The sequence below is a fragment of the Myxocyprinus asiaticus genome, chromosome 30 (genome assembly GCF_019703515.2).
Source record: "Myxocyprinus asiaticus isolate MX2 ecotype Aquarium Trade chromosome 30, UBuf_Myxa_2, whole genome shotgun sequence".
Classification (NCBI taxonomy): domain Eukaryota; kingdom Metazoa; phylum Chordata; class Actinopteri; order Cypriniformes; family Catostomidae; genus Myxocyprinus; species Myxocyprinus asiaticus.
In genome coordinates, this window is record NC_059373.1 from 17,927,461 (window position 1) to 18,185,280 (window position 257,820).

The window sequence follows — 257,820 nt, forward strand, 5'->3', positions numbered from 1 at the left end:
AGGGGGTGGAGGTGGGCCTGGGGGAGGTGGGGCTGGTGCTCCTCCACTGGGGGCAGCTCCAGAGGCTGAAGCAACCGGACCCTGTGAAACCGACACAATCACATTTTTAGAATCCAACCTCTGAAGTTTCTGTCTTCAGAAAACTTACAGTCTGAATCATAAGGGACAAATTGAAACACACAAGAATGTGACTTACAGTCTTGCTCCAGCTCAGTCCAGTGGTGTGGTGCAGCTTGATGTAAGCCTGCAGCTCGGTCCAAATGGACACATAGGCATGGACCCAGTCCACATGGGTTTTGTCTCTGCAAAATAACCACAACACAGATGAAATTACCAATTTGCAAATGTTTCTAGTGCAGGGTTTGGCAAACCTCTAGTGGGTCATGATGGAACTGCAGAAGATTGTAACAAATGTCAAGCTGAATTAAACTGCATCAGAGTGTGTGTGTGTGTTTGTAACAACTGAAAATGCTATAATTTATGAAAAACTTTTTAAAAACCTCATTAACTGTGATTACATGTGAAGATGTGAAATTATAGCCATTTATTAAAGACCACTTGAAATCAAAATGAAAGTTTTGCAGCTTTTTTTGGGGGGGGGGGGGCTTTTGGCTTTAAGGTCCTTTATATGCTAGTGTACTTCTTAACGTAAAAAAACTATAATAATTTTCAGTGTATAACAACTTACTGCATTCATTTTGTCCAATCAAATACTTTTTAGAACAAGAAAGCAGCCTCTCCTTACATCTGATTACTGCAAATGGCTGTGTTCTAATTGGCGCTGATCATGACTTTGGAGGGCACTTTAATGGAAGCACAATCCATGCTGTAGGACTGTTCCAAACAGATTTTCCAATAAGAATCACTTAACAACGGAGTTGTGAATAACCATTATCACCTTTCATCCCTCTGAAGCTCTCACACTGGAGGGAAACTCTTTTTTTTTTTTTTTTTTTCCTTTTCTCCCCAATTTGGAATTGCCCAATTCCCAATGTGCACCAAGTCCTCGTGGTGGCGTAGTGACTCTCAGTTGCAAAGATACACCGCGTCTGAGACCATCAACCCGTGCATCTTATCATGTGTCTTGTTGAGCGCATTACCGCGGAGACATAGCGCGTGGAGGCTTCACCCTATTCCCCGTGGCATCAACGCACAACTCACCACGTGCACCACCAAGTGCGAGAACCACATTATGGTGACCACGAGGAGGTTACCCCATGTGACTCTACCCACCCTAGCAACCGGGCCAATTTGGTTGCTTGGGAGACGTGGCTAGAGTTACTCAGCACGCCCTGGATTCGAACTCCACGACTCCAGGGGTGGTAGTAAGCGTCTTTACTTGCTGAGCTACCCAGGCCCAGTGAGGGAAACGGTCTTTGAAGGGAATAGGCATAGGAAAGATCACTGCTGAATGGGACATGGGAGTTGGATGCGAGGAAACTGGCTGGAGTTTATTCATATGTTTAATGAAGCAGTTTTCTGAGCAAGGCTACATCCAAAAATTTGCTCATCCACACTAAAACATTTGAAAATGCTTCAGTTCCCTTACTGCGCATGCGGAAAATCGTAGTTCCATGTACAGGCTAAAATGCAATTATCCTGGTGTTCCGTCATCGGACACCAATTTCGAATAAACTTCCTGTTGCCTTTGAAGGAATGTTAAGGTTGTACAAAGTAGCAATTATATTCAACTATCAAAGTGAATATCAGGCAAAACAACGCAGTTACAACATGGGCCGCCATCTTCATTATTTATGGTTGAATGGATCAAACGACTGCATCACATGACAACAATTACATCATCGTTTTCCGATGTCTAATTTTTCCCAGTCCACACTAAATCACGAAGATGGCTTTTCAAATTTATCTACTTGGGAATGTTTTTTCGAAAAGCACCATTTTCGCTGTCAAAAACGCTGTCTCAGTGTGGATGGAAGGTCAAAACAGAGAAGATGCATTTTCAAACGAAAACGTATTAGCGTGGACGTAGTCCAAGTGTTGTTTGTTCTTTGTTTAGTGTATCGTGATTCAAAACATGGATATATTGTGATGTTTTACTAGCTTGTTCCCACGATGCGCTGTTTGTTTGGGGGCTGGTTTTGAAGAAACAGATCAGTCAGACCACCTTTCGGTCCTCGAGTCAGTGGAAAAGCAGGCAGACTTCGGTAGATTGTTTCTGGCTGAACACCAGCTCTCCCTGGCATAAGAAATATCAGGTGTGTGTGTGTTGCTTTGCTGTGCACTGCGATGTAAACTAAAGCCAACTGGCTGTTTTTAAAAAAGGAACCACCCCAACTTCATGTTTCAGTAGGAAATACGTCAACAGGCTAAAGAAAACTGCATCTTTCAACACACTTCAAGGAGGCTTTAAAAGTAATTTGACTACTTAAATTATCAGGTGGTATTTTTTTTTACAAAGTAAATACTTTTTGTATGCTGAACCCTTGTGATTCAAGGTTGCCAACCTATGTGCTAGTGTATAGGCAAGTTGCTTTACACCATTGTAACATACTTTTCCTTGTAATCCTTGAGCACACGGTTTGTGTAGAACATGGCAGCATCCTGCATCTCCTTCACATAAGGGCCTGGCTTTGGGGCCTAACACATTTAAAAAGAAATATTATATTACTTTTCTTCTAAAAAATTAGGTAGCCAGTGTAACAATAAACGCCTTCAAATATCCAGTATCAGTGGGGGTTTTTTTTTTGCTTGTGCTGTTAAAGTTTGACACATTATACACGCATCTTTGAATAAGCAAATTATGCAAGCTTAACCAAAACACTACAGAAAACCCAGAATTTTTTCAAAGCAGTGAAATGTGGTCACACTTTAGAATGAGAACTCTACATTTAATTGTAAAAGTCCCTGAATAGTTACTTTAACTCCACACAGAAATTGCATATCACATCATTTGGTTTGATGTTCTTGCAGTGCCTTGCACCTCCTTACCATGGCAACCCAGCCAAGGGCGGGAACGCTCTCACTGACAGCAGAGAGGTGGTTGAAAAAAGGTGAGGAGCGGTTCTTCTCTCGGAACGACTGCACATCCTGGATCGCTTTAGATACAGGGGCTAGCAGAGAGGTCAGGACAGACTAAATGCCAGAGGCAGAAAGATACATTGAGAAAAATAGGATGAGACAGAAAAGAGATATTGAGATGATGTTTAAAAATACCAACTGATGCTGGTGTCAAGTATATACATGTATAAAGTGACTAATATTAAATGCACAGCTCAATAAAAAAAAAAAAAAAAAAAAAAATGAACATTTTGTAATATTACTCATCCTCATATTGTTTCAAACTCGTATGACTTTCTTCCATGGAACACAAAATGTAAGGCAGAATGTTAGGAACTGACAGCCTCAGTCACCATTCACTTTCGTTGTATCTTTTTTTCCATACAATGAATGTGAATGGTGACTGAGGTTGCTTGGCCGAACATCTCACTTTGCATTCAACAAAAGAAAATAAGTCATGTGGGTTTGGAACAACATGAGTGTGTAAATTATGACAATTTTCATTCCTGGGTGAACCTTCCCTTAATTGAACATTTCTGAAAATGTTTACTATTACATTAATGACTACTATGGTGAAGGAACACTCACATCAGAAGGTTTCTGAGAGCAGGAAGCTTTGACCAGAAGCTGTCTTTGACTGGAGAATGCTTGCTTCATCATCTCAGCCTATAAAAACAGAACAAAGGATAAGGAACATGGAAAAGGCATCACAGTGGAGTGTTTATCCATGTGGGCCAGTGTTACATTACGTACGTGCTTTAGGACATCACCCCCTATCTTCTGACTGAGGGCAGCATACTGAGCAACGGGGCCAGAGATCAAGTTGTCATAGGCTTCAACATATACTGCCACCACTGAAGAGAAGAGCAGCATTAGAATCATGGCTTCATACCATGCACTATAAAAGAATCCTGCATGGTGCAACATTTTTACATTTTCTAAGAAAAATATGAGGGGTGCATGCTCGTGCAAAATTCAGCACCATAATGCTGGGGTGTTGCATTGTATTGACCAAGTCCAAAGAGCCCACCCCCAAGTCCTCCGGCCGTATTACAGAAACAAGGGGCCGTTCACAAGTGGGATGCACCGATATAAATTTTTTTTTGGCCGATACCAATTTTAACAAAAAACTATGTCAATACCAATATTTTGCCACTTACCTTATTTTGTCATCAGATAATTGTTTTGCTCAGGAATTATGCTTTAAAAGTGTACAAAAGCTTTCTATTGTTCTTTCAATAAATAATTCCCATTGAACATTGACTGGATCTGTTAAACACATGCCAGGCCGAAATTTCAAAAGAGAGCCGGCCACAATGAAAGAAAAAGATTTTAAATCTAAATATAGCATGATGACTGATGGTAAAATTGTACTTCTAAAACATTTTAGTACTTTTGTTTTTGCAGTTCGAAACAACAGAACTTCCATTTTACACGTTGGTACTGTATATGACAGAACTTACAAATTCAAATGGCAATTGCATGGAAATGTCAACCACGTCATGGAAAAAAAATTCAACCAAAGAAACAGACCCCCCTTTGAAATTCTGTATTATATTAGTATAATGGCTAATGCGGTCCATACCGGTAGAGGGCCCCGCTTGCTCACACAGCACTGACTGAAGCACTGAAATGCATACTATATTTTAAAACGCAGCCTTTTAAGGTTTAGTAATCGTGAAACTCAAATCAGTAGTGCAGCCTTAATGGATACCATACCAATGGTCTCAGAAGTCAAAGTGAGTCAAGGCATTTTGGATGGTTTCCCTAATCACATATAGGTACAGTTGAAGTCAGAAGTTTACATACATCTTAGCCAAATACATTTAAACTCAGTTTTTCACAATTCCTGACATTTAATCGTAGAAAACATTCCCTGTGGCTTTGTGATGGTCACTCCAATACATTGACTTTGTTGTCCTTAAGCCATTTTGCCACAACTTTGGAGGTATGCTTGGGGTCATTGTCCATTTGGAAGACCCATTTGTGACCTGGCTGATGTCTTGTGATTTTGCTTCAATATATCCACATAATTTTCCTTCCTCATGATGCCAGCTATTTTGTGAAGTGCACCATTCACTCCTGCAGCAAATCACCCCCACAACATGATGCTGCCACCCCCATGCTTCACGGATGGGATGGTGTTCTTCGGCTTGCAATCCTTACGCTTTTTCCTCCAAACATAACAATGGTCATTATGGCCAAACAGTTAAATTTTTGTTTCATCAGACCAGAGGACATTTCTCTTTGTCCCCATGTGCACTTACAAACTGTAGTCTGGCTTTTTTTTTTTTTATGGCGGTTTTGGAGCAGTGGCTTCTTCCTTGCTGAGCAGTCTTTCAGGTTATGTTGATATAGGTCTCGTTTTACTGTGGATATACAGTACTGTGCAAAAGTCTTACATAAGATGTTTTACAAAAACATGTCTTAATAAGGATATTTATATCTTCAACTTTCAGACTTCCAAACATTCCTTTTGCAAATCGAATAGACTTGAAGAACAGGGAGCCCTGCAACTTATGGCACTGCCATCTCCTTCCTAAACGGTATGATGGCTGCGTGGTCCCATGTTATGTCGGGCTTTAATGGTTGTTTAGATCAGTGTTACTATCAGAAATAATTAATTATTTCTGTAGTTATTAATCAATATTTAAATTAATTAATTGGATCTAACTCATTAAAACCTCATATGGGACTCCAGTAAATGTAGTGCGCTACGTTTAGGAGCAAGTTTGGTTATTAGCAATAATTAATAATTATCAAAGATAATTATTAATTATTAAAATCAATAGAACATTGATGAGAATCAATGTTAGCTTTTTAAAATCCTTTAAATCAACAATTATCAAAGATAATCGTTAATTGTTAACTTCGATGAAACATTAATTAAAATTAACACTAGCTTATTGATCATTCAAATTCAACAATAATCAAAGATAATTATCAATTATCAAATCAATAGAATATTAATAAGGATTATCATTGACGGGGCACCACCCTGAAATCAGGGACTAATAACCGAATATTAAAACAGTCTCAACATTAGATTGTTTTCTTAGGAAAATCGGCATCCAAAGAATATCGATTTTCGGGAAAAAAAAACAATGAATGAAGGTTTGAATCCGAGCACTGACATCCCGTCAGCATGACACAGGCGTATGCAAAACAAACCAAAACACTTCTCTTCGTAATATAAACAAAGTTTATTTATGCAGTAATATCAATTAATAATTAATACAATGCAGTCAATAAACTTCCGATTTACAACTACAAACTAAACAGTGATATGATTAGATATGGAAATAAAAATAATCCTATAACACATAATGTGTGTGTGTGTGTGTGTGTCAGTGTGGTTAGTGAGAGAGAGAGAGAGAGAGAGAGAGAGATGATTAAGTGACAGCCCTAAAGCTGATTTCGCGATAGCTGGAGAGAAAGCAGCTGTGTTCATCACTCAGAGACGCGGTTTTACGAGCGGGGCTCGTAAAAGTCCTGCGTTATTTGACTCTAATGGATGAACTCAGTTTCTGTCTCACCCGCGATGGCGAAATTGCACAATCCAATTTGGTTGGACCACAATACAGCAAAACAAATTCGTGATAATTAATACCATGAGTATTAATAATGAGCGGACATGGCAGTCCGTAAACTGTACAAGCAAAAACCTTGAAACACAAGAATAACACACTATAATATTCTATCTCTGCCCAGACGTAAACCTCTTACTTGAATCGCATGAGGACACAGGTAGAATGTGTTTTCCTCCGTCCTTTAACTTTGACCCGGTTCCTTGAGGCTCATGTGATGACGGGAGGCCGTTTCCTCGCACTGTCGGCGGGCGGTACGGCTGTTGATTGTCGGCGGGCTGGCGGAGAACTCAGAAATGTCGACTTGATTGAAGATGGAAGAGAAATCTTTAATCTCTTCACTTCTGTAGGCAAACGGATGAAGATGCGAATTGCTCAGCGGTCTCCTTCGGATCTGTTAGAGTGTTCGGTTGAACACAGAGTAATCTCAACTCGTCCAGCGAGATGGAGATTGTATGGCTACAGTTTCAAGTCGGACATTACTTCCTTGTGCCACGAGGTTGCACCGGAGAGAAGCAAAAGCTACGTCTTTATTCGGTGAACGAAGTCGCTGGAAGTGAATTCTGGAAGCATTTCAGAATTATTTGAACTCCTGATGATGTCATGTTTGAGGGACGTTCTGTTGTGTGCCTCATCCAATAGGAGTTGAGAATTTGATCCTTTAGTGAGCAAGGCTTCATGGATCTGTAGCCTGTTTTGGACTCCCTTTGTTTGATTTTGGCGCAATTTTTATCAGTAAAATTTGGTGGGGGCTTGAGTTATGTTTTTATGACTGTTAGGCCTGCCTTTGTCTTCTATCTGAATACATGAGGCCCAACAGTATTTATACTTGCATACTATTGATTGTACAGATGAACGTGGTATCTTCAGGCATTTGGAAATTGATCCCAAGGATGAACCAGACTTGTGGAGGTCCACAAATGTTTTTTCTGAGGTCTTGGCTGATTTCTTTTCATTTTCTCATGATGTCAAGCAAAGAGGCACTGAGTTTGAAGGTAGGTCTTAAAATACATCCACAGGTACACTTCCAATTCGGTTCACCTCCTATCAGAAGCTAACTGGCTAATTGCATAAAGGCTTGACATACAGGTGCATCTCAATAAATTAGAATGTCATGGAAAAGTTCATTTATTTCAGTAATTCAACTCAAATTGTGAAACTCGTGTATTAAATAAATTCAATGCACACAGACTGAAGTAGTTTAAGTCTCTGGTTCTTTTAATTGTGATGATTTTGGCTCACATTTAACAAAAACCCACCAATTCACTATCTCAAAAAATTAGAATACATCATAAGACCAATAAAAAAAACATTTTTAGTGAATTGTTGGCCTTCTGGAAAGTATGTTCATTTACTGTATATGTACTCAATACTTGGTAGGGGCTCCTTTTGCTTTAATTACTGCCTCAATTCGGCGTGGCATGGAGGTGATCAGTTTGTGGCACTGCTGAGGCGGTATGGAAGCCCAGGTTTCTTTGACAGTGACCTTCAGCTCATCTGCATTTTTTGGTCTCTTGTTTCTCATTTTCCTCGACAATATCCCATAGATTCTCTATGGGGTTCAGGTCTGGTGAGTTTGCTGGCCAGTCAAGCACACCAACACCATGGTCATTTAACCAACTTTTGGTGCTTTTGGCAGTGTGGGCAGGTGCCAAATCCTGCTGGAAAATGAAATCAGCATCTTTAAAAAGCTGGTCAGCAGAAGGAAGCATGAAGTGCTCCAAAATTTCTTGGTAAACGGGTGCAGTGACTTTGGTTTTCAAAAAACACAATGGACCAACACCAGCAGATGACACTGCACCCCAAATCATCACAGACTGTGGAAACTTAACACTGGACTTCAAGCAACTTGGGCTATGAGCTTCTCCACCCTTCCTCCAGACTCTAGGACCTTGGTTTCCAAATGAAATACAAAACTTGCTCTCATCTGAAAAGAGGACTTTGGACAACTGGGCAACAGTCCAGTTCTTCTTCTCCTTAGCCCAGGTAAGATGCCTCTGATGTTGTCTGGTTCAGGAGTGGCTTAACAAGAGGAATACGACAACTGTAGCCAAATTCCTTGACACGTCTGTGTGTGGTGGCTCTTGATGCCTTGACCCCAGCCACAGTCCATTCCTTGTGAAGTTCACCCTAATTCTTGAATCGATTTTGCTTGACAATCCTCATAAGGCTGCGGTTCTCTCGGTTTGTTGTGCATCTTTTTCTTCCACTCAACTTTCTGTTAACATGCTTGGATACAGCACTCTGTGAACAGCCAGCTTCTTTGGCAATGAATGTTTGTGGCTTACCCTCCTTGTGAAGGGTGTCAATGATTGTCTTCTGGACAACTGTCAGATCAGCAGTCTTCCCCATGATTGTGTAGCCTAGTGAACCAAACTGAGAGACCATTTTGAAGGCTCAGGAAACCTTTGCAGGTGTTTTGAGTTGATTAGCTGATTGGCATGTCACCATATTCTAATTTTTTGAGATAGTGAATTGGTGGGTTTTTGTTAAATGTGAGCCAAAATCATCACAATTAAAAGAACCAAAGACTTAAACTACTTCAGTCTGTGTGCACTGAATTTATTTAATACACGAGTTTCACAATTTGAGTTGAACTACTGAAATAAATGAACTTTTCCACGACATTCTAATTTATTGAGATGCACCTGTAGTGTTGCACAAGATGTTAAACCCCACTACGAAATTCATTAAGTGGGTTTTTTTCTTGCCATTTTCTACACATTGGTAATAGCTGCTGCTAAGACACTTGGAAAAAAGCAAGGACAGTGCTAGGAGAGTGCGCTCTGTGTCTGCACGAGACTGTGCCTCGGCGCATCCAGTATATTATGCATTTGCGCGTCTTTGCGAGATAAATATACCTGCACTTGCTCCTCGGTTAGAAGACTTCGTTCGCTCCGTGTAATTTTTGTGTTCTCTCGCTTGTTGTTTGCTTGCACTAATGTTATAAATACAGCACTGGCCCGATCGGGCAAGTGACAGTTCTAGCAACTGACCTGAATCTCTCACACTGGCCCCGGGCCATCGGGCAGTCCTTATTGTCGAGCCCTGAAGTTGCTAACTAGTTTGTGAAATACATAATGGAAAGTTAATAAACAATGACACCATCATTTTCCCTTTTCAATATAACTAACATAACGTTAACCCTGTCCCCGACAACCATGTCACTCATGTCTGTTTGCCAGCTATAGTTTGTCAGTGCAGTAAGTAATGTAGCAGACTGAAAGGTAAACATCAGAGCATCTTTTGCGGTGCGGTGGTGGATGGTGTCTGTTGAGTGTTGATTTCACGCTATGCTGTTACCTAGTTGGTGAGACGCAATGCTGGTCCATCTTTTACTCTCCGTGACAACGAGCTTATAGCTAACTAGCTAACCACATAGCTACTTTCATTGCTTGTCAGCTGAGTGGAAGCTAATGTGTAAACATGTATTCACCAAACTGTTTTGTTCAGGATTCACAGTTTGAAACACCCTTCAACCGAACAATTCCAGTCGTCACATTTATAAAATGTTATATTTAAATGTCTGGTTTTCCAATGTTGAAAGTTTCCCCTGAACTTGTATAGCAGAATACAGTTTAACACCACTGCCACTTCTTGTTTTACAACCTGCCAGTAATTGACTGGCAGTATTAAAATAGTCAACATTTGACTGATACTAAACAGTAATACTGATGATAATTTAGCTATTTATTTTTATTTATTCTTTAATTTAATGGTCAGCATTTGAATGATACTAAACAGTAATACTGATGTTAATTTAGCTATTTATTTTTATTTATTCTTTAATTAATGGTCAGCATTTGAATGATACTAAACAGTACTGATGTTTGTTTAGCTATTTATTTTATTTGAATTTATTCTTTATTTTAATGGTCAGCAACTGATTGATACTAAACATATGGTACTGATGTTTAAGCTATTTACTGTATTTTTATTTATTCTTTATTTTCTTAGTGTTCATTTCTAAAATTTGTTGACAATGTATAATAATAATGTCAAATATTCTTTGATAAGAATATTTAAGAAAGCAGCTTTCTGAGTACCTTTGCATAGTCATATCGGTGCAAAATCGGTGAACAATCCACATAGAAAAGGTCGGTTTTCATTCCAGCTCAAAAATTAACTATATCGGCCACCAAATCGGTAATCTGTGAATTTCCCCCCTCTAAAATCGGTATCGGTCTCAAAAATCCCATATCAGTCGGGGTCTACTTATAACCGACAGGCCAATGGTTTTAATTTGGTCAATAACTGGCTGATAAATATCGGCAACCAATACATCGTTGCATCCGTAGTTAACAAAAAATGCAAGCTAGACGCAGCACCCCAAATAGAGCAGAACTCAGGGGTCTCGTAGTGGGTCCTCTTTCAATGCAAGTTTATGGCATTATTTTAGCCTCTTATGTCTTGCAGACAAAAATCATAAGTCTGACTGATTAGAAAAGTAATAGCAACCTCTCTTCATCAAGTCCCACGATTTCAGGTTTCACTCGTGTAGCATAAAGGTGCACAGGATGATTTACATGCTAAAGCTTAATTAATGCTTGTTCATAAGTCTAACTGTAAGTATGAACAATAGTAGCAGTGATACCTGCCTTAGCAACCACCACTATTTTTTTATTTTTTTTCCATTAAGTCAGAGTGGGTTTACATTAGGATTTCATTACCTCCAGGAGCAGCAGGGCCTCCTCCACCCCCAGAACTAGACATGGCCTCCAGACGACCCACGGCCAACTCCAGACGCTGCACTAGACCCGCCAGCTCTGCCATGCCTGTACAGTGAGAGAGAGCCCGCTCAATGACGACATCCACTAGACAAAAACAATAAAAGTTTTGCAGCAGCAACCAAAGCATTACACTTTTTACTGGTGGGATCACAAAAAAGCAACAGCATAAAATGACGTACATAAACTGATAGATGGCAAATGTGATTGTGAGGTATATAAAAACATGTTAAGAATAAATAATCAGGACTAAAACAGTTTAAAATATCACCAAGAAGCATAAAGCAGAGTAAAGAGGATAGCGAGAATGCTAACTTGAATAGTTAAACAGCATAAACAGTGTCATAACATGTTGGAAAAGTGTGCCAATTGCCTACTACCACGAAGTCAGAGGACAAAAGTAGGAAGTAGGCCTTGTTTGCATTATCTGGGCAGCTTTCGAGGGGCAAGTTCATTATCTCTCTTTTTACAGCACGTATGTACACATGCACATAATGCAGGTAACATTACATATGAGAAACCTGATACATGAATCTGGTTGACTGGCTCATTCCCCCTTTTACACAAATGACTCTTCGGGGAAAAGCACAGGTATCCATATATGAGCTCACAGCAATTCCACATGGAAAATGCCACTTAATTGGAACTCCTTATGGCAATACAAATATCCCCAGACTGCATTGTAATTGCAGTCCTAAACAATAAAAAAAATTTAAAAAATGAATGCTCAGGCAACCAGATTGAACTAAACCATTTATCAGTTGTAGGCAAATGGAACTAATATCACAGAAGGTACTTCAGCTTTAGAGAATAAATAAAAATATTGAGTAAACAAAGTAGAAACCTTTTTGCCAAACAGATTGAAAGCCTCTTTACATTAGCAATAATGGCAAAAGTAAACAAGAAAACAATAGTCAAATGTCCCTCTCCTCTCTCTTCTTTCACAATGCCAGTACAACAGTCAAATAAGAGTAGTCAAATTGCCTGAAGGAAAAAATGTCAGACCAGCTTCTAAGTTTCCAAGGATCTAGATCCAGAACTTTTAACACAGTGTGACTTTTATTTTGGTTTTGCTTTATATATGATCTGTGCATGCTTTAGTTAGTATGTAAGAGCCTGTGTAAATGCGTAAATTCAACATTTGTAAAGCCCTAGAGAATTTAAAAGCAACTACACAAAATCTTGAAACAGTATTAATGGGAAATGCAATGCATTACACCGGCTCTAAATTATTGGCAAACCCCTAAAGATAAACAGCAAATCAAAACAAGATAAGAAAAGCTGTGTGCATTCATTAAAAGTCCTGGGTCAAACGAAATAAATACTGGCATATTGGGCGCTTGGACATAAAAACAGGCCATTTGTGCTTCAGGACTTGGAAAACTAGGCCATATCTCATCCATTCCTGGCTTTGCGTAGGGTGAGACGTGCCACACTCATTAAACATAGTGAAGACACACATAACCAACAGACCACTAGTTTTTCTGACATGCAATGCAAACCCCAGGCCACCGTTAATAAGATCGCAATAGGATACGATACAAGCCAACAGCTTTGACGTGATGTGATTTGACTGAATAATCAGGCCAGCCGGGTTGCACACGCTCGCGCACAGTCGGCCAGAAAATACAGATCGAATGCTTAAACAAAACAATTTGCAGATGGAAACAACATAACGAGTTGCGATGACCGTTTCAGTTGTCATGATTATGCAGGCTGACAGCAACACTGACACTCTGTCTTATGAAAAGATTTCCGCCGGCTAGTCACTCAACACAAACATTTGCTAATACAGGCAACGCGTTTGAGGGGTTTCTCCTTACCGTCACCGTGTGAGAATATTTAAGTGATCCTAGGTAGTCTTTGGATGTTAAATGGGTGTGTTACGAGCTCCCCGTCTGCCTGTATGAGTGTGCTGAAGTTCCCAGCTCTCACCGCGAGTGCCGTTTCCGCCCAAACTCCACCAACTGCTCCACTTCCTTATAAGGACAAGAGAGAGAGAGAGAGAGAGAGAGAGAGAGAGAGAGAGAGAGAGAGAGAGAGCGAGAGAGAGAGATGAAAAATGGTAAACTAGAACGCTGGGATGCAAAACGAATACTTGGGATGCAATACCCCAAACCGGAAGTTTACTCTTACCTAACAGTGTATACACTCATAAGTAACTGAATTTACTGACCAAAAATAAATGGACATGGTTTTCAAAGGATATCACAGTGGCTCAGTCCATTCACTGACAAATTTCCAAAGATATATCCCTCTCACTGGACATATGTATGGGTGGGTGTCACCACTGGATTTCTAGTAAACTGTTGTAGTACACTTTTTTTTTTTTTTTTTTTTTTTAGTATAGATGACAGAAATCATGTACTCAGCTATGTATAAACATAGCTGACCATAATTTAATTGTAACTTCTGCAACAAGTAAAATCAGTAAACTTGTGGTTCAGTAATCAGTTCTTGCATATTGCTATCCCAATCACTGCCCTATTTGGTAAGGTTTACATAATGGTGTACAGTCATAAGAGGTCTTGGTAGAATTCTTAAAAAAAAAAAAAAAAAGGTAAAGACAAAGTTGTAAATATATTTTCAATTTTATTAAATCCAGTTGTTTTAGAAGTCACATGAAATGGAATACTTCATTTTTGTTTTTAGTGGATAAAAAAAAAAAGAAAAAGGAATCCCTTCATTTTTTCCAGTCTCTGGCATAGGGGGTTCAAACACCCATGCATTCACAATGTACAAGACGTGGGGGATTGCACACACACATCATATAGTTAACATTCAGACCTTCATAACAAACCAATACAAGGAACATTAGAATTGGGAGTGCCTCATCTCAAAAGGATGAGCAGAAACTTATTTTAAAACAGACCGAGAATTTCTAATGAATAAGCAATATCAGAAAACCAAAAAGAGAAAAATTCAGTTCCAATGCAAGCCAGGAGAACAAAACCTGTTTAAAGTTTGCTGACTAAAATAAATTTAAAACTGACATGACTGTAAAAGGTCATCTGGGTTTGAGATGATGAGGTGAGGAGCAAGCCATACCCTTTTAGTCCCATCATATCCATTCTCAAGAACAGTGAAGAAAGGAGTGTGAATCAAATGATCGTTCCCAGTGTAACATCCAACATGTTACCCAGTGTAAGATATGCCTCTTCCTAACCTTGGCAATCATGGCTTTTATGCTGCAGACTTCCATATACTCCACTGGTGTTAAAAGTGGCAAAACCCACCTCAGACATACACATACAGCCAACAAGACCAAAGAGACACAAACTCAGCACACACATTCTCAATTGAATACATGCAAACCATAAAAAATAACCAATGAAAAAAACCCTTCTCATGCAGTCATACAACTTGGCATTGTAAGAACTCACTGTCTGCATTATTACCAAAGAAAACTCAACTGGCGTGCCGGGCAGCATTTGGAAGTGACAGGCTGCCGTATCAGGAAGCCTTGTAGGGAGAGGACAGTGAGGCAGGCTCAGTTGTTTCTGTGTAACATTCTGGTGGGAGGAAGTATTCCTAAGAGAGCTACTTTGATACGCAAAACCTTTTCCAGTTGCCATCTGTACAATAAGTCTCTCTCAGCAGTTAAGTAAATACATTCTCAATGTCTTTTGAGGTGTGTGGCTCTACAGATTTGGCAAGTTCTGTACAGACAGATGCCAAGGGATAAATTCCCTGTTATTAATGCAATGTTTCTGTCTCTTTCCACCATTAGGGTATGAATATATTTTCAGTTTGGCTCAGAATGGGCAGGGATTCAACCCTGGGAAGCAGTTGCAGGGGTCACCTTTAAGTCCTTCAGGTTCCTTTTAAAATAAAACTTGTCTTTAGAGACACCTTGATGAGGGGTGAACAGTGTGTTGGTGCAATAGTGAGGTTTGCTTTCGCTAAAGCAGCGCCTCCCTTTGTATTTTAGGTTTATGGGGGCCTTGGCCATTGCGAACAGATCCATTTTGAGGTGGCAGGAGTTTTCCACGCTCTCTGTCAGACCAAGGGATTCCTGCCTGGCCGTCCTCACTTTCCAGATCGGAATCTGAGAGCATGAGTGCAGAAGATGTGGGAGCAGGAACTGACTTCAAGCGACCTGCAGAGGAAAGAAAAGAATGAGCTGTTGTGTCCTCCTTATGGAGACATTATCATTCAATCTTACTTATTAGTTTCTATGGATAATTACATTTTATTTATTTTATTTTTTTCCTCCCAATTTGGAATGCCCAATTCCCAATGTGCTTTTAAGTCCTCGTGGTCACGTAGTGATTCGCCTCAGTCCGGGTGGCGGAGGACAAATCCCAGTTGCCTCCGCCTCTGAGACCGTCAACCCGCGCATCTTATCATATGGCTTGTTAAGCGCGTTGCCGCGGAGACAGCGCGTGTGGCGGCTTCACGCCATCCAAAGCGGAAACCACGCTCAACTCACCACGCGCCCTACCGAGAACGAACCACATTATAGCGACCATGAGGAATTTATCCCATGTAACTCTACCCTCCCTAGCAACCGGGCCAATTTGGTTGCTTAGGAGACCTGGCTGGAGTCATTCAGCACGCTCTGGGATTCGAACTACCGAGCTAGCGAACTCCAGGGGTGGTAGCCAGCATATTTTACCACTGAGCTACCTACTATAATTAATTTTATTACCTGCTCTTGGTATCTTTAATTCCAGAGTCTCTTGCTCATCTCTCTCCAGCATTTTATACCGACTCCTTCGTCTTGCTTTGTTTTTCCTTCTGCTCGAGACAGCATATACAATTTTAATAATCGCTAGCAACCATGCAACACATCAAACAAGCTCTAACATAAAAACTTAGCAACAGGAATACTTTGACTACATTTACATGAACGCCAGAAAGCGAGTTATTGCGAGAAAGTGGCGTTTCCGCGTACATGTACCGTATAAGTGGTACTCTTTACTTCTGTATACATGCTCAGTCAGTAAGCAGTTTCTCCACAGCAACATAATTTCCTAGCGACACTTGTGTTAATGACAAACATGGCATCCGAGGAACACTTCACTATTTTATTACCAGACATTCCTAAGTTGTTGCCATGTTTGTTTCCTTAACTTTCCATCGCAACATGCAGTGGATTTGTGCTGCAATATTGGGATTTCCCTCTATGTAAAACTCAATGTACGAGCGCATATACACGAACGTGAGGGACTGTCAATATTTTATATTGGTGTGTATAAATGGGTATAGTTTATAGTGTATGTGCTTTTCCCATTGTACTCCCAGAAATGTTGAATTCTTTTCACTGTGTCAAGTCTTGTTTTATTTGTATAGTGCTTTTCACAACAGATGTCGTTTCAAGGCATCTGTACAGGAAATTATGCTATAACATAAAATAAAGCTGTAATGTCTTATCATTGTGCTTTAATAAGTAAGTCATATTTTTTTTTTATACCCCCAAGTGAGCAAGCCAAAGGCGACCGCGGCAAGAAACAAAAAACTCCATAAGATGGTTAATGGAGAAAAACAACCCTGGGAGAATCGAGGCTCACTTTGGGGGGGCCAGTGCCCTTCTGGCTAAACAGCATGAATATTCTGCCAATATCAGTTATTTATGTGTAGAACAAGTCATGGTTTAAATTAGTAAACTAAGTAAATATTATGGGCCACTGTTTAAACAAAATGATATTGCATGAACTGTAAGATTAGTGACAAAGTCCATCCTGTATTAACTGTGGAAGTGCACGTAGATGCAGTATCCTTTGTTATTTAGCGGATGAAGGCTTTAGTTGGCAGCTATTTCATTGTCTATATATTCCATTTTAAAAGAGTGTAGTCCATCCGTTGACTAAGACAATACAGGGAACAGTCAATGAGGGGCATCGAAGTCCAGCTGGAAGCTTATGGCAGGTAATTTTGGCGAAGTCCATCCTGAGTCCCATGTCTTGGAGTTTGCATCAATTCATCCTCAGTGAGGTCCATCGTAGTAGACTAAAGTGAAGTCTGGCTGGCATAGGCTGCAGTTGGTCGTCATCACTCAGCAACACGTGGCAGTGGGAGTCGGACATAAGGCAGAACCAGAGCTGGATCCGGCAGGCTCTGGTAACCTCAGGATATGTATCTCGAGGTTGAGACAGGGGAACAAGAAACTTGTTCACTTGTTGTTGGGCTCCATCTTATGACGTTTTTATCCAGTCTGTTCATGCACACTCCAAACAAACCTGTAATGGCCACAATAAACCATGTTCTCTGGTAGAAACCAAGGCGTTAAACCGCTTTCTCTTAATCCCTCAAACGGCGTGCGTAAAAAGCCGTTCTTGTTTACATGACGGTTCAGAATGCCGCTTTCTGCAAAAACCCTGCAATAAACCGTTTCTGAAGTGCATGTAAACATGGTTAATAATTTCCTACGATAATTTTGGCAATTTCCAGCGACCGTTGGTGATGTGGACATGTCCAGTAACTTGACAAAAGTTTAGACATTTTAAACTTTATGCAAATGAGCAGCAACATGACGCAGCAACTGTATGATGTCTCTGCCCACATGCAGCGAAATAAAATATAAACAGCGAAATATTTTGTGTGTCAGAATTGTCAGCATTCTGAAATTGATGCATGCACTGGTGATTATTTATCTTATTAATGATATTATGCACTCTTGTAATTAATATACGAATGCATTCCCCTGCAGAATGTTATTTTTTAGCAAAAGCAAACTGACTCCTTGTCTAAAACGAATGATATATTTTATCCAGAAACAGATCTTATTTATAATCAGTTTTTTGAAAGCTATGGCGGGTGCGCAGCCCACCAATAACCAAACACCTATAAAAGCAGGGAAAACCTACTAGCGACCAACAGTACAGTGACCTAACAACATCCAGCAATACATTTGCTGTCAGTTTGAACAGGGCTTAACCCTTACCTTCTACAGCAGCACACCATACCCCAGATTACAGTTGCTATGGCAACCACGATCATGAATGATGCTATAGTCACATATAAAACACTCCATTCTGAAAGACAACATCCAGTCACAAACATCATACTGAATTTTTATCAAAAGAGTAGCTTAATTAAAACAGCTTATTTCCTATTTTTCAAGTTCCTTACCACAGTTGCTTTCGGCATCACCAAGATAAATTCTGAATAAATTCTCCATCCAGAATGGGTGGCAAACACAGCGTCTGGTGAAGGAATCGCAGTCCCCGTGACTGGAGCAGTTCAGCTGGCAGACTGGGGAAAGGTCAGACAGTCAATAACAGGCCAGAGCTGGATACTGCTGCAATATAAACAGTAATGGGGCATTTGATGAAGCCATATCAATACTTACTGACTGTGTCTACCCTTCGGGCCTTAAAGATAAGGAAGTCATTTTTTTGCTTGCGAAGTTTGTTGCGTAGTTCCATAGCAACACTATGGCCAGACAAGGGGGGTCGTCCAGGGCCTCCAGACACAAGAAATACCAGGCGGGTGCTGGAAAAAAGTATAATATTGTCATGTACAGAAAAGTTAAAGCAATAGTTTAGCCAAAAATGAAAATTCTGTCATCATTTACTCCATTTAACCTCTTTATTGGAACATAAGAGAAGTTTTAAAGAATTTTCACGCTGCTATTTGCTTTACAATGAAAGTGAATGGTGACTGAGGCAGTCAGTCCCTAAAATTCCTCCTAATATCTCTTTTTGTATTCTAAGAAAGAATGAAAGTCATACAGGTTTGGAACAACATGAGGGTGAGTACATGATGGCAGACTCTTTATTTTTGGTAAACTATCCCTAAACTATTAAGGTGCTAATCGTTGAGGTTCAATTAAGCATTATATCAATGAAGATTAAAAACATAACTGCAACATTTCCAGTAAAGGGTACTGAAGTTGCCTTTCAAAACAATGAGGCACTGTAATCAGATCAGTTAAGGGCAGTTAAGTTTAGCACTCCCTATTGTGGCATGGGGGGTGTGGTCATGTGTCGTTCTGCGGGAGAGGGAGAGTGGTAAGGCTCGTCACCTGGGTTGTGAGAACTCTAACACCTGTCTCTAATTATAGTGAAGGTGGCAGGAGACCTGAAGAGGCACACCAGACCGTCAGAGTGGGAGAGAGACCAGAGGCTGTTCCTGTGTAGCTATATGACAAACACTGTTGACCCGTTTGTGTGTTTTGGCCACCAAGAGCCCTTTTTGTTAAAGTTTTGTATGATGCTGAGAGAGTAATAAAATATTCACATTGACAGTTCGCTGTCTATTGACTCCTCCATTGCTCACAAACTTAGAAACGATCACACCTATAATAAAAGCCTGTTCCTAAACTAAGCTGGACAAACCTATGCTCATTGAAGGCGTTAATCTCTCGCACAGTGATGTCACTGTCCAGGACGCCCAGGAGGACCCCAACCTGTCGTATCAACATATCCTTCTGTCTTCGAGACACCTGGGTCACGGCAACTTCCAGGATCAGCTCCACCAAGTCTCGTTCATAGGCATCTGACAAACAGAAGATGCAGAAAGAAGGGCAAGAAAAAAACGATATATTTTTTTTTTTGTACACAGTATTTTGTGTTACGCAGTGAGAGTGTAAAAAACAGAGACCATTGTAAGCATACAAACATTGAAAAATAAATAATGCAATCAGCCGGCCATTATTGCAAAAAACAAAACAAACAAAAAACCAACATCTGACAGTGTGATCTGTACCCTGATGCCATGTGGACTTTAGCAGCATATGTGGAAAAGATGTAATGTAATTCAAATGTAATTTTTATTTTACAGTCATACTGACCTGCTCGAACCTCCACAGTGCCTCTATCAGTACTGGTCTTTCCTTTACTGTCTGTCACAGTCAGTGTGAAAGTGTATTTCCCTTCCACCAGATTACTAAGAAAAAGCATTGCCTGATGGTCAGAGTTATTCAGGATATCCTGCAAGAGAAAGACACAGGGCCTCATTCATGAAACTCATAAATATATCAGTAAATTCGGAGTAATTTCCACATTAAATGGTCCTTCACAAAAACTTTCCTCCGGATTCAAAAACGCTTCGTACACCACAGAGTTGTTAGTTAAATGTGTGTGTGTTAGTGAATTCCAAACATTCGTAAATGGGGCATGTGCATGTTCACTCACAATTATCATAATCCACGCCTATAAACACGCCCTTCAAGGAAGGCATCAGACGTGCTAGTAAATGAGAATATGTGGAAACAGTAATGAAAGCATTTTAAAATGAACTGCATTCAAATCACAACATTTTTAATTTAGCAAACACGCTGGTGAGTTCACAAAGAAAGTGAGGAACTTAATCTATCGCATGTTCTGGCATCAGAGGTTCTTTTGTGAATTGAACAGTCCAAGAGTTCAATAATAATGGTTTGACATAAGGCTTAAGTGTACAAAAAAAAGTTCAGTTCACACCAGCAGGAGAATGTCCACTACTATTAACCTTATCTGGTTCAGTTGAGCACATCACCAGCATCATTGAAAATAGGAAAAGTTTCATGAATTTGTAAATTTGCATCAGAACGGCTTCACAAACAATTTACACGAAAATTCTTTCCGCTCCTGTTGCATGAAAGATGTCCACGGAGTGGACATGAAGAGGCCACAATTCAATGAGAATCATAATGACTGTTGTTAATCAGTTTTTTTGTATGGTTCCTTGTTAAGTTTAAGTCACCAAACCATTGTGGAAGACACTATGATAATCTTATAAAAAATGGCACCAAATGAACCGGTCCCACTAGTTCTGTCACTATCACACAGTCTCTCAGATGTACAAACAGTATGACTGCTTGAATATTCAACAGTGCCATGAATGTAATTTGAATGTTTAGAGAAGTAGTCGACCGATATATCGGTTTTACCTATTAATCGGTGTCGATAGCTGCTTTTTGGAACTATTGGTTTTTGGCAATCTATGCCGATAGTTGCAGATAGTTATTTTTATTCCTCCGTGTTCCTCTGTGGCTGGCGCTAGAGGATTCTACAGTTGGAGCGGATTGGTTCAACATAATAGGGATTTGCTGTATATAAATCTTTCATCATTGATATTATTCATCCATATTTTTATTCTTACTTCAGAGCATATTTTGTTATTTTGATTAGATAATCAAGTGTTCTAAATTGAAGCGGGAGGATGCAAAGAAAAATGCAATTATACAGAAACGTGCTCCTTCAGCACATACTGTACATTGTGTCACCAACTTCATTCATATCTTGTGAACAATAATAAACTTTATTGCTCATTAAACCTAATCTGGTGAAATAAATAGAGGCAAAACGCTACATCTGGTGAATATATAGGTTATAAAAAGCTTAATTTGGTAAATACTTATACGTAGAGGATTGTAACAGGGTTTGTAAGAGTCCACGGTGTGTTTTGGGCTTGTTTATAGTTAAAGGTTCTGCATTATGCACCAAATCTTAATTTTTTCTGGTTATTGGATTTTAGTTGAACAATAGACTGCATCTGGGATTTGATTAATTTTGGACTCTTGTAGCGTCTACACCGATCAGCCACAACATTAAAATCATCTGCCTAATATTGTATAGGTCCCCCTCGTGTTGCCAAATCAGCGCCATCCCGCACCTAGAATAGCATTTACCGTAGACTTTGTCAGTTCGAACCAGTCTGGCCATTCTCTGTTGACCTCTCTCATCAACAAGGCGTTTCCATCCGCAGAACTGCCGCTCACTGGATATTTTTTGTTTTTGGCACCATTCGGAATAAATTCTAGAATTCTGGTGTGAGAAAATCTCAGGAGATCAGCAGTTACAGAAATACTCAAACCAGCCCGTCTGGCACCAACAATCATCCATGGGATTATCTAATCAGCCAATCATGTGGCAGCAGTGCAGTGCATAAAATCATGCAGATATGGGTCAGGAGCTTCAGTTAATGTTCACATCAACCATCAGAATGGGGAAAAATGTGATCTCAGTGATTTGGAGCGTGGCATGATTGTTGGTGCCAGATGGGCTGGTTTGAGTATTTCTGTAACTGCTGATCTCCTGGGATTTTCATACACAACAGGCTCTAGAATTTACTCAGAATGGTGCCAAAAACAAAAGACTGGTTCGAACTTACAAAGTCTACGGTAACTCAGATAACCGCTCTGTACAATTGTGGTGAGAAGAAAATCATCTCAGAATGCTATACTGAGATGCAGGTTGGCACTGTTTTGGCAGCACGAGGGCACAAAATATTAGGCAGGTGGTTTTAATGTTGTGGCTGATTGGTGTGTGTCTGTCCCAGTCATAGTAAGGAAAGGCTAAGAATATTTTTTTTCATATTCTATAAATTGATTTTAAAAACTATCTGCCAATTTTTAAAAACGTTTTCTTAGAAATCTTTCCTTAGACATCTGCAAAATCCACAATTGGTTCACCTCTATTTTGGAGCATTTTCAATGTGAATAAAACAGAACTAACCCCTGCTGCTGGGCTACTGTCTTCTCGGCTCCAGAGGAAGCTGATACCACCGTTATCATCTGATGATCGGGAACCATCCAGAACTGCAGTGCGGATGGGTAGAGTGATTGGAGGACTAGACAGAACCTTGGCGATGGGCGGCTGGTCATCCTCTGATTTGAAAAAGCAAGGAGGGAAATTATTTGTAGTATCACAGATTGATAGAAACAGAACAGGTTGATGGTTTTTTACAGTTACACATGAATTGCATAAGCAAGCCTTCTAACAAATAATTTGCATATCTGCAAATAGAAATGCACATGCAGGCATACACAAACTCATTTTAGCTTTTTAAATCAGGACATCCCATAGACTTCTATTGTTTTTTTTACAATCAAATAATACAATTTTGTCCCCCAAAACTTTCTTAGGGATTTAAAGTACACGTACCTTCCCTGACAATGACAGAGACTGCATCAGAATTCTCCAGTTTCCTTTCATCCGTCACAGTCAGCATGAAAGTGTACTCGCCCTCCTGCAGACCTGTCACCGTGGCAACAGCAGTGTCTGCATTTTCAATTTTCACCCCATCCGGGCCCCTGCGCCACCATCAAAAATATAAACTATGAGTCTACTGTTAAATGAATAAGATTACTAAGCCCCTGCGCTTTTGAAAAACACATGTGATATAAAAAATAGCTACTTCATTTTCAAAAAGTTCCAGAATTATGAATATAAATGAATATGAATAAGAAGGGAGAGTACGAGTGTTACTGACTTGGTCTTTGTCCAGTGATATGTGGCAATTTTTTGGTCATCGCTGCTCTTGCTGCCATCCAGCGTGGTCCGATCGACGGGAAGCGTGAGTTCTTTGTCTGGGCCTGCATCCGCTACAGGGGGCTTGTTATTCTCTGGTGTGATTTCACAAAAAGGGCACTCAGGAACAAACAGTAATTTAAACAGTAGATTCACAGTAAATGCTCTGTATTTACAAAATACCTGGCTGGACAATGACAGTGACCTGAGCCGTGTCTTGCTGCCCAGAGAGGTCAGTGACAGTCAACTTAAAGGTATAATCACCCTCCTGCATGGCAGAAAGCTGCAGAATGGGCGTCCTCACACCCTATAGAGAACAAACCAAAGGTATGTAGACTAATCCACTCACTGATTAACATAGATAACACTTCTAACAAAACTGAAACATAGAATTACAACTGTCCTGCCAGTAAACACCTAATTATAGATGTTTAAACCCTAATAATAGTGTATAATGCAATATAATGGTTTCTGTTTAATGTACCTGCATTTCCACCACCTTGCCCTTACTCTCAGGGCTGAGTGACCACTCATAGGACAGATTCTCATGGTCGTCAGTGCTTTGGTTGCCATACAGTGTGATATAGTTGCGTGGCAGTGTGATCACTTGGTTGGGACCAGCATTAGCTGTAGGCCTGTAGTCCGTGGCCTTGTTGACTAATAACATGGATTGGGCTGAATTCTGAGCTCCATCTGAGTCAGTCACTGTGAGACTGTAAAGATGAAAAAATTATAATAGTATAATCAAATTTTTTTAGCATCACCAAACAGAGCTGCTTTTCAGACAGGTTCCCTGAACAATACCCCTGACTACTAATGGTCAAACAAACAGATAATCCAGCCCCAAATGATCATAATTTGTTGAACTAATGTTGCTATGTAAGGCTACTTGGGATGCTCAAACAAAGAGAAATGTTTTAATAGTGCCACAGTGTTTTTACTTATTAGAGAAATCGTCCTATGAATGGTTTACTTGCAGCATAGTTGTCTCTGCAATTAAGCTGGGATTGGAGTACTTTAAAGTTATTGTAACATCAGAAACATGGTGTCAATTTGTCAAATGTTGTTTATTTTTTTAGGGTCTTTAAACAGTTCTGAGAAAATGTGTCATGTACAAACACAGTATGTCAGCCTGATATCTTCAGTTTAAAGTTTACAAAGACAAACTGGTTTGCCAAGTTTTGTAGTAGTTATCCAATGCTTGTTTAAAGCTTGGAGGCTTCAACAAAAGGTTGCAGTAAAAGTCTGAAGAGAAAAAATTATGAACTGACCAAAATGTGAGTGGGAAGATGGGAGTTAAAATTTACCTGAAGGTGTAGTTACCAGGAACCAGGTTGTTCAGGGTGAGAATGGCAGTATCACCGGAGGCTTTTTCTTCTCGAAGTGGCCCCTTCACCTCCTCCCAATGCCATGACATCACTTTATCATCATCAGTACTCTCTGTGAAACAGACAGGTCATTTATAACCCCAAATATTTAATTTAATATCCTTTGTCACAGTAGAGAACAGAAGGTAAATTTAGTTCTGGTTTACATTACTGCAGTGTCAGAAATGAACCGGGCTCAGGACAAAAATGTCACAGAAAGTTCCAAAATGCCCCAGATGTTTAAAATGAGGGGACAAATAAATGCCCACTGTAGTGAATTCCTGTTTTTTGTTTAACAATTGGAATATTTTATACATAATATTCTATTCTAGGCCTGTCTATGTATGGTTGTAGTGTCTCTGGAGACACTGTGGTGACCTTTAGGGCCAAAGTGTACTTCGGTTGTCTGTGTTGGTGATCGCGCCATGCACAGTATACGTGACTCAAACTTCGTCATCAGCACAGTCCGTGCAGACTGACCGCGCACAGCCCAGATTTTCTTGACACAAGGATAGTCCTTGTCTCTGCGCATCTCTTGCGGTCAACATAATATATTTTGAAAGGCAACCCTGGTCGACCGGGCGCGATCCGATCTGGAACATAAAAAAGCGAAGCATACCAGGGCCTTTAGCTGTAAGATATCTGTATTTGCTCTCTCAGAGGCAAGTGTTGTTGAATGCATAGCTAATATGAAGTTTTTTTAATTTTAGACATAATTGCTCACATTAAGAATCTATTTAAATGATGATTCAAATTAAGTTTAAAGCTTAAATAGATGAAATAAAAAAAATATATATAAAAAATAAAGAAAAAAAAATAATAATATACTGCATTATGTCACAATGTGATGCAATACCACGTAATATTGACTTCAACAGCAGTATTCCCTAACAAGCACTGTTTTGCTTCCGTCACTTTGATTTGTACTTAACATGTACAACATACAGCAAGCATGATTTTAAAACACTGATGTATAATGCAAGTGCATAAAACTGGTTTAGCGAAAGACAATCTGATACGCACGGCTGCCATCAATCACAGTGGAACTTGTTGGCAAGAAGATTTCCTGATACTTTGGAGAAACCACAGCAACAGGTGGCTTGTTCACTCTTGGCTCTATAGAAATCAGAAAAGTAGGTTTTTAACATATTTTACTGACATCTATATGCCTTCAACAACTCCATACGGGCTTACAAAACAGAGTGTGACTCGTACATTAGAATTTGCAGGCAAATCATCACTAAACTCAGTTACCTGGTTTGACAGTAACGTTGACGTATCCTTCCCCATGTGCCCCATCACCATCCACTACGACCTCAAACTCATATAGACCCACTGTCAGCTAATGGGAAAGATCGTTTGGAATATAAGGAACTTTTAGAAAACAAAGCGCCTCTCCAAAGGTGAATTTTATTTACCTTACTGAGCTTGAGCGTCTTGCTGCGTTTACCCTCCATCTCCCCACTATAGTCTTTTGGATGTGTCCTCAAACGCCAGTCAAAGGCATAGTTAGTCTCTAAAGATATTAACAGAGACAGCGAATTAGAGAACATATTTTAACCTCTAAAGTAATTTATTTCAGCGTCTTGCCATCACAAGCTGTTTCTAAATTGTCAGATACTATAACAAATACAATTCATAGAAATAAATCCCAAAATATGATATTTGTCATTAAAATAATGAGTTGCTGTTTCTGACGTAAACAATTCTTGATTTGCGAACAGCAAATTTTAGAGGCACTGGCTCTAGGACACTGACAGTTACAAAGGGGCATGAGCTAGCTTATTTAGAGCAGTACCTGAAGGGGGTGCTGGCACTACAAAAGCATTCAGCTCCACTTCATTGCGCGGTAAAGTTACCTCCACGCTGTTGCCAGCAGATACAACTAGTTGCCGCACTATTACTTGAAACAAATTAAACACATTAAACAAATGTTTCATTATATTGCACACACACCTGCTTTGTAAAATAGTGTGGTTAGTTGAAAGTAATAGTTGTATAACTGGATATTTGTTTACTTAGTTTGTAAAAGACAAACTCACAAGAAAGGTGGTGAATAGTACAAACACATAATTATTGAGTGTAGTATGTTGTACCAGCTGGTGTTGTTGGTGGAGCCACTGAATGGGTGTCAGATGTGGCTTGTGGTGACTGATTACTGTTGTTGGATGCTGAATGATCCGTAGTGTCTGCTGCCAATGTTGAACTATGCTCAGATGCTGAGAGATCCACCTGTTCTCCACTGCCACTGGTGGAATGGATCAGGGTTTCACCTGCTGTATGTGCAGGAGCCAGACCTTTGGTTGTAGTCAACGATGCTGTGGGATGTACAGACTGGACCTGTGAAATGTCCTGTTAGGATTCAAATCTCACGTTAGTTTACAAGAGTTAGGCCAGAAACATACTTCACGCAAGTATGCAAACACAGACGCGAGTGTTTGGAAAATGTTTTACCAAAACATGATGTGGTAGATCATGCTTAACGTAGGCTTTTGTGTTAGTTATACATTCACCGAGCACTTTATTAGGCACACCTGTACACCTACTTATTAATGTGATAATCTAATCAGCCAATCATGTGGCAGCAGTGCAATGCATAAAATCATGCAGATACAGGTCAGGAGCTTCAATCAACCATCAGAATGGGGAAAAATGTGATCTCAGTGATTTCGACCGTGGCATGATTGTTGGTGCCAGACGGCCTGGTTTAAATTTCTGTAACTGCTGATCTCCTGGGATTTTCACACACAACAGTCTCTAGAATTTACTCAGAATGGTGCCAAAAACAAAAAAAACTGAGTGAGCGGCTGTTCTGTGGGCAAAAACGACTTGTTATTGACAGAGGTCAGAGGAGAATGGCTAGAATGGGTCGAGCTAACAGAAAGGCTTCGGTAACTCAGATAACTGCTCTGTACAATAGTAGTGAGCAGAATAGCATCTCAGAATGCACATGTCGAACCTTGAGGTGGATAGGCTACAACAGCAGAAGAACATGTCGGGCACTTTATGAGGACCATAGTGTTCATAATAAAGTGAGTATATTTTAGTCTTTTCTCACCCAAAACTAATTGTATCACTTCAGAAGACAGTGATTAAACCACTGAAGTGTTATGGATTACTTTATGTTGCCTTTATGTGCTTTTGGAAGCATCAAATGTTTGGTCACCATTGCACAGACCATCAGAGGGGAGTTATTCTTCTAAAAACCTTCGTCTGTTCAGCAGAAGAAAGAAAGTCATACACATCTGGGATGGCATGAGGGTGAGTAAGTGATGAGAACATTTTCATTTTTGGGTGAACTATTCCTTTTTAAAAAAAAAAAAAAAAAAAAAAAAAAACTCAGTAGAAGCAGACAGTTCACACTTATGTCCTCTTGTGGCAATGCTGGGAATGCAATACATACTTTCGTTGTGCTATGAATTGCAATAGGACAAAATTTCGGAATGCAACAACCCACAAAATCAAGCTTGCGTAGCTAGAAGCGTCTGCGTTCACGTACGGGCCTTAAACTTGATTTTCAACACTAGAATCCTACCTTTCTACTCTCGCTATTGCTGAGGTATGTAGTATGTATACTGTGCACAGTACACAAATTTTCTGTATGCACAGAACACCTGCATGACCTACTCTATTTGCCGAGCTTTCTGCACAGAATAGTGTATGAGCTTGATCTTCCTTTTCCAGTGTGATGAAAGAACCAGAAGTAAAACCAGCTAAATTTTTTACTTCTCTATCTTGAATCATTATTTCATCTGACCACCAGATGTTAAGATATTTTTACATCTAGTTGCATTCACTTGCAAACTGGATGGCACTTGTTGAGTTTCAACATGCAACGTGATGTGACAAATACAGTGAGGAATGCAGCATTAAATTTGATCATGGAATAATATCTACAGTTTGTCGCATGCTTGCACAAGTTTCACTATTTTTTTAAAGTGGGAAGTATACAGTGTATACTGTGCAGTATACAGTAGTAGTAAGCTAGCATTCCATTCTGAACACAGCCAATGTCTTGCTCTACTGAAATCCTTTAAGATCATTAAATGCAGTTTTCTCTGAAGCTTACATGCTCAGTCTCCCTAATGACTCTGACATCCTGAACATGGCGTGCTTTCCTCCTCCTGCGCATTCTCTTGTTGAGCTGCTGCAAAAGCCCCAGAGATTCTATATGAGGCTGCGGGAGCGATGTGATGGAGCAGCCTTCCGATCGAGCACAGGCCAGTAACACACAGCGGCCACCAAGGCTCCACACAGCACCGCAGGAGGGCTTCAGGCAGCAGGATTCCCAGCACCGAGGCCCTCCCCGGTCCACCGCCAGCGGCTGCCACCCCAGACCAATAACGCTGCTCCAGTGGATGCCCAGCACGCCTCCTGTTACTGTGCAAATGCTTGATGAAACCCCTGAGAGAGGGACACACGAGTGTAAAAGAAAAGTCAAAAAGAGAAAAGAGGATATATTCTAACACAATATGGACAGTGAAGGCATACATTGCCAAACATCAAAAAGCCATGGCATTGTGGTATTGACACTTTTGGTCTCAACACCTATTAATCAGTGTTAGGATGCATGCTCAGTGATGCGGCTATGCATGTGAACATTCAAATGAACTTTTTGATCAAAATAACCATCTTGGCAAGGTATTCATGTAACACCCATTTAAGTGAATGAACAAAATTGGATATGTGGCAAAATACTGGATCTATGCATTTTTCTACTTGAAGTGTAAATGCAGCCTCATACACTTACAGCTCTCTACTCTGTTGTTAAAATTAATCAAACAACCCTATTGGCAAGACAAATAGAAAACCATTTATTTCCTTGTGACTGTTTACTTGAATAATTACTTGGAAAAACATGAAGCAATCATATTTTCTTGAGAAATATTTAAAAGCTATATTCTATTGTTTTAATTTAATTTGATTACATTTATATTAACACTTAAATTTTGAAATAACACAATGTGTTCAATAGCACATTAGTTTATCAAAATTTGGCATTGAGAATCAAGAAATTTCATTGGTATTGGTTTCGACTAATACAATTTTGGCATCATGACAGTCTTACAGCCTATGCATGCAGACTTGCATCTAGAATGACAGGATAGGAAATAATGCTTTTTCATACCACCACAAGACAAGGATATTTATCATGTTCTCAACACATTGACTTAACTGCACTGTGCCTACAGTTGCCCATTTGGAAAACAGGATGTAAGAGTCCAGTTAAAAATCCACCCCCTTCCCAATCCCTTCATTGACACTGTTTTGTCTCTACAGACTGTTTCCATAACAACAAGAGTAGCTTATTATGGGATAGCAGTGTAACTTGAACGGCAAGACACAGTTGGAGGCCCCACCCGTGCAGATTTTTTTGGGGGGTGGGGACACAATATACGTCTGTTTTGTGATTTTCCCCTTTTGTGAAAATGAACACAGAGCGCCCATTATGCTTCCCACATTGTAGTCCCCCAAACCAGTGCCATCACTCATAAGTCTAACAAATCTTCATTATACACTCACATGTACAAAATTCCCATACAAACCCTAAAGATTACTTGTGTAAAAAAGGTTACTGTTAAAACACAACTGACACAGGCTAACAAAAGTATACCATTCTCAACTATTGTATACTAGAACAAAAGTATGGAGATGCAATAATTATTATTTAATTCACATTCATATTTCTAATAGTATTGATGCAGATTTATTCCACATATAAAAAAAAGAGAATCAGGCCACTTTATGCCAAGTGCACACAACAAGACTGAAGCTTGTCGCCCTGCGCACATTTGAAGAATCATTTTCTTGCCTTCTGTCGAGTTGATGCATATTTTGCACAACTAATCACAGATTAGGTGTCAATTACAAGATAATTTTTCTCCTCAACTTCAGTGTCGAAACGGAAATTCAAATCTGAATGAACAACATGAAGGAAGGGCTTGAAGTTAATTTTGCTCTGATTTGCACAGAAAGTGAAAAAATAATAAAAGTTTCTGCTTCCCAATGCATTGCTCTCCTCTTGTGCTCTCTCATCCTCACTGGCTGATGCTTGTTGATGCTTGCTCATTTGTTGGGACACAGTGCATACCCCTGACAACTGGTCGGCTAGGTAGTTTGAGCTGTAAGATAACCACAATCTGGGGCGTTTTGTTGCAAACTGCTCGCAGACTTGAAACATCAAAGTGCGACAAGCGTCAACCTTGAAGTGCTCCCTTGGCTTTAGCTAGAGGAACAGCTTACCAGTAACAGGGCAGAGGAAATACAGACAGGCCAGGTACAGGGAGGGTCTGGACTGCATTAGCGGTTTCCAGGGGAAGGAGTTCCCCCTGTGCATCCTCAGCTCTGCATTGGGCATCTTTCAACTAAGAGCAAGGACCTTACAAACAGGATACCAAACTCATACAGTCAATTCATGTCACCAAGTAAAAAATAATAAACCTTGACTACAAACCATATACTTTTTTTTTTAATGTATATTACTATAACAATATATATGGTATATAGTTTTTTTTTTTTTCACCCAATTTGGAATGCCCAATTCCCAATGCGCTTTTAAGTCCTCATGGTCGCGTAGTGATTCACGTCAATCCGGGTGGCAGAGGATGAATCCCAGCTGCCTCTGCGTCTGAGACCGCCAACCCATGCATCTTATCACATAGTTTGTTGAGCACGTTGCCACGGAAACATAGCGCATGTGGAGGCTTCACGCCATCCACCGCGGCATCCACGCTCAACTCACCACACGCCCCACCGAGAACGAACCACATTACAGCGACCACGAGGAGGTTACCCCATGTGACTCTACCCTCCCTATCAACCGGGCCAATTTGGTTGCGTAGGAGACCTGGCTGGAGTCACTCAGCACGCCCTGGGATTGCAAACTCCAAGGGTGGTAGCCAGCGTCTTTTACCACTGAGCTAGCCAGGCTCCACAATCAACAATATATATATTAGAAATAATGTTACTTGTAATATCACAGAAAATTTGAAATGTACCTTTACAGAAAACACAGTGATTGTGGGAGGGAAATGAACTGAGATGTGAGTAGACAGATGAAGAGTCATCCACACAAACACCTCCTGAGCCCACAGCAGCATGGCACCACAATGAATACTGTGGGAGTCAGTGGGACTTCTGTTAAAAAATGAATCACAATTCTGATTTATGACAAAAACATGCAAAACTCATCTCAGTTATGTTAGTAAAATCAAATAAGTGTCCTGATCTAATCCTTGTATGTGAAAATTGACACACACTACCATTATTGATTTACTGATTTATCTTTCAATAAGCCATCTCAGACACACAATACTGAAACATTAAACAGAAGACATGTCACATTTTTTGAAAGAAACATAATCAAATTTATTACAGGAATAGTTCACCCAAAAATCAAAAAACAAAAAATGGATTTAACCACTTGAGTTGTATGGATAACTTTTATGCTGCCTTTATGTGAGTTTTGGAGCTTCAAACTTTAAGTCACCATTCAATTGCATTGTATGGGCCTATAGAGCAGAGATATTCTTCTAAAAATCTTCATTTGTGTTCTGCAGAGGAAAGAAAGTCATGCACATCTGGGATGGCATGAGGGAGAGTAAATGATGAGAGAATTGTCATTTTTGGGTGAACTACCCCTTTAAACAAAATGAGGTCAATTTAAAGTAAGGCTCAATCACAGACTGTATATAAAGTCTATGGGCTCAGTGCAAGCAAAACCAAAAGTCTAGTTCTCATCAGAGCACATGAACTGTAGTAGAAGTATGTAGTAGATGCATAGTGTCACTGTGAGCAATTCTGGGAACCTGTTATAATTATAATTTTCTTTATTTATCACACATTATACATTTGCACATATACAGTGAAATTCTTCTTTTTCACATATCCCAGCTAGGCTGGGGTCAGAGTGCAGGGTCAGCCATGATACGGCGCCCCTGGAGCAGATAGGTTCAAGGGCCTTGCTCAAGGGCCCAACAGTGGCATCTTGGCAGTGATGGGGCTTGAACCCCCGACCTTCTGATCAATAACCCAGAGCCTTAACCGCTGAGCTACCACTGCCCCCACACAGTGTTGGTCATTTTAAAAAGAACAGATTATGGCATTTTCTGAGAAAAAAATTGTCACGTGAATAAAAAGAAAACATTAAATGAGATCAAGTTAAAAAAAAAAACATTTGGGCACTGAAGAGGCAACATGAACAATTCTCCTACTGACTCCACCAACAACAATAAACAAATGGAAGCTATTGTCACGTTGTAAGAGAATGTCCATTTAACACAAAGCCTCACTTTGACGTTAAATGCTTAATCAGTTACTCCCTTTATTTTATTTTATTTTATTTTATTTTTGGGGGCGTTTCAAAATTAGGCCAACATAGCTGTTAGCAGCACACTGGTTTTGAAAAGCAGGACAGACAAATTATACGTGGGCATTACAGAGTCCAGTTTGACGTGAATGGTAAGGTTGCGCAGTTGATACAGAACAGATAGGGACGATTATATTCGGGCATGTGAATAAGACAAGGAATCACGCAGGTGTGAAGATCCGGGCTGACAAGCTGTCATTGCAGGCCTTCTTTCAGCCAGCTAAAACACAGTATAACGCACTGGTTAAATGGATTCATTAGGCAAATCCTGCATGGTAGGCATTCTGTGCAAGCATGCGACAAACTGACAAAAAACATTTTATATCGGAGACAGGCCATCTTTAAATGAACAAGCAGTTTGCAAATCGTTTAATTCATATGAATCATTAAACTGATGACATTAACATATTTCTCTGTTTAAATTATGCTTAAAATTGTTCATGGCCAAGCACATACAAATCAGAATTTAAAATACGAAAAATTTACTTTTAAATTCACTATTTAACCTGCAAATTGGGAGCGCTCACATCGCGCGCTGGTGGTGCACATTAGATTCGTAATCCCCCACAAAAAGAGAGAGATTAAAAACGTCACATTTCATCGACAGTGTTTTTTTTTTTTTTTTTAAGATCGCGTGATTAAGGCAGGTATTCGGCAAATACCGGAGGATAACCGAGAGGCATGCTGCTAACAGCTGTTCTGTGTTGGTTACTACTAAATATGAAATAACTTCAAAATGCGCGATTCGCTCTGTATTCATTAATAAATTATGCTTACTGACTACCAGAGTAAGACTGATGTCACTCACCTGCTCACTGTCAGTCAGATTGTTGTCGCACGAAAAGACATTAGACCCTTAAAGCAGAATCTGTTTTCATCTCGATCTGGGTCACTAATCTCTCGCAATTACACCTTCACACGGATACAGGCACACGCACACTACGAACTGCATGACATTTCCGCCCCGCACACCAGGTCGTCATGTTTAAAGTCTAGAGTTAGAGGACTGAACAGAACAGATAGCAACATGTACACACAGTTTAAGGAAAATTATGAAAATATTAGGGTATCGCGAGTGTTATAATAATATTATGAATTTTGCAAATGATAAAGCAATGAAGATGCCACTCACATTTAAAAAACATTTTTTTTTATTGAACTACAATAAAGAACAACAGACAAGACACAAAGTACATCCAGAACTACAGTAATACAGAAAAAAGAAAACACGTAGCCAGGAGGTAGGCTAACAATTATAGAAATAGATTTAAAGAACCACATATAGATACTGCAGCTTTCTTGTTATCTGAATGAAGAAAAGTCTTGATATATATTTGTTCAAGAATCAAAAACAAAGGATTGGTTTGACTATATTTACATTTATGTATATGATATTTAGCGAAAATTAAATATTATAAATATTATTTTGTTTTGCTTGAGGGGACATTATTAAAATGCCACTCACAAATATGGCTGCAACGTTCGCCTTAATAACGTCATTTCCGCTTTTAATTTCGAGGCCCTAAAACAGAGAAAAAATAAAATACAATTTAGATTAAAAAAATGTAGTTTTATATTTAAAATGTAGAGTTACATTGTAGATTTTAATTTAGAAATATATTTGAATTTAATTTCATTTAGGTTTATTTTAAACAGATATTTTTATATATGTATTAAACCATAAATATGCTAAATTAGACATTTAAAACTGTATATTTATTTTTACAGTTCCAATGTTTATGCATATTTATGCATAGTTTTTAAAAATCTACATTGTTATAACAACAATGTAGATTTACATTTAGAAATATATTTGAATGTAATTTCATTTAGGTTTATATTTAACAGGTATTTTTAAATATTATAATAGTACATTTTTTTTCAATATATAATTCTGATGTTTTTATTTATTTATTTTTGCATAGAATCAATGTGTGTTGGCACATCTTCTCAGCACCTGGTACCTATAATTTTGTCTAGTTATCTCATCTCAGGGTGAGAAATGAAGGCCTCATTTTGAGACTAATAGATATGAAGTAATGTTAAAGGAATGTTCCGGGTTCAATACAAGTTAAGCTCGATCAACAGCATTTGTGGCATAATGTTGATTACCACAAAAATGTATGTGTTAAGATGTTACAGAGAGGCACTTACAATGGAAGTGAATGGGGCCAATTTTTGTAGGGTTTAAAAACAGAAATGTGAAGCTTATAGTTTTACAAAAGGACTTACATTAATTCTTCTGTTAAAACTTGTGTATTATTTGAGCTGTAAAGTTGTTTAAATTGTAATTTTTACAGTCGTTTTAGGTTTGTTGACATAACATTGTTATGGCAACGAAGTTGAAAAATTGGCTACAACTTTGCCCAGAAAGGTTATTAAGTGTTTATCTGCATATTGTTTGTGTTGTGTTTTTTTTTATTATTTATTTATTTTTTATTTTTTGCATTCTATTAAGAGAAGAGAAAATTTTCACTTGCTATTTAAATAAAGGTGCTATATGTAATATTTTTACTGTGCTAAATCATAAAATGATCATAATAAGTCATTAGAGAATTAGGAAAAATGTGAAACTGAAATACTGGCTTCTCCGATAACAATCCTACAGCCAGTATATTCTACACTGAAGTTTCCATTCTGGGCCGGCATTTGTGTTTGTGTTTTGGCCTGTGTGATCCCGCCCACTGCCCACTCACCAATAGTATTTCGACACCGCCGGGTTGCCAGATTTGAACAAGTTTTCAGGCAAACAACACTGCGTGCTGCAGCCATGAAGCCAGCAAACAAACTGGATCAGAGATAACAGATTCCACCCGACCTAAAAACCGCCATGACCAGAGGCTTATTAAAAGAAGTACAAATACTGGAGATGCCTTTGGAAGATGGAGACAGCTTAAAGCCCAGAAATCCTTTAAAACATTCTAACAACCCGCATGAGCTTCGAGTCTGGGGCTGGGGAGACAACTCTCCAATATTTTGAATTTGGACTGCAGTACCCATTTCAAACGTTTGTTGTCAATCTTACATAAAGCACCTTTAAATAACATTGAACACCAGAGATCGCTGTCGCCTTTTTTACTTACATGGTTTTGGCTCAACAACTCTTTCTCCCTTTAACTAGTCTTGCATGGGAACACTACCCCACATGGAGGCAGTCACTTCGGCCTGTAGTACAGCAACTACATTTTCAAGTACAGATACAGAAATGTGGCATGTGCAGAACATTATTGCCGAGTTCTTTCTATGTCTGTATGTGTGTGCATGAAAGTGGGTAGGCAATAGGCATATACCATATTCATGAGTTTGTATGTTTGTTTGTTTGTTTTATCAGCATCAGTAATTTAGGTTACAATTTACATTTCCTTTTTAGTTTTTTAGACGTTTTATATTAACCTTTTTTTCTCCTAGTTCATTAATGAATGATCTGCTGTGCAACAGATTATTTTTTTCCTCTTAATATGAGGTCATAAAAAACTGCATGTATATTAAAATAGCAAAATGTTGTTAAAAATAGTTTGAATGAAGCACAGCATGTCACCAGTGATGGTAATAATGGATTACATTGAATCTGGATTACGTAATTAAATTACATTTTAAAATACTCATCAGATTAAAGTTATTTTTTATGGATTACATGGTTACATATTAATCAGGCAAAGTAAATTGTTCATAATTTCCCTCTAATTATTATTTTTTATATATTTTAAATTTTTCATTCTAAATTTAGTTTACAGCTGATATGTGCCTGGTAAGTGGAGTCTTTTAGAATAAAGGGGTGAAAACCAAAAGAAATCAGATTAGATTACCTGAAAAATGTAATCCAAGAGATTATGTCACTGACTACATTTTTAGTCATGTAATTTGAAATAAGTACCAGATTACAATTCAGAAGTAATCTACCCAGCACTACATTTCACATCGCAGACAACTGATATCAACTTTTCAAAAGTATTTAAAGTCAACTACCCATGTATGTATGTATGTATGTACAGCTCTGGAATTAAAAGACCACTGCAAAATGATCAGTTTCTCTGGATTTACTATTTATTCGTCCTTCACAAGACGAATCTGCCAGATTCCAGCCTTGCTGAAGCACCCCCAGATCATCACCGATCCTCCACCTGGTCTAATGGTTAGACGGAGACTTGGAGAGGCCTTCAAGCCACAGTGTCTCACACCCACTGTGAAATTTAGTGGAGGATCGGTGATGATCTGGGGGTGCGTCACCAAGGCTGGAATCGGGCAGATTTTTCTTTGTGAAGGACGCATGAATCAAGCCACGTACAAGGTTATCCTGGAAGAAAACTTCCTTCCTTATGCTCTGACAAAGTTCCCCAACTCTGAGAATTGTTTTTTCCAGCAGGACAATGCTCCATGCCAGGTCAATCAAGGTGTGGATGGAGGACCACCAGATCAAGACCCTGTCATGGCCAGCCCAATCTCCAGACCTGAATCCCACTGAAAACCTCTGGAATGTGATCAAGAGGAAGATGGATGGCCACAAGCCATCAAACAAAGCCGAGCTGCTTGAATTTTTGTGCCAGGAGTGGCATAAAGTCACCCAACAGCAATGTGAAAGCCTGGTAGAAAGCATGACAAGACACATAAAAGCTGTGATTGAAAATCAGGGTTATTCCACCAAATATTGATTTCTGAACTCTTCCTAAATTAAAACATTAGTATTGTGTTGTTTAAAAATGAATATGAACTTGTTTTCTTTGCATTATTCAAGGTCTGAAAACACGGCATCTTTTTTGTTATTTTGACCAGTTGTCATTTTCTGCAAATAAATGCTCTAAATAACAATGTTTTTATTTGGAATTTGGGAGAAATGTTGTCAGTACTTTATAGAATTAAAAAAAATTTCAATTTTACTCAAACACAAACATATGAATAGTAAATCCAGAGAAACTGATAATTTTGCAGTGGTCTCTTAATTTTTTCCAGAGCTTTATGTATGTAATTCTTTCAAACTCTGTAGCTAAAACACAGACATCTCCTGGAAACCTTGTCAGGAAGCTGACAAAGTGCTGCATGTCCTGGGGAAACATCTGGGGCCTCAGACATGAATGAGTTGGTGTGGGGGTGGGCGAGGGCTATCAATGATAACATATCTGTCCACAAGGACCAAAAGACTCTCACCCTTTGCTTGCTTAAGAGGATTTACAATGCTTTGGTATCTAGACGCTTTGAAGGAGCAATACCACAGCATCATCAAGGTCAGGGGTCAGAACAGGGCTATCTTCCAGACTGACCTACAGCAATCTATATCAGTGTATCTAATATAAAAATGGCCCTTAAGCCATCTGTGTATTCAGTTTTACAGGTTTCTCAGTGGAATTGATCTGTTTTACCACTAACTATCTAAACTCCCTCTGACACTTTGCAATACATGGACCAGATAAGCAAGCTGTAGGAGGGAGGAAATATACCTTGTGCTAATGTGTAATTATAATATGCATCCTTCACATTGGCCATATAGCTCAGTGCTGTGAGCACACCAGTGGTCAATTGATCAAAACAGGACTCAGTATGTTTGCATAGACTGTGAAAGGGACAAAGGAAGAGATTAAGAGCATGTCCCGTAGCAGGGCAGGGTACTGTATCTGAGCATTGAAACTGGTTCAAACACTGCACTAAAGCAGGTTTTTCTGACCACATTATATTATTATTAAAGGTGCTATATGCGATTTCAGCCATTTTGTTAACTTCCCCCATTCTTTCAACCAGTACACATTCACTCTCCAAAACCCCAGACCTCAAAAGATATGCCAGTAAACCTAAACAAGTTAAAAGGCAGAAAAAGTTCTCTGATTGGCCAAAAAAAAAAAAAAAAAAAAAAAAAAAAAAGAAAAAAGTGTGGGCAGCTCCCCTGACTCTTTTTAGCTGTTTACAGAGCCTAAGGCTGTCACAAAGACAAGCGTGATCTCTCGGGACAGCTATTTCAGTGGTATCACACAGTAGGGACATTTTATGTGTGGTATTCCAAAACAAATCTCTTATAGCACCAGTCAAACCTGCTTTACTCCACTGTTTTACTCCACAAAAATCTATTTTATTTTTACAAATATCATTGCTTCACTTACATCACACACCAATGAGTTCTCAAATCTGGCCACAAAATTGTTATATACAAGATGAAGAGATTATCTCAACATTCAGAGCAATTCAGTATCAGAGATAATTTAGCTTTACTAAGATATTGTCTAAGACATTGTGAAAAGTCAAACAAGTGAGAAGTAAAAATGGCCAGATACTATAGTGTGATGTTGATCTGATTCATGATGTTAGTTGATACAGGTGATGCTTTTGTCTTTTAACTTGTCTGTTGTGAAAATGTTTGAAGCTAGTCCTAACTATCCTTGTTTACCTAATAGTGGAAAATTGGAGTCCTCATGTCACCACTATGGCTTGTATGTCATCTAAATCTCACAGCCTCTCTTTGCATCGTGCTGAAGTGGCAAAAAAACAGACAGCACTCTAATCAGCTTCTCATAAAAACATGCAGGCAATATAGTAAACTGCAAAAATCATTAGGGTTAGCACAGGTGCGGAATATGACTAGCATTTGGTAATTTTTTGGGATATTCTGTTTGGAATGACCCTACAGCTTGGCTACCATTATTCTTCTTCTATTGAAAATGCCTGCTAAGGCTTCATTTAAGCTTTTTCACAGTGTCCAAAAATCCCCTAGATTACATTACATTGACAGAATATTTAAATGAGCTACAAGTCTGTTTTGGAATGTTTGTACTTTCAAACTTTAGTTGTCAAAACTTACACACAAGCCCTTTAATCTGCTTTAAGATGCTCTCTTCTTCTTTCTTTCTTTCTTTCTTTCTTTCTTTTTTACTGTTAAACCTATAAAAATGTCTAACTTCAAGCATTTAAAACTATTTTAAACTTTCAGACATGGATTTGTCAAACGAATATCATAGTTTGTCTCAACAAATTTGATGTATCTAGTTTCATCAGTACTTTTGAACCACACAAATTAAAATATCAATAAAATAACCAAGTTATTTTTTGTAATGTAGTGCAAACATGTAGTTAAAGCAATGAATAGTATAATAAACATTTTTGTTCAACAGCCCAGAAAATTAAATATTTGAAAGATGTTTAAACCTATTTATCTATAAAATAATGACATTTTCAGCACGTTGCTTAAATTCAATAAATACTAATTTTGAAATATCAGTAACAGGATAAATGTTATTGTTAATTTTACTTTATCAAAATCAGCAAAGATTTCACATAAAAAGATGAGTGCATCAAAATATGAAGGTAGCTATTTTGGAAATTATTTTACAAGGTCTTCTACTTCCAGAAGAGCATGGTAACTTTCACCAGGCAGCGTTATAAGATTAAAGAGTGACTCAAAAATTGTAATTAGAAATAGGAAGGCAAAAGGGTCTTATAAGAGGGCTGGGAGCCCTCATAGTCACAGGGCTCTATTGAGAGGGCCTTGTATAAGCTGTGGGGCCCACACATTTAAGCATATACAAACATTTGTTTTTAAAGTTGATGGGTCGTGAGACCTAGCAGTCCAGGGCCCCCCGGGCAACTGGTAGTCAAGGGCCTCTGGGCACTGGCCCCATTGGCCCAGTCGGTATTTCACCTAAGCATCTATACTATGAAATGAATAAAACGAGTGTCATTCTTGTGTCACTATATTGTCTGCATGCAACCTAGTCATATTGACAGCATTTGATTGTTATCAAATGCATAAACTTCATTTGATGGTACAATGTGGACCTGTCCAGTGAAGTCAGATCAAATGTACATGATTAACTCTGAGACTTATATAATTATCCACACATTTAATTTTCCTACACAGTGCAAAGTACCTGTTATACTTGCACTAATTAAACATTTACTCATCATTCATGCTCCTAAATGTTATGGCTAACTTCCATTTCTGAATCATTAATGGAATTTAGGCTCATGTAATAAGACGAGATTGCGAGATTTCAAGACTACAGACTGGTTTGTGTTTCTTTTCTTTTCTATGTGCTAAGGTTAGGTGGGTGTACATGGACAGGAGCTTGAACTAATAAAATATGATACAATGCAATGTAGTCTGAGATGTACATCACTACTGGAGGAGTTGAGGCATTAAACTGTTATTGGCTCCATAGCTTCAGGGAATTGACATTTAATGTAAAAAATATATGCTACTTTTTAGGTTTCAACAGCACCACAAACCTCACATCACACAACACCTGAGCTTATCAGGGGTGTAACAGAAATGTGTTATCATTACACACACACACACAATAAAATAAATACATTAAAAATTAATAAATCAAAACAAACAAACAACACATATGCATGACAGATGAATGGATACAAATAACATTTACTGAAATAATTGTCTGTAATATGACTGTTACAGATGCAGCTGTGTCGGCAAGACATAAAAATAAAATAATTACGTTTAAAATGCGACAAGCATATAACATCAGATTCACTCATCCTGGCATAAGCACACATGAGTAAAAGCCTAATGATAACCCAGGCAAAACATCAAGGTAGGCTGTGCACAACCACTTTACATTAAGAGAAAGCAAGTTGGTTTGTATGCATCTATGTGTGTTTAAATGCAGCAGAGAAGAGAGAGCAGCCTTGTGTCACATGATACACAGGTGTGATATTACAGCAGGAGAGGAGAATTGTGGGTGGGACTTCTCGGAGAAGTCTGCCAAACAGCGAAAGGAGGCCGTGTTATGAAGAACAGAGTGCTCTTTAAAGAAGCGGTCGGACATACAGATCACTTTGGCATGCTATAACTTGTTCAAGGTTGCAAAATAAAAGAGGCTTTGCAGAAAAGTGATCTCAAACATATTCTAAATAATTTCTAGCTCTTTCACTCACAATAAAACCGTTAGTTGGGAGCCAGAACTTTGTCTTATATAGAAAATGCTACTCAACTCTATACAGAATGCTTGAGAAATGTGTTCCAGAATGTTTTCAAAAAAGAAGGACACCATTTTTATTGCAAATATATCTCTAGCATGCAAAAAAACTGTTGGTCCTTTGTTCCCCTACTTGTTTATGGGCCTATGTGAACACTGCTGAGCAGGGACTAAAAACTAAATGTTTTTCATTTCGGTTCGTTCTGAGCAAAAACAGTATTTTTTCGTTCTGGTTCAGAAGTTCTACAGCCTCCTTTCCAAAAGGTTACCGGTTAGAACAAAATAAAAGAACGGTTAATAACGTTCTTTTTAAAATGACAGTACTCTGCGCTAAGGGGTGTGTGAAATACCAATTGCAGTGTTGCCAGATCTCGCAAGAGAAACAAGCATCAAGATCTGGAAAAACAAGCCCAAAATAAGCCACTTCCCTCACCAATATAAGCTTTTTTGTGTGTGTGTGTGTGTGTGTGTGGTGGATTTATCGGCATAGAAATCATAACAAGCAGTTAATTAATAGTTAATTATAATTTTGTTTACAGATCCGCCTCTTAGTCGAAACCAGGCAGCATAAAATCTGTATTAATGCATAATTTCTAACAATAATTCAGTGAAGACTTGAAAACAACTGAGAAATGTACTTTTACCTCTAATAATGTTTTCCTTGTTTCTGGATTAGCCATGCATGTATATGTAGTATTTATACATAGTTGTTAAAAGGTCTTCATTCGGGGCCTGGTAGCTCAGCGAGTATTGACGCTGATTACCACCCCTGGAGTTGCGAGTTCGAATCCAGGGCGTGCTTAGTGACTCCAGCCAGGTGTCCTAAGCAACCAAATTGGCCCAGTTGCTAGGGAGGGAAGAGTCACATGGGGTAACCTCCTTGTGATTGCTATAATGTGTGGTTCTCGCTCTCGGTGCGGCGCGTGGTGAGTTGTGCGTGGATAAAGCAGAGAATAGCGTGGGTCTCCACACGCACTACGTCTCCACGGTAACGCGGTCAACAAGCCACGTGATAAGATGCGCGGACTGACGGTCTCAGATGCAGAGGCAACTGAGATTCGTCCTCCGTCACCCGGATTGAGGCGAGTCACTACGCCACCATGAGGACTTAGAGCGCATTGGGAATTGGGCATTCCAGAAAAGGGAAGAAGAAAAAAAAATGGTCTTCATTCACAGAATGCGACATCCACAATGGGCAATTAGGCAAAGAAATGTGTGATGCAGAAGTTTCCTTCAGGATCATAGCAAAAGTTAAAAAAAATTTCGGGCAACATGAAGTGGTGTAGTTCCAAAAATATATCTGTGATAAACCCTTTGGCCTTTAGTTTCATGAAAAAATTATCGGAACAAAATTAACCGGTTATAACCGGTTACCAGCATTTAAAAATAACTTTTTACCCCGGAACAATTGAAAATCACTTTACTCCGGTTTTCGGTTACGTTCTGCTAAAAATTGTATTCGTTTTCGATTTTTGTTCCTTAAACCGTTTTTAGTCCCTGCTGCTGAGTCATAGGCATGTGAGTGAGTGAATGAGTAATGGATATATTGTGTATGCATATACAATGGCTATCTTGAATATTTGTAGATGCCATTTTTGTGGTTATTACAAATAATGATTTATTTTTTTTTGTAGTGGGATTTGAGTGACCTCATGTGAATGTGTACAAGGTGGTGAGCTTATGTACACAGCATAAAAGGTGAGTATGCTGGTGTGTATGTGCGTATGAGGAATGATTATGCCATAGGTGTGGTGAGTGTCTCTCAGTTGTGCTGGCACATTCTTCAGGGGGCCGCGCCCTTTCTCACACCCTCCCTTACCTGAGTGGTTGCTAAGTTAAATAACACATGTATATGCACGCATGCACACACACACACACACACACACGTTAGTGCGGCTATACTTATGAGGACTCTCCATAGACATAATGATTTTTATACTGTATGAACTATAGATTCTATCCCCTAAACCTAACCCCCACAAAACACTTTCTGCATTTTTAAATTTTCAATAAAACATCGTTTAGTATGTTTTTTAAGTGATTTTAATTATGGGGACACTAGAAATGTCCTCATAAATCACATTAATAGCATAATACCCTTGTAATTACCAGTTTGTAACCTAAAAAAAAGTCCTCGTAAACCACCCAAACTTGCCCCCCCACACACTAACACACACACACACACACACACACACATACTTACATTCATAATCAAACACACAAGCATAAACATGAAGAAGATTTAGCTGAAATGGGGGGAAGAAATCTTCAATTCAAAGAAAAGTTCCCCATGCTGGTAGGGGTGAAAGTCTGAGAGATTATGGATGTGTTTTAGCCTTTTTCTTTTAAGGGTGGGGCAAAATGTCCTCTGATTTACCCCACCCACATACATTTGTGCATCTAATTATCCAAACTGCAATAAAATGACCAATAATTGTTACAAACTCATAAAGTATGTAAGCTACTTGCTCTTGATACAAAAGAGCTTGCACAAAAAATGATACTTTGATCACTTCAAAAGAACATATATTAACCCTTTAATGCATAACTTGGGTCTTTAGTGACCCCCGACCTCATTCCACCCCCTGTACCTCATCCATTTTTTGTCTTTAGTATTCCTCAACCTTTCTCTTCTGAATAGTGTAACAAAACAATACAAAAAGATTGCAAAAAATTGCAAAAAACAAAATATATTTTTAATAACTGCTTAATTACCAAAAGTGTTGGATCATTAAAGACCCGAGATATGTAATAGTTTTTGCACTTCCATAAATCATAATTATATGATTATTTCATATCTAAATAAATGTACTATAACAGGATATACTGTATATTTATTTGTTTATCACAAGACAAATGAGTACTATATTCATATGAATAAATACTATATCACGTTGATTTTCTTTTGCAAAAATTGTGAATTATCTATATTCCATATGCGTGTACACCACATATATTATACATGCTATTTCTTACTCAAGGTGGCAGTGATGTTAAAGTGATATACTTGATTTACATTTAATATTGCTATTTTATGAAGAAGCAATGTGGAAGTAAACTATAGCAAGTGTAACACATGAACAGAATGAATTGGCTATTGTCATTTGGATGTACTACTGAAATTATGCAAGTTGTAAATCTATTTAGACTCAAAAGGAGAAAATGTATATGTGTAGCTCAATATGTGTTTGACACAGGGACTAAAAACTAAATGTTTTTCATTTCAGTTCATTCTGAGCACAAACCAGAATTTTTTTTTTGCTGTTTCCGGCATTCCGCTGCCTCCTTTCCAATTGGTTACTGGTTACAAAGAAATTTAAAAATGGTTCATAACATTCTTTTTTTAATGACAGTACTCTGTACTAAGACTGGGTGATATACTAGTTTCAGTGTTACCAGATATCTCGAGAAAAAAAAGGGACCTGGTCTGAAAAAACAAGCTCAGAATCAAGGACTTGCCTCAACCAAATGGAATGAAAATAAGCAATTCATTTTGGGGGAAATATCAGCATAGAAATCATAACAATAAAAGTATCCAGCAGCCGATATAAAATAGCGTTTTTTTAATGAATGTGTTCTTAATATTAAATATATCCCCGAAAATATTTCAAATATTTCAGAAATACATCTGGCCATCTATAATCAATTAATAACCACATTTTCTCTCTCCTGCATGCATGCATGCACACACTGCTTGGGCGTGTTTGGACTAAATGTCATCTTATGCGGGCTGAATAATTTTATTTTACACTTGTAATAATCATTTAACATTTATTTGTATTATTATATTTTAATTATTGTTTTAATTACATAGAGTCTCTGCTTCTCTGTCAGAACCCGGTAGCATCAACACTGTATTAATGCATCAGTGTCACGTCTAGATGTGTTTTTGTTCATGTTTTACGTTGTTTGGATGTCAAGTCAAGTCAAGTCTAGTTCATGTTTATGTTTTGTTTTATAGTCAAGTCAAGTTTAGAGTCAAGTCAAGTTTATAGTTAAGGTTCATGTTTCCTGTTCATGTTTATGTTTATGCTTTCATTAAACATCTTGGGTTTCCAGTTTATGGATTTACTGCACCATGTAAATAAACTGCACATGGGTTCTGCTTAATTACCATCTTCATCTGCCTGTCATTGCCAGCAACGTTACAGAATACCTGACCATCGCAAGATGAACTCAGCGGTTCAAATCCTGCGTCTTCACCAGGGGAATTGATCCCTGGAAAATTATGTGGAGAACTTCTGCGCTCTGGCCTGCCGGGTGGACTTTAATGAAGTCGCCCTCAAGGACATTTTCCGGGTGGGATTGAGTGAGCCGGTTTCCTCCTTGATGCCTGGCGGTCACAGTCCCCTCAGTCTGGCTCAGTATATTGACCTTGACCTGCAGATAAGTGGTTCTACGTTCACTGTGGGGGAGGCGGAAGCCGATCCGGAGTTCCACATCATGGCTGCCAAGCCCGAGTCCCACGTCATGGCCGCCGAGCCAGCGTCCCACGTCATGGCCACCGAGCCAGCGTCCACATCATGGCCGCCACTCGACCGTCCCTGTAACCATGCTAACAGCTGTCCTGAAAAGGAGGAGAAGGTAAAGAACACCTTTTCCCCAGTCTCAGCCTGTACTCACGATCACAGAGGTCGTTCCAGAGTCTCTGCCAGTTTTCACGACCACGGAGGTCATTGCCAAACGCCTCAGTCAGCTCCATGCCATGTCACAGCCACGCCAGAGTCTGCTCCATGCCATGTCACAGCCACGCCTCATGCCTGCTCCGTGCCATGTCACAGCCACGCCTCGGCCTGCTCCATGCCATGTCACAGCTACGCCTCGGCCTGCTCCATGCCATGTCACAGCCACGCCATGTCACAGCCACGCCTCGGCCTGCTCCATGCCATATCACAGCCACGCCACGGCCTGCTCCATGCCATGTCACAGCCACGCCTCGGCCTGCTCCATGCCATGTCACAGCCACGCCTCGGCCTGCTCCATGCCATGTCACAGCCACGCCTCGGCCTGCTCCATGCCATGTCACAGCCACGCCTCGGCCTGCTCCATGCCGTGTCACAGCCACGCCTCGGCCTGCTCCATGCCGTGTCACAGCCACGCCTCGGCCTGCCGGGTGGACTTTAATGAAGTCGCCCTCAAGGACATTTTCTGGGTGGAATTGAGTGAGCCGGTTTCCTCCTTGATGCCTGGCGGTCACAGTCCCCTCAGTCTGGCTCAGTATATTGACCTTGACCTGCAGATAAGTGGTTCTACGTTCACTTTGGGGGAGGCGGAAGCCGATCCGGAGTTCCACATCATGGCTGCCAAGCCCGAGTCCCACGTCATGGCCGCCGAGCCAGCGTCCCACGTCATGGCCACCGAGCCAGCGTCCACATCATGGCCGCCACTCGACCGTCCCTGTAACCATGCTCACAGCTGTCCTGAAAAGGAGGAGAAGGTAAAGAACACCTTTTCCCCAGTCTCAGCCTGTACTCACGATCACAGAGGTCGTTCCAGAGTCTCTGCCAGTTTTCACGACCACGGAGGTCGTTGCCAAACGCCTCAGTCAGCTCCATGCCATGTCACAGCCACGCCAGAGTCTGCTCCATGCCATGTCACAGCCACGCCTCATGCCTGCTCCATGCCATGTCACAGCCACGCCTCGGCCTGCTCCATGCCATGTCACAGCCACGCCATGTCACAGCCACGCCTCGGCCTGCTCCATGCCATATCACAGCCACGCCACGGCCTGCTCCATGCCATGTCACAGCCACGCCTCAGCCTGCTCCATGCTGTGTCACAGCCACGCCTCGGCCTGCTCCATGCCGTGTCACAGCCACGCCTCGGCCTGCTCCATGCCGTGTCACAGCCACGCCTCGGCCTGCTCCATGCCGTGTCACAGCCACGCCTCGGCCTGCTCCAGGCCGTGTCACAGCCACGCCTCGGCCTGCTCCAGGCCGTGTCACAGCCACGCCTCGGCCTGCTCCAGGCCGTGTCACAGCCACGCCTCGGCCTGCTCCATGCCGTGTCACAGCCACGCCACGGCCTGCTCCATGCCGAGTCACAGCCGCGCCACGGCCTGCTCCATGCCATGTCACAGCCACGCCTCGGCCTGCTCCATGCCATGTCACAGCCACGCCTCCGCCTGCTCCATGCCATTTCACAGCCACGCCTCCGCCTGCTCCATGCCATGTCACAGCCACGCCTCGGGCTGCTCCATGACATGTCACAGCCATGCCTTGGCCTGCCCCATGCCATGTCACAGCCACGCCTGAGTCTTCCCCATGCCATGTCACAGCCATGCCAGAGTCAGCTCCATGCCATGTCACAGCCACGCCAAAGTGAGCTCCATGCCATGTCACAGCCATGCCCCAGACTGCTCTATGCCATGTCACAAGCAAGCATTTGCTCCATGGTCTAGGCCCACTTCTGTTCCAAGGTCCAGGCACACCTCTGCACCATGGTCCAGGCCCGCCTCTGCTCCACGGTCCAGGCCCGCCTCTGCTCTATGAGCCAGTGCTCACGCCTGCCACGGCCAATGAGTCAGCATCCACGCCTACCATGGCCAAGTCAGTGATCCTGCCATACCATGTTACAACGTCATGCCATTTAGCCACGTCAAGTCGCCACCCCCCACCCAGCTCCCTCACAGTGAACTTTGTGTTTATGTTTTGGGGCGTCGGGAGCCGCCCCTAGTGGGGGGATATGTCATGTCTAGATGTGTTTTTGTTCATGTTTTGTGTTAATGTACATTGTTTGGGTGTCAAGTCAAGTCAAGTCTAGTTCATGTTTATGTTTGTTTTATTGTCAAGTGAAGTCAAGTCTAGAGTCAAGTCAAGTTTATAGTTAAGGTTCATGTTTCCTGTTCATGTTTATGTTTATGTTTTCATTTCACATCTTGGGTTTCCAGTTTATTGATTTACTGCACCATGTAAATAAACTGCACATGGGTTCTGCTTAATTACCGTCTTCCTCTGCGTGTCATTACCAGCAATGTTACAATCATATCTAGCAATAATTCAGTGAAGACTTGGAAACAATTGAGAAATGTATCTTTTTTTTACCTCAATATTTTTCCTTGGATCTGGAGTAACCGTGCTTGTATATGTAATAATTATACAGTGGTGTGAAAAAGTGTTTGCCCCCTTCCTGATTTCTTATTTTTTTGCATGTTTGTCACACTTAAATGTTTCAGATCATCAAACAAGTTTAAATATTAGTCAAAGATAACACAAGTAAACACGAAATGCAGTTTTTAAATGAAGGTTGTTATTATTAAGGGAAAACAAAATCCAAACCTACATGGCCCTGTGTGAAAAAGTGTTTGCCCCACCTGTTAAAACATAACTTAACTGTGGTTTATCACACCTGAGTTCAATTTCTCTAGCCACACCCAGGCCTGATTACTACCACACCTGTTCTCAATCAAGAAATCACTTAAATAGGACCTGCCTGACAAAGTGAAGTAGACCAAAAGATCTTCGAAAGCTAGACATCATGCCGAGATCCAAAGAAATTCAGGAACAAATGAGAAAGAAAGTAATTGAGATCTATCAGTCTGGAAAAGGTTATAAAGCCATTTCTAAAGCTTTGGGACTCCAGAGAACCACAGTGAGAGCCATTATCCACAAATGGCGAAAACATGGAACAGTGGTGAACCTTCCCAGGAGTGGCCGGCCGACCAAAATTACCCCAAGAGCGCAGCGACGACTCATCCAAGAGGTCACAAAAGACCCCACAACAACATCCAAAGAACTGCAGGCCTCACTTGCCTCAGTTAAGGTCAGTGTTCATGACTCCACCATAAGAAAGAGACTGGGCAAAAATGGCCAAGACGAGTTCCAAGACGAAAAACACTGCTGACCAAAAAGAACATTAAGGCTTGTCTCATTTTTGCCAGAAAACATCTTGATGATCCCCAAGACTTTTGGGAAAATACTCTGTGGAATGACGAGACAAAAGTTGAACTTTTTGGAAGGTGTGTGTCCCATTACATCTGGCGTAAAAGTAACACCGCATTTCAGAAAAAGAACATCATACCAACAGTAAAATATGGTGGTGGTAGTGTGATGGTCTGGGGCTGTTTTGCTGCTTCAGGACCTGGCAGATTTGCTGTGATAAGTGGAACCATGAATTCTGCTGTCTACCAAAAAATCCTGAAGGAGAATGTCCGGCCATCTGTTCGTGACCTCAAGCTGAAGCGAACTTGGGTTCTGCAGCAGGACAATGATCCAAAACACACCAGCAAGTCCACCTCTGAATGGCTGAAGAAAAACAAAATGAAGACTTTGGAGTGGCCTAGTCAAAGTCCTGACCTGAATCCTATTGAGATGCTGTGGCATGACCTTAAAAAGGCAGTTCATGCTCGAAAACCCTCCAATGTGGCTGAATTACAACAATTCTGCAAAGATGAGTGGGCCAAAATTCCTCCACAGCGCTGTAAAAGTCTCATTGCAAGTTATCGCAAATGCTTGATTGCAGTTGTTGCTGCTAAGGGTGGCCCAACCAGTTATTAGGTTTGGGGGTAATCACTTTTTCACACAGGGCCATGAAGGTTTGGATTTTGTTTTCCATTAATAATAACAACCTTCATTTAAAAACTGCATTTTGTGTTTACTTGTGTTATCTTTGACTAATATTTAAACTTGTTTGATGATCTGAAATATTTAAGTGTGACAAACATGCAAAAAAATAAAAAATCAGGAAGGGGGCAAACACTTTTTCACACCACTGTATATAGTTGTCTAAAAGGTTTTCAATATGTCAGAAAGCTTCATCCACAATATGCATTAAGGCAAAGAAATGTGTGATGCAGCAGTTTCTTTCAGTATCAAAGCACATACTTATCATGTTTAACTAAAAAGACAGAAGCCTAATTTTTTTGGGGGCAATGTTATAAACTATGCAGACTTTGGTTTCATGAAAAAAAAAAAATTATCTGAACAAAATTAACCGGTTTTTAACTCGTTACTAACATTTAAAAATAATGTTTTCAACAAATAAAAGGGACTTAGTTCCCGTTTTCAATTACGTTCTACAAAAAAATAAGTTTGTTTTAGTTTTCGTTTCCATTCCTTGGAACATTTTCAGTCCCTGGTTTAACAGCCAATTGTGTCTCATGAAATTTCATTGTGAAAGTAATAAATCCTGTCTATATTTGTTGCATCACCTTTTTGTATATTAAAAATAAAACTTCAAAGTATTTCAGAATATATTATATTTTATTATTTTCTAATTATCTTAAAAATGTGACACTATCTGGGCATTTGTGGATCCATTTGTGATTGATAGCCTATACGTATGTTATAATGTTTGGCGAAACACCCATGCATTTCAGGGTTAACTACATTAATAATCAGCCATTTAAATGTATAAAGTTTATGTATTTTGATCAGTGACCATTTCATTAGGAACACCTGTACACCTACTTATTCATGTGATTATCTAATCAGTCGTGTGGCAGCAGTGCAATGTGCATAAAATCATGTACGGGTCAGGAGCTTCAGTTAATGTTCACATCAACCATCAGAATGGGGTAAAAATTTGATCCCAGTGATTTCAACTGTGGCATGATTGTTGGTGCCAGATGGGCTGGTTTGAGTATTTCTGTAACTGCTGATCTCCTGGGATTTTTACACAAAACCATCTCTAGAATTTACTCAGAATGGTGCCAAAAACAAAAAACATGCAGTGAGAGGCAGTTCTGCAGACAGAAACGCCTTGTTGATGAGAGAGGTCAATGGAGAATGGCCGGACTGGTTCGAACTGACAAAGTCTACGGTAACTCAGATAACCCCTCTGTATAACTGTAGTGAGCAGAATATCATCTCAGAATGCACAACATATCGAACCTTGAGGCGGATGAACTACAACAGCAGAAGACCACGTCGGGTTCCACTTTTGTCCAAGAACAGAAAGCTGAGGCTGCAGTGGGCCTACCATCTGCATGTTGCAGCATAAATCGAGATTCATCAGACCAGGCTATGTTTTTCCAGTCTTTAACTGTCCAGTTTTGGTGAGCCTGTGCCCACTGCAGACTCAGCTTTCTGTTGTTGGCTGACAGAAGTGGAAACCAACGTGGTCTTCTGCTATTGTAGTTCATCCGCCTCAAGGTTCAACATGTTGTGCATTCTGAGATGCTGTTCTGCTCACTACAATTGTACAGAGAAGTTATCTGAATTACCGTAGCATTTCTATTAGCTCAAACCAGTCTGGTCATTCTGTCCATTGTCCTCTCTCATCAACAAGGTGTTTTCGTCTGCAGAACTGCCACTCACTGGATGTTTTTTGTTTTTGGCACCATTCTGAGTAAACTCTAGAGACTGTTGTGCGTGAAAATCCCAGGAGTTCAGCAGTTACAGAAATACTCAAACCAGCCCATCTGGCACCAACAATCATACCACGGTCAGAATCAATGAGATCAAATTTTTCCCCATTCTGATGGTTGATGTGAACATTAACTGAAGCTCCTGACCCTTATCTGCATGATTTTATGCACATTTCACTGCTGCCACATGATTGGCTGAATAGATTATCGTATGAATAAGTAGGTGTACAGGTATACCTAATAAAGTGTGTACACTGAGTGTACCTATATGTGATATATTTGATATGTGCACTGCAACATGTGTTATGGTGTGGACTCAAGAAACAAAATAGGGAAATCATGTAAACATGGAGTGTTAAAATATTAAATATGAATAAATAATTAATTTATCTTAAATACTGCTTAGCCATCAGCAGCAGATATATATATATATACACAAAAACTTAGCAGTGTGATCTGGGTGTGCCTTTGTCCTATAATGAGTAACAATCCACCATCTGTATGTTCGGTGAAAGAGGAAGAGAGGGGTAAACTGGGATATGGAGTGCTATCGGAAACTCCACAGACCACATTTGTAAATGTTTAGGCGGTTATGCAAATTGACTATAACTCTAACAAGAAAAGCTGCTGCAGAAATAGTTTCTTCCGTACATCTCAGGCGGTTCTATAACTTTGTAGTTTAAAGTTTGTTTGTCTTTTTTGTTGGAAAAGTTTTATTTAATAAGAATAGTCTAGTGAGCGGTGATGCCGGGGATGGTTGGGAGGAGTTATACAACTGAACTTCAAAGAGGTTGAGCCGTTCTTCACGAACCGAGCTGTGCATGTTATCTTAACGGCGTATAGACGTCCGGGCGGGCGGGCAGGACTCGGCCGAACGCGAACAAGTTTCGCCAGGGCTGGTTTTCGCCTTCAAGCTGAATAGCATTAGGGTGGGGTTTCCACCGACACCAGGAATGTACCGCGGATGTGTTCGCTGAAGAGGGGGTGAATACAGCCGACTTTTTAGGGACAAAAAGTTTCTTCACCGGCGTCTACAGCCTTTTTTCTAACTCTAAGGTAAGAACGAGCCTTTAAGACTCTAAACTCACAACAAACAGACGAGTTACTAAGAATGAAACTGAGCAGTTGATGGTTGACTGCAGAAACAACATGAGCCTGCTGTTCCTCTACGAGCTGGGCACATTTGGTGTTCTAAGGGGACGTTCACACCGAATGCATATTTGTCTCCGTCTGCGCAGTTTTCCAATAGTTTTGGATGTAAATAAGCGCTAGACGGACCTCTTTGAGCGTTGCGCCGCGTTTTTTAGACGCCGTTTCAAGTAAAAAACCCCCACTTGCGTTCTGCTCTGTTGTGCGGCGTCTACCTTTTCTGACTGAACAGCCCCTTAAACGTTTTTATTATTGTCAGACACTGTTTGCGCTTGAATTTAATACAACATCGAACTCGTATACTGACCAGCACCCATTTAAGAGTAAATTTGACTAACATTTGCAACAATTAAACAACCTGTTAATTGAAGTCATTTTGTAAAGGATGGAGCAGCTTTTGACAGCTGTGTGGCGAGGCTGGGGAAATAAAGGCACTGTGTAAACTCCACAGTGTCATCATGTTTTTTTGTTTAGTAAAGTACTAACGAAAAGTTCTAAAAACACAGTATATTTGATCAAAAGACTGAATGTTTTTATTAAAGTAAAGCTGCCATTGATCTTTGAAGTGTGAGTGATTGTTGGTGCACTGAAGTCTGTTATCAGGCTGGACTTTGGTAGGTTAGGGATTGGTTTGGGATGTCCACTCCTTGTAGTACCACCAGACTTCATTGGATGGCTAGTCAGTTGATCGTAAAGCATTGCATAACTCCAAATATGAAATTATCATTCAGTGTAAATCTTCTCTTCTCAAACTGATTATTGTTGGGTGAGGCCCAGTAACCACACCATGAACTGACAAACTACAGTTGAAGTCAGAAGTTTACATACACTTAGCTTGAAGTCATTAGACCTATTTTTTAAACCACTCCACAGATTTCTTAGGGTTGCCACCCGGCCCATAAAATACGTGATCGTCCCGTATTTAAAGATAAAATGATGCGTCTATTTGTCCCATATTTAAGATGGTCAGATGGTGTCACAGTGAAATCATTCCAGATCGCCAATTTAACATTGATAGAAATTGGAAAATTTGCCTAAGGTGGGTAAGGGATCGTCTGAAAAGTCCACACATTGTGCTAAAATGTGCTAATACTGTGGAGGGCGTGGTAAGGGACCGCCTGAAAAGTCCACAAATGGTGGTAAAACTGTGTAGTTTTTTCTATATAAATGTTCAGTAAGATCAAACAATGTATGAATACAATCATAAAGTACAGGTGAAGGAAAAAAAAATAAACAAATAAAATAAAAAAATACAAAAATATGCATAAACCATCCAAAATATATACATAAATAAGATAAAGAAGACAAATAATTGAAAAAATGTACATTTTAACATTAGAAAATTAAAACATTTATTGCTAAAACTGTGGAGGATGTGGTTAGGGGCCGTGATTCTGTCTCCTAGAGATGAACGTAGTTTGGTGCAAAAAGTGCCTTGTGAAGATGCTGGAAGAAACAGAAAGACAAGTATCTATATCCACAGTAAAACAAGTCCTATATCAACATAACCTGAAAGACTACTCAGCAAGGAGGAAACCAATGCTCCAAAACCGCCATAAAAAAGCCAGACTACAGTTTGCAAGTGCACATGGAGACAAAGATCTTACTTTTTGGAGAAATGTCCTCTGGACTGATGAAACAAAAATTGAACTGTTTGGCCATAATTACCATTATTATGTTTGGAGGAAAAAGGGTGAGGCTTGCAAGCCAAAGAACACCAGTCCAACCGTGAAGCATGAGGGTGGCAGCATCATGTTGTTGGGGTGCTTTGCTGCAGGAGGGACTGGTGCACTTCACAAAACAGATGGCATCATAAGGAAGGAAAATTATGTGGCTATATTGAAGCAACATCTCAAGACATCAGCCAGGAAGTTAAAGCTCGGTCGCAAATGGTTCTTCCAAATGGACAATGACCCCAAGCATTCCTCCAAAGTTGTGGCAAAATGGCTTAAGGACAACAAAGTCAAGGTATTGGAGTGGCCATCACAAAGCCCTGATCTCAGTCCGGTAGAAAATTTGTGGGCAGAACTAAAAAAGCGTGTGCGAGCAAGGAGGCCTACAAACCTGACTCAGTTATACCAGTTCTGTCTGGAGGAATGGGCTAAAATTTCAACAGCTTATTGTGAGAAGCTTGTGGAAGGCTACCCAAAACGTTTGACCCAAGTTAAGCAATTTAAAGGCAATGCTACCAAATACTAACAAAGTGAATGTGAACTTCTGACCCACTGGGAATGTGATGAAAGAAATAAGAGCTGAAATAAATCATTCTCTCTACAATTATTCTGACATTTCACATTCTTAAAATAAAGTAGTGATCCTAACTGACCTAAGACAGGGAATGTTTTCTATGATTAAATGTCAGGAATTGTGAAAAACTGAGTTTAAATGTATTTGGCTAAGGTGTATGTAAACTTCTGACTTCAACTGTAAATCTTAATGCTTAAGAATTGTACAAAATCATACAAATCATTTGAGATCAGTCATTTGATCAATTGTCAAGTTATTATTATTTTAGAGATAATAAAAAAAGATGATTGAGCAGTCTTAGTGCATTACAATTTTTAAGATGAACATGATGTAAATCAAAGAGTTAAAGCATATTACCCTTTGAGTCTGGAGAAACTGAAAAGAAATATGTAATTCTTGTACGTTTAATGAAAAAAAAATGTTCGGGAAGGATGTCTAAAATGTTCATGCAAGTGTGAAATGAAAAAATAAATAAATAAATCGAAATATTACCTTTAGATGGAAATCCAACTAATTAAAAAGTTAAAGGGGGATTATATGTAAAATGACTACACTGAGAAATAATAGTTAACTGTTGGTTGCTATTAAATTCAACATACACTTATGTATTTTACAATGAAAGTTGTATGTTAACATTATTTAATGCATTATTTACTAACATAAACCAACAATGAACAATTGTGTAGCCTATTCATAAATGAACATTTACCAAGATTAATAAATGCTGTAAAAATATTGTTTATTGTTAGTTCAAGACACAGTAATGAGAAATTGACAGCTACATGTGTACAACCCCAATTCCAAAAAAGTTGGGACAGTATGAAAAATGCTAATAAAACAAAAAGGAGTGATTTGTAAATTATATACAACCTTTGCTACATTGAAAGCACTACACATTATATGATGTTTTACCTTGTGAATTTCATAGTTTTCTTTTTTTGTTTTTTTTTTTTGAAAATGTATGGTAATTTCCAAAATAGTTGAGACGGGCAATTTAAGACTAAAACAATTCGACGAGTTAAAATAACAAGGCAATGTGAAACAGGAGATGTTAAACAGGTGAGGCAATCGTGTCATAGTATATAAGGAGCCTCCAAAAACAGCCTAGTCCTTCAAGAGCAAGGATCATTCAAGATTTGGCAATTTTCCAACAGATGCTTCAGCAAATAATCCAGCACTTTGAGAACAATATATTCCCCACAGGCAAATTGGAAGGATTTGGGGCATTTCACCCTCTACAGTGCACAATATTTAAAATATTCAAGGAATCTGGTCAAATCTTGGTGCGTATAGGGCAAGACGAAAACCACTTCTGAATGTGTGTGATCTCTAATCCCTCAGACATCAATGTGTTAAAAAACATAATCCATCTGTAATGGATATCATGAACATGGGCTTGGGATAACTTTAGTAAACCTTTGTTAGTCAACACCACTCGCCGCTGCATCCACAGATGCAAGTTAAGACTTTACTATGCAAAGCAGAAGCCCTACATCAACACTGTCCAGAAGCGCTGCCGACTTCTCTGGGCTCGGTCTCATCTTAGATGGAAAGTAGAACAGTGGAACCGTGTTTTTTCATCTGAAGAGTCCACATTTCAAAAAGTTTTTGAACACAGCCGTCGTGTTCTCCGGGCCAAAGAGGAAAAGGACCATCTAAGCTGTTATCAGTGTCAGGTCCAAAAGCCAGTGTCTGTATGGGCCAGGGGTGTGTCAGTGCCCATGGCATGGGTAACTCACACATCTGTGAGGGCACCATTAATGCGGACAGGTATGTACAAATTTTGGAGCAGCATATGCTGCCATCCAGCACCGTCTTTTCTAGGGACTTCCCGGCAGCAGCACAACTTCAAACCACATACTGGCCGAATAAGCAGAGAGTGTGGGTGCTAGATTGGCTTGCCTGCAGTCCTGACCATCTCCAGTTGAGAATATATGGCGCATTATGAAGTGCACAACACGACAACGAAGACCCCGTACAATTGTGCAGCTGGAAGGATGCAGCATAATGTTTGAATGGGGGAAAATTCCACTTTTTAAACTTAACAAACTTGTCTTCAGTGCCTAAATGCTTAATAGGTGTTATTAGAAGAAATTATGTTTCACAGTGGTAAACACTCGACAGTCCCAACTTTTTTGGAGCGTTTTGCAATCATCTGATTTGAAATTACTGTACATAAAAAATAAATAAATAAATAAAATTAAATTCACAAGGTAAAACATCAAATTATGTGTAGCTGTAGTGCTTTCAATATAGCAAAGGGTGAATATAATTTAAAAATCACTCATTTTAGTTTTTTATTAGCATTGTTCATTCTGTCCCAAAGTTTCGGAATTGGGGTTGTAATACAAAACCTCATAAACTACACTGGTCTCGTGTTTATTGGAGTCTTGCTCTTAACAATCTTTCTGAATAGTGAAGGAGTGTCAGGGTAAAGGTTTTAGTCATGTAAAAACTCATTCTTAGTTTACTGAAAATAATTATTAAGATCACTGCACATCTGTACATACAGAGTATGAATTAACATACTTATGCTAAACATTGAGTACTTCGTCTTGCTGGTAATTTTGTTCTAGACAAAAACTAGACCACTGAAAAATACCTGTTATATGTCAATCTTCACACCTATTGTTAATGATATCCCAGGAATTTGAAGCATCTTCAGCCTAGGTAATTTCTTGCTCTGTCTTGAGTGTAAGAATGTAATGCATGAGCGAATGCCTGTGCAGAATGTGTGTGAAAACACAACTTCTCAGAAAGTAAAACTGAATCACATTTAACGATTGGTATTGACAGTGCAGCATCAAACCCTTATAGAGTCTCCCAACCCTGGATCAATAGAACCGAATATTAATTTCATAATATTAATGATTAATTACCATATGGAAATGCCTCTGATTTATTCTCTTGGGTATTTGTTTCCCATTTTGCTAACCAAAAGCATGGTTGGATTTTTCAATTATTGATAAATCAGTCAATTGTTGTATAAACTTTGTATAACCCCTAAGATTTTAATAAGATTTTAATAAACAAGTTCAGTCTTAATAAACAGAGACATTTAAATTAAATCAATGCAGTGTCTGGTAAACTTGGTTGAATCTGCTCCAACATGATATACTGGTCTGGGTGTCACCCTTATAAGGAAACATGCTGACAGCATTGGCATCAGATTAGACTGAATTATGATAATAAACAATACTATACTGTACATAGGCAGAGCATAAAAATGTAAAATAGAAATTAGATAATGTCATTTTTGTCTAATGTTAGATGCAATCAGAAAATTCTAGTTGCCACTTTTTGAGAATTGTTTTGAGAATCTTAAAATAGACTACTGAACTTTTTGTACAAATGGTAAGTTTACTATCACAGTGTTATCAACATGCTATGAATCAGCCACGTGTCTTTGACAATTTTATGATCTACTCAAAGTCTAATTCTAACTTGCACAGTTAGAGCTCACTGAGTTTCTTTCACAAGAACATCAGCATAACACTCCCTTCTATGGTTCAGTCACATGTTTCTTCAATTTTCCCTTTCTGTTGATGTCTGTTCTCTTCCCCTTTCGGCCGCAATGAGTCACTCGCCAACTGGCTGCCACCGTTTCTATGGTGATGTCTAAAATACAAACAAATGTACTTAAGTGTCCATAAGCTTTATATGTCATACTGGATCCTAACCTTGCTGAGAGGTCATTGTCTGGGAGATCACAGAATGGATAGGAATTCCATACGTACACATTAAGTTAAACAGCTTCTAGAGTTTTTCAGCGAGTGAATCAAAACCATGTCAAAATGGAATACAAAAGTAGAGGTTTAGCAGTTGAATTTGGAAATTTTGAAAAATTTGCTGTTGATCAGCAAGGCAAACATTTGTTTGGTTTCATCAACATTTTATTATTAAACTTGGAAACATTTGACTGTTTCTTGATTTTACTTATTTGTTTGTGAAACATCTGATATGCAAATGTCAGACAGATTTTTGCCTTAGCATGCATATATTGTTTTCCTTCCTGGTTCCTTCAGTATCATAGTACGTATGATACACAATTTTGACACTGGTCCAAACACAGTGTTGTTTTTATTTCTGTTTAAATCTTAATTTCTTTCATTTAGGTATTTGCTTTGATGATCAAATACCACAGTGCTTACATCTATTGCATAGCTACTCTACAAACCTGTTTCTGCTAAAACTGTAAAACTTTTTGCAAGGATTATTTAATTGAAAATAGAGCACAACAGTATGGTTCTGGAAGTAAAATCCCATTTATTGTTTTCACAGGGGAATTGATTATTAACGATAATTTATTAACTTTAAAGGTAGACTTACAATCAGTGGTATGTGCTTCTACTGAAGCCACCAGTACACGTTATTCAACTTTTACTTATATTTAAAAAATCATATCAAATAACGGAATGCTTGGTGAAGAACTTCAATAACCATAATCCCCAAATATATCCCCAAAATCCCCGTATACAGTATCTAACTATTTTAATATACATTTCAAATTTTATCCTATACTTATATTCAATAAGTTTGACAGCTACAGAATGAAACAGAAATTGCAACCAACTTTACTTCTGTATTGTGACGTATTTCAGAATGAAACGGCTTATCAAACAAGAAAGGAAATGTAGGGCAGGGACTTTAGATTTTATCCAATGGTTGTTGATTGGATTTTGAAAAGTGGGCATTGCACATCGGAATGGAGGCAGACCTGAATGCGAGTTTGCAGTCAACAAACAGACACACACACCCTTTCCAATGTGCTGCTTGTGCCAGAGCCAGAGAAAACCGAGAAGCAATCTCAATACCGGCCCGCTTTTGAACTGACTTGAGAACCGAATGATGATCTAACTGACAACAATACATAACCATCCCACAAACGCACCCTGCACATTGTGATCTTTGCTTATGAAACTGGAGCCATTGTGCAAGTCCAGTGCAGATGAATGAGAAACAAGCAAGTAAAAGATCACAATATTTCAATGTTTTGAATCACAATACACTAAATATAAAGGGAAAAAAGAACACTTAGGCTGTGTCTACATTAATCCGCATACATTTGAAAAAGGCGTTTTCGTTTTCAAAATGCTCTCCATCCACACTGCTGTTTTTAAGCATTTTCCAAAAGTTGCTTATCCACACTGAAAAAGATGAAAACGCTTAAATCCTCTTAATGCGCATGCGGATTGCATCGCATGTGGTCTAAAACGCAATTGTATTTGTGTTACGCTGCCAAACACCAATTGCGAGTAAACTTCCTGTCACCTTTGAAGGAATGGAATGTGAAGGCTGTACATAGTAACATTTATTTTTAACAATGCTATCAAATTGAATATCAGATACAACAACACCGATATAACACAGGCTGCCATCTTGATTGTTTTGGTTGAATGGATCACATGACTGCGTCACATAACAACAAGTCACTGTTTTCAGATATACTCGTTTTTGCAGACCACACTACAACGCAAAGACGCCATTTTCAACTTTATCCACTTGGGAGAGCATTTTCAAAAAGCTGTTTTCGCTGACAAAAATGCCTAAAGGCCCAAACATACTCTGCGCAAGTATGTGAACGCAGACGCACCTTGCTACGCAAGCTCGATTTCACACATTGTTGCATTGTGAAATGTGTCAGCGCTCAATTCATAGTAAAAGTAAGTACACGCTGCTTTCCCGCAAAGGGGGCTAGAGTGGATTTTCTTCTTTCAATCAACAACTGTCATGGTGGACTCGGGCAGCAATTTCAGTTGAATCTTTTCAAAATAATATATACAACTTTTTGTCCCCAGTCCATTCAAACAAACTTGTTTTTTCTCCATGTCTCTCCCCACTCCTCAAATATCGACTCACCTACCACATCCGGGCTGCATCCGAAAACACTATTGACAGCTGTTTTGAATGAATGGAACTCTTAAGGAAACTGGTCTCTGAACAGTTTGAAAAGCACCTTATTTTCATCCTGCCTCCGTATACAGCCTCCAAAGGCAGCATTACCTGGTTTCGGATGCAGCACTGGTTTCGTGGTCATGCCTAAAAAATCTATTGCCCACTTGTGGTCTGAGGTTTGTAACCACCAGAGCAACGCAAGAGCTAACGTAATACATGTACAACGGGACCACGCGTTGGCCAAACGCTCACATCTGCGTTTGTGTACTTGCGTGAAGTATGTTTCGGCCTTAAGCATATTAGTGTGGATGTGGCCTTACTCCCAAGATAACATAAATAAACTCGTCACTTTTTCAGCATCCGACTCGCAGTCCACTCAGAAGTAATCACCTCTGGAAGCATTCATGCGTGAAATGTCTCGAACACAACCGCAAATCCGCTGTTATTCCTCCTTCATTCGGCCAAGGTAGTTTAGGTTAGGGAACGGGTTTTTAGGCAAAAATACACTTTAAAATACTTTATCTCTGCATTAGCTGCTTTGACGCAAGGTTTGTTTACATGACAGGCTCTTGAAGAGGCAGTGACTAAAAATTTAGCTTAACTGCAGCACAGCCTTGCGTACATAAGCAGAGTAGTCAGTTATATCACAGAAAGAGCAAGTTATGACATTTTGATAAAAGAAAAAAGAAAAACCCACCGACAAACGAAATATTATATATCATTCAAATTATTATTTCCAGATGCTCTGTTAGATTTTCATTAATTGAAAATTGTTTCTCAGGTTGTTTTCCCTGCTCCACCATGGCCCATCGCTCCCAGAGTTCTTCAGTGGGAGAAAACCCCCTGGATCCCAATTACTTGCGCCCCCATTACCGGGAAGAGTATCGTATGGCTATTGATGCACTGGTGGAGGAAGACCTTGAGGGCTATTACAGTTTCTTACAAAATGCTAATGTAGTTGAGTTCTTGTCAAGGCCAGAGATTGAGCATATTAAAAGCACTTTACGGTCACCTCAGAGCGCTGGAAATGTACCAGAACTGCCCTATCATGAAATGGATCAGGATGGGTCTTCTGACACCTACTGGCCACTGCACTCTGATTTGGATGCACCTGGACTTGACCTTGGCTGGCCTCTACAGCAGCACAGTTTTGTGGGGCCCACAGAAGTCACAATGTTGGTAAACCCCTCAGAACCTGACATGCCCAGCATTAAGGAACAGGCCCGACGACTCATCAAAAATGCTCATCAGGTTAGTACTGTATAAATGAAGTCAGGTTGGAATGAAGTACATAATGTAAAATGTACACACAGTGGATGTCTCAAAAACTAGATTTTTTTGTTTCTGATTCTTCATATGTTGTTAAATCATTACACCCGTTCATTTGGTTTGTCATGAAAAGGAAATTAATTGTAATTTGGTTAGTTTTAATTGGCTACTCTCCAAATAAACTGATGTACAGATGCTGTTTTACATGTTTATTTCCTTGTTTCACAAACAGGTCATTGCAGTGGTGATGGATATTTTCACAGATGTTGATATATTTTCTGATCTTTTGGATGCTGCAGCACGTCATGTACCTGTCTATATTCTGCTGGATGAACAAAATGCCCATCATTTTGTTTCAATGGTGACAAACTGCAAAGTTAACCTGGATATGATGCATGTAAGATTAACCAAAACATTTCACCAAATAGTTTTTTTTTTTTACATTTAATCTAAAACAACTTGGAGTACACTTATTGCACAACTGTCCCCCTGGGATTAATGGGTTAAGTGCCATGCACAATGGTACAATGACGTTCCTTTGGATTGTAGATTTAAATACATTATGAATATTAAGAAACCATTGGCTCAAAATACTGTGTATGATAACTTCAATGATTACAGATGATGCGAGTACGGACAGTGGCAGGTGTTACCTATTTCTGCCGCACAGGGAAGTCATTTAAAGGTCAAGTGATGGACCGTTTTCTTCTTTCAGACTGCAGAGCCGTGCTCAGTGGAAACTATAGGTGAGCTCAGCTATATTTGAATGCAGATAAGAACTAAACTTAGCCAAACCCAAGAGAATTTATTGTAAAAACATGCCCACTTCAGAGTGACACTGATGACATTGTAAACTCCCTCTTTCTTCAGCTTTATGTGGTCTTTTGAGAAGATCCACCGCTGCATTGCCCATTTGTTCCTTGGAGAACTAGTTGCCACTTTTGACGAGGAGTTTCGTATTTTGTTTGCTCAGTCTCAGCCACTTACTGTTGAAAATGCACTTGTACCCATGCCACAGAACAGCACAAATAGTTACCTTGGCAACCAGTTTGGCTTAAAAAGGACTCAGTCACAGAGGAATCCCAGAGGATTTCTTCGTCAGCCTGAACTTACTGCTTACCAATTTGGGGATCGTGTTGATTCTATACTGCCTTTTCGGAGGGATGACCCATTCCGCCATTCTCCTGAACCAGGTGCAGGTGCTATGCAGGTCACAAAATATGCATCACAGCAGTTCAGAATGCAACAGTCATTCTTGGATCAAGGCCGCTCAATGTTAGCTTCCAGGCAGATGGAAATGGATGCATTTAAGCGGCATAGTTATGCTGAGGGCACACGTGAGACCTACGCCTCCTCCCGGCAGTATATGAAGCATCGCGTAATGAACAACTTGGAGGAGATGGAATCACATTACCAGAGAGAACAACATTACTATCAGAGTGAGGGTGTTGGACCTGATCCTGGGCGCTATGACCCGCTCAACGTTGGGTTGCACCAGATAGACCAGTACTCTGATTCTGCATATCCCTCTGAACTTGAAGCACCAGGAAACCTTAATGTTTTATCGTCTGATGACCTCAGACATGGTTCAGAAAAACAGAATCATTCTGGAGGGGGGCGCTATGGCCCACACAGCCACAAGAGGCCATCTGTGGGCCATGCATATGCCTGTCAGAGTTCGCCAACTCAGCCACATCCTCCAGAGCACAAGCAGATGTTCCCCACTGGAGACCAGGCACGGCAATCCCAGGATGCCAATGTGAAGCAGGGATTACGGAGCTGGAGAATCAACTCTTACCTCAGCACCTATGAAGATGCAGGGGAGGAGGGCCTGCATCAGCCCATAGGTCCAGATGCCTTTGATGAGCCACAGCAACAACCTGACCATTTCAAAACAAGAGAACCTCCAGATTTCCAAACTAAGCCAAACCTTGATTTGCGGCCACGCTTCGGTAAACCCATTTTTCAAGAGAGGAAACAAGTAAAAGATATTAGCTCTGATCTGGGGCCCACAGGTACTGACACTTTGAAGCCAGCAATTTCAGCTTCATCACTAGCATCATCAACAGATAATGAAAAAGATGTAGAGATTAAAGAACAAAAGGAGATAAGCATCACCAAGCATGAGTCGTTCCGATCTCGAATTAATCCAATGCTGCAAAGGAGCTCAAGACTACGATCTTCATTAATCTTCAGCTCCTCTAAGCTGGAGCAACACAGCTCCTTACAGGCTAAATCTGGTGGGGAGCTGCAAGAGGAGAAAGAGGAGTCAGAGCCTATTCGTTACTCATCTGTTGTGGCAGAGATTCTGGAGAAGAGGAAATCACTTTCAAGAGAGCCATTTGATTGGAACAAGCATAAAATTACAGACGAAAAAGATGGTAATAACTCTTCAATGGGAGATCTGACGACAATACAAGATGCCACAAACATCAAAGAGGAACCTAATAAAGAAAAGGAGAAACCAGAAGAAACTGTACATGAAGACCAAAGCAAAGTTACACAGCCAAAGGAGCTGTCAACATCTCAGCAAATACCTTCTTTCCTAAACATGAATGATCCAGCAAGCCGACTTCAGTACTTCAAAGAACTGGCAGCAAAGAGAAAGTCTAAATTACAATTAGATTTAGTTCCTAATAGACAAGAACCATCCATGATAAAGCCAGACCTCTCTGATACACAACCAAGTGTAACAGCAATCAAAATTCCAAATGTGTCAGTTACTTCAGAGGAGTCCACTGTACAGATACAAAACCCACCAGCTGCGCAAACAGATCCCACTGCAAAGCACCCAGTGATTCCTACAAAACCAAAACCTTTAGAAGTGTGTGTTGACAGGCCATACACAAACAGCAAAACTCTGACTGAGAATACAGCTGATGCAGCAAAAATAGAGCCAGCTAAGGAACTAACTGTCACAAAGTCACCTAAGCTTTTCCCCTCACCCAAGTTCTTCAATAAAGACACATTAAAACCTTTCAAGAGCTCTCAAGCTCGACGTATCTCATGCGGTGATGAGATTCTCACAGATGCAACAGATGCTGAAAAGAGTGAGCTCAAGAAGTCTCGCAGCCTCAGCTCATCAGGCATGTCATGCACAGAGTCCAAAGAAAGTCTAAGCCTCACCCAGCAGGGCTCCAATACCTCCCTAAACCTTGTGGGCTCTGATAGCAAAGATACAAAAGCCCTTGACTTCCTCAAGAAACAAACACAAAGATTGAGGGGTTTCCTTGGGCCAAAGGGAGAAAAAAAGAATTCAGGAGTGTCAGGCTCTACAGAAGACAAGTCGATGAAAACCGTTCCTGAGGTACAAGAGAAGCCCTCAGACAAAGGGACACATTCAGAATCTATATCATCTTCAACAACATTAGAGAACAACAAACCCAATACTAAATCAACCCAATCACGCTATCAGTCCTCTACCTCGAATGTGCTGTTCAGCAGTAACCTCAGGGATGATACCAAAGTGATCCTTGAGCAAATATCTGCAAATAGCCAGAAGAATAGACAGGAACTGGCAAAGCAGGCTGAAGAGTCCGGGAAAGGTGAAGGGGACAAGGAAGATACCCTCCGGGATCAAAGCCGGAACCGGTTCAGCCGACCTCCGGTCAACCCACAGGAGAGGGACAATCTGCTGAAGAGAATAGAGAGCATGCGCAAGGAAAAGAAAGTCTACAGTCGATTCGAGGTACTCTTGTCGTAGCCAAGAAGAGTGTTGCTGGGAACAGGGAAGTGTAGAGAAGGCAGAGCAAAGTCCTATTAGATCAGTCACATAAGAGCCTTTTACAGTATTTTCAGTTAACTTTTAGTATGGGACTCGTGAAATATACAAATTCTAGGCAAAGAAGTTGATGATGTAGATGATGACGTCAAATTACATTTATTGTATATATTTTATATAATTACCCTTTACTTGTTTATTTACTATTTGCTTTAAATGTATTTTGTGGTTTGATGGGCAAATTATACCTAGAATTTTCACAGTTCTTTTGTTACATTTTAAGCATATTCTGTACCATTTAATTATCTGTTTGTCGCAACCTACTCTCCAGTCTATTTTATTTAAATTTAAGTTTTATTAAAATTAATATACAATAGAAATCATTGAAACAGCATATCATAGAATCTCCTTTACTATTTGTGGGGATGGGTTGGGTAGAAGGATGGGAGATTGGTAAGATCATGTTTCACTCACATATCTGTCACTCTACCTCTCAACAGATGGGGAATAACCTGGGATAACAAAACATGGAAGAGGTTGCCAATGTTCCTCACAAAGGACCTAAAAAATGTCCCCAGTACCAAACAAGGCCGATACTGCTGAAAAGACACAGAGAAGGAATTAAGTCGCCTCAGATAAAAGCATCTGCTAAATGACTAGTAACCTAAATGGTTCATGGATCTCATGTAACCAGACCATGAAAATAGCACAACCTCAAATATGAGGAGTCTTGCTGCAGCAAGAGGAATATGCCTCACTATGTGCCAATCTGAGCCCTCAGTGGATTCAATTTGCCCTTATAAGGCATCAGGGCATACCTCATAATAGTAATCGCACACCATCCCTACAGGATAGAGGAATACAAATGGGGCCAAAGAAGGCTTTAAACTTTGAGAAGCTTTTCTAAACTTTCCCTTCTTTTTAACTGGACCATTTCTTTCTTCATGATGTACTGTATATGTACATGTGAACAGTTGTTATGCGCCATTTCCAACTCTGGTAAAGGAAAGTAACAAGTCTGGGCAGATTATTATTATTATGCCATACTGAAGGCCCTAAAACACACCCTCATTAACATACACCGCATAAAACCCCCCAGGACACATCATGCTGAAATTATGCTTTGGTAAGACTCTTGTGCCAATGATCACAGACATAAAGGAAACAGACATTGCTGGAAGACTTCTATAATTTAAAGTAAAGAACACAGAAATTCTGCAATCTGAAACTGTCAGAATTCGGTAGCAAGTAAGTATGCAAGGAATGTATGGAAACTGTCTTTTACTTTCAAAAGTATGCTGTCAAGGAAGTGGATTGAATTGAAACCACATGGTCATAAAGTCATGTGGCAGGGTAGTTTTTGTTGTTTACTGTTAAGTCAACAAGAAATAAAAAAAACTCTAAGGAACACATGAAATTACAGTATAATGGTTTCTACACATGGTAAAATTATACATTTCTGCATTAGCTATGTATGTTGGCAGGAGAAACTGTAATATATATGTTTGATAAAGATGTTCTCAGGGCTGGGCTTTGCCCTGTATTTTGTCAATGCAAAATGTAATTGAATGGTAGAATGGTATTACTGAACACCAAAGAATTCCCAGAGTGCCCTAATGGATGTGTCATTGGACTGATGTATGCAAACTGGAAGCTGATCTAATACTGTATATCTGATCGAGGAGTGTGATGGAATTTAATAGTCTTTCTAGTCAGTTGTTAAGATGAGAAATGTATGTCATCGCTACAGTTCATAAATACACATTTTTGGGAAACTAGATACGTTAACAGTTTTTTTATTGTGTAATAAATTCAGAATAAATGGTCTAGAAATGTATATTGCATGTTCGGGGTATATTTGATTGTTGTTTATGCCAATATTCATTAATTTTTATATTGGCAACATCAAAACAATGTAATTGGTTACAAGTTAAACAGGAAACAACTGGAGAGAAAAGAATATCTAAGGTGCTCTTCTAATTCTGTAAAGTTGCATATAACTAAGAGGTGAAAACTGATAAGTGATGCTCACACAATTCAGGTATGCTAAATGTGAGATATTCATGATGCTGTGTCACAGGTATCTATTTGCATCTCTCCATTGTGGGTTTGGCTTAACCTGCCCAGCAGCTTGGTCAACTGTTCCAGTTTCTGTTGCTCTCTATGGGTATACACACAAACATACATCGTAAAAAGATTACTTAAGAGTATGATGTTGGGTTATTGTTTGACTGTCAGTCGAAATGTTTAGAATTCAAACGAACGAAACGAAAGTCACAAGGTTACATTCCTGTACAATCCAACAGTTGCAAGTCATCTAGTCCGACAGTGATGCAGAAAGCTGTCTGGATAACTGAACAAATGAGATTTGGAAAAATTACTAATTTGACCTGAATGTCTGAGTAAAGCCATGAGGTATGGAAAATATCACACTAAACATGCATTCGCACACTGAGCATGGGGAGGGCCATGGAACGTAAGAGATGGAACAAAATTAATAAAACAACGTACCAGCCTTTAGCAACTGCTCAGTGGTGTACTCTGCAGACTGTATCTCTGCTGGTAGTCTCTGTGGAGTCTGGAAAATAAAGAGTCAAAGGGGAGAAAGAAGGTATTCTCAAATGCATGCTTTAGAGCGTTCTGATCTATAATGAAAAAAGTGGTTTATTTTAAAGAATGCTCAGTGTTTTTTGTATTTATTTATTTTTTTATAACATCAATCCCTTCATTTGAAGGCCACTTACAAAGACAGTGGACACGTTTTTGTGCTGCTCCATCAACTGCAGTCTGGAACTTCATCCTAAAATGAGTTGTCTGGACTACCTCATGATATTACACACTTCTAAAGCAGTTATAATAGCAATAAAATGGACTCTGATGGTTTAAAATGTAAAATTGTTTAACAAGTAGATTTCATAATCTGGATGTATTACAAATGTTCTGTTGTTCTAATGACACCTGCACATGCTGATAATTGTAATATATATATATATATATATATATATATATATTCAGTTGAAGTCAGAAGTTTACATACACCTTAGCCAAATACATTTAAACTCAGTTTTTCACAATTCCTGACATTTAATCGTAGAAAACATTCCCTGTCTTATGTCAGTTAGGATCACTACTTTATTTTAAGAATGTGAAATGTCAGAATAATTGTAGAGAGAATGATTTATTTAAGCTTTTATTTCTTTCATCACATTCCCAGTGGGTCAGAAGTTTACATATACTTTGTTAGTATTTGGTAGCATTTCCTTTAAATTGTTTAACTTGGGTCAAATGTTTTGGGTAGCCTTCCACAAGCTTCTCACAATAAGTTGCTGGAATTTTGGCCCATTCCTCCAGACAGAACTGGTGTAACTGAGTCAGTTTTGTAGGCCTCCTTGCTCGCACACGCTTTTTCAGTTCTGCCCACAAATTTTCTATCAGACTGAGGTCAGGGCTTTGTGATGGCCACTCCAATACCTTGACTTTGTTGTCCTTAAGCCATTTTGCCACAACTTGAGGTATGCTTGGGGTCATTGTCCATTTGGAAGACCCATTTGTGACCGAGCTTTAACTTCATGGCTGATGTCTTGAGATGTTGCTTCAATATACCCACGTAATTTTCCTTCCTCAAGATGCCATCTATTTTGTGAAGTGCACCAGTCCCTCCTGCAGCAAAGCACCCCCACAACATGATGCTGCCACCCTCATGCTTCACGGTTGGGATGGTGTTCTTCGGCTTGCAAGTCTTTCCCTTTTTCCTCCAAACATAACGATGGTCATTATGGCCAAAAAGTTCAATTTTTGTTTCATCAGACCAGAGGAAATTTCTCCAAAAAGTAAGATCTTTGTCCCCATGTGCACTTGCAAACTGTTTGCTGTTGTTCTGGTATTGATTTGCACTTTTCGCACCAAATTATACTGAACAAAAATATAAACGCAACATGCAACAATTTCAAAGATTTTACTGAGTTACAGTTCATTTAAGGAAATAAGTCAATTGAAATAAATTTATTAGGCCCTAATCTAATCTAATCAATGCGTATGGAAAATTTCTGGGATCTTTTATTTCAGCTCATGAAACATGAGACCAACACTTTACATGCTGCGTTTATATTTTTGTTCAGTGTACATTCATCTCCAGGAGACAGAATGCATCTCCTTCCTGAGCGGTATGATGGCTGTGTGGTCCCATAGTGTTTATACTTGCGTACTAAAGTTTGTACAGATGAACGTGGTACCTTCAGGCGTTTGGAAATTGCTCCCAAGGATGAACCAGATTTGTGGAGGTCCACAATTTTTTTCTGAGGTCTTTCTATTGATTTTCCCAAGATGTCAAGCAAAGAGGCACTGAGTTTGAAGGTAGGCCTTAAAATACATCCACAGGTACACCTCCAATTCAGTACACCTCCTATCAGAAACTAATTGGCTAACTGCCTAAAGGCTTGACATAATTTTCTGGAATTTTCCAAGCTGCTTAAAGGCACAGTTAACTTAGGGTATGTAAACTTCTGACCCACTGGAATTGTGATATAGTCAATTAAAAGTGAAATAATCTGTCTGTTACCAATTGTTGGAAAAATTACTCGTGTCATGCACAAAGTAGATGTCCTAAACGACTTGGCAAAACTATAGTTTGCTAATATGAAATTTGTGGAATGGTTAAAAAAATTAGTTTTAATGACTTCAACCTAAGTGTATGTAAACTTCTGACTTATATATATACACTATATTGCCAAAAGTATTCGCTCACCTGCCTTTAGACGCATATGAACTTAAGTGACATCCCATTCTTAATCCATAGGGTTTAATATGACGTCGGCCCACCCTTTGCAGCTATAACAGCTTCAACTATTTTGGGAAGGCTTTCCACAAGGTTTAGGAGTGTGTTTATGGGAATTTTTGACCATTCTTCCAGAAGCGCATTTGTGAGGTCAGACACTGATGTTGGACGAGAAGGCCTGGCTCACAGTCTTCGCTCAAATTCATCCCAAAGGTGCTCTGTCGGGTTGAGGTCAGGACTCTGTGCAGGCCAGTCAAGTTCTTCCACACCAAACTCGCTCATCCATGTCTTTATGGACCTTGCTTTGTGCACTGGTGTGCAGTCATGTTGGAACAGGAAGAGGCCATCCCCAAACTGTTCCCACAAAGTTGGGAGCATGGAATTGCCCAAAATCTCTTGGTATGCTGAAGCATTCAGAGTTCCTTTCACTGGAACTAAGGGGCCAAGCCCAGCTCCTGAAAAACAACCCCACACCATAATCCCTCCTCCACCAAACTTCACAGTTGGCACAATGCAGTCAGACAAGTACCGTTCTCCTGGCAACCGCCAAACCCAGACTCGTCCATCAGATTGCCAGATGGAGAAGCGTGATTTGTCACTCCAGAGAACGCGTCTCCACTGCTCTAGAGTCCAGTGGCGGCGTGCTTTACACCACTGCATCCAACGCTTGCATTGCACTTGGTGATGTATGGCTTGGATGCAGCTGCTCGACCATGGAAACCCATTCCATGAAGCTCTCTACACACTGTTCTTGAGCTAATCTGAAGGCCACATGAACTTTGGAGGTCTGTAGCGATTGACTCTGCAGAAAGTTGGCGACCTCTGCGCGCTATGCGCCTCAGCATCCGCTGACCCCGCTCTGTCATTTTACGTGGCCTACCACTTCGTGGCTGAGTTACTGTCATTCCCAATCGCTTCCACTTTGTTATAATACCACTGACAGTTGACTGTGGAATATTTAGTAGCGAGGAAATTTCACGACTGGACTTGCTGCACAGGTGGCATCCTATCACAGTACCACGCTGGAATTCACTGAGCTCCTGAGAGCGGCCCATTCTTTCACAAATGTTTGTAGAAGCAGTCTGCATGCCTAGGTGCTTCATTTTATATACCTGTGGCCATGGAAGTGATTTGAACACCTGAATTAAATTATTTGGATGGGTGAGCGAATACTTTTGGCAATATAGTGTATGTATATATATATACAGGTGCATCTCAATAAATTAGAATGTCATGGAAAAGTTCATTTATTTCAGTAATTCAACTCAAATTGTGAAACTCGTGTATTAAATAAATTCAATGCACACAGACTGAAGTAGTTTAAGTCTTTAGTTCTTTTAATTGTGATGATTTTGGCTCACATTTAACAAAAACCCACCAATTCACTATCTCAAAAAATTAGAATACATCATAAGACCAATAAAAAAAAACATTTTTAGTGAATTGTTGGCCTTCTGGAAAGTATGTTCATTTACTGTATATGTACTCAATACTTGGTAAGGGCTCCTTTTGCTTTAATTACTGCCTCAATTCGGCGTGGCATGGAGGTGATCAGGTTGTGGCACTGCTGAGGTGTTATGGAAGCCCAGGTTCTTTGACAGTGGCCTGCAGCTCATCTGCATTTTTTGGTCTCTTGTTTCTCATTTTCCTCTTGACAATACCCCATAGATTCTCTATGGGGTTCAGGTCTGGTGAGTTTGCTGGCCATTCAAGCACACCAACACCATGGTCATTTAACCAACTTTTGGTTGGAAAATGAAATCAGCATCTTTAAAAAGCTGGTCAGCAGAAGGAAGCATGAAGTGCTCCAAAATTTCTTGGTAAACGGGTGCAGTGACTTTGGTTTTCAAAAAACACAATGGACCAACACCAGCAGATGACATTGCACCCCGAATCATCACAGACTGTGGAAACTTAACACTGGACTTCAAGCAACTTGGGCTATGAGCTTCTCCACCCTTCCTCCAGACTCTAGGACCTTGGTTTCCAAATGAAATACAAAACTTGCTCTCATCTGAAAAGAGGACTTTGGACCACTGGGCAACAGTCCAGTTCTCCTCCTTAGCCCAGGTAAGATGCCTCTGACGTTGTCTGTGGTTCAGGAGTGGCTTAACAAGAGGAATAAGACAACTGTAGCCAAATTCCTTGACACGTCTGTGTGTGTGGTGGCTCTTGATGCCTTGACCCCAGCCTCAGTCCATTCCTTGTGAAGTTCACCCAAATTCTTGAATCGATTTTGCTTGACAATCCTCATAAGGCTGTGGTTCTCTCGGTTGGTTGTGCATCTTTTTCTTCCACACTTTTTCCTTCCACTCAACTTTCTGTTAACATGCTTGGATACAGCACTCTGTGAACAGCCAGCTTCTTTGGCAATGAATGTTTGTGGCTTACCCTCCTTGTGAAGGGTGTCAATGATTGTCTTCTGGACAACTGTCAGATCAGCAGTCTTCCCCATGATTGTGTAGCCTAGTAAACCAAACTGAGAGGCCATTTTGAAGGCTCAGGAAACCTTTGCAGGTGTTTTGAGTTGATTAGCTGATTGGCATGTCACCATATTCTAATTTGTTGAGATAGTGAATTGGTGGGTTTTTGTTAAATGTGAGCCAAAATCATCACAATTAAAAGAACCAAAGACTTAAACTACTTCAGTCTGTGTGCATTGAATTTATTTAATACACGAGTTTCACAATTTGAGTTGAATTACTGAAATAAATGAACTTTTCCACGACATTCTAATTTATTGAGATGCACCTGTATATATATATATATATATATATATATATATATATATATATATATATATATATATATATATATAGTATCTATATATACTGTATCTATATCTATCTATCTATATAGTATATGTCTGATATTAGAAGAGACCATAACAACAAGATGCTAGGAGTTTCCTATTTCTCTTCTGTTATAAAAAACATAAATAATGAGTCATACCGAATCTTTCTGTTCTTTAGTTTGGTTTCCTCGATCTGACAGAACTACTGCTTCACCAGTTCCTCTTTCTGATGGTTCAGCTCAAGCTGCTTACCAAACATTGTTACAAGTTAGACTTTGAATCAAATAGTATTATGACACCCAGAATGTGACAATTAATTGAGATTTGATTATCATGCATCTTCAAAATTTTGGAAGTAGGATAGGCTAGCTCTAGTGTTAAATGTTCTCACAAACATTCACACATTGCTGTGTTAACATTATTAAGTCGTAAAAATGGCATGACAAAATGCTGGTCTATTGACTTTGTTCTATTTTTAACATGCTTTGTGTAAGTTATCAAGTGACAGAATACTCACCCTGTACTAGAATCTTTGACTAGGGACCAAAGCTCAATTATGTATAGGTGCCTCATGTTGTGATTTTCATTCTCGCCACATTCACAAGACATGCAGCGATTCAGAGCGTAAATAAACACAAGTGGCCAACATGTCTAATTGGATATCTACAGTACAAGTATGCTTAATAAGAATGGGCATTATCGAGTAATTTAGTAGTCGAGTACTCTTAACCCACAAAAATCAAGTCATTGCTTACTTGTAAATTAAAATGAAAGTTCAAAATGTCAAGTATGACATGTACAACCCCAATTCCAAAAAAGTTGGGACAGTAAGAAAAAAGCTAATAAAAACAAAAAGGAGTGATTTGTAAATTTTATTCACGCTTTGCTATATTGAACAACTAAACATTATATGATGTTTTACCTTGTGAATTTCATTTTTTTTTTTTTTTTTTTATGTACAGTAATTTCAAATCAGATGATTGCAACACACTCCAAAAAAGTTGGGACTGTCAAGTGTTTACCATTGTGAAACATCACCATTTCTTCTAATAACACTTATTAAGCATTTAGGAGCTGAAGACACAAGTCTGTTAAGTTTAAAAAGTGGAATTTTCCCCCATTCAACCATTATGCAGGTCTTCAGCTGCACAATTGTACAGGGTCTTCGTTGTCATGTTGTGCGCTTCATAATGCGCCACACATTCTCAATTGGAGATGGTCAGGACTGCAGGCAGGCCAATCTAGCACCCACACTCTCTGCTTATTCGGCCAGTATGTGGTTTGAAGTTGTGCTGCTGCCGGGAAGTCCCTAGAAAAGACGGTGCTGGATGGCAGCATATGCTGCTCCAAAATTTGTACATACCTGTCCGCATTAATGGTGCCCTCACAGATGTGTGAGTTACCCATGCCATGGGCACTGACACACCCCTGGCCCATACAGACACTGGCTTTTGGACCTGACGCTGATAACAGCTTGGATGGTTCTTTTCTTCTTTGGCCCGGAGAACACGACGGCTGTGTTCAAAAACTATTTGAAATGTGGACTCATCGGACCAAAAAACATGATTTCACTGCTCTTCTTTCCATCTAAGATGAGGCCGAGCCCAGAGAAGTCGGCAGCGCTTCTGGACAGTGTTGATGTAGGGCTTCTGCTTTGCATAGTAAAGTCTTAACTTGCATCTGTGGATGCAGCGGCGAGTGGTGTTGACTAACAAAGGTTTACTAAAGTTATCCCAAGCCCATGTTCATGATATCCATTACAGATGAATTATGTTTTTTAACACAGTGATGTCAGAGGGATTAGAGATCACACACATTCAGAAGTGGTTTTCGTCTTGCCCTATACGCACCAAGATTTGACCAGATTCCTTGAATATTTTAAATATTGTGCACTGTAGAGGGTGAAATGCCCCAAATCCTTCCAATTTGCCTGTGGGGAATATACTGTTCTCAAAGTGCTGGATTATTTGCTGAAGCATCTGTTGGAAAATTGCCAAATCTTGAATGATCCTTGCTCTTGAAGGACTAGGCTGATTTTGGAGGCTCCTTATATATACTATGACACGATTGCCTCAGCAGTTTAACATCTCCTGTTTCACATTGCCTTGTTATTTTAACTCATCAATTTATTAACAGTCTTATACTGCCCCTGTCTCAACTTTTTTGGAGTGTGTTGCAGTCATCTGATTTGAAATTACTGTACATAAAAAAAAAATAAATAAATAAAAAAAATTATTCACTAGGTAAAACATCATATAATGTTTATTTGTAGTGATTTCAATATAGCAAAGGGTGAATTTAATTTACAAATCACTCCTTTTGGGGACCTGGGTAGCTCAGTGAGTATTGACGCTGACTGCCACCCTGGAGTCGCGAGTTCGAATCCAGAGCGTGACTCCAGCCAGGTCTCCTAAGCAACAAAATTGGCCCGGTTGCTAGGGAGGGTAGAATCAAATGGGGTAACCTTCTCGTGGTCATGATTAGGGGTTCTCGCTCTCAATGGGGTGCGTGGTAAGTTGTGCGTGGATAACGGAGAGTAGCATGAGCCTCCCATGCTGTGATTCTCCGCAGTGTCACGCACAGCAAGCCACGTGATAAGATGTGCGGATTGACTGTCTCAGAAATGGAGGCAACTGAGACTTGTCCTCCGCCAGCTGGATTGAGGTGAGTAACCGTGCCACCACGAGGACCTACTAAGTAGTGGGAATTGGGCATTTCAAATTGGGAGAAAAAGGGGATAAAAAAAAAAATCACTCCTTTTTGTTTTTATTAGCATTTTTCATACTGTCCCAACTTTTTCAGAAATGGGGTTGTACGTGAAATGTATATCTTGTTTTGTTCACAAACATTACCAAGAGCTGTTTCAAAATAAGCTAATGTTTAACAAATTTTGTTTCTTTTGTAAAAACTGAAATAAACAATATGCATTAACTCAGTTAACATGTAATTTCCTTTTAATGCTCAATGCATTAATGACTCTATTGTAACTGCAAGATTTGTGCAATTCAGAGGGAAAGTACAATCTAACTCAGCGTGGCCTATGGGTAGGCAAATGTGCAAAGGAAAATCTTTTTGTGATATTTGAGTTGTATTTTTAATAGTCGATAAGTTTGCGCTGAACAAGTACTCGATTAGTCGATTACTTGTGCACAACTGCACATGCCTAATGCTTCCCTTTGTGCCTTTTGCTTGAGGTCCTCACATTTGAGCAGCAGAGATCTATTTAACTCTTTATAACAAAAGTAGATGTGTTAACACTAGATATCTGATGGAAAAACCTAGCCTTTTGTTTATACCTAAATAAGCAATTTATGGGTGATTTCAATCATTCAGTTGAAATCAGAAGTTTACGTACACCTTAGCTAAATACATTTAAACTCAGTTTTTCACAATTCCTGACATTTAATCTTAGAAAACATTCCCTGTCTTATGTCAGTTAGGATCACTATATTTTAAGAATGTGAAATGTTAGAATAATAATAGTAGAGAGAATGATTTATTTCAGCTTTTATTTATTTCATCACATTCCCAGTGGGTCAGAAGTTTACATACACTTTGTTAGTATTTGGTAGCACTGCCTTTAAATTGTTTAACTTGAGTCAAACTTTTGGGTAGCCTTCCACAAGCTTCTCACAATAAGTTGCTGGAATTTTAGCCCATTCCTCCAGACAGAATTGGTGTAACTGAGTCAGGTTTGTAGGCCTCCTTGCTCGCACACGCTTTTTCAGTTCTGCCCACAAATTTTCAATTGGATTGAGGTCAGGGCTTTGTGATGGCCACTCCAATACCTTGACTTTGTTGTTTTTAAGCCATTTTGCCACAACTTTGGAGAAATGCTTGGGGTCATTGTCCATTTGGAAGAACCATTTGCAACAGAGCTTTAACTTCCTGGCTGATGTCTTGAGATGTTGCTTCAATATATCAACATAATTTTCCTTCCTCATGATGCCATCTATTTTGTGAAGTGCACCATTCCCTCCTGCAGCAAATCACCCCCACAACATGATGCTGCCACCCCCATGCTTCACGGCTGGGATGGTGTTCTTCGGCTTGCAAGCTTCACCCTTTTTGCTCCAAACATAACGATGGTCATTATGGCCAAACAGTTCAAATTTTGTTTCATCAGACCAGAGGACAGATCTTTGTCCCTGTGGCAGCGGGGCCTTGGTCAAGCGTCTGTCCGGAGAGAGAGAAAGCGGTAAGGGCGCTTGTACCTGAGCTAGATTATGTGTAACACCTGTCTCTAATTCCAGTGAGCATGGGGAGAGCGGCATATAAGCAGCCACGCCACCAGCAGAGAGAGAGAGAGAGAGAGTCTGGCACAAGGAAGGCCACGGTGCTCCTGAAGCTGCTACGTTTAATCTGTTATGTTTGTGAAGCTGATGTGTTTAAGTTACTACGTGCCCGTGAAGCTAATGAATTTAAGTCTACGTGCCTGTGAAGCTGACGAGTTTGTGAAGTTGTAAAGCATTGAAGTGGCCGATTAAAAGTCCTACCTGAGCCTGGAAAAATATGCTTCCCTGTGTTCTCCTTCCCTTCTGTTTGTTAGCTGTTACAGTCCACATGTGCACTTGCAAACTGTAGTCTGGCTTTTTTATGGTGATTTTGGAGCATTGGCTTCTGTCTTGCTGAGCAGCCTTTCAGGTTATGTCGATATAGGACTCTTTTTACTGTAGATATAGATACATGTCTACCCGTTTCCTCCAGTATCTTCACTGGGTCCTTTGCTGTTGTTCTGGGATTGATTCACACTTTTCACTCCAAACTACGTTCATCTCTAGGAGACAGAATTCATCTACTTCCAGAGCGGTATGATGGCTGCATGGTCCCATGGTGTTTATACTTGCATACTATTGTTTTTACAGATGAACGTGGTATCTTCAGGCATTTGGAAATTGCTCCCAAGGATGAACCAGACATGTGGAGATCCACAATTTTTTTTTCTGAGGTCTTGGCTGATTTCTTTTGATTTTCCCCTGATGTCAAGCAAAGAGGTACTGAGTTTGAAGGTAGGCCTTAAAATACATCCACAGGTACACCTCCAATTCAGTACACCTCCTATCAGAGCTAATTGCTAAAGGCTTGACATCATTTTCTGGAATTTTCCAAGCTACTTAAAGGCACAGTTTACATAGTGTATGTAAACTTCTGACCCACTGGAATTGTGATATAGTCACTTAAAAGTGAAACAATCTGTCTGTAAACAATTGTTGGAAAAATTACTCATGTCTTGCACAAAGTAGATGTCCTAAACGACTTAACTATTCAAAAAACTATAGTTTGCTAATATAAAATCTGTGGAGTGGTTAAAAAATGAGTTTTAATGACTTCAACCTAAGTGTATGTAAACTTCTGACTTCAACTGTACATGGTGTTGAGCAGTCGTTTGGTATGTTGCCAAGTTAGGTAACTGTACAGTGTTATATGAATATAATAGTGCACCTTCCTTTTCATTCCATTTTCCCTCCAACTGTAAGGCTTCAGCAGTTACTGTAACAACAAGAGCACATCGGTCGTTAAGGTTTTACTCTCACTTGTAAACTCACGAATGCATGATGGCACAATTCATACTCATTCTGCAATTAAGGATAATGTAAGAATACATACAAGCATCCTCCTCCTCCTTTCTGGTACTTCTGAGGAGCACTGTGTCTGTCACCTCATCTTCAAGGTCTTTCTTGGCTGAAATCAATATATAGGTGTTTATTTCAGATTTATTGAAAGGACTGATTTACAAATTATAAAGCAGCAGCACACAGACTAAGACGTTTAGGTTGAGCAATCTGGAAAAAAGGGGCAAAATCACCTTGTTGCAACTTCCTGAGTTCGACGATCAACTCCTCTGGTTTTGGTTCAGTTCGCCTGCCTATAAAAGAGACACATTGTGAAGTAAGAAAGGATGTAGCTTGACTGGGCAGAGATTAAAGATATGGTTTGGTCCACTAAATGTATTGGGAATATAATGAAAGTTGAGAACGAACAGACGTAATTAAACTTGTTTGTTTAGGCTACTTTAATCTCTATAGTCAATAGCAAGACGTAATAGAAAATAAAGAATATAATAACTCATCAATTAATCACGTCTTACCTTGGCTTACCTTTAGTGCTCAATTATAAACTGCTATACACTTCTTTAGCTAACTAGGCAGGTGAACTAGAGGTCACTTGAGAATAAAAAAATATCAGGTAGAACTTTGTCACGCCACATGTTTGTAAATTGTATAAATCTGGTGCCTTCATCTGGTAAAATATGGCACTTCAAATCAAAGGAGGATTGTAAAACGAGAAGCAAATCCATAAAATCATGACTAATTTTCATTATTACGATGCCCAAGAAGTGAGGCTTTCTTGAATAGTCTACTTTTGATACGCCCTTTGAAATGTGGCTGTGATTGTCAAGATTTTAAATGCAAAGCAACCGTTCTATTAAAGTTTTGGATCAGACTTCTTATGGATCCGTTTACACAAATAGCTATACAATACTATCATAAACGTGTTAATAGCCATAAAGGGACAGTTCACCCAAATATTTAAAGTTCTACTCACCCCCTTGTCATCACAGATGTGTATGACTTTCTTTCATCTGCTGAACACTTTCTTCTTTTTGCAACAAAAAGCACACAAAGGCATCATAAAAGTAATCCATACGACTCCAGTGTTTTAATCCATATTTTCTGAAGTGATATGATAGGTGTGGGTGAGAAACAGATAAATATTTAAGTCTTTTGCTTGAAATTCTTCTCCCTGTCCAGTAGGGAGCGGTATGCATGAAGAATGTGAATCACCAAAAACACAAGAATGTGAAAGCTATTGGTTTCTTACCCACACTTATCATATCGCTTCTGAAGACATTGATTTAACCACTGGAGTCTTATGGATTACTTTTATGCTGATTTATGTAATTTTTAGAGATTCAAAATTTTGGCACCCATTCACTTGCATTGTATGGACCAAAAGAGCTGAGAAATTCTTCTAAAAATCTTCATTTGTGCTCAGAAGATGAAAGTAAGTCATACACATCTGGGATGGCATGAGGACGAGTAAATGATGAGAGAATTTTCATTTTTGGGTGAACTATTAATTTAAGACATACATCTGTACCAGTGCAGCCTTTAAAAGACTGGTGTAGCCAACATAATAAAATATCTGGCCATAATTAACCAAACATATAAAACAGTATCACATACTAAAATGACTGGTTTACAAGAACAAACATTTTATTTAAGTAATTATAACTTACTATCAAAACAATCAATTACAATGCAAAGAACTTGATATTAACACCTGAGATAACCTGGTCTTTAAATTCAATTCTGAAAGCCATGACAAAAATTGGGAAATACTGCCAAAATGTTCCTGGCTGATTCTCAAGACCCAAAGTTATTCAACTTGGAATTATAGAATAAAATTAATAATAATAAAAAATAAATAAAATCAACAATATTGTAAATGTGATTTTTTTTTTTGTTTTTTGGTGGGGACACGTGACCTGTGTTGGAAAGAAAACAAAACTGAACATTCAACACTACTGTTGTCTCCCCAAATATAGTACTACAACTGTCTACAAAAGAAGACAACTTATATTATAATGTAGGTGATGATTGTAATCCAAAACGGATTCCAAACCAAGATCCATGACATCTTTTGCTCATGGGTTCTAAAGCACACATTTGAACCAAAGATACTATGCTATGAAGTACATTTTTACATGTATAAGCAAGGTAATTACCATGTAACTTATCAATGACAAAAAAAAATATTGTTTATGCTTCAAATCTGAGAGAAATAGTTCTTGTTCGAGAAACAAAATGGTACATATCTTTCTGTTTGTATTAAGTATTCTTTTTCATCTAGAATTTCAGTTATGGCACAGGGAATAGTGCACCAGTAAAAAAGATAACTAATTCAAAGTCAGGGTTACTGATCAGAAGTTAACAGATATATATTCACTGGTTACACAACCTGTGTAACAGCAGAACAGCAATGCAGAACAGCAATGATGACTTTGAATATTATTGAAATAATTGATATAACACAATTTAGGCAGGTTTTCAGCTATTGTCAACCAAAAAATTATCTTTAAAATTTAAAAACTTTAAATGAATTTGTTAACAAATGAAACGGTGAATTGATAAAAAAAAAAATAAATAAATAAATAAATAAAATTTTTATATATATATATATATATATATATATATATATATATATATATATATATATACAGGTGCATCTCAATAAATTAGAATGTCATGGAAAAGTTCATTTATTTCAGTAATTCAACTCAAATTGTGAAACTCATGTATTAAATCAATTCAGTGCACACAGACTGAAGTAGTTTAAGTCTTTGGTTCTTTTAATTGTGATGATTTTGGCTCACATTTAACAAAAACCCACCAATTCACTATCTCAACAAATTAGAATATGGTGACATGCCAATCAGCTAATCAACTCAAAACACCTGCAAAGGTTTCCTGAGCCTTCAAAATGGTCTCTCAGTTTGGTTCACTAGGCTACACAATCATGGGGAAGACTGCTGATCTGACAGTTGTCCAGAAGACAATCATTGACACCCTTCACAAGGAGGGTAAGCCACAAACATTCATTGCCAAAGAAGCTGGCTGTTCACAGAGTGCTGTATCCAAGCATGTTAACAGAAAGTTGAGTGGAAGGAAAAAGTGTGGAAGAAAAAGATGCACAACCAACCGAGAGAACCACAGCCTTATGAGGATTGTCAAGCAAAATTGATTCAAGAATTTGGGTGAACTTCACAAGGAATGGACTGAGGCTGGGGTCAAGGCATCAAGAGCCACCACACACAGACGTGTCAAGGAATTTGGCTACAGTTGTTGTATTCCTCTTGTTAAGCCACTCCTGAACCACAGACAACGTCAGAGGCGTCTTACCTGGGCTAATGAGAAGAACTGGACTGTTGCCCAGTGGTCCAAAGTCTTCTTTTCAGATGAGAGCAAGTTTTGTATTTCATTTGGAAACCAAGGTCCTAGAGTCTGGAGGAAGGGTGGAGAAGCTCATAGCCCAAGTTGCTTGAAGTCCAGTGTTAAGTCTCCACAGTCTGAGATGATTTGGGGTGCAATGTCATCTGCTGGTGTTGGTCCATTGTGTTTTTTGAAAACCAAAGTCACTGCACCCGTTTACCAAGAAATTTTGGAGCACTTCATGCTTCCTTCTGCTGACCAGCTTTTTAAAGATGCTGATTTCATTTTCCAGCAGGATTTGGCACCTGCCCACACTGCCAAAAGCATCAAAAGTTGGTTAAATGACCATGGTGTTGGTGTGCTTGACTGGCCAGCAAACTCACCAGACCTGAACCCCATAGAGAATCTATGGGGAATTGTCAAGAGGAAAATGAGAAACAAGAGACCAAAAAATGCAGATGAGCTGAAGGCCACTGTCAAAGAAACCTGGGCTTCCATACCACCTCAGCAGTGCCACAAACTGATCACCTCCATGCCACACTGAATTGAGGCAGTAATTAAAGCAAAAGGAGCCCCTACCAAGTATTGAGTACATATACAGTAAATGAACATACTTTCCAGAAGGCCAACAATTCACTAAAAATGTTTTTTTTTTTTTTATTGGTCTTATAATGTATTCTAATTTGTTCAGATAGTGAATTGGTGGGTTTTTGTTAAATGTGAGCCAAAATCATCACAATTAAAAGAACCAAAGACTTAAACTACTTCAGTCTGTGTGCACTGAATTGATTTAATACACAAGTTTCATAATTTGAGTTGAATTACTGAAATAAATGAACTTTTCCACGACATTCTAATTTATTGAGATGCACCTTTATGTGTATATATATATATATATATATATATATACACACACACTGAACACAAAAATTTAAATAATAAACCATTTTTCCCCAACATTTCAAAAGATGCACAATTTCAATGGATGAGATTGCATTGCTTAATATAAATACCGAAGATTAGCTGTATGTGTACAAAACACAAGCTTTCAAAATTTGCACGGAAAAAGGTTGCCAACTAATTCAGTAATGGTTTAGTCTAATTTTTTATCAACTGTAGAAGTCTTGCTGGTTTGAAAGTCAATAATTCTGTTCAGTTCAAATTTTGCTCAGAAAGTTTTGCATCTTTTCTCTGCAAGCATCTTTTGAAAATCAAACTCTGAAAATATGTTGCTACAGCTTAAGCACTGGAATACACATTATCAACAGTACTATATGCAACTTGCAAACTCAGGATGATACATTGTATCATCTCCAGTGTTTTGCCTCTGCAGGACCCATTCATTGCTACTGAAGGACCAGTCTTGCACAGGCCAATCAGCATACAAGACACAGACCACCTCCTCCAGTGAATCATAGTCCTTATGTCTGCAAGAAGGTTGGACTACTGGAATGAGTTGAGCATGGTCAAATTGTCCAGTGTGTGCATACTGAGCTGGGCTCATGAACTGATTCTCATACATACGGCCCTGTATATGCAAGCTTACCTCTGTATGAGTATAGGTCAGTGTGGGAACGTTGGCCTGTGTGAGCATGTTTCCATCATGCTGTGTATTCCAGTACTCGGCAGGGTCACATACTGTCTGTGGGCATCCATGATTGCATGGCTGAACTTCAGTGTGTGTGTTATTCCCTAGAGCCAATTCTTCATTCTCTGTGTATGTGGACTTGAAGGTTTGATGATCAATCTCAGGTGCTACAGTGGCTGTGTTTCTTAGAGGTGTTCTCTCAATGACAACAGGCCCCTGCTGTAGTGACAGGCTTACTTTAAACACAGGCTCCTTTACTGTGTTAGCACACATTACTTGACTCTTAGCATAGCCTTCTTCTTTTTGGACCTTTGATGGGTTGGTAGTGGAACACCATCATTATCAACGGAGGACAGTATAGACTCTGCTGGGCGTTTAAAAGCTTGACTAGGACCTTTAGAAACAGGAGTATCTGTCAATATCTGTCCAAGACTCACAACATAAAGAGATTTAACATAAAGCGGACCCAAAAAGTATTTGGACACTAGAGCCACACTTAAAAAAGTATGAATGTCATTGCATTTGATAAAAAAAAATAAAAAAATCAAACCAAGTGCCATTTATTTTTAAGCAATATAGCTGGGAAAAAAACTCAGTGGAACATAGTTACTCTACTAGGACATCTGTATGTAATGACTTCATACATCATCTAGAAACCTATGGAGCAGTTGGTTAAAGGTGCACTCAGTAACTTCTGTATTTGTCATCTTGGACTTACAGTGACATCTAGCGGCTTAGATGCAACCTCATTTAAAATCAATAGTTTTCAGTTTCAGATACTATTGCAGAAATTTACTATTCACAATCAGCCATGATTAATTTAATACATGAATGAAAGTGTCAAATACAGGGCAGTTACTGAGATTTAGCAAGAAGTGTTCGGCTGATTATGTGATTCTAACACGGCAGCCCCCATGAGGGGACCCTCTCCATGTGAATAAAACAGCTTTTATAAGTTTACTGATATGACTGGAATCTTCATCTCATGTGTGTGGTCATGATTTCATATATATTTTGAAAAATTACAATTCATTTCTTTAGGAGTAAAACTTTTTTAATGGGAGGGGGAAAGAAAAATACTGAGTGCACCTTTAAAAACTAATTGCAAAAATAGCAAAAACGTGAAGTTAGTTCTAGGAGCATAATTTGTTTGCAGATACCATTTGGTTTGATATTTTGTTTCTAATGCAATGGAAATCATACTTTGTAAAGTGTGACTTATAACCCCAATTCTGAAAAAGTTGGGACAGTATGGAAAATGCTAATACAAAAAAAGTGATTTGTAAATTCGATTCACCCTGTTCTACATTGTAAGTACTACAACACCACATTATTTGATGTGTTACCTTGTGAATGGAATTGTTTTTGAAAATATACACTAATTTCAAATCAGATGATTGCAACACGCTCCAAAAAATTTGAGACATTTGAGTGTTTACCACTGTGTAACATCACTATTTCGTCAGATATAACTCGTCAGATTGTTATTAGTCCTAAATTACCCCCGTGTAAACTTTTTTGGAGCGTTACAATCATCTGATTTGAATAAGTGTATATGTAAAATAAATAAATAAATAAATAAATAAAGGTAAAACATCAAATAATGTGTTGTTGTAGTGCTTTTAATATAGCACAGGGTGAATCGAATTTACAAATCACTTCTTTTTGTTTTTATTAGCATTTTCCATACTGTCTCATCTGTTTCAGAATTGTGGTTGTAAGTGTCCAAATACTTTTTGTGACCACTACAAATAGGTAAGCTCACCAGTGGTTTGTTGGTCCACTGAAAGACCCCACACTGACTTCACAGTTCAAAACATTCATACCTTTGTCATAAAGACATGATTAATAAAATAAAGAGATGAAGAACATAATGAGAAATATTATAAGGCATGGGTTAAATCTAAGTACTGCCCTTTGGTGCTTTCATCTGCTGTACTTACACCAACGATAATCCCTCTGCAGTACCTCACTAATGAGACACGCAGACAACCTCATCACCTACAGATCAACATGAAGTTACCACACAGCACTGGATTAGCATGTTTCAGACACATTCACACAACTGCCAAATGACAGCAGCCCATGAAAATCACATTAGGTCATATTATGACACAGTGGAGTTTACTTGGGACAGCAAATGTTGTAGGTAGTACCTTTATTTGTCCTCTCCCATCCTTTTTCTCCATCTGCATGGCAATATCCTCAAGTATCTCATTTATGTTGCACCGTTTACGCTTCATGTCAGGCAAGAGTTGTGGATGGAGAACTTTCTGCCAACATGAAGATTGTTCACATTAGTAGCAAACTACATATATGGTGCTAGATTGAAGCATTCAGTGGTAATAATCAACTCTGAAAAGAATTAAAGCTGATAATTAAAGGTGTCGCAAGCAATTTAAGCAGTTTTTCTGATTTAAACAACAAAACGTTGCTCTCCAAAGACATGTCGGCAAACCCATATGTCAGCAAAACACGCAAAATGTTTCATAAACAGAGAATGTTTGTAATTTGGCTAGTTTTCTGATTGGTTAATTAAGTGTGGGCTGGCAGTCCAGGGCTGTCTAAGAGACATGTTTGATTGGTTTTGTTTCTCAGTATGTCTATTTTAGTGATATTTGTCAGGTAGATGGTACATTTTTTTGCACTGTAAAACATTTTATGCATGGTAAATCGCTTATTGCCCCTTTAAGTGACTGGAAATGTATATTTGTGCAAATCATGATACATGATTTGTAGCATACAACAAGTTAAAAAAGCTAAGGGAGGGATTATAATCACTCACTAGGTAGTTACGCTGGTGTAGACAGCCAGTCAGGTGACTGATGATTTTCTTTTTCTTCACCTTCACTGAACACAGCTGACACAGGTAACAGCATGGAGGAGGATTTCCATCCACATTTTGGCACTTAAAAACAGGCTCACACAAAGTTATGCACAGTGAATCTGAATAAGTGCATCATCTTTGAAATGTTCTATAACGTGATTATTGTGCCAAATCAAAATTGAAGTGTGACTAGCATCACCGAATGGAATTTCACAAATAAATTTTGCATTCAAATAGACTATAGAATACACCCTCCGTCTGCCATTGGTCAACCTAACAAATAGTCCTGCCCCAAACTCACATCATTGGTTTAGCCAATGTTGTTGTGACAGGCTTGACGGGTTGCTTAATCAGATCAATGTTAAAAGTGCCACAGAGGCACAGTGTTTAAACTTTTTGGGAAAATCAGCTTATGAATGGTTTACTTTTAGTTGTCTCTGCATATTAAACTGATATAGAAGGTATTTTAACATTGAAGGAATTACACACATCACCTTTAACCATGCTAATTCACACACAGTTAATTTCAACTGGACTGTATTGAGATCATATAGTACGTGGATAAACTCACCGATAAGTGGCTTTCTTCCATTGAAGCTTTCTGGAGAGTCTTTGGAGGACTGAATTAGAACAGGAGGGTTTTGAGTCTAAGTAGATGGGGACTGGGGAGGTGAGCTTTGAGAGGAGAGAGTGATGTTTTCTTCTGCAAGGGTCTGTGATTGAGCCTCCACTGCTACTGTAAATGAAAATGATACAAACACCAAGTATAATTATTTATGCAGTAAATTATTTGCTCATGAGGAACATGTCTCCATAATCTCTTCAGTATTCAACAAGAGAATTCTACATTTACACTGTCATGAAAAAAATGTACACTACCATGTGCTTCCCAGTCAGTGCTGATTGGTTCCTGAAAGTCTGGCTCAAGGAATCGATTTGATTCAAGTGTGAAAGCTGGTTTCAATGCTCCTGTTAACCTTTGCTTTATGATGGGTTTGCTGGTCAATTCAAAGGCACTGGTAGGCTCTGGACTGTCAGTCAAACTCTCATTTCTTAAAATGTCTTGCCTGCTGGTCAGACTTTGGGTTATCTCTGGCAGCACGTGGCTCACACGAAGAGGTGATGTTTGCAGCTGGGCTCTGTATGGATCATTGGTTGTGGCCGGGCGTAATGAATGTGATTCAACTCCAACTAAGTGGATGACTCCATTCCCATCTTCTTCACTAAAATGCACAGTATCATTCTGGCAAGGAATTCTGATGAGGGTCTTGTTTCTTAGTGGTCTATCAACAGAGAGTGAGATGTGTGGACTCCTAGTTTCAGATGGCATCATAAATCTTTGTGGACTCTGGTTTCTGTCTTGAATTACAGGCTGATTCTGATTTGAGTGTTGACTTAAGGCTGGAGCCAAGGACATTTCTAGATTAAGGATTCTATCCGAAAAATAAGAATTCACTATATTCCAGGAAGAAGATCCCTCCTGGGAAATGGATAATGGTGTGACAGGACTTGGGGTTCTTCTAGGGGGTGATGGGGCTGGTGTTGGATTCAAAGGTTTATACAGGGACTCTATTACACTTGAACACTTTGTAGATACACATTGTGTTGGGGTAAAACATTGTGAAGTTGGGAGTCGTACTGATACTGATATCTCATCTCTGTTTTCACACTCTTGCAGCTCTTGTACATTTGTTTTATTACCTTTCACAGAAAAACACAGATACATTAAAAAAACATGAAATACATTTTAAAATCATATTACCAAATTTTAATATATAAAAAAATAAAGAAATGGAATAAATAAAGTCATATTTAACACATGGGAGCGTGCATACCTTCAACTGAGTTGTTATAAATAAGTGACTGAAGCGCATTGGGGTTTTGTTGATTCTTTTTACTCTTCGGTTTAGCAAAAGCTAAGATATTGGAGGAAAAATATCATAATGAGGGTTAATGTAAGATATGTTAAAAGCCATTTTTCACAGTGTCATTAAACAGCCATATTTCCATACACTGCTTAATTTCATCTAGCCTTTTGCATAAAGTGACATCACAAACTTGTACATGTTAAAACACAGTTCAATTTAAAAATAACAAAACCAGAGATGTGAAATCCATTGCAATGCTCTAAATAGCCTCACTAAATAGCCCCAAACTGCTGTTTCAAAAGGCTTTAACAACATAAACCAAAATAGACATACTTCTGAGGTGACTTTGCCCCTATTTCAATTAACTTTATTTACAAAAGGTTAATATAACTTCAGTGCTTTATTTGGCGCTATTACCCACAAGTGTGGAATGAAGCAATGTTGAAGCTAAACGATTAGAAACATAAGACAGACCAACAGGGACAGGATATGATATCATTCCCTAGTAGATGACTTCATCCACACATTGAACCTTATAGAAAACACAAGATTAGGGGGGAGAATTATGAAACATTTATAGCAAATGAAGACATGTTGTTTCAAGAGGGCATCTAGATACTTTCCATTTTTGGGGGGGGGGGGGCATTTTGTCTTTATTGTTTTTTAGCTGTACATCACCTGTTCCCTCCTTCTTTTCTAAAATTTTTGCAATATCCATGAGAGGGCGAGCCTGAACAGTCAGATCGCTATAGGATCTCCACCCATGAGCATGATGAGATTTCCGTTATCGAAATGAATAAAGACAAGAAACAAAATAATATACTACATTCTTAGACGTTTAATGGATGCAACAACAGAGAGGTAAATAATCTCCTGCACAAGAAAAAAAGTCATACACATTTGGGATGGCATGAGTTTGAGTAAATGATGAGAGAATTTTCATTTTGGGGTGAACTATTTATTAAATTGAAGATCTTTAAAGCAATCTCAAAAACAATAACTTACAATGTAATTATATCTGTGAAGGCTGCCCATGATGTGGTTTCTGATGTCTGCCTTGCTTATTCTCAGAAAGCACACATCACAAATGTACACTGCAGACTGATTGTGAGTCCACATCTCAGTTATAGAATTAAGACCTGATATATATAATAATGATAGATGTCACAGTCTTACCAATGCTGGGCTGTGCTCTGCTTTGATTGTGCCGATATGAACATATGGCATTATAAAGCTGGCTCTTGCAATCAATATACTGACATTAAAAAATGCCAGTTCCCCTAACATACAGGTTTTCTCAAATGAGCAAGTAGGACACAATCATATAATTTTATTGCAGAGGTGAGTGTGCTATGAAGTTGCAAACCTAGTTGGTTGCTGGCAGAAAACATTACTTAGATGCTGAAAAGAGAATAAAAAATCTGAAGAAACAACTAGAGGGCGAGAGAGAGAAAGAAAAATTGCAGGCTAATAGCTGGTGTAAACTTCCATGCTGAGCTAAATTCATAACTGACTTGAGGTGAGTTAGGGAAATCTTAGTGTCCAAGGACAATAATTGTACAAACTGTTACACAGCTCAAAACTTTAACCAACTCACGCTAATCCCCGTAATATAGGCTATCAATACTTCCACATCGACAATCAAAATCACAGGTGAACTTACTAATAATTAAACCATTAAAATTTAGATGTAGGAGGGCCTGGGTAGATCAGTGGTAAAATACGCTGGCTACCACCCATGAAGTTTGCTAGTTCGAATCCCAGGGTGTGCCGAGTGACTCCAGCCAGGTCTACTAAGGAACCAAATTGGCCCGGTTGCTAGGGAGGGTAGAGTCACATGGGGTAACCTCCTTGTGGTCGCTATAATGTGGTTTGTTCTCGGTGGGGCGTGTGGCGAGTTGAGCATGGTTGCCGCGGTGGATGCCGTGAAGCCTCCACACGTGCTATGTCTCCATGGCAACGCGCTCAACATGCCACGTGATAAGATGCGCAGGTTGACAGTCTCAGACGCGGAGGCAACTGGGATTCATCCTCCGCCACCCAGACTGAGGCGAATCACTACGTGACCACGAGAACTCAAAAGCGCACTGGGAATTGGGGATTCCAAATTGGGAGAAAAACAGAAAAAAATCCCCCCCCAAAAAAAGTTTAGATCTAAAATTAAAGATTAAACATCAATCTACAGTTCTTGCATACTATTAATCATAACTTCAAAGTTTACTTGTCTGACGAGAATGAATCGAGTTTCTTTCACATACTTGACTGGCTAACATTGATAATACAAGCTATAAATCCAACTGCAGTAAAGTTAGTTTTACATTTGACATTTGTTGGCTATTCAGGTACATACACATTAAACTCAAAGACTGCTTGACCTAAAGATGTCAAACCAACTGAAGTTACTCAATATTATTCCCTCTATTGCACAAAGCTTATTTTGGAGAGTTTTCTTTGGTAGTTTTTACACACAGCACAAAGCTTTTTTTTTTTTTTGTAGTATACTTTGGTTTGGTTTGCTTATATACACACACACACCACACACACATAATCTCAGCAAAAAAAAAGAAACATCCTCTCACTTTCAACTGCTTTTATTTTCAGCAAACTTAACATGTGTAAATATTTGTATGAACATAAAAAGATTCAACAGCTGAGACAAACTGAACAAGTTTAGACATGTGACTAACAGAAATGGAATAATGCATCCCTGAACAAAGGGGGGGTTAAAATCAAAAGTAACAGTCAGTATCTGGTGTGACCACCAGCTACATTAAGTACTGCAGTGCATCTCCTCATGGACTGCACCAGATTTGCCAGTTCTTGCTGTGAGATGTTACCCCACTATTCCACCAAGGCACTTGCAAGTTCCCGGACATTTCTGGGGGGAATGGCCTTAGCACTCACCCTCCGATCCAACAGGTCCCAGACCTCCCAGACCAACATGTTGTTCACACAGATGAGCAGGGACCCTGTGCATCTTTCTTCTGGTGTTTTTCAGAGTCAGTAGAAAGGTCTCTTTAGTGTCCAAAGTTTTTATAACTGTGACCTTAATTGCCTACTGTTTGTAAACTGTTAGTGTCTTAACGACCGTTCCACAGGTGCATGTTCATTAATTGCTTATGGTTCATTGAACAAGCATGGAAAACTTTACACTAAAGATCTGTAAATTTATTTGGATTTTTACAAAATTATCTTTAAATACAGTGTCCTGAATAAGGGACATTGCTTTTTTTCTGAGTTTATATATATACATATTCCCCAAAAAAAAAAAAGCCTTGTGCAACAGAGGGAATAATATTCTGAGTAATTTGGAGTTGATTTAACATCTTTAAGTCAAACGGTCTTGGAGTTTAATGTTTATGAACCTGAATATCCAAACGAATGTCAAACGTAAAACTAAATTTACCGCAGTATAAATCCAGTATGACAACAAACTGCCGCCCAGCAATTTAAATACAAATACATTTTCATCATGAGAAGAAACAGTTAAACTTTTCAAATGTGACAGTGTCTGGTAGTTATAATCTGAAAACACTTCAAAAATCTGTCTAAAAGTCTGACAAGGATGTGATGTGATGGTACCGTCCAAACACATGGGATTAGCAAATCAATAGCATCTAATAAACACTCAAAACGAAGAACGCTCTAACACCAGAAACTCTGGAAACTATTTAAGAAGTGGTTTTTCAAAGGTTATACATGATAATCTGTTTGCCTACCTGTACTTTATTCTTTAGTGAGATGTGAGTACATGAGGGGCGGTCTGCTGAGGTTTTCTTGAGGTGTGTATGTTGTGAATATTTATAAAACGTCAGCACAGCGTCGGAAATATATTCAGAAAACGTCAGAACAGCGTCATGAATATTCATGACCTGGAGAAATGAAACGTAACGGAAAAGAAACGTACACCTCTGAGAGCTAAAAAAAAAAAAATAACCAAGGCGTTAAAATTAAATCTATTTAAATTAAGGCAATAAAGTTCAATTAACTTTAGAAACGTTGATGGACACACATTGTTTTTACACACACACACACACACACACTGTGCAAAAGTTTTAGGCACATTTTTTACAAAATTTAGTGAGGTTTAATTTTGCATAGTGAGGATGTCTTCAGAAATAATGACATAAATAGTTTTCATTTATCAATTAACATCATAAGTCCAGTAAACATAAAAAGCTAAATCAATATTTGGTGTGACAACCTTTGCCTACAAAACAGCACCAATTCCCCTAGGGTAGGACACATATATCTGTGCCAAAATGTTTGGCCAAAACTGTACACACACACACACACACACACACACACACACACACACACACACACAATATATATATATATATATATATATATATATATATATATATATATATATATATATATATATATATATATATATATATATATATATACACACAGTTGTGGCCAAAAATATTGGCACCCTTGGTAAATATGAGCAAAGAATGCTGTGAAAAAAAATCTGCATTGTTTATCCTTTTGATCTTTCATAAAAAATAAAAATAACAAATAAATCACAAAAATCTAACCTTTAATTGAAGTAAACCAATTGAAACAGGGTAAATATTTCATTATTAAATAAATATTTTTCTCCAAAACGCATTGGCCATAATTATTGGCACCCTTTTATTCAATACTTTTTGCAACCTCCCTTTGCCAAGATAACAGCTCTGAGTCTTCTCTTATAATGCCTAATGAAGTTGGAGAACACCTGTCAAGGGATCTGAGACCATTCCTCCAGACAGAATCTCTACAGATCCTTCAAATTCAGAGGTCCATGTTGGTGGACTCTCCTATTCAGTTCACCCCACACATTTTCTATGGGGTTCAGGTCAGGGGACTGGGATGGACATGGCAGAACCTTGATTTTGTGGTCAGTGAACCATTTTTGTGTTGATTTTTGTTATGGATCATTGTCCTGCTGGAAGATCCAACCAGGGCTCATTGTAAGCTTTCTGGCTGAGGCAGTGAGGTTCTGATTTTGTATCTGCTGGTATTTGATAGAGTCCATGATGCCATGTATCCGAACAATGCCCAGGACCTCTGGCAGAAAAACAGCCCCACAACATTATAGATCCACCACCACATTTAAACGTGGGCATTGGGTAATTCATCTCTGTGTGTGCCAAACCCATCTCTGGTGTTTGCTGCCAAAAAGCTCTTTTTTTGTTTTATCTGACCATAGAACCCGGTCACATTTAAAGTTCCAGTAGTGTCTGGCAAACTGAAGATGCTTGAGTTTGTTGTTGGATGAGAGCAGAGGCTTTTTTCTTGAAACCATCCCAAACAACTTGTGGTGATGTAGGTGATTTATTTTTTAGACTTTCTGACCCCAAGACCCAACTAATTTCTGCAATTCTCCAGCTGTGATTCTTGGAAATTCTTTGGCCACTTGAACCATCCTCCTCACTGTGCATGGAGACAATAGCCGATTCTTAAGATTTCCAGTTGATTGGAGCTTGTTAGTTATTGCCCTGATGGTGGAAATGGGCATTTTCATCTTCTTATTACCACTTCCCATTTTGTGAAGCTCAACAACCTTTTGCCACACATCATAACTATATTATTTAGTCTAACCCACTGTGATGGATAATTAAAGGAATTTGACATGTGTGTTAACCTCATATTTATACCCCTTTGAAATAGGAAGTCATGGCTGAACAATTTCGTGTTCCTAGTCACCCAGGTGCACTAAAAAAATGTCAAGTATGAATGGGAATATACTTCAGATATATTTTACTCATAAGAATAGGGGTGCCAATAATTGTGGCCAATGTGTTTTGGAGGAAAATATTAATTTAATAATGAGATATTTCCCCTCTTTCAATGTTTTTACTTCAATTAAAGGTTAGATATTTGTGACTTTTTTGAATGAATGATCAAAAGGATAAACAATGCAGATTTATTTTCACAGCATTCTTTGCTCATATTTATCAAGGGTGCCAATATTGTTGGCCACCACTGTATGTGTGTGTGTGTTGTGAATATAAATATGACTTCACATGCTATAGTATTTATATAGTATTTCATATTTTGTTTTTCATCATTTTAATCACATTTTAGCTTTTTTTTTCTTACAAATTTTTATATTCTATCAATTTACAGTATATGATGTCATGAAACTGAATTTATTATAATGATACAAGCTGTCAAAATGTCCTTCCTTTTCAAGAAAAGAGAGAGCATAGTGACTTGGACAGACTTTTTACATAAAACAAGAGGTAATGTATCTAAGAGGTAATGGTCTGGCCCATGTCAAGAATGTATTAACTGTTTCCAGATATGCATGGATTGAGTCATTTATTGATTAAAAAATCAAATGATCAAGCATTATATTTTGTAGAGAGAGAGATTTTTGTTTGAGTTGGTTCTTTTTTATTTTTATTGTACTGATACTTTTAGTCTCATGCTCGTAAAAGCAGCATAAGACGTGTGTGTGTTTGTCTCTGTCTCCTATGCCTAAAAGGTAAATATGCCCCAAAATGTATCCATTAACAAATATGCATTCTTAGCATTTGTTGCTTTTTTTATTTTTATTTCACAGCGCCATTAGTTGCTTCACATTATATGATGGCAATGAGTCATGCAAACAGTTAGCTCTGTTGTTTGTGAAAGTATTGTGCTGTCTCCATGTTTTGATTCTGTCCCTTGCAGCTGGTTAAGGCTTGCATTCCAGCAAGTTCTTGATGACATTCAACCTTGAAGCGAAAGATACATTGTGCTGTCCATACAGATTTTACTGGCTAATGTTGTGTTTGCAGGAATTGTTAGGGCTATGAGAGGCATGGCAGAGTCTCCAAGAGGATCTTCTGCCACCCAGAGTGTATTTCAGGGATGTATAGATGAGAGGAGACCTTACAACATATGACCAACCTATGAAACTTGCTTTCGGATTAAGTGCTATGTCGAACATGATCAGCGTTAAGTCTCTAAACACCTGCAAGAACATAGTCCAACAAAGCCCATGTTTGGACAGTTTCTAATATTGTATATGTTTGAAATCTGTCAGGAAGAATCTTGGAATCTGTCGCGATTCGTCAGGGTAACCTGTTTGCTGTATTGCTTAATCTTACATTTGGAAGTGTGGAGGGCACATTGTCTTCACTGGACACTAATAACAAATATTTTACCCCTTTCGCTATTGGAAGACATAAAATTTCCACAATTTGTTTCGAGGAATATAATACTTCCTTAAGATCTATCTTAAGAAACAGATGTCTCCTTTTGCTTACCCTAGCAAAATTTAAGGACAAGAGAATGTGTAGACTTCAACATAATTTTTATTCACAACACATCAAACTCCATGAGTTCTTTAGCTGCAGGCCAGTCAGTCTGAGCTTGACTTTTCTGGGGATTAAATAAGCAAAGTTCTAGTTACTACAACCCTTAACTTTTACTCGCATAGTTTTCACACCACCCCACATGTGCTATTAATCATGGATTTGATTGAAAACTTTTTTCTTTGGGTGGCAAATCTGTGTTGATTGGAGGAAATGGTGGCCTTTGCATTGCAATTCCAACAAACACAAGAAAAATGCTGGTTACTCTTACTTGGCATTCCACCATAGCCAGACTTGTTAAAAACAGACTTGCTGAATGTGAAATATTAAAATTGATAATCAAAGTCATATGCATCTCTGCCTTTAAAAGCAGTGATCTCACAGCCATACTGTGATCGCACACTTTTATGCATGTTTGTTTCAGAAGAAGCTATTAAAAGTTAAGCAGACGTTGAAGATCACACTTTAACCACATATCCTGTGTTTGCACCACTTTGCAGAGACACATATGCTGCTTTTCTGTCTGTCTAAATGTCTAGTTAAAGCATGACATGATGACATTATGCACTGACTGCATCCTGGCATGGGCTGTTTGTTCACAGTTTCTCAAGTTTTAATTACATGATATTCATTGTATCACATATCTTATACTATATAACCTCTTATGTTTCATATACTCTTTTACTCTTGACATATACAATATATTTATTTCTTTTAAACATTTATATATCTCATAATTTTTATTTATATATGATCCCAGCCCCTGCCTTTGTTCTTTGAAAGTTTTAGGGACCTAGCACTCATAATATATTTTTTTTATACACATCACTGTAAATCTAAATAGTGAATTAGGTTTATTTGTTCTAGTTCACACTTTTTTTTAGAACGTATTTGTACGAAGCACTTCTGTCTTAGAGCAGATGACATTTTAAATTGCATGTTTGATGAGGTCTTACTGTCAGGTGAGGTTCAGTTGAAGAATTTCAGACAGACAAAAACATCTTGTTATGTTGCAGACTAGCCTATTATATTGCAGAAAGAGCTTTATCACAGTATTTATTATCTATTCTATCTAGCCACTCTGTTTCTGTCTAGCTTTCAAGGTTAGGGAGTAAAATGATCACTGGGAGAACCATCTGCAGTTCACATGTTAATGCAGCAAAATGAATAGTCAGCTATATCCGGTGCAAGCAGTGGTGATGTGAAATCCAGGAATTTAGCCAGCAACCCTATCACCAATAAAGACACGGAAACAGTTAATTTTGTGCAGTGACAAAAAACACTCAACAATTTAGTTGGACACATCCAAGGTTCTTCCTTCCTAAGCCAAGCAAAAAAAAGCCCCGTGTGGACACTCAGATCTGCTTCAGGAATTTTTGCAAAATACAGTAGTGTGCAAAACTGGGTAGTAACGGATTACATGTATCCTGGATTATACAATCATATTACAAAAATTAAGTACTTGTATTTAGATTACATCACATTTTAAAATACTTGTAATCAGATAATTTACTTTTATAGATTACATGATTACATAATATTCAGGTAACACCTAAAACATGTAATCCAAGAGATTATGTTACAGATTACAATTTTAGTCATGTATTTGTAATTAGTACCAGATTATTTGTAATTAGTACCTGAATCTTGCAACAGCCATATCACCCTGCAGCTCTTGCCTGGTTGCCCACTAAAGCTAAGCAGGGTTGAGCCTGGCCAGTACCTGGATGAGAGACCTCCTGGGGAAAACTAAGGTTGCTGCTGGAAGTGGTATTAGAGAGGCCAGTGGTCTGTGTGGGTCATAATACCCCAGTATAATGATGGGGACACTATACTGTTAAAAAGCACCGTCTTTTGGATAAGATGTTAAACTGAGGTCCTAACTCTCTGTGGTCATTAAAAAATCCCAGGTCGCTTCTTGTAAAAAGAGTAGGGGTATAACCCTGGTGTCCTGGCCAAAATCCCCCACCCCCCCATTGGCCCTTATCTATAATGGCCTCCTAATAATCTCCATCCCTGAATTGGCTACATCACTCTACTCTCCACCAATAGCTGGTGGGTGTTCTGCCACACTATGGCTGCTGTCGCATCATCCAGGTGGATGCTGCACACTGGTGGTGGTATCTAAAGTGCTTTGAGTGCCTAAAAATGTGCTATGAAATGTAAGGAATTATTATTATTATTACAATTCAGAAGTAATTTACCCAGCACTGGTAGTGTGTAGGATGTCTTCTTTCTCTTTACAGAAATATCTCAAAACAAAAGATACGCAAAGCCATATCACCTCATCTTTGTCACATCTTTCATGTTTACACTGGAGAACAATTGCTGGATACTATTGCGGATAGATGCAAAAAAAATGCGTTCAGTGTAATAGACACCTGACTCTGTTCTCTTTCACTACCTGCTACAAATTGTCGCTAAACTTCGTCTTTTCTCAGTTAAAGAGAGAATGAAGTATGGTAGTAATGAAGTACAATTAATTAGCCTTTTTCACAAGAATCGGAAGCTACGTCACCGCAGGGTAAAGCTACTTCCGCTATGGGTTTGCGGCAATTGCTTTAGTTTACATTTGCCTCTAATTTTGCTTCTTACCTCTTCTGTATGGTCTGTTTTCCAACAAGTCACAATATAATATACACAGAAATTATTTTTCATCTCTTCCCAACTGATTCGCCTATTCAGGCTGCAGTCTCTTTTGAGTTTATGTGCTCAAATGCAGTGCTGCGATGGTTTCTTCGCCAGCTCCCATCTCAGCAGGAATATTCATTCAATCATTTCCCTCCTCTCATCACTGTATCACAGAAAATAAATAATAAAAAGCAATATATTCCCCAACAGAGAAGCAAAAATACAAATAAAATTCAATATGTTAACTGAACCTCGTATGAAACTCCCAAAAATATTAAATGCAGTTTTTAAAAGTCTAATTTCTTATTTCTCTACCCATCATATTAAATATTAGCCTTTAAAAAAAAAAAAATAAATAAATTAAAAATAATTTCTAAAAAACAAACAAATTAAGAACTGTCCACTAGGGCTTCACAGTTAGGAGGAAAAATATATGCGATATGTGATATGCAATAACTTGGATAACTTGCAGGGTATGCGATGCGATAAACCTAAGATTAATGGGACAAAATAAAATGTTATCTTTTTCAAGAAGATTTACCTTCAGAAAATTATATCTAAGGGACTTAAAGTGACTTTAAAATGTATTATAATGGAAATCTAAACAAAGGGTAAATTAAATATTTACATGTTTAAAATTACATTAAAAAATAAACAAACTGGAGAATGGAACACTGACATTTCCCCTCACTTTCTGCTTTCCAACTCCCCTCACTCCTACATAATCTTTTCTCATATTGATTATTTATATGTACTTACATTTTTATCTGAAAAAGTAGGCCTCCTGAACAAAGCAGACTTTAGGCTTTTGTCAATACAATGCCTTATTGTACTGACAAAACATTATTTTCTAATCCCGATGCTCTTCTCCAATGTGCAAAATTAAAGATTTATTGGGAGTTATACCAGCATCTTAAAATCCTGCACCTCTGACACAATCTTTCAAACTTCCTCAAGAGGGCGCTTAAACAGAATCCTCCATTGGCCCTTACATGCAAAACTCAGGACATTTTGAAAGGAAACATTTTGTACACGAAAAATATGCTTGTTTAAATTGACTAATTTCAAGGATTGGACGTAAAATACCAATGGAAATCCATACGCATAATCTCCAGAAAATGATTTTTATTTTTTATTTTTTTAATCTTTCAAACGACTGTGATTGGTGCATCCTCAACAGCGCTGAGAAAAGTAACAGGTGCCACGAGACAACACCATTTATGAGCCGCTTCAGAAGAGGTAGGGCAATAATTTACACATTAATAAATATATTAAGGACATATAATTGTTGTTAAAATGAAAATAAAAACATTGTATTTAGTTAAAGTATTTTCTGTGTGGGAAAATTGCCCAAATGTTGGTCTGAAAGTTGATTGGGACAGCGAGGTAAAGTTAGTTTTAAGTTCGACATTTCTTTCGACATGGTTTAAAGGGTGTGTATAACTATGCTATATGGGCATAAAAAATTGGACTCAGAGAAGTCAACGCTTGGCTGCAAAATTATGCCTGAAAATGCTCAGATGCGCTTTGACTGCCTATCGGACGTAAGGGATCGTCTGAAAACTCCACCCACTACGCTAAAACATAGGAGGTGTCCACTCAATCGTTCAGTTGACGTGCAAGTTATACATGAAGAAAAAAACAACAACAGAAAAATACATTTTCACATTCAGAATGTTGTGGTAACTTCCTAGAGGATAGACGAACTTACTACATGTGAGTTGTGTAAAGACTTTGATTTCAGCAGATCACGGTCATCTTTCAGTGGCCGTTGTTGATACCGGAAGTAAGTTTACCCTGCGAGGGGCACCCCCGGAAGCGAGAAACGCGGAGTGTGAAAAAGGCCTATTACAAATAAAAAAGTACATTGCACCCCTTAAATTGTCCTTGGAGTATGCTATGACATGACTAACATGAATTGGAAAATTTGGCATGAATTGGTAAATTTAGGCATGTATGAGAATGTAGAAGGAAAAACTCACATGAGTCTGAAACAAAATGAGGGTGAGTAAATGATGATATATTTCATTTTGGGGTGCAACTAACCCTTTAAAAATGTCATTCTACTGACACCTACAGAAGTAATGGTGCATTCGTCCCAGAAGGAAGTGTGTCACAGAGAGTCTTATCCCTTTATTGCTTCATAAACAAAAATAAATTACAAACTCAATGCTACATGAATGCAGGTAACTACCAAGAAAACATAACATAATGTTTAATAAAACTTAATTAAAAGGGCATGCACCTATTCAAAATATTAAAAAGAATATTTCAGCAGTTGGTCTTATTAAACTAATAAACAGAAGCTGAAACAAACCAAAAATTCAAAAACTGAGATAAATCACCTAAAAGAACACACAACGCAAAAGACAATCAGAAACGTACATTTAAATGTGAACATATGTCATATGATATGCCTATATTATTTTCTTGTCACATTTCTATCTCATGTACACACACACACACACACAAAATAGTGTTTGTCATTCAAGAACTGGAGGGAATGAATTTCAATGATGCTTTACCAACATTTAAAAGCTAATGCAATTTTAGGGCCAGCGAAAAAATAAAAAGTGTCTTTAACTCATCAATGCTGCATCCATTCCTCTGAAAATCCATTTCTCTTTCTTTTGTTCTGTGATTTTCTGTCTCATTCATGACCCTGTTTTCACTGAGGTTGGTCACTGAGAGAGAAAAGATAAAATAGTTCTTAGAACACAGCTGATCCCTCTGAATGTACAGGACTAGTTCCAGTGCACTGCATTAAATATTGAACAGTTTGAATCAGCTTGATAAATGCTTTCTTGAGTAATACTCACATAGTTTCATAAGAGCTGTCTTTGGTTTTGAGGAAGCGCATGGCAAAAAATCCCCCTGCTTGCAATACTAGCACTAAGATGATTCCCCCAATGAAGCTGGACAGGTCAAATGATGCTTGAGAGAACTCCGGGGTTGTGTTATCTGTGTGTGTGTAATGAAAGAGAATGAAAAAGAGACGTAAGGAAAAATAATAAGGTTCTGAGTTCCCACACATTTTGACCAATGAATTTGCATGGCTTTACCAACCTTTCCAGTTGTTCATTATTACTGGATAAAAGGGCTGCACAATTATTTGAATCGAGATTACAGTTACAGCTGTGACAATTAAATAATCATTAAAAGTGTTTGCGTTCTATTTCATTTTCAATTATGTTTGTTTTTGCAGTGGTTAAGCATTGTAACCAATCACAGATTTGTCCGTTGCTCACTTCTGTGTACAATTAATTTAAAACATCTTATTTATAACAGCTTTGTTTATGCTTTGTAGTCGCGAGTTCGAATCCAGGGTGTGCTGAGTGACTCTAGTCAGGTCTCCTAAGCAACGAAATTTGCCCGGTTGCTAGGGAGGGTAGTCACATGCGGTGACCTCCTCGTGGTTGTGATTAGTGGTTCTTGCTCTCAGTGGGGCGAGTGATAATTTGTGCGTGGATCGCAGAGTTCAGCATGAGCCTCCATGTGCTGTGAGTCTCCGCGGTGTCATGCACAGCGAGCCACGTGATAAGATGCACGGATTGACGGTCTCAGAAGCGGAGGCAACTGAGACTTGTCCTCCGCCACCCGGATTGAGGTGAGTAACTGTGCCACCACGAGGACCTACTAAGTAGTGGGAATTGGGCATTCCAACATTGGGAGAAAAGGGGATTAAAAAATAAATGCATAAATAAATAAATAAAAATGTATAAAATGTAGTTATTTTGTTCATTTCCATGACTTTTCCTGGCCTGGAAAAGACCATTTTAAAATGCACTAATATATTCAGTTTTAAATCTAAATCTGTATAGACGAACTGAAACTGTGAAAATAAAACCCTCACCTTTGCCACCATCATCAGAGCTGCCACTGTCTGCTACAATAAACAAACAAATTCCATATAAACGACCTCACTCTAAATATGGAAATACACATTTGCTAGAGAGATAGTGTTGTCTAATTATGTTTTTATCAGTATTTTGCTCACTTTGGCACATGCCAGTCTCATTGAAGACAGAACAGTCCCCAAAGTCTCCAGTGTCAGACATGCATCCTGTGTCATTCCCTGGAATTCAAACAGAGACTAAAATTCAGTGTCAGGCATGTGCACGTGTAATCCTGTGTGTGTGCATACAGTACATGCATGAATGTGTGAAAAACTGGGTGGGGGTACAGATTCTGTGCATACAAGCCTAGTTTTGTCTTAAATTCATGGGTTTTAAGAAAGAGAGAGCGAGAGAGAGAGAGAGAGAGAGAGACTGTTGCGGAGTTGGTTGCCTTGGCAACAGAGTATGAACAGACTAAAAGATGTAACTTCTTGCTGAACATCTCTCTCTCTCTCACTCTCTCTCTCTCTCTCTCTCTCTCTCTCTCTCTCTCTCTCTCTCCCACATATATTTCCAGGAGGGTAGATAATCATGTTGAATTATTTACTAAGACTGATGTCTGTGTAGACAGCAGCCGTAACTATGCGTGTGCCTATGTTTGAATAATTCACCAGGTTGTTCCTGAGATCGCTCTCCATGGTCAGGATCACATGTCCATCAGTGGGATCCTCTGTATGTGTGTGTGAAATACAACAGTGATATTGCACAGGAGAATAAATTTAAACTCATATGGTACATGTGTTCTTTTACCGTTATTACAACTTTGCCAGACACATCGTGTGAGATTGAGGGTTGGGTCTCCACTGATGCAGCTATCACATGAAGCAAACTGAGAACAGTCTCCACTGGGTGAATCGTCTGTCAATAGACCAAATAGATACAAGAAGTGAAGCCTATATTTTTAGCACCTCACATAACTCACAAAACAACACTTTTGAATCACACTGAAATAAAAAATGAGGAAACATTTGATCAGTTACACAATGAATTGCCATAGAAGCATCTGTTAATACATTTAAGTGTCAGTAAGCAGCACAAAGCATCAAAGACAATGGAATCAAACAGACTTTACAAATTGGACTTTGGATCTACCAAAGGACTTGGGCCTATAGCTTAAATGCCATTTTCTTTGGTTTCTTCAGTTTGGCAGTGACTCTAAAATTGTATTGCTATTTACTCCACAGATAAGATTTTATACAGAGATTAGGTTTAAATGGTTCAATTCTTGTTACTCAATATTTATTTTTAAAGAGCTAAAATTTTAAGCACAGAAAAGTTCATAACTGATATGGATAATCAGATGCCATGGTTGAAAGTCTTTTGCAGGGGTCGAAAGAAAGCTCAATGGAAATGAAGAGAAAAGAGCTCAATGTAAACCAAACATAATAGTTTTAGGGTTATGATCTTCAGCACACATACACAAACTCATTTTTGTATTGACACTTACCTGAGGCTTGTGAATTGGTTATCATAACATGCATTAGCAGCACAATCCCACAAAGCACAGCCCGTACACACCTCATCTTAAAAAAAAATTGACAATAACTCCACCTACAAACAAACATACTGTGAGCACAAGATAGAATTGTGAATTCTACAAGATTTAGAATTGTGAATTTAGAATTTTCAATGTCTTATCTATCTCTATCAATAAAGTGACTTTCTAACTTAAACTATAATGAATTGAGTCCTGTTGTATACAGCTCTCAAACAGTCTAGCAGAAGACCTGCTCTGAGAAGCACTGACCCCAATAAAGCAACTAACAGCTGACACAAGAACCAGATGCCAACAGGTTGAATGTCACATTAAAAGTGAAACACAAGTACCTGATGACATTGCAGAACTGAACTTAAAATTTGGCACACAAATCAATAACTTAAGAATATAAAGAGGAATATATAGAAATATAGACTTTGCCTTACCTCAGAAAAGCCTAAAACTAAAACTAAAAATTTAAAGAGCAGGAATCATAAACGCACACACGTGCCTGTCAAGCTAACATCAAGTCCTAAATGTCTAAGCTGTGTCCTCCAGACAGTAGGGCATTGTGAACTGTGAGGTGTATGTGGTTATGTGTGTGTGTGTGTGTGTGTGTGTGTGTGTGTGTGTGTGTGTGTGTGTGTGTGTGTGTGTGGGCGAGTTTGCATGGTTTATGAGGATATTGTTTTTATATTACAAACTGGTAATTACAAAGTAATTATGCTATAAATGTGGTTTATGAGGACATTTCTAGTGTTCCCATAATTCAAATCACTTAAAAAACATACTAAACAATGTTTTTTGAAAATGTAAAAATGCAGAAAGCTTTTTTGTGAGGGTTAGGTTTAGGGGTAGGGTTAGGGGATAGAATTTATAGTTCGTACAGTATAAAAATCATTATGTCTATGGAGAGTCCCCATAAGGATAGCCGCACCAACATGTGTGTGTGTGTGTGTGTGTGTGTGTGTGTGTGTGTGTGTGTGTGTGTGGGTTGATGTCGTGCACTCTGATTCAGTGAGACTGGAAGGTGTGTAACATGAGACAGGTCACCTGGCAACCAAATGGCAAATGACCATGTCTTGATATTCACACCACTGAAGATGTTCTGTCTTTTAACAACTAGACAGCAGAAATTTGTTACACATCACTCCACACCACATACTTTTGGAAAGTTGACACTGTGATGCTGTGTGACATGCTTTACTTCATAAAACTATTTTGAACAGCAGTTTGCTATTTCTTTTGTAATTATAATGCATACAGCTTTTATGATCTCATATTAATTAACTACATTTCCCTTATACATAAATACACATACAACTGAACTTAAAATCTGGATGTTGCTAAAAAAATTTTTTAAAAAATAAAAAAAAGTTGATGGACATAGGCTACAGTATATACATCGACCATACCTTTGCTGTATGGCTGCATGAACTTGTTAATGTCTTGTCCATTTTTGTTTTATTTAACTTCTTTCTGATTGTTTCTCTCTCCTGATGGTCCAGCAGAGGTTTTGGAATAAAACTCAGTTTAATGTGAGGGTACATGACTGTGTAGGTATAGCAAAGTGCTGGGCATGGTTATGTAAGATGTTCCCATTTCTCTATCCCTCCAAACCTTTGCATCCTTACAGTCCCACAATATTATGAAATATTACAAATAAAATTAGATTTATGAATAACTAGATAACAAACAGTGCAGAAGAGGCGATGATGTAATGAATGTGTCTATGTGTAGGTGCAAGAGTGAATTCTTATGTAGGAGGAATGGTAGTCACACAACAATTATTCCCACACAATTTCAGTTTCAGAAATCAGGTCAGCACTTGTTCATGCAATTACATTTAGGCTACCTGCTATTCGATCAAAACCCACTTACAATCCCCCTAACCCACACTAGCATGCCTTAAACTGTTTTTTTAACGTCTCACGACACGCACAGATCAATAGCTAATGCCAAACAACGTGATCAGAGAGTGCAAGGAGGACAAGGTGCAGAGAGAAAAAGCCGCGCATGCGCTCTATAGATCTGATGATATTAGGTAACTAAGGAGAAATTCCGCAGTACCCCACCTCCCCCCTGGTGTCTGTAGGCTACTCTTAATTCTGCAAGTAATTTTCGACAGATTCTCTCACTGCGCCATAGTCTCCCGAAACCAAAGGTATTATACCTCATAAATGAGACTCTATATTTGATTGGTGGAGGCACGTGAAATGATTCAGGTCAAGTATTCTTTTATCTATATAAAGCTTTTACAGAGAGACCTCTGCAAAACAGTTTTTATGCTTTATGAGTCGGCACTGCACAAACACTTAAAAATACTCGCCCTGACCATAGGACCTCCCTGATGACCACCGGAAACGCATATCCTTTTATAGAGAACCGGAGAGTTCCCCTCTGTTATGTAGAGCTCACGCCCACCTGCTTCATTCAAATGCAGGGCCACGCGAGCTCTGCGACGCCCACGTGCTTCATCTGCCGGGAAGCGCGCGAAAACCTCCATCATCTGCAGTGAAATTATTTCATCTTTATCACCCCTGGCTGTCTCCAGTCCTTCTAATAATACAGTATATCATCAACAAGTGGCAAATTAGGCCGACGTGCGTGCATGCATTTTTATTCATTTTTTTGCGTGGGAATTGCACAATAGGTGTGTCACCTAAACAAGGTAACAGATGGGATTTTATGGTAGAAGTGAAAGTAATGATGACACAGTGAGTGCGGCAGAACAGACGTCACCGTCAACGACGCGAGGGTCGTTCACGCGTGTTTTTCAGCACCATGGACAGCAGTGACTCACTCTCGCGTTCCCTATAAATCACACTCACCCAAGCGCGCGCATGGGCAGAACGCAGACCTGCTTTTGTATCATCATGATTGTGGTTAATAAGATATATCATCATTAATAGCTGTGATTTCCAAAGTTCATCCTGTTTATCAAGGCCTATAGTCTCTTTTGATTCATTTTACTAGGCTAGTGGATTACACTTTGTCCTCTCTCCCGCCGTCGCAGTGGGCGGGGTGAAAGAATGCGGTATTTTTATGAATGAAATTACGACAGAGGATGGTGTTCCTGCGAGTCTCCTGATTGGCTGACCAGGGCAGAATCGCCCCTGATCATCGTAACTGACGTCAGACGGGAATCATTGAGGGTATAGCTCGCAGCCCACCACAGCTGAGTATTATACAGAAGCGCTCGAGAGGACGACAGACAGAAAACAGCGGAGCTAGGAAGGAACCTCGCTTTGGAAGAAGAGCACGCGTATTATTTTCAGAAGAACTGGACTTGCACGCACCTCCGTTATCCGTTAGCTCGAGCTCAGATTTCAGCGCGCACTCCAAGGGAACTTCAGTTGGATGGTACACTGTACCGTGAAGAATTGTCCCTTTGCAACCCACTAGAGCTTCCGTAAGTTTGCTTTATCTCTTTCTAGGCATATCCCCCAAATTATATTTTTTTAGAAATTATTTTTCCGATTGTGTGTCGCAGGCTCGAGCACTTACGTAAAGCGCGTGAAATGCGCGCAGCTAGTTGAGATGCTAGACGAGGAAAGATTTAAAGTGCTATAATTAGCTAGAACCCGTTATTAAGACATCGTTCGTTTATAAAGAAAATGAGAATTGCTAGATATTTTAGCATTTTAAGGTGTAGGAACGAGTTATTCCAAGGATTTATATTGCATATTTGCAATATATGCATGCAAGGTGACTGACAACTGAATTTGGCAGCATCTCCACCTAAAGTACTTGTGATGGTCAGGTTGAAAAATATATGGAACAGCCAATGAAAGTTACTTAATTTTACTCGGCATGTCATTGTTAAATCAGCCCTTAGGGTGGAGTGCATGAGCTCTAGTAGTGAACAAAATATGTGATTGTCACATTGCTGTGGATTGCATGACTAAAATATTTTTTTCTTTCCACAGTAGTTTCTTTCCATGAACAATTCTGAGCTGGGCTTAGAAGTCATCTTGGCGATGGACCAACTGCTGGAGCTCTCGCCTTCCCATGTGACCCCTAAAGCCCTGGATGCCACAGCGATGACTCCATGGGATGTAGCCCTGTGCGTATCAGGTGCCCTGATTTGCTGTGAAAATGCAATCATTGTGGCCACCATCTTCTCATCATCATCTCTACGGGCACCCATGTTCCTGCTAATCGGAAGCTTGGCCTGGGCAGACTTCCTAGCAGGAGTAGGGCTCCTATTGCACTTCTTGTCTCGCCGGTGTGTGTATTCAGAAGCTCTGGAGTTGGGAAGTGTGGGTCTGTTGGTGAGCGCACTCAGTGCGTCTGTGTTCTCTCTGTTGGGTATTACATTGGACCGCTTCCTCTCTCTGCATCGTGCACTGACTTACGGTTCCCGCCGTACACACACCCAAACACGTTGTGCGCTGGCTGTTGGCTGGACTCTTGCTGGACTTCAGGGTGCTCTACCTGCCCTGGGCTGGAACTGCTTGAATGATGGAGAATCCTGCAGTGTGCTTCGACCTCTGACCCGGGTGCACCTGGCGACCCTGTGTGGTGGCTTTCTGCTGACCCTGGCTCTGATGCTGCAGCTGAATGCCCGTATCTGCCGAGTTGTACTTCGTCACTCACACCAAATTGCCCTCCAGAGACACACACTCCCATCTGCACGCATACACACGCGTCGTCGGGTACACACTCTTGCCCTCATCCTTGCCACATTTGCCAGCTGCTGGATACCCTTTGCCTTGTATGGGCTCCTGGGTGATGGATCGTCCCCAGCTCTGTATACGTACGCAACCCTGGTTCCAGTTACAGGGAACTCTCTGCTTAACCCGCTGATCTATGCCTACAGAAACACACACATACAGAGAGTGCTGCGACAGGCCTGCTGCTGCTGTCTACCAAACACGACCAACAAACACACACACACCCCTAGTGATGTCTAAACATAGTCTTCTTTAAGCTCATTAAAGAGCATGTGGTGCCATACAAGATAGTAATATGGTCATATCATATGGTAATATATCACTGTGCCAGTTGCCATATCAAGGGTCTGACTGGTGTTAAAAAAGCCACGGTCAGCTTTTAGATCTATAATCAATCTCTTCTGCAACATTTTGTGTATTTCTAAAAATGATTTATGTAACTGTCTATCTCTTTTTTACACTATACTGAGAACAGAGAAACCTTTTTTTCATATTACAAATCCTTTTAGCTACTTGCCAACTAACGGGGGTAAAGCAGAGCAGACACCCCTTTGTCCGATGTAATTGTCTGAGATTTATGCCTCATAAGTATACGTCCTCTGAAATTCAGAGTTTACTGATGGTATTAAAATAATTTGCACTTTACAATGACTTGACTTTTGAGATGAAATGTGTCTGAATTTTCTTTGTACTAGAATCCTATTCACATATTTAAAGATTAAATTATTTGCTGTCTGTTTTTATACTTTACAAATGTCTTGTTTGCACATATAATGTGTTAATGTTGCACAAAATGTACGAGTGAATGTATTCATGTTGAAATGAGTTTTATGGAAAATGTTTGTAATGAATAAATTTTAACTTTTGTACGTATCCTGTTGTTGTTGTTGTTTTTTCGGCATACATTTTCAATATAACAAAAGTGAGAAAGTGTTGTTTTAACTAAAAGGGATAGCTCACCAAAAAATGACAATTCTCTCATCATTCACTCACCCTCATGCCATTCTAGATGTGTATGACTTTCTTTCTTCCGCAGAACACAATTGAAGATATTTTAATTGAGATATGCTGTCTAGTTGCCCATACAATGCAAGTGAATGGTGACCAAAATGTCTAGTTCCAAAAATGTACATAAAGGCATTATAAAGGTAATCCATAAGACTCCAGAGGTTTAATCCATGCCTTCTGTAGCGATCCAATCAGTTTTAAGTGAAAACAGACCAAAATATAACATCTTTTTCCACAGTACATCTTGCCATTGCAATTTCTAGGCAAGATCATGATTTCAGGCTTGATTACACTTTCTAGTGTTTGACACATGCAGAGAGTGCTAGATGGCATTAACAGCTTAAAATCATGATCGTCTAGGAAACTGCTTATAACAAGATTTATAGCGAAACAAGGTCATGTGACGCCATGCAAGAAGCAGACGTGTGAGCGTCGAGCTTTGCTAAATTTGTAATTATTTTCACTTTGCGCACTTTGCTAAATTTGTAATTATTTTCATGTAATATTCTGGTGAAATATGATACACCCAGTTACACATTTGCTCTTTGACACAAAACATGGCAAAGAAGTCAAAATCCTCAAGCTCTGGAGACATTAAAAGACACTTACGTGTTCAGGATGAAAGCCCCGACAGGCCTACAGACCGGGGACTCGATTTGGATGGCGCGGCGGGAGAGGAGATCCAGCATCAGTTGTCCAACATGTCGGTGATGTTGACGAAGGTTCTTGCTGACTTGGAGGATCTCGCTGTAATACGTCGATCGATTATGGCGATGGAAATAAAATTCTCTGAGATAGTTACAAGAGTGACTGGTGTTGAGAGACGAATCGATTGTCTGGGATCTTCGGAGAGGGAATTAACCGCTAATCTGCCCACGACCAGAGTTGATTTGGAACATCTCCTTGAAAAGCTTGAAGATCTTGAGAATAGAAGCCGCAGGAATAATGTTAGAATTGTTGAAATTCCTGAGCATGAGGAGGGCAGAGATATGGTGAAATTCCTAGACGAGCTTTTCCTGAGTCTGCTCGACATAACAGGCCACAAGCTGGAAATCGAGTGAGCTCACAGAGTCCCAGCTCACAGATTTGCTGAGGGAGATAGGCCCCGATCGATTCTGGCCAGATTTCTGAGATCATCTGATAAAGATCTGGTGTTGGCCAGGCGAGGAGCAAAGGGAAGCTTTCTTGGAAGAACCATATTATTTTCTTGTTCCCGGACTTTGTGAGTTCGACAAGAGAGAAATGCGATCGATTCAAAGAATGTAAGAAACTCTTACATTAGCGAAAGATCACTTTTGCTCTGATGTTTCCGGCCAAACTGAGAATAGAAACAAAGGACAGTCGCAAAGTATTTACATGTCCCAATCAGGCAATGTCTTTTATTGAATCAATGGGCGAGTAAACTGCGTTGGCTCCGCCGAGCGGCTGGAGCTTGTTTTGTGTATAACACTTTTCCTTAAAGAAACTTTTGCATTGACGGAAGATTACTTTTTGCATTGAAGTTCCCGACCAGTTTGAGAGTGGACACTACGGATGACCGCAAAATATCTACATGCTCACACAAAGGATGTCTTTTATAAAGTTGACGGATTGTGTAAGTCATGGTACATATGTTTATGCGGCCTCCGAGTGAATTGACTCCACCATCCGGGGAACCGGGATGCCAGTTTTGTTTCCTTTTGTATTGGTTCCGCCTAGTGGCTGGAGCTTGTTCTATTGAATAACACTCCTTTGGAACAGCTGTGGATTAATCTGTTCGTTCTTCGTGCTTACTCCTCCTGCTGGCTTGAGTTTGTTTTGTTGAATTTTTTTACAAGACATAGGAATGATTACGTCATCCGCTGAACTCATAACAGCTGGCTCACTGAACATTCGTTTGTCTGTCCGAGGAATCTGAATGGTTTTATATCAGCTGGAATTTGTTTTGTGGAAGATCACACCTTTGAGACAGTTCTGTGAATGAATCTACACGTCCTTTGTGTTTATTCTTCCTATTTGCTGGGGTTTGAGCAATCCGATGGCAAAGTTGTCGTGGAGGCTCGTGGGCGTTCATTGACCTTTTGAGTTTAGAGGGATTGTCGCCAGTTGGCACTTTTGTGCTCGGGGTTAATGCACATGTTTTTCTTTTTTCTGTTTGTCTTGTTCGGGGGGAAGTACGGGGTTTGATTGTTTCACTAATGGGGAATGTGGTCTATATAATTTTGTTTTTGACACACAATTTATTTTTTCTACTATATCAAAATGTCAAATGTTAATATGAGTGTACTACCTCTCTCCACATGGAATGTAAATGGGTTGGGGCACCCCATAAAAAGAAGGAAGGTTATTACTTTTCTTAAACGTAAGAAATATGATATAGTGTTTCTTCAAGAAACACATCTCTCCGCAGGAAGCTTAAAAATTTGGGAAGATATGGGGTGGACATGTTTTTTTTAGTGCTGGCTCAAGTAAGAGCAAGGGAGTCATTATATTGGTAAATAAACATCTACAATTCAAATGTATCAAACAGGTTAAAGATAAATTAGGAAGAGTCATTATTGTTTTAGCTGAAATTCAAGGGCAAAGGTTGATTTTGGCTAATATTTACACACCTAACGCTGATGATCAGGGCTTTTTTATAGATCTTGAAGGGATACTGCAAACCGCTGGCATCCCTCATGATATAATATTGGGAGGAGACTTTAATCTTTTGATGGACTCAGTCCTTGATCACAGTGAAGCAAAAGTGTGTAAACCCCCTAAAGCAACATTGACGCTTCACAGGATGTGTAAAAATCTTGGTTTTACGGATATTTGGAGACTTTTGAACCCATCTGGTAGGGACTATACATTTTTTTCATCAGTCCATAAGATTTATTCTAGAATAGATCTTTTTTTTATATCCAAATACCTCATTTCATCTGTTGTTGATTGCTCAATTGGAAATATCTTAGTCTCAGATCATGCCCTGGTGAGTTTAGAGGTGTTGCCATATACAGAGAAAAAGAAATCATATAGTTGGCGCCTTAATGTGTCCCTTTTGCAAAATCCTGATTTCCAACAAATGCTAAAGACTGAAATCAGTGTTTATATGGAGACCAGCTGGTCCTCAGTATCCTCTGTGGGCGTGGTTTTGGAGGCACTTAAGGCGGTTCTTAGGGGTCGGATCATACAGTATGCCTCATTCATTAAAAAATCCAAAGCACGAGAACTCGTGGAGTTGGAAGAAAATATTAAAAGTGCAGAGGCAGAGCTGAAGTGCTGTATGTCATCTGATGGCCTCAGAGAATTGACCCGATTGAAATATAGATATAATACTATTTTGTCGCGGAAAGTGGAGTTTTGGTTATTCAGGGCAAGACAGTCATACTTTGAGTCGGGTGACAAGGTAGGGAAGCTTTTGGCTAGATATATAAAGCAGAGAGAGTCTCTTTCTATCATGCCCTCAGAGAAATCTTCTGATGGTGAAATTTTTACCTTGGCCATTGATATTAATAATGCTTTTAAAGAATTCTACCTTGATCTCTATAGTTCCTCGTCTTCGTCTACTGATGAAGATATTAGAAACTTTGTGGAACCATTAGATCTTCCTAAACTGACGATTGAGCAAAAAAACTCTCTTGATTCTGAGATAACCTTGGAGGAGCTTGACGAGGTAATTAAGTCCCTACCTACTGGCAAGGCTCCGGGGCTAGATGCTTTTGCCGCAAAATTTTTTAGATCCTATGCTACAGAACTGGCTCCATTTTTCTTAGAAGTTTATACTGAATCATTAAAGAATGGAAAGCTTCCTCCAACCATGACACAAGCCCGGATCAGTCTGATTCTTAAAAAGGACAAAGATCCAAGTGAGCGTAAAAGTTACCGCCCAATTTCCCTGATCCAATTAGATGTAAAAAATATTGTCAAAAATTCTGGCTAACCGATTAAGTAAGGTTATGACATCTCTTATACATATAGATCAGGTGGGGTTTATTCGGGGCCGTAGCTCTTCTGATAACATCAGGCGTCTCATCAATATCATGTGGTCAGTAGCGAATGATCAGTCTCCGGTCGCTGCCATCTCACTTGACGCCGAAAAGGCATTTGATATGGTAGAATGGGATTCTCTTTTTAAGATTTTGGAAATGTATGGGTTCGGGAGTACATTTATTGGTTGGATTAAGTTACTTTATAAACACCCGGTAGCGGCGGTACAAACAAATGGATTAATTTCAGATTATTTTACTCTGAATAGGGGCACACGGCAGGGTTGTCCTCTTTCCCAATTATTGTTCTGTCTTGCCCTGGAACCATTAGCAGCAGCAATAAGAAAGGAGGATGATTTTCCTGGGGTGACGGCGGGAGGCGTGGCGCATAAGCTTCTGCTTTATGCAGATGATATTTTATTATTCGTCTCCAACCCCACTAGATCTATGCTTTGCCTCCACAGAATTATTAATTCCTTTTCCAAGTTCTCAGGATACAAAGTCAATTGGTCTAAATCCAAAGCTTTGGATTTGACAGTGTACTGTCCAGTAACGGCCTTCCAGCCGGGTGCCTTCCAGTGGCCCAAACAGGGCATTAAGTATTTGGGAATTTTATTCCCAGCAAATTTGTCTGATTTAGTCAAAGTTAATTTTGATCCCTTAATAAAAAGGTTTTCGAATTATGTGGACAGGTGGGTTTCATTACACTTATCGATGATTGGGAAGGTTAATGTTCTTAAAATGAATTGTATTCCAAAATTCAACTACCTGTTACAGTCTCTCCCAATAGATGTCCCCCTCTCTTATTTCAAGCAATTTGATAGCATAGCGAAGTCCTTCATTTGGAATGGTAAGCATGCCAGGTTAAATTTCAATAAGTTACATAGGCCGATTGACAAAGGTGGGTTAGGCCTACCCAAGATTTTGTTTTATTATTATGCATTCGGTCTCAGACATTTAGCTCATTGGTCACTTCCACCTGAGAGAGCCCCTCCCTGGTTTTGTATCGAAAAAGAAGTTCTTGCCCCAATCTCGCCTCTGCAAAGCCTTTCGATCAAATTAATCGAAGTTAAGTCACACCCCGTTATTTTGCATTTACACTTGATATGGACAAAAGTGTCCAGAGTGTTTAATTCGGATATTTATTTAAACGTAACCTCGAGCATATGGCAGAACCCTAAACTATGCATTAATAAGTCCCCTTTCTGTTGGTCAGATTGGATTGAGAGGGGGGTTAATACACTCGGTGACCTATATGAGAGTGGAGTATTTAGACCTTTTGAAAATTTGGTTCAAAATTTTGGGATTCCCAGATCTCAATTTTATAAGTATTTATAGCTGCAGCACCTACTCTGCACTGTTTTTGGGAGTGGCACGCACCCCCCTAGTGTGGCAGATACTCTGGGAGTGGTGATTACAGCTTTTGGAAAAGGTCATGAAGCATCAGTGTATTACTCCCTGCTAATTCAGAGTCTGGGGGACGGAGCTTTAAATTCCCTCAAAAGATTATGGGAGGAAGATTTAAATTTGTATTTGGAGGAGGGAGTGTGGGCTAGGATTCTTAAAAACATCAAGTCTGCATCTAGAGATGCAAGGGTGCGCCTTATGCAATTTAAGATTCTACATAGATTTTGTTGTACCCCTTCTAAATTGTATAGACTTGGTCTTAAGGACACACCCACATGCTGGCGATGCCATTTAGAAGATGGAGACACCGGCCATGTTTTTTTGGAGGTGTCGTAAGATACAGGAGTTCTGGTTGAGGGTCCAGAATTTTATGGCCGGCGTGTTGGGTACTCGGATCTCCTTTTGCCCCAGGCTCTGTATTTTGGGTGACGGGGCGGTCATTGATGTAGGAGATAAGTACATGAAGAATTGGATCCTGGCCAGTGTTATGGTGGGCAGACAGGTTATCCTTAGAGGATGGAAGTCAGCTGGAGCCCCCTCGTTTCTTGAGTGGTGCGAGGTGATGGGCAGGGTGGCAGCTTGGGAAGAGTTGTCATATAGAAGGCTAGGCAACATGGATATGTTCATAAGGGGGTGGGGCAGCTATTTGGCCTTTTTGGAGGGCTCTCGGCGAGGGACAGTGGAGGGAGACGTGTTGTTTTAAATGTGTATGTTGTAACCTTTTTGTTTTTGCACATATACTTTTTTTAAATGTATTTCTAAATATGTTCTTCTGTTTTATTGTTTGTTTGTGTGTCTTTGTCAATTGTATCTGACCACTGGGGTATCTGTTTGTGTTGGGTGGTGGGGTGGGGTGGTTAAGGTGTGGGAGGAAGGGTTGTAAATAATATAATATGATTCCAAATATTCTGTTTATATATATATATATATATATATATAAGTTTTTTTTTAATATGTTATATGGAATCAATAAAAACTTTTAATAACAAAAAAAAAAAAAAAAAAGATTTATAGCGAAACAAGTTATATTTTGGTCAGTTCTCACCCAAAAACGATTTGATTGCTTCAGAAGACATGGATTTAACCATGAGTCTTATGGATTACTTTCATGATGCATTTATGTCATTTTTGGAGCTTGAAATTTTGGTCATCATTTAATGGAGATCATATCGCCATTAAAATATCTTAGTTTGTGTTCAGAGGAAGAAAGAGTCATACGAGTTTGTGATGACATAAAGGTGTTGATGAGAGATTTATAATTTTTAGGTGAACTTTTCCTTTAATTCAGATTTAATTGAAATATTATTTTATGGGCCATGAATATAAAATTACTGAATGGCTTGGTGTTAACCAATATTAAATAGTCTTAAATTATCTTTTGTGCCCAAGTTATTTACTAACAGCAAAGCTACATGGCTGACAGTAACGAGGACACTTAATCATTCCCATTCAATTCAGATATGATAAGTATATGTAAATTATAAAGCTGATTGCTTAGTTTAAAACTAAAATACAAATTGACATCCAATTTATATTACAGACTGGCTCACAGCATTAAATTTCCTGTTAAACATTTTCTGGAAACGCTCAAAACATAATGCTAAAGACCACCTATGTGGATTCAGTTATTTACCTGAAACATTATAAATGACATGCTGCATCTGAAGTCTCTAAAAGCCCATGCACATGCAAGCTCAAACATGCAAAAAGCAGGGAACATTTTGTCCAGTTATGTGTGCAGCACACTTATGAAATAGCTGTGAAACTTATAAAACAACAGGACACAAACATAAATTTAATATCTTTATTTCGGTAAATTGCTGATAGAAAAATCTTGGTATTATTACCCACATACATCAGATAAAAAAAAAATAAAAATAAAAAAAATCTAACTTTTCTTTGATTTCTAAATCTTGCATAATTTCTAAAACGTTTGACATTAAAACAACAACAGGCACTTGAATTGTGGTTGAAGTAGGCACTTTGGAGCACAAGATTAAATAATGAAAACTAAACATAGGACCGTGTGGCTGACACAAATGTCATTCAGTCAGACATGAGGGCAGCAAATTGATGCGATGACAAAGACAGTAAAAAAGCAGTTTAGAAACATTTACAAAGCTTAAAGGCTTTAGATCATGGGGTATTCGTGTTTCTTAACCTGTTAATATGTGCTGAAATTTGAAGGAAATACTGCCAAGACAACAAGTTATATCATCCTGCAAGATCTGCAAGATGCAAAGCTGCTTGTTTAGACACAGAGCATCTTATTTGTTTAAATATCTGCAATATAGAGTCTGTGTCTTCTCCTAGTTGTAAGCCAGGCTTTATGTGATTAGTTAATACAGAATAATGTTAATCCAAGTGGGATTTTGACAGATACAGGTACACGATACTCAACGAGGAGAATTATGGAAGCACATACACACAAGTGCACACACGGTCTCAGTTTACCTTTGGCCACATTATACAGAGGTACAGGCACTCTGAAACAGGAGAAGGCTAATCAACTAAATAATTCACGTTCTCATTTAGAACGGACTCTGGACACGCACACAATCTTTGGCCCTCTCCTCGTTACTTTGCTTTTGGCCTCACTGAAGGTTAACGGGTAATTGGAGAAGTGTGATGTTTAAAAGGAATGATCTTATTGTCGTAACAGGTTTAGTCAGGCTTTAGTCAGACCACTCATCATCATCAAACTCGGATGAATCATCCTCGGAGTCGCTGCACTCCACAGCAATGCGACGGGACAGGATGGCTGCAACGTCGTTGCCCATGTGATCTCTCTTCTCTTGCTCTCTCTGTTCCTCCACTTTACGCAGGTTAAATCCTAAACACATACACACAATTTCAGCAGGTGCAGATAACTTAAAACCATTCTGCCCTACAAAGGCAAAATACAGTAACTGAAAATTTGCTTAAAAAGTTAGTTGGTTTTTGTGTGGATTTTGTAGTTACTGCAATATCTCACTGTGTTCTCTGAATCGGAGCATACCTGAGCCAAACCATCTGTGAGAGGACAGATCATAATCTAAGAGACACGATGTCTGTCATGACGCAGTTTTCACAAAATGTGTAGTTTTAAGTGCAATTCATGTTACTGGAGCTCAATGCTTGTTTTGAAAACAAAGATATCGAAGAATATGTATGCCCATTAGTCTCATAAATTTAGCTTTTTTCTCACAAGATTAAAGCAAGACAATATGTGTACATCTATTATAAACATTAAGTGTTAAATGTCGTCATTGCCATGATGCTTGTGGGTGTCATTTCTGACCAAGACCAGCCAACGAAAACATGCGTGAGGTATATCTGTCCATGTTTTGTCTTAGATGACACAGAAGTACAAAATTCACATCAGAAGTACAAAATTCACATCATATTGCTGTGATATGATCAAAACACACCAACGGAATAAATATTTTAAAGGTCATTAATGGTAACTAGGGCTGGGTATTGATACAGATTAACTGATTCGATTCTGCTTCACAAGCTCTGAATTCAATTTGATTAGATTCCAATTCATATGGGTATACTGTATTTCAGTTATAATGTCCATTTTGCTTACATAAAGAAAATCTCTCTCAGCTAATGCTGTTAATTGTACTGGGGACCTTGTAACTACAATCATTATGAAAATATAAATCTTATCAATTTTATTTTATCATTACTTTTTCATCGATTTGGTAAAAATCATATATATACAGTATACGTATATGTATCTGTGTGTTTTTAACGGTAGTTTCTCACCTCCAGATAAGCAGTTCGATACATGGTCCAGTGTGATTATTTATCCCCTTAAAGCTGTGATTTAATTAAATAAATACATAGTCTGTATGTGCTGCACACTTCAGTGTGCTCTGCTCACTGTTATCCCACACACACAAGAGCGTGCGTGATGATCGTGATGAGGTGTTTTCAGTGTATGAGCGGCTGACTTCGCACATTTATCAAAGATTATACAGTATTTTTATTTATTTAAAACACAGACTTTAGCACACTCGGACATATCGCAATTTTAATTTGATTAGTTGTGCATTTAATCATTCATTTTCATCCAAATATTTAATATTTCTTGACATTCTGCATTTTATATCTAATGCCATTTTTATAACTAGACTCTGTGATTCTCTCCGTGGTAACTGAGTTATAAGCAGACTCTGATCATTGAATTATTGAAAATTAATTCACATCCCGAGTTGTGAAGGCCGAATCACCACACACTACCAACTCAGAGTGTAAATTTGTTTAAAAAACATCAGTGGTCCGACCGTCATCGCTGTATAAAGTTTATAACTCTTATAACTCACTTATAATGCTTTTGTGGTTAACACAACAGCAATGTTGGAATGGGAAAAATCTTATTTTGTACTACATCAATACTTAAACTGTTTCGTCGGAGCAAAGCAGAGATGACAGCAGATGAGAACGTATGTGACAGGGATTCGTTCATGACAGTAAACTTTGATGTTGTTTTACAATGCGCCGCCGCCGGCAGTGACAACGCGATACGAATGTGTATTTGACTCCTATTCAGAGTCTCGATTGTTTGAAAAAACATGTTTTTGTAAATGTAACAAAAGCCTTGTTAGCAACAAATTCAAACAGTTCTATTAAACTAAAATATTTTCCAGGACAATTAATTATTTTATTTACATTTTCCTTGACTTTTCCATGAGTGGAAAACTGCATTGCAAAATTCCAGGTTTTCCAGGATGAGTGGGAACCCTGTTAATGGCTTCTTTACTGCATCTGTGCTATGTGTGATAAGAATTAAATGTTTATTTTTTATTCTCTTTGATCACTGACTGTTAAGAACAGAAAGAATATTAAAGAGGCATTATTCAGAGACAAACAGATTGCGTGGATCTTGTTTTTGGCTTTTACTCTCAACACACAGTGAAAGGATCTCTGTGCTGTAGTATACTACTCAATCACTGGCGAGTGAAATCTAAAAATGTATCCTCCAGTGGCCAATCACAGACATTTTTAGTTGTGAAGCACGAAATTTGGTGGCATATGCAAATGAATTACTTACATTGTAGAGGGTTGCGCATTGAGTAAAAGATCGATCTTGGTACTTAAGAATTGATATCGAAATTGTTCAAATGCAGATCGGGTTGTATCAGAAAATCTATATTTTTAACCAGCCCTAATGGTGACATGGGCCATTAACAGTGGTCACAGTGAGCCATCGAAGGATGTTTAGGTGGGAATTATGTTACCTTGATGATAACAGAAAGACAGCTATATAGGTCACGGTGACCCATCTAATGGGGCTTTTCCACTGCACGGTACGGCTCGACTCCGCTTGCTTTTTGGGGGTTTTCCACTGTGGATAGTACCTGGTACTTTTTTTTAGCACCACCTTGGTCGAGGTTCCAAGTGAGCCGAGCCGATACTAAATGTGACATCACTACCAGCGTCACTGGATTTGCGACACGGGACATCAACCCGCTAGTTTTAAAGTTAGCAACAGTGATAGCAGTATCATTTGTTCACGTGACTTTCGAATTGTAAAAAGAAATGGCTGTGCACAAAACCACGCCGTGGTCAATAAACGAGGTGCAGACGTTCCTCTCGTTAGTAGCCGAGGAGAGGATCCAACGAGAGCTGGATGGGGCTACGCCGAAACGAAAAAGTCTTTCAGGAATTATCTTAGCAGCTGTTGGCCGCACACGGTTACCACCGGACCTACCAACAGTGTAAGAAAAAGTAAAAAAAAAAAACTTAAGTGACTACAGAACAATCAAGAACCACAACAGCCGGAGTGGTTCAAACAGAAGAAAGTGGAAGTGGATCGACTAAATGGACGCTATCTATGGCAATAGACCGGCGAGTGATGGGAGGCAGAGTGCCCTGGACTCGGCGTTTATGGAGTCCATTATGGAGGATGGTACATTTTGTTACGTTAACTCTATATTCTGCTTGAAAGCTTCACTTTATTTAGTTATAACCTCCATTGCTCCTTTGTTGTGTGTTTGTGTCGTGTTTAAGATGATGTCGCGGCAGTAGAGGCGGCGCAACTATGACGATCAGCCTATAATCCCACCCACATTTAGGGCTGCACTAAACTGCAGTGGAAATGTTGAGTTGAGTCGAACCGTAACGTGAAGTGGAAAATTGTCATAAGAGTGTATAGGTGGTGATTATCTCACCTTGACGGATAGCTGCAAGAAGGTCACTATGACCATCAGCAGCTGGAGCAGGCTGGGCTTTGGGTGTGGGGGCGGCAGGAACTCCTCCTGAGGAAGGTGGGCCTGAAGCAGAGGGAGGAGGGGGGCCTGGGGGAGGAGGAGGAGGGGGAGGAGGAGGTGGTCCACCTGACATGGGTGGAGGAGGAGGAGCTGGATTACAGGCTTCCATGGGTGGTGGAGGTGGGATAGAAGCAATATTGTTGGAGAATGCAGGAGGAGGAGATGGGGGAGAATCATATCCTGGAGGAGGTGGAGGTGGGACCATCCCACCAGGAGGTGGAGGTGGAGGAGGTGCCATAGGGGGGGCCACAGTTGGTCGGCCTGGAGGAGAGGCAGCCATTGCTGGTGGAGCAGGAGGAGGGTGACTAGGGCTTAAAAGACTGCTACGCTTCTGGAACGCAGCACCAGGCTGTCCATCAAGATACCTGCAAGAGAACAAGCATTCATCTGTTTAAAAATTCATCATTACTAAGGAATAGCTCACAGCCTCACACAGAAATAAAATTTAATTTATACAATCTAATGTTGTTCCAAATCTGTATAACTATCTTTCTTCCATGGAACACACACAAAAAAGATGTTAGGAAGAATGTTAGCCTCAGTCACCATTCACTTTCATTATAAGGAAAATTGCAATGAAAGTGAATGGTGACTAACATTCTGCCTAACATCTCCTTTTCTGTTCCAAGAAAGAAAAAAAAGCTGTACAGGTTTGGAACAACATGAGGGTAATTTTTATTTTTGGGTTTATTATGGGTTATTAAGAGATCAAGAAAAGATTCTCACGGCATGTCTGGAGGTGGTGGTGGTGGGAAGTCTTCTTGCATCGGAGGTGGGAGAGGAGAGCCAGGATCATAGCTGTAGGAGCCAGTGCTTTGGTCCAAATATCCATCAGAGTAATTCAAACCTGTATCATCACCAGAACCAATACTGCCATTCAACACTTCTGAAGAGCTGTGGGAGACACAATGACACAAAAACACTAATATAAAACATAAATAGCAATAATTGTATTTAGAAACCAAAACAGCGAATTATCCTCATACAGTTACTTCGAATTATGTATTTATTACCCTATGCCATCATTTTTGGGGACAACAAACTCCTCTCCCATTTTTCGGCGTTCCCATTCTTCTTTACGAGTTTTGATCTTACGAGGGTTTAAGTTCCTTCGGTCAGTGTTGTCATCTTTCTTCTTCTGCTCTCAGTAAACAAAGACATAAAAATTTTTTTTTTTTTAAACACAGACATGATAAAGAGGACAATGTATTCCGGAGGGCATTTTAAAGTGGTACTGTGTATGTGCGACAATGTGCGTATGTCTCACCTTATGTTTGCGTTTCTCTTTCATAATGTCCTTGGTATCTTGAAGCATTTTCTCTTTCCAAAGGTCAAAGAAATAAGAAGGATCAGTATAGAACTTCAGAGCCTCCTTACCATCCTCCCTGAAAAACAGAAATGAGAACACACTTTAATACAAAGGTTTTCAAACTGGGGTCCAAGGACCCCCAAGAGGCCGCAAGTGGGTGCTTGGGGTACACAGAAAAAATAAAATTGTACTAAATGTATTTTTTTATTTTTTAATCATTGTTGACATTTTCATAAAATATGTTTAACATGTTATTTCTGAACAGTTTTACTGACATTATTACCATTTAATTTTTCTTTCTAAAGACTGGCTGAAAATCATGAGATTAATCATAATTATTTTATTTATTAAAGATACACTTTCAACATCATGCAAAGTACATTTTTCCAGATAATATGCTAATTAAAATGTTTTTGTTTTAGTGCAGTATAAAAGTCAATTATTACATTTTTCAAACAACACATTTTATTTATAAAATCGAGTATTATTTTTCTCTCTCAGTAAAAATTCTCTTTGAAAATATATAGTTGCTTTCTTTTAAGAAGGGGGTCCCGGGGGCCTGGGTAGCTCAGCGAGTATTGACGCTGTCTACCACCCCTGGAGTCGTGAGTTCGAATCCAGGGTGTGCTGAGTGACTCCAGCCAGGTCTCCTAAGTAACCAAATTGGCCCGGTTGCTAGGGAGGGTAGAGTCACATGGGGTAACCTCCTTGTAGTCACTATAATGTGGTTCTCGCTCTCAGTGGGTTGCATGGCGAGTTGTGTGTGGATGCCACAGATAGTAGTGTGAGGCCTTCACACACGCTATGTCTCCGTGGTAACACGCTCAACAAGCCACGTGAAAAGATGTGTGGATTGGTGGTCTCAGATGTGGAGGCAACTGAGATTCGTCCTCCTTAAATAAGCCTAACACACTTCCAAACACTGAGATAAGGTGCACTTTACCCTTAGTGTACAGAACTAATGATCTAAATAATTTCGACTAAATACTGCAACTACCCTGAAATAAGAATCCATGTAGAACTTTAAAAATCTGTGAAGTAGCAACAGTAGGCATTAATAAAGCATGATTTTGCTTTGTTTTATTCAGCATTATATATAATTCGGCCTGTGGAACATTTATTTAAGTTTTTTCACCGAAATAATTACTAGAAAGTTTTCCAAACTTTTCTTCAAAATGACAGATTCGCCTAAATCTGACAAGCGTCCTTAAAGTGATAGTTTAGTTTAGTTATAGTTAATATTCTGTCATTATTTTCCCACCTTCATGTTGTTCCATACCTGTGTGAATACCTGTATTTTGTGGAACCCGAAAGATGTTAGACAGAATGTTAGAGACTGACAGTCTCAGTCACCATTCCCTTTTAAAATATTGAGGAAAATAAAAAACACACAGTGAAAGTAAATGGTGACTAAAGCTAACATTCTGTCTAACATCTCCTTGATTGTGGTGCATGGAAGAAAGTCATATGGTGCAACATGAACAACATGGTGAATGATAACAGAATTTCCAATATAATAATAATAATAATTATTATTATGTAGCATGTTAAATGTGTATCATGTTATGGAATATTGGGGAGTAAACATCTATTATATTATATGAGGAAGTAACTAGTTACTCACTACTTGAGTATTCTTTCAATTGGATACTTTCTTATTCTTACTAAAGTAATTATTAACATGAGTACTTTTACTTCTACTTGAGTAATTATTTTTTTTAAGTAATTGTACTTTTCCTTGAGTAATGTTTTTGGCTACACTACCCACCTCTGCCAATTATTTGCTGTAAGACTTATTGGTAACACTTTACAATAAGGTTCCATTTGTTAACAACGTAATTTAACATGAACTAACAGTGAACAATACTTTTACAGCATTTGTTAATCTTATTAATGTTAATTTCAACATCTGTGTTTGTTAACATTAGTTAATGCACTATAAACTAACATGAACAAACAATGAACAACTGTATTTTTATTAGCTAACAAAGATAATAAATGCTGTAAAAAATATATATTGTTATTGTTTTTTCATGATACCTAATGCATTAATTAATGATAACGAATGGAATCTTATTGTAATGTGTTACCAACTTATTTACATTTGGAATAACTGCTAAAGAACCAAAACTGACATCCTAATGGTAAGATTTGTTGGGTTTATGTGTATACCTGTAAATGCTAAGATTGTTGAGGGGGGGTGGCTCGTTGCAGGTCAAATAGGTCTCGTGGATAGGCAGTGGTAGTGATTCCCTAATGAAAAGCTGCTGATCCTGGATAAAGTTAGAGTGGAATGCTTTGCGGGAGGTGATTGCCTGAAGAGAGACTACATAAAGAAAGCAAATAGGAGAAACAGAGTAAATATCTGGCTGTTCACATTTTGCATCAATGCTCTAAAACCTCTTTTGAAGCACCCCAAACTAAGATCCCACTGTAATTATCGCCCTTTTAAACTTGAATGAAAAAAGGGAATATCAGAATCAGATGTGAAAAGATAATACAATAACAACATTGTACCTTGCTGGAATCAAAACTAATACAACACTAACCAATGAGGTCAAAAAAGGATTTTCTTAAATCCAAATGGTTAACAGATGACTCAAATGCCCCACCCTTACATATCATATCACCAGTATAACACAATTTGTCTCTTACCCTCTTCTTCTTTAGGGTCCAGCTGGGTGACTTTGACCTGCAGCTTGTCCACTCTCTCTCCTAGCGTGTTTACCCGTTCTGCAAACGAGCTGGCCTGAACAAACAACTCGCCGAACACATCCTCTGCATACTTACCTATGATTAAATAAAGGGTTAAAAGCAGTCCCACACAACTGGATTGTCTTCAGTATACACCCCGGCCCACTACACAAACACTTACTAAGTGAGCCAAGCTGACGAATGATGTTGGCAAGTGTGATGTTGGTCACACACTCCAGCTCACTTTTGATAGTATTTGGCAGCGTCTGGCGACAAAGGTGCCGCGGTTCGATGTTTCGCGTCACCAAAGGCATGACGGGAACTCAGCAGTCACTCTTCCCTTTAGAGACAAAACAGACAATTTAACAAAAACACATACACAATGGGTTACAAATTCTGTGATTAGCTGGTCTGGTAAATCTACAGCGCACTATCTCATGACTGCTGCTCCTTTTCCATTCACATCAAATATATATACCCAACACACCTACACACACAGCCTTGTATGCGTCCAAAGCAGAACCAAAACTGCTGCTGTGTTTCTTCCGCCAAGATGTAACCTACAGCCTAATTTCTGCAGTTTTAACACCAGCAAGCATATTAAACCCTTTAAAGCAGTAAGTTTGTTGTTCGTGCCTAGAATTTCCTTGTGTCTTCAATACACCTTTTTCAGGGGGCCTGGGTAGCTCAATGAGTATTGACGCTGACTACCACCCCTGGAGTTGCAAGTTCAAATCCAGGGTGTGCTGAGTGACTCCAGCCAGGTCTCCTTAGTAACCAAATTGGCCCTGTTGCTAGGGAGGGTAGAGTCACATGGGGTAACCTCGTGGTCACTATAATGTGTGGTTCTCGCTCTCGTGGGGCATGTGGTGAGTTGTGCATGGATGCCACGTAGAATAACGTGAAGCCTCCACACGCGCTACGTCTCTGCGGTAACGCGCTCAACAAGCCACATGATAAGATGCGCGGATTGACATCTCAGACATGGAGATAACTGAGATTCATCCTCTGCCACCCGGATTGAGGCGAGTCACTATGCCACCACGAGGACTTAAGAGTGCATTGGGAATTGGGCATTCCAAATTGGGGAGAAAATAAAAATAAAAAAAAAGAGACCTTTTTCACAGTCTGTGATGACACATTTCTGCCTTATTTAGCAGCGTAAATCTTGCACATTCTTTTATATTATACATTTTTTAAATATTGATTGCAGGTTTATAACATTATGCTTATTGTTATTTTACCCTGGAATTAGTTCAAAATGAATTACCACAGCTGTGAAAGGGTTTTGACTGCTGAGAGAGTGACTGTAAATTTGGCACCTTCTCCCATCTGACTTGCTTAATACACCACTCTATTTATTTATTTTTTTTCCTCTTCTAGAAAATTCATTCAAATGTAATAGTGGATTTTTTACTTTTGGTCTTGGAGCAAATTGGTAAGTGAAAATAATATTTGCTGTGGTCTCCCATTCACCGCTGTCGAAGTTTACCCTGCAAACGTTTACTTCCACTTTCCAAAACCCGGAGTGTGAAAAAGGTCTATACAGGTAAAAGACTTTCCTTTGATATTTAAAGGAATAGTTCACCCAAAAATGAAAATTCTCTCATCATTTACTCTCCCTCATGCCATCCCAGATGAGTATGACTTTCTTTCTTCTGCAGAACACAAATTAAGATTTTTAGAAGAATATTTCAGCTCTATAGTTCCATACAATGTAAGTGAATGGTGAAGAAAAACTTTGAAACTCCAAAAAGCACATAAAGGTAGCATAAAAGTAATCCATAAGAATTCAGTGGTTTAATCCATGTCTTCAGAAGAGATATGATAAATGTGGGTGAGACACAGATCAATATTTAAATCGTTCTTTTTTTCAACTTTAAATTTCCACCTTTTACCACCTCTGTCCAGTAGGTGGCGATATGCACGAAGAATGCGAATCTCCAAAAACAAAATAAGAAGGATGTAGAAAGGAAGTCCCGCTTTATAGGTAAAAGAGCCAATCACCTTTTAGATACAGACATCACCTGTCAATCAACTCTAATGCGCATGCGCATTAGCTATACAAGCCGGGAAAATCGTTTTTAAGCATAATATGAGGTAAAGAAGCACAATTTATGATACAAGTATTGTCAGATTTTATAGCTGATTTGAAATACGTTTTTTTTATCGTAATCTTGACCAACCGTTTTTGAGATTTTGTTCTTTCTCCATTCAAGTAGATAGGAGCAGCACTGGCATGACTGGAAATAACCTCCCGAGAGCGTTCTAAAGATGGCCAACAGTGGACTGACTTGCTAGAAAGACTTTGATAATATACAGTATAGCAGTCCTATATATACATATCTTGCTTGCTCTTGTGAAGCTTCCTCCACATATCCAAATGTCAATTTTTCACCTTTACATCATAAAAGAGACGTGCAGAGAAGCCAAAAGTATTTATGATCATGGATTAATGTCTGTGAATGAAAGAATACATGTTGTTCACCCAGCAGACTTCCTCAATTGAGAGGGAGTAGAGGCTTTTGTGCTCGTTCACAACATCCCAGCCCTAACTTTGTGAGAAGATAAGATCAAGTCACGGCAGATCCCAGGGAAATTATTTTTTGTTTTTAGTCCAGCGCAAAAGATATGTTGATATAAATATTACATAGAGATATTAGTCACGAGTGTATAAACTGTTCAAAACGTTTAGCCGAGGCCTAAACTCTATAAACCGTCTGTGCTGAGCAGGAAGTGACTAGCGTTAGCTGCCTACATACTGTCAACTCCCCAACCCAACCGCGACTCTTCAATTATTTACATATATAAACAACTTTATAGACTTACCCGAAGTTATACGGATTTGGCTTTAATTGCCGACGTCTATTGGCTTTTTAAGATCCTCAGCCGTACCATTCCCAGAGTTTAATGCCGTCCATAATATTCTGAGCCGACAAAATGTCTACAAGTACTGTAACACTGGCAGAGACAGTTCGGTCTTACATTTGCTAACTTTTCATTGGATGGTGCGTGTAAATCCAAGGATACTATTGGCCGATGCATCCGTCAATCACAGGGCGGATATGGAAATTGGAATCTTGAAAGCGCATCTCCACCCTAGCGGCTTGAAAACATGGGTTCGCATTTTCTAAAGGGAGCGGAGGGTTAATCAACATTCCTGGACGTCGGGCCATTCCGAACAAATCCGAAACATGGCGAAATTCAGCGAAGAACACGGCAACAGATGATAGATCTAAGAATGCCCATGATGAGACATTGTGAATCAAAGACAATAGAGTCGAGAAGGATTTCATAGTTTGACAGACAAAAACAACTAGGACAGAACTCAATACATTTTTATTGTGTAGTTCTTTTCATATACAAAAAACACACTTATATTGTTAAATTTTGCACATAGCCCTGTTGTAAGAAATTGACGTTCAGTTATTAAATTCGCATATTATGGCTTTTGAAGGATTTATTGTAGCGCAATTGTTTTGATTGTGTGCACAATGCAAAGGTGAATTATTGCAGTACCATTTTTAACCACTAGAAGGCATTTCTTAGCCAACAGACAAAACTCAAGCTGGTTTGTTCGTCTTTGTTGATGTCATATGAAGGTAAAATAGTACCGAAATGATTTGCTTGTGCAGAGTAAGATTTGTAAAAGCGTAAATGAAGTTGCAAGCATGATAGAAAAATGTGCATGCACAGAGTAAGATTTGTGAAAGCGTAAATCAAATTGCAAGCGTAAAAATAAATTGCATGCACACAGAACGTTATGTAAAGGTGTAAATCATGTTGCAAGCGTAAAATACTTTACTATATATACTTTACAATACTTTAATACTTTGCATAAGTGTAATTCAAGTGTTGTGAAACTGTAATTGTGTATTAACACAGAGTAAATTTGGTGTGTATACTTCTGACTTCCTTTTTTTCATGCTTAGAATTTTGGCACAGTTTTTGCACCTAAACATGGCCAAAAACATTGCAAACCTGCAGTCAGCGATATGCAAGCACAGAAAGGGTGTCATGAACAGCAAAAACAGATTGACAACGTAGAATCAATCTGTATGTGTAAAATAAACTACTGCAAACGTGAAAATGACTTGTGTTTGTGGCATAAATAATTTCCAGAGATAATCCGATATACATTGTTCAGTCTTCCCTTTGTTGTGCTTACACTTTTGGCACTAATTTCTCGCTGAAAAAAGAGTTTTGCTAGCTCGAGGGGGACGGCATGTCTACCTGCTTCTAGTAACCAATCAAATGAAGTTTTTCTTGACCAGTTTACTCTGATCTGATTGGTTTAACAACGTGACAGACAGCTTCTTCATATGGCTCAGCGTCGTTCCTCTGGGTATCTCTCCTCTCTTAAATATTAAACTGAAATATTAATACATAAATGTTTTTTTATTGCAAGTGTAAAGTTGAGCTGACACTATTTATTGATATAAATCTCAATCTGGTGTTCAAATGTTTCTTCTTGTTGCTGTTCATTATTTTAATTACTTTCAATTATCATTGGCATAGTAAATGGATGGGTGGATGGATGGAAATTGCTGGTATCATTGAACTCGTTCTAAAAACAAAATGGTATAAGTAAACTATCTATCTATCTGTTCACAGAGTTTTGTTTTATATGGCTAACTTTATTAATTTGTTTTCTAGCATGAATTCTGTGATACCAGCTCATTCCATCTATTCACCAAAATGCCCTGCCAATGATAATTAATAGTAAATATAATTAAATCGTGTATGTATTAATATTTCAGTTTAATATTTAAGAGAGGAGAGATACCCAGAGGAATGACGCTGAGCCATATGAAGAAGAAGCTGTCTGTCACGTTATAAAACCAATCAGATCAGAGTAAACTGGTCAAGGAAAACCTCATTTGATTGGTTACTAGAAGCTGCCCCTCGCGCTTGCAAATCTCTTTTCAGTGAGAAATTTGTGCCAAAAGTGTGAGCGCAACAAAAGGAAGATGGAACAGTATATATCGAATTATTTCTGGAAAATATTTATGCCACAAACACAAGTCATTTACAGGTTTGCAGTAGTTTATTTTACACATACAGACTGATTATACGCAGTCAATCTGTTTGACTGTTCTTTAAACCCTATCTGTGCTTGCATATCACTGATTGCAAGTTTGCAATGTTTTTGGCCATGTTTAGGCGCCAAAAGTGTAAGCACAAAAAAGTCAGAAGAATACACACCAAATTTACTTTGTGTTAATATGCAATTACAGATTCACAAAACATGAATTACACTTATGCAAAGTATTAAAGTATTGCTAATATTTTTTTCTTACGTTTGCAACTTGATTAACACCTTTACAAAATGTTCTGTGTGCATGCAATTTATTTTTATGCTTGCAAATTGATTTACGCTTTCACAAATCTTCCTCTGCACCTGCAATTTTTTTTATCACGTTTGTAACTTCATTTACGCTTTTACAAATCTTACTCAGCGCATGCAAATCATTTAGGCACTATTTTACCTTCATAATGTCAGCACTCAGCACTTAGACCACCATGAAAAGAGAAAAATAATGAGAAAATCTACTGCTTTAAACTTTAATGTACAGTGGGATTCAAAAATCTGATTCCACTTGTAAAAATACTTCTATTTTGGTTAATTTCATTAGATATACTGTACATTTTTAGCATAACATTTTGAGTGTAATCAAATTGAATTTACATGAACATTAACAAATTTCTTAGTGTTTTTTCTTTAATGACAGCAGTCAGTCAAGCTGGCATGGACTCAATACATTTTTGAAAAACCTGAAGCCAGATTCTCAAAACATGCTTAAAGGGATAGTTCACTCATTTACTCACCCTCATGCCATCCCAGATGTATATGGCTTTCTTTCTTCTGCTGAACACAAATTAAGATTTTCAGAAGAATATCTCAGCTCTGTTGGTCCATTCAGTGCAAGTGAAGGGTGGCCAGAACTTTGAAGCTCCAAAAAGCACAAAAGTAATCCATACAACTACAGTATTTATATTCATGTCTTCAGAAGAGATATGTTAGGTGTGGGTGTAAAACAGTTCACTAAAAAAGTCTAAAAATTTTTTTCTTTTTACTATAAATCTACTTTCAAACAGCCCTCCTATGCACAAGATATTTATCTAAAAATCTTCATTTGTGTTCTGTAGAAGAATGAAATTCATACATATCTGGAATGGCATGAGGGTAAGTAAATAATGAGAGATTTTTCATTTTGGGGTTGAACTATCCCTTTAAGAATAAAAGTATTCGTAATATTAATTTCTTCTTGTTTTGTAACTTAATAAATGAAGTTAGGAATGTTTTGTATTCCCGACAAGACTACTTAAGAATGTTCTTCAAGAATTGGACTTTGGAAAGTTTGTACAACCTACTTATATTTTATCCTAAGAACTTTCTTATAATATATATATATATATATATATATATATATATATATATATATATATATATATATATATATATATATATATATATGTTTTTTTTTTTTCTTAAAAACATTTTTATGAATCTGGCCAGGATGATTTGAAAATGTTCCAAAGAGCATCTTGCATGCTTCAATGGAAGCAATGAAATCTGAACTTTAGTACATATGAGTTAACACAATTTTCTCATTTGATTAGTGACTTAGATATTGTGCAGAATCAAATATTTCTTCATTTTTTTTTAAATAAATTTTAATTTGTCAAAATCACTAAACATTGTTTATTTACAGGTTTCTATTAGATTTTGAATCCCAGATTTTCAATGTTGACTGACTTTTGAACCCCACTGTATATTTTATTTGTCAACCTCTTCAGAAATGTAGTTTAGCTGAAAGTACTCTGATATATATCTGTCATGTTCGATTGAATGAAATGGTAACACTTTACAATAAGGTTCCATTTGTTAACAGTAGTTAACTACAATAGTTAACATGAACTAACAATGAACAATAATTTTACAGCGTTTTATTAATCTTGGGTAATGTTATTTTCAACATAGAATACATTTTTAAAATTAAAAGTAGTATATGTTAACATTAGTTAAAGCTACACTATAACTTTGTTTTGGTAAAAAATAACAAAATGTTATCAATGAGAGAGTGCAACAAAAATACATTTTACAAACCATGTCTTTACCCAAATACACTTTGACAAACCTATAATAATTATTTATATTTTAGAGCTGTTGGGACGTATTTCGCGGGAAATTGCATATATACATCATTCACCCTTGTGTGTCATGTCATATCCATACACAGAGAAAATAAGCTTCGGCTTCTGTAGCACGTGTATGGTGTGGGAGTAGCTGAAGCTGCAAGTTTGCTGTCATAACGAACGAGAAAAATGTACCATGGATCATTCGAAACGGCAAACCGCTGGGGAATCACCGGTTATAAAAACAAAGAAACCCCAAATAGAGCAGAGTCTACAAGCAAAAAGTGAAAGAGACAGAGTCCGTAATAAAACAGGAATCAACATCGGCTTGGCTTTCCAGAGGTGGCGACAACTGAAAGGATTTAAAAGTGACCCAGAGATGGCTTTTTTCTTCCTCAACAGGTAAGATATTTTATTGATATGGTTTATGTATAGTTGTGTAATCACACACACGTCTGTGTTGTGTGTGTGTAGTAAAATACAATAATTATACTGTAATCGGTGCAGAACTTTTCACTTGCTAGCACATGTGTGTATTTTTCTTTATAACGGCAATAATTTATATAAATAAATCCTTTAGTACTAGGCTTGCCAAGGACATGTGAGTCTTGAAATTATGTTGACCACTGGTTGGTAACAATGACAATCTATAAATTAGTTACTACTGTGGTCTATTTGGCCAGAATATCCAGCAGTTATAAAAACGTTACAACATTTGACCATATCAGACAAGCAATCATTATGTCTAATGTTAACGAATGTTGCCTAACTTTTGTAATGTCATTTATTTCAAAACATCAATGTTTCCAATAAGTCAAAACAACAGCATAAGATATGGCACTTATCTGCTCAGATTAAATGTTTTCGGATATCTGTCTTTTCCTTTCTTTTGTTAGTTATTTGTCCATTCGCTCTGATAAGATGTCCTGTATCCATGTGTACACCGATGCCTCGAACCACATTCATCTGCGCAGAGGAGCAGAGCCGAAGCACAACCAAAACACCATTCTTCCGTAAGACGCATGCAGTTTTATTTTTTAAGCGCTAAAGGGCCAAAAGTTACATAGTGTAGCTTTTATGCACTATGAACTAACATGAACTAAAAATGAACAATTGTATTTATAAACTAACATTAATAAAGATTAATAAATGCTGTAATAAATACATTGTTCATTGTTAGTTCATGATACATAATGCATTAACTAATGTTAACGAATAGAACCATGCTGTAAAGTGTAACCAATGCAATCAGAGTTATGCTTTCACATCACAATGTCCATGGGGATTTTGGTTATCAATTCATTATCTGGGCATTGTCCTTATCCAGCTCAGTGTTTATGAGCTGTACGAGTAAGCCGGTTTGTGTCTCAGCACTGCATGTCCTGGGCCATGAGCTGAATGCACGAGATGAAGTCCAGAGATGCGGATGGCTCTCAGTACAGTGTACCAGAAACGCACCACCTCCTTTTCATATCCTTCCACCTCAAACCCCACCCACTGCAGATGAATGGTTAGAATGAGCTGATTGATCGCACTGAGAGTTCCATCCTTAATCCAGCTTTCTAACATGCGCCACTCAGCGCTCTCCAGATCCATACACAGGACATCTACCTACACATTCAAGCAAGATTAGCATGAATTTCATATTCAGAATTTGACATCTCGGGACACAGGGACACACAAAAAATGGAAAACACTTGAAAACATTGTATTTATGCTAGGCCTTTGAAAATTCCAATGTTAAGAAAAGCTCACAAAATTAATCAATTACATCCAGCACATCTTATCTGAGTCACTTTACATTGTTGCAGTGATACTCATGTGAACACAGACTAAAGTATGGAAAGATAGGACTTAAAAACGCTGACTAAAAAACTTCAATACTGATTCAGCACTGCACAGTGAATATAAAATAAAGATTATGCATTCTTGACTCTTGTAGGAGACTGAAGTCTGAATCTACATGAGTGTATATAGGTGTAAGTACCATGGTGTGGCCCAGGGAATACATAATGTCAACCAGCCTGTGCTGTACATTACTTATGTGGCCTGCTTGTGTGTGACTGCATGAGCGACGCTAGTCCAACCAAGCCCGGTGCTTCTTGATAGATGCAGGTAGTGAACCACCAGATCTCCCTCGACCTCTGGGGTCAAACTGATGTACCTCACAACCTACACGAAACATTGTGTCTAAAAACACAGCATCCTTCCCATCCAGACTATAAAGATATAGACAAAAGATTCCACTTGTTTGGAACAGCCTAAAGCAATGAACAGTCCTACCAGTTACTGCTTTCCTATGTCATAATGTGGGGAAAAAGGAGCTACAGAATGTGGCAACCTTCAGCTTTTTTTCAGTTCAAATACAACAAATCCCACTCTTCCTGCATTACAAATAAACAGCTTGCTAAATATCCCACACTCTTTGAAAAAACAAGTCTGGTTCTAAGTTCTTCAAGCATCCTTGCTGTTTTTATTTATTTATTTATTTATTATCCCCTTTTCTCCCAATTTGGAATGCACAATTCCCACTACTTAGTAGGTCCTCGTGGTGGCGTGGTTGCTCACCTCAATCCGGGTGGTGGAGGACAAGTCTTAGTTGCCTCCGCATCTGAGACAGTCAATCCGCGCATCTTATCACGTGGCTCGTTGTGCATGACACTGCGGAGGCTCATGCTACTCTCCGCGATCGACGCACAGCTTACCACGTGCCCCATTGATATACAGTGGTTAATACTCAAAAATATCTAAATGACCAGAAGAGTATGTTGACTGATTCTCATCTGAACTTTGATCCATAGAGCAGTTCACCTGCAGTGAGTGAGAACAGGACAATGCCCTTGATTATCTTACATATCTGGATATGAGCTTCTTCAAATGGAAGTTAAAATGCATTACAATTAGTATGTGATTCTGCATACATTATGCAAGACAGCTATAAACATTGATCGAGCCTGGAAGTTTATGAAAGAGAGAGAAGAGCATTTAGGTATGTGTGTATACCTCTGTTGTGGTGATAAACTGGGTGAAACGCTGCAACTCAACAGGAAAAGAGGGCTGTTCTGATGCCCATGGCTGCAGTATCAGTTCTCTAGCTGTGGCCTATAAATGCATATACACAAAACTCTCCCTCATCTTTGCCAAATTTCAAAGATACATAGAAAAATATCAGGACTGCAATGGTTCTTCTGGAGGAGGGTCAGGCATGCAAAAGGCACACAAAAGTGTGTGAGTGTTTTTAGTGCTTCAGGCAGGAAAAGTTGCAGCTTGTTTGGGGTCATAGAATGTGCCCTTTTGAAACCAGAGGTTATACGTGAATGAACAAATGGAACAAAGAGAGAATTTAGAGAGAGTAAGAATTAAATCTGATAGAAATGAAGCCCCTCCCAAAACACAGAACAACCCTGTTTAGTAACCATGGAGACACAAGAGGAAGCTGGGATATGACTCACTGAGGAACTCACTGCCGTGGGGGTGGACAGTGAGACAAACAGAGAAAGAGTGGGAGATTTTATTTTTCAGAATTTTCTTTTATGTGGGATCCCCTTTTGTTCTGCCAAGTTACCCATATGTTTTCCAGAAACACTCCAGAAAAAGCAGGATGAAATGTACACTGTAATTTATTCATAAATTTCAATCCAACCATATTTTCTTGTCTCTGAGCATATCAAGACCATAGCCCAGTATGGAAGGCCAAATTATCTTTTAATGTTACCAGCGTTATTAGTCATAATTGAATTTTTACAAGTAAGAATTTCAATTAGAAAGCCCTCTAATTGAATTGTTACTAGTAAAAATTCCAGTTTGAGAGCTCTCTAACTGTATTAAAAATCCCATTTGATATGTTTAATTGCACAGCTCTGTAAATGCAATAACATTTTTACTTGTAAAAATGCAAATAGAGAGCTCTATAACAGGAATTCTTACTTGTAAAAAAGATATTATAGAGCTCTGTAATTGGCATTCTTACTTGTAGAAAACATATTGTAGAGCTCTCTAATTGAAATATTACTTGTACAAATAGAATTACAATGAGTAACACTGTTTTCTAAGTAAACAGACGTGATGCCGCAACACGTGATAAAAGGTATCTTTTTCATGTTTAACAGGGTTTTTGTCCTAACGAGTGACAGGGCATTCTACTTTTGAAATGGTTTATATTTCTGCGACGTCGCGCCGGGCAGCCCGGTCAACTTATGGGTCTAAAAACCTTTTCATATCAGTATATTGAAGCTGGTATCTTACTAGTCTTTTCGAAACAACTTTATTTTGGCCGAAAGTGTCATACACCCACCGAATGTTGTGCTTGATGTCTGTTCTCTTCATCCGGAGCACACACACACCGGTTCAGATCGGCAGAGAGAGGGGTGACATACCAGGTCATTTGGACATTGAGTCTGCCTCCCTGTCACGTAGAGATCAGTAAAATAACAACATGAGTATAGTGTGAACATAAACAATGGTAACAGACTGAATTTGAATGTGCTTCATAAAGTAACTTGTTACATAAAGGAACGTGATTGTGTATATTTATCCATTTGGGGCTTGCTGTGAACACCGTGTGTCCATACGCAGCTTCAGTGAGATAATGATTTACATTTAATAAACAGGCTGTTCCGTCTGATGGTTCTGATTTCAGACTTAATTGTCATTTATCATAATTTTTAATGTATGAATATCGCGGTGTCGCGTTGCGCTTGGTATGGACAAGGTGTAACGCTAGGTGCATTAAAAGCTAAATCTGCTTTCCATACCACAAAAATTGGGACATAAAAAAGTAACCTGCATAACTAAGTCAATATTCTACCTCTTCCAAGTGCGATTACCTGTCGCCCATCAAACTCGTTTTCGTCCTCGTATCCTGCCAGTCTTGAATCCTCGTTAACCCACAGACCCAGTCCGGTACTCTCCAAATCCCGCTTATTTTTACTGACGCTGACCTCAGACAACAGCGACCGTCAATCTAATTGATAATTATGACGAGAAAAGCAGGCTCGTCCCTGGTCGTACTGCTGCAAGCGCGCGGCACTACTAAACTAACAAGTAGCTGGACAAGCAGCAGTTCCGGCAGCGCTATAATAAATATAATAAATGCCTCTCAGTCCACTAAAGTTACAGGCGGCCATACATCACCTCTTGTGAGTTTAGAGTGACCCGTGGGAAAGCGCAGAGACCAGAAATGAAGAGTCGGCGCCTGTGACTCTCTGGCTTGAGGACACGTACAGATGGACACTCTCTTGACAAATAATGTGTATGCCGTGTGCGCCCATTCAGAAAAAAAAAAAACAAAAAAAAAAAAACAACAACTACACATCACCTTTATATATAGCCTATATATAAATCATACCTTCCGAACTGACGTAGCCTTCCTTACCCAGTATTGGAGTGCATGTTTGTTTGTCTAACAATTAACACTATTAGGAATAGACGAGGACGGATTGTGTTATTTGTGGCAAATGCTGGTTTAGATTTACGACATCCAGTTAGCAAGCACGAGGTTCATTTCGGCCTGAGAGTGAAGAAAAGTGGAATTTAATCAGTTTATTATATAAATTCCAAATGTATTCAGTAAAGTTGTTGCCTATAAAATTAAATCAAATCATGGCCTATTTTGTGATAATACATATCAGACTTAGAATAAAATATTAGAAAAAATATAACAAGTTAAAGAGGGAATTCAACGGGGAATTTTTGCTTTTGGGGGGCATTTTTGTTCCTTTCAGTGGGATTTTGGCACCAAGCCCCCAGTTTCTGACCCTTGGAGACACAAAAAACGCATTAAAACGGACCTGTCAGTTATATACTGAACAGTACGTGACTGTACGTCGCTTTATATAAAAATTTACCTGACTGCTTGTGTGAGTTTTTTTATTTTTTTATGACTTTTTAATGTACAATTTATAGGCCTATACCGTCAGACAGCTATAGGGGATGTCTGATTAAGGAAGTATATTATTCTTCACTTTTGACAGTCTGATCTGATGCCTTTGATTAAGTCATACTACCCTTACTTACATTGCAAAAATGACGCTTGAAAAAGCAAGTTTAACCTACACATTTATAGGAAGGCACAATAATGCTGTATTGAATCTTTTATTGTTTATTTTAAACAAAAAGTGCCTTCTCATCAGATGTGTTTTAAATGATCGTAGCTACTATAATTTAGCAAACGTTATAAGCGACTATCTAAGAGATAAGTAACGTGAGAAAGCGGTATCGTTTTTTTTATTCTGGCGTGGCACACATCTCACTTGTACCAAAATGTAAAGCATTTCTAATGGCAACGTTTTGACACCCAACGACAGTTGCCATGTATGTTAGAATGCCATCTAGGGTTTGCATTTACAACGTTTCAGAATGTGTATCAATTTGTGTTTTTTATTTTAAATAAACAATATAATAATAACACAACCTCATGCAAGTTAAAGCATTTGTTTCATATTTGCTTGCGTCTCTTTTCCCCTTAATGTCTTTTATAAATGTTCTTCCAGCAGCCATTAAATCTAATCAAGAGAAGAAATCGTCAGTTTTAGCTGCGAAAATCCCAACGTGAAAGCGGGTTAGTATGACCGAGGCTACTAGATATGTGACGTGATTGCCACAGTGGGGCAGCACGAAAATGACAAACTGAAGTTTATGCATCTACAAATTAATTCATCATTTTGTCAATAAAAACAACCAAATTGATTAATTAAACAATAACGGAGGGAAAACTAACACATTAAACAAGAAAATGCGATTCTAACATATTCTCAGACCCCTTCACTCAAATCACTTCCTTTCCATAAATTCCATAATTCACAAAGCCTTATTCTCAGCCTCACTCGCATCCGCTCGTGTCCTCGTCTGAACCGTGAGAATGTCTGACACCCAAAGCGCAATCACCTCGTTCCGAATGCCTGAGCGGTGCTGCACAGCCCGGAATACAAACAAGCCAACGAAACTACTCTCAGAAGACAGGACTGTTTTGATAATATTTCGATGAGAAATTTTGTGGGAAATCCAGTTTGTGAAAGGTGCACTCAGTAATTTATTTCCTCATTTAAAAAGTTTGACTTCTAAAGAAATTAATAGTAGCCTAATTTTGAAACTTACATCTAAAATCATGATCACTCATATAAGATGAGGAGTTCAGTCATATCAGTAACCTTATAAAAGCTGTTTAATTCTACATAGAACAGGGGCACCTCATGGAAGCAGCCATGTTAGAACATGACCAATTTTTAAAACATTATTGCAATAATAATCTATGTTTTTGATAATCAACTAACTGAACAGGTGTCTGAACATGAACTGGCACTTTGTCCCGGTAAATGTGATTATAATTATCAATATCCATTGTATTTTGGGGACCTGGGTAGCTCAGCGAGTAAAGACGCTGACTACCACCCCTGGAGTCGTGAGTTCGAATCCAGGGCGTGCTGAGTGACTCCAGCCAGGTCATCAAAGCAACCAAATTGGCCCAGTTGCTAGGGAGGGTAGTCACTTGGGGTATCATCCTCGTGGTTGCTATAATGTGGTTCACTCTTGGTGGGGCATGTGGTAAGTTGTGTGTGGATGCCGCGGAGAATAGAGTGAAGCTTCCACATGCACTATGTCTCCATGATAACATGCTCAACATGTCACGTGATAAGATGCGTGGATTGACGGTCTCAGACACAGAGGCAACTGAGATTCGTCCTCCGCCACCTGGGTTGAGGTGAGTCACTATGCCACCATGAGGACTTAGAGCACATTGGGGATTGGGCATTACAAATTGGGTAGATAAAGGTGAGAAAAAAAATACCCATTGTATTTTTTACTTCCTGCTTGGCCACCAATGGACCTTCCCTAGTTTCATATTTAGCTAATTTCCCCAAACCACAAAGCACAGGCTGGACAAAATTTAACAATGATCAGAACAGAATGTGTATTTAAATATTTTCACCTCAGATACAGTATATGGAACTGACAGATACAATATTTCATCACAAAAAATCACTGTACGACACAGCGGACCACAAGAAATACAAACAAAGGGAAGAAAGAAAAAGGAGGATGAGCAAGAGAATTTGCATTGTCCACACCCAGAGTCCCAAGCCATCATATCCAGGGTGTAAAGTGCCCTGGCCTCTTAACATCTTGACAAGCACAGCATCTTTTGGGGCCATTGCATGGGTTTCTGTCCTCCTGTGATGATAAAAACAACACGAATAAGAGCTGTATGTTGAGCACAAGGTGACCATGCTGCAGGTTCAGAACGATGGTTGGGGGGATCAAATTGAGACACATTCCTGTTGGACCAGACCAGGCCATTGATAAAAAAAGATTAATTAAATTGTACTTGCACAAACCCAAGCTGAACTATATAAAGCCACATAAAACTGGTATCCCCCTTATGTGTCCTTACAGCCATTCTGAAATACTCTCATGACATTGCTGCTTTAACATGTCTCTTTCAAAAGGACTTGTGTTTCTGTTGTATTTTTCATTGCAGTGAGCTCCTCTGGTGATGGAACTGTTTGAGTAGCTTATGTACAAATGCTGGCTTTTAAAAAACAGTTATAACTTGGAGTGAGAAAATGGCAGAGTTTGTGCAGTGTCACCATTTATAGATGCTGAAGAAATTGGACCTTTAGAGATCAAATAATTGATCTCCTCAGTGACTTAATCAGAGGAGGTTTTGAGACTAAAACTGGATAGAAAAAAAGGAACAGGGTGTAGTCAAAAACCTTTTGTGTGGTATCACATTGGTTTTGTTTTTGGGTATCACTGAAATGTGGAAATCGCATTTGCACAGTTGCACTCTGAAGGAAAGGGACATGTTGTTCCCTGCTTTTCAGCAAATTGGTTTCTTCATGTTACTAGCAGTGTACATTCGGTCCTTTAAAAAGTCATTAGCTCAAGTTGTGCAGCAATGTTAGTTTGTGAGAGTGTCTTTTCGCACATGCATTTGCAGTTGCAAGTCAGCATATGAAAGTTTATATGCGAGTACATGTAAATGTATTGTGGGCATAGAATATGTTTGTACGTTGGTGCATGTGTGTTTCTGTGTGCGTCTCTGCATATGTCTGAATTTGGATCTTGATTGTCACTGCTGGAGAAGTCTTTATTTAGTCCATAGCTCTGAAACTCTTCAGTCTCAACTCAGTAAGTGTCTTCCAAAGCTTATCCTTTAAAAAATATGAAAAAATATGAAAAGGGTCCATTTCATCTGTAAGGAATAGAGATATAAAGGAAGATTGGTTAGTCTCAAATGGGTTAGTCTCAAATACACATAAATATATAAAGTCACATTTTGTGGTAACATCACAGTGAGTATTTTCTGGAAACATTTCTCATAAAAATATAATTATAGATCTCCAGATTATATTTAAACAGATACAACAATTTGGACAACTGTGCACTAAAGCAGATCATTTTATATTGCTATTATTTCAACTGTCCCAGAATTCCTCTCTTACCTATTCAGCGATGCCCTGATAATTTCAGCTACAGGCTGGTAACGGTGAACCCTTCATCGCTGGGCTGGTCAAGAAGCTGGCAGAGTACCCCTCCCCGGGCTGTTTGGGGTGCATAACGGTGTCCAAGGGGTGCATAGCTGTCCAAGTTACCATGGTAACCCATCTCTTCATGCTGAGGGGAAGAGTCCAGAGTCCCACTCACACAGGAGGTTGATGTTGTAGGGCCTCTGTGTAAAGGGGAGGGGTATGATGAATTGGATGGAACTCTCATCCCAGAGACCATCAATGACATGTCCCGTTTGTGGGAGGGCAAAGAGGCTGCTGGTGGTCGCTGTTCTTCATAGTTTTGGGGGCTGCTAGCGACACTTCCTCCTTGCCCATACCAGCATGGAGAGCCACTATAACTGGGGGAATCATACTGGGAAAACTGGTCTTTTGGAACCCGGTGTGGACTTATGGCAGAACCACACTGTGGCAAGAGGCGAGGGGTTGGGGACAGGGTTGGGCTGAAAGTCCTGGCAGCATGGCCATAAGTCTGTGAGGGATGCCCAGGTTTAGGGTACTGCTTTAGAACATCTGACTGGTTTGATAAACTGGGGGAGACAGAGGCAGAGTCTGGAGGGTAGACATGAGCAAATCGCTCATCTGAGGAAGGAGTAGAAGTATGGACAGAATATGGGGAGGGGTATTCACACAACTCTGGGGCATGGCTGAGAGGTGATAGGCTGCTACTATCTCCACTGTAGTAGTCCAATGCTTCCTGGTATATGCCCCCTGAACCCATTTGCCCTGACCCTGATGGGGCTGTAGGCTTATGAGTTTTAGTTTTTTGTAGTGGGGGTCGCTCTCTTTGGCAAGGTGAGAATCCTCCCCTACCTCTGGCTCCCCTGGGCTGTCTTCCACCAGTAGTACTACGTTTTGACCCACCTCCTTGCATAGGAGGGCTGGCAGGGGATCCTGGGGGAGCAGAGCATGCTTCCTTCTCATTGTGTATATCAGACTTTTTCCTTCGGCCACGACCTGGTTTTGTCCCCCCTTGGAAAAGTACATTCTGACTCCAGTTGTAAGAGGAGCCTGCCGAATTCTCATTCCAGTCAAACATTAGCTTCTCCAGGCTTGAAAGGCTAGACTGACCCTCAGGCATAGGAACATCCCTTGGGCGAAATGCTCCCCCTGTAGCACCCACCCCCCCTCCACCAGTATGAGAAGAGTCTGAGGAGGACTCAGAGAGAGTGTCAGGGCAGGGACGCTGTTTGGCTTTTTGGGGTGTGTAGTTTGAGATGTCCAAAATGTCTTTGGATTCTGAACCAGTTCCGGCTACCCCATAGTCAGAGTAATCATGAAACTGATGAGTCCCATATATATCACCACCCCAGTTATTTCCCCCTTGTCTGTATCCCCACTGTGTCGTGGAGGTGTATTGCCTACAACTCTCAGGGGGAGAGGAAGTTAAGGAGTAGGGGCTAGACTTAGACATTGACATATAACTTACACCTGGTGAGGTTGGACCAGAGTCTCCTCGCTGTAAGGTTGAATGGGGTGGGGCTGGATATCCACTATAATTTCGCTTGGCAGATCCCTGGTAGTTGGAATAACTCATCTGACACTGTGTTGAAGGAACAGAGGGAGTTTTTGTGCCATATGTGTAGCTACAGTCACTTGGCCTTTGCAGTTGTTGCTGCTGTTGAGGGAGGGGGTAAATGCTTCCTCCTTGAAGGACCCCAGCACTATAACTGGGTGGATATTGAGGAAAACCTCCAGTTGGATGGGGAGAACTAGGAGAACGGGATAGCAAAAGAGCAGGGGATTTAGGAAAGGATGGGGTGGGAGAAGTCTGTGAACCACTATATGGATATGAGGGTTTAGTTGCCAAGCTGGCTTGAGTCTGAGGTGAGTGTAATGATGCTCCTTCCCCAAGACAGGCTACTCCTTTAGGACTTCTTTTAGAAAAGGCGGGAGACCAAGGGTGGGCTGCACCTGGGCTGCCACCCTCATATCCTGGGGTAAGTTTACGGCTTTCCTGACGTCCAGCAGGACTGGACATGGAGATGTCTAGCAAGTCAGAGGAGTCATCAGAATCAAGTAGAGAGCGAAAGTATCCTGCAAACATACTCTGAGACTCCTCTGCACTGCCCACCCCTCTCATGCCAGGGCTGTGGTACATCCCCCCCTTTCCAGCCTCACTGGTTTGAAAATTTCCTTGAGGGGAACAACGACTCTGATAACTACTTGCTTTCTCAGAAATGCCTCTGTCAGCTTTTCCTATCCAACCACTTTTCCCATTTTGCCAGTCTTGTTCTTGGGCATTTGGACCATTTTTTAATGCCCCATTCTTTCGTGACCGCCGTTTTCTAACTTTCTCTCCTTGTGCAGAGTCACCTAAATTTGCCCTAGTTATTCCCCCAGCAACTCCTTTGACTCTTTTCCGAGGAGTTCCTGGTTCAGATGTGGTGACTTTCCGCTTCTTGCCAATTGTTTCAAAGAAGTCACTGAATGACCTCTTCAAGGAATCAGATGATCCAGCAGCACCCCCTCCTCTACTCCCCATACAGCCTGCACGACCACCTCTCCTGCGGAATCCTGTGAGACGGTGTAAAAGAGTAGAAAGGGATGGATTTTCTGGTGGTATATGAAAAGTCTCAGGTTCTGTTGGGGTCCAGCAGCGTGGAGGGGAGCAACGGCCAGTACTGGGAGGTTGCCTGTTCAAGAAGGCCAGTTTAGAGAGAACATCTGCATATTCTACTTTAACATCATTGGTATCATTAACATATGAGGGCTGAGGGGATGGCAGCTTTACTGTCCTTCGCCTCCGTATTTTTTTGGGCTCTGCTGCACTAGCTGCTCCTACTCTGGTCTCATGCATGTCAGGTTGCCCTGGTAATGCTTGTTTGGGAGGGCGTCCCCTTCGCCGCTTCAAGATGACAGGAAGCTCTCCTGGTGGAAACATCACCATCACACTTTTTCCATTGTTTTTCATGCGGAGAAGAGCAGTGGGCTCTCTGGGAACAATAGCTTTTGGCTCACCTCCTACACCTCCCTCAAGCCCCTCTGCTGTTGTGACTCCTTCCCCACGGGGTCCAGCACTAACCGGCTCCAGTGATGAGATCTTGTAGCTTTTCTGTCGTCGGCTCATGTGAACAGGAATTCTGGCTACTTTCACCACAATCCTTCTTACACCCGTAAAACGTCCCTGTCGCCTTCCTCTAACTGAGTGGTGAGTAACAATGCCCTCTCCTTCTGATGTTCTCATGTTATGACTTGGTGTAACATCTTCAACAATGGCTGGTGATGATAAAACTTCAAAGGATGAGGCAACCACACCCACCTCTGGAGGGTGCTCCTCCACCAGCCTTGTGTCCTCTGTTCTCCAGACTCTGTTTTCCTCCTCCTCTTCATCCTTTTGGTCCAGTTCTCTTTTAAACATAGTTTCCTCAGCAGCTCTACGTAAACGGGATGATTTCCGAAGATGACAGGGGAAACGTGGTCGACCAGAGCTCCGCAGGGTATACTTCCTCTCAGCCTCTATGGTGGTCATAACAGCTGTTTGGCCTGTTACACAAATTTGTTCTAGGTTTGTAGTGTGATCCATTTCTAGTTGAGACGATGGGTTGTGCTCTAACTCCTCCTTGAGTAAAGAAGAAGGGTTGTATAGAGGAGGTGTCAGATTCTTTGGGGGAGGGGTGGTGTGTAACAAAGGGGCTGACTGAACACAGAGATTATGTGTTTCAGTCTTGGGAGTCATAGATAAGTCCTCTGGGATAATTGAAGGATCCAGCTCCATAAGTGAGGAGCCACTGCCTGTAGGTTCACATATGTCCTTTTGTGTGCACTTGTGTGTTAGTGTGTTTGTGTCCATCCACATATGTTTATCTATTGGAATGTGTAAATGAGGCTGCAGGTGTGTGCTTTTCTGCGAGAGTGGGTGTGATTGCTGAGGTGTATGCATCTGTGGTTGTGTGTTTTGCTGAAGGTGCATTAGTTGATGTGTGTGTATTTGCTCCACATATTCTGTTTGCCTCCGTCTCCTTGCCCTACGTTGAAGCTGGTCTTCATGATTCCGCAGGCCATTAGCCAAAGAGGGAGGTGAAAAAAAGCTGTAATGTAGTGAGTTGGCTGGATCAGAGCCAGTGGATCCTACAGATGTGCCCCTAGGTTCTCCATCCCCCTCCCATGGAGAGGGGCCCTCAGCCTCACTGCAGTCCTTGTCAGCCAGAGCGTCACAAGCCAAACGAACACCGCCAGAGCGCAGGCGGCCTGATAGGCGGCTCATTACCCCTAGATTGTAGATCAGGATCTTTGTATTTATGTATATATGTCAGTAATGATTCTGTATTAAGTCCAAGTGTGAGCTGGGTCCAGTTCAACAGGAAACCTGTTTGAGCACACTCTTTCCTCTCACTATGTTGTTCTTGACTAGATGATTTGGACCACCGGGCTTCATACAATCTTAGAGTCCCCAGTTTTCAGAGGTGCAGACAACAGGCCTGGTAATATTTCAAAGGAAAAGGGGAAAAACAAAGATATATTGACTTCTGACAGTTGAGGAATGCTAATATACACTTGTCAATAACATAGCTGAATATGCTAGTTAAATAACCGCAGTTGTTCTTACCATGTCTGCTGCTGTGGCCATGCTTTGTGTTATCCCTGTGGGCGAAAGGACACTTGTCACTATGGCGATACAGTTAGAGAACAGTTGTAACCATGGCAATAGAATATGAGTGGAACGGTGTCCATGGTTACATAGTTTTCCTTTCCAAAGCAATAGATTGCAGGCATTACTATGGCAATTCAACATATGTCTTAGTGGATAGGCAACTTATCTGGTCATTTTAAATAACCTTTCAGTGCAATCCTGAAAATTAATAGTCACTCTCTAAACTCTCCTACACAGATGATTGTGTGTGAACTGTCCATAACCAGTAATCCCTCAGTAAGTTCAAAGTCTGAATTTAAGAATTAAGATGAATAAGATAATTAGCAACACCATCTAAAATTTATGTCCAAAAATTCAAAATGCAGACTTAGCACTGAAAAAAACATGGCGTATGTTGGTGACTTAACTTATGTCTGCAATAGTGGCCAACTTAAAAATGCTTATTACAAATGCTAAATTTACAAATGCATATTACAAATGCAAGTTTTGCAGGTACTTGTTCGTTATTTTAAACATATCTAATGAACATTTGTCTATCTACCACAATTTACAACTGTTTAACATTATATTAAGATCCCTCACAAACATTATTTTAAAAAGACATGAATGAAAGACTACATGTGTTAATTTAAAGTAATATTAAAGGTGAATGCCATGAAAATTACACAATAATAAATAAAAAACAAGGAAGGTGTAGGGGTAATGCTTTTATGTTTTCAAAATGTCTACACTGTAATAAATTTGTGTCAGTAAACAATATTATAGGGTTCAATTTAAAAGGCAATACCAAATTGAAAAATAAAGAGTTTCATTCAAGCTCACTGAAACAAACCAATCTACACACACACAAAAAAAAAAAAAAAACCATCAAAAACACAAGTGGGTACACACAAAACGAGCCTGCAGAAGAAAGGCTGATATTCCTAAGCAATGCAGAGAAGTTAGAACCTGGCAGCAGGGGGCAGCAGAGGGAGGATAGGAGTGGTATGAAGCGGCTCGGGTGTTCCTGCAGAAATGGATGGCTGAATGAATGTGTGAATGGACTGTAGAAAAGGTAAAATAGGAGAACTATGGATAAAATGAAACCATTCATTAAAAAGGTTTGATACATTTTTCAATTACATGCTGAAAAATGAGGAAAGATACCAGTGCATGCATGAACTTAAAGAATAGTTCACCAAGAACGAACATTTTGTCATTACTTACTCAGCCCGGAGTCGTTCTAACCCCATGTTATTTTCTTTCTTCTGTGAAACACGAAAGGAGATCTTAGGCAAGATGTCTAGGGTTCTGTTTACTATACAGATGAAGTAGATGGTATACTGCCAAGCTGCAAAAAGGACAAAAAAGCACCATAAAAGTAGGGTACAACAGGGCTAAATGTTCCACAGGGTAAAAGGCTCCATTGATTTAATTTTTTCCCAAAACACTAAATTACAACAGAAAGTACCGCAGGACTTTCCTAAACACCTGTTTGTCACTATACACTGGAAAATGTTCCTGTTCCATGAGATCTTTGTGTGTGGTGTCTAAAGGTTGATTTGATCTAATTTTTTAATATTTTTAAAAATGTTGCAAATATATGTAGCTAATAAAAATCCCTAAAATTAAAACATTTCTTTTGAGACAAAATACATATTTATCATTTTCAGTTTTGTTTAAGATCATTAAATCAAACATTTTTCAATAAACGTCTAATAATTGAAAGAATAGTATATGGGTCCCTATTAAACACATTGTTTTTTGTTTAGTTTTTTTTTAGGAATAGATTTTGTAATGAAAAATGTTCAAAGTGGGCTCACATTGACTCATCCAATCATTATAGAGATTAGTTTGTTTATAGAATACTTGAGATGTAATAAAATACCAAATGTGTTTGAAATTAACAAGAAATTATGCACCCGTTTCTGAAGTGATTATTTTGAGTAAGTATTATCTTAATTTGTTAATCAAAAAAGCATCTTGCTGTGTCAAAATGATTTGCATTAGTTGACAAATTGTGTCCTATAACTATTGCCCCTATATCTACACGATATCACTTTAAACCCCCTAGGGGCCTTTTACCCCCTCACCACCTTTTTTTTTTTTTTTTTACTGAATTTTAATTGAAACAACCTTCCATTATTATTTCTTTTCATACAAATTATGTTGGTCCATCAATATTCAATAAAAATAAATATATATATATATTTTTACCTTGATACATTTTGTGACCAGAAAAAAAATCAAAATTTCCTTAAGGGGTGCCTTTAGCCCCGTTGTATCCTATCATAAATGTAGCCCATATTACTTACGTATGTGCTACATTTAAAGTCTTCTGAAATCATACAATAGAAAAAGACATTTAAGTTGTTGTTTACCATTAATCTTCCACTCCGCCATAGTTCTTAAATCTCATTTGAGGTCGTAACGTCACGATAGATCACATGACACGAGAGAACCAGTGCTGTTTGCCATCAATTACATCAAACCAGATGCAACTCATTTAAAGGTGACATTTCTTTTCACAGAAAACAAGTGAAGACATGTAATTATAAATCACAAACTATATAGACTACTTTTATGATACTTATATGGTGCTTTTTGTCCTTTTTGGAATTTGGCAGTATAAATAACCATCCACTTTGGTTTTATGGAACAGAGCAGCTCCGACATTGTGCCTAACACCAAATTTCGGGTTTCATGGAAGAAAGGGGGTCGAAACAATAAAAAAAAAAAAAATAATCAAAGGGGGTCAAAACAACACGAGGGTGAGTAAATGATCATTTTGGGGAACAAATGCTTTAAGAATGGCACTTTGTTGCATTCTTAAAAGGAATAGTTTGTGGTGAGTGGTACTCAGTAAGTCCAGAGGCTGGATGCACGCACACAATACAGTTCTATCCATCTCTGAGTCTGGTTTATATTACTAACTGGCAACGATAAGGAAAGTGCAGAAAGAGAGAGAGAAAGAGTGAGTGAGTGAACCAGAAACATGTGCTGCATACATGGTGCCGACCAAGCTGCCACATTTGCATTGTTGAAGACACAGAAAGAGACAAAAATTGACATAAAAAATGCATCCTGGCACTAACTCTCCTGAAAAAGAATTAAAGAAACTGTTTGGTCTCCACAATTCTTCATTTCACAGTAAAGAAATGGAAACTTTATTGTTGATTTGCAATTGAATAATTTCTTCAATCTAGAAAGCAAAAGAGCAATAACACCCAAGATTTAATATTCAGCGGCACAGACAAAATAACTGCAGTCAAGTGCTTTTTGGAGCCAATGATAAGCTTCTCACACTTCTGTATTGCCAGTTCGGACTGCTCTAATGCCATATTTTAAAAACGCCTGCTCACTGTTTTCATCCCTCCTCACAGGTTGGATCACCTCAACACATCAGGTCATACTGAAAAATTCTTTTTGTATGTCTGGAAGGCCCATGGCCTTTTCCGAAACTGCTCTCAAAATTGCGCTCCAAATTGTTTCAGCTTTCGCTTGACTTCTTGAAATCATGCATGTTCAAGGCACCCAGTGCCAACGGCAACAAAACAACCCAAAACATCAGTGAACCTCTCTTGTGTTTGAAGGCTTCATTTTGTTTTTGGTAAACACAGCAATAATGTGTTTTACCCAAATGTTTTGATTTAATCATCAGGAGGATTTCTATTCAAGCGTGTTTTGGCTGTTAAAGTGCATTTGAGCATTATTATGTCTCTGTCAGAACAGGGTTCATTCTGGGTCATTAAACATATAGCCCTTTCATTGAAGAGATGTTGTGAGTTGTGGCTCTAAAGGTCAACTTGAATCTGTGTGCCAGTTGAAGTTTTCTCTTCCATTTGAGCTATTCTTTCATGCAGTCTTTCTAAAATTTTCCCTTATGGCCACATCCTGTGATTCTGGCTTCATCTCCATTGGTCTTAATCTTCCTGATACCACTTCGAATGTTGGAACAAGGAACATCAAGGTCTTCGAAGATCGACTTTGCGAAAGTAATGCTTGGCATCTATTGTGTCTGACCTCCTCAGACAATGAGCAATATTATTTTGCATTGCACTGTATTTTGTATTGCAAACCTCTCCTCAAGAGAGTCCAGTAAAATAAGAATTGCTTACTTAAATAAATTAATTTGATCTAATTACTTATTATTATAATTATAACTAATTATTATGTACATTATTGTTTGTGTAGTAAGATAATATGTCATAGATTGTTTATTTCTTTCAAGCAGTTTTCTGGAAGATTTTTTGACTATATTATTTGCATAAGCAAGCTACTCTTTCATAATGCAACTTACATTGGACAGTTGTAATTTACCAACTCTAGTCATGCCAACTACAAAGGTTTAGGCCATACAGGTGGGCAGCGGGGGCAATAGGGTTAAAGAATAAAGAAATTGTGACATAAAATGTTCAATGTAAGATGGTTCATCAATAAAACGAGATAGTGTAACAGAAATAGCCAATGACATTAACAACTATGGAAAGCTTTGTTACACGGCTGTCATTAATGTCTAATGCCAGTGGCGTAACTTGGATGTTACGCACCAGTGCAAAGCACATGTGGGGCCCCTTTTCCCCTTTCATATGGGTTTTTCCCCCTCGGCTGTTTTTGCCTACCCAATGGTGTGCCCTTCGGGCCTGCGGTCATTTTTGTCTTTCCCTTCAGGCCGGCCATCATGGGCCCTCTCTTACCCCGGACCTCACTGTAGTTACGGCACTGTCTAAAGCATTCCTGTATTATAAAGGGGTTTCTTCACCTGTTGACCAATAAATGTTTTCATTACAGTTGTCCGTGAATACTGGATAAGGATTTTTCTTTTTAAAAATATGTATAAATTGCAATAGCAGATTAAATATTTTGCATAACCAGAAAAACGTATAGTCATTAGAGATTCAATTACTTTTCTATGACTTTTCGAGGTTTTAATTAATTTCCATGACTTTAGGCATGGAAATCACAATTTTAAAACTGATTTTAGGGGCCTGGGTAGCTCATCGAGTATTGGCACTGACTACCACCCCTGGAGTCGTGAGTTCGAATCCAGGGCGTGCTGAGTGACTCCAGCCAGGTCTCCTAAGCAACCAAATTGGCCCGGTTGCTAGGGAGGGTAGAGTCACATGGGGTAACCTCCTCGTGGTCACTATAATGTGTGGTTCTCGCTCTCGGTGGGGCACATGGTGAGTTGTGCGTGGATGCTGCGAAAAATAGTGTGGGCCTCCACACGCGCTACGTCTCCGTGGTAATGCGCTCAACAAGCCACGTGATAAGATGTGCGGATTGACGGTCTCAGACACGGAGGCAACTGAGATTTGTTCTCCGCCACCCAGATTGAGGTGAGTCACTGTGCCACCACGAGGACTTAAAGCGCATTGAGAATTGGGCATTCCAAATTGGGGAGAAAAATGGGAGAAAATCAACAACAACAAAAAGTATTTTAAAACCTGATATTTGCATGCTTTCAGAATCAGACTGATACTGTCAGAGGAATCACCAGGCAGGTGCACACAGACAAATATACTATTTGTAGTATACAAATAGTATACTAGTAGACGAGCCTGCTACTTTATAAAATCACCTTTGCGTTCCATCTCTCTAATTCTTCTACATTATTTGCTTTCTGTCTCCTTCTCTCTGTCTCTCTCTCTTTCTTTAATTAATACTACTCGTTAATTAGGCATAAGTCTCACAGAAGACAGGAATGAGCACAACTGCAGTACACCACTTTAATTACAGTCACACACACACACACATGCTCACACAGAGTCCCTCACATACTCACACACATTCCTCCTTAGCGTTTGAGAAAGAGATTGAATGTCTGGAGCTTCTCCTACTCTTCTCTCACAGTTCTGGCACCATCCCAATTTTGTCTGCTAGCACAGACTAGTGAGCTGGGTTAAGTCAAAATTCTGATTGTGTGTGCGTTTGTGTGTGTGTCTGTGTGTGTGCATAAGAGAGAGAGAGTAGACATGCAGTGAGGCATGCAGTGGTCTGCTTTGTGTACTAATTGTGGATCTCACGCTATCCATCTCTGTAGCATGTGGTAGACTACTAAGAAAATGAGGCAAAGACACCTCTCTGACTTAGGAATTAGGGAATTGCAATCTTTACACAGTTTATGGGTTAAAAGGCAAATTGAATATAAACCAAAACTATTTTTGTAATGTTTTTTTTTTTTTTTTAATTTTATTTATTCAAATAAATTCTGCTGTGAATTCTGCAGTTCTTTATACATTTTGTCATACAATCATACACCAAAATGTCATAATAATGTCATAATAATGTCACACATCAAAGTCTCAAGTTGACACATTTTTAACACAGTATCATTTAACAGTGTATCTTTTACATATAAATGTAATCATTTGGCAGACACTTTTATCCAAAGCGACTTGCAGGGCATTTAATGTATCCATTTATTCAGTTTGTGCATTCCCTAGAAAACAAACCCTAGTGCCATGCTCTACCACTTAAAGCAATATTTCACTCAGAAATTAAAATTCTGTCATCATTTACTTTCATTGCATTTTTTACCCCCATACAATGAAAGTGAATAGTGACTGTGGCTGTCATGCTGCCTAACATCTTCTTATGTGTTCCATAGAAGTAAGTGCGTTTGTAAAACTATAGGGTGAATAAATGATGACAGAATTTTCATGTTTTTCTGAACTATCCCTTTAAGCAACTGTACAGTTGTGCTCAAAAGTTTGCATACCCTTGGAGAATTGGTAATATATGTACCATTTTTAAAGAAAACATGAGTGAGCAGGCAAAACACATTTCTTTTATTTCTTATGGGATTCATATTCAACTGTAGGTTATAACAGAATGGCACAATCATAAAACAAAACATGGCAACAAAGAAAAAAATTAAATGACCCCTGTTCAAAAGTCTGCATTCCCTTAGTTCTTAATACTGTGTATTGCCCCCTTTAGCATCAATGACAGCGTGCAGTCTTTTGTAATAGTTGACTATGAGGCCCCAAATTCTTGCAGGTGGTATAGCTGCCTATTGGTCTTGGCAAAATGCCTCCAGGTCATGCAAAGTGTTTGGTCGTCTTGCATGATCCGCATGTTTGAGATCTCCCCAGAGTGGCTCGATGATGTTAAGGTCAGGAGACTGTGATGGCCACTCCAGAACCTTCACCTTTTTCTGCTGTAACCACTGGAGGGTCAATTTGGCCTTGTGCTTAGGGTCATTGTCGTGCTGGAAAGTCCAAGGGCGTCCCATGCGCAGCTTTCATGCAGAAGAATGCAAATTGTCTGCCAGTATTTTCTGATAACATGCTGCATTCATCTTGCCATCAATTTTCACAAGATTCCAAGTGCCTTTAGAGCTCACACACCCCCAAAACATCAGTGAGCCACCATCATGCTTCACAGTGGGGATGGTATTCTTTTCACTATAGGCCTTGTTGACCCCTCTTCAAACATAGCGCTTATGGTTGTGACATTAAAGCTCTATTTTGGTCTCGACACTCCAAATTACAGTGTGCCAGAAGCTGTGAGGCGTGTCAAAGTGTTGTCGGGCATATTGTAACCAGGCTTTTTTGTAGCATTGGCTTCTTTCTGGCAACTCGACAATGCAGCTCATTTTTGTTCAAGTATCATCGTATTGTGCTCCTTGAAACAACCACACCGTCTTTTTCCAGAGCAGCCTGTATTTCTCTTGAGGTTACCTGTGGGTTTTTCTTTGTATCCCGAACAATTCTTCTGGCAGTTATGGCTGAACTCTTTCTTGGTCTTCCTGACCTTGGCTTGTATCAAGAGATCCCCAAATTTTCCACTTCTTAATAAGTGATTGAACAGTACTGACTGGCATTTTCAAGGCTTTGGATATCTTTTTATATCCTTTTCCATCTTTATAAAGTTCCATTACCTTGTTACGCAGGTCTTTTGACAGTTCTTTTCTGCTCCCCATGGCTCAGTATCTAGCCTGCTCAGTGCATCCACGTGAGAGCTAACAAACTCATTGACTATTTATACACAGACACTAATTGCAATTTAAAAAGCCACAGGTGTGGGAAATGAATCTTTAATTGCCATTTAAACCTGTGTGTGTCACCTTGTGTGTCTGTAACAAGGCTAAACATTCAAGGGTATGTAAACTTTTGATCAGGGCCATTTGGGTGATTTCTGTTATCATTATGATTTAAAAAGGAGCCAAACAACTATGTGATAATAAATGGCTTCATATGATCACTATCCTTAAAAAAAAAAAAAAAAACGTTTTTTTGCATGATCAGTCATATTTTCTAAATCAATGCCAAAATTTCACAATTTCTGCCAGGGTATGCAAACTTTTGAGCACAACTGTAAGACCTTAATTTTACTCCAAAAATCAACAAATCCTCTGTTAATATTGCAAGTGTAATGATGGTCACAGACATAGAGTTGCAGCTTTAATCCAAAGCAAAGTGGTAGTACACTGCAAAAAATTATTTTCAAGACAAGTGTTTTTGTCTTGATTTCCTGTATAATTATCTAAACATTCTTAAAACGATTTATTTACTTGTCAAGCAAAATGGCATAAGATATTATGTCTTGTTTTAAGAGAAATCTGACAAATGTAAAAGAAATTTAGACTTAAACAGGAGAAGAAATAAATCTGTCAGTGGAATAAGAAAAATAATTTTTTGTTTTAAGCATTTATCTGACTAGATTGAGTTAGATTTCTTTCAAAACAAGACTTAAAATCTTAAGAAAGTTTGCTTGTCAAATAAATAAATCACATTTTAAGAATGTTTAGATAATTTGACTGGAAAACAAGATAAAAATACTTGTCTTGAAAATCATTTTTTTACAGTGTAAAAAAAAAATGGCTCCCTGACAGGCTTTTTGTTCATTTTGAGATTGAACATGGTGATGTCCGATTCCACCTGTTTGACCAAGCTGCTTAACAAATCAGCTGCCACACCTGACATGACTTTTCACCTGTGATTCACTCCCCCCCTCCACATTTACTGCATGCTTTAGAAACTCTATAAGACTGCAACACGCTCAGGGGAGGTAAAAGAGACACAGCCTCATTATGAATCTTTATCCCTGATCCATCCTTTAACTCCCGTCTCTAGGTTCACCTTCTTTGTATTCCAATGTAACTCTTATTGCAGCTTCCTCTCTTTGCCTTCACTTTTTCTTTTTCGACTCTCCACAGTCATTCTGTCTCTCTTTCCACTGCTCCAATCCTTTTAACTGCTGCAATGCTCCCCAGGGGATCCAAACAGCTGGTAACGGTTAGCCAATAGCACAGCTACATTTCGATTCAATGTCCAATGACAGACATACTGTATGAAAGTCTGCATGGCAAAATCAGCCATGCTGAAAACAAATACCACAGGCAAAGCACAACACAAGATTAAGTGTGGACCTGCAACAAGACTGGAGGAATCTAAGATTTGTACACTCAGAATGGTATCTATTTGGATCTCACAAAATTTCAATCAATCACAGCCTAGAAGATGAACGGAAAGCCATTTTCATTTAGGGGAACAACATGTAAACTATACAAAATAGGCAAAGATACATCCTGAATGTAAAGTGCTTAGCAATCTTGTTTTTCCCTCTGTTTTTACAAAGACTATGAAATTGTTTATGGTACACAGATTCAACAAAACTTTCCTGAAGGATGCAGAGACAGAAACAACACCAAAAACACTTCTTTTTTTTTTAAACACACACATGCAAAAACACACTCTTGGACCCACACACACACACAAATGCATTGACTGGTCTGTATCTCTTCTCCAACTCTCTTATTGAGTACATATGTGTAAGTATGTTTGCACAAATGTTTGTGCTGGGATGTGTGCCTGTTTACATAAGTGCAAAGGAGTGCAAGTGTGTGTGTTTACACAAGTGTGTGTTTGTGTGTCAGTGGGTGTGTTAGGGAAAAGCACTCACTCGGTTCAAATGAGAGTGCAGTTGTTGCTAAGATACAGGCAGCAGCCCCGACAGTGTGTGAGGGTGAGTGACAGAGAGAGAGAGAAAGAGAAACAGAGAAAGACAGGGTAAGAGAGAACATAAGAGAGAGAGAAAGCTTAGAGTGGAAGACAGAAAAGATGGGGAGAGAGTGTTGGGGTGAGTAGAGAGAGAGAGAGAGAGAGAGTGAGAGAGAGAGGTAGAAGTGGGTCATAAGATCCACAGAGACACTCAGTGACACTCTGCAGAAACACAGCTGTCATTGCACATGCATACTCACACACACACACACACACACACACACACTTTGTCTTTCCTCAGCTTTCCCTCCATCATTCCTCAGCCAATCTATATCACTTTACCTCTCCCTTCCTTTATTTCACACTCTGTTCCTGTTCCATCTAATCTGCATTCTCAATATCTCTCCTAATATCAAATCCTTCTTCTCTTCTGCTCCCCTTTTCACTTTCTATTCCTTGAACACACTCTCTTGTCCTCAGCTACAGGAAATTCCTAATAATCTTCATCACCAGGGCCTGCATTCAGCACTAGGGCCAGCCAAGAACACACACGCACACCTATTTCCCTTCTGTTTCTTTGTTTTTTCATGTTACTTTCCGTTATCCTTCTTTTCTAGCACTCGACTTCAGGTTATTTTAAGAGGAGCAGAGACTGCCCTGTCCTGACCTCCCGCCCCTCCGTTGGGACATATGACCAGAGCACCAGCTGGGAACAGCCAACGGCATCTAACAAGAGTAAGTGAGAGAATAAGTGAGTGAGAAAGAGCCTTTGGGTACATATACCTGTCTTTCAAAGGTGGGGGTTTTAAAATGTTATTTTTCAAAGTATTAACAAATTTTACCTCAAAATACTGTTTTGATATTCTAACAATAAGAATCAATATTTGTAGTTACATTTTTCACATTAAGAATTTTTGGAAAGAAGACGAATTGACCACCACTCAAGACAAAGTGTACTGCGTCAAGGTTATTTGATCAATGAACACTAAATTATTTCTGTAAGACTAAAATGCAAACTCAGAACAAGCTAAGAATTGGCTGTTGTGTTTAACTTCATTAACTTTATGATTACAGAAATAATTTGTAAGGATTTCTGCACAGATCCGAAAAGTACTGAAAAGCTGTACAGGTTTCATTTAATGATAAACATGTTGAAACCAAGGTCGATATTCCTTCATGTTTTGTTAACATGTGTGAGATAACACTGCAGTGCCAATACGCAATGCAAATTTTATGGCAGTGGCAACAATACAAACAGGGCCGCCCTTAGTGCGGCGACACTGCCCCCAAACAAAAAGTTGCTTTGGATAAAAGCGTCTACCAAATGAATGTAAATGTATTGCAAACATCCCCCCCCACCCACAGCGATTGCTATCGAGGGGTACTCCCAAGGAAGGCGATCACTATCGCGGGGACCCGGGAGCACGATCACAACAGGGACAGCAACGTGCACACATCCACCCACCCCTACCGCCAAATACCAACCCCCACCCCGTTGGATGGCGAGAGGCCCCACGCATTCGACATTGCATAGGCCCCACCCTTTACTCGATACGGCCCTGACTACAAATAATCTATATAATTAGATATTAACCTTTGTGCATTTCAATATTGTCGCCAAATAATCTCGCTGTTCATTTAATTAACATAATCTGCATTTTTTCTACATGAACATGTCCATGGAAGTCAGTGGACGCACAGCCCATACAGCGATATTGAAGCCGTACTTCAGTGGAAGTCTATGGCAGACACTGGTCCCATTCAAATTAAGGTTTTATCCGAGTAAAATTAGTCATGGTTTTACTATAGCAATATTGTAGTAACCATGTTTTTTGGCAGAAGCCATAGTTTTAATGCAATTAACCATGGTGTTACAACAGTAATATGGTGTTAATATAGTAACCATGTTTAATTATGTGGTAACTATGATTTTACTACAAACCATGGTGATAATATGGTTACTGTAGTTAAACTTTGGTCGCACTTAATGCAAATAGCATTTTTTACAAATAATTTTGTTATATAGACCAATTCAAGGACCGTTCGTTGGTGACGTCTAGTGATGTCACTTGCCCCGTTCACACATACAACCAGGTAAATTACAGGAAAATAGTTGGGTTGCCTTAACTGGTTAATGTACCACATGTGCTGTTCACACACTATAAGTATGGAAATTTATAGGTAATGATACAACTTCTCATTAAGGGAAATTGCCAGAGCAAAATTTACCAGTATTTTCAAAACGGTCGTGTTCACACATGACCTCTAACCTGAAAAATGCAGTAAATTTTCTGGAAAAGGCTGTATGTGTGAAAGGGGCTATTGTTCCATGAAAATTTCCTGCTTGACAAAACAGAGGCTATTTAGCAAGACGGGTCACTTCTATTAAAATGAATGGGAGAAATTGTAATGCCCAACGGCAGCCAATGCTTAATTGATATAGAAAGGAAGTTCCGCCTTAGAGGTAAAATAGCCAGTCACCTTTTAGATACAGAAATCGCCTGTCAATCAACTTGAGAACGCACATGCGAATTAGCTATACATTTTTTTGTGTAATCTGAGTTAAAGATGCACAGTTTATTATATCAGTTTTGACGGAACACGCTCCTCCTGTGGATCATCGTCGCCCGTGATGAATTTTCCCCATTTGGCGGCGTGTGATGGGGCTCACTTGAACCCAATGAAGAGCCTCATCACCGCTGCCCTTGAACACTGAGCGCACCTCACCTCGGCATCATCGCAGGTCCAGGAACTGACTGGGGAGGGTTAGATGCGTCGCCAGACCCGCAGTCCAGAACCGTGGCACGAGTTAGATGCGACAGCGGGGATTGGAGCACATGTTGCGGCCGATGGGCCAAGATGCTGGGCTGCTATTCCCCTCAAGTGCCGAGGCTCAAGGAAACCGGGCCGCTCGAGGGAAACCACCGCTCCACGTGCCTCAGACCAAGGAGGGGAGCGTGTTGCAGTCGCCCGGACCCCACCCACTTTCACCTGGACCTTCCCCTGTCTTCACTACTCTTCCTTCACCTAGCCATTTCCACTGCGAAGGCCCCAGATTCCCCTTTGTTTTGGACATTTTAAATAAATCCCTCTCCGAGGCCTGATGCCACACCCATTGTGTCCATCTCTTGCTCACCATGCCACACAGTGTTGCCAGATTTGACTGCTTATTTGAAAAATGTTTTCTTTTATCATAATCTTGACCAACCATTTTGGAGATTTTGGTCTTTCCCCATCAAGTAGATAGGAGCTGCATTTTCATGACGCTTGTTTACATAGAAAAACAGCTGCCCAAACTGTACAAGAGCGTTCCAAAGATGCCCGCCGAGTGGACTGACTTACCTTGAAAAAGAGACTTTGTTGAAAGGATCCGGAAATACTAAATTTACGAAATCGAATTCCTTTGTTTTTGTTTACATTTTTAAATGGTCATATATCGTATATATATATATATATATATATATATATATATATATACAGGGTTGGGAAGTAACGGAATACATGTAACGGGATTACATATTTAAAATACAAAATATAAGTAACTGTATTCCACTACAGTTACAATTTAAATCATTGGTAATTAGAATACAGTTACATTCAAAAAGTATTTTGATTACTGAAGAGATTACTTTGCATTTTATTGTCATTTGTTTCATTTCATATTTAGTCCTTTCAGGTGAAAAACATTTATACATATAAATGATGTGATCCAAAGTGCATTTGAACAGCGGTGAAACACTTTCTTATGATGTGTTACATTCATACAAGCAGACAGAGAAGTAAGTTTGAAGTAAGTTTGGAGCAGAAGAAATAGAAATAAACCTTGTGTAAATTGTCAGCTTTACGCTAAGCTAAAATGCTATTTCTAGCCATTTTAAATGCAAGTTACCAGGCATGATCATATTTTTTTATCAAGAAAATTCACGTTAGATCATCATTTCTTTTTTTCTAGTAAGACTTTTGATATTAGGGCAAAAATCGTATTCTTGATAATAATTTTTGTATTGTATCTAAAAATCCTTAAAACAAGATCAATTTGATTTATCTTGTTTTAGAAACAACACTGCATAAGATATTTAGGTTTTTCAGAGAATGTATTTTTAACATGTGTATTTTGTCTTACTGTACTGGCAGAGTTTTTATAGTCAAAATGAGTGAAAAAAATCTACCAGTGCTGAAGAAATAATCCAAAGTATTTAGAGTACTTTACTGACCTTGAGTAATCTAACAGAATACGTTACAAATTACATTTTACAGCATGTATTCTGTAATCTGTAGTGGAATACATTTCAAAAAGTAACCCTCCCCACCCTGTGTATATATATATATATATATATATATATATATATATATGTTTATTTTTTACAGGCATAATCTATATTTCTTACAAATATTTACATTGATATATAAAACAAGTACTAAAATGGTACTGCCTCTTTAAGAATACCAGCAGTTCAGTGTTTTATTTTGGTTGAGCAGAGTGGAGCCGCACACATATTCTTTATTAGAATTAAATGTTTCTGTTTTGTTGTTTTTGATCAGAAAACAGAAAAGAATAGAAAGGGTACCCCCGCTGGGAAATCAATGTTCTATCTGGTGATTGTTCTAGCTATAAAATGGGCAGGACCGTGTCAAAAATGGCCAATAATTGAAACGATGAAGTATATGATTGACAAGTATGAAATGTAAAAGCACCACTGTCGAGTGCAAAGAGTTTGATGGCTCAGAGATAAATGCGCAGTTATTTGAAATGTGACGTAACATTTTTATTTCAGCTTTCATAATCAGATATTTTGTCTATTTGGTTGCAAAAACTGTGGACGCAACATAAATATTGATAAAATATTGTATCGGCCATGTCCCTGCTGATTCCCACCACTACTTTCTCTCCCTAATACTGACTCCCTCACTTTGCAGTCTCAGACTCAAATTCATATTACTTTATAGGCATGAAATGCTTTAGTACATATTGCCAAAGCATTACAAAAAAGAAAATCATAATAATAAAAAAGAGAGGACAATAATTAGTACTGGAAAAACAAGAAAAAAAACCTCTCGCTCTTTAACAAGCTATCATATTGAACTGCCTTTCACGTATGTGTTTATCCATGCCCTAAACTCCCCTATGTGCCTGATATTCAGTAAACAGCTCATCAGCCAATAAGCTCATACTTACACCTTCATTTCAGCTGGTCTCTCTCTGCACATGAACCCGACTGCTTTCACACACCTCTCTAACCCACCTCTCCTTCACTGCTATTCATCTCTGAATTGTACAGAATGCACAGCCCGCCGGCTCTTTCACACACACACAACAGATATAGACATATGGAATGTGCAGCACACACATCCCACACACACACTCTGGCAGACACACACACTCACACATATTGAGTCAGACCTTGAGGCCAGTGTTTGGTAGAGGGGCCTCTCCATTGCGGCCCTGACTTCCTGACTCACCCCCCCACAGCACCCCTGTTCCACTGTTGCCGTGGGAGACGCTGCTGCAGAGCCCGTTGCCAAGGAGAAGGGCTGCTGGCTGGCTGTTTAAACAACAATGGCCGCCTTGTGCACATTCCAACTCTAGACACTGACAGCATGTTAAGACCTGCTCAAAATACACATATACACTCTCTCTTTCTGTCTGTCTCTCTTTAGCACACTCATACATACGGATAAAACACATATGCAGATATTCCCGTGACTTTTTCACATGTTCTCTCACTTAAGCTCTCTCTTGCAACGTCTCTATGGGGCTTTTTCAAAAGCATCTGTTTCTCTTTAAACCGCACAGTCTCTCTCACTCTCTATCCCTCTCTCTTATTCTGTTTCCATGGTCTAAAATCGCTCCCTCTCTTTCAGGATGGGAGTGTATAGTGCTCTCATCCATCTTTCTGTTGTACACTCCCTCTATCATCATGACCAGAAAATTCCACTCCCTCCTACTCTCTCTCTCTTATCGGCACTTAGTACCTCTGCTGTTCCCCCACTCTCTCACTTTCTTCTGTTTCTTTATCTCTTTCTCTCTCTTGCTCACTCTTCCTCCCTTATCTCCCCAAAGTACCCCTCCTCTTCCCCACCATCTCTCACTTTCTGCTATGTCTCTCTTTCACTTGCTCTCTCTGCACTGTGTAATCTCACTCACTCTCTTCTCTGTCTCTCTCTCTCTCTCTTCCTGTCTCTGGCAGAGGAAGTGTGTGTTCCCCAGGGGGAGTTGGGCTCATTAACTTCCAGCAGACAGAGAGAAAGAGACAGAGAGAGAGAGAAAGTGTGTGAGGGGTTGAGAGAGAGAGAGTGCAAAAGAGGAAGAGAGAGAGAGAGAGAGAGAAAGAGAGAGAGAGAGAAAAAAAACAGGCAAAAGAGAAACAGGGGGAGGGTGAGAGAGTCTGCAACTGAGTCTGAAGGTGAGGAAAAGACAGGAGATGGAGAGACAGAAAAAATGAGAAAGAGACAGATAGAGAGAAAAGAGAGAGAGAGATAGATAGATAGACAGAGAGATAGATCTTATCTCTGACCAATCACCAAGGACATTCATATCATGTTTTAATATTATTTTCTATCAGTGAGTGTTCAACTTTGAGTCTGTGTCTATACCATAAGTTTATAATTGTTCATTCGTATTATTTTCATCTACATTTTTCTGTATTTTAACCAAATTTTTATTCTGTAACACCACTCCTTTTATATTTCTTTCCCAAATACACTGTATATTTTTCTTTTCTTAATCTTTTTTTTTTTTTCATTTCTTAATTTATGTTGTTTTTATTTTGCACTATTTCATTTGTAAGCAGCTAAGCTGCATGTTTCAAAGCTGCAAAGCTGTAAATGCTTTGGCAATACGAATGTAAAAGTATTTGTCATGCCAATACCACACATTAAAAGTGAAACTGAAACAATCAACTTTACATACATTTGGATTAACACCCTGTCTACACTGGACGTGAGCGTAGTCACATTATAATTATTATAATCAACGATGTTGCCTTGTAGCATCCCTTGTATCGCAATGCACCTTCAGTTGACGGACTGCTACTCCTGACACTTTATTATCCTTTCTGTCTTAAATAAAATTATTTTACTTACCAAATATCACACATGTGAAACTTTTTGCCAGGAAGTTTATGCATTACTTATTTAAATAACTTCTGATTGTTACATTAAAGCCAGCTCGTGATGTTTCTGGTCACTGGTCTACTAATAAAGATCATTGTTTGTTTCTAACCACATGTAGGCAATACGCATTTTTAGCAAGAATAACATTACAGTAATAACGGTAACACTTTACAATAAGGTTACATTTGCTAACATTAATTAACAACATTAGTTAACATGAATTAACAATGAACAATACTTATTAAGCATTTATTAATATTGGTTAATGTTAATTTCAACATATACTAATACATTTTTAAAATCAAATGTTGTATTTGTTAACATTAGTTAATGCACTATGAACTAACAAGAACTAACAATGAACAATTGTATTTTTATTGAATAACATTAACAAAGATTAATAAATGCTGTACAAAATATTGTTAATTGTTTGTTCATAATCCCTAATGCATTAATTAATGTTAACGAATGGAACCTTATGAATTAATGAATGAATGTTACATTTATATATTGCTTTTCTGACACTAAACTCAAAGCGCTTTACACAGTGAACAGGGGACTCTCCTCAACCACCACCAGTGTGCAGCATCCACCTGGATGATGCGACGGCAGCCATAGTGCATCAGTACGCTCACCACACACCAGCTATTGGTGGAGAGGAGAGAGGAGAGTTATAGAGCCAATTAATGGATGGGGATTATTAGCTATGATTGATAAAGGCCAATGGGGGGAATTTAGCCAGGACACCGGGGTTACACCCCTACTCTTTACGAGAAGTGCTCTAGGATTTTGAATGACCACAGAGAGTTAGGACCTGTGCTCTTCATAATCCCTAATGCATTAATTAATGTTAACGAATGGAGCCTTATTGTAAATTGTTACTGTAATAACTACACTATAAAATAAATAAATGTTTACATCAGTGGATTTACATTGAAAATAAAGAGGATACACAAATTATTTACCCATTTGATTGGTCACAGCTGATTGGTCCATACTTTCTGCATGTCATTTAGAATGTTCACTTCGACGTTTCCAGTGTAGACAGGCTCAATCTGTTGCATCACATCGAATCAAACCGACAATTCCAGTGTAGACAAAGTGTAATACTACTATTTCAACAACAAATTCATTCATTCATGTATTTATTATTATTATTATTATTTTTATTTTTTTCTGTGTATAATTCAATTAGCTTCAGCAAGAGCACAAAAAAGTCTGTAGCAGTATGAGTGTAGCCTCAGTGCTGGAGGGCAAACAGGTGTTTTTGAGCTTGATGCCTGACACACCAACACCCACAGTCATGTGTGGGAAAGCTGAGGTCACTGGTGTGAATTCAGCTCTGGGACCAATTTGATCATGATTTCATTAAATGAACAGAATGCCTCCACAACATGTGTCTCTAGTACAATACTGAAAGGAAAAGAGGGAATCAAGTCGACTGGATTGAAGATCTGTGGACCTCCCACCAAGTCGAGGACGTTAAATGGATTAATTGCAGTGGTATTCACAACAGGGAGGTCTTAACTGATTACTTTGATTCTTAAGATAATGTTCTGTCCTTCTCAGGACTATCTGGATGATTTAACTCACTGCACAGTCATAAAAACAGCTGTTGTTTCATTGTACCATTAAGACGTTTATAGATAGATTTATTAATAATATATTTAGCGATTTCTAATACATTTACGGCTATGCTATGACACCTGCAACATGTCCCACAGCTATAAAACATGCATGATGCATTTATACTCCATCAGTGAAATTTGTCATGGTCATGAATGACTTGCACTGTTTACAAACATGACAACATTATGAAATATTTATGAAGTGTGAAAGAAAAAATAAATTAATAGAAAAAAAGGATTTTTGGGAATAAGGCATTTGTAAATCTAACTATGTGATTTCTTTACCACAATAAATGTCTAATTAAAACGACACCCCTAACAAGAAATGTTTAGATTCGTATACCACATCCTAACTACACTGTTATACTGTCATATTGCCAGTAGCCAATGAATTTGAAGTACTAATGTGTATTTATATACAGAGCATGTCAGATCATGTCCACATAGAAGTGGTTCCTCTCTATGAATAAAAGGTACTATATTCTTAAAAAATAAAAAAATAACAAAAATGGACAATTATATTGTATAAGCTGGAATACGGTCTGTCCTTCTAACGTCTTAGCTTGAATAACAACTGAAAGATTCTGTTTCTGTGATGCAAGACTTATCGCCATATTTCAGATAACACTGAGGTAAAAGAGTACTGTCTTAAAAAGATATATCATAAAGGTAATAGTACACATCAGAGACCATGACTAGGAAATAACTTCTTTCACCTTATTTGAACCTAATGGGGGAAAAAATGGTTTCACTGACTTATACGGTATCTGTCCTCTTTTTAAATCACAACCTTCTCTTCTTGTCACATATTTCCTCTTTCTCCATCTGCTCTCATCATTAAGTTTTTTTTATTATTATTTATATTTCAGTAACTATTTAATGGTTTCATTTGTGAATAAGTTAATGAAATTGGACTGCTTAAATTAATAAACCTCTGTGAATTTAAACGTAAATATGTTGTATTCAGCTTGTGAAGCTATGAGAAAACTTTGTAGTCCATTCACAAATCAAACATGTGAAGAAGAAGAAAAAAAAAAGAACATGGAAGAAGGGTACAAAGTTCAAACAAAGTCCTTAAGACATGATTGGCTCAGGTCCTGAACATGTGCTGATAACAGCACATACAAACAGATTAAGATATAAAAAGCTGTGGTGAATCTGAAACCTTTGTTTAATTTAGTGAAATAAATGGAAGCACATCATTGGAAGTTCTTTAACTAGATCACTGAGTTCAATGCGCATATCTGCACAGGCTGTTCTGTGTGACCTGAACTGATGTATGAAATGAAAACCCACACTTACCTTAGACATTGATTCTCTCAATCATTTCTCATCTCACTCTCAAAATGCATGTTTCCATGGCAATCTTTAGCCTAGCAGTCTAGCAGTTACCTGAAAAATGAGAGAGAGTAAGAGAGAGACAAGGACAGAGAGCAAGACAGAGATTGAGACATATGTCAGTATTAACAAATGCATGTCCTCACTATATATTATATACTATTTAACATATCAGAACAGTGCAACCTATGCAAACAATTAAAGTCTATGAAGTCAACAGCATGAGTTTCTGTAAGTATTAAAGATGCCATATGATGATGACATCATACAGTACCAAGTCAATTCAATCCTGAATTACCCAGCATCATGTGATGTCTCATTTAAACACACAAACCTTAGTTAATATGCACCACATTGAACCCTGAAAGCCCTTTATGGCTGAGTTTTAAAATGGACATGTTCAATGCAAGAATAAGATCTACAAGCATTATATCCTATGAGTGGTATGAGTTTCAGTTGCGGATGTCACAGGCTCACAGCATGCATCAGTTGCATTCAGTTTATGTGATCTATATGTGTTTCTTTCTCTTCCATGCTGCTTCTCTTCTCTCCCTTGTTTTTCTTTCTCCCCTCCCTTTCTCTCTTACTCTTTAATAATTGAGCTGGTTCTGCCTCTTGTTAGAGTTTGCTTGTTACTGAGAGACACAGAAACCAGCCAGGTATACAGAACCCCTAGACACTCTCTCGCCTTCTCTCTCACCAACTCCATCTTCCTTGCTCACAAGTTCTCTGTGTCTTTGTATCTCATGCTCACACACACACACACACACACATACTGATGCGAATAAACTTGGCTGCAACAGTATGCCTTCCCCTTGCTCCCTGGACTGTGGAACTGGGGTCAGAGGTGAAAATCTCTCCAAAAAATCCAGCAAGAGTCAGTCAACGAGGGAATGGAAAAGTGGAGGGTGTTGAGTGAAGTTCAGTATTCATGTATAGTTTGGAAAGTATGTGTTGTGTATGTGTGGAGTGAAATATTTTGCTATAAGGTTAGCTGCAGCCAAGGTCAGTTTTTTAGCCAATGCTATGTCTCTCTGCTCTGCCAATCAGATGTTTCCAGCTGTTGTGGGAAACCAAGCTTTCTTTACAGAATAAAGGTTGCCATGGAGACCAGAGCTTTAAGACTAGTGGCCTCTCTCTGACAGGTGGACAACATAACACATGCACCCCCACCTCCCAACATAACCTAGAGCAGTGTTTCCCAGCCAGGGGTACGTGTGGGTTCTAGAGGTAAAGGTTTTGCTTTTCCTTATTTAAATGAGTAAAATAGAAGAAGAAGAAAAAAAATGATACATTAAAATATTGTATTTTTTATTTTTTATTAATCTCAGTCCCTTTTTAAGGAAAGAAAACAAAATAATGTGTGAAATATGTGCAATTTGTTTATACATTTGTGTGGATGACACTCAACTGCGATTTGTTGAGTCTGTTTTTCCACTCACAGATTCATTCTTTATTTTAATTGTACAACTTGAATTATATACTGTATATGTTAATATATATATATATATATATATATATATATATATATATATATATATATATATATATATATATATATATATGCTTAATGATAATTATCTATAGACCTATTTATATAATTTATTTTATTAAACTGAATTGAGTAATCTTTAATAAAAACTAAATAAAAAACTAAATATTTAAGTTTTATTTATTTTAATTTGTTAAACATTACACAATTCAATTTGATGTAATTTTGCTATGAATTGAAATATGTAAATCTTTAAAATAGGCTAATATATGTATAGCATATATATATACGTATGTGTGTGTGTAATGATAAAATCATATAGGTAATATGATTTAAAAGGAACACATTTCTAGTTTGGTCTCGATGAAGGAGCCTTACTGATGGGGCGTTTGGGCCAGAAAAAGATTTGCAAACTCATACAGTTCGACTTACAAAAAATATAATATGCTATACATAAGACAACCACCAAGGCACATTTATAAAGTCATGCAGCTCAACCTATACAAAATAATAATAATAATGTACACTAGATATGATTTTAATGGGCGTTAGGATAAATGACAGCACCCTGATTACCTGCATGATTACCTGTCAGTCGCCATGACAACACACCATATGGGTAAAGAAGAGAACCATTTGCTATCCGTGTCCTTATAGATATCCGCGTTTCCGTAATGTCACATGTGTGTGTTTGGGGCAGAGCAGCGCGCGTGTTTTTTTTATTTTACGTTCTTGGCGTGTGCCGTGAATAATCTCGGCTGTCACAACATAAACATCTTCACATTACGCGCCACCGTCGCGTGCACAACGAGAGTCGAAAGATTTGCGCCAACGCGCCACTGCATTGCTCATCATTGCCCACTGTCAAACAGCAGAGGACATCAGTAAAAAAAAAAGAAAAAAGAAAAAAAAGAAATAAAAAAAAAAAGGACCCAACTTTAATTACCATGTGAAAACAGTGCTGCATAACCAGAGAGGGAGAGACTGAATAATTAGCCAGACTAATCAAAAGTGGAGTTATTGGCGAGCTCGAGGCAGGCGCGTGAGTCTGGTGTTGCCTCCCCATGATAATCACCAAACGCATCAGACGCTCATACGTGCCGTCAGTCAACAACCACTTATGATCACTCATCAGTATTCCATAATTAATGGACACAACATTCATGATAGCCCTGTGTCATGATGCACGTTTCACGCACACGCACGAGCAAACTGAATGGTCAATTTTCTTTCATTTATCAAAACGAATAGACTATTTTGCCTTTCTCTGTTTTATTTTAGGCTACAGATGATTCTATCGCCATTATGAAAGACAATTATGTTGCCCATGTGGCTTTTTTTAATTGCATAAAATACTTTAAGGGTCAGAAATATTCATTATTTAAAAAAATAAAGTGAATACTTGAGATGACTCATGTTCGACCGGAGCGTATGTGAGTGCAATCTGTGTACCTAAGCTGTGTGTATGCGCGCGTGTGAATGTGAATGACCTATCGCGAGCTCAATGAATGGCAGCGATGAGGTTAATAAAAATTCCTTCAATAGAAAACACAAACCCTCGTGAAATGCGGAGCGGCGCAGGGGAAGAGTATGCAAATGTTGGCTGTGAAGCCAGACGCCGCGGCGCGCACTCACCGGGAGGATCCGAGCTCCGCGCTGCTGCAGCTGTGGTGCCGCGCTCCTCACGCGCTCATCAGGGGTCTCGCGCCTGGATCACAGAACATTCGGTACTAATGCCAGTCTTGACATGCGACATCATGAAACCAGAGGGTGTCTTTACGTGGAAAACACTATTAGGGAATGTTGGAGGCTTTGGTCATCCCGATCCTCTTCTGTCTTGCGACATCAAAACAAGCTGTTCAGCATCTGGTTTAAAAAAAAAAAAAAAAAAAAAAAAACAAGAAAAAAAAAACAAGAAAAAAAAAAAGAAAAAGAAAACAGAAGAAAAAAAAAAACAAGATTCTAAAAAAGCAGAACAAGGGAAAACTTGCGTGTTGTTGTCACCACCATTTCGGACAAAAATACAAAAACTCAAAATGTAGTAACAGAGTACCGCAGACACCGGAGCGCCCCGGGAAATTGGAATGAGCGCCGTTCTGCGCCGTTTCTCGCCCTCTGCAAACCAACTCGGAGGTATCTAGTCAGAGAGAGAGAGACGTAGACGTGCTTTGTCGAATGGTGCATCCGGGCCTCCGTAGATTCTTGTGTCTGGATTTTTATTTCTCCTCTGGAGGACTCTGGGTACTGAAGTTTGGCTCACCACCTGTTTATGACTTCATTCTCTCTCTCTCTCTCTCTCTCTCTCTCTCTGTGGGATGCGTAAAATGTCTCTCAGACATTACAAAGGGGTTCTAGAGAAATGGAATAAAGATCCTGCATACGTGAAACAAATGCATTTCTGAAATCTAGAAGTATACCAACAAGCTTCACAAAACATTTGGGATGCACAAAAAGAGCAAAGAAGGAGGATGATGCATGCAGGGATAAAGAGATTACTTGGAACATCAGAGAAAAGTACCCCATGCGAGAGGTGAAACCTAGCCATCAAGGTAGCACCCAAAAGCAAAGTGCCCATTATGCAAAGTGCTTTGGATGTATGGGAAAATTAATATATTCACTCCAGAGAAGTTATGAGGGTTAGCAGAGGGATAAAGATGAAATACACTCATATGGCTGTGAACATTCTCGAATATGATTCAAAACAAACATTTTGATAGACTGAAGAATTAATTCATTATCACACTAAAATCATGTTAAGATGCATATTGTTTATGTCTTGTGGCTATACTTTTGAAACAGTTGAGTATTTTAATGTTTACAAACTGGTCTCCATTCACTTCTATTGAAAGTGCCTCACTGTAACCCAGATTTCTGCTTTTAATTATATAAAAAAAAAAGGGATAAGTCAAAATTAATTTTGTGGTAATCAGCATTATGCCACAAATGCTGTTGATTGAGCTTAACTTGTATTGAACCTGTAACATTCTTTTAAGTATCATTGCACTGTGACTAATTAGTTTTATTTGATTGCTGATGCATTGTTCTACTTTTCCTAAAGCAACTGCTTAGTGCCCCATTGTTGTATGGATTACAGTATTATATTTGCTCATATGCAAAGATCTTAAGTAGGCTATTTTGGTTCACTGACAATGAGCTCTTTGCCTTGACAGGTATACATATTAGAAGTAATTTTATTATTGTCAACATTTCTGATTTGAAGTCAGAAATGTTTGCTAAATAGATGTACATTTTAAATGTTTGTATATTTTAAATTTAAATGCATTTAAAGGTTATGAGAATCCAAGTTTGACAAGCCAGAAACCTAAAAACAGGTTGTGAGAATGTGCACTGCTGCAAAGTCAGCCCACATTAACCTGCATACATTGAGCCACACAGCTGTTAAGTACCACTACATGCATTCCTCTCGATGTGTTTTGTCACATCTTGCAATATTTGACTGTTACAAACAGGAACAAGTACTCATATGTGCTTAAGAATAATCATCAGCACACACATTCACAAGGCTGCAGAGGAACAAGCTACACTGCTGCAGTAATGCTGTAAATGCATTACACAACAAACAGCTTCATTTAGAAACATAAAACTCAAATATGCAGTAAGAACAAAGTGAGATCACTGTGCAGATACTGAATGTACCATCATGACTACAAACCCCAGCAGGATAATTAATAAAAACAAGTACAGCATACTAAAAACCCTGTACGTCTCCCCATTCCCCATATGGTTCTTCTGCCATCTTGTGGATACCTTCAGTAAAGCAAACAAAACACTGATGCTGAGCAAAGCTGTGACCAACTGATTGTTTCTCAGTCCTCCTTGATGTGTATCTGTGTTTGTTTATCTGTGTGAGAGTGTGCTCATGTCCTGTAAAGTGTGTGTACGCTCAGAGTAAAACAAACAAGTTCCACACATGGGTTCAGTTCAGTAACCTCAGTGTAATAAAATGGCACAAACATTTCATAACTGTAATAATCTACTCACATTCAGTTCAGGGTTAGTCTATCTCTACAGAATGTCACTGATCCTGAATAAAGGCACAGGTTTTAATGTCCACGTAAATTAAAACCAAATCAATGAGATATGACAAGATGTAAAATACAGTGTACAAATGCAGGAAACTAACTAACTAAAAAAATAACAGTAGCTTTTCCTTGTATTTATAAAGGACAGGTATGAAGTAAGCTATGCCTGTACTAATTTTTGAAAGCCAGTATCAATACCATCTCAAAGTCCTTCTTTCAGTGTGAATCTCACAAAAATGAATAAATCTTCGGATAAATCTTCACAATAAAATTGAATAAAAAAAAGAAAAGAAATAAATACAAAATAATAAAAAAGACAAAAGCACATTTCCTCACCAATTCTCACAACTTTAATGTGTCTGGACATTTTATCTTTTAATAAAAAAAAAAAAATATATATATATATATATTATACAATAAAAATGGGGGAAGGGGGTTGCTTGGTTGTCATGAAAATAATGCAGCAATGCAAAAATCTCTATGGTCCAAATATAGGCTTCATTATCTTTAAGGAAATGTAACTTATTTTTTCTTTCTTTTGAGTTTGAGGTGAAATATGACATGGCCATGTTCTTGACATGTTTCGTGAGATTCACCTTTAAAGGGATAGTTCACCCAAAATGAAAATTCTCCCATCATTTACTTTGCCTCATGCCATTTGTTTTAGGCGATTTGCATTCTTCTTGCACATTGCCACCTACTGTGCAGGAAGGAGAATTTATAGTAAAAATGGACTAAAATATTGATCTGTTTCTCACCCACACTTGTCATACAGCTTCTGAAGATATAGATTTAACCACTTAGGAGTCTTATTGATTACTTTTATGCTGCCTTTATCTTAGCATCAAAAGTTTGGTTTCCATTCACTTGCATTGTAAAAATCTTCATTTGTGTTCAGCAGAAGAAAGTAAGTCATACACATCTGGGGTGGCATGAGGGTGAGTAAATAATGAGAGAACTTTCATTTTGGGGTGAACTACCCCTTTAAAGCCACAATAAAGTCCATTATTTTACAACAATGCTTCTTTATAGTAGATCCCTTCCAATGATGATACAAGTAAAAGACTTTAAGCTTCAAAATTAGACAAAAGGATTATTATAAAGCAATTACACAACTGGCAAAAGAAACTTAGTCCCGAGAAACAAATATACAGAAGAGCTCAAATACATTTTCAAATGCTTTGGTCCTTCATATGCATGCACACAGACATCACCTCTGTCATTTCAAGATTTAGTCTGTGGTTTCAGTATATGTGATGGACACTATCACACCGGAAAGGTTCAAAAACTTGACTTCCAAAGGCCCTGCCAATATCTTAGCATTCAATTTTCCTTTTTGTCTATTTGCATTGCAGAAACAAATATGCACATTCAGCAGCTGAATCATGTGATTGAAAAGTAGCTAATAGAATGGTGTGGCAATGCTATTCAGGAGGAAGAGCCTTCTTTGTGATTGAAGTGCAGATTTGCATGTCACATTCATCTTACAACATACTACCCATCAAAAATATGTGTGCATTTTCTTAGTTATCCAGGTCATTGTAGAATGTCTAGTCAAGTTATTCTGGTTATTCTGTTCAATCTCAGAGCAAAATGTCCAGTTCACTGGAATAACTCTTCAATACCCATTAGAAATGACTTAAATAGTCTACAAGAGAAAGAACATTCAATTGTAGCAGTGGATATAGTAAAACAGGCAGGTATTGATATGTTGTATCTTGATTAAGTAGTTAACTAATCAATATTGCTTAATCAGAGAGACTGAGTAAAATGCAATAATACAGTATGTGCTGTCATATTTGAAGTTAAACTTCACACTTCAGAGGAAGAAGCCTACCTGGCTGTTTGATATCAGTGTGTTAAAAGCATTTCAGTTTAAAGCTCTCAGTCTGAAGCACATGATGTGAAATTGCACTAAAGCATATCCAGTAGGAGCCTGTGATTAAGAGGGCCATGAGTCAAAATCAGTTTATGGAGGTATTGTGATAAAAAGCAAAGGCATCTTTCCTGAAGGATATATTGAACTAATGCGAATAAGCGTGTATATGTGTATATCACAGGTTCTCTCCAGGCTGGTATTGGGGTTCAGTAGCAGTAAAGTAGTCCTCCAGGAAACTCTGCAGGTACTCGAATGTGTGCCTCTCATCGGCATCCTTCCTCCAGCACTGCAGCATCAACTCATGCAGAGACGCCGGGCAGCCATGCGGACATGGCATTCGATAACCGCGCTCCACCTGCTCCAGAACTTCTCTGTTGTTCATCCCTACACAATTCATACACACATTCATAAAAAATAAGGTAATTTTCTAAAGTAACAATTACACTTTAACATCGATACACTTATCTCATACAGTACTTCCCTCTGCCAGTGTAAAACAAAAAGAAGCAAAAGACAGCAACAGAAAGAGTGTATAATAGAGTGGCCTTAATAATTCCAAATACACTCAGACCTAGAGGTGGGGGAAAAATTTATGTTTCAAAATATCAGAATATTTGACACACTGGAATTAAGGTATGCTACTCCCTCACAAAAAATGTTTGACGACACCAAAGTGCCTATGCTCTGTGCGACTTCTACTGTATGGATCTACGATGAGGTAAAGCATGTAGTCCAGCACTTGTTTTGCAAAGTCCAATAAAAACGAATGTATTGTGACCCAGATATCGATATAACATTGTAATGTCAGGTCCCTAGTGATTCCCACCCCTACTCAGGACGTACCTGGATAAGGCACTCTGCCCTTGGTGATGAGTTCAGTCAACAGGATACCAAAAGACCACACATCTGATTTGATGGTAAATTTACCATAAAGAGCAGCCTCTGGGGCAGTCCACTTTATCGGAAACTTTGCTCCTATAATACAAGGACCAATTCAATCAGATAAAATTACAGATGAAATTGAAAGGAATGTGATACAGCAGCTCAAAATAGAATAAGGGACAAGGCAAATCTTGTGCAGCAAAATGAATAAGAGAATAAAATGAGCTGAAATGAAATTGAATGGAGACAGAGGAAGGGATAAATACATTTTTGATTGTCTCAAATAAAGGAGAAAAACAGTGGAATGTGGAGTAGACTGGAATCAAGTTTATGTCATATGGCTTGAATGACCTTGTCTAGCTGTGTACTCATTGTCCTCAATGAGTCTAGCCAACCCAAAGTCTGCAATCTTACAGACCAGACCATCTCCAACCAGAATATTGGCAGCTCGCAAGTCTCTGTGGATGTAGTTCATCCGTTCAATATAGGCCATGCCTGCAGCAATCTGCAAGAAAGAAAGTGCTTTTAACCAATAGCTAAGCAGCGAGATCGCTATTAGTTTTAATAAAGAATTTACTCATTTCATCGATGCTCTCAAGAATAGATAGAAAGATCCTTGTTAGGAGACTCTTTTGGAGGGTATGCAAATGTGATTTTTAGCTTTGTCATTCCTGATTAACCCTGAAAAATACTGATGCAGTTTGTGCCTCTTTAATCTTCAGCATTTACTTACAACTACAGTTTGAACTTTTCCTTTTCTCCCCAATTTGGAATGCCCAATTCCCAATGTGCTCTAAGTCCTCATGGTGACTCAATCCGGGTGGCGGAGGACGGATCTCAGTTACCTTCACGTCTGAGACCGTCAATCCGCGCGTCTTATCACGTGGCTTGTTGAGTGCATTACCGCGGAGACGTAGCGCGTGTGGAGGCTTCACACTATTCTCCGCGGCATCCACGCACAACTCACCACGTGCCTCACTGAGAGCGAGAACCACACATTATAGCAACCACGAGGTTACCCCATGTGACTCTACCGTCCCTAGCAACCTGGCCAATTCGGTTGCTTAGGAGACCTGGCTGGAGTCATTCAGCACGCCCTGGAATTGAACTCGCGACTCCAGGGGTGGTAGTCAGCCTCAATACTCGCTGAGCTACACAGGCCCTCCAGTATGAACTTTTCTAAAGAAACAGCATAAATTCAGCACAAAATCATAAAATGGGCATAAATTGAAGGCAGTACATGAATTACTACTAAATAATGTATAAATCCTTTTACAATTTAAATTGACAATTTATTGCTTTGAATTCTAGCGCTCAAAGGATGACTAATACTCTGTATAGTACTGCCAAATATTACGTTTCCTTTATCATTAGCATTTACAGACAGCTATGTATGTTTCTCAGGAAACCAGATTAAACCGAGGGCTAGTTTACCCAAAAATTAAAATTCTGTCAGACAAATTTGTTTTATATTCAGTCAACAGAATAAATTTTTTTTGGTGAATGATTCAGAAGACACTAGAACATGTCTGAGGAGATGTTTACTAATTGACTAATACAAACATTGCAGGTTTAATTCCAAGTTCATCTAAGATTTGAAAAGTTAAGGCCTGAGTATACTTTGGTTGTCCGTGTTGATGGTCGCTCCGCGCACAGTATATGTGACGTAAATTTGGTCATAAGCCAGTCCACATGGTATGACCGCGCACCGGCCAGACTAGCAGACTAGCAGACGTGGTCATTGTCTGTGCGCTTCGTCGGAGCATGTTCCTACTATTGAGTCTACTAAAAGAGTATCACAAAGAAGCTGTAGTGGACATGCGTCAAACGCGTTCATATTCGCTCGCGGTCAGAAGACTATACTCACAAAGGCAACACGGTCTACCAGGCGCGAGCCGATCCAGAATATGCAAAAACAAAGTATACCTGGGAATTAACTGAGAACCCAGTTATGCTCTATTACCACTTAGTCCCAGGTTGCTTGCAATTGGTATAGTGTAAGTTGCTTTTGATTACAATGTTTTGCTAAATATCACTTGACTAAGAAGCATTACCTGTGCTGCCATATCCACAAGTTGAGGCAACTTCAAATTCCTGCCTTCTCCATCTTTCAGAAAGTCCAAAAAGCTTCCTAAATAGCAAAAGCATAGAGGCATAGAAGTTATTGTACAGAAAAAAGTTTCCCCAATCATGATCCACTACACATATTTTAGATGTCTCTGTAATAACACACCTTGGACCATATTTTAAGAGCACTAGCACTAAACGCAGCGCTATGCATTAAATAATACGTGCAAAGTCTATGGGCACGGCTATGAAGTTTTGGTATTTTCATGAAAACATTTGCCAAGTCTAGACGTAAGTGGGTTTGGTGATATTGTACGTGCAATGCACTAATAGGCGGGGTCAAGTGCAATTTATTTTGGAGGTTCTTTTCCGGTTATTGCACTGTCTGCATTCTATTATACAGTCCATTCTCTCAAGCATCATCGATATAAACAAAGACTGCACATTCATAAGAAGTTGGTTGTGTAAATGGACTGTATGCAATGAACTAGAATAATAGAAATATGGACTTATGTTTTTTTTTGTGTATTAACTGCTTCCTTGTTGAATGTCAGGCATATTTCTGTGTGACATGCTCCTTTTATACGCATGGAAAATGTGGTTCAGGATTTGGATGTACAGTCCATTAACTTATAGAGAATGTAGAGTATTATTAGTCATTTACATCTACTGACACACAAATCATGGCTTGTTTTAACAGTACCCAGTCAGATGACTGGTAGTGCCCAGCAGAAGTGTAAGCCCCAGGGTACCTTAATGCGGACCTACTTCTACCATTCAATTTTGTTTTCAAAAATGTAATTAATAAATTGTAACCAAAAATTATTTCTACATTCAAATAACACTTCAAATGAAACAAAAATATAAACAAAATAACAAAGTGGTTAAAAAATAATATGAAACCACCTCCCCAAATCCAAACGTTTTACCCTCTCCAACTTCTTCCACTGCCCACTTTTGCAGTGACTTAAAAATCACTCTATGACAACAGGTGGAAAAATATGAATACAAATTAGATCATAAATACAATTGTAAATATACAACTGATTGTCAGGGACATAATTTGATGTTTCACAATATTTTCTGTATTTGGACATGAACTTTATAACTACCTGCTGGTGGAATGTCCAAACTGCAAATGTAGGAACTGAGTTTAGACACAGAAGTGCTTCTGAAACATATTAGTGCAATGACCTATTTCTCAGGAAAATTGTAAAATGCGCTTTGCGCCACTTCATTAACATACTATACACCCACAGTGTGTGCGCATACACCCACAGGTAGTGCAAACACTCCCACCCACGCCCACTTGTGCTTTGTGCTGGCATGAAAATTGTGCTTAGAATTAGTGCTCTCAAAAAAATTGCATAAGACGTAGCGCACGGTCGTAGTGCGTAGCGCTGCGCTTAGCATGGCCATGGAAATAGAGCCCCTTATTTAACTCATCTTGCTAGTAGAAGCACCATGACTTGAATTTGGTGTGTCAAATAAAAGAGGCATATAAAATGTGCAGGAAACACTGATATAGAACAATTTCATTTTTGGCTAAGAGTCCTTTCAGAGACCCTGTTCGTGTGTGTATGTGTGTGTGTGTGTGTGTGTGTGTATAATTTTCTGTACCTTGGCTCATGAACTCAGTGATGATGTAGATGGGCTCCTCAGACACCACAGCATACAGCTGGACCAGTTTATCATGACGGAGCCTCTTCATGATCTGGGCCTCTTCCAGGAAGGCCTCTGGAGACATGGTGCCTGGCTTTAAGGTCTTTACTGCAACTTTAGTTGTGCCATTCCACATGCCTACATATAGAAATGATGTCAAAAAAAGTTGGAAGAACCGTTTGGACATACAGTGATTAATAGTGTGGGAGATGAGAAATGGGGTATGAGGAGACAGTTGAAGAGGCACCTGGGATTCTGGCCACACACCAAAGCAACAGGAAGCTGGGATTACTGCAGACGACAGAACACGTAACAGAAAGAACACAGCTCCCGAGCAAGAGCTGAAGGTTTTTGGAAAATGTATGCATCATTTGGGGAATGCACTGATGCATTTTTAATGTCACAATGAACATCGCCACAGCACTAAAATGCTATTGGGGTTTAGCTGACTTGGTGCTATTGCAGATAAGCTGACAGTTCAGAACCATAGACTGAACGCAGACTGATGATTGGCAAAGCAGGGTCGAACACAGCATTTGTGCTATTTGCCTTTTGGATGATCAGCACTATGAGTGGCCGACCTGTCACCATGTCATTAAGACTTAGTGCATTGGCAAAAGAATACACAAAACAGAAGAATAGCATTAAGAAGTGTGTACTTAAATTTTAGACTAAAATAGTGTGCTTGAAAAGATGTGCTGGGAGCACTGGCATTAGCGAATGCAGACTCTGGAGGACACTGGCTGATGTATCCCTCTCACCCATCCAGACGTCGCCAAAACAACCCTGTCCCAACTTCCTGTTGAGCTGCAGTGTTTCCCGGGTGATCTCCCAGGCGTCCCGCCCTAAACCCAATGTTTGGGGCGTGGCATTTGGACAGGTTTTAGTCAAGTAGCAACATAAACCATCATTACTACCTGTTGAGAGTGGGAAGAGAGAGAGAGAGAGAGAGAGAGAGAGAAAGGGGTGGAAAAGTGAAATGGCATGCAATGTTAGAAGGATCAGAGGAAGAGAACAAAAACAGCACAGCCTTATATACGTCCTCCATTCATGCATTTAGTTATGAACAGTGCCTTGCAAAATCAGGTCCTTTAACCAGTTCTTTCACTTTCACAGTGAATTACCAATCCTACACTGAAATTTTGTTCTGTTTGATGTTGTTTGCTCTGTAAAACACTTAATTATTTAAATGCAACATATTGTTAAGTGAATGTTCCCAGTTCAATACAATTTAAGCTCAATCAACAGCATTTGTGGCAGAATGTTGCTTTCCACCAAAAATTATTTCAACTCATCCCTCATTTATATTAAAAAAGAAAAAGGAAAAAATTGCGGTTACAGTATAGCACTTACTGTACAATGGAAGTGAAGGGGACCAGTTCATAAACATTGAAATACACACCGTTTCAAAAGTATAGCCACAAGATACAAACAATATACATGTTAACAAAATGTTATAGTGATAAAATCACTTATTAACCTTATCAGAGTAAAGTCTGACCCAATATTACAACTTTATTGCTTTGACAATGCAATGTTGTAGACCCTGTACGCTAATATTATCACACGAAAATCATGTAGAACATAGATTGTTTTTTTTTGTTGTTTTGTTTTTTTGCATTAAAATCGTGTTAACATGTATAATGTTTATATCTTGTGGCTATACTTTTGAAACAGTGTGTATTTTAACGTTTACAGACTGGCCCCATTCACTTCCATTATAAGTGCCCCACTGTAACAGTGATTTTTGCTTCATTTTTTAATAACTGAGGGAAGAACCTAAATTAATTTCAGTGGTAATCAACATTATGCTACACATGCTGTCTGAGCTTAACTTGTCTTTAACCCTGAATATTCCTTGTTGTTGGAATAAGTATTTCAGCCCCTGTGTTGCAAACACTCAACAGCATTTACACAGTTAAACAACATTTTCCCTAACAAAGACACAATGAAATAAATGGTTAAGGAACTGAACGTTTTTGCAAGGCATTGTAAGATCGAATGAACAAGGTGTGCAGGCTCTGTTCCCTTACTCCTGCAACATGTTCCCACACTTTTTGTGGTTCCTACCCATCCACACTTCACCAAACTGGCCATTGCCCAGTTTCTTAATGAGCTGCAGTGACTCCCTGGGAATCTCCCAAACATCCTTAGTCTTCACTGACAGGTCAGCCAACTTAGGCATGCCCCGCGTACAGCTGCCAATCAAACGGCAGCACAGTCCTGCTGCACGCTCTGAAGAACAGAGTTTGAAATGGATATAAACGAGAAGAGACAGAGAGTTAAAGAGGACACAACCATAAAGCAATATAAAACAAACATATACAATAACACAAAAATGTTGCCCATACTCACAAGCTAGAGCATGACCACACATTCACATAAGACAGACATGCACATACACATACATGACAAACTGGAACGATACATGTACTTTCAGCAGAGGGCGACAGAGCTGTTTTCAGTGGTGACTACAGTCTGTTGTGGCAGCTAACTTTAGATGAGTTAACCTGCTGCTGAGTTATGCTAAAGCGGTTGCTCTTAGGCCTGTTTAATAGGGTCGCAGACAGCGGGGCAAAAACAAAGCTAAATGCAGATAATAAAATGCAACTAACCATATAATTGCACATTAATAGGATAGCAAAATAAATGGGTTTATCAACTTTAAAAGGGAAGAGAAAACACTTTAGTTGTTGACGACAAAGGCCATGCACCAAATCCTTGGTAATATGATTACTAATATTAATGCAAAATTGGCCCAGTGTTTGTTCCATATGTTAGGCTTGTAAATCACACATTTGCTGTTGTTAATCTGCAAAATTATGTAATGTAATTTTAATACGTTCACATATTAATGGGCCTATGCACTTTGAGGATATTTTAATATATTTCAATGTTTGATTATAATGATATTTTTGTTTACTTTTTTATGATACATTTTTTTATAGGTACTGCATTTGGAACACATTTTCATGTTTACATTTATTCACTTAAAACAAGGCATTAAATTATTTGATTCTGACATTATATGCATGCAAGTGTACATGTGTGTGGGTGTGCGAGAATGACTGTTGATTTGAAACATAATGAAACAGGAAGGCCGATAGCACCAAACTGACAGGTTGAGTTGGAGGATCACTAACACAAACTGATACAAACTATGCACTTGGTTGAAGCAAAGACATCATTGCAGTGACATAAGAGGAAATAAAAGAGGTAAGCAAATGAAGATGGCCAAAGATAAACTGACCTTTTAACTTATTTTCAAGTGAATAAAAACATGACAAAGAGTCAAAAAATGATGGTATATTCTGGGGTAATCCTATTTGCAAACCCTTGACAAAATCTATATCCAAAAGTCCTTAAAATTATAAGGTCTAGTGTCACTTGCCTTATCAGGTCAGTGCTGCATTGTCACTAAATCTTACATTAGTTGATGTTATACATGTGTTTTTGTCTTTAAAAGTACTTGTCACTATGATAACATAACCTAGCTTGCTAACATAGATGAATTGCAACAATGATGTGATTGTTTTGGAAGCATCACTAAGAATTAAAAATTATAAACCAGTCAGTAATGTTATGCACCATATGCTATCACTGTCATGGAGTTACATTATTGCTGTATAAGTTCCAGCTATTATTTAAAAAATAAAAACCTAGTAATCATTTTGTAAAGAGAATGTAACATTGAATGAAAATATTAATATTTTTCTAGTGCATTTAAATATTCATTCCGGGAAATATATACAGTATATATATATATATATATATATATATATATATATATATATATATATATATATATATATATATATATATATATATATATATATATATAAGCAATATCACATGAGCAAGAGTGCAATATGTTCCTACATCAGCACTGCTGTGATTCGGCCACAGGTAATCACAGCAGTGCTGATTTAGGGCCATATAGCATGATTGCGAGTGTGATATTGCTTATATACAACAGTTCAATGCACAAGTAAATGTAAAAAAATTAGGAAAAACTGAGTACGGTCCTAAAAAAACGCATTTGTGCATGGAACTACTTTCTTACACGACGGATCAGAATCTACCATTGCTAGTTCAAACCAAATGATGCATCCAAGCCTTCATTAGTAATTCAAAAATGTCATTTATAGCATAATAAACCCATTTATAGCACAATAAACCACATTTATTATGCTACAGATGTGGTTTATGAAGACATTTCTAGTGTCCCCATAATTCAAATCGCTTACTAAATTATGTTGAAAATGTAAAAATGCAGAAAGTTTTTTGTGAGGGCTGGGTTTAGGGGATAGAATCTATAGTTCATACAGTATAAAAATCATTATGTCTATGGAGAGTGTGTGTGTGTGTGTGTGTGTGTGTGAGAGAGAGAGAGAGAGAAAGAGAGAGAGAGAGAGAAAGAGAGAGAGAGAGAGAGATATGGAGCGTGTGCCATCACCTGTTACCACTCTCAAGCAGAGATGCTGTAGTGTGTTAGTCAGCTTTCTGAAGATAATGTCATTTTGGCCAAATTCATCCTATTTTCTCAGTGGAAAAATAGTTACCCAAGCGGGGGTATTCCTCCCTATTTCGTGGTAGCTGGTGCACACGAGTCAGATATACTGTATATATATATATATATATATATATATATATATATATATATATATATATATATATATATATATATATATACAATTGTGCTCAAAAGTTTGCATACCCTGGCAGAAATTGTGAAATTTTGGCATTGATTTTGAAAATATGACTGATCATGCAAAAAAACTTTTATTTAAGGATAGTGATCATATGATCCATTTATTATCACATAGTTGTTTGGCTCCTTTTTAAATCATAATGATAACAGATATCACCCAAATGGCCCTGAACAAAAGTTTACATACCCTTGAATGTTTGGCCTTGTTACAGACACACAAGGTGACACACACAGGTTTAAATGGCAATTGAAGGTTAATTTCCCACACCTGTGGCTTTTTAAATTGCAATTAGTGTCTGTGTATAAATAGTCAATGAATTAGCTCTCACGTGGATGCACTGAGCAGGCTAGAAACTGAATCATGAGGAGCAGAATGGAACAAGGTAATGGAACTTTATAAAGATGGAAAAGGATATAAAAAGATATCCAAAGCCTTGAAAATGCCAGTCAGTACTGTTCTATCACTTATTAAAAAGTGGAAAATTCAGGGATCTCTTGATACCAAGCCAAGGTCAGTTAGACCAAGAAAGATTTCAGCCACAACTGCCAGAAGAATTGTTCGGGATACAAAGAAAAACCCACAGGTAACCTCAGGAGAAATACAGGCTGCTCTGGAAAAAGACGGTGTGGTTGTTTCAAGGAGCACAATACTTGTTGACCCCTCTCCAAACATAGCGCTTATGGTTGTGACCATAAAGCTCTATTTTGGTTTCGTCACTCCAAATTACAGTGTGCCAGAAGCTGTGAGGCGTGTCAAGGTGTTGTCGGGCATATTGTAACCGGGCTTTTTTGTGGCATTGGCTTCTTTCTGGCAACTCGACCATGCAGCTCATTTTTGTTCAAGTATCGTCGTATTGTGCTCCTTGAAACAACCACACTGTCTTTTTCCAGAGCAGCCTGTATTTCTCCTGAGGTTACCTGTGGGTTTTCGGTGTAGGTTACGGTGGTCAAGCACCGGTCTGGGGAGAGAGAAAGCGGTAAGGACATCCACCTGAGATGAACTGTGACTAATTACCATCTCTCTCTCTCTCTCTCTCTCTCTCTCTCTCTCAGGGGACAGACATGAAGACTCTTGTCTGTCTGTCTCTCTCCTCTTTCTGTGAACTGACCGTCTTTTTATCTCCCCCGACTCTCACTGTGAACATAGAGATGGTAATTAGTCACAATTCTTCTCAGGTGGATGTCTTTACCGCTTTCTCTCTCCTCAGAAGGGCACTCGACCACGCCCTCACCTCCACACTTACCTTTGTAAATCCTTACTGTCTTGGGGGGTTGAATAATTTTGATTACAACTGTAGCTCTTAACACGTATGCACTGCTCTTACACTTTAGTTTAGAATGGTACGAACAGAAGCGGAATGATACAAATAGTGAAGCGTCGGAGTGCTGATGGTGTGAGACCATCATGTACTCATGGAACGTCTCTTGTCCAATCATATTCGAGGACTGGAACTAACTGTTGTATATAATATATATATATATATATATATATATATATATATATATATACACACACCGATCAGCTACAACATTAAAACCACCTGCCTAATATTGTGTAGGTCCCTCTCGTGCTGCCAAAACAGCGCCAACACGCATCTCAGAATAACATTCTGAGATGATATTCTTCTCACCACAATTGTACAGAGGGGTTATCTGAGTTACCGTAGACTTTGTCAGATCGAACCAGTCTGGCCATTCTCTGCTGACCTCTCTCATCAACAAGGTGTTTCCATCCACAAAACTGCCGCTCATTGGATGTTTTTTGTTTTTGGAACCATTCACGTCAGGCAATGGTGTAGGCTATGCCGTAACTGCCGTGGCTACGCATAGCCTACGCCATAGGTTCAGTGCAGAACTATAAATTGGCCTTAAGGGTGTGTGTGAAGTGTAAATGGTGTCTCACTGACCTCTGTAATGCTCCACCAGCTGCTGGACAGTGTCAAACTGTGTCCTTGTTGTTATGTAATATCCGCCATTATCCAGCTTCCGTATCTTATAGTGCTTGACATGATCACCCTTTGTCTCGTCCAAGTCTCTAATGGACAGAGAGTACGCTCCTGAATCGGGGATGGACAGAAAGACACTTTCAACCATATTTTCAATGGCTTGAAACATCAGACGTGATAACCTTTCAGTTTTTTTTATTTTTTGGTGACATAAACATTTAAAACTATGAGTTTTTATATTGGGACATTGACTTGCTTTAAATGGCCACAACTGACAGGTTTGGTTTTCAAACAAAGCAATCCTTAAGAATGAATGAATCTCTCTCTTCTAAACTGCACTAAACTGGTCATGCTTTTTACAAATCTTGTACTGCAGTCTTGTTTCTACCTTATTTCACCTCTGTCAACTATAAGTCATTCATAGGTTAATTTTCTCAAAAACTGTAAACACTTTGTCTCTGTGACACTATAAAAATTCCTCTGTTTTGAGCGACCCGCCCAAACAACGTTACTCAACCAATGGCGTTAGTTGGGGGCGGGATTATCTGACTGTTTTAACAACAGCAAACATGGGCCATATTTGGAAAGCTGATTGAAAACACGGTTTATTTTTGTAATTCCATTCGGTGGCGCTAGTGTCGCAGGAATGACATACTTCAGCTTTAAATTTAAAGACTTTACCTTTCGTTGTCTCACTCTCTCGTATTAAGAATGTTCCTCTAGGATTGTTTTGGGCTAACAACTGTCGCTCTGCATCCTTCCGACCCAACTTGCCAAAATACCACCTACATGTGCAAATACACACACACACACACACACACACACACACACACAGATGTATTTTAAAATCAGTCATTGTAAAATCAATGAAATGGTATATTCATGTGTAACTCACTCTTCAGCTTGTATGGAGTCCACAGGGGCCACATAGTTACTGGGAATGTACCCAGACTTCCCTGTGTCCAGAGACCGGGCCTCCCACCAGTCACCCTCACTGTGGAGGGGCAGGAGACAGAAAGTCAGGATAACGTAGAACAGACAAGGGTGGTCAAGGTGAAAGAAAGAACAACACACGAGAGGAACAGAGAAAGTGTCAAAAAAAGAAGATATTGTTGTTATTTTGACTTTGTGGTATATTGCTTAAAACGAAAGCATGTAAATCTTTCTAATCCTCCTGCTTTACACTCACGTATTGTTGATAATATGGAACTTCTCTCCTTTCTGGAAACTCAGGTCATCCTCTGTACGAGCATCATAGTCATAGAGTGCTATAAAGAGTGTTACACCCCCTCCTACACACACACACACACACACATTTTGTTTCAGTAAGGGAAGTAACACTGTTATCAGCTAGGTGTGTCAGTAAGAAATGCATACTGAAAATCACACCTCAACATACTTCTTTTTTTTTACACACCTGTGAGTCCAGCTGGGCGGGTCTGGTTAAGATTGGATAATAGACATGGGGAGATTGTATTCTGAAAATCATTGAAGTTCGGGATCAGCCCTGTCCCTGAGTTACTAGTGGGGTCCGCAATGTATCGGGTGCTTTCCAAAGCCGGGGTCCCATTCCCTGTGTCGCATGAATTGGCATTCGACACTGCGGAAGCTTTACTGGCCTTCCTCTGCTTACAGCAAGCACAGCCCATAATATTTAATATTTTCAAAGAGCACAGCTCATCACCCTGGAAACAGAGTTTCTTCCCATACAAACAAGAGAAGAGGAAAGTAAGTATAATGAGATGGATTAGAACAAACACACTCTAAATTCAGGTACACAGACACAATTAAAATTCAAGCTATTCTGACTTGCCAGTGCAGTTCTTATATACAGTTAAAGTGGTTTATGTTTAAAGGAATATTTTACTCTGTCATTATTTACTACCCACTCTCATATTGTTCCAAACCTGTATGCTGTCATTTTTTATTTATTTTTGAAGATCTTTACACAGCTCTTGCCATTCAATGAATTCGTTCATTAAAGGGATAGTTCACCCAAAAATGAAAATTCTCTCATTATTTACTCACTCTCATGATATCCCAGGTGTGTATGACTGACTTTCTTCACCAGAACACATTTGAAGAAAAATAGAAACATTTCTTAGCTCAGTAGGTCCTTAAAATGCAATTGGATGGCAATTTCTCTTTTGAAGGTCCAAAAATCACAGACAGTCAGCATAAACGTCATCGATATGACTCCAGCTGTTAAATTAATGTCTTTTAAAGCAATACGATCACTTTTAGTGGGAAAAAGATAAATATTTAAGACAACTCTAAATCATGTTTCCGTTCTGCAGCAGTATGTACGTGTGACATAATCGCATTGGCTCACATTGAAACATACGAGAACTGACGCACGTGCGACACACGTGGAAGAGAATTGCTGTTTACAAGTGAGGAAGAGGAAAGCTGTTCAGTAGCTTGATTTATTTTGGTTTAGATCTGTATTTATCGGTTTCTTTATTCACAATGGTGCGTTTGTGTGCTTCTCCTGGATGTCTCAACTGAGTGGAGAACGTGAGCTTACCAACGCGAATACATCACACGAGAGACCGTTTGGACTCCACTCTTTCCTGAAGCGTTGGATTATAGTTGAAAAGTACTTAAATATTTATCTTTTTTCACACTAAAAGTGATCATATCGCTTTAGAAGACATTAATTTAACAGCTGGAGTCATATGGATGATGTTTTTGCTGACTGTCTGTGATTTTTGGCACTTCAAAAGAGAAATCTCCATTCACTTGCATTTTAAGGACCTACTGAGCTGAAATATTTTTCTATTTTAATTCAAATGTGTTCTGGTGAAGAAAGAAAGTCATACACACCTGGGATATCATGAAGGTGAGTAAATAATGAGAGAATTTTCATTTTTGGGTGAACTATCCCTTTAAGTGACTGCCTATTTAAAGCCATCTTGGTTCCAGAAGTATTTTTCCCATTCATTTTTTCCATAGGGATTTTTATAAAAATCCTTTGTAAAACAGTTATAAACCATGAAACAGAACAACCAGCTCCAAGGTGAATCACAACATTACAAACTTTGATTTGAAGCATAAAAGTATTTGAAAATCAGACAAAGGACAAAGGTAGATTGTGGACTTGACGTCTTTAAGGAGGGAATAAACTACAATCCCGTGAAGCATTGCTAACTAAGTAATCAAATTACAAATTATGGAAATACTGGTATATTACATTATAAGTATAGAAACAATGTAATTTTATTTTATTGCAAAATGTTCAGATAAATGCAAATATAAAATTCGTTTGAGAGTGTAGGGAGATAAACTCGGTTGCGTCATTTACAAATGATGGATGGTTGCTGCAGGCCTCATTTGGTGCACTTTGTTTGCCGCAATTCTCTGATTGGTGGATTGTTTCCCTTCAGTGGTTCTTCACCAGTAATTCCGCTACTAAATAAAAAACATTTTAAATGTCGATGAAATAACATGGACTGATGGCTTCAACACAAGCATATACGATCGATTAACACCCTCGGAGCTCAGAGTAGGTCTGTCTTTAAAAGTTTATAAGTTAACAATTAAAAATCTATTCTACATGGAGAAAAAACAAATGGGATTTTTACTTCCAGAACAAGATTGTTGTGCTTTATAATGACCAGGGGCTGTCTAGCTGCAAAAAGGACCAAAAAAAAATAATCATTTTATTATTTTTGGAGCTTGATAGCCCCTGGTCACTATGAACAGTCAATGTATAGCAAGAGCTGCGAAACATTAAAAAAAATTCTACTTTTGTGTTCCACAGAAAAAAATAACAACATATTTCTTTGTAACTACATTAGGGTGAGAAAATAATGACAGAATTGTATTTTTTGGGTGAACTATCCCTTTAAGCTAATGTGAGACATTGCACTCTGACTCAAAATCAAACAAATATGTGACATAACCACATAATTATTTGCATAGATAAGATTAAGTTGTTCTTGGTATGCCTTAACATGACATATTTGTGTTATGTTTTCTACTAAAATGGACACTATGTGCTTTTTGGAGTTTCAAACTAGTTTTGGTCATCATTCATGTGCATTGTATGGACCTACAGAGCTGAGATATTCTTCTAAAAATCTTCACTTGTATTCTGCAGAAAAAATAAAGTCATACACACCTGGGATGGCATGAGGGTGAGTAAACGATGAGAGAATTATTTATTTTTGGGTAAACTATTCCATTTAGTCATTAAAAGTGTATACATTTCATAGTATTAGACAGCAAACCAAGTCAAAATCAAACCAAGAGGCATCTACAAACAAATAATATGAGACCTTTTCTAAGAACTAACCTCAGGGGGCCTGGGTAGCTCAGTGGTAAAAATACGTTGGCTACCACCCCTGGAGTTCGCTAGTTCGAATCCCAGGGTGTGCTGAGTGACTCCAGCCAGGTCTCCTAAGCAACCAAATTGGCCCGGTTGCTAGGAAGGGTAGAGTCACATGGGGTAACCTCCTCGTGGTCGCTATAATGTGGTTTGTTCTCGGTGGGGCGCATGGTGAATTGAGCGTGGTTGCCGCAGTGGATGGCGTGAAGCCTCCACACACGCTATGTCTCCGTGGCAACGCGCTCAACAAGCCGTGTGATAAGATGCGTGGGTTGACTGTCTCAGACGCAGAGGCAACTGGGATTCGTCCTCCGCCACCCGGACTGAAGCGAATTACTATGCGACCACGAGGACTTAGAGCGCATTGGGAATTGGGCATTCCAAATTGGGAGAAAAAGGGGAAAAATCCCCCCCCCCCCCCCCAAAAAAAAGAAACTAACCTCACTTTTCTTAGCTATTATTTGTAATTATGTTTAACCGACTAGTCATTTTTAGTGTAAGCTCCACTCAAGTTCACACAGTTGTTCTAGCTTGAACAGTTTGAATGTGTGTTCACGTTATCTTTCATTAAAATAAATGCCACTATCTAATGTAACACAATGACATTCATACATTTTGATGAGTGTGGCTAAGGTGTTATGACATGAGTGTATTTATCGTATGTTATGTAAAACTTTCTACTATGTTTGCCACAGTATTTAGTCGGGGTGTAGACATAATGAATGGATTACTGGAGTGTAAGTCAATGGGAGGTCGTCATAATCAGATTGCGTCTCACTAGATCCTCAGATCAGCTTTCCATATACACCATCTTCCTGGGGAGAAAGAGAGCGAGAAAGACAGAGAGAGATATGAAGGCATACATAAGTAAAAGACAGAAAGTGAAATGTGACTTAACACTTTTTTGTGCTACTTCCTCTTACTTTCCTGTCTATAAAATGGGAAGTTCTATCTCTGTAAAAATTCCCCTTTAAAATGTACAAATGTGCTCAACGAATACCCTTTCACTGTAAAAAGCTATGTCCTGTGTTCCTATCTGACTGACCATCAGTGGATCAACAGGATGTCAGTTTTGTGAGCGTTTCCTGTCCGGCCTGCTAAAGCCTCCCTCATTTCCTGCTGATTGAAGACAGGTCCAGCTGCAACGGGCTACACATACACAACACACACTGACTTCCACTGCTCCACCCCTCGGACAAACTGTCCAATCTATGGTCTATAGTTTTCTCTCTGCCTCACGAAAGTATTCCAAACATACTTGTATTTAACATTCAACTCTCACTGCCCCTCCTCCCTTTCCTAGATTCTCATAAACATTCAAAGAGAAAATATCACAGTGTGAACAAATCCATGCACACAAACATGCAAACGCAAAAAGCACGTCATGTTAAAGAAATCTACAATAATCACAACAAGCTTTTCTTCTCAATAGGTGTGTATCATTTTGCTAGAGAAAATAATAGAGAATTGTTACCGCCCATCCTTATTATTTCCATTTTGATAATGTCTCTTTAAGAATCTCCATTGCATCTAAGAGTTGTTTTGTTCATACACAGCAAAATCCCCAGTGTTAAATTAACACTCATTGGTGTCTCCATGAGTCCACTCTACAAGAGTGTTAAAAACTAACACAGAACATTGTTAAATCTACTCTGTGTTGTGTTGTATGTTGAATTGGCCAAACAGTTAATAAATGTTTAGTAGAAATACTAAATACAGTCTAAATGTATTAAAATACACTGAACTAAGAACATTTTAGGAGTACTTGTATTTCTTTTAAGATAAGATTTTTAATTTAAATCGTATTTAAAAAGTAGGCTACATGCACATATTATTTGGAGTCCTCCACGTGCGTTTTCTGGTATTAACATTAACGGTAAATTGTTTGTTAATTTTCACAACAACTGATTATGAAAATGTCTGAAAATTTTCATCCTTAAACTGAGATCTTAAAGAGATGTCCCATGTCTTATAATCTCTTTCCTTTGGGAAGCCCTCGCAGATGTTCCTTCTTTGCTCTCACATGCAATCATTTAAAAAAAGAAAAAAGAGGAGAGAAGACGAGACGAGACGAGGAAAGATGAGATGAGAAGAGGTGTATTTACAGTGTTTAAATAAATGGTAACACTTTACAATAAGGTTCCATTTGTTAACATTAGTTAACGACATTAGTTAACATGAACTAACAATGAACAATACTTATTAAGCATTAATTAATCTTAGTTTTAATCATGACCTCAAGACTAGATTATTGTAATGCATTACTGGAAGGATGTCCAGCAAGTTCAATAAAAAAACTTCAGTTGGTTCAAAATGCAGCAGCCAGAGTGCTGACTAGAACAAATAAATATGATCATATTAGCCCCATTTTATCATCGTTGTAAATATGATCATATTTATTGGCTACCTGTTAAATTTCATATTAATTTTAAAATTCTGTTAACTACGTACAAAGCTTTGAATGGTCTAGCTCCACAGTACTTAAGTGGCCTTCTATCACACTATATTCCATCATGTTCATTACGATCGCAAAATTCTGGCCTGTTAATAGTGCCTAGAATATCAAAATCCAAAAAAGGAGGTAGATCCTTTTCCTGTTTGGCTCCTGAACTATAGAATAGTCTCCCTAACACTGTTCGGGACACAGACACACTCACTCAGTTTAAGTCTAGACTAAAGACTCATCTATTTAGCCAGGTATACACCTAATTTATCCATCAACTCACAATTACGCTGCTTTAGTTAGGTCTGCATAATCTATAACTCTGCAATAAATTGAATGGCATCTACGCTAATATTATTCTATTTGTTTCCCTGTCTCAACCTCAGGATTCATATCTCTGAGTGATCACGACTAGCCAGCCAGACATCACTTCAGTCTACTAAAATGAACTTCAGGGGATGAACTGAAGCCAACTCCAACCATAAGACAAGGGATACTTCATATGCCACTGCCTGAACCTTGAACTTAGGAAAGACCTCACCGAAATGACCTGCTGGTTGAACTGCGATGCACCTCACTGATATCTGCCTGCATCACCTTGGTCTAATGATGGACTACACTCTTATAATGGAATACATAGACTATCAACTAACTGCCAATAAAAGCCTTCATCAGCCAACTAACAAAGGACAATGCATCTATGTGAACTTCAGTAGTTAATCCAGGATGAACTTCAAAGACATTAGTCATTAATCTTACAGTTCTTACAAAATCTTTGTTTAAACACTGGCCCTTCACACTTATTTAATTTAATAATTTTAAACCATGACTTACACTGCACCTAAATAAGTAATATTGGCATTATATTCATGAATTTAGCCAGAGGGTAACTGGCCCCCACAGTGAGCCTGATTTTTCCCAAGGTTATTTTTCTCCATTAACCAACATCTTATGGAGTTTTGTGTTCCTTGCCACAGTTGCCTTCGGCATGCTCACTGGGTTTCTAAATACAATTATGATTTAATTATTTAATTTTATGCACAATTTACAATTATATTTAATCAAGCTACACAATGATGACTTTAAGACTTTATAGATATTACAGTTTCATTTTCTGTTAAAGCATGATTTTCTGTAAAGCTGCTTTGAAATTATGTGTGGTGTGAAAAGCGCTATACAAATAAAAATGACTTGACTTAGTAAATGTTAATTTCAACATTCACTAGTGCTACACTAATACTTTTTCAAACCAAAACTTGTATTTGTTAACATTAGTTAATGCACTATGAACTAACATAAACAATGAACAATTGTAGTATTATTAACTAACATTAACCAAGACTAATAAATGCTGTACAAAATATATTGTTAATTGTTCACTCATGGTACCTAATGCATTTACTCATGTTAAAGAATAGGATCTTAATGTAAAGTGTTACCAAAAAAATTCTAAACTAGAACACTGACACCACACACGAAAGTGAGAGTGGTTTGGCACATAAATATACAGATGTGTATGCAGTGTGTGAAGTGTGCACTATCAGTCAGACATCAACTGACAACTTCATCTGGCGAAATGTATTGCAGTTAAACTTCTTGTTATCCAACAGTTTTTTTTTTTTCTATGTAACCCTGTCACATTTCCAGTAGCCATAAAAAGAATTTAAGATAATTACCCAAAGTTCTTGACAAACAATCAACTAAACAACGAATTAACTAAAGATGGCTTTTAAAACAAAAAAAGTCAAAGTTGATCAAGACTGAAAAGAATACCACAGACATGATCAAAGTTTTGTGAAAAGTTTGATAATGTATAAGCAGCCAACTGTGTATAATGGCAGGCTCAATGTGTTTCACAGTGTCAGAGCCCTCTTACATTCTCACCAACCTTGGCATTTACAGCTGTGCCTATAAGAAAAAGTTGCATCTGAGGGTTTGAGGGCTAACCAACAGCAAATGCAAGAGACCCTCTAGTGCAGCACTAGACTGCAAAGAAGACCATTTTCAGATCACAATTAAATCAAATTTCATGAAGATGGAGAGTGTATTTAGGTCATATTGTGAATGATCACAATCTTTTGGACTCAAAGGTACAAAAGATTGTTCAGATTACATCTGCATGGGGAAGTGGAACGAAGAAGGTGTGAAACTGAGGCCGGACAAAGATGTTCAGCAATTGTGAGGCCCAACACAAGTGGTGAAATTCAATGGTTTACACTCACACATACACCTTGCAACATACTAAAAGAAATGTCAAAAAAGTCACAAACACTTGGACACACTCTATTCTGTCCAGTTTTAGTGGATTTTGAGAGAGGATAAACATAAATACACAACAAAAATGCTACAGCGTTTGCACTACTTCACAATGTACATACTGTGTGAAAAAAATTTTTTTTACAGCTTTGTGTACATCCTCACTTTTTTGACACACTGTTTCCTCTTTTCTGAGGCACTTCTCTTTATTTCTGTCAGTCTTGCCTCTGACACAAAAACATTTAAAACCTTTCAAGACAACTTGTTACACAGGCAACAAATACGTAACATACTTTTCATAAAGAATTAAAACTAAATTTACAAAGGCTTTTTTTAACCATCCTCTTTCTTTCTCTTTTTTCATATCTTTCTTCTTTCTCTCTCACTTTTCTTGCAGCTCCTTCATCCTTTGCCTTCCCTTATCCCCTAATTCTTCTACTCTTAGACAGAGGAAGTTTCCTCCCCCACCAACAGGAAGTCTTGTGTGACTGGAACAGGAATGATAGGACACCAGGAAACAAGTTGTCACTGCGATCCTCTCTCTCTCTCTCTCTCTCTCTATCTCTCTCTCTCTCTCTCACACACACACACACACACACACACACACACTCATATACACAAAAACTTTTCATGAAAGCACTCAATACACACAGTGATACACACAGTGAATGCAAGAAGACAAACTAAGGCCATTGGACAAACCTCATACAGTAGACAAAGTAGTGAGAGAGGAAGAGAGAGAGATACTTTCTCCTTCACTGTCCAAAATTAAACTAGGGACATTTATATGGATAAATTTACAAACAGCATCAAAACTTTACAACCATGACAGAAAAAGAAAAAATCAAAACAATACTTGGAGAAGGACACACAGCAGCGCTAGCTGTGGGTGCGTGAATATGTTTTATGTGTATTACCCCAATGTGGCACCCAATTGTTCACCACAGTGATCCTCAGTACATGTATGTGTGTGAATATACTGTATGTGTATACAGTATGTAGACATGTTATTGATCTTCAGTTTTATGTCAACACTGTGGTCTTCTGCCATTCAGGAATGTTATAATATTTTATGTTGTTTAACTTTCATAAAAACTATTGCTTATTATGTATTATTTGTATTTTATTACATACAACCTCTGCTTTGGCAATATTGTATTATTTACAGTCATGCCAATAAAGCCATTTTTGAATTTGAGAGAGAGAGAGAGAGAGAGAGAGAGAGAGAGAGAGAGAGAGAGAGAGAGAGAGAGAGAGAGAGAGAGAGGACAATAGCAAAGTGTGTCCTGGGAACATAATGTCAGGTGCCACAAACTCAGCCACTTCCTTTTTACACATGATGTAAATTTCCTCCAGTGTGAGATTCCATGAAATGGCTTTCATTAACAGTCAGTATTTTAGCCTGTGTACATTTGGGAAACATATAAATTTGAATGTTTAAAAAAAAAAAAATGAAGACAACCCTGAAAACCCTAGCCACCACCTAGCGAGCCCCCAGAACACCTTAGCAACCGCCAGGCAACCATGAAGCAGCGCATATAAAGCAGGCAAGTGTTTCATATATCTAGACAGAGCGCAGCTAAATTTAACAGAATGCAGCGTCTTCAAAACTGAACTTCAACTTAACACGCATATTAAAAACGTGATAGTAATGGCGTCTCCTGTTAAGCCAACCGCAATTTGAAAATAGACGGTTCAGACAGTAACTAAAAAAAACTGGTGCATGCTTACTAAGATTACTATGGTAACCTGAAGGAAGAACAGACATATGTGCATTGTGCACATTCTCTCATTGAGTTGGGCATCGAATCTTCACATAATGACAAAATATGAAGCATTATATTTTGATTATGCAATCTTTTGTACATTTTGTAACAGATTATTTTATAACAGCCTATAATAATGAATAGAGAATACACTGGAACAACAAGATGCAATGCAGCAGCCAAATACGTTTGTCAGACATGTTATCATATATACAGTTATGTACATTTCATTGCCCCTCGAGTACTCGACGAGTACCTAGCAACCACCTAGCAATGCTCTAGCAACCACCCAGAACACCCTAGCAACACACTAGCGACCACACAGAACACCCTTGCAACCACTTAGCAACACCTTAGCACCCACCCAGAACACCCTAGCAACCACCTTGCAATGCCCTAGCAACCACCCAGAATACCCTAGCGACCACTCACAACACCGTAGCAACTACCTAGCAATACCCCAGTGACCTCCCAGAACACCATAGCAACCTCCTAGCAACATCTTGTTGCAGAAGGTCGTCAACTAGAAAGAAGGTTGTGAAATTGAAGGTTGAATCAATACAATCAAGGTCAGACATACCCTAACAGACAAAAAAAAAAAAAAAAAAAAAAAAAAAACCCTCTGGATACATTATTTTTCTTGCTTTCTTGTGCTTTCTTTACATAACCAGCTAAAGCGACAACACAATAGGCAAAGCATCAAAACTGCTTGATAGGTGCTGAGCTGTCTACCAATAAGCTGAAGCCACTACAGAGATTTTAACTTGGTCAGTTTTACCATGTTGAGTTTTGGACAACTTTACTGGACAGCCGCACCCACTTCCTCCTGTTGCACCAGGGGAGTGCAGCCAGGAGGTAACATTGTACAGAACAGGAAGTGATGAAGTCTACAGCCTAATCTAGTCCTAGTGACATTCCATTTTGTTTTTCACCTAAACTCTTCTCTCTGCTATTTGTTTAAATTCATCAAACCACATATGATACCTTACAACAACAGTTTCATTATGAAAATACTTCAACATGCTCCAGAGTACTCATGATTCCCATATACAGTCAGTGTAGGAAAGAGGAGGGTGACTGATTGACATACACCGTAAACAACACACAAACTGACAAACTTCACGACACAGATGAAGAAAAGACCTGACATTTTTAAAGCGAAAATGATTGCAATGGTACGGGTAATACAAATAGCTGAATATCACATAGTTCTAGATATAACTTAAGAGACTGAACCGCTTTCACCATCTGAAAAACCCATATTCTCAAACCACAGCAGCACCTTTACTCAAGCTCTCACTGTCACGCTCTCCATCTCACTTATTTAGATGATTCACGCGGCTTTACCAGATACAAATTTCGTGCTTGACGCAAACAGTCAAAGCCAAATAAAGCAGTTCTTCAAATATGCAATGCCTTTAACTGCACAAGGAGAAACAGTTATTGTACATGATACTGAATTATTTGCCTTCATTTGAAGGGATGGCTCACCCAAAATTGAAAATTATGACATCAATGTTTTGTTATAAACCTGTATGACTTTCTTCCAAGTAGCACAATAGGAGATGTTAGGCAGAATGACAATCTCAGTCACCATTCACTTTCATTGCATCGCTTTTCTCCATGCAATGAAAGTGAATGGTGACTGAGATTGTCATTCTGCCCAACATCTCCTTTCTTGTTCCATAGTAAAAAATTAAGTCAAACAGGTTTGGAACAATATGAGGGTGAGTAAATGATGACTGAATTTTCATTTTTGGGTGAATCATCCCTAAACGCTCATGCCATGTTATATGAGCCTAATATTGATTTAAATAAAAACATATACACAACAGCATAAATAAAGGAAACTTTGTTAAATACATAGCTAAACAAGAAGCTGCACACCAGAGGGGAGGCATATAATCCTCCCCCCCACAAAAAAACCCCACAACAAAATTATGGATTTCAGGGTGTTAACAATTTTTTTTTTTTACAGAACTATGCTTTAACACAAATTATATAAAAGTGTTTGTTCACCCAAAAAGTTTAATTCTATCATCATTTAATCACCCTCATGACATATCAGGTGTGTATGATGTTCTTTCTTCTGCTGAACACAAATGAAAACATTTTTAGAAGTATATCTCAGCTTTGTGGATCCATACAATGCAAGTAAATATTGGTTAGAACTTTAAAGCTACAAAAAACACATTAAGGTAGTCCATAAGACTCGAGTGGTTAAATCCATGTCTTCAGAAGCGACATAATATGTGTGGGTGAGAAACAGATAAATATTTAAATAATTCTTTTACTCTATAGCTCCACTTTCACATCTTAAAGTCACATGTGATACCTGTTTAGTTTTACTTTCAGATCTGAAAGTGTAAGTGGAAATTTAGAGTAAAAGGGGATTATCTATATATTTCTCATCCACACCTATTATATCACTTCTAAAGACATAGATTTAATGACTGGAGTCTTAAGGATAACTTTTATGCTGCCTTTATGTACTTTTTGGAGCTTCAAGGTTCTGGCCAACATTCACTTACAATGTAAGAACCTACAGAGCTGAAATATATTTATATATATATATATATATATATATATATATATATATATATATATATATACAGTACTGTGCAAAAAGGCACAATCCATTTCACAAAAGCATTTGTCTTAAGATGGTTATTTATATCTTCAGCTTTAGTGTGTCAATAGGAAATATAAATGTTAGACTCCCAAACATTAATTTTGCAAATAGAAAAGATTAGAATAGAAGAACAGGGAGCCCTGCAACAGATTTCATTGTCCCCACAGAGCCCCCCACTGAACATCATGTCAGTCTGAGATTACATAAAGAGACAGAAGCAGTTGAGACAGACTAAATAGATAGAAGAACTGTGGTGAATTCTCCAGGAAGCTTGAAACATCCTATCTGCCAACAACCAAGAAAAACTGTGTCCAGGTGTACCTAGGAGAACTGGTGCTGTTTTAAAAGAAAAGATGGTCACACCAAATATTGATTTAGCTTTTTTATGTTTACTGGACTTTGTATGATGTTAATTGATAAATGAAAACTATTTAAGTAATTATATTTGAAGACATCCTCACTATGCAACATTTTTCACAAGTGCCTAAAACTTTTGCACAGTACTGTACATATAAATATAATATAATATAATATATATATATATATATATATATATATATATATATATATATATATATATATATATATATATCAAATTATATTAACAAGTACATTACATATACAGAACCTAAATTGCACAATTAAATTATAGAGTCAATAAATAAAGAAAATGGCTATTACACATAATTCCTCATTTCAAGTGTAACCCTCCCCTCCTAGTTTTCACTGATGCCAAATCATCAATGACTTTGTCAAATCTGCCCAGCAATCACATGGTTGATAGGCTACTTATTTTCTCAAAACCACTGGGTCGATCCTGTGTCACGGTGTACCTATACTGTTGATTATGGTTATCTTATGTTTTTGTTCGGAATGTAAGGATGCATTATGAACATCTATAATCCTAACCATTTAGAGCATTTTAGGCTGAGTAGCCTGTCAGGAACATCTCAGGGCACCTTTCCCCCATCGCTATCTTGCGAGCTTTGTGCGGGGTGGCATGATTTGGGACACCTCTCTCCCATCGCGATCTTGCGAGCTCGGGGAGGCACGATTTGGGGCACCTTTTACCTAACGCGAGCCTGGGGCCGGATGGCACAATTCGGGGCACCTTTCTCTCATCGCGATCTTGCGAGCTCTGTACAGGGGCGATCGATCAGGTACCTTGTCGCGCCGCCCTGGGCGCCTGCCTATTGAGGATGTCTCTGACCCACTATTTGTGAATTTGCCTCTGATATAAAACACATGCCTACATATTTATGTCACAGACTGAATTTGACACTTAATAAACATTTTACTCTAATTATAGATAAAATAATGAACAAAAGTAACTGTACTGTGTTTAATTGTCACCCACCTTCTTGACACTGACAGCGGAGTCCAAGAAAGAGCAGCGTGTGGTGAATCCAGCAGTGCGCGTGTATCTTTGGATCAGTGAGTTTTATTATGAAAGGTGAAGAGAGACAGACAGACAAGAGTCCGGACGGCGTTCAGCCGGCCGTGGATGCGCTCGCTCGAGTCGAGCTGTGTCCGGAAGGGGTGAATTCCGCGCGCGCTCTGCGCCAGGCGAAACGCATGCCGACTCCTCCTCTCAGCACCGACCGGCAGATAAACGCTCAAATGATTTCCTGGAAATCAGATCTGTTCGTTAATAACACAATAGTGCGGCTTTATCAACCAAATCCTACTTTGTTGTCTTGACTTCTCGTCGTGCCAACCACCGGTGTCACTTTAAGCAACGTTTTATTATTGTTTTTGGAAGGTACATTCTGTGCAATGTCATTTGTGAAAACTACTATAAGGTCTCCGGTTTGGTTTGGAGGTTTCAATTTTTAAAAACAATTACCGAAAAAACGTTTCACGATCGTTTCCGCCCTCTGGTGTCTGTTTCGTCTTAGTGCCGTTCTGACCGAATTTAGCGTTTAGCGAATGCGAACATAAAGATAGATGAAGGTATACTGGTATAGCCAGGGTTGGGGAGTAACGGAATACATGTAACGGGATTACAGATTTAAAATACAAAATATAAGTAACTGTATTCCACTACAGTTACAATTTAAATCATTGGTAATTAGAATAAAGTTACATTCAAAAAGTATTTTGATTACTTTAGAGATTACTTTGCATTTTATTGTCATTTGTTTCATTTCATATTTAGTCCTTTCAGATGGAAAACATTTATACAAATAAATGATGTGATCCAAAGTGCATTTGAACAGCGGTGAAACACTTTCTTATGATGTGTTACATTCATACGAGCAGACAGAGAAGTAAGTTTGGAGCAGAAGAAATAGAAATAAACTTTGTGTAAACTGTCAGCTTTACGCTAAGATAAAATGTTATTTCTAGCCATTTTACATGCACGTTACCAGACGTGATCATATTTTTTTATCAAAAAAAATTCATGTTGGATCATAGTTTCTTTTTTTCTAGTAAGACCTTTGATATAAGTGCAAAAATCATATTCTTGATAATTTTTTTATTGTTTTCCTCTAAAAAAAAATATCTAAAAATCCTTAAAACAAGATCAATTTGATTCATCTTGTTTTAGAAACAACACTGCATAAGATATGTAGGTTTTTCAGAATGTATTTTTAACATGTGTATTTTGTCTTACTGTACTGGCAGAGTTTTTATAGTCAAAACAAAAATCTAACAGTGCTGAAGAAATAATCCAAAGTATTTAGAATATGTTACTGACCTTGAGTAATCTAACAGAATACGTTACAAATTACATTTTACAGCATGTATTCTGTAATCTGTAGTGGAATACATTTCAAAAGTAACCCTCTCAACCCTGGGTATAGTTCACCTAAAAACTAAAATTCTTTCATCATTTACTCACCATCATGCCATCCCAGATGTGTGTGACTTTCTTTCTTCTGCTGAACACATTAAAATTTCTAGAAAAATATCTCAGCTCTGTAGGTCCATAATGCATGTGAATGGTGACCAAAACTCTGAAGTACCAAAAAGCAAATAAAGGCAGCATAAAAGTTATCCAGATGACTCCAGTGGATAAATCTATGTCTTCTGAAGTTATAGTATATATTATAGGTGTGGGTGAGAAACAGATCATGTTTAAGTCCTTTTTTTACTATAAATCTCCACCTTTGACCTGCCCCAACCAGAACGTGGCAATATGCACCAAGAATGCGAATCGCCAAAAAAAAAAGAAACTTTCACATGAAAGTGGAGATTTATAGTAAAAGAATGACAAATATTGATCCGTTTCTCGCCCACACCTATCATGTCACTTCTGAAGACATGGCTTAAAACCACTGGAGTTTTATGGATTGCTTTTATGCTGCCTTTGTGACTTAAAACCACTGGAGTTTTATGGATTGCTTTTATGCTGCCTTTGTGCTTGCATTAAATGGACCAACAGAGCTGAAATATTCTGCTAAAAATCTTGTTTGTTTTCTGCAGAAGAAAGAAGGATGGCCCAAGGGTGAGCAAATTACATAAGAATTTTAATTTTTGGGCAAACTATTCCTTTAAGATAATAAAGGAAAATACATATTTTTATAAGTTTATACAAACACATGAATCAAATATAAAATACAGGAATTTCATAGTAAAATATTTTATTATACATAAAAATACTTTAAAGCATTGCACAAACACCAAAAACTAAATGTGCTTTTTTCATCCAGTTTAGCCCGCTGTAAATCAGCTCTCAATCTGAGAGAGAAAGAGTCAATGCAGAGTTCTTAGTGTCAAACTCACATAAACATTCATCAACACACACAACTGGAACAGAATAATGCAGCAGGGCAAAGACACATTCACAGTATGATAAGAGATAGGTCACAGCGAGGCGTTTTACTCATAAGATGTGCAAAATTCCCTGCCTCCAAAATCCAATCATGACCTGGTAGCAGCGGATCAACCATCCAATAAAAGAACAAAAAATATTGCAAAGAAAAAAAGAATATGAAACTATATAGACCTTATTCACAGTGGCGCCATATTTGATGTTTGACTGGAACGAAAACAGGGCCATGAGGGATAGACTAACAGTCTCTATAATGGCATGCACTTTATAAAGCCGTATCAAGGTCCAAGATCACATATAACTTTCACATCTTGTACTTTATGGAGTTTGTTGTCTGCTGAAAATCTTTGGAAAGATGCTTTTTTTCAATGTTATGTCCAAAGAACTATCAAAAACACTAAACAACATTAAAACCCATAAAAGAGACTGTATGTCAATCCCTCACAGCCTCGTTTTCATCCCTGTCAAAAATCAAATATGATGCTACTGTATATAAGGTCCATATATCTGGAGACTGTGTGCTCTAAATTTTGCATGTGTGTCAATTTAAGATCAGCAAGTCTACAATCAGAGCATATAGTGTTTCTACAGATCATCCCTTGTCTTAATGCTTTTTGGAATAGCTTGTGCTCATGTGTGCTTATTAGGTCATGTAGTGTGTAATAGCTCTGAGAGCATAAAGTAAAGCTGCCTGCATTCGTGCCTCCATCAGTAACAGGTTCACATGGACCTGCAAAAAGACAAGGATATATGTCTTACAAAAATAGCCTTCTTTATACATGCATATCTACACATGAAGGTGAAGAAAATAGACGGTCATTGCTAGTGCTCTTTAGGGTTATGAAAGTAAAACCAATATTACCTTAACATGATCAATAAGCCCCTAGCTTCAATGAAAACTTATTTAAAGGAAGATCTGATTTTATTTTTAAATAGTCTTGCCTGGCATACCATATACACGAAATGTGCATTTCTAAGGCAAACCACTAGAGGTCACTGAACCATTAACTAAAACAAATGCCAATTATTTAGAATAATGCTTAGAGCAAAAGCATAATTCAATTCCATTGCTAAAGAAAATGTAGTTCTTTCAAACATTAAACTCCTGTTATCTTTATATCTTCTATCTTTGTTTCTATACAAATACTCTAGACCAGGGGTCAGCAACCTTTTTGACATGGAGTGCCATTTTTTATTTTCCTGGTCAATGGCTGGGGAGCCCCAGTTTGAGTGAAAATTTTGTGCAAAACCCGATGATTATGATATAATCATGATCTTGCATGTGCATTTTCAGAGCATCTAAAGTGCTTTAATGAGAGAAAACCTGTCCTTTTGTGTTATGAGTTAACAAAGTTAGTCACAAATTTGCTTATGACTTCACAAAATTGTGTGGAATCTTAAATATTTCTTATGTCACTGTAATCATTTAATCACTAGCACGCAAGCAACAGCAAGAGAGGAGCAAATACATTTTATTTATATGATGTTTTTCGCACCTGCGAAACTTACATCTTGATGTAGCCTAATCCTTCCTCATGATCACGCAGCGCGTTTTGATCAGCTGAATGGGAGGATGAAAACTATTAAAGTGTGATGAGACTCACGCTGCACGTGCAAGCCATCCGCACATCAAAAGCCGATCAACTATTTAGCCATTTTCAGTTAATCGCACCTGCAAAATCCTAAAACTTTATTTCCAGGTTTAATCTATATTTTGAATAGACACAGATTTCTGAACCCCACCATGTGGGTTTATGTTTTCTCTTTCAATCGTTTAATGTAATTTTGAATGTCCATGGTTTAAGGAGGGTGCACCTGTATGCTGGGTTGGAAATCTCAAGGATTAATATTGGTGTTTTTCTTATTGCATCACGTGTTGTTCTCAAAGCAAAAAGAAACAAATGAAACACAGAATGTTGGCTGTCATCCGCACAGCCTGACCGAAGCAAAGCAGTCACGTTTACTTGCGTGATTAACCGAAGTGAAGCGCTGCCGGCTCGTGATGTGTGAACGGCTTGCACGCGCTGCACAAGTCTGTTGGGTGTACTGCAGTCTCGTCACATTTTAACTTTTTGTTTAGCCTCCCATTCAGCTCATGAAAACGCTTCGTGATCATGAGGAAGGATTACATCAAGACGTAGACTGGAACGCAGGCGCGGAATTTATAAATAAAATAGTCTACTCCTAGTCACTGGTACGCCGCTGTTGCTGGCGTACCAGTGATTACCCCTCCGCGTGCCAATGCTGGCACGTGTGCCATAGGTTGCCGACCCCTGCTCTAGATGGTAAAGTACCTTTTCTGAGTGACAGAACTGTCTCCAAAAGGAGAAGTACATTCTTGGTGTGGTTTTCTCAGGGTGACATGCCACTGTCTTTACATACACTTTTAAACTGCGTTCCAATAACTGGTTCACCTCCCCATAGTTGTAGTCATCATACCTGCATATAAATTCAAGCAGAAATAAAATAAATTTGGCACAAATTAAACTGATATTTTCATTTTTTAAACCATGCAAAACCTCACTAATGCAACCTTTAATCAGGTTAGCCTTGAATAAAGCTACCTGATGATTTTTTTTTCTCCTAACGAGTAGACTTTGTATGCATGATAATGGTGGGGACTATTTTCTTTGCTTTATTTTTATGTCGACTTAATCCTAACCCACTTTTTGTCCCGTATCACTACATTCACATTGTCATTTTAAAGCCATGATGCATGCATGACTGACCTGATGCCATAGATGCAGTGAATGTAGTTCCAGATGGCTTTGCGGAGTGTGGAGGTGTCCACGTGCGAGTGCATGGCCATGGTGTGATACGTGAGCGCACACACCACCTGAAATTTCTCATCAAGAAGCTGAGCCATCTCCCCATACAACCTGTTCATCAAGGAGAAACCGTGATCCTCCCAAGAATAATCCTGAAAAGCACAAAATCATTTGCAAAGATCAGCATACAGTGTGCAGTGACATTGTGTTCAAGACATATTGTAAGCCACATCATGTACTTCCAAAATAATGTATCTATTTATAATTGTGTAGATCTTTGGATGTAACGCACCTGAGCTCTCATGGTTGGGGGGGCCTGTTCTCCTTTAGGACTGAAATCCTGGTAAGTAAAATCTGCATCCACCAAAAACCGTGAGATGCAATCAGGAAAGACATGGCTCACAACTGAGTGAAAGAAATTAAGACACAGATCAGAGAGCAGCAAACTTGGGAAGTACAAAAAGGAGGAGAGGAAATCTGGCGTAAGTTTGTGGTTTTTGTGTTGATCAATAGCAAATGAGTTTGTTCGTACCCTCCACTGGCTCCAGCAGACTCTCTGTCCTTTCTCTTTCAAAGCGAGTAACCATCTCTTCCTGCGTAAATGCTTCACCTTGCTGTTGCACCATCATCATTTTCTCCATCAAATGCTGAACTTCGTTCACAGCTTCACCCCACTGCATGCACGCACACACACGCACACACATTCAATTACCTGAACACAAAAGGATATTATTAACTTGCAATCATTACAACATCAGTGACACTTTTAATACCTCATGCTGAATTCTGGTAGAACTACATGACTCAGTGGGTGAACACAGTTGAAGTGGCTGATCATCTGACTGCTCTGGCTCAGGGAGAATGCCACAACCCCAAACAAAGGAGGCCAAAGAATGGGCATGGCTCATCAAAACCACAGCCTGAATCAGCTCTGCCAAAGACCATCGAGCCTCTGCACTAGGGCACACCAACTCCTGTGAGCATAAAGATTTTTTTTTAAAACAACAACAACATATTAGGGTTGTATACAGGCAACATATTTTCAGAACTGACTAGTTGGTGGGTTGCCTGAATGACCTGTTGACTAATTGCTCATAATAAGATGATATTCTGAGTGCACAAAAATGTTCTGCGTGAGCGAGATGACATTTTGAGCACACACAAATGTTGTGCATGCAAGATAATATAGTATTGTGAAGCAATGTATCTTTTTGCACATTTTACTTTTAAATTTTTACATTGAGCAAATACTGTACAAATACAAGTACTGATTTCAACATTTGCACAGAATTGACATTTATGTTCCTCTTCTGTATGTGCTCAGAACTTAAAGGTATAGTTCACCCCAAAATGAAAATTCTCTCATGCTTTACTCACTCTCCTGGCATCCCAGATGTGTATGACTTTCTTCTGCAGAACACAAATTAAGATTTTTAAAACAATATTTCAGCTCTGTAGGTCCTCACAATGCAACTGAATGGGTGCCAAAAATTTGAAGCTCCAAGATCCACATAAAGGGAGCAATAAAATTAATCCATATGACTCCAGTGTTTAAATCCATGTGTTCAGACACGATATGATAGGTGTGTGTGAGAAACAGATCAATATTTAAGTCATTTTTATCATAAAATCTCCTCTCTCCCCAGTAGGGGGTGATACACATTTAGACCTTGAATCACCAAAAATAGGAGAAGAATGGAAAAATTAAACTGAAGTAGAGATTGACTGAGCAGGGATATAAATATTGACCTGTTTCTCACCCATACCTATCATATCACTTCAGAAGACATTGATTTAACTACTGGAGTTGTCTGGAGTACTTTTATGTTGCCCTTATGTGGATTTTTTAGCTTTAAAACTTTGGCACCCATTCACTTGCATTGTATGGACCTACAGAGCTGAGAAATTTTTCTAAAAGTCTTCCTTTGTTTTTTGCAGAAGAAAGAAAGACATACACATCTGGGATGCCAGGAGGGTGAGTAAATCATGAAAGAATTTTCCTATTTGGGTAAACTTGCCCTTTAAGACTGCTTGATTGCTTTTCGACCCATATTTCAACAAGTCCTGCCTCCTACATCAGTATTGACTACTAAGAGCTGATTACAAGCGCTCTGCGATTGGACAGTTGAGTAAATGTAGCAGAAGGGCAAAAGGGCACAATGCTTCAAGTTCAGTGTTACTGCATACCGTATAAAGGTGGTTTTGCACTTTAATGCATATTTTCTTTCTTTGATTAGATAATCAAGTGTTCTAAATTAAAAGGGAGAGCATGCAAAGAAAAATGTGACTATATAGAAACATGCCCCATCAGCAGCACATACATTGTGTCCAACTTCATATATTGTGAATAATAATAAACCTTATTCCATTAAAACTCATTAAACTTCATCTGGTGAAATGCATATATACATATACAACACCCTTTAACTGGTAAATATATCGGCTATAAAAGATTTAATTTGGTAAATAGCCCAATATAGACTAACTATAGAGCATTGTAACGGAGCCAAGTCTCTGCCATTTCAAAATACGAGTCCTCAGCTGTTTCGGGCTAATTAAAAGTCCCACCACATGCACCAAATCTTTTTTTTCTGGTTATTATAGGGATTTTGGTAAAACAATCAACTGCATATGGGATTTTATTCATTTTGGACTCTCTCTTTGCATCTATGTCTAGGCCCGTCACAGTAAGGAAAGAGTGAGAATTTTTTTAACATTCTATAAAGCGATTTGGAAAACTATCAGCCGATTAATCAGTTATCTGCCTTTTCACCACCTTATTATCAGCTGACGTCTAATCCCTATTACATATGATTCATTTCTTCATCTGCACATTTACCTGTATGTGTTCTTGGGTGATGATCCAAGGTCTATGTGCAAGTAGTTTGTTGAGCGTCTGCAGGTGCTGTATTTTAGGTGGTGCACAGTGAAAACCCCTAAGCCAAGACTCATCTCCACCAGCAAGTAGAAAAGCAGAGCTGTGATGCTGCACCAGGTACGCACACTGATGACGTGCAGATGCCTGCACAGACAGAAAAATTACTGTTTATTCTAAACACATACTCATTTATGTATATTTAAAACTTGCAGTCTTGCAAATCCTTTGGGAAGGTGCCAAACAAATATATGAGCCTTTTTTTCCTCACCAAGATGATTATAAAATGTCTCCATGACAAGGGCAGAGGGCCATCCAGCTGCAGCAGAGCATGCTGGGTGCGCACAAAACAGGCCAAGTAAGTGGGATGCATCCCCATCACCATGGTGATATGATCTGCTCGCCTGTCTGGCAACAGTGCCTCTGACATCACCTCCTGTGTGGCACCTTGCTCCAGAATCTGACATAGACACAAATTCACAGAATTCAATTTTGTTCTGTAAATAAACGAATGATGACAACCTATGCTTTTGGAGACTATAAAGAAACAGAATTCAGTGGAAGCAGTTCTATAATGCTGCTATAACTTGTCCCACAAAATGTTGTTAAAAAACCAACACACACCTCTTCGACTGGGATAAAGGCACTGGGCCCAGAGGGCAATGCCTGGGACATGTCCACACCTCCTTCCTCCTGAACGAGAGAGAAGAAATAGAGATTGAATATGGGGCTGTCCTTTCTTCAGTTAAACAGTTTTAGAAGAATATGAATTGTAAATCTGCCAATTTTTATAAGAGAAATACTTATGTGCAATACCCAACAGCTGATACTAAACTTTCACTCCACTGTGATCATAACTGATTACCAGCTCTAAATGGCCCTTTGCCCATTTGTTCACGGGCGCACAGTGCAAATTTGACCAAAACAATACTTTAAACACTACAACCGATAGCTTGGGCTTTGCATCGACTAAACTTTAGCTGTGTGAAACAGCGGCTCACAGACACATAATAACAAGGTCTCGATACGACAAGCTAATTAACTCACCTTCATCTGATGGACACAGGTTTAACAGATGATACGATGATTGATGAGCCTCGGAGGGTTCTTGCTCTATGACTTAATTGTTCTTGTGAAGGAGTCTCGCCTGTAGCAGGAAACGGCACGGGGAGGAGGCGTGGCGTACGTGAACACACAGCGCCGGTCTCTTGCGTCACCTCTCCGGCGCAGCATGACGCAACCCGCAGGTAAAAGCGGAGAACCCGGGGTGTATTAGTGTCGAATGATATGAACCGGACATTCAGGACCTCACGGTGTGGTATTAGAGCTTTAAAGGATCTCTTGCGAGAATAGACAATTTTGCCAGAGTGTCACACGTGAGGGGACGTTCAAACCGAACGCGCAGGTGTCTCAAGACGCGCTTTTAAAAGTTGAAGTTGTTTTTAAACTGATACGGCGTTTAAAAAACGAGGAGCTCCTTCGCGACACGCTGGAAAAAAAAAGGCGCGACGGTCAAATACGTACGATTAGCACATGTAAAAAGAGCGCAAGAACGTGTCCGTTGTGAACGACCCTTTAGGCGATTGTAAATCTTGCTTTTTAAGTAGTCGGTAAACTAGTCTTAAAGGGATAGTTCACCCAAAAAGACAATTCTCTCATCATTTACTCAACCTCATGCCATCCCAATGTGTATGACTTTCTTTCTTCTGCTGAACACAAAAGAAGATTTTTAAAAGACAATTTCAGCTCTGTTGGTCCTTACAATGCAAGTGAATGGTGACCAGTACTTTGAAGGCCCAAAAGTCAGTATAAAAGTAATCCATAAGACTACAGTGCTTAAATCCATGTCTTCTTAAGCGAAATGATACTGTACTGGTGTGGGTGAGAAACAGATCACTATTTACGTCCTTTTAAAAACTGTAAATCTACACTTTCACTTACACATTCTGGTGTGGAAGTGACTTTCACATTCAGCCACCTACTGGTTGGGGCTGGTAAAAGATGGAGATTGATATTAAAAAAGTAAATGATGAGTGAATTTTCATTTTGGGGTGAACTATCCCTTTAAAGACAAACTATTCAATTGTTTCATTTGTATTTATATTTTTCTTCACATACTTATTTTTTATTTTTCGAATTAGCAAGCTAGCATTGCTCTAAATAAGTTATTTAAAACAGGTCATTGGTTACATTTGGACTACATGGCAGTTTGTTTCCTGGAATAAGCCAAAGTAGGCTCACTTTCCTTGTGCAATACATTCTGGCACATTTTTCACTTTTATAGACTTTAAGATCTACCATTAAGCAGCTTTAGAGTGAATTTAGAGGGGGATGCAGTTCCAATTCAAACCGACATGATCACATGGGAAGTCGACATGTTGCTACCGAATTTTCTTGTACCCTGACATCGACTCCATTCTGACATACTGAAAAGCACTAGCTCCCATTAGACATTTTTGCATCAGTTCAAGTACGTTTGCCTTCTAATCAAATATGCATTCCCCTTCAATGTATTATATTATTGACAACTGAAAACAACTCGCTTAACAAATCTCTTTTGTCACCCCTCTGTGGACATTTCACTCAGAAACGAGCTCACACGTCCTTACATTCAAAATCACTTCCTGCTTCGGCCACTGGGGGCAGGAGTTACAATTTCAGTAAGCACAGACCAATTTTAGTGGAAGGACTTACGATTTAGTATCACAGAATAGATCTTATTTACAGCACAGTCTGTGAGGGACAGACATACAGTCTTTTCGATGGGTTCCACTGATGAAACATTGAATTATGTCTTAACAAGAATATTCAGTAGACAAAATCTCCAGACAGCATGAGTTGTGGAAAATTAGATAGATGTGATCTAGGAGCTTTTTGATAGCTTTAAACAGTGCATGTCATTGAAAGGTGGTGCTACTGTGAATAAGGTCTATTTACAGTGAGATTATTCTGTTCCAACTGGTTACATTTTTTAAGGGATTATCCCCTACAATAGGATACACCTCTACATGTTTTTAACGATTCCTGATTTTCAGAGCCCTAAACTAAAAGGTAGCCATCCATAATTTCCTGCAGTTTTCTCTAACGTGATCTTCAAATACCCCCTGACTCCCCAGCTAGGGTCCCCCCAATGAATCTCAGCCATTTCCACCACTGACAATATAATCCTCAAGCTCCTGTCAGTTCACCATGGTTTTCCTGGCTATTCTGTTCCGATTTTGGCAACATACTAGGAGATTTGCAATAAAGTGTTTTAAACAAACAAATTGTATTATAATACTATTAGGTTGGCAGTTGGAGTGCAGCTTAGACACTGGCCAACCTTCATTACGGATTAACCTAATGCAACTCAACACAACTTTGTTCCTTTAAACATTGTCACTTTTCAAACCTAAAGTATGTCCCAGTAAAATAAATCTTTAATTGGTTTATGATATAAAAGCGTTGTTATAATGTAATGATATCCACCTTTTGTACCCCATACACTGATTTAATGATGAAGTGTGATATACAGAAGGCTCTATAGTTGATGAGAGAGGGCCTCATTCAGTATCCCCTTTCATTAACAGATGATTCTCACATTCTACATCCCTCAGTATCTGGGGCTCCTAATCAGTATGCTGAACATTTTCTCTTATGTAACCTCTTATTTCATTGAAATCAAGCCTGACGGCTGTTTACAGCTCTTTAACACACACAAAAATAACAAGGACACAACAAAACAGACACAGACACAAAGTGGGATTTTATTGAATCATCACAAGCTGTATCTGAGTGGGTGAGTGTTTGCCCGTGTCTTATGTACGTGTGTGTTTTGTCTGGGTGTGTGTGCTCTGTTACTCACTTCATGGAGTGCTGTATTTTAGAAAATAAACAAGCATTTACATATGTAGTTCAAGTCTAATCTCATATTAAATTATCCTTATATATAAATTTCATATAAAATAATAGAAACCTTTTGTTTGGGCAAAAAGGTTGAACTTTGGAAGGAAAGGTTTGAGAAAGGCAGAATGAGGAAAAGCAAAGAGTGAATCCTCCACTGGATTTAATACACACACCAGCTCCCCACAGGGAAGATTGTATAAGCAGGTGTATGTCCCTTAGTGCACATACACCATGATGTGGAAGAGTTTTGCTCAAGTATACAGATTTCACACTGGCTACTGATGGGGGACTATGGTAATGCACACAGTGTCTTGTTAGGGGGGTTGGCTGTTTGCAAACCAACACCTTCCTTTTTGGGGTGACCATAATTCAGATCAAGTGTAGACAGGTAAACCATGGTCACCATGACAATCAGTGCACCACCCTCATGAATGATAGTGATGAAGGCCAAGAGAGCAGAAAGAAATGGAGTGGAGGAATGGAACATAAGAATAGGGGTCAGAGGTCACAGGAGGCAACTTTACAAAAGGAGAAAGGGTAAGAATTAGATGCTGGTGTCTTCTCAAACAATCTTGTTCTCCAGGGCAGTGATACGTTTCGTCACAGCTTCCAGTGATGCTGTTGTCAAGGAAATAATTCAATAGTACCATCCTAACCTGAGTGCCAGCGCAAAACAGTTTACCTTCTGATTTTACACATTTCTTTCTATACTTACCTCTTAATATTTGATATCAGTTGTCATACAGAGAATCCAAATGTGCATTCAAATAACCTTCCTAAAGAGGCGCATATTACCTCAAAAGATGTAAAAGACTGACACATCATTCAGCCAATATATAGAACAGCATTCTTTAGCATTCTGTAATTCAGCACTGACATTTGCATGCAGTAGTATACATTTTCAACATGCAGTTTTGGAAGCACTGTTTGGAAAAGGATATATTTCTTTGTTAGTACCGTTAGGGCCTCCTCCACTTTTTTCTGGAACTTGATAACGGAATTACATTCACAGGGATCCTCCTCTGCAAGTGTTAGGACAGCAAAACCAAATTAGATTGATGAGTTGCATGTGTCAAGATCATATTCAGATATCTTTGTGGTTTTACTGACCTTGACAAACATTGATTTGCAGCTTCTTGGCAATTTGGTTCATGGTCTTGAAATCAGCGGTGTAGAAGTAATGATCAGCGACAGGTTCAGAGGCGATCTCTCTCAGCTCATCCTCAACAGCATTTCCAACTCCAACAGCATACATCTTAAATCCTGAAGCACAAAAGCAGTCAAAGTTCACTATAAGAACACACACATTTTGCCCAAATTAATACTGCTTTTTTGTTGGGCTGCACAATTAATCAAATAATCAAGATTACAATTACAGCTGGTACCATTAACATTTACATTACTTCTCTCATAGCATCAAGGTTGTGCATGTTTTTTCAGCAGCTGAGCATTCAAACCAAGCAAAGACTTTCTGTTACTGTGTGTACATTATTTTAAATTTAAATAACAGTTTTGTTTTTAAATGCTTTTTTTGTGTGAAGGTCATCTTGATTTACTAATGGCTTTGAATGTGTATCCTACATAAAGAATATGGCACGCATGTGTCCCACACAAAATAAAAATGTTAAGAAAAATTATCTTAATTGAAATTAATTGCAATTACAATATCATGGGAAATAATCAACAATTAATTTTTTTGTCAATTGTGCAGCCCTAATTTTTTTTTTTCCTCACCATTCTCTTTGGCCTTCCTGGCTGCATCTCCAATGTAGTCTTGTGACCTGCCATCAGTGAAGACAATACCGACCTTTGTCACTCCAGGTCTGGCACCCTGGTTAGGACCAAAGCTGTTTTCTGACATAAAATTGAGGGCATGGCCAGTCATGGTTCCCCTCTCCATATAGGCCATCCTTTTTACAGCTTCTTTCAGTTCCTTTTTGTTATTGTAGCGTCCCAGAGGAAACTCCTGCCTCACGGTGCTGGAATACTGCACCAGTCCCACATGGGCATTAGTCTCTGACACGTCCAACTTGTCTACGATCAGGTTGATCCATTTCTTCACCAGCTCAAAGTTCTCTGGTCTCACGCTTTTAGAGCCATCAATCACGAAGACCACATCTATGGCTGCATTACTGCAAGCTAAGATAAGAAAAGGAGGGGCTGTTGATATTTGTGGTAACTGGTATCACTTTTATCAGTAGGACATTTTGTCTCATGATAGGAGTTTCTTCATTTTGGGTGGGTGAATGAGTATTGGTTGTGAGAGATAAAATTTGGATTGGCCAATATGAATTGGATGTACCAATGGATCCTTATCGCTGGGTACTGATACAGATTTCCCGATTCCGATTCACAAGCGCTCGATTTTATGTAGTTTTGAGTCGATTGGTTCATTTGGGTATATTTCAGTAATGTCCAATTTTAAATTCTTTCTCAACTAATGCTGAAGGGGACCTTCTAACTTGATACATTACGAAAATATTAATTGTACAAAGTTTATTATATTTTTTTCATAATAGTCACTTTATAGGTTTTTAAAAATGTAAAAATTCCATGAATGTAAGAGTGTCTTGAAATTGCATAATACATATAATATATTATACATATACAGTATATAATATGTACATAATACAGTGGCAGTTTAGCAAGTATCTCACAGAAGTGTTTTGTTTGAGTGCATTAACAAGAGTGGAGTCATATGGCTTCTTTATGGCATCCTTCCTATGTGTGATTAAAATTAAATGATTCTGTTTTTGTTGTTTTTGATCAACAATTGACTGTAAAGAACAGAAAGGATATTAAAAGAGATTATTCAATGTCAAACGGATTGCCTGGATCTCGTCTTTGGAAACACATTACACTGAAAGAGACAAACCAAACTTTTACTCTCAACACAGTGAAAGGATCTCGGTGCTGTACTATACTAAATCTGAAAATTTTCCATCCAGTGGCCAATCACAGGCATTTTTATTCATACATAATGCAAAATTAACGATTTACTCGCATTGTAGAGGATTGCTGCATAGAGTCAAAGGTTGATCTTGGAATTTTAAGAATTGATATCAGATTCAAATTCATATTCACATGAAGATCACAATTAATCGGAAAAGCGATATTTTTACCCAGCCCTAATGAAACCTCATGCTTGTTTGCCCAAAAATGAAAATTCTGTCATCATTTTCTCACCCACACATCTTTCCGAACCTGTATTATTTTCTCTCTTCTGTGGAACACAAAAGATGTTAGGCAGAATGTTAGCCTCAGTAACCATTCACTTTCACTGCATCTTTTATCCATTCATTGAAAGTGAATGGTGACTGAGGTCTCTGTTTATGTTCCATGTAAGAAAAAAAGTCATTTAGGTTTGGAACAACATGAGGTTGAGTAAATGATGACAGAATTTTCTTTCTCTTTTTCTTTTTTTCGTGAACTATCCTTTTAGGAGGAATATTACGAAAATCATGACTGCACAAGTGATAGTTCACCCAAAAATGAAAATTCTCTCATCATTTACTCACTCTCATGACATCCAAGACTTTCTGTCTTCTACAGAACACAAATGAAGATTTTTAGAAGAAAATCTCAGCTCTGTAGATTTATACAATGCAAGTGGATGGTGATCAGTACATTAAAGCTCCAGAAAGCACAGACAGTCATAGTAAAATCATCCATTCGGCTCCAGTGGTTAAATGAATGTCTTCTAAAGCGATATGATCGCTTTGGGTTAGAAACAGATCAATATTTAAGTCTTTTCACTTTAATTGTTTACTTCAGGTCACTCTCCAGTGCGGGTTCCTGAGAGGACTGAGTTCACGGAGCTTCTCTTGTGACATAAAGCCCAAAGTATATTCGGTCGTCCACGTACAGGACGCGTGGCGCAAATCTCACCAGCAGAGTGCTCGAGCACTGAACGCGCATAGTCCGAGTTTTCTAACGGCGAGTCTTTGCGCAGCATGCGCCTGGAAATTTTTGCACAAATTACTGGGTCCACAAGGTGGCAATACTCACATTTGAGCTGTTGAAGTCACGAACAAATGCTAGAAGAAGACGTAATTGTCCGTAAATAACAGAAGATGAAGGTAAAAACAACAACAGTGAATGTGCAAGTCAAGAGCACATGTGTGAGGAGGTCAGGAGATACCTGCATTTGTATAACTTCAGTGTGAAGGAATATAAAGACATCTTTATGGGTTTAAACTCCTGAAGAGAAATAGTCCGGTATCTTATAACAGTCGTAGCATGCATGCACCAACCTCCTGTGTATGCGCACACCGTCAAATGGAGTATAGCCTACTTTTTACAGGTTCGCGTTCAACTATACGCAGATGTTAAGCATTCGCGTCAAAATCAAAGTATACTTTGGGTTTAAGTGCTTTGGCACGTTCACGAGAGAACTGACGCAATACAACCAGAGGTGCAGCTCGGTTTATTTACATTTTTCACAAGCTTAATTTGTTTTGCTTTCATTTGAACATGCCAACGCGCTTACGTCACGCGAAAGGCAGCGTGAACTCTCATGGACGCGCATTGGAGAGCGACTGGAAGTAACCAGTTAAAGTGAAAAGGACTTAAACACTGATCTGTTTCTCACCCAAAGTGATCATATCGCTTTAGAAGACATTCATTTAACCACTGGAGTCGTATGTATGACTTTTACTACGACTGTCTGTGCTTTCTGGAGCTATAAATTACTGATCACCATCCACTTGCATTGTATGGACCTACAGAGCTGAGATATTCCTTTAAGTCTTTTGTACAAACAAAAGACTTTGTTTGTGTCTTTCATTCATACATACTCACCGCTGCATGATCGGCCGTCCTCCATGAGTGTGTGGCCCTCTCTGCAGGCGCACTTGAAAGATCCTGGTGTGCTGATGCAAATGTGCTCACAGTCATGATCGCCGGATGCGCATAGGTCCGACACAATCGCTACCATGAATGTAACACACACACACACCGGGTGGGGAAGGAAGGGTTAGCGAGGAGAGAATTATTCTATGTGAAGTGGGAACTCAAGAAAATCAATACGTTTTAACAATCTGCTGTGCCCCAGCCACTCAAAATCATCATGCGAACAGCAAATCTTTAAAACGCACAAGAATATGTCAGAGAACCAGGCACCTGAGGCCTTCAAAAGAGCTTTGTTGTTTGTCTCAATATTGTTTCAGATGCCTGTTGCCCTGATGCAGATTTGCTACCACACTGGGGCCAGATTCATGAAACATTCTTAAGAATAAAATTCTTCTTAACTACTATATTCTTAACTTAATAAGAAAATTATAAAGTTAATAATAATTTTATTATGAAATATTACATTATAATTTATCCTAAGAACCTTTTTTCTTTATTTTTCTTAAGAAGATTATTGTGAATTCTGCCCCTGGTTCTCAACCTTTTAGGTTTGCAATTGTTGTGACCTCACTTGAGAACTCAAGTGGTCTTTCAGATGTCAAATATCACAATGATGAGAACCACAGCTCTACAGCAACTACAATTAAATCAGTGATTACACATGCTTTTTCTTCCTCCCCCTGGAGACCAAAGTGCTGTGGAGCATCAAGCAGAGGGTGGAGATCTAAGTCTGAAGAAGGTGAGATTAAAAACATGCCCTAAGGATACTCTTGCCCTCTGCTTCATATACACCTTGAATATCAGCATTGATGACCATGACGATGTCTGTGATGTTGAGGAGGCCTCTCTTATCTCCCTCTTCCCTCCCAACCTCCTAATTTTCCCTTTCACTTACCACAGAAGGCTTCCTGGAACTTCTTGGTGAGCTTCTCAATGAGGCTGTAACTCTCTACGTAGTCTACATGATCATCAAGAGGCTCGCTGGCCATCTGCCTGAGCGTGGTCATGTCCACACGACCCACTCCTATGGCAAATAGCTCAATGCCAGACTCCCGTGCCCTTGCTGCAATGTCACGTACGTTGTCCTGCGGCCGGCCATCGGTCACGATGATTGCCACCTTCAATCAATTTAACACATGTTTGATTGTATGCTAGTAGACCTTAAAGGTATAGTTCACCCAAAAATTAAAATTCTCTTATCATTTACTCACCTTTATGCCATCCCAGTTGTGTATGACTTACTTTCTTCTGCAGAACACAAATGAAGATTTTTAAAAGAATATTTCAGCTCTGTAGGTCCATACAATTCAAATGAATGTTGGCCAGAATTTTGAAGCTCCAAAAATCACATTAAGTCAGCATTAAAGTAATCCATATGACTCCAGTGGCTAAAGCCATGATTCAGAAGTGATATGATAGGTGTGGGTGAGAAACAGATAAATATTTAAGTCCCTTTTTAATAAGACATCTCAACCTTTGACCAGCCTGACCAATAGGTGGCGATATGCCTGAAGAATGCTAATTGCCAAAAAACAAAAGAATAAGAATGTGGAAGTTAAAGTGAAAGTGGACATTTATAGTAAAAAGGACTTGAATATTGATTTGTTTCTCACCCACACCTATCATATCTCTTCTGAAGACATGGATTAAACCACTGGAGTTGTATGGATTAAATTTATGCTGACTTGTGATTTTGGAGATTCAAAGTTCTGGCCACCATTCATTTGCATTGTATAGACTAACAGAGCTGAAATGTTCTTCTAAAAATCTTCATTTGTGTTCTACAGAAGAAAGAAAGTCATACACATCTCGGATGACATGAGGGTGAATGAATGATGAGAGAATTTTCATTTTTGGGTGAACTATGCCTTTAAAAATGTTACAAACCCATACAACTTTTTTTTTTCTGTGGACCACAAAAAATGTTAGGCAGAATGACAGGCTCAGTCACCATTCACTTACATTGCATCTTATTTCAACACAGTGAAAGGCTATGGGGGGCCTGGGTATCTCAGCAAGTAAAGACGCTGACTACCACACCTGGAGTCGCAAGTTCGAATCAAGGGCGTGCTGAGTGACTCCAGTCAGGCTTCCTAAGCAACCAATTGGCCCGGTTGCTAGGGTGGATAGAGTCACGTTGGTTTAACCTCCTCGTGGTCACTATAATGTGGTTCTCAGTGGGGCACGTGATGAGTTGTGCGTGGATGCCGCAGAGAATAGCATGAAGCCTCCACACGCACTAGGTCTCCGCGGTAACGCGCTCAACAAGCCACGTGATAAGATGCACGGATTAGCAGTCTCAGACGCAGAGACAACTGAGATTCGTCCTCCGTCACCTGGATTGAGTCACTACACCACCACAAGGACCTAGAGCCCATTGGGAATTGGGCATGCCAAATTGGGGAGAAAGTAGAAAAAACAAAACGAAAAAAACAATAACTTATAAACCTTTAAAGTCAGACCTACTATGAGCGCTGAGGTTGTTAATCGATGGTATATGCTTCTGTTGAAGCCATCAGTCTGCATTATTTCAACTTAATTTAAAAAAAAATTGTGTTAAATAGCAGTATTCCCGCTGAAAAACTACACTGCCCATAATCCTGATGAGAGATCCACCAATCAGAGAATCAGGGCAAACAATGCATGCAAAAAGAGCTCTGCAGCTCTGCAGGGGAGAAAATAAAAAAAAATAAAAAAAATTAAAGGCTTTCGTTCTGCCTCACATCTCCTTTTGAGTTCCACTGAAGAAAGAAAGTCATATGGGTTTGGAACAATAAGCGGATGAATACTAAGTTAAAAAAAATGTAGGGTGAATTTTTGCATTCAAATTGTATCTTAAAATTGGAGATAATAGTAGATTATAGTAGATTTAGATGTATTAGTAGATTTAGATGGTGTTTGTATAAGAGATAGAGTGACGTTTGCATGGATCCACTGATGATTATATAACACAATATGCATGGTGCCACAGAAGAGGCTTAATGCTGGTAATGATGTCAATATCGTTAGAAAGGGTTTTATGGGATTGCGGTCACGGAGCCTGACCTTGCTGATGCCAGGGGATTTGCGTGCTCCCTCTGCTTCACTGAAGGCCACGTTCATAGCAAACTGGATGGCTAGGCCAGTCATAGTACCCGTGGACAGTGGCTCAATCTTGGACACAGCCTTGACCAGTCCTGCCTTGGTTTTGTGGGACTTCAGAGAGATCTCGTTCTTCACCCGACTGGCATAGTTCACAACACCCACACGAGTAGCATCAGCCCCAACGCTGAGACCATCAATAACCTTGGTCAGGAAGACCTTGACCTGCTCAAACTCAGCAGGACGGACACTTCGAGAGCTATCAACGATGAACACCACGTCTGTGGGCTTGGTGTTACACAAGCCTGCAGCTAGAAGAGTGAAAGAACACAGATAAAGGAAACAAAGAGATGATGTCAGTATACTGTAAACACAATTCAATATACCCCCAAACCTTAGTTGGAAAAGAGACTCCTCTGTCATATGTTTTTAATTGGCTTTAACAAACTGTATTGGGAGGTGTTCACACCAAATTAAGTTCCACATGTAAGTTTGGGAGGAGCTTGTTCATCTAGGCCTGCCAATTATATCCCATGGATACATAAGAGGCTACTTCTCTTGCACCAGTGACAATTCTTCCGGCATCCCTCCACCTCCCCATGTCCACCTTCATATTTCATAATGCCTATACCAACTATTTTAAAATTGTTTTTCTATTTCTTGCTTTATGTATGTTTACCCTTATGAAAATTATGATTGTACTATTATAATAATGTAGTAACACTGACTGTAGTAACCATGTTGTTTTTGGTGGAAACCGTTATTTTAGTAGGCTAGTAATACTGTAGTAACCATGACTGTAGTAACCATGGTTTTGGGCGGAAACCATGGTTTTACTAAAGTACTACCGTAGTATCAATATAGTACCCATGGTTTTTCTATAGTAATATTGTAGAAACCTGTAATAACCATGGTTATGTTTGGGGTTAGTATGGTTTTAAATACCATGGTTAAACTATGGTTATTATAGTAAAACCATGACTGATTTTCTTAAAGCGTAGAAAATGACTGAAAAACAGCACAGACTGATGGAAAACATATTCCGTTTTATGGCCCTTTAACATAATATGATTGGACCGGTGAGCAAGAAGAAATATTTTAGAAAAACTGTGTAAATATACACTCACGTCTACATTTTGCTCATTTGTGTATTGATAATGGCAACACTGTCTCAGGATATGTAGGGAGAAAGGGGGAAACTGGGTGTGTGTATGTGTGAATGCGTAGAGTTGGGTTGAGGGGAAGCCAGTGAGATTGAAAAGCCAGACAGTCGGTAGGTAGCTAACTCAATAAACTTACAGTGTTGGCAGTTCCATAATAACTCCCATTGATTATACATTCAGCCTCAGTTATGCATGCACATGCCGATTACACACACTCACAGACAAACACACACACACACACACGTTGTTGCAGCTATCATTATGAGGACTCTCCATAGACATAATGATTTTTATACTGTACAAACTATAGATTCTATCCCCTAACCCTACCCCTAAACCTAACACTCACAAAAAGCTTTCTGCATTTTTACATTTTCAAAAAAACCATCGTTTAGTATGTTTTTTAAGCAACACTAGTAATGTCCTCATTAACCACATTTATAGCATAATACCCTTGTAATTACCAGTTTGTAACCTAAAAATATGTCCTCGTAAACCATCCAAACCCACCGCCCGCCCACACGCCCGCACGCACGCACACACGCACGCACACACGCACACACACACACACACACACGCACACACACAGTAAAGGGTCTCTTTGTGTAAAAATGTAGTGGCTAAATTTCCTAGAGGGCATTCAAATTCTGTGAATCCACTAGAACATAACCCTAATTACCTACTTCATAAAGCTCTTTCTGATTCTCTTCTTTTGAATATCTCTCACATTTGTGCTATTAGTTTTCAATACATATATTAATTTAAATCACACTCCTGATTTAAATCTAGATTCTCTAAACATATCTTTTGAACAGGATCTCGAACACAGGAAGAGATTATGTAAATCTACAGAGCAGAAACAGAGAAGGTGAGATGAGAAAGGTGAAAGATGAAGGGAGGTGCAACACTCACATCTTAAAGTCTTAAATCACAGAAACGTCCCTATTCACTTTTATTGTATGGAAAAGAAAGATGCATTGAAAGTGAATGGGGACTGAGGCTAACATTCTGCCTAACATCTTATTTTATGTCCCACTGAAGAAAGAAATTTATACGGGTTTGGAACAACATGAGGGTGAGTAAAGATCAGCTATCCCTTTAAGAAAAATTGCAGTTCACTATCTAAACTATAGTGTAAAACAAACCTATATGCCAATGTAATGATATAAAATAATGAAAACTTTAATACTTAGTCTTTCATTAGATTACAGAACTACATGAATCCACAGCTAGACTGTATGAAAAAATTAATCCTGTTTGTTTTGGCTCAGTATCCAGTGCCAGATTAATCATACTGATGGATCTGTTAATTATGTTTTCTTACCCATGGCAGCAGCATTTCTCAGATCCACGGTAGCTTGAGCTCCCAGGATGCATAGTAGCATCACAAACCCCAGCAATGTCATTCTGTAATGCAACGTTGAGTCCTAATGATCAACTCGACAACCAGAGACAGACTGATTCACAGAGAGAGAAATGCTCAGGTTATCAACACACATATATTTGCAGATACACACTCTTAAGTTTAGAGACGCCGCCCTCATATCCATCTCCGTAAGGTGTCTGTTCAAGCTTTTTGGGGAGGTGGGGGGATACCTGTTCCAAAAATGTGGAGTTTGGTTTAGGAAACACAAACACCCCTTGATCTGTATGTGTGTGTTTATTTAAGAGAAACCAGGTTCATTTGGAGCCCTAGGAGGGGTCTCTAACTTGGGGTTGAACTCAAATAAACATTAAGATGAATCTTTCTTTTCTAGGCAGTTTTCCTCTCAAATTAATCTCACACATGCAGGGGGATTATATCCTACACAGGCCTGTCTGTGTTCTGTCCATGTGTACGTGTGTGTTTTTGTGTTGTGTGCACCATGCACTGTCTAGTATGTCTGTTGATAAGTGTGTGAATGCATATGAGCAAATGTAGGCCTGCAATACCGGTAAGAATGTGCATTTCTGGTGAGAACATGCTTATAGACACAATCACAAATAGACTCACACATGAACACATTTTTACACTAATACATCCATTGCCACATCGTTAATGCTTATTTACACTGTGAAAAATCTAAATTTGAAAACATTTCAGGGCTTTTTTATTTTTATTTTTTTTAAGTTTACTCTTATTAAGTTTATTCAACTTTAGGACAAATAAATTTGTATAAACTTTTAATAAAAGTCTGTGCTTTTAATGAATATATATATTTTATTTTATTTTTTTACAAAATTCCAATAATCTTGCATTTTGAAGTTTAGACTTGTGAAAGTGCTCAGGAACACTTTCACAAGAAAGGAGAAGAAAAAAAAAGTTCCCTGTTTGTCTATGTAAATGAGATGTGTGTGTTTGTTGATATATTGCATTACACAGCAATTAGGTTTTCTAAAGACATTCTGTTTCTGTCTGCCATATGCCTCCATCGATCCCCAACCTGCCGGAAAAAAGTCCTCCTTACCTGAAGTGCACCAACAACTTTGAGAAGAATATTTAAAAAATGTGTTTCTTCTTTCACCATCTGTACCACACACATTTCTTTTTGAAATGGATGTATTTGTTAATCTTTTTGCAAAATCGAAAATTTAGATCAAAATATTGAAAACTTCATTTGGTCAATAACTAAAGTTGAAAGAAAACAGTGAAACAATGCAAAAAAATATATATATTGTATATAGACAACACACACACACACACACACTGTATATACACACTGAAAATAATGTTAAGCTAAAAAATATGCTTCTTGTGGTAACATCTAATTTAACTGGTTCTATTCAACAAATATTATTTATGTGGGCCTGAGTAGCTCAGTGAGTATTGACGCTGACTACCACCCCTGGAGTTGCGAGTTCGAATCCAGGGCGTATTGAGTGACTCCAGCCAGGTCTCTTAAGCAACCAAATTGGCCCGGTTGCTAGGGAGGGTAGAGTCACATGGGGTAACCTCCTCGTGGTCACAATTAGTGGTTCTTGCTCTCAATGGGACACGTGGTAAGTTGTGCATGGATCACAGAGAGTAGCATGAGCCTGCACATGCTGTAAGTCTCCGCAGTGTCATGCACAACAAGCCATGTGATAAGATGCATGGATTGATGGTCTCAGAAGCAGAGGCAACTGACTTGTCCTCCGCCACTCGGACTGAGGTGAGTAACAGTGCCACCACGAGGATCTACTAAGTATTACTAAGGGAATTGGGCATTCCAAATTGGGAGGAAAGGGGATAAAATTGAAATATATATATGTATATAAATATTATTTAATATCACTGAATCATCCTTACTAATCTGACAAAATGTTGGGTAGAAATAGGTCTTTAAAGTGACAATTGCAGGTTACCACTTTTTACAGTGTTGAAATGTATCATTAAGATCAATGTGAAGAATCTATTAATTACAATTTGAGAAACATTATCAAACAATAAATATTCAATACTAAGGATTATGTATTTACTTATTATTTTTTTATTACACAGACAGCTTTTAAAAGAAAAATCTCCAAGCAACAATCTTGCAATCTTGGGAGGAAACCCGCCCCCCCCCCAGATCTCTCTAGTTTCTGGCCTTTGACTAAACAATAACCACAACTGTGATATATCATACAGTCATTACAGTACAAACCGAATGGCGAACTACCATCACCATAATTGCTTCTCCTACCAGTGAAGACACAATAATCAGAAACTACAAAGCTTTTATGTGTCAAAGCAAGAATTTTAAGCATAGGCATACTTGTTTATGTTATGTGTGTGGTTGTTGGCTTGCGTATGAATATTTGTGCTCATTGTGGTGAAGCTGCTTATAAAGCTTGAAAGGGTTTCTTGCTTTTTGCATCATAAAACCATGCCTGAAATATACTTTTGTTTCAGGGCTCTTGATAGGACGGAGGAGTGTCTTCCACTTTAATCTTAAGAGCCTCATCATAGGAAGGTAGCTTCACCTGTTAGTCAAAAGAACAACAAATATCTATTGGTTTCATTTGATCATTATACTTCATTATTATTCTGCCCAACAAAGGCAACATGCAGGAACTATGGTTTTTAGAATTCACTATGATGAATTATGCTAAAGTTTTTTCATTGAAATTATTGAGAAAAAAGTGTCCCACTTAACCCTAATACACCATCTATATATAGGCTACTTTATATACAAGTGTTAACATTTCATTAACTATTTACAAAAATAAGATAACAGCATCTGAAAATGTGTCAGCAGAATGAATTTGTAAGCAGCTTAGAATTTGAGATTTATAATTTATTGTATTACATCATAACATTAGAACTTCAGTATCGTGTGACACCAAAGCAAACTCCATCATAAATGCACTCACTGTCACAGTATTTCCAGTGTCAACATGGATGGCAGCCGTCCTTTCTGCCTTCAGGGCATAAAAACACCTCATTGACACTTGAAGGATGTACACCTACACAGAAAACACACAGGGATATTAATAAAAGCCCAAATGCACACAATTATTAAAAGGCTTTAAGTTCTAACTGCACACAGCCTTACAGAAGAAAATGCAAAATCTTTACAGAGGGCAGTTTCATTTCCCTCTACCTTTTCCAAAATCCTTCTCAAGCAGCTAGAAAGACAGAACAGGCTTTATGACTGCCTCTATACATCGCTTTCCTACCTCAGTCCCCCCCTTACATTTCCCCACTCCTACAGCTAAAAAAGCTTTGCTTTACACTGTACAATGCAGACCTGCAGACAAAACAACACTGTGTGGGTGAATATAACCAAATATGTGTTTGCATGAGTGTTTTATGAGGTTGGAGAGGGTGATGACATATCATATCATACATCATATCACACACACACACACCAGCAGCAGACACGAATTTGTACCTTCAGCAATATGTTCAGCATAAACAGAACAGTGTATATCATGGTGAAATGGCCTAAGTCCTCCTCATCCAACTTGCCGACTCCTTTATAAAACTTCTGTAGACATAAAAATGCACACAATTATTGTGAAATTATAAGATTTTTTCTAAAAAGGATTTTAAGAATGATTAATTCAACCAAACCCTAATGTACAACCTTGTTTTACCCATGAAAAGTCATGCTGTGTTAATGATATCCACATTTAGTCTTGTGTAGTTATGTTTTTGTATAAATTGTATGTTTTCCTCACCGTAACTAGCAGAATGTCTTTGTAACTGGGGGTCCCTGGCAGTCCCCAGGCTCCATCAAACAGGGAGAGAAAACTCACACCCAAATCCACAAACATCATCAGCACAAAAGGCAGCACAAACAATGGGCCCTTAAACAAAGAGAAAGAAATGATGAACGACTCACTTCTGTGCTTTTATTGTATACACCAAACATAAACACACAGGTGCAGAGAAAGACAGAAGAAATGTTGAAAGCTAATGTCCACACATTCAATCAATCACACTCCATTTCCTTCCACTGTTAAAGTCTAATCAGGACTGAAATGTGTAGTTTGGACAGACCGCTAGGATTCCGTGTTTTACCACATTCATAAATATTGAGACAAGCTCTCTTTCTGAAAGCTGGGTAAATATTGGTGTCAGGCTTCAGAGTTTAAAATCGAAGGTGCACAGAGATGACTACAGATACCCTGCAGACGCACAAACACACACACTCAAAATGTGCTTATGCACACTCGTGCAAATATGCATAGGTCCACTCAAACAAAAACAGACTTTGTCAAAAGGTATCACAGCACACATAGTTGTTTCATTACCAATTAAGTATTTATGTTTGTCTTGTTATTGTAAACTCCCCAAGAGAAGTGGTTATGTTGGAAACAGCACAGTGACCATAAATAGTACATTAATGGCAAAATATTCACGTTTCAGTTTAAATATTCACATTTCTCTGATTTAAAGGAGGAATAACAAATTGAAAGTGTTCAGTGAAAACTGTGTGAGTTGACTTCATGCATGACACAATCAACTTCTCAAAACCAGTCCTACAATTTATCAACCAAATGATAATGCAGTGAAAAAATTGTTATCTAACCTTGCGGTGAGAGAACAGAACCAGCACACCGGAGACTGACATCAGAACAAGCATCAGAATGTTAGTGCTGATATCAACTAAAAGAGAAAAAGAGAGAATATTGAATATGCATGTCTTGGCAACCAATGTGTAATATATTATAGTATTTTTACTATTTCTTATTACTATTTATTTTTATGTTGTCAATGTTGTGTTAAAGGATTAAGAGTACTGTACAATCTCAGGTCAAATTGTAGCAGTGATCTGTTTTGTACCTACTGATAAACTAAAGCTGCATTTGTTTAATAAGGCAGTATAATGTATGGGATCATTTATTCAGTTGGAGACATTTTGACATATGAAATGTCTTTCATCTGTGTTAAAAATATTTATCACATGTGTAGGAATAATGATCTGATAATGCCCTTAATTAACATTTAAGTGAATTCTGTGATGGTGTGGCTTTTTGACATTGTGTTTGATGGTTGTTGTTCACATAAAAACCAACTGAACTGAAATTATTATTATTTTTAAGTTCTTAAGAAAAAGTGCAGAGTATAATTTCAATTATTTTAACACTTTTTGTACCTGTACTATAGGGGGGAAGTTAAAGACTCTGGGTAGGGAACTAGTCCAAAATAGTGAAATACTGGCAAATGTAACATTTCAACACTCCTGAAAATTATGGTTCCTTTATTACAGTATCCTTATACAATAACTATCCTTTATAACAAGAATGATTTGATCTTTTTATTTATTTAATTTATATATTTTAAAAATGTTCCCCCTTTAAAATCATCATAGGGGACAGCAAATTTTCCCTAATTGAAGAATCACCCATATATGTAAGAAAAGAGTGAGTGGTGTGAAGTGAACTCACAGACACGCTGGCCCCTGGAAGATTTAAATTCATGATAGGGCACGTCGTATGGAGCTTTCTCCCAAGAAACTGTTCGAATGATGTCCACCAGTTTCAGCACAGTACCTATCTAGAGAGATGTGTGCACAGACACACACACAGAAGGCATAGATGAAATAATTGTGACAGAATGAATTAATAAAGGTAAATGTGTGTCTCAGATTGTGTGTACTCTAGCAGCCAGACTGTTTGGACTCTCTTCTCTGAGCCAACACCAACAGAACATATAACACGAGAACAGCACTTCATTCAGAAAAACCTGTAAATGTGTAAATTACATAACATACAACTTCCTCCCTCAGCTAGATATTCCTATGGAGGTTTTAAAAACGTTCTGGTTGACAGAAGGTTTCCTGTAAACCTTTTTTACTACTAAAATGATGATCAAGATTATATAATGTGGAACATCCAAAATATTCATAAAAGAACTGAAATAGTGTGATCAAGTTTGAAAGGGAATGTTGATTTCTTGCATCATCAGGATGATTAAAACACATTTGTTTTCTTTTACAGAAACATTTTAGTTGAAGTCTATGCTGAAGTCTTTCTTAGAAGTCTATCTTCAGTGGCCCCAAAATGTATTTGGACACTTTTGAACGCTTAAGTCACACTTAAAAATGTCTGATGGTCATTATATTAGATACAAAATCACACAACAAAGAGCATCTGCGAATGATGCTAAACCTTTTCTAAGAACTAACTTTTCTTAGAACTTTTTTAAATGACTTTTAATCAGCTGCAGGTGATTTTATTTTGTTGATATACAGTGTCTAGTCAGTTCCCTTCAATTACATACGTAGGTGTAGTTTTATCACATTAACAATGGACATGTTCCACAACGTTTAAAAATCAGTCCAAATACTATTTGTTCTAATTTTGAACAATATATCTATATATTGTTTAAAATTGGGACAAAAAGAATTGGCCTCTTCCTGGTTATTAAACTTTCTGGAACATGTCCATTCTACATACATCCTTTACATTTTATATATATATATATATATATATATATATATATATATATATATATATATATATATATACTGTATCTATAGACAGACAGACAGACAGATAGATAGACAGATAGATAGACAGACAGATAGACAGACACAGACAGACAGATAGATCGATAGACAGACAGACAAGACAGACAGACAGACAGGCAGATAGATAGATAGACAGAGCGACAGAGCGACAGACAGACAGACAGATAGACAGATAGATAGATAGATAGACAGATAGATAGACAGACAGATAGATAGACAGACAGATAGACAGACAGATAGACTGACAGACAGATAGATAGACAGACAGATAGACTGACAGACAGATAGATAAACAGATAGACAGATAGATAGATAGATAGATAGACAGAGCGACAGACAGACAGATAATGTATATTGATAACACTTTACAATAAGGTTCCATTTGTTAACATTAGTTAATGCATTACGTATCATGAACTAACAGTGAACATTATACTGTATTTTTAACAGCATTTATAATATTTGTTAACAAAAATATAGTTATTCAATTTTAGTTCATGTTATTTTATAGTGCATTAACTAATCTAATTTATTACTACATGTTGAAATCAACATTAGCCAAGATTAATTACTGTAAAAGTATTGTTTATTGTTAGTTCATTTTAGTTAATGTTGTTAACTTCTACTAACAAATGGAACCTTACTGTTAAGTGTTTTTTTTTTTTTTTTTTTTTTTTTTTTGAGTGCGGCATAAGTGTCCAAATACTTTGTGGGGCCACAGTATACAGTAGGCTATATTTAGTACCTCTGTCTATTTATCTTTTATATTAGTTGCTAAACAAATATCAGCTCCAGACAAGAAAGGTGGTTAGTGCCGTACGACAAATATGCTGTTGAACAGACCTTTAAAACTGTCAACACTGAAAGTGTTGGTCAATAACTGAATGTGACTTCTCTCTTTCAAAATGGCTGTAGCTTCCTGCCACAAATTTCTCTATTATGCATTAACCAAATGACAACCAAGATCAACAAAATGGCTATGCTATTTTATGCTACTTATTTCAACTCTGTCTGTTGCTTTAATCTCCCCAGCACTATAAACTACAAGTAAATCCACCTGATGCATTACTACAAACTGTTACAACCAGAGTACTACAACAAGAAACTGCCAGTTCTCTCTTATTCTACCAACAAAAACACACATTGTATACACAGATAAAGCAGATCATTTTACTTTGTCATACATAAGCCTTCAACAACCAATGAACATCGTACATACATTGTGTTGTTGTTAAAGCTCATCAATGTCAAGTTTTTCATTAGTAATTTTTGAGTGGGTGTAAATGTTTGTGTGAAGCTGCATGTTACCAGAAACAAGATGGCAAATGATCGGGTCGCTGTGGTGACATGGCAGCAGAGTGTACGTGTTCCAGACATCTTTCTCTTCGTCTTTTCAACACTGAGACAAAACAAGCTTAAACAGTTTAGAAACAGCCTTCAGAGCCACACAAACACACCCTGATCCTGACGAACAGACTTGCACATGTAAGTTCCTGTGTGGTGGTCAGAGTTTCCTGCCTATGTTTTAAGAAGTTGATGAGCTTTTTGATGATTATCTCAGAATGATCTAAGAGATTTCTCAACAGCTTCCACATTCAAGATTTAATCCTAATTTTGATGCATCTTTTACCCAAAGACCAAATTGATATGGTAAATGAATAAAAGATATTTATGGCTGACATAACATCATTATAAGTGATGAAACTGCAGTAATTGCCCAAACAGGATTTCTTTGACCCTAACTTTACAGGAATAACTGTCTATTACTATGGGAAATCTACAGTAACATGCGATTACAGCAAATGGTACTGCTATAACAAAGTCCTGATATAATACATACAGAAAATTGTAACTTCATGTATCATGAATGAAAATTTTAACAGCCTATATATAACACAGTGATGGAATTAACATCCCACAGTGATCACTGAATGAACAGTTGCTCATAAATTCCTCTCTAAAAATGACTGTCAACACTTTTGTAATTAATTATTTAATTTGTAGTAAAAGATTAGACAAAGCAAACATGGCGTTCACTTCTATCTCACTACATTTCTCACTATATCAAAAATCGGCCAGAGAGAGGAAGTGGCAAGGAACTGGGGCATGCGTTCATAGCATGCATTTACGTATGTGTGAAGGTTTACACTGTTTAAATGGTAGATTGTGCTGTAATGATCAGTCTTTTATGAAATCTTTCTACCATCTATTCATTTTTTTCCCATTTCTTCAAAAACAACATCTCTGTCTTGCCCTCATTCAATCTTTTTTGGAAATAAACTAGAAATTTTAGGATTTTGAAACCAAGAAACGTAAAAGAAATATTAAAGACTCTGCACTATTTCTAAGTGACTTATTAAATGATAGCAATTTAGTGACATTAACCATGTTAAATCCTTTGCACAACAGGTCATATTTCCTTTCTCAAGATGCTATTTTTAACATTCTCAAATCATGCTGGATAACATGGATCATCGGCTTTTGCACAAACTTGCGGAGTCCATGCAGGCTAGAAAGAATTTCATCATTAAAGCAAAAAGGGGACATACAAAATACTAAGATATTTAAAAATTATATATATATATATATATATATATATATATATATAAAATAAAAAACATTAACTTATGTTTATAATTTGTAATGATGTTTTTGCTTATTATTAATTTGGAAAATAATTCAATAAAATATTCACTACTTTTCTTATAGCCTACTTTTGGACCCCGCTAATAGAGGATTGATTAGTTGAAATCAACATTATTGTAAAACAGCTCTCTCTTGTGGCAAAAGCAAGTATCTCCTGCAACATGCAGTTACACTAAAGGAGAGCCCCAAACATCAAAGTCTATCCTAGATCCTTTGATTTCCTGTTTGCATTTCTTTGGGTATGCACATCCAAAAATCACATTCAAAACACAAATTCAGAGAAAGGATATTTTAATAGAGTCTGCACACAGCAACAAAAGAAATCGAAGACACACACATAAAGAAATGAAAATACTGCCTGCAGATCTCCACTGTCAGTGCCCTGAAACACAACACAAGTTTATCAGTAATATAAGGAATACAACTTTCTATCATGTACCCACACAAATGCTAAAACCTCTTGTTAATCTAGCTTTCAGTAGAAATGATTACTCTCAATGAATCTGTTTACATGTGCATGTAATGTACACTCACCAAGCAATTTATTAGGTACACCTTCACACCTACATATTCATGTGATTATCTAATCAGCCAATTGTGTGGCAGCAGTGCAATGCATAAAATCATGTAGATGGGGGTCAAGAGCTTCAGTTAATGTTCACATCAACCATCAGAATGGGGATAAAAATCTCAGTTATTTAGACCGTGGCATGACTGTTTGTGTCAGGCGGGCTGGTTTGAGTATTTCTGTAACTGCTGATCTCCTGGGATTTTCACACACAACAGTCTCTAGAATTTACTCAGAATGGTGCCAAAAAAAAAAAAAACATCCAGTGAGAGGCAGTTCTGCAGACAGATACGCCTTTTTGATGACAGAGGTCAACAGAGAATGGTCGGACTGGTTCGAACTGACAAAGTCTACGGTAACTCAGATAACCCCTCTGTACAATTGTAGTGAGCAGACTATCATCTTAGAATGCACAACATGTCGAACCTTGAGGCGGAGAGGCTACAACAGGAGAAGACCACGTCGGGCACTTTATTAGGAACATAGTGTTCCTAATAAAGTGCTCGGTGATAGTATTTTATATTGCATTATGAAATACATTATATGCACATGTAAAATGTCCATTTTGATAGCACAATGAATAAGAAAACTAAGACCACTCACTACCTGCTGCTCTCAAAAGTGAATCGGTGAGAAATCGCAATGAAAAGTAGGCTCTGCCACGCTGACTCTGATTGGCTGGCCATGCCCCACGTCTTCAGACTCTGCCTTAACATTGGGCAGCAAGGGATCAGGGGAGGGTTTGGGTAGGCTGGGCTGGGGTGCTCCTTGTAGCTCAATGTAGTGTTGCTGGGGCAGCAGCTGAGGGTAATGGCTCTCGTGACCATGTGGCTGAAATACTGCCTGTGTATACTGACCCGACTGACTATACACCTCAGTGGTCCATGGGTAGGCCTGATATGCTTCATACAAACACAGAAATGACACTTAAAGGTATAGTTCACCCAAAAATGAAAATTCTCTCATCATTTACTCACCCTCATGCCATCCCAGATGTGTATGACTTTTTTTCTTCTGCTGAACACAAACAAAGATTTTTTTAAGAATATCTCAGCATTGAAGGTCCATACAATGCAAGTGAATGGTGACCAGAACTTTGAAGATCCAAAATGCAGTATAAAAGTAATCCATAAGACTACAGTGGTTAAATACATAATTTCTGAAGTGATATGATAGATGTGGGTGAGAAACAGATCAATATTCAAGTCATTTTTTTAACTGTAAATCTAAACTTTCACTTCCACATTCTAATGCGTTTCACTTTCACATTCAGCCACCTGTTTGAGGCTGGTCAATGCTGTAAATTGATAGAGAAAAAAAGACTTAAATATGAATCTGTTTCTCACCCACAACTATTATATCACTTATGTTTTGTGTTCTGCAGAAGAACGAAAGTCATACACATCTGGGATGGCACGAGGGAGAGTAAATGATAACTGAATTCTCATTTTGGGGTAAATTATCCCTTTAAACCATGTTTCCTACAGAATGATTTGTGCAGTGTGGGTGATTTCTCATTTACCTTGCAGTCCTGATTGTAGAAGCATCTGGTTGCCCATCTGAGACTGAAGGTACAAATGTGCACTACTGGTGTAAGCAGGCAGTGTGTTGTTGGTACCTGTGGTGAGGGACATGTATGAAGCACTGCTGTCCTCAGTGGGGTTTGGGGTGAGGTAAGGAGAGGGTGTAAGGTAGGACAGGTGGGAGTACTGGGGCAATAGTATGTTGTTGGTCTGCTGGGGCATAAGACAAGTGCTTTGCTGGGTTAACATACTGTTTGTTTGTTGAGGCAGGAGAGTATTAGTTTGCTGAGTTAATAAGGTGTTGGACTGTTGAGGAAATGTGTTTAGCTGGAAATTCAAGGTGCTATTTTGAGGAGCTGAGGTCATGTAGTTTACAGAGGAACCCAAGCCATCATAGTCAAACCTGCAACACATTAGAGAAACAATACCATAATTGCCTTGTGCACATTGTTCTTTTAAATCATATTATATGATTATGTACTATATATATAACTGAGCATTACCATTAATATTATTAATTATTATTATTATACACTGATCAGCCACAATATTAAAATCAATGACAGGTGAAGTGAATAACATTATTTCGTTACAATGCCACCTGTCAAGGTGTGGGATATATTAGGAAGCAAGTGAACAGTCAGTTCTTGAATTTCATGTGTTGGAAGCAGGAAAAATGGGCAAGCGTAAGGATCTGAGCGACTGTGACAAGGGCCAATTTGTGATAGCTAGACAACTGGGTCAGAGCATCTCCAGAACGGCAAGTCTTGTAGGGTGTTCCCGGTATGCAGTGGTTAGTACGAAGAAAGAAAGGTGTCAGAACACACAGTACATCGCAGCTTGCTGTGTATGGAGCTGCGTAGCTGCAGACCGGTCAGAGTGTCCATGCTGACCCTTGTTCACCGCCAAAAGTCCCTACAATGGGCAAGTGAGCATCAGAACTGGACCATGGAGCAATGGAAGAAAGTGGCCTGGTCAGATGAATCACGTTTTCTTTTAGATCACGTGGACGGCCGGGTGCGTGTGCGTCGTCTACCTGGGGAAGAGATGGCAGCAGGATGCACCATGGGAAGAAGCAGGCCGGCGGAGGCAGTGTGATGCTCTGTGGAATGTTCTGCTGGGAAACCTTGGGTCCTGGCATTCAAGTGGATGTTACTTTGACACGTACCACATACCTAAAGATTGTTGCAGACCAAGTACACCCCTTCATGGCAACGGTATTCCCTGATGGCAGTGGCATCTTTCAGCAGGATAATGCGCCCTGTCACACTGCAAAAATTGTTCAGGAATGGTTTGAGGAACGTGACAAAGAGTTCAAGGTGTTGACTTGGCCTCCAAATTCCCCAGATCTCAATCCGATTGAGCATCTATGGGATGTGCTGGACCACAAGTCCGATCCATGGAGGCCCCACCTCGCAACTTTCAGGACTTAAAGGATCTGCTGCTAACGTCTTAGTGCCAGATACCATAGGACACCTTCAGAGGCCTCGACGGGTCAGAGCTGTTTTGTCAGAACGAGGGGGACCTACACAATATTAGGCAAGTGATTTTAATGTTGTGGCTGATCGGTGTATACAAATAACCCTAACCCTAACCACAATTGTACAGAGCGGTTATCGGCGTTACTGTAGACTTCGTCAGTTTGAACCAGTCTGGCCATTCTCTGTTGACTTCTCACATCAACAAAGCACTACCTACCACAGAACTGCCTGGTTTGAGTATTTCTGTAACTGCTGATCTCCTGGGATTTTCACGCACAACAGTCTCTAGAATTTACTCCGAATGGTGCCAAAAACAAAAAACATCCAGTGAGTGGCAGTTTTGTGGACGGAAATGCCTTGTTGATGAGAGAGGTCAACAGAGAATGGCTAGACTGGTTCGAACTGGCAAAGTCTATGGTAACTAAGATAACCGCTCTGTACAATTGTGGTGAGAAGAATAGCATCTCAGAATGCTATTCTGAGATGCGGGTTGGTGCTGTTTTGATGGCACGAGGGGGACCTACAAAATATTAGGCAGATGGTTTTGATGTTGTGGCTGATCGGTGTATGACCTGCTTCATCATTTTGAGTCACTTTGACCCAGAAATACATTTTGGGGAAAATTCACTAAGAATGTTCTGCGGCCGGTTAAAGCGCCCGTTATTTGCACACGCAGTCTGCGCTGGTTTAGCACCAAATTCACAAAACAAAATTATGCAGGTTAGGCAACGACACAAACGCACCCACAAAATCTGTGCTTAACGCAATTTGCATGCCCCATTTCCGATCTTGCAAACCAATTCTGAGCGCTCTAAAGCGAAGGATGCAGCAGACTAATGTGATCTGATGCAGTCTGCTGGGACTGTACATCATCGCTCTACTACTATGATCCAGACACCTTAATAATCTCTTTAAAATGTCGAAAGTGTGCTTGACCACACTGCGCATCTTGATTTATCATCATTTGATCATTATTTGATGAATTATTGCTGCTATGATCAATAGAAAATGTACACAAACATTTATTTTAAATAAAATAAATTTAACCACCTGTATTCATCTGGCGATGTAAATTGCGCTGGGCAATTTTTGTGAATAAAGCACAATTTATAATGAGCCTAATTTACATAGAGAAGACCCAGAAAGGAATGATAATAACTTCATTTAAAAACTCTTAAATATGATTGTGGGTGGTTAGTGAATAAGAAGCAGGTTTTTGCACTGAAATACTACAAGCAAAAGTGTTGCAACTGTTTAGTGAATTTGCCCCATTGAGTTTTATGCCTTCTTATGATATAGTTATTGTGTGTCCGGTGCTGAGATATAATACTTGGCAGAGACTTTCTGTTTTTTATCTTAGTACATAAAACTCTAAACGTTTTTTTTCTTGATCGAAGCAACTCAAAATTATGGAGCAGGTCACATATTAGTGAATATTAGTTATATTAATATAATTAAAGTCACAAAGTACCACATACTGTACATTCTGCTATGAGGGTCATTCACAGGAATGTATAAAACTTGCACACATTACACATATTAATGTGTTTTGTTTTCATTTCTTAAACATAATCCAAAAAAACAAAACAAAAAAACTTGTGATGAATCACGATGCACTGTACTATTTCTTCAGTTTAATAGGTTTAACAAAGCAAAATTTAATTTAAGTACCCCAGGGGTACATCAGACATCAAAATATTTGCACTGAACAGATGATATTCCCAGCTATTTTAAGGACCTGTAAACTGGATAACACTTTGTAAAAATGCTCTGTGCCGAATTCTAGTGGTTAATGAGGGAACGTCAGGGAATGAGTAACCCAGTTTCATACTAACCCAGTGTCGGTCTGCAAGCTCAGTGGCGTTGTGTCTGTGGAGCTGGGCTCACTGTGTTCAGGTGTGTCCAACAGAAGGGACACAGTGTGAATGGGGTGGTTGTATGTCGTGATAAGAGGCAAGGAGGCACGGCGAATCGGGGGAGGACTGTGCATGGGAGGGGGCATGTACTCCAAAAATCCTCCTTGAGACACACAAGGTCCCACATCAACACAAGCTGAATCTGATGAAAAATGTCCAAATATAATTAAACACAAATTTCGCACACTGATAATGCACAAGAAAAAAGGTATCAATAATTTTTTTTAACTCTACATATGAGCAAAAACAATAATAGTGATGCTTGCCTTGGCAAGCACCACTAATGAAATAACTAAATTCCTAAAGTGAAGTTTAATTAAATTAAAAAAAGTCCTAATAGATTGTTTGATTAATGCTAACGTATACCTGGTAGACTGGTGCAGCTGGGAAGGATGGTACTGTAGGGGGGGAGTGTGTTTCCAGACTTGGAATGTTGAGGTGCAACAGTTGGACATGTGAAAACTGGTGGCCTGTGGACCCATTCACACAGATACACACAAATTTATACTTGTGTTTTTAAGCATCAGTTATGTCACATAACATAAGCGAAAAGATCAGTTGCACTGTGTCAGTGTGGGCACACAATGCCGAATCATGTTTTGCCACTGTAACCTGTTGACTTGGACACAAGGAGGCCCCCGATTAGCAGGAACCTTTTTCGCTGTGGCTTTTGCCGTTTTCCTCCATTTAGCTCGACGGTTCTGAAACCACACCTGTTGCAGGGATCAGAGCAAATTTATTATAACTTGCATAGAATTTCTGATGCAATGATCATTTTATTAATATGAACATCTACAATGATAAATAGACTAAGGCCATGTCCACATTAATACGTTTTAAAGGTATAATTCATCCAAATATTCTCTCATCATTTTCTCACCCGCATGCCATCCCAGATGTGTATGACTTACTTTCTTCTGCTGAACAAATATTTTTAGGTGAATATCTCAGCTCCGTAGGTCCTCACAATGCAAGTGAATGGAAATCAGACCCTTGAAGCCCCAAAAAGCATATAAAGGCAGCATAAAAGTAATCCATATGTCTCCAGTGGTTAAATTATTAGCTTGCTTCAGAAGACATGGATTTAACAACTTGTGTGGAATAATTTAATGCCAAGTTTTAGCCACCATTCACTTACATTGTATGGACCTACAGAACTGAGATATTCTTCTAAAAATCTTCACTTGTGTTCAGCAGAAAAAAAAAAGCCATACACATCTGGGATGGCATGAGGGTGAGTAAATGATAAGAGAATTTTAATTTATGGGTGAACTATACCTTTATGTTTGAAACCTTTTCTAATGTCAGTGTTTTCCATAGTACGCAGATATGGAGAACATTTGGAAAGTGTTTTCGGTGCAGGAAAGCGCTATTCCAGTGAGAATGAGAGGTGTACATGTAGCTAAAACAATGCCTTTTCAAACGAAAATGGAAAGGAATGAATTTCAGTGGACAGTGACCATGATTCTCTGGGGTGTAACACTGATGGCTGCTGCGATCTCCTTTCTCTTATCTCCGTCAGGGTAGTGATCGTCCTGAAACACTCGCTCCAGCTCCTCCAACTGATCTACAACACAATGGGTAACACACATACTGTATGCAACTACAACCCCCTCACATTTATGTCAATAAACACTCTTAAGAATATCCTATATAAGGGCTGTTCATTCACGATGTCAATTTGTTGGCTAATACGGAGTTCTGTCGGAAATTTCAGGATTTTAGATTGATGGTTTTCAATTTATTAGTAAATATGTATGGTTAACATATGTAGAAACTTGTTAGCAACATATAATTTTAAAGCACACAACAGTTTTAATACATTAACATTTATAGTATGAATGCATGCGTGTAATTTGTTGTAGAACAAAACAGCAAATTCCCTTCAATAAAAGTTAACCACAGACCTTATTTCATTAGAAACTTCAAATTCCCATTAGAAGTTCCCAAGGTAACACATGGCTTGAACATGCTAATTCAATTCCAGGTTTAGGACTATAAACTGAAGAGATCTATTACAGTGTGTCCATAAACAACCACAAACATAGTCTATTTTTCTCACCGGTGCTGTAAAAAGTGCGTGTTTTCTTCTTAGGAGGCATCAGAGGAGCATCAGTGCTAATGGAAGGTAAAGCTGGTGTGCTGGTTTCTCCACTCACTGAGGGCAGAGGCAGCAGCGGAGCTGTTCTGCTGGTGAAACGGGTGTAACGGCGAGTGGTGTACACCTGCCTCAGCGTCACCTCCACCTGCCCTGTGGACACCATGGCTGGGCGCTCAACAGCGGGGCTGCTTTCATAGGGCCGTTTCCCCAAGCATGGAGTCTCCAACTGGGCCTGTGCTGGGACTTGGGTCTGAAGTACTGGTGGGGCCTGAAAGGGTTGTAGTGTGTGATTTTGGGGTGGTAACGTGATGGATAAAGGTTTGGGTGGGGATTGTGTAGGGCGCTGGGGTAGATTTGAGGTATCAGGGGGACATAACATGAGTTCTTCACTCATAGATTTCTGTACTGACTGCTCACACACCATCACTAAGTCCATGTTACAATCAGGGCTCATCTGCAAAATACAGTCGTCCTTTAAAGGCGACACTGCCAAAACTCTTGTCTCTTTTTCATCGTTGGTCTTCGCTTGGTCTTTTAAAATGACTTCGCCACTTTCTTCCACTTTCTTATTCCTGTCTTTCTCCCCATATTTTTTACCATTGTCTAATTCCTCTTTTTGCTCCCCAACTGTTTTTTTCTCATTTTTCTGTTCAACATCATGTTCATCTTCAGTTTTGCTGTCTTCCTCATTTGTCTCGGGTTTCCTGTCTTCAGGTTCTTGATCTATTGTCCAGTTCTCCTTAGTTTTTCCTTCAGATTTCACCTCAAAATTCCTCTCAAACTCTTGAGACACCTCATCCTCCACCTTTTCCTTCACATGCTCTTCTACATCACTGTTTATTTCTCTCTCAATCTCTTGCTCGGTGTCTCTGTATCTGCAGTAACCTCTCTGTTCTTCCTCCTCACACAGAGGACATGGACCTTCTGTAAATATAAAATGGCACACACACACACACACACACACACAAAAAAGAGAATGATACCTTCACAGCACAAGAATGGAATAAAGCACTCACCAGCAGACTTTGGCATCCCAACACAGAATGGTGCATTATTATGCTGGCTTGTCAAAGCCAAAGCCAAAAAGTATTGTCAAAATCCCTCAAACCAAGAGCAAAATTTTAGACTGTAACCCATCTTAGCCTGTTCTGAATATGTAATTTCTAACTGATCGGACAGTTTCCCCAAAATTCCTTAAAGTTCCATTAAAAAAAACAGTATGTAAGTCCTTCTGCAGTTTCTACATCCAACAAACTCAGCACAGTCCTTCAGTATATTCAGATTTATTGTTTTTTTATCTTTTCTAACTGGAATTATTGGGTTTTCATGAAACAGACGATCAAATACCTATTTAAACTTACATTGACAATGTTCTGAGTCTATCTACGATTTCTTTTTATTGAATACTGATTGAGCAACATAATTTGTTGTTGTGGTTGTTTTGATTAAAATCCAGTTTATATATAAAAAAAAAAAAAAAGTGGCAAGGGGGCTTTTTACCCTACACATGGGGTAAAAGGCCCCCAGGGGCTTTATTGTGATAGTGTGTTGATATAGGGGACATTATTATAGTGTAAAAATTGTCAAATAATGCAAATAATTTTGAGACAGCAAGATGCTTTTTTTTTGAGTAATAAATTAAGATTATTCCAAATAAACCCTTCAGAAAAGAATGTACCATTCCATGTTAATTTCAAACACATCTGGCATTTCAGGACATCTCAGTTATTCTATAAACAAATTAATCTCCAATGTGATTGGATCAGTCAAAGTGAGTCCACTTTTCAACATTTTTCATGATGAATCTATTCCCCCACACTTAAGAAAAACTGTGTGTTTTATGGGGGGCATTTAGGGGGCTTTTTACCCCAATATTAACCTTTCACCTATTGGACAGTTATTGGACTTTTGCCTTGACTTCAAAATAAGAAATACTTATGTTTCAAAAATTGATAATTTCAGGGATTCTCATTGGCTACATAAATTTGCCACATTTAAATATGCCTTAAATAGTTGATCAAATTACCTCAAAATCAAACTTTAGATATGACACGCAATCAACATTTTGCAGTGGATAGTAACAAACAGTTATGTTCAGTACATGTTTAGAAAAGTACTGTGGTAGTTTTTGTTGCCGTTTAGTGTTTTGAGAGAAAATCAGATCAATGTGCCTTTAACCCCAGGGCTTTAGTCCCATTATACCCTAACCCTCATTTAAAGGCTTTTTTTTAATTTATTTTCAGTCGTTGTTGTTGTTGTTGTTGTTGTTTTTTGACTCACTTTTTTCTCTTCTTGATTAAGATTAATTAATTTATCATTAAGTGTTTGTGTGACTTTTTGGAAGTTCAGAGCACTCTTTTACTATGCGTTTGGTGTTTGAGCAGAGCGTGTGCAAAGTTACTAGTGTATGTGGTGGAAACAGTAAAATGCAACTTTTTATTATTCTCGGAGACTTAACACATCAAAGTTACTAAACAATAGTTCAGGATGTTGTTCTAAAAGTAACACTTTCTCCACGTGCGCATTTATCACTAATTGAACCTCCGCCCAATGCATCAAACCATTAGACATTTTTTCCGTTTAGAAATTAAACCAATTAGACAATTATCGGTGGAAAATATAGTGTCAATCAGCTCATTTACATCAAATCACCCACCGTAATCACTGGCAAACAAGGAATCTTCAGTCATCGTGTTGCCCACGCTAAACATGCCCTTTAACTCTAAACTAGTCATTAAAGTGCGCTTGAGAAAAGCCAAACACTAGCATGAGAATTGATTGATAACCTGCACAAGCTGCTCAAGTTACATCACGTGACATAGAGACGAGGCGTTTCCGTCATCGCGGTTTTGCAGGTGGCTGCTACTGAATTAACGCGCCTTTTACCTTTACTAATATCTCTGTAACGCCACATTTATCAGTTGCTTGCTTTGCAAGTTTCAATGTTGAAAACAAAAGTTCCTTAAATTGACGGGGTTTTTATTTTTTTTTAAACACGTTAAAGGGATAGTTTACCCAAAAAAGAACATTCTTACATCATTCACTCATCCTCTTGTTGCGTCAAGCCCGTTTAAACTTGTTTCTTCTGTGGAACACCAAGGGGATGTTAGGCAGAATGGTACCCATCCCCATTCACTTTAATTGGAAACTGGAAAAAGATGCATTTATTTTAAGGGATAGTTCACCCAAAAATGAAAATTATCTCATCATTTACTCACCCTCATGTCATCCCAGATGTGTATGACTTTCTTTCTTCTGCTGAACACAAAGATTTTTAAAAGAATATCTCAGCTCCGAGAGTCTAAACAATGCTAGTAAATGGTGGCAAGAACTAGGAATCAACAAAAGCACTTAAGGGCAGCATTTAAGTAATCCATAAGACTCCAGTGGTTTAATCCATGTCTTCAGAAGTTATATGATAGGTGTGGGTGAGAAACAAATCAATATTTATGTCATTTTTTACTATAAATTTTCCTCCCTGCCCAGTAGTTGGCGATATGCATGAAGATTGTGAATCGCCATAAACACAAGAGGAATGCGAATGTGAAAGAAATTTTTTTAAAGGTATTTTTCGAAAAATTATGTGTTCTGCAGAAGAAAGAAAGTCATACACATCTGCGATGGGTAAATTATGAATTTCCATTTTTTGCGTGAACTATCCCTTTAAAATGAAATGTTGACTCCTATAACCATACAAGACCTGAATACTGGCCCACTCAACAACACTGTTTTCTTTGTGAAGTTACTCAGCATCTTTGTGGGTCAAACTTCATTGAATTCTGCAGCATAAATATTTTGCTTTCAGATACTTCCTTTTAATGTTAGATCACAAGTGTTCTGTTCAGAAAATGTAGATGTAAGACTTAATAAAGGAGCAGAAACTATAGCTATGCTTGTAGTGGAATACTAGCATACTGTGCTGTATACACTACACTGCTTACTATAAAAAATACTATGTGAAACAATATGCATTATCCAGTGATAAGCAATTCAAACAGATTTCACTCGAAGTGTCATGATGTGCAACACGTTTAATTTAGATGTTGGTCACCAGTTGTCTCAAAAAAAAGAAAAAAAAAGAAAAAAAAATGATCACTTGGCAGTTTTTATACTATTTTCTATTCTGCATTTTATTCTGATGACACTGGAATTTCATGTGACACTGGAAATGAAAGCTAAAGTTGAGCACATTGTATATATGGGATGGAGTATTATGCACAGCAAGCTCTGTTGTATACTGCACATTTTGGCCAATGAAGTAGGTAATTAATTTATAATTATAATTTTAACACACATTATACATTTGCACATATACAGTGAAATTCTTTTTTTTCACATATCCCAGCCAAGCTGGGGTCAGAGCGCAGGGTCAGCCATGATACAGCACCCCTGGAGCAGATGGGGTCAAGGGCCTTGCTCAAGGGCCCAACAGTGGCATTGTGGCAGTGTTGAGGCTTGAATCCCTGACCATCTAGTCAGTAACCCAGAGCCTTAACCGCCAAGCCACCACTGCCCCTGGTCAGACATAGTGTAGATAGTGTGCACAGTACACATACTCCAGAAAAAGTCTAGTATGGTAGATAGAATAGTATGGTATGCTATTCCAAACATAGCCTAGAAATCCCTAGCCAATAAAGTCACACCGGCTACAGAGGTAACCAATCAGGTTTTTATTTAGAATAGAGTGGCATATTAGTGACATAACGTTGCCTCTTTATACACAAATCAACCAATGAGAGAAAAAAAAAAAATTCTAAAAACAAAACATTTCTTTAAAAAAATGTGCATGTATAAAAGCACACTGGGCGACCATCAGACCAGGACCATGCTGGTCTGTGATTGGCACACAGACACAGGAAGGCCCGCCTCATATTTGGCTATGAATAGAAAGAGTGACAAATTACAGGTAGAAATGAGTAGAAAAGACAGCAATGCAAACTCAAAGTTCCACTGACATCCATAACATTAACACACAGTGAGCTCCAGACATACCCGGCTGAACAGGTGCATGGTTGTAGGTGAGATGTGGGGGCTTCACAAGGACGTGTGCATGTGTTGGTCTCATGTAAAGATTAGATAGTATGACAGGTGGGGTGAAAGCTGTGAACATTGCGATCTAAATATTTAACCTCCAGCACCAACGGGTTAAAAAAAGCCTATTTTTTTATATTATAAAAGAAGGAATATTTTGTTAACAATCATCATGTCTTAATACCTGACTTCCATACTAATTGGAGGCTTGTTCGTCACAGAAGCATTTGATTTACATTATTCAAGTCTATATTCCAATTAGACACTAATGATTGCTGTTTTTGTTTTTTATCGGAGTGACAGTGGTAGGGTCAGTCTTCGAAATACAGCTAAAGACAAATTCTGAACTAAATCTGGAACCAGTAGGACACGCTTATAGTGTTTCTCAGTGTCCAGGAAACGAACTCTTAAAACAGCCATTTATTCAAAGGTGTGCAGGTCATGAATTCCTTTAGGTTCTATTTAGAAGGTCTAGGCTGCAAAGTTAAGCATTGGAGTGATTGTCACAAAACCCTGGTCATATTTAACCAAAAATTAATACAGAAGAATGTGAAATTATTTTTTTGCAGAAAGAAAATGAAGCCTACATAAAAGACCATTAAGATTCATTGCATTGTGACATTATTTTCAAGACACTTTAACACATATAGCCCCCCATTACGGTAACATGTCTGTACGTTTTACTATTCCCATTGTTTTCAATGATGATTCTCATAACAGCAACACTGTCATTGTTTTACTGTATTACAGTAAAAAAGCTGTTTTACAAAAAAAAATAAAAAATGTAATCAGCAAAAATGAAAGGCAGTATACTACTATGTCTTAATACTTTATACATTTAATTAAAAAAAATTCACACTGCAGCAATGACAGTATCATAATGACCATAATTATTTAACATAATGGGAATATCATAATGACCTTTTTTTTTTTTTTTTTTTTTTTTTGCATTGCGGTAATGAGAATATCCTAATGACCATCTTCATTTGCACTGAGGTACAGGAATATAATTCTGACCATCTTTTTTTTTTATTGCAGTAATGACTATCATAATGATCATCTTTTTTCGGATTGCGGTAATGAGAATTGGATGTATAATGTGCGGAACTTTCATGAAAATACTGTCACAATGTAAAAAATATCTATATATAAAAATGTTGGCCCCAAAAATAAGCTTAATTTTCTATATGCACACTATAATATCTTATTTGCTTTTTTGATTTCGGAGTAAAATAGGACCAGGTCATTTTCTAGACAGGTTTTATGAAAATCAACCAATATGCTTTTAAGTGTTTGAGCAATTGTGTCATGGAGTGACTTCAGTGAAAGGAGAAGAGTTCCATCCCCACAATGGAAGAACTGCTTGGGAGGGTAACACACTTGCAGATGCATTCAAACCAGCAAATAGAGAGTACAATATTCAAGCTAAAGTACAGTTGCACAAGGTATTACAATCTTAGATTGAAGTACAACCACCCCAAATGGATGCAACCCTGTCTCAGATTTCCCTCACCGCCCCACAATGTCTCAAAGAAAACAGTGTGGAGTCTGGAATGTGCTCTATTACACACACTTAGTTAAATGACTGAGTATGCGCTAGTGTGCCTTATGGGTAGAACTCTCACGTAAAAAAATCGTTACCATGCATTCTTAATGGTGATATAATAGGAAGCTATTTGATGTCATATTTCAGTATTATAACAGCTTTACCCTCAGCTCAGCTATATGTTTATAAATAAGAGAGTTTTCTAAATGTCCTTTACTGTGGTTAGTAAAAGGACATATTGAGGATTCACTGGTTCTAAAGTCTGTGTGATGATGTTGCTAAGCACACAGCCCATCCCAAATACTATACATTACTGTTACATGTTTAAATATTTAAAATGATATGTACTAATTGTACATTTTCACTCACTTCTTGAGCTACAGCTTTGAGTAACGTGGACATCACACCTCATGACATCTCACATACATTCTGAGCACGTCAACCACAGAGTTAAGTGACAACATCTGAGCGTTCTGTTGTTGACAGCTTGTTATTGCTACTTCATGCATTTCTAGTCATTCTGCTTCAATGAATTAGATGCATCACAAGCCATGACATGGATTTCAACCAAAACAAAACCACTGAGAAGTATTGTTGTCCTTCCAGCTTCATTCAAGGCTTTCAGATCAGATGCTTTGTTAGACACATAATATTCTAAAAATGATCCACAGCGATAATGTTGCAGCCACCCCATCAACATAAACCCAATCGCACAAGTTCCTTATCAACAACTTCCTACGTCTTATCTGGGGAAAAAAAAAAAAGCCACGAGCTGACAAAATGACTGTCCATCAGAAAGGTCTTTTTGTGTGGCATTTTTGTGTGAAAGTGAATTTTGTCAGTGGGAAAGATTAACCTTGTGAGTTTGTGCTTTCAAAACAAAAACCAGAGACTTGACCTAATTTCCTTTGAAATACTGAACTGCTGAGTGAAAGGTTTCAGCATTTCACTGGGCTGATACGTTTTCTCTGCATTTAACTTACAAAAATGGCTCACAACGTAGATTCCAACTGCAATGTGTAGATGTTTGGGTGGATATCAATAACGTGTCTGTGCGTTTAATGTTTAGTACAATGGCATGATTAAAAGCATGATAAAACAAAAAGTTGAGTTGATATTTACACCAATAAAACCTTACTGCACAGCTAAATAGATATCCTTCACTACGAATATTATGATCATCATTTTCCTTCCATTCAGAGCTGCAGATATATTATTGATTATTACTATTGAATACTAAGACTTTATACAGAGCAGAGGAGAGGCTAGTTCTCTGAATCTATGCATGCGCTCCCTCACAGCAAATATGCAGTGTTTTTATGTGCTGTGTTTAACATTGTACATGTTTTGGGCTCTCTGTTCCAAACAGGCGGTCCAAGGCCCGTCGTGCTTACACTCTCGCCAGCAGAGGGAGTCAGGCTGTGTGTGTGTGTGTGTGTGTGTGTGTGTGTGTGTGTGTGTGTGTGTGTGTGTGTGTGTGTGTGTGTGTGTGTGTGTGTGTTTGCCTAGGCTTAGGGTCACAAGGGCACCTTAGACATACATCACACGCACAGGTGCAAATATACACGCACACAGATGCACATTATTCTCTGCTTGCGTTCAGTCTCTAGCACCAGGGAAATGGAAGGCACCACACAGCATTAGATCACTGACCTTGGTGACAGGAGAGCGTTCGGAGTATGGTCTAAAATTCCTTGTCTACTTTCTCTCCTTCTATCAAGCAACTTTTATTTTCTCCCTACCTCCATAACACCCTTGGTCTTAATTTCCTCTTGCTTATTTTTTCATGCTTTTTAAAAAATGTTTTATTTTGCTTCCATGTTTTCAGTCTGAGAGGAATATTGTGCAGAAACACATTTGAAAAAAATTCAGGTCATAATTTCATAGAACAACGATCCTAAACATATCAATAATAACATGTTCTTAAAAAAGCTTTTTTTTTTTTCTCTGTGTATGTCTAGACTAAACACCCCCCCCCCCCCCACTTATCATTGGCCATGTCCCACCCAAAACCCCACCCACAGCCACTTCCTTCTTTTTTACCATTGATCTTTTTCAGTTTTTTTTTTCTCTTTTTTTGGAAAAGAAAGTTCAGAGTCCGTGGAGTGAGAGGCACTCTCATGGGGAAACCAAAGGTAAAGGGTGAGAGATGAAAAGCAGGAGGGAAGGGGGAAGGGGGTCAGATAAAGAGGGGAGAAGGTTGGAGAGATGGAGGAGACGAGTGTATGGTTGTTAGGCGTAGAATTCCTCCTGCTTGTCCGGTTTCTGGTAGGTGACGGTGGCTTGTTTAGGCTCCTCCAGTGTGTAGCTGCCTTCGTCTTTCTTTTTCATCCGGTAGACGAGTAACATGACGAGGAATGCGGCAAAGAGCGCCCCGACTACACCTCCAACAATCACAGCTGGACAGAGAACGACAGAAACATTGATTACTTAAAATATCTAAAAAAAAAAACAAGCAGATCAACAAGAAGAGAACAATTAGAGACACAGAGACATTTAATCAAGGGAGGGAGAGGTTTAACTCGTCTAAAACTAAAGCTTAACTTCTCTGTGAGCGTATAATGCGAAGTATGCGCTAAAATCAAACTAATTTCACGCTATTGCCTGCCACTCCTACATCTTTACCTATGACCAGGAAGTCTGCAAATACAAAGGCACACAGTCCTCCAATCAGAACAGCTGAGGAGAGAGAAACAGCATATCAGATAACAGGGAGAGAGATAAGAGGGGAGATGGAGACAGAGGCAGCAAAACAAATAGACTAGAAGGTGAATGTGAGCAGGGAAGAAAGACCAAGTGCAGAAGACAGTGTTGTCCACAGAGACAGCTAAAATGAAGTTCAATGGAGGCTACTGCTTTGAGACTGCACGGTTCTCTCAACAGATACTCTAAACAGAATCCTACTACTTGTTTTTTTAAGTAACTAGTGTTCTTTGAAAGAGCTCAAGCTGAATGACTGAAAGTAGTGTAATTCAAAATGAGGTAAACTGGTTATTTTTACATAATTTTAGACAGGCAATGTGACATGTATTAATTTGAAGATGTCACAGACCTGAGTGTAATACTTGTGTAAGGCCTGTTTCACACCACAGATGTAAGCAATGTGAAAGCGGTGCATATTTATTTCGGCACCCATGTTAACGTTACAGCATTCACACTGTCTGCGTAAGCAGCGCAATGCTGCATAGTAGATGAGTGGCTACAAGTAGAGTTTCGCATTGAGCCTATTTTTGCTGCACACAGCGCGCTGAACCAAGGTTGTAATTGGTTTTTAAAAAAAATCGTTTTTAATCTCTATTTCGTTTTAAATTTTTCATCCCAATTTATTTTCGTTTTCATTTTCTTTGTTAGTTTTAGTTTTTAAATATTTTATAGTTTAGTTTTAGATTTTCATTACATTTAGGTTTTAATTTAGTTTTAGTTAAAATTATAGGTGATACATATAGAATGGGGAAAACAGGCATTTGTGCAACGTGGGTCATACAGCTGAAACAGTCATTCCAATAAAGGTTCAAATGTGTCATAATTGAAGTCCCAGACACGGCTAGCACATTTTCTATAGGGTGACCACATTTTGAAAGTCTCAAACAGGGACACCTGGGGGGTTCACGATACGTGTGTGCATCAGTTTTTCACAATTCCTGACATTTAATCATAGAAAACATTCCCTGTTTTAGGTCAGTTAGGATCACTACTTTATTTTAAGAATGTGAAATGTCAGAATAATAGTAGAGAGAATGATTTATTTCAGCCTTTATTTCTTTCATCACATTCCCAGTGGGTCAGACGTTTACATACACTTTGTTAGTATTTGGTAGCACTGCCTTTAAATTATTTAACTTGGGTCAAATGTTTTGGGTAGCCTTCCACAAGCTTCTCACAATAAGTTGCTGGAATTTTGGCCCATTCCTCCAGACAGAACTGGTGTAACTGAGTCAGGTTTATAGGCCTCCTTGCTCGCACACGCTTTTTCAGTTCTGCCCACAAATTTTCTATCAGATCGAGGTCAGGGCTTTGTGATGGCCACTCCAATACCTTGACTTTGTTGTCCTTAGGCCATTTTGCCACAACTTTGGAGGTATGCTTGGGGTCATTGTCCATTTGGAAGACCCATTTGCGAACAAACTTTAACTTCCTGGCTGATGTCTTGAGATGTTGCTTCAAACATAATTTCCCTTCCTAATGATACCATCTATTTTTTGAAGTGCACCAGTCCCTCCTGCAGCAAAGCACCCCCACAACATGATGCTGCCACCCCCATGCTTCACGGTTGGGATGGTGTTCTTCGGCTTGCAAGCCTCTCTCTTTTTCCTCCAAACATAACAATGGTCATTATGGCCAAACAGTTAGATTTTTGTTTCATCAGACCAGAGGACATTTCTCCAAAAAGGAAGATATTTTTCCCCATGTGCACTTGCAAACTGTAGTCTGGTTTTTTTATGGCGGTTTTGGAGCGCTGGCTTCTTCCTTGCTGAGCAGCCTTTCAGGTTATGTCGATATAGGACTCATTTTACTGTGGATATAGATACTTGTCTACCTGTTTCCTCCAGCATCTTCACTAGGTCCTTTGCTGTTGTTCTGGGATTGATTTGCACTTTTCGCTCCAAACTACATTCATCTCTAGGAGACAGAATGCGTCTCCTTCCTGAGCGGTATGATGGCTGCGTGTTCCCATGGTGTTTATACTTGCATACTATTTTTTGTACAGATGAATGTGGTACCTTCAGGCATTTGGAAATTGCTCCCAAGGATGAACCAGATTTGTGGAGGTACACAATTTTTTTTCTTAGGTCTTGGCTGATTTTTTTTGATTTTCCCATGATGTCAAGCAAAGAGGCACTGAGTTTGAAGGTAGGCCTTAACATACATCCACAGGTACACCTCCAATTGACTCCAATTAGCCAATTATCAGAAGCTAAATTAGGCTTGACATAATTTCTGGAATTTTCCAAGCTGCTTAAAGGTACAGTTAACATAGTGTAAGTAAACGTCTGACCCACTGGAATTGTGATATAGTCAATTAAACGTGAAACAATCTGTCTGTAAACAATTGTTGGAAAAATTACTTATGTACTTCACAAACTAGATGTCCTAAACAACTTGCCAAAACTATAGTTTGCTAATATGAAATCTGTGGAGTGGTTAAAAAAAAGTTTTAATGACTTCAACCTAAGTGTATGAAAACTTATGACTTCAACTGTGTGTGTGTGTGTGTGTGTGTGTGTGTGTGTGTGTGTATATATTTTTTTTTAAATTTTTTTTTGTATTAAAATATGTAGCTAAATTCAATATAACATCTTTTAGTATGCAAAATGTTATTTTATTATATATTGTTTTCTACAATTTTAACCACATTTTAGATATTTGTAAAATGTACAAATTCCATATAGCCTACTCTGTCCATATGATGTCATATTGCATGTGTAATAACGATATGACTTGTCAGTGCTTGAAATGTCTTGTCAGCTACACGTTTTTACACAAAATTTGACACATTGGAACTTAAGTTAAAATACAATTCCACATTTTCATTTGTCCTAAAAAAATAGAGCTGTATGAATATGATCTGCAATCTCTTATTTAACACTGTGGCCATGGGAAAGTGAACATTTACAGTGACCGCAAAACATCTGAATTCCATTTTCACATGTTGTGCAAAGAAATAGATTGGCTTGTTTCAGCTTGTTGAACATGCATTTTCATTTGGGCATCTTTAATTTGCATTGGATGATGACAGAGAGCAGCAGAGAGCGCCAAGCACATGAGTCGTTGTCATGGTTACCAGATAGATTCCGAGTGGACTGCTGCAAAACTAGAATGAAAGTATCGTCAAATCATCGCGCAATGCAATAAAATATCTTCCCTTCCCTGCAATCAATACCAGACACGATACCAAGAAGAATGTTGAGGATATTTAATTTCAAAGAAAAAAAAAATCAGTGAGCCTAACAGCTGAAACCGGGACATTATTCAATTTTTTAGAGAAATGACAGGACACCGGGACACACCTTGTAAATCCGGAACTGACTGCTGGTCACCCTAGTTTTCTACCTGCTTTGCTTCTCTCCATGATGTACTGTAGTGATTCCCTCTCACTCTGTCTTTGCTAATATAATGAGGGCAATAGGGCATCTGCTCGTGCAATCGCCGCTTAGTGGCATCTTCATGTTAAGGTGATAGCGGATTTAAAGTTTTAAAAACATATTGCAACAAAAATGAAAACTAAATATTTTTTACGATTATTTTTATTTTATTTGAGTTTTTTCAGAGCCATGAAAATGTATTTTACCTTAGTTTCAGTTTTTCCAATTATATAGTTTTTTTAAATTTAGTTTTAGTTTACGATAATAACCTAACACTTTAAAAATGCACTAGAAACTCAGGATGTGAAATTAGCATCCGCCACCTGTCAAATGCAGGCATGTAATGCGCAGTGGCTGGTAATTTTGCTGACACATGACAAGAAATGGTTATTATATTTTGAAGAACAGGCGAAAGAATGTGCATGTAAAGAGTTACCATCTCAGGAGGTGCTCTGAGTTTAGTTCACTTTATTTCCACAGAGCAGTTTGCGCTTGACATGCATTGTGAATGCAACTCTTTAGGTTCACTCGTATATATACACATATATATTATTAGAAAAATCTAAGTGGCTGGTGGGCAAAATGTTTTACTTTCGTACCCTGAAAAACTAATTAACAAAACAATCTGCAATATAGGATGTTTTGAGTTACTCACCCAATTACTGAAAAAAGACACCTGACTGGCTTGATGCATGTTACACATGCAGTGACAGGCACGCAAACTGCACTTTATATTTAGGATCCAGACAAATAAGCAGTTTATAGCTAAACTTTGCTGTTTGCATTCTGTTCTGTGTAGATTAATTACAATATTGATGTAAACAGAACTTTGTAATAATGTTTGTAGTGTTCTCAATTAAGTGCAGTCTATTAGGTTTACATCATATCTAATCATACAACCGAGTAAGAAACACAAAGGCAGACACAAGACAAACAGACACACAGGTCCACAAACTGACACAGACAAGTCAACACAAACAGAAGGTCCACAGACCGACTCAGATGAGAAAAAACATTGGAGAGACTGAAATGGGTTATGGATGGGAATGAGTTTTGAAATGTGTCAGGGGCCTTACCTATCAAAACCTCCTTCCTTTCCAGGATGTTCTTCTGTGGAAGCTGAGCGGCTGAACTTCCAGCTGCATCTAACGTGTTGCCAGTCAAATCTGGTTCTGCTGCCATGCCAGGTGCCCCTTTGCCTCGCCCAACCTCGTTGCCTTGGCGACCATCATCCTCACGGATTTCAAAATCACCACTTGGGACTGCTCCTGCAACTTCATTATTTACAGTCTCGGCTGGTGTTTGTGTCTAAATGAGGAAGAAAAAACAAAACGATGACCTTTCACAATTGCAAAATAGATTATGTGCAACAAAACATTTCCAGGCAGAGCAGCAAAAAAACGCTGACTGACTTTTCTGAAGAAGCTCTTAATTTTAACATATTATAATATACCTGGTTTGTGGCTAAATCTCAAGTAAAACTAAAAAAGTTTAAATCTTCTGATTAAAGTGTGATTCTGGTGCATTATGCACATAGGTAGTTGACAAATAAAATGGAAAATTTTTTCCAACATCAAAGATTTTAGGTTAACGTAATAGATCATTGAAAATGAAAATTCTGTCACAATTCACTTACCCTCATGTTGCTCCAAACCTGTATGACTTTCTTTCTTCCAGGTGAAAAAAAAGGTGATTTTTTTTTTTTTTTTGGCAGAATGAGCCACAGTCACCATTCACTTTCGTTGTATAGAAAGAAGACACAATGCAAGTGAATGGTGATAGACTTACATACTGCCTAAAATCACATTTTTAGATTGATGGACGAAAGTAAAATGTGTCTGGAATAATATGAGGGCGAGTGAATGATGACAGAACTTTAATTTTTTTATTAAACTGTCTGTTTAAACTGTATAGCTTGGCAGAAATTTCCCTACAACGTTGCAATAGTGGCAAGTTTGGTTGCAAATTTGTGGCAAAGTTTGTCAGAAGTTGGCCACAGGGCTTTACCGAAACACTATATTTTTGTAAGGATATAAATATTTTACAGAAAGTTTACATTTCATGTGCTGTAAAGGTTCACCATTACTTTTAAGTTTTCACCATTTTTAATCACCTTTTAGCTTTTTTGCAGTTCACTTAAATAGTCATGTAGTCAAATGTAAACAAGTATAAATACTCGATGTATCCTATAATTTAATATTATGTTATAAAACTGCATGAATAATCATTATACAAGAAAAAGAAAAATGTTGTTTAAAGTAGTTGTACATAAAGTATAGCATCTCACACTGCATTACACTGCTCTCACTGCTTTTCTCACATATCAGTATTGTAAATGTGTATGTGTACTGTACAAGTAAGACAATACACATTCACTCTGTATGATCCCGATAGGAATGAGCGCACACTTATGGAACGGAAGTATCTGTGTCAATTGCAATAACCTAATAGTAATTCTACCATTTGTAGATCCCTGCATATTACATTACTGCTATTCTTGGAGTAGTATCTAACCTGTACTGTGGAGATCATCACCGAAGGAGTGCTGCTCTCAGTTGGGATGGGGGTGGTCTGTGGTATCCATGGTCGTACAGGGGCAATACTAGGAGTGGTCGAGGCAGTACGTGGTCTGGTTGGCTTGGCAGTAGTGGAGGCAACGGTGGTGGGTAGAACTTCGGTGGTTGTAATTTCATCTGTTGTGGTCTCTGTGGTGCTGGTTGGCTCCAACGTGGTAATTTCTGTAGTAATGAACAGATCCTCTTCTTCTGTGGTGCCTAGTTCCTCCAAGTCCACTGTTGTTTCACCCAGAGTTGGAGAAGAATCCATGGCCACCACGGGAACGTCAGTAAGTCGAGGTGCGTTGGTAGCCTTCGACCTCTCTTGTTCCTTTTCTCTTTCCTTCACTGTATCTGCTTCCCATTTCCTTTCCTTCTCGGATTCTCTTTCTCGCTCTCTATCATGTTCTTTTGGCCTCTTCATTTCCTCTTCAGACTCCTCCCATGTTTTCTCCATCTCAATCTCTAGTTTGCTTTCTCTGTCCACCTCTTGGCCCAAACCGCTCTCTCGTTCTACCTCGGGTGGAGGTGGGCTACTGGGCTCTGCAGCTGGGGAGGCAGAGGGGGCGGGGCCAGTGGCCTGCGTAGTGGAAAGTGGGAGGGACTCCTCTGTATTGATGGACACACCTGCTTCAGTTGGCCTAACATCCATATCTGGAACTGGAAACAAGAAAACACAATGAGACAGGGATGAAGGAGATCAATATCTGCAGCCATTTTAGACTTTGTTAATGTGACATCTTATACCTAACACAAGCACCTGCAAGGCTTCAAAGCAACCTTTAGATTGGTCAGCCCAGGAATGTGAGCAGCCCCATGGCCAACACATGAATAAAATATCAATAACCTTGGTAGGAAATACACAAGCACACAAAAGGCACAAAGCAAACAGTGTTGCAGTACACAAACTCGTCTAATTAAGCACACACAGATACAAGGATGTTTCTTCAACTATGGGCACTTTTATGTGGCAAGTGTTTATTTTTATGACAACGACACTTCTGTCTTTTTGTTATATGAAGATCACATTAAAACTGTCTTGAAAGCATTTTTAAAATATTTTGCTACTTTTCAAACGCCTTTTATGTATGGGCCTAGATTTGATTGTTTTTTTTATTATCTTTTGCCCATTACTTTTAATTTTAAAACATGAAAATTCTAGGGGGGCCTGGGTAGCTCAGTGGTAAAAGACGCTGGCTACCACCCCTGGAGTTTACTAGTTCGAATCCCAGAGCGTGCCGATTGCTAGGGAGGGTAGAGTCACATGGGGTAACCTCCTCTTGGTCGCTATAATGTGGTTCGTTGTCGGTGGGGCGCGTGGTGAGTTGAGCGCGGATGCCGCGGTGGATGGCACGAAGCCTCCACACGCGCTATGTCTCCGTGGCAACGCACTCAACAAGCCACGTGATAAGATGCACGGGTTGATGGTCTCAGACACGGAGGCAACTGGGATACATCCTCCGCCACCCGGATTGAGGCAAATCACTATGTGACTACGAGGACTTAGAGCGCACTGGGAATTGGGCATTCCAAATTGGGTGAATAAAAAAATAAAAAATGTTTTAAAAACACAACATGAAAATTCCTCCTAAAAATATTATAGCTTTTAAACAAGTGAAATCATTAACCATTTCAATATTTATTGTGTGAAAATTATGTATACAATGTTTTACACAAATTACGACCTCATTTGGGGGCAGTGGTAGCTCAGCAGTTAAAGGCTCTGGGTTACTGACCAGAAGGTTGGGGGTTTCAAGCCCCAACACCACCAAGATGACACTGTTGGGCCCTTGAGCAAGGCCCTTGACCCTATCTGCTCCAGGGGCGCCGTATCATGGCAGACCCTGCACCCTGACCCCAGCTTAGCTGGGATATGTGAAAACAAAGAAATTTCACTGTATATATGAAAATTTATAATGTGTGACAATAAAGGCTTTCTTTTTAATAAAGGATTTCCATCACAACTAACCATTTTGCTACTAATAACATATTATAATTTTTTTTATGTACTTGGTTACAAAGAGGACAAAAGTGTCCGTAAAGAGTATGCTTGAGATTAAATATGAGACGTGTGAAGAAAAATAAAAATAAAAGTTAAATATCACTTGTGAACAGATTATTTTAGTGCTAGCTATGAAGTAAGGCAAAGGAGTAAGGACTTGCTGTATGTTCCAGAAATGTAATTTCTATCACAGAATGTTTTCAAACACATTACACTTCGAGATGTGGTGAAAATGTTCGTAACATTTCAGAAAGTTCTTGTTATGCATGTTTACACATTTTTGGACATTGTTAGAAGACAAATTAATGGTGAAAGTGTGGAAAGGGTGTTTTAAGAGAGTTTATGTGCCCAAAAGGACCAAAAGTGCCCATATTTGAGGAAACACACACACACACACACACACACACACACACAAAATTACACACAAAAGTGGAGATTGGCTGTCCTCACCCAGATTCCTGCTGATTAAGTGATCTTATTTACAATAATCTGATTACTGAGGATCAGATGATCACTAAGACAGACACACACAGTAAAATACATCCCTTTATCTTGT

The 257,820-nt window shown here is 38.7% G+C and overlaps 14 protein-coding genes and 1 pseudogene across 29 annotated transcripts in view; 2 read left to right on the forward strand and 13 right to left on the reverse strand.

Moving 5' to 3' along the window:
* The window catches only part of LOC127421381 (adenylyl cyclase-associated protein 1-like), a 17,406-nt gene extending 4,084 nt beyond the window's left edge, over positions 1-13,322 (reverse strand). The window contains exons 1-8 of one of the 2 annotated variants that reach the window (XM_051664405.1): positions 13,156-13,322; positions 11,276-11,380; positions 3,772-3,872; positions 3,607-3,684; positions 2,950-3,093; positions 2,513-2,598; positions 197-302; positions 1-81 (exon numbers count right to left, since the gene is read on the reverse strand). The exon at positions 1-81 is cut by the window's left edge and continues 94 nt beyond it. In XM_051664405.1, the coding sequence (XP_051520365.1) occupies positions 1-81; positions 197-302; positions 2,513-2,598; positions 2,950-3,093; positions 3,607-3,684; positions 3,772-3,872; positions 11,276-11,378 (699 nt within the window). In that variant the 5' untranslated portion in view covers positions 11,379-11,380; positions 13,156-13,322. Of the gene's footprint in view, positions 82-196; positions 303-2,512; positions 2,599-2,949; positions 3,094-3,606; positions 3,685-3,771; positions 3,873-11,275; positions 11,420-13,155 lie in introns of both variants that reach the window. The other variant, XM_051664404.1, reaches the window with a different exon arrangement.
* A 582-nt stretch (positions 13,323-13,904) lies between these two features.
* LOC127421374 (dyslexia-associated protein KIAA0319-like protein) lies at positions 13,905-34,193 on the reverse strand. Its single transcript, XM_051664394.1, has 22 exons — positions 34,055-34,193; positions 31,877-32,015; positions 31,122-31,257; positions 28,948-29,282; positions 26,975-27,230; positions 26,677-26,781; positions 26,297-26,394; positions 26,133-26,220; positions 25,902-25,994; positions 24,819-24,951; positions 23,996-24,224; positions 23,695-23,818; positions 23,474-23,606; positions 23,146-23,294; positions 22,717-22,868; positions 20,070-20,208; positions 19,615-19,774; positions 18,627-18,769; positions 18,407-18,529; positions 18,219-18,309; positions 15,984-16,072; positions 13,905-15,431 (listed from the first exon to the last, which is right to left on the reverse strand). Exons 3-22 carry the CDS (start codon positions 31,234-31,236, stop codon positions 15,235-15,237), a joined length of 2,952 nt encoding a protein of 983 aa, XP_051520354.1. The 5' UTR covers positions 31,237-31,257; positions 31,877-32,015; positions 34,055-34,193; the 3' UTR covers positions 13,905-15,234.
* Positions 34,194-53,016: 18,823 nt separating this feature from the next.
* LOC127421371 (protein FAM83H-like) lies at positions 53,017-68,526 on the forward strand. The gene is made up of 6 exons (XM_051664391.1): positions 53,017-53,523; positions 62,540-63,009; positions 63,260-63,424; positions 63,649-63,773; positions 63,898-66,715; positions 67,249-68,526. The coding sequence occupies exons 2-6, from the start codon at positions 62,560-62,562 to the stop codon at positions 67,267-67,269; spliced, it is 3,579 nt and encodes a 1,192-aa protein (XP_051520351.1). The 5' UTR covers positions 53,017-53,523; positions 62,540-62,559; the 3' UTR covers positions 67,270-68,526.
* Positions 68,527-101,705: 33,179 nt separating this feature from the next.
* LOC127421430 (CD164 sialomucin-like 2 protein) lies at positions 101,706-105,327 on the reverse strand. Of its 2 annotated transcripts, XM_051664470.1 has the most exons (7): positions 105,281-105,327; positions 104,805-104,908; positions 104,108-104,215; positions 103,459-103,536; positions 103,315-103,347; positions 102,281-102,422; positions 101,706-102,145 (listed from the first exon to the last, which is right to left on the reverse strand). In XM_051664470.1, the coding sequence occupies exons 2-7, from the start codon at positions 104,878-104,880 to the stop codon at positions 102,130-102,132; spliced, it is 453 nt and encodes a 150-aa protein (XP_051520430.1). In that variant the 5' UTR covers positions 104,881-104,908; positions 105,281-105,327; the 3' UTR covers positions 101,706-102,129. The 2 variants fall into 2 exon arrangements, with proteins under 2 accessions (XP_051520430.1, XP_051520429.1); XM_051664469.1 differs by lacking the exon at positions 105,281-105,327 and having other exon boundaries at positions 104,805-105,044.
* Positions 105,328-108,045: 2,718 nt separating this feature from the next.
* LOC127421283 (G-protein coupled receptor 12-like) lies at positions 108,046-110,306 on the forward strand. 2 transcript variants are annotated; one of them, XM_051664183.1, is made up of 2 exons: positions 108,046-108,246; positions 108,764-110,306. In XM_051664183.1, the coding sequence occupies exon 2, from the start codon at positions 108,776-108,778 to the stop codon at positions 109,748-109,750; it is 975 nt and encodes a 324-aa protein (XP_051520143.1). In that variant the 5' UTR covers positions 108,046-108,246; positions 108,764-108,775; the 3' UTR covers positions 109,751-110,306. The 2 variants fall into 2 exon arrangements, with proteins under 2 accessions (XP_051520143.1, XP_051520144.1); XM_051664184.1 differs by having other exon boundaries at positions 108,767-110,306.
* Positions 110,307-117,662: 7,356 nt separating this feature from the next.
* On the reverse strand, positions 117,663-129,131 carry LOC127421327 (actin-binding protein WASF2-like). Its single transcript, XM_051664333.1, has 9 exons — positions 128,965-129,131; positions 126,317-126,475; positions 126,097-126,231; positions 125,614-125,767; positions 123,400-123,517; positions 123,146-123,270; positions 122,859-123,026; positions 122,034-122,497; positions 117,663-118,705 (listed from the first exon to the last, which is right to left on the reverse strand). Exons 2-9 carry the CDS (start codon positions 126,447-126,449, stop codon positions 118,548-118,550), a joined length of 1,455 nt encoding a protein of 484 aa, XP_051520293.1. The 5' UTR covers positions 126,450-126,475; positions 128,965-129,131; the 3' UTR covers positions 117,663-118,547.
* A 5,134-nt stretch (positions 129,132-134,265) lies between these two features.
* Positions 134,266-138,401, reverse strand: LOC127421360 (probable methyltransferase-like protein 24; annotated as a pseudogene).
* Positions 138,402-141,182: 2,781 nt separating this feature from the next.
* Positions 141,183-172,670, reverse strand: LOC127421300 (transcription factor Gibbin-like). 2 transcript variants are annotated; one of them, XM_051664270.1, is made up of 6 exons: positions 170,508-172,670; positions 167,345-167,434; positions 148,582-148,705; positions 147,331-147,365; positions 142,719-147,202; positions 141,183-142,468 (listed from the first exon to the last, which is right to left on the reverse strand). In XM_051664270.1, exon 5 carries the CDS (start codon positions 146,986-146,988, stop codon positions 142,747-142,749), a length of 4,242 nt encoding a protein of 1,413 aa, XP_051520230.1. In that variant the 5' UTR covers positions 146,989-147,202; positions 147,331-147,365; positions 148,582-148,705; positions 167,345-167,434; positions 170,508-172,670; the 3' UTR covers positions 141,183-142,468; positions 142,719-142,746. The 2 variants fall into 2 exon arrangements, with proteins under 2 accessions (XP_051520230.1, XP_051520231.1); XM_051664271.1 differs by lacking the exon at positions 148,582-148,705.
* Positions 172,671-172,808: 138 nt separating this feature from the next.
* LOC127421316 (proto-oncogene tyrosine-protein kinase Yrk-like) lies at positions 172,809-201,062 on the reverse strand. 9 transcript variants are annotated; one of them, XM_051664313.1, is made up of 14 exons: positions 200,847-201,062; positions 191,171-191,203; positions 187,480-187,762; positions 187,252-187,354; positions 186,958-187,056; positions 186,744-186,847; positions 186,024-186,173; positions 181,476-181,640; positions 180,167-180,322; positions 179,364-179,543; positions 177,731-177,807; positions 176,028-176,181; positions 175,638-175,769; positions 172,809-175,178 (listed from the first exon to the last, which is right to left on the reverse strand). In XM_051664313.1, exons 3-14 carry the CDS (start codon positions 187,709-187,711, stop codon positions 174,970-174,972), a joined length of 1,761 nt encoding a protein of 586 aa, XP_051520273.1. In that variant the 5' UTR covers positions 187,712-187,762; positions 191,171-191,203; positions 200,847-201,062; the 3' UTR covers positions 172,809-174,969. The 9 variants fall into 9 exon arrangements, with proteins under 9 accessions (XP_051520273.1, XP_051520274.1, XP_051520271.1 ...); XM_051664314.1 differs by having other exon boundaries at positions 187,480-187,747; positions 191,124-191,203; XM_051664311.1 differs by having other exon boundaries at positions 191,124-191,203.
* A 1,002-nt stretch (positions 201,063-202,064) lies between these two features.
* Positions 202,065-212,887, reverse strand: LOC127421332 (sestrin-2-like). 2 transcript variants are annotated; one of them, XM_051664344.1, is made up of 10 exons: positions 209,958-212,887; positions 209,535-209,603; positions 209,182-209,370; positions 208,875-209,057; positions 206,809-207,009; positions 206,568-206,709; positions 206,328-206,440; positions 205,997-206,187; positions 205,650-205,706; positions 202,065-203,997 (listed from the first exon to the last, which is right to left on the reverse strand). In XM_051664344.1, exons 1-10 carry the CDS (start codon positions 209,961-209,963, stop codon positions 203,988-203,990), a joined length of 1,161 nt encoding a protein of 386 aa, XP_051520304.1. In that variant the 5' UTR covers positions 209,964-212,887; the 3' UTR covers positions 202,065-203,987. The 2 variants fall into 2 exon arrangements, with proteins under 2 accessions (XP_051520304.1, XP_051520302.1); XM_051664342.1 differs by having other exon boundaries at positions 202,072-203,997; positions 205,562-205,706; positions 209,958-212,270.
* Positions 212,888-213,034: 147 nt separating this feature from the next.
* On the reverse strand, positions 213,035-224,370 carry LOC127421326 (cartilage matrix protein-like). Of its 2 annotated transcripts, XM_051664331.1 has the most exons (8): positions 223,215-224,370; positions 220,692-221,038; positions 218,542-218,764; positions 217,596-217,724; positions 214,530-214,934; positions 213,906-214,058; positions 213,737-213,817; positions 213,035-213,407 (listed from the first exon to the last, which is right to left on the reverse strand). In XM_051664331.1, the coding sequence occupies exons 1-8, from the start codon at positions 223,294-223,296 to the stop codon at positions 213,358-213,360; spliced, it is 1,470 nt and encodes a 489-aa protein (XP_051520291.1). In that variant the 5' UTR covers positions 223,297-224,370; the 3' UTR covers positions 213,035-213,357. The 2 variants fall into 2 exon arrangements, with proteins under 2 accessions (XP_051520291.1, XP_051520292.1); XM_051664332.1 differs by lacking the exon at positions 217,596-217,724.
* Positions 224,371-225,316: 946 nt separating this feature from the next.
* On the reverse strand, positions 225,317-231,302 carry LOC127421350 (uncharacterized). The gene is made up of 7 exons (XM_051664370.1): positions 231,121-231,302; positions 228,728-228,836; positions 227,869-227,945; positions 227,015-227,143; positions 226,726-226,821; positions 226,205-226,297; positions 225,317-225,814 (listed from the first exon to the last, which is right to left on the reverse strand). Exons 1-7 carry the CDS (start codon positions 231,187-231,189, stop codon positions 225,740-225,742), a joined length of 648 nt encoding a protein of 215 aa, XP_051520330.1. The 5' UTR covers positions 231,190-231,302; the 3' UTR covers positions 225,317-225,739.
* A 1,344-nt stretch (positions 231,303-232,646) lies between these two features.
* On the reverse strand, positions 232,647-238,822 carry LOC127421342 (uncharacterized). 2 transcript variants are annotated; one of them, XM_051664361.1, is made up of 6 exons: positions 238,559-238,822; positions 238,313-238,416; positions 237,866-238,088; positions 234,549-234,952; positions 233,633-233,928; positions 232,647-232,840 (listed from the first exon to the last, which is right to left on the reverse strand). In XM_051664361.1, exons 3-5 carry the CDS (start codon positions 238,030-238,032, stop codon positions 233,642-233,644), a joined length of 858 nt encoding a protein of 285 aa, XP_051520321.1. In that variant the 5' UTR covers positions 238,033-238,088; positions 238,313-238,416; positions 238,559-238,822; the 3' UTR covers positions 232,647-232,840; positions 233,633-233,641. The 2 variants fall into 2 exon arrangements, with proteins under 2 accessions (XP_051520321.1, XP_051520320.1); XM_051664360.1 differs by lacking the exon at positions 238,559-238,822 and having other exon boundaries at positions 238,313-238,522.
* Positions 238,823-239,391: 569 nt separating this feature from the next.
* LOC127421651 (uncharacterized) lies at positions 239,392-242,944 on the reverse strand. The gene is made up of 3 exons (XM_051664779.1): positions 242,704-242,944; positions 240,009-240,971; positions 239,392-239,513 (listed from the first exon to the last, which is right to left on the reverse strand). Exons 1-3 carry the CDS (start codon positions 242,780-242,782, stop codon positions 239,392-239,394), a joined length of 1,164 nt encoding a protein of 387 aa, XP_051520739.1. The 5' UTR covers positions 242,783-242,944.
* Positions 242,945-248,651: 5,707 nt separating this feature from the next.
* sdc3 (syndecan 3) overlaps positions 248,652-257,820 on the reverse strand; it is a 45,823-nt gene continuing 36,654 nt past the window's right edge. The window contains exons 3-5 of the mRNA XM_051664346.1: positions 255,222-255,922; positions 253,784-254,015; positions 248,652-249,023 (exon numbers count right to left, since the gene is read on the reverse strand). Of these exons, the coding sequence (XP_051520306.1) occupies positions 248,857-249,023; positions 253,784-254,015; positions 255,222-255,922 (1,100 nt within the window). The 3' untranslated portion in view covers positions 248,652-248,856. The remainder of the gene's footprint in view (positions 249,024-253,783; positions 254,016-255,221; positions 255,923-257,820) is intronic.

Excerpts from the sequence above, each read along its gene's own strand:
- LOC127421374 (XM_051664394.1), bottom strand. The coding sequence starts at position 31,236 with ATGCCCAATGCAGAGCTGAGGATGCACAGGGGGAACTCCTTCCCCTGG. Across the intron at positions 24,952-25,901 it reads CACTGTGATTGATGGCAGCC|AGAGTACTGATGATGATAAA; the intron begins GTGCGTATCAGA and ends TCTGTTTCACAG. Across the intron at positions 16,073-18,218 it reads ATGGTGTGCTGCTGTAGAAG|AAGGAAAAACAAAGCAAGAC; the intron begins GTAAGGGTTAAG and ends TGTCTCGAGCAG.
- LOC127421371 (XM_051664391.1), top strand. The coding sequence starts at position 62,560 with ATGGCCCATCGCTCCCAGAGTTCTTCAGTGGGAGAAAACCCCCTGGAT. Across the intron at positions 63,425-63,648 it reads TTAACCTGGATATGATGCAT|ATGATGCGAGTACGGACAGT; the intron begins GTAAGATTAACC and ends CAATGATTACAG. Across the intron at positions 66,716-67,248 it reads AAGTCTACAGTCGATTCGAG|ATGGGGAATAACCTGGGATA; the intron begins GTACTCTTGTCG and ends ACCTCTCAACAG.
- LOC127421430 (XM_051664469.1), bottom strand. The coding sequence starts at position 104,922 with ATGTTTGTTTGTAGGTGGAGTTATTGTCAATTTTTTTTTAAGATGAGG. Across the intron at positions 103,348-103,458 it reads TGAGACTGGCATGTGCCAAA|CAGACAGTGGCAGCTCTGAT; the intron begins GTGAGCAAAATA and ends TGTTTATTGTAG. Across the intron at positions 102,423-103,314 it reads CTCTGATGATGGTGGCAAAG|ATAACACAACCCCGGAGTTC; the intron begins GTGAGGGTTTTA and ends ACACACACACAG.
- LOC127421283 (XM_051664183.1), top strand. The coding sequence starts at position 108,776 with ATGAACAATTCTGAGCTGGGCTTAGAAGTCATCTTGGCGATGGACCAA.
- LOC127421327 (XM_051664333.1), bottom strand. The coding sequence starts at position 126,449 with ATGCCTTTGGTGACGCGAAACATCGAACCGCGGCACCTTTGTCGCCAG. Across the intron at positions 126,232-126,316 it reads TCGTCAGCTTGGCTCACTTA|GTAAGTATGCAGAGGATGTG; the intron begins GTAAGTGTTTGT and ends ATTTAATCATAG. Across the intron at positions 125,768-126,096 it reads GGACCCTAAAGAAGAAGAGG|TCTCTCTTCAGGCAATCACC; the intron begins GTAAGAGACAAA and ends TTCTTTATGTAG.
- LOC127421300 (XM_051664271.1), bottom strand. The coding sequence starts at position 146,988 with ATGAGCCGCCTATCAGGCCGCCTGCGCTCTGGCGGTGTTCGTTTGGCT.
- LOC127421316 (XM_051664313.1), bottom strand. The coding sequence starts at position 187,711 with ATGGGCTGTGCTTGCTGTAAGCAGAGGAAGGCCAGTAAAGCTTCCGCA. Across the intron at positions 177,808-179,363 it reads CACTGAGTTCATGAGCCAAG|GAAGCTTTTTGGACTTTCTG; the intron begins GTACAGAAAATT and ends TTTGCTATTTAG. Across the intron at positions 175,179-175,637 it reads GGGCAGAGTGCCTTATCCAG|GGATGAACAACAGAGAAGTT; the intron begins GTACGTCCTGAG and ends TGAATTGTGTAG.
- LOC127421332 (XM_051664342.1), bottom strand. Across the intron at positions 207,010-208,874 it reads TCACCCAAGAACACATACAG|GAGTTGGTGTGCCCTAGTGC; the intron begins GTAAATGTGCAG and ends TTATGCTCACAG. Across the intron at positions 205,707-205,996 it reads CACTGCATCTATGGCATCAG|GTATGATGACTACAACTATG; the intron begins GTCAGTCATGCA and ends ATTTATATGCAG.
- LOC127421326 (XM_051664331.1), bottom strand. The coding sequence starts at position 223,296 with ATGACATTGCTGGGGTTTGTGATGCTACTATGCATCCTGGGAGCTCAA. Across the intron at positions 217,725-218,541 it reads GTTCCAGGAAGCCTTCTGTG|CGATTGTGTCGGACCTATGC; the intron begins GTAAGTGAAAGG and ends CATTCATGGTAG. Across the intron at positions 213,818-213,905 it reads GCAAATCAATGTTTGTCAAG|AGGAGGATCCCTGTGAATGT; the intron begins GTCAGTAAAACC and ends TAACACTTGCAG.
- LOC127421350 (XM_051664370.1), bottom strand. The coding sequence starts at position 231,189 with ATGTCTGGAACACGTACACTCTGCTGCCATGTCACCACAGCGACCCGA. Across the intron at positions 227,144-227,868 it reads TTCTGTTCTCTCACCGCAAG|GGCCCATTGTTTGTGCTGCC; the intron begins GTTAGATAACAA and ends TCTTTGTTTAAG. Across the intron at positions 225,815-226,204 it reads ACACTGGAAATACTGTGACA|GTGAAGCTACCTTCCTATGA; the intron begins GTGAGTGCATTT and ends TTTGACTAACAG.
- LOC127421342 (XM_051664361.1), bottom strand. The coding sequence starts at position 238,032 with ATGCCCCCTCCCATGCACAGTCCTCCCCCGATTCGCCGTGCCTCCTTG. Across the intron at positions 234,953-237,865 it reads AGCTTGCAGACCGACACTGG|GTTTGACTATGATGGCTTGG; the intron begins GTTAGTATGAAA and ends AATGTGTTGCAG. Across the intron at positions 233,929-234,548 it reads TCTACAATCAGGACTGCAAG|CATATCAGGCCTACCCATGG; the intron begins GTAAATGAGAAA and ends GTTTGTATGAAG.
- LOC127421651 (XM_051664779.1), bottom strand. The coding sequence starts at position 242,782 with ATGACTAGTTTAGAGTTAAAGGGCATGTTTAGCGTGGGCAACACGATG. Across the intron at positions 240,972-242,703 it reads CTTGTTTGCCAGTGATTACG|AAGGTCCATGTCCTCTGTGT; the intron begins GTGGGTGATTTG and ends TTATATTTACAG. Across the intron at positions 239,514-240,008 it reads ACGCACTTTTTACAGCACCG|ATCAGTTGGAGGAGCTGGAG; the intron begins GTGAGAAAAATA and ends ATTGTGTTGTAG.